This window comes from Coenobita brevimanus, chromosome 67 (genome assembly GCF_032717465.1).
Source record: "Coenobita brevimanus isolate Jiangsu-jjx chromosome 67, ASM3271746v2, whole genome shotgun sequence".
NCBI classification, from domain to species: domain Eukaryota; kingdom Metazoa; phylum Arthropoda; class Malacostraca; order Decapoda; family Coenobitidae; genus Coenobita; species Coenobita brevimanus.
This window is the reverse complement of record NC_137020.1, coordinates 18,758,388-19,003,387: the sequence shown is the minus strand read 5'-3', so window position 1 is coordinate 19,003,387 and position 245,000 is coordinate 18,758,388. Positions and strand designations below refer to the sequence as shown.

At 41.9% G+C, this 245,000-nt stretch overlaps 1 protein-coding gene across 1 annotated transcript; it reads left to right on the top strand.

Annotated features, from left to right (window-relative positions):
- Positions 1-52,652: 52,652 nt before the first annotated feature.
- On the top strand, positions 52,653-205,512 carry LOC145405524 (ammonium transporter Rh type B-like). Its single transcript, XM_080276867.1, has 14 exons — positions 52,653-52,691; positions 60,190-60,296; positions 127,822-127,940; positions 162,053-162,236; positions 163,065-163,215; positions 168,962-169,103; positions 181,071-181,234; positions 184,165-184,302; positions 184,640-184,773; positions 185,725-185,801; positions 194,269-194,318; positions 197,046-197,100; positions 200,538-200,704; positions 205,234-205,512. Exons 2-13 carry the CDS (start codon positions 60,217-60,219, stop codon positions 200,690-200,692), a joined length of 1,449 nt encoding a protein of 482 aa, XP_080132993.1. The 5' UTR covers positions 52,653-52,691; positions 60,190-60,216; the 3' UTR covers positions 200,693-200,704; positions 205,234-205,512.
- The last annotated feature ends 39,488 nt before the right edge of the window (positions 205,513-245,000 follow it).

Sequence of the window (245,000 nt, the reverse complement as noted above, 5' to 3'; positions counted from 1 at the left end):
CAATGTCAGGGGATGGGTGAGCATCCACGGCATGGGTGGCTTCACCAGGATAGAGGGTAGGTACACTGCTGAAAAATTCATTGAAATTTTGCAGGATCTCTTCCTCCCCTCAGTTCAGGAGCGGAACTATCCGTTTCCTCTCGGCCCTATAACTTTTTTCAGGACTGCTGCCCTATCCACACGGTGAGAAGAGGTTCGAATGGTTTAGAGGTCGACAGGACCTGCAGCTGCTCGACTGCCCCAGTAAGGGAGCAGACATGAACCCCATTGAAATGCAGAGAATTATGGTTAACTGTTGGAAGCCTGAGAGTGAACGAACACCAGATGAGCTACTGGCTCACATCCATGCTCACATCACAAACCAGCAGCAGCTCATACGGAACCCAGGTCGCCTGTATGCCAAACAGACTGCGGGAGGTGATCGAGAAGGAAGGTGGGTGGACTTCCTACTAATAAATGGGTTCCATACAAATCTTATGTGTGTTTTGATTATCCTCTGATTATAATGGATATTACTCCATACAGTATAACAACCTAACAGTGACTTTAATAGCTTAATATAACTTATCTGAGAATATAACTGATACAACACATTATGTATTTTGCTCACTGACATGATTTGTATTTGGGGACGCTGGCAGGTTCATGTGTATTTCGTAACACAATTTTCCTGTTACAATGGCACGTTTTTTCCATTAAAATAATATGCTTCCTTGACTGGCACAATGACAACTCTAGACATCTCGCCAACTCGCTAGACATCTTGCCATCTTCTGACATGCCAAAGGTGCTGTTTCCCAATCATGATAAAGATTTAATAAAACTGCTGAGGAATAAGTCGGTCAGTGTGTGATCAATAACAAATAGGCCCACTGGGAGACTACTAACAACTGCACTTGCTGTCTGTTCGATGTAGCATTAAGTGAACATCCACTGGGATAGCCACCGTGACATCACTTATTATACAATATATAACGTAATACTGAATTCAGAACTATAATATAACGTAATATACTGATTAAAGGAACTCGGATAAGCTAAGCTTAAGAAATGCTGCACCTGCAATGTAATATGTTAAATGGATGTTATAACACGGTAATATATCTTCCAGAAATAGTTATTCATGTATTATGCCACTCATAATGCATTTTTCTAATATTTCAGTGTTTCTCTTTATACGATGTTGCAGATTCCACCTCGAAAACATAATCATATATAGAATAATTATGTAATATGCTACAAACTTATAAATAGAACCAAATTACTACTGAGGTGTGTGCCATCAATTGTGAAAGTCACAGATTACGTATGTCAGTCGTGGACGTCCTTAGCCACTTATGAACACAACCATATTGCCAGTATGACACCCCCACATCACATACAGTACTTATTACACTCCCCCACCCCCACCACAAGTATTGTCCCCCCCCCCCACACACACACACTGTATTTGACATTCTATGTACTGAATGAAATCCTTTTATGAATTCTGTTGCTCCAAATGAAAATAAGCATAAAGAGTTGTAACGTTAATATCATGTTCATTAACACCACACTGTCAGGCTGGCAATACTGAAAAAAACGGACCAGGACTAGGACTGGTGCGTGAGAGCTGCAACGTTCCCACAATATCTCCATAATATGTTTTGAGAGTTCATAATAGGTTGTTTGTATATTTCAAAGGAAATGGCTGTCTATCAGTATGTTAATTTCAACAATTGATGTAACTGGAGGAACAGGAACCTCTACAGTAACACTATAACGCACCAGAGTAGCTATCGGGATTGGGGGTTTCAGTGGCCACCTCCCCTCTAACTGGTATCCGCCACTGAACACATGATTACCAAAAACATTTACGAAAACATCATAGTGAGTATGACTACCCCATGACTATTACTGAAATGTAGGCTATGCACATAAGTATTTGTTATTGGCTAACGTAATCCCTAAGGTGAGCTGATAATGTATGGCACTTGTATTTTGATACAGTATTAAACTGTAGGTAAACATATTATATGCAACGTCATTGCTCATTAGCACAAACTGATAATGTGTGTGTGTGTCTTCTGATAGGCAGCTGGCGAGTTGAGAGAGAGAGAGAGTCGAGATGGTGGAGCAGGCTGCATGTTGTCTTTTAACAAGAGACGGGGTATGCTATGTTTGATGTAATTTAAAGTGTGTAATCAGTTGTCTACAATAGTGAATAACAAACAACAAACAGGTTTATTATTATTTAGGATACAGGATATCATTGGCACCTTAATAAATATAGTGTAATGGCAAAGAATGTATAACTGTTGGAGTGAACGACGTGACCCCACTTCATCCCCTTTCCCTTCACTTGCCAAGTTCCCGCTCACTCCCATACTTTCCCCATCCTCCTACATCGCGCCATTTGTGGACGAACTTGCTCACTGTTTCTGAACTACAACTCAACCTGTATCGTGCCTGACGCTACAAGATAAGAGAAGAATTATTTTATATAACTCAGACTTTACCAATAGCATACTGTAGTGCACAGCTCATTATCCCAAACAATCAGACAATATTTATTAGCCAATATCACAGCATAATACAATGACCACATGATAATGTAATACGGCACTGGGGATAAAACTTGGCGATTCGAAAAGTTCTCGGTCATGTACACAGGAACATACGCATGTGCGCTGTTGCCACGTTAACCATATCCCGCGACTAGGTGGTCCAGGTGGAACTCTTGCTGACTACGTAACGTGTATACGTGCTTGCCAATATGAGAATAGCATTCACAGATATATATGAAGATATGCTGAGAAAACTAATAACATCATTCATCAGACCAACCCTGAGGTATGCATCAGTAGTCTGGTATCCTCATCTCAAAAAACACATACATAAGATTGAAAAAGTACAAAGAGCAGCTACAAGATGGGTACCAAGCTTAAGGGATCTAAGCTACAAGGAAAGACTAGGAAAACTGAATCTGTTAATACTACAGGAGAGAATGATACGAGGAGACATGGTTTTGCTATTTAAATGCATATCAGAGAAAGGGAAAATGGACATACTGTAAATGAATATATAACCTACGGGGAAGCATCAGCAAGAGGACACTGTAAAAAAACTACATAAAATGAGAGGCAATAAGACGTAAGGACATTCAGTTTCCCATATTGATCAGTGCAATGTGTCACGAATCAAATTTGCGACATTTCCCTTTTGTGAAAAACACGAACTATTAGTGGAAAACTCACTGTGTATCGCTCAGTTAACCGTTTCTCTCTCCACTTCGGTGGTATACTTTTCAAAACATTCGTCACTGTTTCAAAAGTGACCGATTTAATGCACGTCACTAAGTGCTCTACTGAGCGATACTATTGTTTCTTTATTGTTCGCCCCTGCTTGCCTCGACCGTTAGAAAAATGCGGCCTAGTGCTCCGCTTTTGTTTCCCACAACTTATTCAGTCAAGTGTCTGCTGTGACGGAGAGAGGTCCTGTGCTCCAGAAGTGAGAGGTCAACCCAAGCTCCATTAGAATCACAGTTATCCCACCTTGGTGATACACAGCATTCATCGACCAGTATTTCTTTTTGTATTTTCCTAGTTTTAAGAGCTTAGTTAAGGTGTTTTTCCTAGGCGTAAGAATTTAGCTCAAGTGAGTAAGTGAGTGCGATCTCATTAATTTGATTTTGAATTGTAACGTTAAATTTATTTTGTAATCAATAAATTTAACAGTTCTTTTTCTTGAGCTTAATGTAAAGTAAACTCTTGTTTCATTTCTCCACAGTTAAGCTTATTTTCCATATAGCTCCTAGCTTGCATAAACGTTTTGCTATTCATAACTGGTACTTAGGCCAGTCTTGTATTGAACTTAAAATCCGTTGTGCCTCCTAGGAGTTAAGCACCAGCAAGAACCTGATACTATTATTAGTATTAATTATTTATTGTCAGGGGTGAAGTAACTTTCTCCAGAGGCTAACAGTAACAGCAATCGAGTAATTAGTCTCTGCTGTGTACTGTTGAGAAAGTTTATAAATTCTCGTCCTTAGAGAATCGTGCGAAGAAGTCAGCGTAAAGTAATCGTTGCTTGATTTAGTAAGACGATCATTGTCCCTGCTCTTCAATGTTTTTGAACATTATTATCAATTAAATAATATTTAGCATATATTTTAAAAACCCCGTGATATTTTCAAAACCCCGTGACACAATGCCCACCGAAAATAGTGTGTGCCAAAACTGTTTATAACTTTAAGGGTATGCATGATAATAATGGACTAATACATGGGACGAGCTTGACTTATTCCTGTAAAGAAACAGTTAGGTACAGTAAGTACAATTAGATAAGGTGAGCGCGCACACACACACACACACACACACACACACACACACACACACACAGCCCGCGTGCATTGGTATAATAATGAAAGAAAGAATGACGTAAAGAAAGGAGTACAAAGAGAAACAGACAAGAACACAGAGATAAAATTACAGACAGAAAAATACAGGCAGACAAAATGGTTGGCAAGAAGAAAGGCAGACAGAGAGAGGCACAGGTAGACAGACTCACAGCCGGATTTACATATAGATGAACAGACATACTGTATAGACAGACAAATACAAACACACAAAAATACATCTAGACAAACACGGACGGACAGAAAGACACAGAAATAAATAGAACGACAACCAGTAATAAAAAGATCGACAGAAAGAAAGACAAAAGGGAAACATAGTTAAAATAACAGGCCAAACGAAAGGCAGACAGAATGAAGAACGGGTAGAAAGGCAAAGGCAAGGAAAGAAGGAAAGAAAGAAACAAGCAAACAAAGACAAAAAGACTGAGAGACTGAAATACAGAGAAAGAAAGAAGAAGCAAAGATAGATGGATAGAGAGATAGACAGATAGGTAGACAAAGACAATCAAAGACTAACAGACAGGACAGAAGAATTTACAGAAAGACAGAGACAGAGACAATGACACAGTCAAACAATAGAGAAAGGATAGAGACAAAAGACAAAATAATAAAATGAAGAAATAATGAATACTGAATGGTTATACTTTAAACTCCCATATACCTGTTGATACCGACCGTCAGATGTGTTTTGATTCAGGTGTGTGAACCACTGCTTCGTGAAACATTCTTAGGTTACTGACCCTACCAGGGTCTGTTCACCTGCCCGTCCTCCAGCGTTGACTTCGATTTCCCTCTCACAGAAGGGTGAAGAACTTTTGCTCGTGACTGTACAACAGGAAAAATATAAACATGTAATAGGTGTCCACACTGAAAGTGTGAAACGTGTTTGAGTGAGCAAGCGAGCAAGTCAGGAAGTGCTGAATAATATCTCATATGGCTCATCATCTTCCTCTGGTTTCCTGACTTGAAAATACTAAAAAGAACATATTAGCCCTTTCATGCGCAGATAAGTTAATAAGTTTTCTGGGACATGATGCACCAGCTTTACTCCCCTTCCCCCCGACCTGCCATGCGTTCCAGAAATGTGTTTTCTCGGCTTATTTTCACCATCCAAACGTATTTATTTTGCCACAAAACCCATATATTCCTATTCGTCGATGTTTGTTCTACACGATAAGCAAAAAAACACACACACACACAAACAAAAAAACACTATACGTACGTTAGGGCCATGTGAATAAACATTCAGGAACATACATCTCACTTCCTAACATCATAAGTCGAATTTTAACTGATCAATCTCTACATGTTATACAATCATTGGGAAGAGAATTTTATTAGCTTTCGAATGCCAAAGGTCCCAGTTTGATACGAGGTATGGTGTTCAAGTAATAAGCGAGAAAGTAAAACCCATTTCTGACAGACAACAGATTTTTTTTTATTCAGGGACCTCTAGCGAAAAACTTTTCTCACCACTGTTATGTTTTTATTTTATCATCCTATGCAGAATTACATTGGCTTTCATTTGAGACCATAACGTGATCCTAGGCCTCGAGAAAAATGCAAAAAACTACGGTGTACTGTTACATAGCCTATGATTTCATCATCCTTTGTGTAATTTTAACGCACAGTATGCTGCATGTTTGATCACGAGCGTGTTCTGCCTCAGTCCCCCCCTTCTACCATTATAGTAGAGTAAGTCGTCCTTTCTGTTGTTCAGAGTGGGATTGTCAACTCTTTGTCCCCATGGCTTCATTTGCGCGTCCTTCTTACAAGTTGTATCAAGCTCTGCTGGCCCCTATATAATGAGCTCACTCTCTGCATCATTGCCACTTAGATCTACTCCTCATTTTGTTCACATCTCTGTCCTCCCCTGTACAGTTATTGTTGTGAGTGCTCCGGAAGTCTCCAACCATCTAGCAGCTGTGTAATTTGAGTATAACTGTTATTGCATTTTTTCCTTGTACTGTATAGCATAAGGTGTTGATTTGTAGGCCTAGTGAGTTTTTTTTTTGTAATTTATGTAGGATTCATTTTGTCAGCCAGTTTTAGTACTATTTTGTATCTGTAATAATTTATCTTGCATTAACTGAGCATTACCCAGTGTATTTTCATTTTATCAGGGCTGACTTAGGTAAATTTATTCTTGCTAATTTCGTGTTAATAGAGGCTATTTGCAGTTACCATATATTTAATTGTTTTTTGCCATTACATTATCCTTATGAGTCCTGAATGTTTTGTTGTTAGTTTGAGCATTAAACTTTAACTTGTAATTTTACCTAACTCTTTTGTTTTGAACCTGGAACTTTACGGGACTGTAGTGATTTTTAGTATTCTCACTTAAAGTGTACATTATCTTTCTCTGTTCCGTAACATAAATTTGGCGACCTCATATCAGGATATTCAGGATATTATCATGAGGATATTGCTTGATATTTTGTGACGGTTACTTATTCATGATGTCTACTATTTCTACACTTGATGAAGCCAAAGATTTTTTGTCAAATGTGCAAACAGTGTGTGATGTAGAAAACAGAACAAAGAATGAACTTAAGCTTGTTGCTCAACAATTGGGAATTGCTGTTCGCTCTCATCATTCTAAAGATCAAATTGTTGACATGATTAATGAAAGCTTGTTTAATATAACTCCTCGAAATGAGCAAACGCAGATTGAATTAGCTATACAGCTAGCCCTGCAGGAGGCCCGTGCAAAGGAGGCTGAATTTCAGGCAAATGCTCGTATTCAAGAGGCACAGGTACAGGCTCAGGCACAAATTGAACTTGCTAGGATTCAGGCAGACCATGAATATCGCATGAAACAAGGTGGAACTGGATCATCTAGCTCTGATGATTTTGATGTGGCTAAAAATGATAAACTTGTCCCTCCTTTTAATGAATCTGATTTAACAAAGTATTTTCAGTTGTTTGAGAGGGTAGCTACAGGTTTTAATTGGCCCAAAAAGTATTGGCCAGTACTCCTTCAAACTGTTCTCACTGGTAAAGCTCAAGTAACTTATGCATCTTTGCCTCAGGATCAATGTGATAATTATGATGTAGTTAAGAGCTTGATTCTTAAGGCCTATGAGCTTGTTCCTGAAGCCTATAGAGTAAAATTTAGGACAACTTATAAGCAAGATAAGCAATCCCATGTTGAGTATGCAAAAATCAAAGAAGATCTGTTAGAACAGTGGTTAAATTCTAAGAATGTGGATTCTGATTTTGGTAAATTTAAGCAGATGATTTTGCTGGAGGACTTCAAGAGGTGTATAAATAAAGATGTAAGCCTATATCTTGATGAGAGAAGAATAGATAATTTGTCTGATGCTGCAGTTTTAGCTGATGAATATGTTCTCACTCACAAGAGATATTCTAAAGAAAAAGGGAAAGCTGAGAGTAAGTACGTTGCCTCTACTCAGAGTACAGGTAACAGGAAAGAGAATAAAGATGATGTTTCTCAGGAAGTAAATACCAGCTTCACCTCTAGATTTCAGATAAGTAAATGTACTTATTGTAGTAAGCTTGGTCATACTACGGAGAAATGTTTCAGGAGACAGCGTGATGTGAACAAAAAGGAGTCTTTAAATATTCAGTCAATGGGGTGCTTTGTGGGTGGAAGACAATTGACAATCGTCATGGTCGAGCCTGCCACAGACGTCGTAGGACACGCATGCTCATAAATCATATGCTGCATTTGTTTGTGCACTTGTGATAGGATTAATGTCATTCCTACTTACAAAACCACTTGCACTCTCCAATGAATACACACAACAAGAGCTTATTCATTTGTATGAGTCATACAAAAAGGTAAAAATATTCTAATCTGGCAAGTCTAGCAACTAGTCAGCTCATTCATCCCTTATAATTTAATGTTTTCTATGTTAATTCTTTAGAAATGAGTAGATTTGTATCTCTTAATATATGGTTTCAATGAGGAAAGTCATATTTTCCTCCTCTGAGACAATTTACTAACTTAAATTTATTAATGCCTAAATTCGCCTTCAGTCAACGATTTCGACAAACCGTCCCAAATCCAGGAACGGTCAACAGTCATTTTTTGCCTGCTCGTGAGAGAGGTCGGAAGGCTGGACTGAAGTCGAGAGGACGCACGCTGAGAATCAGGATCGTACTGTTGTGTTCCCCTGTGCATTAATAGGGGTGGCCATCAATTTCCTCAGATTATGAATGATGAAATTACAAAATAAACAATTTGGATAATATAGTATCATACAGTATGTACATATTTCTCAAAGTGGCTAATCAATCCAGAATAGAATATATTCTCTATAATAAGTATATTTAGAAAACTATATATATATATATATATATATATATATATATATATATATGTGTGTGTGTGTGTGTGTGTGTGTGTGTGTGTGTGTGCTTTTCACTTTCACTCACAAAGTACACACTGCTTCCTACCCAGATGACTTAACACTCCCACACACACTTCATGACTGGTGTACTACAAAAAGACTCAGAATGGCCTCTTTTATGGTAGAACACAGTCATAACTCACACCTCACTATCAACAACATCCCTCTTGTCCCACATGCACACAAAATCTTTGGTGGAATGAAAGCACAGTAACAGAAGAATTTGGTAATATCTTGCAGCATAAAGCAGTTAGTTAGAAACTGATCTGTAAAAATATTTATCTAAGACAGCCTTTCTGAAATTATCTTGATGTCCTCAAATGTGAATATTACAAAATCTTGGGTGCCGCAATATTAGTAAACAAAAGCAGAGTCTATCTTGTCCCTGGGACTGTACCTTCAATGCGCATGCGCCACTTGGATATTTGGGATGTTACGAGCGTCGTACCGATTTTTTACTTATATTGGCTAGTAATCGACTTGAAGAGGGCAATTACAAAGTATTTCGTTCCAGCCAATAGTGAGTAATGTAACACCACCTCTTTCAGTACAATAAAAGACTACTAATGCAAAATAAATGAGGATCTTGGAGTTCATTTGATGCTAGTCTAGCTGGATAAATATTTTTTACGTATTACTATGAAAATAATAAGTAGTTTCCCTTCATTTCTTCTCAATTATTTGAGAAAAAATAATTCCTCTAAACATTACAAACATTAATTTGAATCGTAAGTCCACACAAAAATATATTATTAATGATTCATGAGAGTGCGACTGTTCACTGTCAGTGGCAGGCTCGACCACTTCAATGGCGGCCCCAAAGCACCCCATTGGTCTAGTGTCCACTCTTGAGAGTTCCCAGAATTCTTTAACCGAGTTAACTGAACCTGCTTTGAGGGGTAACTTAAATTCTCATGATGGAGCTCCTCTTTTGAGCAGTAACGTGGGTGACACTCTCAAGAGTTCATGTGCTAATTTCCTGTCTGATGGTTTTGTCAGTCCTCTGGACAGTAATGACAGGAAATCAGTTCAAATATATCGTGATACAGGTGCTTGCCAATCCCTTATGCTGACCAGTGTTCTAGGCTCTAATGTTAATTCCTCTGATGAAACTGTAATCTTACAAGGTGTAGGGAATAATTACTTCTCTGTCCCTCTGTGCAGAGTGAATTTAGAGTCTGGTTTTGCTAATGGTTCTGTTATGGTTGGGTTGGTTGAGACACTCCCAATGTCAGGTGTAACTTTCTTACTTGGAAATGATATTGGTGGAAGTCAAGTGTGTCCAGCTCCTCAGTTGTCTAGTGAGCCAGTGGCTGCGTCCCAGGATTGTGATGTCCCTGATGTGTTCCCTGCATGTGCTGTCACTAGGGCTAAGTCTAAAGTTACTGGTGATTTAGAAGATAATGATGATGATGATGTTATCCTAGCTGACACTTTTCTTGCTAATTTGGACCACTCACCAGTTGAGGCAGTACCCCGTAGTGTTGATAATATGTATCGTCAAGAGTTGGTTGAGTTGCAGGTTGCTGACCCTGAGTTGAAAGGTCTAGCTAACTCTGCTTACAGTGAAGAAGAGTCAGCCGGTGCTTCTACTTGTTATTATGTAAAGTCAGGAGTACTTATGAGGAAGTGGAGACCCCCAACAGCATCAGCCGACTGTGAATGGGAGGTTGTACATCAAGTTGTCATCCCTCGTGTTTGTAGGCAGGATATCGTTAGAGTGGCTCATGATTCCAGTTTGGCAGGACACCTTGGAGTGAGGAAGACTTTGGCATGCATTTTGAAACACTTCTATTGGCCAGGTATCTTCAGGGATGTTTCCTGGTATTGTGAGTCTTGTCACACCTGTCAAGTTGTGGGGAAGTGTAATCAGACCGAAAAGGTTGCACCTCTAGTTCCCATTCCTCCTTTTGAGGCGCCTTTCACCCGTGTGTTGGTGGATATTGTGGGCCCTCTTCCTAAGACTTCTTCAGGATTTTCTTATGTGTTGACCCTGATTGATATGGCTACTCGTTATCCTGAAGCAATTCCACTTAGAAATATCTCAGCAAAGAACGTGGTTAAGGAAATGCTAGGGTTCTTCACAAAGTTTGGTCTGCCCAAGGAGGTACAGTCAGACCGGGGAAGTAATTTCATGTCAAATGTTTTCAAGCAGTCTCTGAAAGAGTTGGGCATCACCCAGATCACGTCTTCAGCTTACCATCCCCAGACTCAAGGAGCGTTGGAGAGATATCATCAAACACTCAAATCGATGCTCAAGAAATACTGTTTGGAACATCAGAAAGACTGGGATAAAGGTCTTCCATTCGTTGTGTTTGCTGCAAGAGAATCTCCAAATGAATCACTGGGCTTCTCACCTTTTGAACTATTGTTTGGCCATGAAGTAAGAGGACCCCTTAAGCTACTCAAGGAATGCTGGCTGTCGGAGGAAGATGACGTCAACCTGCTGGAGTATGTGATGAAGTTCAAAGAACGGCTGTCCACTGCTTTACAACTGTCGCGAGAGAATTTAGGAGCTGCTCAGGAGAAGATGAAGACTTGGTATGATAAGAAGTCCAGGTTACGCCACTTTCAGCCAGGAGATCAGGTTTTGATTCTACTACCGGTGCATGGGCAACCTCTTCAAGCCAAGTTTAGTGGTCCTTATTTCGTGGAGAAGAAACTCAGTGATGTCAACTATGTCATCGCCACACCAGATCGTAGAAAGAACAAGAAACTTTGTCACATCAACATGCTAAAGTTATATCACAGGCGGGACGAAAATAACCCAGTCTGCACTGTAGCTGTTCCACCCGAGTCTGCAAGTGAAGCTCTCCCATGCAGCATGAGCCTTAGTGATAGTTTGGGGAAGAATCCTGATATCATGAATGATCTCCAGACTAAGCTTTCTCATCTACCTCCCAAGGAAAGGCAGGAGTTTTCGGCATTACTGCAGGAGTACCCGCAAGTGTTCCGTGCCACTCCAGAAAGAACCACTGTGTTGATGCATGATGTCGATGTCGGAGACGCAAAGCCAATTAAATTGCCTCCTTACCGTGTGAACCCAGTGAAAGTTCCTCTCATCCAGAAGGAGCTTGGCTACCTGTTGGACCACAAGATGATTGAGCCCTGTCAGAGCGAGTGGAGTTCTCCTGTCACTCTAGTCCCTAAGCCAGGTGGGTCACAGTGGCTTTGCATTGACTACAGACGTGTTAATCAGATAACCAAAACAGACACTTACCCTCTCCCTCGCGTGGAAGATTGCATAGACAAGATCGGAAAGGCTAGGTACATAAGTAAGTTTGATTTGTTAAAGGGATACTGGCAAGTACCTATGACTGAACGTGCTAGGGAGATCTCATGTTTTGTAACACTAGGAAAGAAAATGTTATTGCAGATTGCTTATCTAGACTTTAGACAGATTGTTTTAGAGTAATAAGAAATTTCCTTTGTAAATTTCTTTTCTTTGTGGGGAGGTGTTACATAGCCTATGATTTCATCATCCTTTGTGTAATTTTAACGCACAGTATGCTGCATGTTTGATCACGAGCGTGTTCTGCCTCAGTCCCCCCCTTCTACCGTTATAGTAGAGTAAGTCGTCCTTTCTGTTGTTCAGAGCGGGATTGTCAACTCTTTGTCCCCATGGCTTCATTTGCGTGTCCTTCTTACAAGTTGTATCAAGCTCTGCTGGCCCCTATAGAATGAGCTCAGTCTCTGCTTCATTGCCACTTAGATCTACTCCTCATTTTGTTCACATCTCTGTCCTCCCCTGTACAGTTATTGTTATGAGTGCTCCGGAAGTCTCCAACCATCTAGCAGCTGTGTAATTTGAGTATAACTGTTATTGCATTTTTTCCTTGTACTGTATAGCATAAGGTGTTGATTTGTAGGCCTAGTGAGTTTTTTTTGTAATTTATGTAGGATTCATTTTGTCAGCCAGTTTTAGTACTATTTTGTATCTGTAATAATTTATCTTGCATTAACTGAGCATTACCCAGTGTATTTTCATTTTATCAGGGCTGACTTAGGTAAATTTATTCTTGCTATTTTCGTGTTAATAGAGGCTATTTGCAGTTACCATATATTTAATTGTTTTTTGCCATTACATTATCCTTATGAGTCCTGAATGTTTTGTTGTTAGTTTGAGCATTAAACTTTAACTTGTAATTTTACCTAACTCTTTTGTTTTGAACCTGGAACTTTACGGGACTGTAGTGATTTTTAGTATTCTCACTTAAAGTGTACATTATCTTTCTCTGTTCCGTAATAGTACCCATGCCGTGTCATGACTGTAGAGCGGTTTCCTGCCTTCCTCTAAGCTACTGCACATATTTCACCAATTCTTTGTACACTAGATATGCACACTATATTCACATGATTCACTGTCATTATTTTTAATAGCTGAATACTCACATTTGGTGCAGGGTAGAGGCAGTGTAGTTGATTAGAAACAGTAGCACAATATTCATTGGGCCAATGGCTGACAATGACCAGGAATGCTTCAGAAACACCAAATTTCCTATTGCAAACACAAAATCTAATCACAACAGTGCCCAAACACTATACACAAGCACTACTGGTATAGTGAAATATGTTACATGGCCAGGATGGGGGTAAGAGTGGAAATTTAAAGGGACAGAACTGCGCAGTGCCTTCCCCACTCACAGCTCATTTGGTACTGAATAACCTGTCCGCTCTCTTTCTGGTATCGGGACCCACAGTTGCCAACTCATTACTTTTGATGAGGAGCAGGGAAGCTATGACGCTTCCAGAAATGACGCCGATCGACAAAAAACTTTTCCTCTGATGAAAGTTTTTATGCTTTAATGATCCCAAAAGCGTCAATGTGTATTGTCGCAGCCAGACCCTAATGATGATAAACACGTCATCGTATACGAAGGGGTTAGATTACACCAAAAATATTCCCTAACACTTCCTAAAACCAATACTTCTCTTGTATTAATTTTAGGTGTAGGGCTTGGGACCTAGCAGGTTAATAATGACCTTGTTTTTTGCCCACTCGCAACAATTACTTTCACCAAATCTCTCGGTGCGCTCCGATTCGAATCAGAAATTAGAAATTTAGAGATTCTTTCATTGATCAGGGTATTGTATTAGTTTGACTCGAATTCAGTCAAAATTTTCAAAAAAAGAAGAAAAGCCAAACAGAACGTATTATTTGTTTTGAAAAGGCAAAACCTGGCTGCTCTCAGCAATTGTCGGAAGATACTGCTGCGCTATTCACTTAATCTTAGACCATTACTTCTTGTGCAGCCAGCTGTTACGCTAATCTGCCTTATAAAAAGTAGTTTCCTCAATTACGGAAAAATTATTGAGAATTACGGGTTGTCAATGAAATGAAAGTAATTGAGGAGTTTTATGCGATTTCCAAATTGCTGCCTATCTTTCTTGTAACTTCAGAATTGGCTGAGATATCCAATAATGTTCGCAGCCGTACTACAGAGTTTTCCTCCCGACCCCTGCCCCCATTTCTTGCTGCTGCGATAAATCTTTCGCTCGGGTACATATGTTGGGGGTCCAAGCTGTGACTAAATTTGGTGTTCGAGTGAGCAAAGCGAGGGAGAACAATTATTGCAGAAGTGGAGATGCAAATGCTTCTAGGTCTACGAAAATTGTACCCAAACACCGTTAACCATAAAAAAAAGTAAGAAAAATGTGTAATTAAAGGAAAAACATGCAGGGTGATCCATAAATAATGCACCTACCGGTATTTTATGTGTTGCGGGAACGGCTGACTCTGCTGGTGTGGGCGTGGGCGTGGCAGTGGGAGTAGGAAATGAATAAAGGATGCAGGATAGACACTGAGAACGCTGACTGAACCGTACCTGCAACACACAAGAAATCACCCAGCAGAGTTAGGTGGGATTATAGATGACACAGTTAGGCATGCTTTAGGTAATAATAGAGGTGGAAAGAGGGTCAGATAATGTCGCAGCTGTTAACAATCCAGTCCCTGAGGCCAACGGTGGTAGGATAAATGAGGTGAGGTTAGATCAGCAGCCTAGTCAGGTAGATCTGGCCTCATCTCAGGTACAGGTAGACAATCATGGGATTTCTGATGTGCGTGGGAGCGTCGGATTAGTGGTTCGTATGAGTGATACCATCTTGACTGAGAATTTAAACTATTTAAACAGTGCTAATTTTAGTATGTCTCACAGACCTGCTAGACCCAGATGTACTGTACTATGCATATTGTGTATATAAATGCAAGAAATATTATTTCAAGAGGAGACGAATTAACTACTAATGCAAGTGCCGAAAATTCCGACATTATTACTGTGACTACAAAATCACTTTATTGGACAAGTATCATTACAAAATACTTGAAAAACTGCGACTGCACAAAACCCGGGGTGGAGGGAGTTCTAATATGAATTTAAAGTCACAAATGCATTGTAGATCAGTAAAGTGAATTTTGAAATATACGATTCTTTGTATGTCGAAATTTTCAGTGTCCTATACAGACAGTCATAGTTAGATGAAGAAAACAACGAAATAGAAATAGGCATAAAAGACAAGGACAGCGTTATGTTCAGGGACTGTAATAGTCTGAATATTGACTGGAAATTTCATTTTGTAGACAAAGAAGTGAAGAGGTTGTTAGAACTGGTAGACGATGCATTTTAGGTCAGGCAGTGATTACACCGACACATGGTAATAATACTGTATGAAGAGAGAAACCTGTACTCTACACAGGAAAAATCACCTAATTAATTACCAATATGCCGAGAATCGAACCCGGGACACTCAGGTGGGAACCAGGCAGCATACCATTACACCACGACCAGCTAAAAGTTAACTAACGTTGTCACAATCTTGTAACCAACGTCCCTCCGTTCCCACTGTGGGCATCAAGAGGATGAGTTAACCCCCTGGCACTCGGGCAAGTAGATGCTTTTAATCTATCCCAAGCACCTACGGCAAGTCAGAATGAAGAGAGAAACCTGTACTGTACACAGGAAAAATCATGCCCAAAGTGGGGGCGGAGGGACGTCGGTTACAAGATTGTGATAACGTAACTTAGCTATTACCTAGCCATGGTGTAATGGTATCCTGCCTGGCTCTCACCTGAGAGTCCCGAGTTCAAGGCCGGGCGTATTGGTAATTTATCAGATGATTTTTCCTGTGTACAGTATAGGTTTCTCTCTTCATTCTGACTTGCCGGATGTGCTTGGGATAGATTAAAAGCATCTACTTGCCCGAGTGCCAGGGGGTTAACTTATCCTCTTGATGCCCACAGTGAGGACGGAGGGACGTTGGTTACAAGATTGTGACAACGTTAGTTAACTTTTAGCTGGTCGTGGTGTAGTGGTATGCTGCCTGGCTCTCACCTGAAAGTCCCGGGTTCGATTCCCGGCATATTGGTAATTTATCAGACAAATAATACCGTATTCTTGACTTTGCCATAGCAACACCCAGTGATCTAAGAAAATTGTGTGGTGGTGGGAATCTTTACAGCATTGATCATATCATCAGATCTGAAATTAACATAAACTGCAAGACCAACATAAATAACCTGGTTCCTAACTTTATTTAAAAAAAAAAAAAAAAAAAGCTCTTTTCGATTATATTAGAAACGAAATTTCCAACACCAAGTGGATTAAGTTGCTACAGGTGCATAATGTCGAAACTCTGTGGGAAATATTCAGTCGTCGACTGATGTCTCTCGAAAGAAAAAGTATACTGAGAATTGCCTGAAGAAATGTCACACAAACCAGAAGGATGTCAAAGAATGCTGAAATCATTGACCGCAAGAGAAAAGCATATAAGAAATATAAGCGTACAGGAAATCAGGATGACAGTAACGAATATTCAAAATTACAGCAATATTGTACAAAACTTATTCGGAAAACTACTGTACATGAGCCGACGAGGCGACAATTTCTTGTTAAGCAAATTCAAACCCCAAAATATATTTTTTCATTATGTGGAAAGTAAGAAATATGTCCAAGATAAGGCGCTCTAGTAAACTTTTATAAGAAGGATGTCAAAGAATGCTGAAATCATTGGTCACAAGAGAAAAGCATATAAAAAAAATAATCGTACAGGAAACCAGGATGATAGTAACGAGTATTTAAAATTACAGCGGTATTGTACAAAACTTATTCGGAAAACAACATGAGCCTACGAGGCGACAATTCCTTATAAGCAAAGTCAGACCTTAAAATATGTTTTTCATTACGCGGAAAGTAAGAAAAATGTCAAAGATAAGGCGCTCTAGTAAACTCGGAGGGCGATTTCGTCCATGATGACCAAACAACAGCAACAATACTGAAGACCTTTTCATGGAGTTTTCACAAAAGAAAACAGTGTGAACATTCCCATCCCACCACTGGTTTCCCCACGACCAGAAGGTGATAAGTTATCAATCAACGAAGCGACAGGATATGATGTATTATCTCCAGAAAGTCGACTCAAGCAAATCAGCTGGCTAAGACCAGATATTTCCTCGCATTCTGCATGAATTTTACAGACAGTAAGCTTTTCCTATAAATAAAATATTCAGCAAATCAGTAACTGAATTCAGAGTACTTAATCTGTGGAAGCTTTCTAATAAATCACATACCTAAAAAAAAAGGACGATAAAAAATTCACCACAAACTACCGTCCAATAAGCTTAAAGTCAGTACTTTGCAATATTATGGAAAAAATTGTTAGAGATAAAAATTAATGTTTTCTTTTATAAGCACAATCTTAAACCAGGTAATCAGCACGGTTTTTTTTAACCCGTGGAGAGCGACCATCCTTCCGTAGGTACCGGGCGACAAGCGACGATTTGGCTAAAATTTCAAGTCTTACAGGATTGAATGAAACACATCATCGTCTTGGACATGTTCGCAGGCATCCGGCAATATATATATATATATATATATATATATATATATATATATATATATATATATGTGACCACATAAAGTCACGTGGTGGTGAGATAAAATGGCCAGAAGATGAACAGCTGGTGGCGCGAGCAACGCGCCCACCACCCACGGTGATTGAGGTAGGTCATTGACCGGGAAAAACAGCCTATATTTACCAAGGCACTAACAAGATCACGTGATTACTGTATCATCAACTCTCTCTCTCTCTCTCTCTCTCCGACAGAGGGAGGGAGGGAATGGAGAATAAGAGAGAGAAGAGGGACGAAGTTTATGCCTTATCTCCTCACTCAAAGGGAGGCTCCTTTGCCATTCCCGTATTTATATATTCTCTCTCTCTCTCTCTCTCTCTCTCTCTCTCTCTCTCTCTCTCTCTCTCTCTCTCTCTCTCTCTCTCTCTCTCTCTCTCTCTCTCAGAAAAATGCCCTTTATCTCTGTCTCTGTCTGTCTGTCTCTCTCTCTCTCTCTCTCTCTCTCTCTCTCTCTCTCTCTCTCTCTCAGAAAAATGCCCTTTATCTCTGTCTCTGTCTGTCTGTCTGTCTGTCTCTCTCTCTCTCTCTCTCTCTCTCAGAAAAATACCCTTTATCTGTCTGTCTCTGTCTCTCTCTGTCTGTCTGTCTCTGTCTCTGTCTCTGTCTCTCTCTCTCTCTCTCTCTCTCTCTCTCTCTCTCTCTCTCTCTCAGAAAAATACCCTTTATCTGTCTGTCTGTCTGTCTGTCTGTCTCTCTCTCTCTCTCTCTCTCTCTCTTCTCTCTCCCTTTATCTCTCTCTCTCTCTCTCTCTCTCTCTCTCTCTCTCTCTCTCTCTCTCCCTTTATCTCTCTCTCTCTCTCTCTCTCTCTCTCTCTCTCTCTCTCTCTCTCTCGTGTGTGTGTGGTGCGTGCAGATCCCATTTCTCTCTCTCTCTCTCTCTCTCTCTCTCTCTCTCTCTCTCTCTCTCTCTCGTGTGTGTGTGTGTGTGTGTGTGTGTGTGTGTGTGTGTGTGTGTAGACCCCCTAGCGCCTGGTGTGGGGTTGGCGGGGTCACGGGAGGAAAATTAGTGTGCGCTCCATGGTGTCCGCGCGCGCGTGCGTACTCTGAGCGTATATGGGGCAGTGCATTTGTGGTATCGAGAGTTGCCACCTGCTCCTATTTTCCATACAAATTTCGACCACATATCCCTCGTGGCGCGGTTTTCGTACGCCTTTGAAAATCGCGCTCATTTGAGGCCTATCACTTTCAACTCTGGTAAGTCCCAAATGAAGCCTATCGCTCTCAACGGGTTAATAGCAGATCATGCCTCACAAATTAGCATGAATTTTTCACAAACCTATTCGATAACTAGGACACGAAAATGCCCTCGGATATCATCTACCTTTATTTCCAGAAAGCATTCGAGAAGGTCCCCCATCTAAGACTGTTAGAAAAACTAAAAGCCCACGGCCTCTCTAACAAAGTAAGGTCATAGATTGGAGATTGGTTAACTAATTGCAAGCAGTGTTAGTAATAAATGGCGAATCATCAGATTGGCTGGAAGTAACAAGTGGAGTTCTACAAGGGTCAGTTTTCGGACCAATTCTTTTCACTGTTTATATCAACGACCTAGAAAATTTACTCGTTTCTAAGGTAACGAAATTTGTAGATGACACAAAAATTGGAGGTAAAGTAATTACGAAAGCAGATTGTGACTATACAGAACAACCTGAATAGGTTAATTATTTGAAGTGAAAAATGGCAGATGAAATTTAACATAGACTACAAAACATTTTTTTTTCTAAAATGATTGTTAAGAAGTTGGAATGGCAAAAGTGCACAGATAAGGGTTGAAAAAAGCACAGAAACAAAAGAGCATTCAAAATGGGAGGAGATTTGGGGACCTATACCCATTACTTGATTCGTGAGGGTTTGGTGGCTGCGTTCGCAGATGGCGTTTCCCTGTGGACAGTAGGGGGAGGAGTGGGAGATGTTATATCCAAATAACTTTGCTAGTTCTCACCATATACTGCCAGTGAATTCTGGGGCTTTGTCAGAGTGTAGGGCTTCAGGAATTCCAAAGTAGGGGAAAACATGATGGACCAGGGCATCAGCTACAGCGGCAGCATGGTGTTCTTTGGCCAGACAAGCGATGATTAATTTTAAATGTGTCTACGAAGGTGATGATGTACTGGTAGCCTGACTTGGGTGGTAGGGGCCCCACAACATCTACGGAAAGCAACTGCCAGGGTTTGTGGGCGGTGATGCATCCCAAAGGGCCGGCAGTGCAGGTGGTGTCCTTGCCTAGTGCACAGGCTCTGCAGGTTGACAGGCTTTGCAGGACTGAGTGTTCTTCTTGGCAATGTTGGAGGGGCTAGGGGTCCAGTATGTGTCGTGGAATACCTGTAGGGGTTTTTTCATACCCAGGTGGATCCCGTTATCAGACTGGAGGTGTCTTATGGTGTCTAGGGCAGTGTCGGGGGCGAGGATGATGTGTCCTGACAGGGTGAATAGACGGTTGCCCTGACGGTGGAGTTTGCTGAATAGGTAAGGAGGGATCCAGGGGGGTTGGTCCTTGTTGTGCCACCGTTGAAGGAGCTCTATTTCTTGTTGTACTGCAAGGATGGGGAGCCGGGAGAGCCCATCGGCGTTGGTGTTGAGTTTGCCAGGGCGGTAAGATATTTCATAATTAAATTCTTCCAGGGTCTCTCGCCATCTGATCAGCTGGGCGCTGTGGATGTCTGATTGACGGAGCCATTGGAGTGACTGGTGGTCCGTGATGATCGTCACGTTCATCCCTGATAGGTAAGCCCGGAAGTGTTCAAGGGCCCAGATGATGCCTAGGCATTCCCACTTGGTTGCGGCATAGTACCGCTCGGCCTGGTTAAGGGTGCAGCTGGCACAGGTGATGATGTGTTCTCGTCCCTCCTGGACTTGGGCGAGGACAGCACCAATCGCTGTAAGGGAAATGTCAGTGTACAATGGGAAGGGTAGGGAGTAGTCGGGGAAGGCGACGATCGGGGTGGTGATGAGTTTGTTCTTGAGCTCTTGAAAAGAGGCCCGTCTCTCGTCAGTCCGGGTAAACGGTTCTCCCTTCCAAGTCAGGTCGTGGAGGGGCTTGGCGATGTTAGCGAACCCCTTTACAAATCATCAGTAGTATGAGGGAAGGCCCAGGAACACACGGACCTCATGGTCGTCTCGTGGTAGGCGAATATCTGCGATGGCACAGTTTGTCTGGGTCGGGGGCTATTCCATCTCTAGAGATGACGTGCCCCAGGAAAGAGACAGTTCTGGCGACCAGGACACACTTGGAAGGCCAGAGCTTGAGGCCAACTTGGCAAATCCTTTGGAAGAGTTTCCTGAGGCACTGAAGGTGCTTGGCCCATGTTTTACTGAAAACAATGACATCATCCAGGAATGCCAGACAGATTTCCTAGGTGAGGCCGCTAAGGACAGTCTCCTGCAGCCGAGAGAAGGTGGTGGGGGCACTGCAAAGGCCGAATGGCAGGACGTTAAATTCATAATGTTTCCCATTACTGGTGGAAAATGCATTTTTTCCTCTGTCCTCTGGGTGCACGGGGACCTGCCAATACCCTGACCGGAGATCTAGGGGAGAGAACCAGAAGGCACCGTATAGGGAGTCGAGAGAGTTGTCGATCCTGGGGAGAGGGGTGGCATCCTTAATAGTTACGTCATTGAGGCAGCTGTAATCCATGCAGAAACACATGGTGCTGTCCTTTTCTTGACGAGGATGACAGGGGAGGACCAAGGGCTGGTGGAAGGTGAAACAACGCCAGCATCGAGCATTTCCTGGACCTGCAGGTTTTCCTCTGCTCTTTGTTTTGGGTTCTTCTGCTGGGATGGTTGGCGGATCAGCGGTCCTGTAGTGTGTGTTTCATGTTTCAGGTAGGTGGTGTGGCTGATATCTGAGAGGCCTGACACAAAGAGGTCCTGAAAGTCCAGGAGGAGATGGTGAAGGGTGTCCAATTGGTGAGGAGAGAGGTGGTTGGGGATGGGAGGCAGTGGGCCAGGGGAGGAAGGGGAGGTGATGGGGCATGGCTCTGCTTTCCATATCTCCTTCCACGAGCCCCTTTGATAGCATGAAGGGGGACGTGGTGATGTTTCCAATTCGGACTGCCACAACATGTGGGGGGAGGAAGGTGGGGGACAGAAGACAGGCCGAGAGTGTTCCAGGTGGCAAGTCGGGGGAGAATAGGATGGATGTTCCCATGGGCCTGTTCAATGGCAGCCATGCTTCGTGTTAAGGGGGGATCGTTACGGTGAAGATGGTGGTGGCAAGGTAGGCCGGGGAAGGGGGGGAAGAGCTAGGTGAGGTGGGAGGTGGGGAAAGGGGCAGGGATGGGAGGGAGAGTGAGGCTAAGGGGGGATGTGGGATGGGGTGTGCAAGTGCACACTGCCTTGGGGGGGTCAGGGAGGGGAGGGGGGTTGGGGTTTTTGGAACTGGAGCTGCCGCTTGTGGCAGTCGATGGTAGCTTGTAGTTTCTGCAGCAACTCCAGTCCCAGGTATCCATCATAATTACAATAGGTGGAGTTGAAAACAATGAACTTGTGTTGTATGGATACTTGCTGGTGGGTGTCAGTGCGTAGAGCCGGCTTTCCCCACAGATGGGTAGGGGTCCATCCTCTGCATCTATGAGATGAGGTAACGTAGGGAAAAGAGGGCCAAAAGCTGACTTATGATGGGAGTAGAAGTGGTTGTACAGACATGACCTGGCCGCTCCCGTATCAAAGCCTCGCTTTTACCCCATTCAGCCTCATCTTGTCATAGACTGGGGGGCGATATCTGGGAGAGGTGGCCCCTGCCACCATGGGGAAGTGCGAAGGCACTCCTAAAAATCCAGCTGTCATTGGATTTCCTCTTCCTCCAGCTCCATTTCCCCGGGATCAGTGTCTCTGACAGGTGCAGATATGTCCTCGGGGCCCTCATTTTCTAAAAAAGACACTTTGTGTCGGCCAGGGGTGGTTAACTTGCACCTGGTAGCTTTGAGTTGTTCGCAGATGTCATGGAGTGGACATCGGTGGCTGCACACGGAGAACTCCCAGGGGTTGATTGAAATGAGGTTCTGGTTCTCCTTGTGGCTGAGGTGCTTGTTCGTGGGGTGAGCCCTGGGTAAGCTGGGTGTCAGCGTAGGGCTAGTGTCGGGTAGAGGAGGTCATGGCTTGTTGTGTGGCGTGGGCTTATTCGTGGGGAACTTGCTAACCACCTTGATTTGCTGGGGGGTGGAGCGGGAGGTTAAGAGTCGCCATATCAGCTGGATGTCCCTGTCCAGGTCCCCCGTTGGGTCGTGTATGGTGAAGTGCTCCTTGACTATACTGGGGAGGACTCTGAGGAGGGTGTTAAATGTTTGTTGTTCCCGGGTTTCATCATCTATCTCCGGGTAAGCGACGGTGACGAGTCGCCTGGCCTGGATCAAAGTATCGTCCAGGTTGCCGTTGTATGTTAAACTATCCAACTGGGATAGTGCCAATACTCTTCCTAGCAAGGGTGTAATTGCTTGGATTACCAATTTTGTGAAGTTCACCCGTGCTAACTCGGGGACGACTTTCAGTGCAGTATTTGACGCGGCTTTACCCAGTAGTGGTAGCATGACAGCCATTTTCTGCCTGTCATCTTCGAACCCAATATCCAGCAATGGCTTAACTATTGATAGATATGTGTGGATGTCATACTGTTCTGGGTCGAATTTGGGCAATTGTACGTGCAGTTTCGTTGCCATTTTGCTGAGTTCCCTGTTTGGCTCTCTCTGTTTATGCCCCGGTCAAGAACCACCGCTGTCCACCAGTGTTATGCTAAGCGTTTTTGGCTCGGCTTCCCGTCCTAAGAATGCCTAGGGTGTAGCTGGGTTCCCTTTCCAGACCGGAGCTTAGAAACAGTATGAGAGGAACAGGGCATAAAAACACAGGGCAACAACCTTACACATATATTGACAAATTCTTTTCTATGGAACAGGAAGACAGTTTACACAACATGCTAAACAAAATTAATACATAGGCTGGCAGGTGGGTTTCGAGTATCACACAGGATACTAGACAGACAGGAGTCTTAGTCTGGGTAAGGAGGCAATACACAACTTTCACAGTCCCTGCACAGGAGGCTCGTTTCCAGTGGGAAGGCAAATTATAGGTTTTACTAGTTCAGGGATATTTACTTTGACACTGACTCTGGTTCCTGTTTCACGATGGTTACATGTGTAGCGTCACTGATTTCTGTTTCTTGATTCACACAGGGTGGACGTGCACTGTCACAGAGTTATAATACCGACACTGAGTTTTGCCTCTCAACTTGCACAGAATGGATATGCACTATCCCAGGTGTTTTTCCTCACTTTACTGGATCTCACTATTCACTTACACCACACAGTCTCTGCCTCTCACTGTTGGTCTGGGGAAGCCATGTATCATAGTCACTGTTAGGTAATGTCACTGATCAGGCAAAGGGAAAGATGGGAGGCCTGGGGACTTACAGTCGTCAGCCTAGGGTAGGAGGAGTCCCTTCAGGAGTCCCTTCATCTCGCGGCCACGGGACCATCTGCAGGGGCGTCGTCTCTTGTCAAGGGTTTGGGCTGGGCGTGGTGAAGGGCCCTTCACTGTCGAGTCTGGGAATTGGGGTCTGGCCCTTAGGACTCGGGCCAAACAGATCCTGGAAGTGCTCCCTCAGGCGCCTGGTGGAGGAAGGGCGTCGCCTTCATCGGGGAGGGGTGAGGTCTCACCCTGGGATTCTGGGGGCATCCCCAGAGGTCTGTTGGCTGCAGTCTCCTTCCCATGGTGCCGCCGTCAGGTTGGTGCTGCGGCGTCGCTCCCGGCCAGAGTCCGTCAGGTGGAGGTCATCCTCGGGGGCTGACTGGATGGAGAAGAGCCTCAGGAATAAGCAAGCCTCTCTACCAGTCCTAGGGCAGAAGTCCTCATCCTAGAGGCTGCCTCGGTCTGGGTGGACAGACGGGCGGCCTGTGCTCCCACCGGTAGGCAGGGTTGATCGCAGGTCGCCCTCACACTGAGGAGTCACAGGGGGTGAGGAACTTTGGTGTCCCTCCCCGGCGCGGCTATCAGCCGTCGCTGGGTTCCCTTGGGCAACAGATGGAGGGCAGCTACAAGCCGTCCCTTCGCTGTCGGTGCGGCTTCCAGCCATCACCAGGGCTCAACTCCCTGACGGGAATGCGGACAAAGCGCGGCTATGGGCGTTCGCTTGCCTGTTGGTGCAGCAGTAGGCCGTTGCCGAAGTCCCGTGTGGAGGGCAATGTGTAGACAAAGAGTGGCTATAGGCCATCTCCTTCCTACTGGTGCAGCTATGGGCTGTCACCGGTGTCATGCCCACCGAGGCAACTGCAGAAGGAGAGGGGGCATACCTGTCTCTCCCCTCGTGCAGCTTTAGGCCATCACGGGCTTTGCAGGGGGTGTAGGCAGCACCTGACGGAGCGGCTATGGGTCATCTCCTCTTTGGCGGCCCGGCTATAGGCCGTGGCCTTTTTGTGTGTGGCTTTTGGCCGTCACTGGGGCCCGGCTATAGGCCATGGCCCTTTGGTCGGAGTGGCTATGGGCCGTCTCCTTGTTGGCAGAGTGGCTATGGGCCATCTCTTGCTTTGTGCAGCTTTTGGCCGTCGCTGGGGTGCTGCTTGGAGCTGAAGGGTCAGCTCCACCCCGATCCTGGTGAGGGCTAGCTCTCCCGAAAGGTAGTGCACTCTGACTGGGGTGGTCTCGTTGAGTGTACTCCGGGAAATAGAGGTGCACGGCCCAGGTGAATTCATGTCCGTATTGACTGGACATGCCACGTGCTCTGTTAACCCCTCCGTAGTCTCCTCCTGGGGGTTTGGTGGTGACCTGGGTTGCCATGGCTGGTATTTCAGTACACTCACGTACACCTTTTTGTTCTGGAGTTATAAGTGGTGAAGAAGAAAAAAAGAACAAAATTGGTATTTTTGCAGTTCGATTTTGCGACTCCTATGAAGATTAGCAAGACTTTGCGAGTAGTTTTGCACTTGAATAGCGAAACTCTTTTAGCTCATAAGCTTAGAACTAAGCTTTGCTACCATTTTCGCGCGAATGCTGCTATACCCTATAGCACGGTCCAGCAAATACAAGTTCTCTCCACAACCCCACTAAAATTTTCCCTGTCTGCGCATGACGTCATGAGAAGTGAGAGGACTGGCTTCATGTTAGATCTGGCCATCAGTCTGTTCCTGACCACTGACCAAAACTGACTTGGAGTGTTCTCCGTTTTCTCTCGACCTAGTGACTCTAACGTCATATACATTATACATTATCCACACTCTGCATTATGTGCAAGTAAAATACTTTTAATACATTATGACAAATCATTATTTTGTTAAAAAAAAGTGTGCACTTTTAGATAATATAGTTCACCATGTCTACAATCTTATGCAACTGTGCATTTTCCTTTTATTGCCTGTTTTCTTTTTCTCGGTCCCTTTCTCCATATCCTAATCCCCTCTCCCACTGCTGGTGACGTCACATAACCTCCATGCAGAGAGACCTTGTATATTCGCTGGACCTTGCCCTGTAGCATGGGACACCAGTTTGAACCTGCGCCATTCCCATTTACGGAGTGCTACCGCATTCCACGATAAACGTAAGGTGATGCACTTTGGCGACAAAAACATTAATTATGAATATCACATGTTCAGTACTCTACTGACAGAAGTAAAGGACGAGAAGGATTTAGGAGTTTTTATCAGTAACGACCTCAAAAACTCAAAACAATGTAGTCTATAGCAGCAAGTAACACAGCTAACAATGAGCTCGGCTTCCTCTCAAGAAACTTTGTTCGTAAAAAGCCTGACACAATCTCAAAGTTCTATACGCCATTAGTTAGACCACACCATGACAACTGTGTGCAGCAATGGTCCCCGAATCTTAAGAACGAAGACAGACTGGAGACGGTGCAGCGCAGAGCCACAAAAATGATCCTGTTGCTTCAAATTTTGCCCTACGAGGAATGACTTAAGAAAAAAAAAAAATCTTATAAAAAGAAAAGTGGCGACTCAGAAAGGATCTAATACAAGTACTTATAAAACAAATTTGGCGATGTTAGATAGGATAATTTCACTGAAATACGAGATGGTACCGTGACTGGAAATAATGGAATGAAATTTAAAAGCAATAGAAGCAGCACTATTATAGGGCGATGTTACTTTGTTATTTGCGTAGCGGAGCCATAAAATAGGCTACACGCAACAGCAGTTAGTGCAAAAACTATCCATACGTTATGATATTCGGCTAGACAAATATTCTGAGACTATAGGCTATAACTGTGTCTTATTGCCAGGACGAAGTGTATGCTGACGACTGAGAAAAATTTGCTTAATAATGAGAACATTCGGCGATCATGTATGCTTTTTCTTTTACGGAGCTATAGAATAGAGGTTACATAGTGCACTGCTGTTCCTCTTTTGTCTCCCCTATACAAATGTCCATGCTTGTTCTTTTCAACCAGGCTTGGTGTTCTCCTGTTCTTTCCTACAAGTTTAACCGAATGGTTTGGTGAGTAGGAGGGGGAAGCCTTCGTCTTATCTATCCTTTTCTCTTACACATCGGTTAGATCTTAGTAGAATTAGCCTTTTTTTTTCAACAGATAGCCTCGTCATGGTCCAACAGGCCTCCTGTTATCTGTACTTCTATGTACTCCCAAATGGAGCACCGTGGATAACTGAGAACTGGAATAGTACACCACCCCTTCACTACGATGGCATATTTTTATAATGTATTCTTGCTGCCTTCAGACGATTTTTTTCGGCCTTGCAGTGGATTAAAACACATTTCCATTATACCCATCCACCTGCAAACGTCTCCCTCTCACCCTCACGTAAACTATGCAATATGATCCGAGTTTGAGAAAAATGGTAGTATCTATGACGTCATCGAAATGAAGAGGCTAACACCTATGGGGACCATGCTCCAACAAAAGAATGAACACCAGCCAAGCAAGTAATAAACAGATGATTAGAATAAATGGCAAGTATGTAAATCAATAAACAAATACAGGGACAGAAAGATAGATAACTAAATAAAATAAAATAAAACAGGAAGGGACACTCAGGGAGTGCAACACCTTTGTCCATCAACTGACCATTTGACACTGCCCTGCGATCTTAACATTCGACAGATTATTCTCAGAATCGAATAATTTCATTCTTGCCCAACTCTTAACCTTTCCTCCAACTTTAACTGAAATTATGTCAGAAGTGTTTGAGTTGACACAGTTCAGTGACGGGGAAATTTGATCTCCCCCTGTGACCTTGACTTTTGATTAATAGTTTTCGGAAGCGAATTTCTTCTGTCTCGTTTTAACCCGAACCCTTCCATAAAGTTTAGTCTACATCAGATAAAAACTGCTATGTGACTGTGACCTTTGACCTACCTCTTTCAAGAACAATAGCACAAACTCCTGGGTAATCCTCAGCTCATCCACCAAGTTTTGTCAAAATCAGATCAAAATTGTTTAAGTTCTGTTCACCCACAGACACATGGGTCGAACTTTTACCATACCCTGTTACCCTGACCTTTGATTTATTGTTCCCGAATCGAATCCCTTCATGCTGCCCTGATTTTTAACCCTTTCCCAAAGTTTGGTATCAGTTTGTTAAAAACCGTTTAAGCTGACCTAGACCTTTGACCTGTTGTTCTAAAAAAAAAAAACAGTAGGTCTACCCTGGCCGACCCTTAACCATTCCAATCTGTTTGGCTAAAATCGGATGAAAAATTGAGTTATTTTGTTAATACCCATACAGTTCGTACGTTCACCTTGCCCTGTAACTTTGACCTTTGAGTGATTGTGCTCTACATCAAATCACTTTATCCTCACCTTATCCTCAATCATTCTCCAGAGTTTGTTAATAAATGGATAAAAATATTATTTAGCTAGGTCAACGTTTGACCTAGCTCTGTGACTCTGACATATGACCTATTGTTTTAAAAAGGAAGTGGTTTCTATAAGCGTTGTCCCTCCACCACTCCACAGAATTTGATTAAAATCGGTTAAAAACTGCTTGAGTTTTGTTAACACAAACACACACACACACACACACACACACACACACACATTCACACACAGCTGAAAAAACAATACCCACTCCTGCATCGCGAAACGCAAGTGTTGTAAAACAAACCGTGGGCTGAGTTGCAATCAGCACCCCTCACTACCACAAGAGAGTATCCAACAACGGTGCCACGGCGTCGCTGGCTGCCAAATTCTCGTGAGCTAACGCTGTTATTTACTGTTGAGTTGATGTTACAGTATATGAGTGTTCAAATCAGTACGGTGGTTGTGAAGTAATGTATTCGGTAGAAAGACACTGCACTGATAAACCCACACCCTCGCTCCACCACCCTTCTGTGTAACTCACTACACCACACGCTGTATTCACGCACGTCATTCTCTGACCCTTCACACTCTTGAACAGGTTCTGTTTACCCTGTTTTCACTGTTCACTCGGCAATGTAAATACATCTGGGGACCTGGATCCAGTGTCACTCTTGTGGGTTGTTTTCTAGAGGAATATGTACTAGTAGTAGTAGTAGTAGTTGTTGTTGTTGTTGTTGTTGAAGGACCCAGAGTCACCAGAAACGTGAACCTAGTGAACTACAGGCGGCAATTGCCCCCTCCTGCAGCTCACCATCCTCCTTTTGGAGGACAGAGAGGGAGGTGAGGGGCATTTGTTTAACTGGACACCTGAGCAACCCAACTAAACCAGTAACACCACACGAAGGCGTCCCTCTCTAGTCCCGCCCATAAACATTAAAGGCCGTATGATAAGTGGCATAAAGAGGCTTCGTAGTATTTCATCCTTGTATTTATTTTCCATCATAATCCTCAGTAACCTCTTGTATGCTACAGACACAGACTATGTCCATATTAAAACGCTATATTCATGCGAGACTGTAGCACCAGTCGAACAGGGCAGTACACCCGAGGTGGAAAGCAAGCTGGTGACAGGGAGATCTGGAGCTCCCATTTCACCAGCCCTGAGGATATGGTATCTCCCTTTACTGAACATTTTCAGTGCTTCCACTTACACGGAGAGTAAGCCAGCATACTCTCATAATACCTCTGCCTTCAACTGCCTACACTACACTATATGCACATTAGATATCACACCTATTTCCATTCCCCCTTAGCAATGGCCGCTGCATTAACATCAGCAAATGCGGTGGTAGCTTGGATTGCCACACCAGCAGGGTAGGGCTAGTGGCACAGGGTCCTCCCGGTCACTACCAAGCGACTGTGCTGACAACAACTATTGCAAACACAGTTCGTGTTCGTCAGAGGAGAAGTGCAGGTTCGGCCCTATACTTCAGCAAAATCCGTGGTCTTTGTGCCAACTTGAATTCAATTCAGTTTTTTCTTCAGTCAGTAACCTCGCAAGCCCTGTTCCTCACACAATCTCGAATCTCCCACTCTACTGAAATATCCCCATTTTGTTTTCCTGGTTACAATCTCCTCACAAACTTCCGTAACAAGGGTAGCACCCGTTGTTATATCAAATCTGAATTTGCAGTTGACACTGTTTTAAACATCACTTCAACTAATTTTGATTAATCACTGTATAAACTATATTATCTAAATATTACCAAATACTGTATATCTGTGTTGTCTCTTGCTCCCCCAGTGCTCTTCAGAACCCAGTGTATTTGACTCCATATCCACATGGTCGGCTAACCATAACTTCACACTTACTACTGGAATTACCATTTTGGGTGATTTTAATGTACATAATGTAGAATGGTTATTGCATTCTGCCAGGACTGACGATACTGGTCTACAATGTGAGCTGTTTGCAGAATCATTTAATCTCACGCAGTTGGTAAAGCCATCAACCAGAATACCAGAGTAGCTTGACCATCATGCCTATCTCTTGGATCTATTCCTGACAAATAATCCAGATCAGTACAGGATAGAAGTACTGTCACCACTTAGATCTTCCAACAACAAACTCAGCAGTGGATCATATGTCGGCTCCCCAGATCCTCCCCATCCTGAACCTGTCAGGGTGACCCGATTGTACTTTGATAGAGCAAACTGAGATGGATTCAGAAATTATCTTGCTGACATTCCATGGTAGTCTTTCTTCTCTAGTGACATCAGTTCGACCCACTCCCACATTAATGACTTAACACAAACTGGTATGGAACTGTTCAAACCAAGTCAAAAGTTCGCTAAAAGATCGGATGCCCCAAATTGGTTTGATAGCAACTGTGCCAGAGCAACGGCCCGAAAGTCATTAGCACATGACTCTTATTTAAAATAAAAAACATCTGAATCACTCAGTCAATTTAAAATTGCTAGAATCCATGCAAAAGCAATAATATATCTCGCTAAATCGAACTTTCTTCACAACCAAGCATCCAAACATCAGGGGGAGGCAGTGGCAAGGGGGAGGCGGTGGCTCAGTCAGTAGAGAGGTGGCCTGCGGTCCTACCAGACCCAGGTTCAAATCCCCACTGGGGCAGGGAACAGTTTAAAGATTTGAATTTCACATAAAGCAGACTTTACCTATCTACCAGAAGACCCGCTGACATTTTGTAAAAATATCCCCGCTAATACCAATACACCAGTCCTGTATGAGACAGCCCTAGCATGTATTCAATATGGACGGTGGGTGTCAGCACCTAAGAGGTGACATGTAGAGGTGTATGATATGTTGGAGGACTACTGGGCCTTGGGAGCAGGCTGTGAAGCCTATGCCCAGAGTCGAGCGCATAAAAAAAAAAAAAAAACTACTAAACAATCACAATGACAACAGAGTATTACAGTCACACTGACAATAGAATATTCTGGTCAACTCTCAGTTCTTTCAATAATTAAAACAAGCCATCACCCATTTCCCCACAAAAATCTTCAGACGGTAAAAATACAAATGAACGCTTGGTAAAGCAAATATCCTTGCCAGTACAATTGCCAGAAAGTCTACATTAGAGGAAGTCAGCCAGAACTTTCCAGTACTAGAACTTGACCTTACCGAAATTGCTCGATTTGAAATACAGACCAGATGCGTAAAATCCATCCTAGGCAATTTACCAACCAATAAATCTCCAGGCCTAGATGGAATTCTCTTTTTTTTTTAAGTGCACTCCTGAACTTGCTTCTGATCTAGCTAAATTATTCAAACTATGCATACATACTTTTTCATTCCCTAATTCTTGGAAAGAAGCCAATATTCACCCAATTCTGAAGAAAGGTAGTTCCTCTGATCCCTCTGATTACAGACCAATAGCTATCACGTCTTTTCTTGGTAAAGTATTTGAAATTGTAATGAACTAGCACATAGTTAAACTTCTTAAATCCAACAGCTTAATTAGTGATAGTATGGATTCCAACAACAAAGATCCATCACTGATATACTCAATCTCCTGACACACCATCAATCAATCGATTGACCAACATGGAGAAACTCATCCAGTAGCCCTTGATATTTCTAAACCTTTTGACACAGTGTGGCATCATTCCCTGCTATCTAAACTCCCTTGCCTTGGACTAACGTCTGTTATTTCCTCTGATTTCCTCGTATCTCAGTGCCAGAAAGATGAGAGTAAAAGTAGATGATGTATATTCCAATTTCCACTCAGTTAATGCCGGTGTGCCACAAGGATCAGTTCTAGCACCAATCCTATTCCTAATTCATATTAACCAAAGGCCATAAGCCCGCAAAACTGCTCCCTCCAAGGAAAAACAAAATACAAGAGAGAACCAAATTCAAGATCCAATAATTTTGAGATGCCTGGATACACTGAGTTTGAAAGACTGGAGATCATAGGAAGCAGGAAATACAGACAGAGGGAGACAATTCCAGAGTTGACCTGTTGCATAAATGAAGGACTGGGAGTAACAGTTAACTCTTGCATTAAAGAGCTAGACCAAAAAGAGATGAGAGTTTGCTGCTACACGGGTGCTACGCACCCGTCGTAGAGGTGGAGGAATGCATGCAGCCAGTTCAGAGGAGCAGTGACCATTGAAGTAACGATGGAAAAGAGATAAAGATGCAACAGTGCGGCAAAGAGACAGAGGTTGAAGGGAGTCAGTAAGAGGAGGAGAGTTAATGAGACAAAAAGCCTTTGATTCCACCATATTGAGAAGAGCTGTATGTGAAGAACCTCCCCACACATGAGAGTTGTACTCCACACAGGGAAGGATAAAACCCCTGTATAGAATCAACAATTGTGCAGGGGTAAAGAAGGAATGCAGTCGACTTAGCACACCTAAAATCTTGGAAGCAGATCTTACAAGAGATGTAATATGATCATTCCAAGACAAGTCCCAAGTAAATGAAACCCAAAGCATGTTCAAGGATGATGCAGGATTAAGCTGAATATTATTAAACATTAGTGGTAAACCTGCGGAAGATTTTGTCGGGTTGATAGGTGTAAGAACTGAGTCTTTGATGCATTAAAAACAACAAGATTATTTTTACCTCAGTCAGAGATATAAGCCAAGTCAGACATTAGGTGTGCCATAGCCTCATCCCTTGTTTGTTGAAGTAACTGCTGAGATGGGCGTTGCGGGAACCGAATGGAAAGGTGAAGGTTGGAGTCATCAGTGTATGAGTGGATAGGGTTAGATGTACAGCTTAGAAGGTCATTGATGAATAAAAGGAAGAGAGTTGGTGATAGGACAGAGCCCTGAGGAACACCACTGTTGATATATCTAGGAGAAGAACGATGGCTGTCTACAACAGCAGCTATAGAACGACGAGAATGGAAGCTAGAGATGAAGGCACAGATAGAAGGATAGAAACCGTAAGAGGGCAGTTTGGAAATTAAAGATTTATGCCAGACTCGATCGAAAGCCTTTGAGATGTCAAGTGCAATGGCAAAGCTTTCGCCAAAGTCCCGAAAGGAGGATGACCACGAGTCTGAAAGGTAGGTGAGAAGATCGCCAGTGGAGCATCCCTGACGGAACCCATACTGACGATCAGAAAGAAGGTTGTGATAGGAAAGATGCTTTAAAATTTTTCTATTAAGAATTGACTCAAAAACTTTTGAGATACAGGATGTTAAAGCAATTGGACGATAGTTAGGGAGTTGGGAATGGTCACCCTTCTTTGGCACTGGCTGAATGAGAGCAAACATCCAGCAAGAGGGAAAGGTACAAGTTGATAGACAAAGGCGAAAGGTGTAAGTACAGAAGCACAGTTCTTGAGAACAACAGGAGGGACTCCTTCAGGCCCATATGCCTTGTTAGTACTGAGCCCTGTGATGGCAGAAAAAATTTATCATCTGAAGAAATTTTAATGTCAGACATGAGGAAGTCAGAGAGGGGAAGTGATGGAGGAACAGCACCGGAATCGTCTAAGGTGGAATTGGAGGAGAAAGTCTGAGTGAAGAGATCTGCTTTATTAGTAGAAGAAATAGCTACAGAGCCATCAGAGTAGAAAAGAGGAGGGAAGGATGATGAGGTAAGGTTGTTAGAAAGGTTTTTGGCAAGGTGCCAGAAGGAGCGGGAAGAATTCGAGTTGGAGAATTGAGAGCATTTAGTACAGATGAAATTATTTTTAGCAGAGTGAAGAACAGGCTTAGCACGATTCTGGCAGAAACGTAAAGATGATGTGATTCAGGGGTGGGTTGGCTCCGGTACCTTTTGTAGGCCCTCTCCTTGTTGCGGACAGCATTAAAACAAGCGTGATTAAACCAAGGCTTTCTTGCATTAGTCAAAGGATATGAGAATGGAATGTATGCTTCCATGCCTGAGAGAATAACCTCCTTAATGCGCAAGGCACACTCAGATGGCTCCTGGGCATGAAAGCAATAATCATTCCAGGGAAAATCAAAGAAGTACTGCCTGAGGGCCTCCCAATCCGCAGCTCCAAAGTGCCACGGACAACATTTCTTTGGAGGGTCCACAGGCCGTACCGGAGGGATAGGACAGGTTAAGGTGATAAGGCTGTGATCGGAGGAGCCCATAATCCCACTCATTCATTTCCAGATGACTCAACACTTCGCAGTTCATTCACACTTAAACACCCATTCACAAAGTTTAATATGTCGAAGTCACAACAGTACAGCCATCTCCATAAATCAAGATTTACCTAGGATCACTGAATAGGGAAAAAATAACCTAGTTTCATTTAATGCTAGTAAAACCAGATATACACAGTTTACTAATAGACAGATATTGCCAGATTCCTATATTACCTTCAGTGCTACTACTGTATATTCGTATCTCCAAAAGTATTGAATTTCTCCGTGTTTCATTTAACAATGCCCTCAGTTGGACCTTTCATGTCAGATCACTTGCTAAACCGCCTCAAAGAAACTTGGATTATGGTACAGAGCTCATACCTTTTTCACTGACGAGCAGTTAGCTGTAGAGTATAGGAGTCATGTGGGCCTCTAGCTGGAATAATGCTCACCCTTGTGGAATGGATGTGGAGAGGTTGCATTAAAACAACTAGACAAAATTCAGAACAAAGCTGTTAAAATTATTAATAATCCAGCTATAACAAATAAAATACCTCCCCTATAGGTAAGAAGGAATGGTGCCTCCCTTGCATTATTTTACAGATATTTTTATTGCAAATGCTCAGACGAAATTGCATCCATTGTGCAATGTCTCCATGCCCTCCCTTGTGCTACACAGACATCTGGTAGCACTCTTCACTGGACTGTCACACTGCCATACTGCAGAACGTGTGCCCATAAGTCTTTTAATCCACGAACTGCATCTCTTTGGAACTCGCTTCCCCAGAGTTGTTTCCCCAAAAACTTCAACCTACAGCTATTCAAATCCAACTGTTAAAGATTTCTTATGAATGGAGGACACCAGTAATCTCGTGCATGGATTTTTTTTTTAATTCATTATATTTTCCCTTCCTCTGGTTTGTTATTTAAAAGAAAAAGGTGTCGTGTGCAAAATGAATCGATTAGGAAGAGGTGCTACGACGCCTCCCACGCCACTTACAATACGGCATAAACTTCTGTCTCCTCTTTCGTTATGATGACCTGCTTAAAATTCCATCTGACCCTTGAGTTTATGTAATATTAGGCTATCCGTGGAGTATCGCCCAACCTGCCATAAACACAGAAATGGAGGTTTACAGCACATTATTATTATTATTATTATTATTATTATTTTTGTGGGAGGGAGGTGGAAGGAAACACGGGTGAAACAGAGGTGAACTTTATTCCCGACTAGTTTCGCCTGTGGCGTCTTCAGGGGTATTGAAAAAAAACTTATGGATTGGCTGAGCAGAGCTTATATGCAGGTGATGGGGAATCACCTTCTGCCGGGTGCCAGAAAATGCCGTCCTGAGTCCTCTCCCAGCTGTGCGTCACTCGCTAGACGATCCTATCCCCCAAGGGTATCATTAAGGCGGCCATTCCCTCCACGCGGCAGCCACCTTAGCTGTTGTTTTTGACCATACCATATCTCCTGTCCTCTGGTTAATATTTTTATTGGTTGTGATGAACAAAGATTCCACTACTTTTCTCTGTTGATTTGAGAGTCCTTTCTTTAGTACTGAGGCACTGTTCCACTGTGGTAAATGACCTTTCTCATCAATGTGGTTGACTAATGCACTACTAGGTTTGTGGAATCTCACGTCTGCCCTATGTTCTTTTATTCTTACTTCAGAACCTCTGCCTGTTTCTCCGAAATGGCTGTGGTCACATCAGCTGCATGGATTCTTGTACACTACGCTGTTCTCACTTGTTATATTGCGTCTCTTCCCTTTTACGTTATCACGTATTCGTTGTCCCGTGGCACTAATGATATATCCTGTGTGGAGTAGTGCCCTATGTAATTCAGTGACAATTTCTGACTGGGAAACTACTAGATACTTATTTTTACCTTTTCTCTCTTATTTCTCTATTATGGACAATGCCTTTACCTTTAGTTTGACCAGGAGACCTTTGGGATATCCCAGTTTGATGAAAGTCTCAGTTATATGCCGACATTCCTCTCCTAAGAATTCCTGGCTGCATATCCTTGATGCTTGTAGGAAGAACCCTATCACCACTGCTGTTTTTGTTCCTCCATCGTGTGCACTTAAGTAGTGAATAAAATCGTCCTTGTTAGTGGGTTTTCTGTGTATCTATATTTAGCCTTGCTTCCTGATCAAGGAATCTCTTTGTCCAAGAAAGGTAAGATACCATCACTTTCTTTTTCTACCATGAATTGTATTTTCTGGTGCATTTGATTGAGTCCCCCTTAAATCCTTTCTCTGTTGGTGTTACAGTTTGTGATCACGAGAACGTCGTCTACTTATCTGTACCTCTTAGAATTGCCATTTATGATTTGTTTGTAATGTTCGTCCTCGAGCATTTCCATAAACAGTGACGCCATCACTGCACTTAGTGGAGATCCCATGGCGAGACCATGCTGCCTGTACTCACACTGGTTGAATGTAAGGCCGCTTTCACACGAGGCCACCGGTGGCTACAATTAGTTGTCTCCCATAGTTTTCAATGGAGCCTTTCATATGAGGCCACTGCGGTTGCCCAGCCGGCAACCAGCTTACGGTGGTGGCTCACTCGCGCATCTATTGTCTGCCACTGGCGGTTGCTGCCACTCGCTATAAAGCATTGTTTCAAATCGGAGCTTTCATCCGGCGCCACCAGTTGCCACCAGCAAGGCAAGGAGAAGGAGCTCTTCCTGTGACGAATTCTTTAAACTGAGAACCGTGCCAAGGAGTGGCATGAGTTCAGTGGAGGACACTAGTTGCTGGCCACTTCACAGTGGACCACCAGTAGCAGCCACTGGTGGCCTCGTGTGAAAGCGGCCTAAAGGAACCGAACCTAATAAACATTGATACCAGCTTTATATAGTCTGTTTTGCGAATGGGCAAGTCCTCATCGGTAATATGGTCATAGGCTTGTTCACTGCTTCTAGTAGTGACCTAGAAGCAGTGAAAAACGCTATGGACCTACCCGTTCTCAGAACAGAGTAAACAATGCTGGTATGGATGTTTGATAGGTTCGGTTCCTCTACATTCAACCAGTGTGAGTACAGGCATATGAAGGTCTTACCATGGGATCTCCATTAAGTGCAGTGATGGCGTCATTGTTTATGGAAATGTAAGCCAATTATCGATTCATCCAAGCACACTGCCTCTGAACACATTCACATTCAATATCTGAAGTAGTCTTTCATGGGGAACTTTATCAAATTGCTTTTGAAAATTGAAATGTACAATGCCAACAGATCTGATCCCATAATGATTATATATTGAATATATCGTAGAAGAAATCCAAGAGATTGGTAAGGCAAGACCGATTATTTAGAACACGTGTTGTGAATCTCTGATGAGATTATTTTTAAGTGCATAAACACCTACTTTCGGCATAAGATGATCCACCGGTATACATGGAGAGTAATGAGGAGGATGGATGGTGAACTTGTTGAACGAAAGGCAATGATATACTACGTGTGTGTGGATGAGCGAATGAGAAGACAAGTGTTGGATGCAAGAGTGTGGAGGGGGTGGGGGAATGGAGTCTCGGACCATTACTTAGTGATGGCCAAGGTAGAGCTGCAAAGAAAGTGGTTGAGGAGACGAAGGGGAAGACAGGAGGAAGCAACTCCTGCGAGAAGAGTGGAGAAATTGCAAGATAGTGAGAAAATGACAGAGTATAAGAGCATAGTGGAAGAAAGACTGGGAAGGTATGAGCTAGAGCAGATGGAAGGGGTGGAAGACGTATGTAAGATATTCGCGGAAGAGACAGGCGCAGCGTGTGAGGCGGTTTGTGGAGTGAGGAGGAGATGCAAGGGTGTGCAAGGGACAGCATGGTGGAATGATGAGGTGAAACGAGCTGTGGAACAAAAGAAGAAGGCATATAGTGAATGGTTAGCAAGTAGAGGTAGGGGAGAAGATGAGAGAGAGAAGAGAGATGTATATGGGAGCAGGAGAAGGGAGGTTAAGAGACTGGTGAAGGAGAGTAAAAAGAAAGTGGATGAGGAGTTTGGGAGGAATCTGAGTGTGAAATGGAGGAAGAGTAAGAAATTGTTTTGGAAGGAGGTGAAGAAAGTAAGGCAGTGTGAAAGGGGAAATAGTAGGGGAGTGAAAGATAGGAATAATAGATTGTTGGTGGAGAAGAGAGAGAAACTGAGGAGATGGAAGGAGCACTTTGAGGATTTGTCGAATGTGGAGAGTGAGAGCAGTGCGAGTATAAGTAGTTGGGGAATGGCTGGGAGAAGAAGAGATGAGAGGAGGGAGGAAGAGATCAGTAGGGCGGAAGTAGTGGAAACGATGAAGAATATTAAGTTGGGAAAAGCCCCAGGAATTGCTGGAGTGTGTGGTGAAATGCTTAGGTATGGGGGTGAGATTGTTGTGGAGTGGATATGGAAGTTGTGTAGATTGGCTTGGGAAGAGGGAAGGGTTCCAGAGGACTGGAAATCAGGTATAATTGTTCCTTTATACAAAGGAAAAGGAGAGAGAGAAGTATGTGGTAACCATAGGGGTATTTGCCTACTTAGTGTGACTTGTAAAATATATGGTAGAATACTCATTTATAGGGTTAGGCATATGACAGAGGAGCTAGTTGGAGAAGAACAAGGGGGATTTAGGAAGGGAAAAGAGTGTGTAGATCAGATATTTGTTCTAAGATGTTTAGTGGAGAAGTATCTAGAGAAGGGAAAGAAAGTGTATGCTGCCTTCATGGACTTGGAGAAAGCTTATGACAGAATAGATAGGCAAGGTATGTGGAAGGTATTAAGAATATATGGAGTGGAGGGGAAATTGCTGAGTGCTGTGAAGAGTATGTACGAGGGAGCTAGGGTTACGGTGCGAGTGGATGGTGAGCTGAGTGAGTTCTTTGATCTCAATGTGGGACTGAAACAGGGTTGTGTGATGTCTCCATGGGTGTTTAATATATACATGGATGGGGTTGTAAAGGAGGTGCAGGGTAGGGCAGTGGATGTGGGGGTGGCTCTAATGAATGAGGGTGAGATTTGGAAGCTTACGGTGTTGCTGTTTGCTGATGATACAGTACTGTTGAGTGAAGATGAATGGGAGTTGCAAGGTTTGGTGAATGAATTTGGGACAGTGTGTAGGAGGAGGAATCTGAAAGTTAATGTAAACAAAAGTAAAGTTATGGTGTTTGAGAGGAATGAAGTCACAGAGTGTGCAGTGAGGTTGGATGGTGAGGATATGGAGAATGTGAGTGCATTCAAGTACTTGGGTAGTGTGATGGGTAAGGATGGAACTTTGGGGGATGAAGTGTGTGAAAGGGTACAGCAGGGAATGAAGGTTGTTGGTACACTGAAAGCAGTGATGAGAAATAGGGAGGTGAGTATGGAAGTTAAGAAGTCACTGCATGATAGTATTGTGATCCCTACCCTGACGTATGGAAGCGAGGCATGGACCTTGCAAGAGGGGAACAAGTCAAGAGTGAGAGCAGTGGAAATGAGTTACTTGAGAGGAGCATGTGGAGTGACGTGGAGGGACAGGTTGACGAATGAAGAAGTGAAGGAACGCTGTCGGGTGGATGTGGATGTGGTTGAGAAGATTAGGAGAAATACACTGAGGTGGTTTGGACATGTGAAGAGAATGGAGAACGAAAGACTGACTAAGAGGGTGTATGTAGGTGAGATGGAGGGAGGGAGAGGGAGAGGTAGACCGAGGATGAGGTGGAGGGATGAAGTTGAGAGGTATATGAGGGAGGGGGGGGGGTGAATTGGGGGGAAGGTAGTCAAATGGTGGGTGACAGAGCGACTTGGAGGCGTTTTGTCTGCGGCCACCCTTTGCGGGATTAGGGCGTCGGGCTATAGATAGGTAGATAGATAGATAAACAAACTTATCTCTGAGAATAGTTTCTAACAACTTGCACACCACTGAAGTTAAACTTATTGGTCAATAATTTTCTGGCTGAGATTTGTTGCCTTTTTTAGATATCGGGACTATATTTGCTAGTTTCCACTCACGAGGCACCTTACTGTTTCTAAGTGATTTGTTGAATAGCTCAGTTAATGGCTTCGATATTTCATCCACTGCTTCTTTTAGAATGAGCGGATATATTCTATCTGGCCATGGTGTTTTACTCACTTTAAATTTAAAGATGGCAAGTCGTACATCGTTCTCACCAACAGTAATGTCGCTAATTATGTTGCCCTCTTCTCAGATAACAGGACAAGCAGTGGGAGTGGAATATGTATTTTCAACTGTAAATACAGATGCAAAGAAAGTGTCGAGAATTTTAGCCATCTCTGTTACATATTCGGTATACTCTCCATTACTGTGGCTAGAGGACCAGTTGTTGGTGATTTTACCTTCTTGTTTCTGATATAGCAGAAAAATTCTTTTGGGTTGGACCTACTGGTACACGCAATATGAGTTGCAAAGTTTTTCTTATTTTGCTTTATTTATTTTTTTATTTTATTTTATTTATTTTTTTTGACGAAGAGCATCATATTTAATTTTATCACCTTGATTCTTTGTGGTAATATAATTATTGTGTGCAACTTTTTTAGCCCATAGGCAATGCTAAATTTCCGTATTTCGCCATTTGGGTTTATTGTTTCCAGTAGGCCGTCTGTTTCCCACTGGAAAACATAATGTTACTGTTTTACTGAGAATATCTGTGAATAATTTCCATGTTTCATTCTTATCTACTGTTTGAACAATGGGATTCCAGTCACTAGAACGAATACGTAATATAGTGAAAGGGAAGAGACGCAATATAACAAGTGAGAACAGCGTAGTGTACAAGATTCCATGCAGCTGATGTGACCACAGCCATTTCGGAGAAACAGGCAGAGGTTCTGAATTAAGAATAAAAGAACATAGGGCAGACGTGAGATTCCACAAACCTAGTAGTGCATTAGTCAACCACATTGATGAGAAAGGTCATTTACCACAGTGGAACAGTGCCTCAGTACTAAAGAAAGGACTCTCAAATCAACAGAGAAAAGTAGTGGAATCTTTGTTCATCACAACCAATAAAAATATTAACCAGAGGACAGGAGATATGGTATGGTCAAAAACAACAGCTAAGGTGGTTGCCGCGTGGAGGGAATGGCCGCCTTAATGATACCCTTGGGGGATAGGATCGTCTAGCGAGTGACGCACACCTGTGAGAGGACTCAGGACGGCATTTTCTGGCACCCGGCAGAAGGTGATTCCCCGTCACCTGCATATAAGCTCAGCCATTCCATGAGTTTTTTTCAATACCCCTGAAGAAGCCACAGGCGAAACTAGTCGGGAATAAAGTTCACCTCTATTTCACTCGTGTTTCCTTCCACCTCCTCCCGCACTTTTCACAATACCTCTACATTATTTGTTTCGTTTCGTTTTTGAAGGCTCCAATATGCTTGCATGCTTCGGCCTTGGTCACCTAATGGGCACTCCATGCTGCTCCATCTCTGGCAGCCTCCCTGTTCAGTCCCTTAACCCTGAGGTCACACATAATGACCTTGTCCTATATCTTTATCGGTCTACCCCTCGCAGTCCCCCCCCCCCCAATATTAACGCTTCTCACTTTCAGTACCCAGTTACCATCCCCCATCCTCTCCACATGCCCAAACCACCTCAATTTACCTTTTCTTATCACACTAATACACTCCAGTCTCATCCTACCTCACAACTCTTTCATCGTAAACCTAGTCACCAACAGGCCTTGCACTGAAGGACGCACTGTACGTCTACCTAATCACTGTCATTTCTGTACGTTTGAGCCTGCGAATATCCTCTTCCTTTACTGCCCAGGTCTCACCACCATACAGCAATACACTCCTAATACATGCAGCATGCAAAGATCCATTAGCACCTATGGGAAGCTCTCTCGAAGCCAGGAGAGGCAACAGCTCCCTGAACTCCTTCCAACCACTTCTCACTGTAGCCACAGAGTTAGCTCCAGTCCCACCTCCAGCACATAGCATGTCTTCCAAATAACAAAACTCTTCCACACACTCAAGAGACTCACCAGCGAGTTCAATCCTGTCGTGTCTGACAATCTCCACCTGCTCTGCCCTACACACCGCACACATGAAATCAGCTTATCTCGCAGTCTACCCCTGATACCACTACAACTCTTATGCACCCACATACCTCAAACACTGCACAAGATCGAATTACTTCCCACGACCTTGTGGCAAATTGCACATGGCCACTCACCCTCTTCTTTGACAGTACCGCCACCAGCCCTTGATATCTTCACTGTTGTTTTATCTACATTTACTCTAAAGCCCCTGTGTTCCATACCATCTCTCCACTTCCTAAATCCTTATTATTATTATTATCATTATTATTATTATTATTATTATTTTTATTATTATTATTACTTTACCTATGGCCCCATATGATTCCATCCACGGAGCATCGTCATATGAATTATATATGGCGCTCCATGGAGAACCTACGAAGGAGCGACGTGTCCAAATTCCATCAGTCCCTCCAGCATGAATGTCTCTGTTTCTATTTAGGTGCGTTCGGCCTAACTCCGTACAGCTCCTATTATCATTCAGGGCTGTAGAGGCTTTTCCAACCGGAATGAGGAAGAGATGATTAAATACAACCAACATTAACCCTTTCACTACGAGGGGTGTCATCTAAATGAATGGAAGTCTCCTGGTTGTGGCAGGAAATGTACTAAGTATGACGAAATATTGCGGAAAACTCTGTGAACTAAGCAACACAGTCCGTCGTAAGCTGGAATATAATACATGTGGTTTTATCTTTCGCAAAACTATTATTTTAATAATAATAATAATGATAATAACTAGAACACTCTAAAACTGTCCAAGGACAGTTTTGGTAACTCCCAGTTCTGTCCTCTTGTACAGGTCAAAGTACATCTTGAAAACGTGTGTTCATCCTGCAACAACATACTGCAGGGTTCTGTGGAAGCCAGTGTAGGTTTGTTTGTTTGGTTTTAGTTTTTCGGGTTTAACATATTTGAAAGACACGTTTCATAAACCAATATGTCCACCTGGACAACACTGGTTTCTGTTTAAGAAAGAATGAGATGCTGAGCATAGAATATACTCATGGCGACGACGGAGAATAACAGGCTGATTGGGTCCATTTCAAGCACTGCATTCCGGCCATGTCCCAGGTATAAGCCATAAAAATTTCAGCTGTTTATCTCAAGCATTTCTTGAGTTTTGAAATAAGAACTGATTTTATTTTTTCCCTGATGCCTTCCGGATAACGTTGGTCCGATCATGTTGAAACTTGATCAGATGAAGCGGCCAATGAGCCAGATAAGATGCCAAAGTTTGAAGGCTCTCGGTCAAAAAGCACGCGAATGGCAGCAGTTCAAATCTTTAGGAGAAAGAATAATAATGGTAATAAGTAGAATAAGAATACTGACAAAACCACTGTAACTCCCCAGTGTAATTGGGAGCTATAATAATAATAATAATAATAACGAGATAACCTGTGACCCGGCAGATGGAAAGCATGCACCGATCTTACCAGCCTCATCATTGTCAATCCCTTCACTCCGAAGTCGCACAGTTATATTATTCTTGCTACCATAAGACAATTTTAGCCAACGTAGGGAAAATGTCTGGCACAAGAGTGATTAATGAATGACATATCTAACACCTCATGTTCGAAAAGCCATGCTGAAGGTTAATTAAATCGTCTGGAGATAGCAAAGACAATGAAAAATACATCGTCAGATTAAATGAGCTACCACCAAATACTTGTTTTCATTCGTGTATCGTGACAGCAAGATTCCCAGTTTCACCCTTGATTACTCTATTTCTTTTCTCAAGCAATATTTGCAAAACTGTCATAAGCCGCACTAGTGTGTGTAATTATTGCCCTAGTCCTTTGTATGGCTAGAGCATTATCACGCCTTTCTATGCAAAACAGTTTCATGGATAAGAGAACAAACGATCTTTTTGTGTGTGTGCGCGTCCTCCTCTGGGCTTAGGCTTTTAACAGTCCATTCCTTGTGGTCCAGCTGCCCTCCTGCGTAGTGCATGAGGCTGAAGTAAAAAGGACGCAGTAAACAACAGAAGATAAACCACCGGGTAAAAACAGCTTGAAATGTTGCTCAGTATGGTGGCCGGGCCACCATACTGAGCAACATTTCAAGCTGTTTTTACCGTTGTCTTCAGCGTCCGCTGTTTACTGATGGCTATTATGAAGTGCTGACCAAGTGGTTAGACAAATGATGTGTTGTCTGAGAGCATATGAGTTTATTCCCAGGCTGGGAAAAGGATCATTTAAAATTTGGTATCAAGACTTGATCATTGAAGATTTGTTTAGCTCCGGGGAACGTCTCCTCAAGTCTATGCCGAAAGTTACACACACACACACACACACACACACACACACACACACACACACACACACACACACACACACACACACACACACACACACACGACATATGGCTGTCGCAGCTGGTTTTCCTGTGATTTGGTGCACCTTGAACCACATCACCTACTGCAGACCTGAACGGGAATGTCCTCAGGCGTGTCGCTGCCCAGTAGTTTACACCGATTGTAGTCGATCTGCTTTTTTACCGGACAGAACTGAACCACTCCCTAAATTTGAAATTCAAGGTTGTGTTTGTATAAAATTCAATGAAGCTTAGTTAAGGGGTAAGAAAGAGTCTCCCTGGTTACTACTGAAATCAACCCTCTAATCTCACTACGTAGTCATCAACTAAGCTGAAAGGGATTAGAATCGTCGTCAAGTTATGAAAGCGTTCTTTAGTATGAGCAGCACACGGTCACTGACCAGTTGCCTTGGGCTAACCTTGCGTCTGCTGCGTTAGTAAACCCTCACAGCTGTGGCGCTCTGCCACTACCTTGCGTTGACTCACATACCACTGGCCACCATCTTCCTCTCCATTCCTACAACCAAGGACACTGAGTGTATGTCGTAAGGCAAGGCAAGTAAGGCGACATGATTAGTGCAACTGAATGAGGGTTGTTTTACCCTTGTACGCCACACCGTTGCTATTGCTGGAAGTGAGTCTGTTTCCTCATGAATCATTGAAGTGTCTGGTCACAAACACTTTTTTTACTGGGGAGGTACTGCATAGGATTTAACCAATGGGTACAGTACCGGTACATAAGCCTCCACATCGCTTAATATTTTTCAGAAGTGCCGGTGTTTGGACCTACCTGTAACCTTCATATACACTCTGGAGAGGTTGTGAGGTACTTTGAAACTGTATGAATGAAGATAAAATTATAAAAAAGAAATTTCATGCACAACTAACCCCTTCAGTCCGATGTCGTAATTTATTTAGTGTGTTCTTGCTGTAGTCACACTATTTTATTCAATTGTGGGAGGACATCCTGAAAAAAAAAAAAAAAAAATAATGAGGACTGTATGTGATTCCTACAGCTCGAAAAGCAGCCCAAATACATATACAGTAGTCTGGAGATGGTATGAACAAACAAACAAAAAGTCATTTGGTTCAAGGTGTTATACTGAAGAGAGTCTGCGAATACGGCCCTAGTGTGCTTTGAAGGGCTCACTTTGAACGTGGGTAGGTACACACATGGCACACACCTAGGACTGTAATTATAAACTTTTCTAATAATAATAATAATAATAATATTAATAATAATAATAATAATGGTAAATCTTGCTTCTTAAAAGCACCATTTCTTCTAAATAATTCACTAACTCTCAAAACCGCGAGATGCGACGAAATAACTAGCAATTCACACTTAATAGTGTTGCTTATGTTGTGCCTAAGGTTACCTGTCTTATACATTCATCTCCACTCACAAAGCCACCACACCCTTCTATACCAAACTAGAGTGAACAATAAATTGAAAGAATTCAAAAAACAAAAATAATGTATGATAACCGAAAATCGCCATGGTGACATTCATTGTATAAAACTGTATAGGAACCATCACACATTTAGTTTCTGAACTGGGAATGGTGAAAGTTAAGTCTCACAGCCGACTCCCTCTCATAACGTTTTAGCTGCTGTTGGTGCTGCTGGTAATTTATTAGGTTAACACCAGAGAATACTGTGCAAGTAAGAGAAATCCTAAATTTTAAAGACGTACAAAGTAGTTCAAGTAATCAATTTCCGCCCACAAATTGAGAGGCTTCAAAAATCTCTCTGGGTGTTCCTTTCACCGCTATTGGTTCAAATAAGCTTTTTATGACGTTAACACTAGACAGTTATGTACAGATGAGATTAATCGTGGCAGTAAGTGTTTAATTTGCTTCACGCTATAGATAGCCATGTTGTTCTCCTCGGTAGCAAGCAGAAGCAATGGAGAGAGAGAGAGAGAGAGAGAGAGAGAGGAAATGGTTATGGAGATGCAGGTACTACCTCCTCGCCTGCTTTTCTGTCTATGAACTTTGCAAATTAGTCTGGTGAATCCGATGCAAACGATCCGGATGAAACTGGTAGGTGGCCAAGTAAAGTTATCTCTGTTTTTAAATGTGTCTGTTCCTTGAGGTTCAGCAGTCCTCGTGCTGTGCTTGCATTCTCCTTCACATACCACCATTTCGGTACTAGTACCCACCGTCCATTCTAAATGCATGTTTAGGGTGTGTCATTTAGGACTGGTGTATTTGTATCAGCAGGTTTGTTTTTTTATGGCATGCAGGTGGATGTTATGGAGGACAACTAAATTCCGCTTTAGCGAAATTCACTTCATCAAACTGTTCCCTGCCCCAGCCTGGGACAGACTTTAGTTATTTCAGACAACAGAAGACCTCTCTAACCCCTCGACTGGATGAGAAGTTGGAGAAGCGGCAAGACTTGCGTTACTGATAGAGCCTCTCTTATTTTAATATACACACCCATTCCCCGTTTGTTGATTCTCTCTCTCTCTCTCTCTCTCTCTCTCTCTCTCTCTCTCTCTCTCTCTCTCTCTCTCTCTCTCTCTCTCTCTCTCTCTCTCTCTCTCTCTCTCTCTCTCTCTCTCTCTCTCTCTCTCTCTCTCTCTCTGTACACAGTTACCGATAGTACAATACACCATTGTCTCCAGTGAACATGACGTAAGGAAAACAAGACCTTTGTTGCACTGGGATTCAGAGGCAGGTTAAGGGCACTGGGATTCAGAGGCAGGTTGAGGGCACTGGGATACAGAGGCAGGTTGAGGGCACTGGTATACAGAGGCAGGTTGAGGGCACTGGGATACAGAGGCAGGTTGAGGGCACTGGGATACAGAGGCAGGTTGAGGGCACTGGGATACAGAGGCAGGTTGAGGGCACTGGTATACAGAGGCAGGTTGAGGGTACTGGTATACAGAGGCAGGTTGAGGGTATTGGGATACAGAGGCAGGTTGAGGGCACTGGTATACAGAGGCAGGTTGAGGGTACTGGTATACAGAGGCAGGTTGAGGGTACTGGTATACAGAGGCAGGTTGAGGGTACTGGTATACAGAGGCAGGTTGCACTGGGATAGAGGCATAAGGGAAGAGAGTCCTGGAGCAAGAGGGAAGATGGGTGAAAGAGAAAGTGGAGAGTTTGAGAAAAGGGGGTTGAGAAAAAAGTTGGTGTTAAGAAACGGGGAGTGAGAGGAAAATGGGGAGTGAGATGAGAGAAAAGAGGAAGTGATGAAAAAATGAACGCGAGAAAAACGATGAGTAAGAGAAAAGGGGAGTGAGAGAAAAAGGAGAAAGAAAGGGGGAGTGAGAGAAAAAGGAGAAAGAAAGGGGGAGTGAGATAAAAATGAGTGAGAATAGAGGGGAGTTGAAAGGGGAAGTAAAAAAAGAGAGAGAGAATTGAAAAAATCGGGAATGATAAAAACAAGCAGAGTGAGAAAAGGGATGAATGAGAAAAACTGTGATTAAGATAAACATGGGGAGTGAAAGAAAAAGGAGTGAGTGAGTTGGAGGAGCAATTGAATAATGAACTTCCCGCAGAACACACAAGGTTAACATAAGAAGTTTTAGAGTTTTTTGTAATGCCTCTTCCTTAGCTATTTCTCCTGCACATTAAACCTTAGTATCGTCTTGCACGCCACTGACGCAAGCTATGCCGATACGAAAACAATATAAACAAAATACAGAAGAATGCTAACGTGCAATATGCAAAATAAATCGTTGAGGTTGAGACGCCCAGAAGCCGCCTATACAGTCTTGAGTACGCTTACTGTAAACCCTACAGTACGGTGACACCTATTTATGTTACTTTCTTGCTGCTGTCAGACCTAGTAACCTTGACATTTGACTTTTCTCGGTTCTCAAAGTCGAATCCTTAACCTTGCCGTACGCTGAACCCTTCCTCAAAATTTTGGTCTAAGTCGGATAAAAACTGCTTAAATTGATATTGTCCTGTGACTTTTACCTTTGGCCTATTGTTCTAAAGAACAATAGGTCATAACCCCTTGGCTGATGCTCAGCACTTCCACCAAATATGGTGTAAATAAAATAAAAACTTATTTTTTGTTCACACATAGACATACGAGTCAAACTTTGATCTTGTCCGGCGACCTTAGTCACTGACTGATTGTTGTCAAAATCGAATCCCTTCTTTCTTGTCTTACCCTCAACCCTTCCACCGAGTTTGATTTAAATCGAACAAAAGCTTTTTAAGCTGATTTTCCTATGTCAAACTTTGGTCGAGCCCTGTGACCTTAACCTTTATTTTTCTCAAAAACGGCAGGTCAGCCAAAAGGGTGGCCGCAGACAAAACGCCTCCAAGTCGCTCTGTCACCCACCATTTGACTCCCCTCCCCCCAACTCACCCCCCCCTCCCTCATATACCTCTCAACTCCATCCCTCCACCTCATCCTCGGTCTACCCCTCCCTCTCCCTCCCTCCACCTCACCTACATACACCCTCTTAGTCAGTCTTTCATTCTCCATCCTCTCCACATGTCCAAACCACCTCAGTGTATTTCTCCTAATCTTTTCAACCACATAAATAAATAAAACTGCTTGAGTAATATCTTTCACACACATATTATCACACAAACACACACACACACACACACACACACACACACACACACACACACACACACACACACACACACGTCGAACAAAACATAAAACTGGCTTTCCATTCATGAGTGCAGTTGCAATTATGTTGTGTCAGCGGACGGCCGCTGCTTCCCTCCTAGGGTTGTACTGTATTTTCATTCGCTTAGGGAACTTCTTACAACTTCTTCTTTAGTGCTGTATTTTATTACTACATTTTTAATATTGTACTATATAATTTACAACTATTAAACATCGGTATATTACGCATACATGATATACATGATCAGGAATAATTTGTATTATAATTCCATCTACCATCAGGCGATATTATTCACTTGAGAGTAATTCATAGAAACCTTAGAAAGTTAATCCTGTCGCCATTACCCCTCTCATGGTCGACAAAACTCTTGCAGTCTGTTCCAGCTGACACCAGACGATAGCATTTTCACCTGAGACTGAGCATAGGAGCCTCAGAGTGTTAATATCGACGCAGGTTGCATAACTATCACCGTCGAGAGTATTAACGTACTGTACCATTCACAGAAAAAGACTGGTAAGGAAGAGGTGTCAGGCGGCCTCCCAGGCCCACCAGAATACGGATCTTAGTGAGTCAGTCAGTCAGTTGGGGAGTGAGTCATTTAGTGAGATGGCAAGTGAGCTAGTGAGCCTGTGAGTCAGTTCGCGAGTGAGTAGGTTAGTGAGTGACTGAGTTAGCGAGTGAGTGAGTCAATGAATTAGTGAGTGAATTAGCGAGTCAGTGAGTTAGTGAATGAATTAGTGGGTGAGTTGCCGAATGAGTTGCTGGGTTCATCTGTGCTGATGTTGACCTTGATATGGTACCGTAGAGGATGAGCCTCGTTACCCATGCACATACACACAATCCCTCGTGCGCACACACGTGGCATACATAACACACACACACACACACACACACACACACACACACACACACACACACACACACCTGGCAAGCAAAGTACACATGTATACACACTTCTGGTAAACACAATGCACAAGCACACACACATTCATGCACATACATACACACGTGCACACACAAACATACACACAGTAACACACTAACACTTGAGCAGGCAAACACACTCATACATACACACGCTCACAGTCACACATATAGACATATATTTGGACTTACACACACACACACATACCTGGAATAAATAAAACACGCACCATATACACCAGCGTTAGATAATAGCCTTCATAATCCCCTCACTAAGATGACACTTCTCTCTCTCTCTCTCTCTCTCTCTCTCTCTCTCTCTCTCTCCACGGCGTTATGTACCACTTCCTCCAGGCCCTTCAGACTGGATGGGTCAGACGTAGCCTTCATCAACCCTTCACTAATAATCTTTCTGAAATACGGTCGACTGATTGCAATGCGTGAGAGATATAGAAAAGTGTAATCGTAGTGAAGTGCTTATACTGCCTGAATGAATGAATGAATGAGTACCCAAACCAACTGACTGAATTACCAACTGACTGGCTGATTGAAAGTGTACAATGACTGACTTACTGACCGTATAAATGAATAATGAAGTGACTGCCTGAATTACTGAAACAGACTAACTGACTTCACAATCGTCTGACTGAATGGCTGACTGATTACCGTAACTGACTGCTTGACTGGCTGTCTAATTTCCTAGCTGAATGAGTGAATAAATGAATTATTGATTTATTAATTGATCAACTAAGTGGCTGACTGATTAACTGACTGATTCACTGACTAACTGACTGAGCGACTGACTGATTGATTGGCTAACTGACTGACTGACTGATTGACTGGCTGTCTAATTTCCTAGCTGAATGAGTGAATGGATGAATTATTGATTTATTAATTGATCAACTAAGTGGCTGACTGATTAACTGACTGATTCACTGACTAACTGACTGAGCGACTGACTGATTGATTGGCAAACTGGCTGACTGACTGATTGACTGGCTGATTGACTGACTGACTAGTTGATTGGCTGACTGACTGACTGACTCACTGACTGACCGACTGACTGATTGATTGGCTGACTGACTGAGTGACTCATTGACTAACTGACTGACTGATCGATTGACTGGCTGATTGGCTGACTGACTGACTGACTAATTGATTGACTGACTTACTGACTGACTGACTGACTGATTGATTGGCTGACTGACTAACTGATTGATTGACTGACTGATTGACTTACTGACTGACTGATTGACTGACTGATTGACTGACTGACTTACTGATTGACTGACTGACTAACTAATTGATTGACTGACTGAAAAATTGACTGACTGACTGACTGACTGATTGACTGGTCGACAGACTGACTAACTGACTGACTGACTAACTGACTGATTGACTGACTGACTGACCAACTAACTAACTGACTGACTGACTAACTGATTAACTGACTGACTGACTAACTGACTGATTAACTGACTGACTGACTGAATGAATGAATGAATGATTTATTGACTGGCTGAGTGACTGATTGCTGGATGACTTTCTGGCTGCCTGACTGACTGCCTGATTGACTGAATGATTGATTGACTGACTAACTAGATCACTGATTGACTTTGGCTGACTGGCCGATTGGCTGAGTTAATGAATGAATGTTTAAATGAATGAATGAATGACTAACTGACCGACTGTCTAACAGACTGACTGCCAAACTGACCGACTGTCTTACTGACTGATTGAGCAACTGACAGACTGTCTTACTGACAGATTAATTATATGACTGACTCATTACTACCACACTCACAAATTAACTGAGTAACTGAATAAAAGAGTTACTGCGACTGTGATCAGCTTATCGGTCTACTTGTGCACCACAAACACCACGCCCTCACTCATCACGTCAGTCCTCCCATCAGCTTTGCATCAAATTTATATTCCCGAATGGCCTTATGAATTCCGTATCAATATTCACCAAACATGCCGTCAGTGTCTCCTGCTCTCCCATTGGCCGAGGCGGTGGGAGTGACGCCAGCTGTCAGCCAATCACGGCACAGGATTCCCATGACATCGAGAATGCTGGGCTGCGATTGGCTGAGGTAAGCATGATCATAAGTACCACTAAATTTCGCTCCCCATAGCATCATCTTCAAAGTCTCTAACCGCTACGTTGGAAGAAAAAAGTACGAAGGGATATGAGACGTTTTGTGGCATGTGTAGTGGAGAAGAGCTGGTAGGTGGGACTGTGAAGAGGTAACCATTAGGTGCTTGGCTTCGCGTGGACGTGGACGTTTCGGAACAAAGGTGCTTCTTTACTTCGTATTACTACCATCAGTATTCACTACTACTACTACTACTACTATTATTACAAATACAGCTACTATTACAGGAACTACTATAGCTACTATTACAACTACTACAACTGCTATTACTTGTACTACTGCTGCCACTACTACAGCTACTATTACTACTAGCACTACTACTAACACCACTGCTACTACCAAGATTTTCAATTCATATAAATTATTACCACCACCAACTACCATCAGTATTCACTACAGTTACTAGTGCTATTCCTGCTACTACAGCTACTGTTACAAAAACTACTACAGCTACTATTACAACAACTACTACAGCTGCTATTACTATTACTACTGCTGCTACTACTACTACTGCTGCTACTACTACTACTGCTGCTACTACTACTACTAGCAATGCTACTAACACTACTGCTACTACCAAGATTTTCAATTCATATAAATTATTACCACCACCATGCAATATTACCACTACCACCACAACAACCACACATTTATACAGAATTTTTTGTTACCATACTCACCACTCTTACTTCATCACAACCATATCTCTCCTTGAGCTGTCACCACACTTCCCCACACGACTCCTTTTCATTAGCACAATATTTCTGACACATGCAAACGGACGTCTTATTTTTTATATCATCCTCGTTACTTACAGACGATTTTATTCAGCTCAGTAGAGACTTTTCCAGTGAAGAAACGCACTCCCTACCTAAATAAAATCGTCAGAGTAGCTTGAACGAAATGCACAACGTCATCAAATCAAAGAGGTTAAGCATGAGCGTTTCCTGTCATTTTTTCTACGTAATAACCACACCGTTATACCTTTATGCATCCATCCTTTAACACCAACACAAGTAAGTCATTTGTATTTTTTTAGTGTTCCTGTTACAGACTCTTTCATTCGTCTTGGGGAAGCAACGTTGTAGTGAGGGGTTGAATGGAGCTATATGTAACATTACAGATAAGTGTCGCTCCTAAACAAAATAAAATCGTATGGCGATAACAAAGATAAACAAAGAATACGTCCATGTAGTAAAGAGGATACTTGTATTTCGTGTACATTTTTATGGCGCTACCTTTACCTTGTGCTCCAGCCCTCCCCCTACACACACCACCACCACCACCAAGAACAACAACAACGATTTCATTATATCCATAGATTGGTCCCTTCAGTACGATGACTTTTTAGTTAACTCCTGCTGTCACCAGATGACTGTGCTATGAATATGGGAGATTGTTTGAGCTGGACGGGTCATACACTGCATAGCCTTCGTTAAGCTCATCAGTACAACAGGTGTTTCCCGAATTAAATGCATTGGGCTGGAGGTGGCAAGCGTAAAGTGATACGCAATAGTAGCGACGGGATTAACACTCACGTCATCACTTTGCCCTGTCAAGTAGGAAGACGAATTTATTTGCCTTGCAACCTCCAGGCGACTTTGTTCAACTAAAAAAAAAAAAAAATCCTGAGAGGTCAGTAAGGGCTACATCTAACTTCTTTAAATTTGAAGTGTTCTCTAAGGTGGGTGAAATCGTTTGGTGGCAGCGTTTACTTATGACGATTTTATTGAACTTAAGAACTAGAAAGGATAGGCTTTCATCAACCCCGTCACAACTAGAGACCTTTTCTTAGCTGAATAAAATAGTTGGGAGGTTACAAGATTAACTACAATATGTTGGTAAACGCTACATGATTCACAGGCATAACTTCGATATTTTCCAAAACATAGATTGACCCGCTCATGATGGGAACAGCTCAGATATTCTATTTGAACTAAAACCAAATTATTTATTCATCTGAGAGTCGAAGGACCCTGAAGGTGTTGATACTGATGCTATTAACTCTTTCATGCCCGTGATATCTTTATTAATCAGTTTCAGCTATTGACAGACGATTTTACTCAGCTGAGAGTAAAACCTAAGAGCCTGAAAGTGTTAGAGGGATAATCTCATTCTGCTGTTTCCAAACAGTTCTTTCAGCTACGCTAGAGGGTCTTATTAACTGAATGTGTTTGATATAGTCTTCATTAATCACTTCCATACAAGACACCCTTCAAAGCTGAGTAAAATCGTCCTTAGACAGCAAGACCACAATACAGAGAACGTACTTGTATTGAAGGTGTCAGCGCATTTATATCCTAGCATCATCATTAAGTTTTATTTATTTCATCAAAATCGAACCTCACCCTCACGTCATAGTTGTCAACAAGTGTGTAGGCTTATCATTCATTTATATTAATTCCGTCAACCTCAACACCCAACCCCACACTCGTGCGTAACACTTACTTAGGCTTGATTTCTATTCAGTCCTCAGCCGCCAAACATACACTCTCTTACGCCAATTCTAAACCTTCAGCTTATCGCCAATTTCAGTTCATTTCGCCAATAAAAGTACTTATCTTCAATCAACCAGCCGTACTGCCTACTCCAACAACTAGCTCTAGCCCCTTCACGGTCACCACTACTACCAGCACTACCACTGCTACTACCACCCTACTACCAACACTACTACTGCTACTCCCACCCTACTACCAACATTACCGCCGCCACTACCACCTTACTACCAACACTACCACTGCTTCTATCATCACTACTACCACAGCCACAACCATCACTACCATCGCACCTATTAACATTACCACCACTGCTACCAAACTTACTTCTACTACCACTGTTACCAGTATTGTCATCACTCACAACTACCAGTACTGCATTAACTACCACTTCTACCATGACACTTATCACTACCCCAACACCCCAACCATTCCCACCACCACTGCCACCAACACCAACCACTACCATTACCACTACCACCACACCCACAGCCACCATAAATAACCACACCCACCACCATCAAAACCACTACCACAACCATTCCCACCACATCCACCAGTACTACCACACACACACACACACACACACACACACACACACACACCAGTACCACTGTATCATCACCAATCAGTAACACCACTACTACCACCCCCACCATTACTACCATTACTACCACCATCCATCACCACTACTGGGGGAGGAGGTGGCTCAATCGGTAGAGAGGTGGCCTGCAGTCCTGACGGACCCAGGTTCGAATCCCGGCTGGGGCAGGGAACAGTTTAAGGATTTGAATTTCATTAAATCAGGCTTTACTGGTCTACCAGAAGACCCGCCGACATGTCGTAAAAATACCCCCGCTAATACCAATACACCAGTCCTGCATGAGACAGCCCTAGCATGTATTCAATATGGACTGTGGGTGTTAGCGCCGAAGTGGTGACATGTAGAGGTGTATGGCATGTAGGAGGACTGCTGGGCCTTGATAGCAGGCTGTGAAGCCTATGCCCAGAGTCGGACACATTAAAAAAAAAAAAAAAAAAAAAAAACCGCCGTCGCCAGCACCACCACAAACACAACCATCATCAACGTAACCACCACCACCACCAATATAACCACCTCTACACCATCACCACCACACCCACCAATACCATCACAACCACCGCCGTCACCACCACCACCACACCCACCACAACAACGGCAACCACCATCATAAGCAGTGCCACCACCACCATAGCTTCCACCATCACTATGACCACCACAACCGCTGCCACCATAACCACCACCACCACCAACAACAACAACAACAACGACGACGACGACAGCAACAACAACAACAGCATTAAAGACAACATCAACAACATTAGCCAGCCATTCATACAGCTAACGTTTACCACAAGTCTGTGGACCCAGTCACATTCAGTTCTGTCTATCCTTACAATCACCAAACTGCCATCAGCGGTCTACCACTACCAGCCACCAACACCATTATCACCACCACCACCATCCACCACTATCACCATCGCCCAGTACCACTACCCACCACTACTACCACCGCCTACATTAATACCATCATCTATTACTACCACCACTATTACCACCACCGACCACGACCACCACTACTACCACCGCCCCCCACTACCGCCACTACTGTATCATCACCAATCAGTAACACCACTACTACCACCCCCACCATTACTACCATTACTACCACCATCCATCACCACTACTGGGGGAGGCGGTGGCTCAACCGGTAGAGAGGTGGCGTGCGGTCCTAACGGGCCCAGGTTCAAATCCCGGCTGGGGCAGGGAACAGTTTAAGGATTTGAATTTCATTAAATCAGGCTTTACTGATCTACCAGAAGACCGGCCGACATGTCGTAAAAATACCCCCGCTAATACCAATACACCAGTCCTGTATGAGACAGCCCTAGCATGTATTCCATATGGACGGTGGGTGTTAGCGCCGAAGTGGTGACATGTAGAGGTGTATGGTATGTAGGAGGACTGCTGGGCCTTGATAGCAGGCTGTGAAGCCTATGCCCAGAGTCGGACACATAAAAAAAAAAAAAAAAAAAAACTACCCAGAACTACCACCACTACCTCTACCACTACCACCACCACAACTACTATTACCACCACCACCACCGCCACTGCCACCACCACCCACCACTATTAGCCTACCACCATCTATTGCTACCATCACCACCCACCAGTACCACCACCACCCACCACTACCATCACTTAATCGCCACCCACCAGTACCACCACCACCACCACTACCACTACCCATCATTACTGCCACTATTACCATCACCGACCACTCGCACCACCACTCGCCACTGCCACCACCATCCACCACTGCCGCCACTGTCCACCACTGTCACCACCACCTGCCATTACTTCCACGACTACTACAACCATCCACCACTACCATCATGCCACCAGTTACCACAATCACCACCACCCACCACTACTACCACCGTCCACCAGTATCACTATCCCCATCCGCCACAAACACCCATCCCATCAACCTCCAGCACTAACCACCACTACCAGTCTCCCTATCATATCCCTATTATCAGACCTTCTCACTGTTGGCCCTTGTAGTACTGTTGTTCGTTCAGGCGGCTCCCAGACTCCTACTCCTCCCCAGTGCACTTACGCATCTGACGTTGGCATCTGTTTCGTATGTTCCTTGTACAAATTGTGTCATTTTTAATTACTTCATTCCGAGGACGTCCCTTTTACCTTTGGTAGTGCTGCTACCAGATTAGTTTATTAACGTCATTTTTATCATACCTTTCCTGCAACCAGAAGAGTTTATCCAGGCTTAGAACAGACTGACGATGAGGGGTTAAATTCGAGAATCACTGCTGTGCTGAATTATCGTCTTTAGAAAACTAGAAGAATATGAGAAAGATATCACCGTATGAAAAGGCTCAGGAAGACTTTGATATCATACAGGAGAATATGAAAGTGAAAGAAGCAGAGCAATCAAGGTGGAAGAAACCAAGTAAACTGCTGAATATGTGCAAGAATGCCTCGTGTACCCCATTTTACCGCCAACCACCTCCTTGTATTATCGTCACCTCTGCAGGCTTCCTTTGAACGCCTTGAAGCAAGTGGCGAATTCTACTTGGTTTGCCCTTGCTACTTCCAGACAAGTTTATGTAACTTGGGCTAGTTGAAACGTCTCTCCAGAACTGAATAAAATTGTCTGGAGGCAGCAAGAATGAGGGGCTTATGATCGAGTTGCAGAGGTTAACTAATTTCCGGCATTACACCTTATCATATTTCCTATTACACCTTATTATCCTCTTGTATGCTACCCATATACTTTTTATATCGATTTAGGCGGCACAGAAAACGGAAGTTATTAAGGTAGCCTACGACATACAGAAACTACCTGGTGAGGAAGGTGTGTTAGTGAGCCTCTTAAGCCCCTGATTCCCATGACGCATTTTTTATACCGTATTTCTGGTACCTCCAGACGCTTCCATTCGGCTTACGATTTTTCTTACTAGAGAGGTGAAATATCTTGTATAGTGTCCGTTAACCCCTTCATTACGAGCGATTTTTTTTTTTTGGGGGGGAGGGGTAAATAACATTGTCTAAAAATAGGCATCCATCATCCTCCCCTTTATTATCCGATCTGGAGCGACGTTGCCTGGAACTAGACTGCTTAGTTCACAGATTTAATGCGAAAAAACAGTCCCCGCCATTGAGTGGCATTATGCGAACAGCAAACCCCAACCTTTCTCCAATTTTTACCTTTACTGGTCACACCCTGTTAGAGCGCCTTAACCCACTTAACCCACTAGACCACTAGACGTCTGGAAGTGGCAAGAATCAGACTGAAGTGGTTCATCGACGAGAAGATGTGTCTGTATCGCCCTCATTAACTGTCATCCCATAGGCCTATCCAACCCTCCTCACTTTCACCAGGATCCTCAAACACAGAACTGTCCATTGTTATCTTGGACTCATTAATCTCACCAGCCATTATTTCCGTATTACCGTATACGTCTCCCATGCCACCATTTCTTGTCCGTATTTTTAACATCTCTCTCTCTCTCTCTCTCTCTCTCTCTCTCTCTCTCTCTCTCTCTCTCTCTCTCTCTATGTTTATATATATCATCAGCTTCTTTATACTTTCATGCCGATTTTTTCTTTTATACGGTATCTGTTTGACGTTCTGTCAAGTATCGTCCGCGTTTTTATTCTTATATATCGTCTTTTCTTTATATCGTCTTTTTCTTCTGTTCTGTATTGTCAGCTGCTGTACCCAACTTACAACACTTTCATTTTTATTAGGGTTATATCGCCTGGATGCATCAGTAACTCCCACAACCAGTTTTTCCCATCTCGAGTCATAGTGCTGGACTTTACTTGTTTTCATTGTCAGTGTTTTTACTCTCGTTTTTCTGACTCCTGCAGCCGACTTGCATTTATTTTATGGTCATATCACCTGCCTTGTTACTCTTACATATATATATATATATATATATATATATATATATATATATATATATATATATATATAATCTTTCCTACTGTCATCTCCTACACCCAACTTTTACCGTACTCTTTTCACCTTAACTTGGCTTAAAGCTACCATTTTGTTTATCATGAGTGGTTAGATGTAATAACAGAATAACACTAGAAAATGATGCCAGTCACGAAGTGCTAAAGGAAGGATGAAGAGCGATGTTTTTTTCTTTATCTACCAGAGTTACGTAAATTAGGATGCAAATGAACAAAAATGTCGGTCAAGTTGAGGTGAAAGCCCTATATAGGCCGTCGCGCAAGATTTATGAGAAATTCCAAAAGTTTATTCTGGGGCAAAATTTGTATAATAATTCGATATCAACATGGGAACTATTCTCCACCATTACAGAGCTACGGTTACTAATGACCTTATGGGTGGATATGGTTTTCCTCATAACTAACCAATAGGGTCGTCAGAAATACAGACCCATATCGGCTGAGAGTTGTACCCACGTTGACTTGAGATTTTTTAACTCATCATTTGGCTTAGGATAATTATCTTGAATTTCTCAAAAATCTTGCTGGATGCTCTGTATATACAATGATATTGCCTGCCTTTTTACCCCATTATATCACTTGTCTCTCCGCTTCACCAGGCACCTCGCAGCATCAGCAGTGCAGCCATGAAGCTCTCACACGCACACGGCCCTCTGGCCCTCTTCGTGCAGATAGTGTTCTTCATACTGTTCTGCGTCTTCGCCAGGTGAGTACTGAGAGAGAGAGAGAGAGAGAGAGAGAGAGAGAGAGAGAGAGTGTGTGTGTACAACGAAGTGCAAAGAAAACATAAACAAATCTGTAGGTTCTTTCCAGGCTATTGGCTGTATAACGGAGCACAGCCTACAGTTATGATGTGATGTTCGATGTATGAGTCAGCAGATAATGATAGCAAGTTCTACAACAGTCTGCCGCACTGCATGGCCATTTGCTCCAAATATTTGTAACTCTATGATGAAGAAATCCTTTGTTTCGCTGACAGGTAACATGTACCAGTAATTTTACAGCCAATGCCTCTACATTCAACTCACTTTAACAAGGCATAAAATTTCCATCTCTCGACCTTGAGTGTTAAACTCTAGGAAGGCTAACGCTAGAATACGGTGCTAGTCACGAAGAAGTACTGTGGAAAGAATGCAGGACTCTTGTATTGTCTTATTCTACCTCTGGACTGGGAAATAGGCTGCAAAAAGACAAAAATCTCTGCCAGCTTAAAGTGAATGAACTATAGTGTAGGCCATTACAACCAATCGTGGCAGAGATATAGAATGTAGGAAGATTTCTGGGGTCGTATTCATAAAAAAAAAAAAAAAAAAAAAAAAAAAAAAATCTACGGGCAAGTTGCCTTCTTAGTTTGCTGTTATCAGGATTAATTTTGTTTTGTATCTTTGACTTCGTTGTTCAGTCCAGTTTGGATGTGATGAGCTTTTTAGCTGCATGGTTGAAGATACAAAATAAACAAACGATCTTACACACAACTGAGACTTAGGAAAGTATTCCAGATGGAGACGTGGCAGTTTAGGCCAAGTTCGAGTAAAAAGAGCGTAGTCACTAAAACCATTACTGTCGTCAGTTTAGTAAGCGTTCTTACAGCTCTTCTTGGGTGAATTGTTTTGCCTACCCCACCTGCCTTACTGTTCACTTGTATGCTCTTCATATGGTTTAACACTGATAAAAACTGCATTGCGTAATCATGTAAAGAAATAATATCGTGCCATCAGCAGAAATGCTCGGGTAAGGAAGAGATGCTATAGTTCTTTCACCTTAACTTGGCACAGATTTTTTATTTATTCCCGGTAGCTCACAGGCTGAACTGGAAAATGATATAGCTGTACATCCGTTTCATGGCACGTCTTTGTCAATTGCATAGAATTTTAGTGTTAATCTACTGTAACAACTCAGCAGTGAAGATGAAGGTATGTTAATTATAGGCTGCATGACTAAAAGGAGTACAGGAAATCTACTCATCCAACGATAACTGTACGGCACTATAACTGTACAGCACCCTCATTGGCAGTCAGGTAGGTATGGGCGTTGAGGGACCAAAAAGCATGACGGTTGACCGAAATGAATGGATGAACTGTGTATGGAGATGCACATGACGAGGGCTGCTCTTTTTAATTTTGCAATCGGCGGAATTGTTGTAATCCGCAGGTAATATGAAGCAGGTTGTATGTGTGTGTGTGTGTGTGTGTGTGTGTGTGTGTGTGTGTGTGTGTGTGTGTAATTTGTTACATCTGTGAGGTAAAGCCCAGCATTATGAAGGCTTAGATGTTAACTGAACCGATGTACGACCAACTGCGTAGACTGTATTGGTTGTTCTCCTACTTTTGTGCTTTCCTCTTTTTATTTCTCTATTTCGCCGAACCCAGAGATTAATGGACTGTACTGTCTGGTTGAGGTAATGAAGATGCTGACGATGATGATGAAGGTTCTTTGTCATCATTGGCTGTACTCCCTCTAGGTTTGTCATAAGGTAACCGGGGCTGGATACAACATTTTACTTCTTTACTATTATTTCTTCCTATCTCAGGTGATTTTATTCGAATTAGGAAAGACCTGTCATATTCAAAGGAGTATAATAGTTGCTTTATTTACACCCTTTAATTAAGAAGCCTCCTAAGTTTCTAAAAAGCGTCTGCCAAAAACATAATAACAAATACATAACTGATTAAACGTGACCGTACAAAAGTAGTGAACAGTGTGAGGATGACATGATTCTGACTTTATTCCAAGACTAAACTACAAGTAATGACTTCACCTGATTTGTTGACTTCCAGTTACAGTCTTTGTACGGTGTTGCCTCGGCTTCATACTATTTGTTATTACGGTTCATTTTTAGATTGGCTGATACCTACATTCTGGCTAAATATTCTACGTCTGTTGAAAACGTTTAGCATTCTGAATTTTCAATAATTAGCATCAAAATGCTATACAGGGGCCAGAGTAAAAATGTAGCTAAATTACTCTCAATTATCCATCATGTAAGGCAGCATTTTCTGTCAACTACCAATGCTGTCATCACTAAATATAAGTGCATTATTAACTGGTTCTTCATAGAGTTTGGATGACATGGTCTTTATCACGTCATGGTGTAGTGGTATCAGTGCCTGGCTCCTGTCTAGGAATTCAGGCCAAGAGTGTTAAAAAAAAATCCATGTATGTACGCACATGAAATGTGTTTCTCATAGAGCTGGATCTAAATCTCTATCTATGTCTATCTATCTGTCTGTCTATTTATATCTAATTCTCTCTCTCTCTGTCTCTCTCTCTCTCTCTCTCTCTCTCTCTCTCTCTCTCTCTCTCTCTCTCTCTCTCTCTCTCTCTCTCTCTCTCTCTCTCTATTTATATTTATATGAATGTGTGTGTGTGTGTGTGTGTGTGTGTGTGTGTGTGTGTGTGTGTGTGTGTGTGTGTGTGTAGATAAAGAGAGGGAGGAAAGGTGAAGAAGTACGGGTTGAGAGAAAGAGAGAGAAACTTGTATCGTACCAGGGGACACCACCTGCCTGACAGACAACACGATATATCAGCCCCCTCCACCTCCCCCTCTCTCTCTCTCTGGTGTTGTAATGCTGCAACCGTCCTCCACGTCCACACTTCACCATTACCGTTCTGCGCCGCGCCCTCACAATCTCGCCCTGTAGTTGGTCGCCTCTGGACCAATGACAATACAGGACGGAGAGGCGTGTTGTAGCACAGTGGAAACAATGTGGATATGTCTAATAGGAGAGAGAGAGAGAGAGAGAGAAAATAATGGAAGGAAAAACGAGTGCGTAGAGACAGACTGTATGACTGACTGGAACAGACACAAACAGAGCAAATACTGGAGGGAAAAAACGGATGCATAAAAAGAGAGAGGGAGAGAGAGAGAGAGAAGTGGGGGGAGAGGGTACGGGTGCTCAGAAGAGTAATGGCGAAAGATAAGGACAGGGACAACTAGGGAGTTACCTAAGGAGATACACAGATTCCACGGCAGTACAGGAAAACAGGCAAGAGTCACACGTTCTAGGATCAAAGCAGCTGAAGGAGATGGTGCAGCAAGGGATGAAAGTAAAGAGAAAACTGAAATGGCTGATGGAAGCAGTATAACAAGAGTTAAGAAAAAATAACATAACCCCTTCTAAAGCCAACATCGTGTTTATTATATTCATTTCTGAAAAGTTTAATGTTGTTAGAGAGTTTGGTGAAGGCAATATCTAACCCCTTCATTCTGAGACGCCTGTATTACGCTACAAGAATGAATAAAATCACATATCTTGATATTCAGGGAGTTAACTTCAAGAGTAAGCTGGCAATTATTTACACATTCACGCAAAGGAGTAAGACACAAAAATACTTCCATCATCCATGCTCAGACATTGTACGTCATCCAGGGAAGAGTTGATTAATCGTTTGATTGCTAGAATTTCTCTCAGTTCAGTATGACCGACAGTTCACTCATTTTCACTGGGCGGAGATCCTTTTGCACCCAATGTCCCGTAGCTCAGTAGCAAAACAAGACAATACTGTGGCTCTACATCTCCTCCATAGCACATCCACGTGGCTAGCACCATATTACTGAGTAAATCTCATGCAACAACTTAGATGTCATGTTGGAAAGATGGCAGTTCTCCGCTTAGTTAATGTGAGCAAAATACAGTATTACCCATTTCCTCCAACCGCAGCGGAAAGGTTTAGGACTAATAACTTCGAGGAGACTGTCTGGAGGAGGATTCCCAAGAATTGTCTTTGCCCCATCACTACGATGTCGTTATCTTTTTATTATTGCTACTTTCAGAAATATTTGTTAAGCTCGAGAGATTTTTCAAACAGGAGGATTTTCATTAACTCCTTCAGTAAGAGACCTTTCTCAGGTTGAGTAAAGTCGTCTGAAAGCTGCAAGAATAATTAGGAAGACAACACTATCAGTGAAGTTAAAAAATTCACTGTGATGACGTCTTGTCTCTTTTATTCCTACTACCTTCAGACCACTTAATTCATCACAGGAGAAACTCTCCCCAATCATCTAAAGTATATTAAGAAGTTTTTGCTTTGTATCATACGATACACACCCGATATTTCCCTCACCAAAGCAGGCTTAAAAGATCCGCTGATAGCCCTGTAGTTTACCATATCGTCCCATTGCACTTCTTCATTACAAGAACAATATTTTAACTTTTAGTATTAATCTGTTACATTTAATTGGGAGGATAAGACAATACTGCGTCCCTGCATCCTTTCTGTAGCACTTCGTGACTAGCATCATAATTCTAGAGTTAATCTCTTGGTGCAGCTCACCACTGAAGAAAAAGACGTGGCAATTTTAGGCCAAGATAAAGTGGACCAAGTAGTCTTTGTGTGCTGTTACCTACCTCCCGTTATTTGCTGCCATCTCACGCTACATCATTCTTGCACTCACCTCTGTACTCACTCACACACTGCCACAACTCTCTTTTGCATCAGTATTTCAGCGCCTTCCTCTGCTCTCACTCTCATTCACCACAGACTTTCTCCCAGTTACATCCGCAAGCATCCGTTCACGGTTTCCCTTCAGCTTCATTTCACTCTGACCCAAGGCCACATCGTTTCCATTTAGTTAACCTTTAGATGGTCAGAGTCTCCCAAAGCTGAATAAAAGCGTCAGGTTGAAGCAGGAATATTAGATTAAGATACTATATATATTTGTTCTTGTAGGGAATAATCAAATTCAACTGGAGGTAGCAGATAAAGCAGTGAAATATTCTTATGTACGTACAATATTTTAGGAAGATGGGTGGTGTGTGTTCAACCTAAATACGAGCAATTCCTTTCATAGAGTTTACAAGATATGCATTCAGGGCAGGAAAGAAACAAACACGCTGACAGACAGACAGACTGAGCTTGGCAGGAGTGAGGGAAAACAGGAAAGCTGATGAGTAAAAATCCTTTCATTCCATTCAGTTTACTAAGATTTACATGAAGATCCACACACACACACACACACACACACACACACACACACACACACACACACACACACACACATCAAAAACTTAAATGTATGATGAAACACCAAGAGAAGACGGTACCTTTCGAACTTGACTTACTCCTTTAGAAATATTAAAAATTACCAACTATTACAAGTGAATGCAGGATGCTTTAACTAAACAAGAAGCACACAGAAACACGCAAAACTGGCACAGGAGACGACGGTTTGTGCCGCCTCATTTCACAGTCATTCGTAGATAAAAATATTACTCCATAAAACCCCTGAAAAAAATTAAAATAGACAAGTATTTGTTTCTCTGGACAAGGAACACACGTACCACGTTTGAACTGAACTGGTAAGAAATGAAGGAATGACACGATGTGAGAAGTGTTTGGAAGAAAAAGGAGGATTCTGAGCAAATGCGGCATTGTCTTATGTGGTGGAGACCGTAAGAACACACACACACACACACACACACACACACACACACACACACACACACACACACACAAATAACTGTAAATAATTGGTTGTAGGGAGTAGCCTCCTCAGGTCGAGAACATCTTTTCTCCTTAACCCGTGACAAGACCAGATTAATTTTAAGAAAGGGTTTCGGAACAGGGGGGCTAAATACGGCATGCAGTGACTCTTCAGTATGAGAATTCTTCCCAAAATCGAAGTAAATCGCCTGGAGATAAGAATGAGCGAAACCAAGACGGCATCGGAATGAAAGGGTTTAAGGAGAGCACAGGATCAGCCCAGCAACAAAGACAGCAGAGATATTTCGTCCTTCAGAACCAGTCCAATGGGGTGGCTGGTCTGTTTGAGAGAGAGAGAGAGAGAGAGAGAGAGCGAGACCCTTTTTATACGATATACGATAAAGTGTTTTTTGAGTACTTAACCCTTTCAGTGTGATGGCGTCTTTTTTTCCGTGTTATTTTGTACATTCCCATACGAGTCGGTTCAGCTTACGGTTCACAGGCTGTCCTCGCTGACCGTTTCATTACCACGGTCTTCTCTGACCACCTGAAGACGATTTCCTTCCGCTTGGTAGGGGAGTCGGTGGTGTAATGGTTAGCATACGCAACCCGGATCTGGAAATATATGGGTTCGATTCCCAAGCCGGTCAGACCCTTGGACAAAGTGTGTGCCCTCAGTGCCCTTGTTCACCCAGAAGTATATATTTGGAGACCAGGAAATAAATTCGATTGTCGTGCTTCGCTTTCTAAAGGAAGGTTGTGGCTGTGTAAAAATGGATTGCCTGCCTCATTGTCTCGTGTTGTCGATAGCCTTTGATAGTTTTTTTTTTTTTTCTGTAGCCTAATACGGACCTCTCGTAGTCAAAGGGTATTTACGTCTGTAGCAGCTTCGCCAAGAATTCTCGCCATCTTAATATTTCTCTGTGGTTAGGCTGGTGAGGTAGAGCCAGGATTCCGGGGGAGGGATTGATGCGTTGGTGAATGTCTGACTCGTTTCACTCGGCATAAATCGTCCTTACAGTTTCCATGCTTCTCTGTTCTTGTTTCTGAATCCATATCTCACACCATCCTTAAGTGGGTGATGATGATGATGATGATGATGATGATGATGAGGAGGAGGAGGAGGAGGAGGAGGATGGCGGTGGTGGTGGTGGTGGTGGTGGTGGTGATGATGATGGTGGAGGTGGTAGTGTTGGTGACGATAATGATGATGACGATGATGATGGTGATGGTAATGACAATAATGATGATGATGATGATGATGATGATAATGGCAGTAATAATGATGGTGGTCGTGATGACAATAATGATGATAATGATGATGATGGCAATAATGATGATAATGATGATGATGGCAATAATGATGATGGTGGTGGTGATGACGATAATGATGGCAATAATGATGATGATGGCACTAATGGGGTAAGGTTAGTTAAGACGACGCCCCTAAAAAGGTCCCTATTATCTAAACTGTTAGTGTCATCGATGTGTGGCGGGTATGTTTAGAAGCCTTACTGTAATGGCTATCTGTGCTGCATGTTATGTACGCACGCCATTTTTTTTTTTTTTTTTTTTTTTGGAGAAAATGTCATTAAAAAAAAAATGGGCCTTTTACCCCATGGGTAGGGCAAAACGCCCTTGGAGGAGGCCTTTTATCCTGCCATATAAATTCAGTGTTTTAATTTAATGAGAGGTGTTAAAGAAAGTCACTTAAACAAAATTAAATTTTACTGACTTTCTTTTCAAAAACATGGCTCAGTATTAGCCGAAACTGAAACATATGCAACTGAAAAACGTACTGGTTGAACTTGAGTAAGATTATTCTCAAGACAATCATATGTACGAAGAAAGCTTTTCTTGCCTCACTTAACAAAATATATTCTGTTTTAGCAGAATTCAATCCTCTCTACAAACAGGAACAGAAAAGACAGTTAATTGAACTTCAGTAATAATAATAATATAAAACATCAATGTACTTGGTTACTTTTTGGTAGCTTTTATATAACTCTGAATGTTTCTTAAGTGTACTTAATTGTATGAAGCTAAGATTATTATAATCGCTGTAAGGGAATAAGGTTAGTGAGCAAAAGATCAAATGTAGGCCTACTTAGTTATCACCAGATTCACAGTTTTGACATATGCACCAGTCATATCCAGGTGTGCATTCTTGATGTGCCCATTTTCTACAAGAGGTGCACTGTACCCATGTCTCAGAAGGTCTGCTTTCAGTAAATGGTGCTCCACACACTAAACAAGACCATTCCTCTTCATCGGATGACCCTCTTGGGGCTAGTTTCTGCATATTTTTTGCTGTATTCTTTTTAGTGCACTAGATATAGACTTTTGTTTTGGAAGGTAATGATGTTAGTACCTCAGCCTTTTATACTTTTCTTTTCCTGCTTCGCTTCTGAGCGGGGCTGCTCAGTTGTGTAAGTATAACTTTTGCCTCACTCACTGCTGATGTTCCAGGTTGTGGACTCTGGGACTGAAGAACTGAGGTTTCATCTGGCGCCGAGTTTGCATTAATGCTAACATTTAATAGAACATTGTCATGAGTTGTATTTACTCTGTTCTCATGTAAACCAGGACTGTTTTGCGTTATTGTTGCCTCCGGTTTCCTTACTGATAGCTATGGGTTTCTTTTTCATAAAAGCTCTTCATCAGTCTTTTCTTGCCATGTTGGTTTTCTTACAGAATCGGTGACGAATTTTCATTTTCTCAGCAAAGCAAAGGCAAGGCGACATACATCAGTAGCTGTAAGGCCAAACAGGGCTTTTTCCATTTCTTGAATAGTGTTCACTAACAAGGACTTAATTTTTTCATCAAACTCCGGTCTGAAACGGCCAAGCATTAAAGCTCTTGGAGTTTTTACTTTTCCACCACGATGTCGTCGTAGTACCTTGCAAGGAATGCCGAAGTTTCTTGACACTGCTTTCAGTGGATCACCGGCCTGAAATGCTTGGAGAGCATTGCTCAGAGCAGTTCCGTAGGAAACACATTTAGTTCTCTTGTATTCACGTGTCATCTTGCATCAGATATAACAGAATAAATAAGTACGAATGAGTAAGTTTATCAATGAGAGGTAAGAGCCCACCAGTGGGCTATTTGCCTCTCGACACAGGGGAGCCTTTTTCCCTTTACGCCAATTATATGTAAAAAAAAAAAAAAAAAAAAACTCCCACCACATCAGACCGAAGGCTAAGTTCTTGTGCACAGTGGTCTTGAATCCTCACAACAGTTACCTCAAACTACAAAGATGTTTTTACATACATTTGTTATTTACAAGAGATCACTGAAATAGTTGAATACTTTCATGAAATGTGAGAGAATCTGAAAAACGTGAGAAGGATGCCGAAGCCTGTATCGTGTGTGCCACCATTAGTGTCAGTGTTTGCCGACAGATGGCACCGATAACCCTGATCAATTAACTGGGACTCGTCGTTTGCAAATGGACTCAAAACGTGCGGCTAGGCCTCATACCCTTGGAGACAACTTACCCCACTCTATCCTGATGATGATGATGATGATGACGACAATGAAGATAACGATGATAATCATGGTGATGACGGTAATGATGACGTTGATAATAACGGTGACGATGATGATGATGATGTTAATTTTAATGATGGCGAGGATATTGATGGTGATGATGATAATGATAATGATGATAGTGATAATGATGATGAAGAAGATAATGATGACGTTGATGATGATGATGATGATAGTTTCGTTTTGTTTCGTTTCGTTTATAAAAGCTATAACATGCCTGCATGCGTCGGCCTTGATCACTTAATGGGGGCACTTCATGCAGCTCGATCTCTGGCAGCCTCCCTCTTCAGTCCCTTATCCCTGAGGTCAAACTCTATGACCTCGTCCCAGGTATTTTTCGGTCTGCCTTTCGCAACTCTATCCCCAGCGTTAACATTTCTCACTTTCTGCATCCAATTGTCATCCCCCATCCTCTCAACATGCCCAGACCATCTCAATCTACTTCTCCTCATCGCAATACCAATACACTCCTGTCCCATCCATCTTCTTAACTCCTCCATCGTAAACCTAGCCCCTCCCCCCCCAGGCCTCGCATTCAAGGACGCACTGCACATCCATCTTTTCTTTGTCACTTCTGTACGTTTGAGCCTGCGATTATCCTCTTCCTTTACTACCCAGGTCTCACTACCATACAACATTGCACACCCAACACAAGCATCATACAAAGATCCCATAGCACGGAGGGAGAGCTCTCTCAATGTCAGGAGAGGCAACAGCTCCCTGAACATCTTCCAACCACTCCTCACTCTAGCCACAGAGCTAGCTGCAGCATCACCTCCAGCACATAACATGTCTCCCAAATAAAATTCTTCCACACGCTCAAGAGACACACCAGTAAGGTCAATCCTTTCACCCTTGACAATCTATATATACTCTCCCCGACACACCACACACATGAAATCAGCATTATCTGGAGGTCTACCTCTAATACCAGTTCATCTCTTATGCACCCACTTATGACAAACACTGCACAAGATTGAATCACTTCCTATGCTCGTGTGACAAATCGCACATGGCCACTCTCTTCTTTGACAGTACCGCCACCAGCCCTAGATACCATCACCTTTGTCTTATCTGCATTTATTATCAAGCCCTTGTGCCTCATACTATCACTCCACTTCCTAAATCTTTCACACGATTGTGAATGATGTTAATTATAATGATGGTCAAGATTTTGATGATGATGATGATGATGATGATGATGATGATGGTTATGATGATGATGATGATGAGGAGGAGGAGGAGGAGGAGGAGGAGGAAGAGAAAGAGGAAGAGGAAGAGGAGAAGGAGGAGCAGGAGGAGGAGGAGGAGGAGGAACGGGAAGAAAATCAACGATGATAATAATAATAATAATAATAATAATAATAATAACAATAATGGTCATTGTCTATTCATTATATTTTATTTATTCCTACAGTGGGAGGCTATGATACACTGTTCAGTAACAATATTAAAAACATAAAGAATGTATGAAGAATAAACGCATTATTAAAACAGATTTCTTTGTTTCAACTCCTGTCGAAAGTTAAGCGTATTGAAAAGGCCCATTCACATAAATACGACTCGTTGGCTCCAATTGGACTGTTAGGCTGTAAAGTGGGTAGTTGTGAGAGAGTGACTTAGGAATTCGAGATGGTTATTGATAAGTGAATATGTGTTGAGACACACACACACACGCGCGCACACACACACACACACACACACACACACACACACACACACACACACACACACACACACACACACACACACACACACACACACACACACACACACACACACACACACACACACACACACACACACATGTACCCATACTATATTATTGTAACCATATTATACAACCATACCTTGTAACCGTGTATATATAAACATATATACATATATTCATAATACCTTAAACCTGTGTACGTGACCTGTACAGCTTATATCAGCAAATTTTATAAAACTGCAAGCAAGCAGCCGGCTTCCTACGCTCACCCTCTCTCAGTAGAGCAGCTGGGGGCTGGACATCAAACGGAGTACATCTGTACAGTTTTCCTTTAATGAACCTCAGTTGTTTATCTTCCAAGACCTTTGGGATTAACCTAACAGAACAACGAGTAGGTATGTGGAACACACACACACACACACACACACACACACACACACACACACACACACACACACACACACACACACACACACACACACACAGGGAGGTAGGAAGGGAGGGAGGGAAGGAGAGGGAGAAATAAAAATCCAGAAAATGCCTCCATCATATCTATCTTATTGGATAACACAGAGAGAGAGAGAGAGAGAGAGAGAGGGCTACGAGAATAAAAAGGTGGTGGAGGAGAATGAGAAGCTGAAGGAGAAGGCAAAGGAGAATGATAAACGATGCAAGCCAGGACATTTCAAACTGCAGGGGTTAAGCACATCCGTCATTAATCCCTTTACTACTAGAGGGTTATTCCTAAGCTGAATGAAATCGTGTGTCAGCAGCAGCAATGTAACAAAACAAGATGTAAATGTGGTGGATAGAAAAAAAAAAAAAAGTAAAGAAGGAAACCGGAGTATATTAAAAATAAGAAATATGTAAATGTTTCGGTAAAGAAATGGAGGAAAAAGATAGATGATGATTAACCCTTACACCGCGGGCATGTTTCCCAATGTTTTGCGTGTTCCGCGAGGTTATTCGGGCTCCGACAGACTCTCAAAAAATATTTGCCAAAAATCAGTTATTAGTCCTAGAATATTAAAATTACATATGCTTATGGCACATACCTTCAGCTTTCTCCTGGGATGTTTGTTGAGCCTTCGTCGATTACCGTAGGACTTGTGGAGACCTCTGAAGTTGGGTAACGAAGCCTTCACTTTACACTTCTCGACAACCCGTAATATGATTACCACAGCCAGATTTTAACACTATAAACACTACTCTATGATTATCAAGTAGTTTGGGATCCATACTCCAAAAAAAGAACACTGTGAAAGCAATGAAAATTACGAGCGCGTATGACCTTCCCACTTGCGCTAGTTCGCTGTTGGTATTCTGTCATTTATTATTCATAAAACTCCCCACACTTTATATATCTATTACTATATAACACTTATATATATCTGGAGTCTTTATCCATAAGTTTCCTTCAGTAGTATTAGTTTATTGTCACTGAAGTCATTCAATTTTTCATTCAGTAAAATACATAGAGAGCCACGGATTCACCTTCACTGTTATAACATCAAGTATTTGTACTCATATTCTTATATTACTAATTACTTACATTTCTATTTACATTTTCTATTGTATTTTCAATATTTACACTTCTGTTTTACTTACACTATGTTATTCACTGTCACTTTCAGTAACATAAAACTATATTACACTTCAATCATATGTACTGTACATCCATTGCTTTCACTTGCTATTTACACATTATTTACACATTTTTTTCACATTACTTTCCTTTCCCACTTGCACTTTTAGAACTGCTTCTGGCTGTGGTAGTCAAAGAAGCAGGTAACACAGAGGGGGAACCTGGCACTCAGCGCGCTGCCAAGAGGTGCGTTTGTGCTCAGGTGTGCGTTGGGTGGTATGTGCACTCACCTGGCACCTGCGGATCGCAGCCTTCCTCTTGCCTATGGCAGGCATTTGCACCAGTCTGTGCCGATCCATGTAAGCCCTCTGCTCAAGTCTGTCGGGAAGTGTTACTGGATGGCGCCTTGGAGTTGCTGCTGTCACCCTACCATATCTTGCAAGCAGCTGCTGAACACAAGTCCTGGCAACAACCTCAGGGAGAAGGACTTGGGTGGCTTGACCTTCATCTTGTACAGGATGAAGGCGTTCAGCATCGTCATGTCTATGAGATGCAGAAAAACTTTCCTATACCACCTAGTATTCTTCCTGAGGCAGTCTATCTCTCCAATCATCATGTCGGACTTGTTCACCAGCCGCATATTGATATTGTAGTCTAACACAGCATCAGGTTTCATCACAGGTTCGCCCGTCCTACGGTCGACCTTCCCACTGTCTGTCATTTCCCCTTTATGTACGGTGGTGAGCATGTGCACGACCCTCTTGTCATGCCACCGTATTGCCAGCATCTTCTCAGACTTGCGTAGGTGCACGTCTCCTCGCTGCGAGGTTCCTGCCTCTGGGAATTTAGGGAAGTGGGCACGATTACTCTTCACAATGCTGCAGGAGCCGATGCCGTGCTCTGAAAGGTATTTGGCAAGTTTCGGTGCTGTTTAATAGTTGTCTGTATACAGCACATGATTCCCACCAAAATACCTTTCAAGGAACACTTTCACTACACAGCCTGAGAAGCCAAGGGGGTGTGTTTTATCAAGATCGACAGTGCTGGCTGAATAAATGATGAAGTCAAGGATGTACCCCGTCTTACAGTCGCCCAGTACAAAGAACTTGATTCCAAAGCGATACCGCTTGCTTGGAATGTACTGCACAAACCTAAGACGTCCTCTGAACAAAACCAAGGATTCGTCAATGACAACCTTCTGAAAAGGGTGGAAGAATGTCATAAACTTATCTTTCATTCTGCTCAGAATCTCCCGGATCTTCCAGAGTGGGTCGGTTTGGGAAGGTACATCGTTGTTGGCAAAGTGCAGGTTTCCCATGATGTTCCGGAAGTGATCTCTGGCCATGTACTTACTGAAGGTGGGTGAGGGTAGTAAGGGGTCCATGGACCAGTATTCTTCCAACTCATGCTTCTTTGAGTGTGGCATGAGAAGCATGAGGGCGAAGAACACATACAGCTCCTGCACTCCCAGCATGGACCACTGTTGCATCTTGGCTGCACCTGTACCACTTGCAGCACGTTGTGATTCATACCTGTTGGTCTCATCACATATGTGCTGCATGACTTCGTCATTGAGGAAGGCCAAAAGGAAGTCCACACACTCAGCATCCTCGTCAAGAGTGAAGGCAGGCTGTACTCCTGAGGAACTCTCGTCAAAATCGAGATGTTCAGGGACAAAATCGTACCCTTCCATCCATGCGAAGGCGTCCAGGATTCCCTGTAGTGGCGGTGTAGGGTGGGTGAGGGTGGAGGGTGGCTGTGAGGCAGATTTATCACGTTCAAGGTCACTCGCACTGACCCTGGGTTGCCGTACAGCACTAGCAGCCCTTACTCTACTAGCAACTCTACTTTTACGGGTCAGGGATTTACCTCTTCCTCTACGGCCTGCCTTCACTGTTGATGCTGGTGGTGACTCCGACGACGAAGACTCTGGAGATAATTCAGCAGAAGGAGAGGAAGAAATGAGTGAAGTGGGGCTTGGGGAACGGGGAGGTGAATCAACTCAGGACTCATGGCGGGCTGGGTCACGCAGGGCCATTGTTCCGGGGCTAACACGCCGCCTTTTCACTCCCTTCCCAAATTCCTTCCCTTGCTGCACTAATGGCTCCTTTCCCTTGGAGCTAGGGATAACCTGGGACACTGAAGCACTCGTACTAGTAGTTTCTGGCACGATTTCCTCACCCGGCTCATCACACGAATCCCCCGAAGGGTCAAAATCATTATCCATCATCACCATTGATAATTCTGCTAGTTTACGTTCCACTGCAGAGTCACTTAGTCCTTTCCTGCTTCCCTCATGAGTTTTTCTGAGTGTAAAGGTCACGGGGCCCTTTGCAATGGGCGCAGAAGCGGCAGAAATGGTGGGGCGCGAGTGTGACATACTTTGACCACAGCGGAGGACAAGGAACTATATGCCGTGGCTTATCTGAGAAGGCAAGGGTTGACAGTGACAATGGGGCTGACAGCTGCTAACTTACATGCTAATAAATTATTGGTAGAAAATCTTGGCAATACATAAAGAAATAGGCAGTTCCAGGTGAATGTAAATGTCACTTAGGCTTCTCCCTTCCTTTCTGATATATATTTTTATTACAGAAATAGATTATAAGGCAAAATTCAAAGGGGAAATTACCGTGGTAATGTAGCGAATGAATGCATGTAAGGTGTTGTCAGGTGATACTTAGCCAATTCCTGGTGTATACCACTATCACTTACCTAATTTTTTTTTGGTATATATTATTTTGTATAAGTATAGGGCATAGGGCTTATTTCAATGGATGAGATCTGTGGAAAAATCCGGGGAAGATTTGCTTAGCGCACCGCGGCCGGGGAGGTGAGAGGACAGGGTAATGGAGGGGAGGTAGGGAGGGGAACCAGGAACGGGGGAAAATCGCTAAAATGTCAACAATGGATGGGAGTACAGATGAGATTTGGAGTGCTGCCTAGTGTTGGACATGGCAGTACTGATAGATGATACAAGCCACCACTTGAAAGCCCGGGATAATTCAAAATAACACAGAATCACAAAAGTGACGCCCTGCTGTATGATCCTTTGCGACCGAGCGTCACGAAAGTGACGCCCCGCAGTTACGGGGTTAAGGAGGGTACGTGTCTAAGCTGCTCTGAATACTGTATAGGAAATTATCTAGGAAAGACATAGGAAAATGCAGGAACTAAGATAATAAAAGCTTGAAAATGTGAGGGATGAGAATGGAATGATACTAACAAATGACAATGAAATAAGGATTAAATGGAATGTATAATTTGAAGTATTTATGAATGGGAATTATGAAAACACAGTGTCGGTAACTTTGACTCTTTGGTGGTGCAGTGAAGGAATGTGATGCCTAAGAATGTCATCGGCAAAGGTACAGTACAGTACACTGTAATGAGACTGAAGAATGGGATGGCAGCAGGTATTGGTAGGGTATGCACTGAGACGATATAATGTGAGGGATAGAGAGGAAAGAAATGCATGTCGAAATTAAGCCAGAAAGCTTGAACGGATGTGTACCACTGAAGTGGAAGAAGGCTGTGAGGCTATTTTCAAAAGTAAAATTTATCTACGTGAATGCAAAAGTTGCCACATATATATATATAGTATTTTTTGTCAGAATCTGTGCAAAGACTTGATAGTCAGTGTCCTAGTACCCAGCACATGGACACTAATGCACACTCTCCTCAGGGATATATACTGGGGCTGTCTTGTTCAGTTGTATAGTGAACTTGTTCTGATGTGCTTGTGTTTCTTGGGGAACATTTAGTAAGATTTACTTAACAAAATTCCATTCCTTAAATTATTACTAACCCCAACTTGGGAACGAACTCACGTTCTTTCGGACAGCAACCAACTTCTCTAACCACTTGAGAAGATAATAAATATAGCAGAATGTCTGGTGAGCGATTAATGGGGCATCTTTAAATTGGATATGGGTTCTGTAGATCAAATTTTGCAGTAAGAGTTGCAGTAACCCATGAGAAGGACTGTAAGCGATTTTTGGCGATTGTTCGAGTAGGTCGGGTAAAAGTGCAGAGGTAAACAGAGAATGATTTACGGGAAGCTTTCACGTATGTGTGGTGTGGATGGAAAGCTATGATGGTTGGGATGCATGTGAAGAACTAAAGTATTGTCTAAGTATGTGAATTATTATCTGCAGGATTATGAGAGGAGTTGGTACTTGGGCAGAAAAAATGAGAGCTGAAGGTAATTAATGGTGGAGGGTGTATTCAGTCTAATGTATTCAGATATGAATAAGATTTCGTTGATGGTTGTTTTTGTGAGTGAACGGGACTGTTGGTGTGACATGCTTGTGATGGAGAGACTTGAATTGGTGAATGGGCTAGTTCCTCGATGCAATAAGAGAAAAGAGTGGTAAATGTACAATGGAAGAGGAAAGTAGGGTGGCGCAGGAAGCAAAAGTGACTAGTGTTATGAAGGCCTTGACATGAAACCGAAGTCTGGCCACAAGGGCTGCCAGAGGATTGTATGGAGGCGCGTTAATGCAATAGTAACATGGATGTGAAAATTTGGCATGACATAGGTATTTGTCTCCCCAGATTAACAGCAAGAATACTGTATGTGGTAGGATACCTGTCGACAGAGGTAGAGAGAAAGCCAAACAATTACTGTAGTTGTAAAGGAACAAGGGGTTTTAGGAAGGGGAGGGGGTGCGTAGACATATTTTAAGATGTTTAGTGGATAAAAGGAGTCTGTATGAAGCCTTCCTGTAACTCGAAAAAGCATTAAGACAGAGTAGACAGACAAGGAATATGGAAGGTGCTGAAAGTACCTTGAGTATTTGGGATTTTGCTGACTGTTGTCAAGAGTACAGTACGTATAAGTGCGCAAAGGCGGCAGTGCGCGTGGAGAGTGAAATGATTTTTTAATTTGGATGTTAGACTGGAGATTAGATATACTGTATCATGTTTCCGTGTTCAGTGTAGACATGTAGATAATGTCATAAAAGGAACACAAGGTAGGGCAGTGGATATTGAAGTGTCCGTAGTTAGACAGGGTAGTGTGAGGATATTGCCTGAATTATTGCTTGTGGTTACTGTTTAGTTAAATGAAAACGAATTGGAGTTGCAAGGCTTGATGAATGATCTTGGAAGTGTGTGTAAGAAACGAAATATAAAAATGAACATAGCAAGGAGTAAAGTTACTGTCTTTGAGAGGAGACAGTCTACATAGGCTAGTAAGGCTGGATGCTCAGCAAGTGGAAAATGTGTCATTAATTATTTTTTTTTATTTTATTTTTTTTTAATGCGAGGAAGAAGGAACCAAAGGCCATGAGCCCGCAGTAACAGTTCCCTCCAAGAGAAAAACAAAATACAATAGAGAGCCAAATTCAAGATCCGATCATTTTGAGATGCCTGGACACACTGCGTTTGAAAGACTGGAGATCATAGGCAGGAGGAAATACAGACAGAGGGAGACAGTTCCAGAGCTGACCTGTTGCATGAATGAAAGACTGGGAGTAACGGTTAACTCTTGCATTAGAGAGTTGGACAGAAAAGGGATGAGAGTTTGCTGCCAGACGGGTGCTACGCGCCCGTCGTAGAGGTGGAGGAATGCAAGCAGACAGTTCAGAGGAGCAGTGACCATTAAAGTAGCGATAGAAAAGAGATAAAGATGCAACAGTGCGGCGAAGAGACAGAGGTTGAAGGGAGTCAGTAAGAGGAGGAGAGTTAATGAGACGAAAAGCCTTTGACTCCACCCTATTGAGAAGAGCTGTATGTGGGGAGCCTCCCCACACATGAGAGTTGTACTCCACACAGGGGCGGATAAAACCCCTGTATAGAGTCAACAATTGTGCAGGGTAAAGAAAGAGCGGAGTCGGCTTAGCACACCCAATCTCTTGGAAGCAGATTTTACAAGAGATGTAATATGATCTTTCCAAGATAAGTCCCGAGTAAATGAAACCCCAAGCATGTCCAAGGATGATGCAGGATTAATCTGAATATTATTAAACATTAGTGGGTATACCTGTGGAAGATTTTGTCGGGTTGATAGGTGTAAGAACTGAGTCTTAGAAGCATTAAAGACAACCATATTATTTTTACCCCAGTCAGAGATATGAGCCAAGTCAGACATTAGGTGTGCCATAGCCTCATCCCTTGTTTCTTGAAGTAACTGTTGAGATGGGCGTTGCGGGAACCGAATGGAAAGGTGAAGGGTGGAGTCATCAGCGTATGAGTGGATAGGGTTAGATGTACAGCTTAGAAGATCATTGATGAATAAAAGGAAACGAGTTGGTGATAGGACAGAGCCCTGAGGAACACCACTGTTGATAGACCTAGGAGAAGAACGATGGCCGTCTACGACAGCAGCTATAGAACGACCAGAAAGGAAGCTAGCGATGAAGGTACAGATAGAAGGATAGAAACCGTAGGAGGGCAGTTTGGAAATTAAAGATTTATGCCAGACTCGATCGAAAGCCTTTGAGATGTCAAATGCAATGGCAAAGCTTTCGCCAAAGTCCCGAAAGGAGGATGACCAGGAGTCTGAAAGGTAGGTGAGAAGATCGCCAGTGGAGCGTCCCTGACGGAACCCATACTGACGATCGGAAAGAAGGTTGTGATAGGAAAGATGCCTTAAAATTTTTTTTATTAAGAATTGACTCGAAAACTTTTGAAATACAGGACGTTAAAGCAATTGGACGATAGTTGGAGGGTTGGGAGTGGTCACCCTTCTTTGGGACTGGCTGAATGAGAGCAAACTTCCAGCAAGAAGGAAAGGTACAAGTTGACAGACAAAGGCGAAATAGTTTGCCTAGGCAGGGTGTAAGCACAGAAGCACAGTTTTTGAGAACAACAGGAGGGACCCCATCAGGCCCATATGCCTTGTTAGTACTGAGGCCAGTAATGGCAGAAAATACATCAACTGAAGAAATTTTAATGTCAGCCATGAGGAAGTCAGAGGGGGGAAGTGATGGAGGAACAGCACCGGAATCGTCTAAGGTGGAATTGGAGGAGAAAGTCTGTGCGAAGAGATCTGCTTTATCAGTAGAAGAAATAGCCACAGAACCATCAGAGTAGGAAAGAGGAGGGAAGGATGATGAGGTAAAGTTGTTAGAAAGATTTTTGGCAAGGTGCCAGAAGGAGCGGGAAGAATTCGAGTTGGAGAGTTGAGAGCATTTAGTATGGATGAAATTATTTTTAGTAGAGCGAAGAACAGACTTAGCACGATTCCGGGCAGAAACGTAAAGATGATGTGATTCAGGGGTGGGTTGGCTCCGGTACCTTTTGTAGGCCTTCTCCTTGTTGCGGACAGCATTAGAACAAGCGTCATTAAACCAAGGCTCTCTTGCGTTAGTCAAAGGATATGAGAAAGGAATGTATGCTTCCATGCCCGAGAGAATAACCTCCGTAATGCGCAAGGCACACTCAGATGGCTCACGGCCATGGAAGCAATAATCATTCCAGGGAAAATCAAAGAAGTACTGCCTGAGGGCCTCCCAGTCCGCAGCTCCAAAATGCCAGAGACGACGTTTCCCTGGAGGGTCCGCAGGCCGTACTGGAGCGATAGGACAGGTTAAGGTAATAAGGTTGTGATCGGAGGAGCCCAACGGAGAGAAAAGATTAACAGAGTAAGCAGAAGGATTAGTTGTGAGGAAGAGGTCAAGTATGTTGGAGCTCTCTCCAAGGCGGTCAGGAATACGGGTAGGGTGCTGTACAAGCTGCTCTAGGTCATTAAGGTAGCACAGTGTGATGAACAGCGCTGGAAATTTTGAGGATGAGATGCATGAAAGTGTATTGCAGGGAAGAAAGGTTGCAGGTTTACTGAGAGCAAAAATAAAGAGTAGGGAAATGAACATGGAAGTAAAAAAAAAAGAAAATCGCTGCATGACATTACTGTGATTCCCACTGTAACGTATGGAACGGAAGCCTGGACAATGTTGGAAAGACAGGCCAAGAGTGAGAGGAATGGGAATGAGTTGCTTGAGAGGAGCATGTGGCATTGCGTAAGGAGACAGACAGACAAATGAAGAAGTAAAGGAGTGTCGTGGTGTTGACGTGGTTGTGCTGGAATGCATTAGAAGCAGGCCACCTTGAACTTATTTGGCCCTGCGGAGAAAATGGAGGAAAGACTGAATAGGAGAGTGTGAGTAAGGTGGAGTGGAGGAGGGAAGGGGGAGACCTAAGATAATTTGAAGGGATAGGGTGGAGAGATATATGAGTATGGGAGATGTAAAGTGGAGAAAGGGCAGCCTGATGGCGGAGGCAGAGTAATATGAAGCACTCCGTTTGTGGTCATCCCTTCCGAGATCAAGTCGTGTCGCTGCCTAAAGATAGATACAGCGGCGATTTTATATGGAAGCTAAATAGGTTGAAACCTCAGGCCCCGAGCTTGAGGGCGACAGCTAAATAAAACAAAATATTAATTAAGATTTAAATAATATCGGTAAAGATTACCAAATTTTAGTCAGTGGAAAATACAGTGGCAATGTTATTTCATTTTTTGACAACGTGACGTGACACTATCTTACCAATATATATGCGTATGACTGTATGTGTGTATGAATTTATATATTTATCACTCTAGGCAGAATTAGCTTCAGAGCCCAAGCTCTCCTAGTCCACAGCAGGATAGACACACAGATGAATAAAAGAAAAAACAAGTACAAGAGCAGTGGAAATGTAACTGCTGAGGAATGTGTGCGACGCATGTAGAGCTGATGAGATATGAAACAATGTGACTCACTAAAGATGTGGGAAAAGGAAAATTTTGTGGTAAGGTAGAAAAGGGTGTGCTCAGGCATTATTGGTTAAATGGAGAGAACTGGTGAAGAAAGAGAGGTGAAAGGGTCATATGCGAGTGAGTCTGAAGGTGGGAGGAGGCGTGGTGGACCAAGGAGGTGGATGGATACGATAAGCGAATGGGTGACAAAAGGTAGTATGAAAGTTGAGGAGGTTAGGAAACTGACAAGAGGATCGAGTTCACTGGAAGTACAAGAGAGCACATGACAGGGGTTTGGTATAACTTTTTTAACTTGGCAGTCAACGAACTGACTTCGTCCTAAATATATAAGTAAAGAAAAATTCCATAAAAAATATCTACAGACGGTTAGGCTTTTGCGGAGGAGCCTAGGCTCAGGGACCTAAATGTTGTGCAGATATTTACCCAGCCATTCCACTGTGCATGGTGCTGGTGGCTGTCCCACTTGGTGTATACTTTCACTTTCCTCGATCTAGATTTTGACTCAACGTATCCTTAGATGGGAAACAGGGTCAACGAAATAAATGACTGTTTGAATAAAAAAAGAGGGCTTTGATATACAGTGGTTGCTTTGTGTGTGTGTGTGTGTGTGTGTGTGTGTGTGTGTGTGTGTGTGTGTGTACAATGTTTCCTCCTCAGACTTAGTGTGTAAACTTTGAGCTCACACACACACACACACACACACACACACACACACACACACACACACACACAAAACACTTCCTCTCTCTACCTCCTTTCATCCCTACCAGCATGACTGCCATGTTTTTTTTTTTTCTTTTTTTTTTCCTACTTCTATCAGGCTCTTTCTGTTTAAATCTGGGAAATCCAGCCGCTGAAAAAGCATTAAGGTAAGAATGTCGTCATTTTCAATTGATTGATTCCATCTCCTGACGATTGTATTTAAATTAAGAAGATTTGGCGTACTGGAGGGATTTATCAAGGCTATATTAACTCATCCAGCGGTGAAAAGAACTGAATGGAGATTACCAGGCCAATATTAAAAATGCACCTTTGTACTGAAAAATTAAGATTGCCAGACCACTAAAAAAAAAAAAAAAAAAAAAAAAAAAAATACGCCATTGTACTGAAGAAAAAAGAGGTTCCCAAGCACTCCTTTTTTACCTGTTTTTTTCTGCCCCTGACATATCAGTATGTTCGTGTGTGTTGTATGGAGCCTGTGTCAATATTAAAATGGTGCAAATAACATACAAGGGAGCAGTGGCCATCTCATGAGTTGAACAATAAATTTATGGACGTTACTAACTGTGCAATGTAGCTTGTTATTGTGATGTACAGTATTTATCAGGTACCATATAATCATGTCCAGTAACGTATAGGTAGGCAGATAGACTGATAGATAGATAGACAGACAGATAGACAGGTAGGTAGACAGACAGACAGATAAACAGATAGAAAGATAGATAGATATATGATCAAAATCCTTCATAGTCTGCGTCTGGATGAAGTTCAAGGAATTAACTCCCGTTCTCTCATGACTCACCTTTGGCCATATAAAATCGTCTATGGTCAGCCTGAATATAGTACTAGAGTACTACCGGTCGTGAAATGGTTTGTGGTGACAGCATTAAATGTCACGCTCTTGTAACTCACTCTTAACTGAATAAAATCACCTGATGTCATGGGAATAGAAAGCTAGAATTATCCTTGCCATATGATAGTGCTTGAAAGGGTACAGCAGGGAAGAAAGGTTGCTGGTTCTTTGAAAGCAGTTGATAAGAAACAGGGAAGTGAGCATGGAAGTGAAAAAGTTACTACATGACAGTATTGTAATACCAACTCTAACGTACGGAAGTGAAGCTTGGACGTTGTTGGAAGGACACAAGTCAAGAGTGAGAGCAGTGGAAATGAGTTATTTAAGAGGAGCCTGTGGAGTCACATGGAGAGACAGGCTGACGAATGAGGATATAAAGGAGCGTTGTGGTGTGGATGTGGATGTGATAGGAAAGCGTTATGAGGAACACACTGAGGTGGTTTGGCCATGTGGAGAGGATGGAGGGTGAAAGACTGACGAAGAGAGTGTATGTGAGTGAGTTGGAGGGGGAAAGAGGGAGGGGTAGGCCGAGGATGAGATGGAGGGATGGGGTGGAGAGGTATATGAGAGAGGGGGGTGTGAGTTGGGAGCAGGGCAGTGAGATGGCGGGGGACAGGGCGACTTGGAGGCGATTTGATTGTGGCCACCCCAAACGGGATTGAGGCGTCTGGCAATAGATAGATAGAAGATAGTTTGTGGCGACGGTGTAACTCTGAGGCTCCTGTGACTCCCTCATAGCTCAATAAACCCTCTGTCGTTACCTGGAACCATTTGGCGTTACATGGAACCATCTGGCGTTACCTGAACAAGTTACTAACCTCTTTACTAACACAACATCTTTTTATTGTAATCACGCTTCCACCAGAAAAATTTACAAAACTATTTTCTACCCTAGTACTGAAGGAGCTCATTTAGGATCTACATAATTTCTCCCGTTATTACTCATTTCTCTAAGTAGAATAAAATAATCTAGAGACAAGATGATAAAAAAATAATAAGATCGCCCAATCAAGAGGTCAGTCCGGATATCACCAGTAAAACGCATTTGTTGGCGAGGTACGAGTGAGGGCATTTATATCTGAAAGCATTGAAATGTCGCCTTACACCCCGAGGATGCCTAGAGTATACTCATGGCTATCTTCCTACCAAGTTTCATGCCTTTACGATAAACTTTCTATCCTGTGGCCCTCTTTTGAAGATATTCGACATGCAGCACTAGGAACGTGTCACGTGCCATGTGCACCGTCTGGATGTGATGAAACCCATTCCTCTCCAGTTTCTCCTAGTTTCACCTCTCTCTCTCTCTCTCTCTCTCTCTCTCTCTCTCTCTCTCTCTCTCTCTCTCTCTCTCTCTCTCTCTCTCTCTCTCTCTCTCTCTCTCTCTCTCTCATTATAAGAGGTAGCTTTCGAGGAATATTATTTTCAGTATAACGGGTAACTTACGAGGAATATTATGTATACTATACAATACTCTCAAATAGATAACTATGACAAAAATCATATCACGTCGTACGACATTTATGGTTAGTCAAGAGGAACTAGACAGACAGACAAAGAAACAGTCTCTGTAATAATTATCAGTATTCAAAGTATGTAGGGATGGCCCAGGTTCAAAATGGCGTCCCGTACACAGGGCATAGGGATGAGAGCACCAAAACGTTGGCGAAGTCTAACTTTAAGATACCGACTAAAAGACCTTCCCGATTTAAGTGCAACGGTATTCGCAAAGCCCCGCTAGCCTGCACAGTAGTCTCGAAATCGAGTCCCACAACTATTAGTGTTTGTTTTTTCTTTCTTTCCTTATCAGTCAACTCCAAAACGAAAAGGCGTACACGAGCGTGTTACGCACCAAAACGATTCTTATTAACCAGGGGTGTTTTCTTACGTACATAAGAGCAGCATTCGAGCTACAGTTCGCGAGTTGGCCTTAACACATTTTCTAACGCTCATACTTCTCAGAACATGCAAAACGCCGCCATTCATGTTGTCCTATTCTACGTAAGCATTTTTACGTATACTACATCAGTAACTGTGGCAGTGATCATCACACGATAACAAGTAGTTTTATATTGTAGTTAATATACTGTACCCCCTCCACAATATGTCTACCCCCGATGTATATATGTCCCCCCCCCCCAATGCATACATGCCCCCACTAATCTTGCTAGGTCAGCACCCTTTCCCACGCCTGAAGACGGCGTTATTACAATACATTTGGCAGCTGACTTCCATAAAAAGACCATAAACTAGAAAGCAAAAACTTTATTCTGAAGTGATTGTTGAGATGTAGGGATAGAGAAGTGCAGAAACTATAAATATAAAACAAACAAGGGAGCATTCGAGATGGGAGGATATTCAGAGTTCTATACACATTACAACATTCCACACAGTGTCCATGAAACGTTTGTAGCTGGTGCAATGCTGTGATGGGTACAGAAAGCTAAAAATTCTCCCATCCCAGATGCTCTCTTGTGACTGTGCTTTTTTCTTCTTGTGTCTCTGCACTTGTTTTTTCCCATCCCTACATCTTAACTATCATTTTACAATATTTTTTGCTTGTTATTACTAATTTGGTTATAAAAAGTATGGTACCTGTATGACAGAGAATAAAGCGTAAGTATTGTATTATATATGTAAGTTAAATTTTATCAAATTGCTTTGCATTTTCTACCAGTTTTATTCCTTCATTCTGATGACGTACTCTATTTAATATTCTTGTAACTTGCAGGCACGTGTATTCAGTGTAGGAAAGACTTCAAACTGAGGGGGTTAGATACGGCCTTCAGTAACCATATTAATGTGGTGGGCCTCTCCTAAGTTCATCTGCACTCTGCTCACTTTAACTAGGTGTAAAACTGTAATCTGTCATGAATCTTGAGTTGTGACAAGAGATTAGGACTTGAATGTGTTGATGGTCACGCGGTAGCTACATGGAAAGGATGTTGAGCCGTAGTTTTCTCTTTTTTATTCCATTGCGCTGCCGGAAACAAGCTGCAAAATGAAGGAAATCGCCGTCTAGTTAAAATTAATAAGCTATAAATCGTCTGCAGGCAGCAAGACAATACACTCAAAAGACATCATCTGATTCAGGAAGTTACTATTGACTTTAGTTTGGTTGATAAGTGTTTGCTGGCCATGCAAGTGAACGTAAGAATAATTACAAACTATCCTGAAACTCAAGAAACTTTGTGTATCTGTAGCTGTTGGAGTAAAGTTGATCCTTTCACCACAATGACGTATTTTTGCATTTCATTCTCGCTGCCACCAGATCATTGTGTCCAGCACAGGTCGACTGTCTGTTAGTTATGGCAATATCTAAGCCTTCCATTTTGAAAACACTACCCCAACAATAATATCATCTAGAGACAGTAAGGGGACAAAAAAATATATGTAACTGGATTAAAGGAGCTGAATTATGAACAAATACCATGTTCTCAACTTTGATATTATCAGACCTGTGTTTTTGTTTTCAACATTAATATTTAGGCTACTCTAGATGTTTATGAAGTGTTTGAAAGTTGTGCAAGTGGAGAAACAAGCTTTATAATATAATCTTATACCCAACCTTTTCAGTCCTGTGACGAATGGCATAATTTTTTCCGTAGTTAGGAGACAACTTGATAGTGAAGGGATTAGAGACACGTTTCCTTAACCCTTCACTACGATGCTGTATTAGTTTAGTTATTCTTGCTTCCTCCACACGACTTTCTTTGAGCTTGGAAAGGATCTGTTGTATTGAAGAGGATTGTGAAGGCTGTATCCGACCCATCCAGTTTGAAAAGCTGCTCCTGATCCGAATAAAATCGTCCGGTGGTACCTAGAAAAAAATGAAAATACGTCATTAGAGTGAGGTGTTTAACGCTTTTTGCAACGAGGAGTCCCTCAAGACTATAAACTCGTCTGGTGGCAGCACGAATATGACCAGTAAATATTTCTTCGGAATCAAGAGCTTAAGATTCAGAAAATCTGAGAATACAGCCCTGGAGGTAAGCCCCCTCCCTCTTTAAAAAAAAATAATAATAATAATCTGACTCAGCATTGACGGCACGCATGGGTTTGAGGCCGTGTAGCCTTGAGGGCGTATTTCGTGCGTATCCTGGTGGTCGCCGCAGCCATCCTCAATGCGTAGTCGGGTGACTTCCCTGAGGACTTCATTCTTGGTCCTCCCACACGATTTTGTTCATTTCTGAAGACAACCCTGAACAAGTCATCCTTATTTCAGTTTTGCTGTCTGTCTATCTATCTATCTATCTATCTATCTATCTGTATCTACGTTTACATCCATTTCTGTCGGTTTTATAGACACACACACACACACACACACACACACACACACACACACATTTATATACTGTATACTCTCTCTCTCTCTCTCTCTCTCTCTCTCTCTCTCTCTCTCTCTCTCTCTCTCTCTTTTACAACCGTTAAACCCTTTACTAAGAGAACTTCTCCCTTAGCTGGATAAAATCTTCCCTCGGCAGCAAAAATAGAACACAAAGAGACATCATCGTACTGAAGGAGCTAACATTTAGGCTCCTGTGACTCACTCAGATGAATAAAATCGTATGTTATTAACAGGAATGCAACACTAAAATTGTTCTGACCATGTGAGGGTTAATGATACCGATATTAACACTCATACTCCTGTAACTCACTCTCAGTTGAGTAAGATCATGTGGCGTTAGCTGTCATAGAATACTAGAGTTTTCCCAACCATGAGAGGGTTCTTCATACCAGAATAAACACTCAAATTTCTGTGACTCGCTGTGAGGTGATCAGAATCGTCTGGCGTTAGCTGGAGTAGTATACTAGAGCTGTTCCTACAAAGAGAGGGTTAATTAGGTCATTATTAACCCTCTCAGGCTTCTCTACTCACTCACAACAGAATAAAATCGTCTGGTGTCAACTAAAATGGAGTACTACAGGTATCTCCACAAAGAGAGGATTAAAGATACCAGTATTAACACTCTCAGGCTCCCATGCACATTTGCAGTTGAGTAACATCGAATAGTTCTATTAGAATACTAGAGTTGTCGGGACCATGAAAGAGTTAAGGTGTAGCATGCAAAATATATCAGTAAGGAAGAATACTACCGTGTGTGCCATGCCAACGAGGTGACGGATCAAAGTCAAGTAACTATAATGCAGTCTAGAGTCGTGTTCGCGATGGCTGAGAAGCTTCCCTAATATCTCGCCTCCATTGATTTATACTTTTTTTTTTCAATCAAATGGCTTGCTTTGATAACATACAAAGAGACCATGAATGTTCCAGGTGCAGAAATAAACTGGTAAGGAATAGGCGCGAGAGAGTCTTTATCTGATCAGAATACCGGTACGCACCTTTGAGTTGCACTACACATAACCCCGTCTTTGGATTCACCCCCAACGTGTCAAGCCCTTACTCACCTGTTTTCCCTCAGACACGTCTTCCTGCATTGACAGACTTTACCCTTATACTCATTTTTCCCCTTTGGACCTATTATCCCACATGTACGTATTATTTCATGACCTATTATCCCCATTGGGCCACGTCTACCCCATGGACCTGTTTTACCCATGAACCTATTTTTGATCATGGGATAGTTTCCATTCAGTACTAATCTTCCCATGAAATTGTTTTTCCATGGAACGTTTTTTCTCATGGACCTGTGTTACCCATGGACCAATTTTTGATCATGGGACCATAAGGTTCTAATCTTCCCATGAACCTGTTTTTTCCATGTACCTTTTATTTCCATGGACCTATATGTATCCATCCATCAATCCATCATCCAATCCTACATTGCCCCATAAGGAGCGTAGGAGCCCTGGGCTAGGAAGTTGGTCCCGACATTTAAGATGAGTGACCAGCCACACTTATCCCTGAGTGGCATTACATGAGCAATCATCCCCAACTACTCCATGGATATAAACCTTCACTGGCTCAGTCCGATTCGAGCTCAATAATTACCCACTAAAACCACCAGGCGCCAGAATTTGGTTATATGGTTACCACCCAGCATAGTAAATGGTTTCCTGTACACCAGGAAACCATTTGGCATGTCACTCAGTGTAGAGTCACCCACTGTGGTAGGACTACATATTATAATTACAAATCATGATAGATAGATAGATAAATAGATAGATAGAAGCAGGGAGTCAGATGATGAGAAGGTATTGTGTCTGCAAGTTACACTGAGGAAAGCTGACGACAGCGGCCAGTAAGGAGATGATGCAGTTAGCTGTCAGCAGTCCTCTCGTGAACAAAGACCTAGTCCATCCACGAGGAACACACGTGACACACCCCTGCTACACCAGAATTTAGGAAAGAGAGCTCAGACGGAGGTTAGCTATAGAACAGAGAGGTCGAGAAGGGGACAAGCGATCCTAGAGACAGGTCACGGGAGAAGGGCTTGGCAATTAGAGAGAGAGAGACAGATAGCGAGACAGGGAGGTAGCTACCCGGGACTTATACTTTGTTCCGTGTGAGAGACTTGTTAATATTTCCAAGACAAATGTCATTTATGACATTTGGTAGCAGCGAACGTATACGAACCTCGTCTATGAATCAACATTAAATTCCTACAAAATATCAAGATTGAAAACAAAAAGAATACCTCTCACAACCAACATCAGCTCCTGACACTTCTCTCCAACCAGCCCCCTCCATCTCCCAGATCATCATGCTGATGCAGAGGTCAAGAGATCACACGACGCCTTGCAAGTAGTTTAACAAAATATTGATACGATCTTGCAATTTCTACGACGAATCAGCGAACTACAACCATCTACAATCAACTGCAATTAACAACTCTACGTCGTCTGTATAATCTTCTACACGCACCTACAAGTAGCGGCAGTCTTCATCCCACAACGAGTAAATCACTAGAGAAAAGGACCGAGAAAACATCGACATAGAAAAACGGAACAAACAAACGAAGAGTGAGACACGACTCATAACTCATCTTACTCACTCATCTTCACTCAAGTTACTCATCGCTACTCATTCACTCACCACAGCTACCAGTGTGGGAAGTTGAGGTTATCATGCGTGCTTGCTGAACAGACGCCACGTCAGTCAACACACCACCTGCACCACCACTCACACCATTCCCACCACGGTAAAAATTAGTGAGTTACATAGTTACTTCATTTATACAATACACAGTGACAGACAATAAGCTTCTGCACAAACATATAAAACGTGTTGTATAGTTACAGCTTAAATACACATACCTACTTCAATTATCTTCATAATTCAATCATTAAATACTTGCACCAACAATAAATATTCTACACTGTATATATTCATTCATTTATTATAACATTTATTTACTACCAACGAGTGTTACCATTTATACCTACATAAAATACGTGTTTCATACATACTGCTATACATTATTACATCTACAAAGTGATAAAGAAAATATACCATCACAGTTACTCAGTGAGCGATTAAAAGAACTGTATTAAACATTTATTAATTAAAGCTACCTAGTGGAAACATATACATTAAATTACAAGGAAAACCAGGAAAAAAAAAATGGCCAACACAAATGACGTTAGCAAGAGTGAACATCTTCAACACAATCGTGAAGACAATGATTTCCACACAGTGCTGACACACATATTACTCACGATAGGTACAATTGAAGAACAAATCAGTGTATATAGTTAATACTGTATATAATGTATATATTTTTTATATAAAATAACAAAATATGGGACTATATAATATCATTTTATAATCTCTGTGCAATATAAACTAAACTTTAAAAAAGTATCCCAAGGAAATTAGCCAGTAATTATGCAACCATGAACAACATGGAAAAAGCGTACACAAGCGAAGAAAAACAAACTATAGAAAATCAATACATACAACAACAACAAAAAAAGCAAGAAAGAAAGAAAAAGTAAGAAAGAAAAAAGAGAAATAGAGTAAGATCACATAACAAACAAATGAAAATAAGTGTAAGTGTTACTACATATGCCAAAATACCACATAAACTACAAACAAAAAAGCAAATTGTTGTCTCCACAAACAAGTGGCACGACACATCATCACTATCATCGACCGCAGCATATGTTAGGACTGCAATTATTACAATTATGTAACTCCATATTATAATTATGTACCTACAAACGATATGTAACAATCATGTAACGACAAACGATTGCATTATGTTACGCTTTGCCAATTAACAGTTGCATTAACAAGATGTAACTTTTATGTAACTTTAACTGCAATTATGTACCTACAAACGATATGTAACAATTATGTAACGACAAACGATTGCATTATGTTACACTTTGCCAATTATGTAACAGTTGCATTAACAAGACGTAGCTTTTATATAACTTTAACTACAATTATAAGGCCAAGACACTTATGTAACAGTTGCATTAACAAAATGTAACTACAATTATAAGGCCAACACAATTATGCATTAACACAATATTTTGTAACAATTCATAAAATGTTACAATTATGTAGTACCACAATGTTAGTACAATATTATAAGTCATACAATTATAGCACAATTCTGTATTACCAGTATCATCATACAAGTTAGGTGAAATATTATACATTACTAAAGTGATAACTCTATGTAATGTATAACCTAGCAGTATTACCATTGCACAATTATATGCGTACGTCTGTTGTACATGCACGTCTTACAAAGTGTTATACAACAACCATTGCATTTATTCAAATATGTATACAACTTATTTAAAATGTAATATTACTGAATAATCACTATTTACTATGAATAATATATGTATACAATATTCATACAATTATGTTACTTTACAATATTGTGTATTTCACTTAATTAACTTGTAAGTTCACTGTAATGTGTATGTAGTTTGTATTAATATATTAGGACTATTAACTGTCGATGGTACGCCATTTTCGCGCGGCCGAGCAGTGTGGTAGGACTACATATTATAATTACAAATCATGATAGATAGATAGATAAATAGATAGATAGAAGCAGGGAGTCAGATGATGAGAAGGTATTGTGTCTGCAAGTTACACTGAGGAAAGCTGACGACAGCGGCCAGTAAGGAGATGATGCAGTTAGCTGTCAGCAGTCCTCTCGTGAACAAAGACCTAGTCCATCCACGAGGAACACACGTGACACACCCCTGCTACACCAGAATTTAGGAAAGAGAGCTCAGACGGAGGTTAGCTATAGAACAGAGAGGTCGAGAAGGGGACAAGCGATCCTAGAGACAGGTCACGGGAGAAGGGCTTGGCAATTAGAGAGAGAGACAGATAGCGAGACAGGGAGGTAGCTACCCGGGACTTATACTTTGTTCCGTGTGAGAGACTTGTTAATATTTCCAAGACAAATAAAAATAGTCCCATACTATTCTTTACCTCTCCTGTCACTACATGACAAATGGGGAAGCTACTACAAGATATAAAAGCCGCTCGACCACAAGTCTAAAATATATATATAACTCAACTACAACTCAAGCACAAAGAACCACAAAGTATTTTATGACACAAAGTCATTTATGACACCACAGGCAGAAGGAAGAGGAAAGATTGAGGGAAAGAAAGACAGAGGAGGATGGAAGAAAAAAAGGGTAGAGGAAAGGGCAGACACCCGACATCAGCACCACATTGAGTGAGTGGATGGTGAGCGTCCCCACCTACCTATTTTTATCATGGACTATTATTTTCTGGCACCTGTTTCTCACCATGGACCTATTTTCACCATCATACCTATTTTCCCTTCATCAGCCAACTTTCTCCTCTGGATCTGTTTCCCGGCCAACCTATCTTCCCTTCATTAGCCGACTTTCTCCCTTGGATCTGTTTCCCCATGAATGCATTTCCCCTCTTGGACCTGCTGTCGCCATGGACCTATTATTACCCACTGAATCTATGTTCCTACTTGGGTCCATTTCCCAAGCGTATATTTGCCATGCAACCATTTTTCCTCAAGGACCTATCACTACCATGGACCTATTCACCCCATGGACCTACCCCACTCCATTACCCCACTCCCCACCTACCCACCCACTCTGTCGACCCACAGTGCCACCCCACCCACCCTGGCCACCCACCTCACCCACACCACACAGCCACTTTACCCCACCCACCCCATTCAGCTCACCCTTACCAAACCACCCACCCATTCGCCCACCCAACCAACCTAGCCACCAACCTCTGTTAACTTAATGACTTGCAAGTTAGCACACACACACACACACACACACACACACACACAGGATTATAGTATATACAAGATGATAGTTGACGATGGGGGTTCCCTAGCACCTCTTCCGGAGCGATTCATTTTACATATTACACTCTCTCTCTCTCTCTCTCTCTCTCTCTCTCTCTCTCTCTCTCTCTCTCTCTCTCTCTTTCTCTTGTTTTCCGGTAAGTACGTCATCGCACTTTGAATTTTGCTTTGGTTAACACCACACGACTCTGGTAAACTGACAGAAACCGTAGCATTAAATTCGCTGACGTCTGTTTGTTTTATTTTTGCTGCCTCCAGATAATTTATTCAGCTCTGAGGGAATCGCTTATCATGAAGATTTGCATGAAGACCTGCTTGACCCCTCCAGTTCATAAAGTTTCTCCTCTGCTATATAATACCGCTTGGCAGTATCAAAAAGACAATACAAAGTACGATACGTCATCGAAGTGAAGGGGCTAATGTTTATTCTTGCTACAATCAGACGATTTATTCAACTTAGAAATTACCTTTTGCACTGAAATTATATATATAAATAGATAGATAGATAGATAGATATATTGTATATAGATAGATAGATATACAGTATATATATAGAGAGAGAGAGATAGATAGATATAGATATAGATATACAGTATATATATAGAGATAGATAGATAGATAGATATAGATATAGATATACAGTATATAAATAAACTCTTCCATTTCGAAAATCTCATCAAAGCTGAGTACAACTGTCAGGAAAGATAGGTGAATATAACAAAGAATCCATCAATACTGAGAAGTCATGTACTGTACAGTACCATATGCTGTGCTCAACAAAGCGATGCCATGGAAGCCGTGTGGATATGGCAGAGTTCAACAACAACACAAATGTCAGGCAATGTAGGGAATATTGCGAAGAATTCAATAATTGTAACTTACCTGTATCGTGTAAGCTATGTTGATGCTGCTTAGAATTGGCCATTATATCGGTAGTGTTGTAGTAAAGGAGGTAGAGCTGTCAATTTAGCGACTCTGCAGCTAGACCTGAAGATATTCATTTCCATTTAGCAAAGGCTTTTTTTTATGGATCTTTATCAAATGTTAGCCGTTTTATCTTATTTCTCAGCGATTTTATGGTATTACATTTTTATTTAGCTTTTTTTTTTTTAGCACCTTTTGAACGACAATCTATAAATCATTATGAATCAGGAGACAAACACAAACACACTAGCAACTCCCTTTTTTTTTTTTTTTTTTTTTAATAACAACGGAGGAAGGAAAAACAAATGGGGAAAAAAAATCCATACACCAGATTATTGGTGTCCTCTATTCATAAAATATCTGTAACAGTTAGACTTGAACAGTTGTGAGTTGAAATTTGGAGGAAAACAACTCTGGGGAAGCGAGTTCCAGAGAGATGCAGTTCGGGGAATGAAAGAATTCTGATAGGAAGAAGTTCTGCAATATGGTTGAGTGACATTCCAGTCATGAGCGCTACCAGATGCCCGTGTAGCACGAGGGAAGGCATGGAGAGGTGGCACCATGGACGCAACTTCGTCTGAGCATTTGCCAAAAAAAATCTGTAAAATAATGCAAGGGAGGCAACATTCCTTCTTACTTGCAGGGGAGGTAGTTTATATGTAATGGCAGGGTTGTTAATGATTCTAACAGCTTTATTCTGAATTTTGTCTAGTTGTCTTAATGCAACCTCTCCACAACCATTCCACAAGGGTGAGCAATATTCAAGCTGAGAGCGCACATGACTCTTATAAATTATAGCTAACTGCTCGTCTGCGAAGAAGTTACGGACTCTGTACAATAATCCAAGTTTCTTTGAGGCGGTTTTAGCAAGTGATCTGACATGAGAGGTCCAGCTGAGGGCACTGTTAAGTGAGACACCAAGAATTTCAATACTTTTGGAGATGGGAATATTAGTAGCACTGAAGGTAATGTACGAATCTGGCAATATCTGTCTATTAGTAAATTGTATATATTTAGTTTTACTAGCATTAAAAGAGACAAGGTTGTTTTGTCCCCATTCACTGATTGTAGCTAGATCTTGATTTATGGAGATGGCTGTACTGAGTTGAGAGGTAGAGATATTAGACTTTGTAAATGGATGTCTGAGTGTGAATGAACTATGTAGTGTTAAGTCATCTCTATATGAGTGAACGGGATTGTGAGTGACAGATAAGAGATCATTAATATGAACCAGAAATAGGGTTGGCGCCAGAACTGATCCCTGCGGCACGCCGGCGTTAATTGAGTGGAAATTCGAATATACATCATCTACTTTTACTCTTATTTTCCTGTCACTAAGATAAGAAGAAATCAAAGGAACAAAAGACGTTAGTCCATAGCAAGGGAGTTTGGACAGCAGGGAACGGTGCCATACTCTGTCGAAAGCTTTAGAGATATCAAGAGCTACTGCATGAGTTTCTCCAAAAAGATCAATTGATTGATGGTATGAGTTAAGAGATTATGTCAATGGTGGATCTTTCGTGGCGAAAACCGTATTGTCTATCACTAATTAAGTTGTTGGATTCAAGATGTTTAACAATATGCTTATTAATTAAAGTTTCAAATACCTTACCAAGAGAAGATGTGACAGCTATTGGTCTGTAATTGGAGGGGTCAGACGAACTTCCTTTCTTCGGAACTGGGTGGATATTGGCTTCTTTCCATGAATTTGGGAATAAAGAAGTACGTATGCATAGTCTGAATAATTTGGCTAGGACAGAGGCAAGTTCAGGGGAACACTTTTTCAAAACAACTGGCGGAATTCCATCTGGGCCTGGAGCTTTATTGGAAGGTAAATTGTCTAGAATGGATTTTACGAATCTTGTCTGTATTTTAAGTGGGGCAATTTCGGGAGAATCAAGTTCCAGTACTGAGACATTCTGGCTGGTATCATCTATGGTAGAGTTTCTTGCAAAGGTACTAGCAAAGATATCTGCTTTCCCACGTGGGTCATTTGTAATATTGCCATCTGAAGATTTTAATGGGGGAATGGAAGATGACTTGTTAAAGTTATTATTGAAAGAATTAAGAGTTGACCAGAATATTCCATTGTCATTAGGGTTGTTCAGTAGTTTTGATGCTTGCTTTTGAAGAAAGTTTGATTTAGATAGATTTAATACAGCTTTTGCATGATTTCTAGCAATTTTAAATTGGGAGAGTGATTCAGATGTTTTTGATTTTAAGTAAGAGTTATATGCTAATGACTTTTGGGCTGTTGCTCTGGCACAATTGCCATCAAACCATTTTGGAGAGTTTGATCTTTTAGTGAATTGTTGACTTGGTATGAATAAATCCATACCAGCTAGTATTAAGTCGCAAATGTGGGACTGGGTAGAATTGGGATCACTAGAGAAGAAAGACTGCCATGGAACATCAGCAGATAATTTCTAAATCCATCCCAGTCTGCCCTGTCAAAGTGCCATCGGGTCACCCTGACAGGTTCGGAATGGGGAGGTGTAGGAGGGTTAACTAATGAGGCTTTGATGAGATTGTGGTCAGAGGATCCAAGTGGTGACAGTACCTCTATCCTGTATTGATCTGGATTATTTGTCAAGAATAAATCCAAGAGATGGGCATTATGGTCAGGATTATCAGGTATTCTGGTTGGTTGCTTTACCAACTGGGTGAGATTAAACGATTCCGCAAACAGTTCGCATTCTAGACCAGCGTCATCAGTCCGGGCAGAATGCAATAACCATTCAACATTGTGTATGTTAAAATCACCCAAAATGGTAATTTCATTGCCAAGGGCAAGGTCAAGGTTACTCAACTGAGTGGATATGGAAACAAATACACTGGGTTCAGAAGAAGCATTGGGGGAACGATAAACTACACAGATATATTTGGTAATGTTTTGGCAATTTAATTTATATAATGAGTAATCAAAACTGGATGAAGTGAAGTTTAAAATAGTATCAACTGCATATTGAGATTTGATGTAACAACAGGTGCCGCCCTTGTTTCGAAAGTTTGTAAGGAGATGGTAACCGGGAAAACAAAATGGAGATATATCGGTAGAGGGTGAGATTTGTGGTTCTGTGAGGAGAAGGGCCAAAGGGGATATGGACTGAAGGAAAAAATGAACTGAGTTTAAATTTGTGGTTAGGCTGCGGATGTTGGCAAAGAATAAGGCCGCACCGTCACCTCTTCGCCCACGAGCATTCCCGGAAATAGCAACAGTCGCTGCGGTAATTGTGATTTATTTTCCAAGGAAGGACAAGGAAATCAGGGCACAGAGCTTTCTAATGTTTGTTGCTCCTCGTGCAAATCAGAATACAGTTAAGGCTGCGTCCGATGACAAGTCTGTTTACAGATCGGGACCTACATTCGTCAGCTCCAAAGGCTGCGTTAATGTATTTTTATCGGCATAGGAGACTTTCTAACACCTCATCCATGGTGACTTATTTTCCATATTACACCATACCATTCTCTTGTGAGTTATTTGTACCGTTTTAATATCGACATGGTTCGCATCAGTAGCATACAGTACAGGATAAAATTTAGGTATTCTATCCAGACATAAACTGCTAAGGAAAGCGTGGTATGGAGCCTCCGTAATCAACGAGAATACAAGGGTCGGTGTTGGTACCGTGTGTGGTGGTGGGTGCTCACATTGAGAACACAGCTGTGAGGTGAGCATGCGTGCTTGGACTGATACAGCCATCAACTACCTGGTCTTCTGCCTGTACATGCGGGCATAAATACTAATACAATCGGAACTGACCGTATATGCAATTTTTACATGTAATCGTTGCTGTCTCTAAGTCTCTAGTTGGTCTGCGTTGCCCCCTTTTCTATGAATATGAATATGAATATGTCGTCTTTTGAGAGTGATGCATACAATGCCTGCCAGCAGAGAACACAAGCTTTGTGGCCTAGTATAGAAATATGTGGGTGTTCTTGAGCGACGAGATCTTCAAATAAATGTAGCTACGTCTAAAGTGACGGTTGTTGAGACAGAGGGTGACACAGTGCTGTGCACTTGTGAATGGAGAGCGACTGGAAGTAAAAGAAGTGTTTAAAGAACTTACTGTAGGTGCGGTGATAGAAAAGAGAGGCAAATATGTAAGAAAAAAACAAAGAATGGCCCTGGGACGTAACGTGGCCAGCGCCACAAAAACCTTGAAACGGACTAGAGGTCAAGAGCACAAAGTTTTAAAGAGGACTGCCTGAAGATGTATCAGTGGCCACATTAACGTATGGGTGTGAGACTGCCATTGCATGAGAATCAAAAAAAATCAAAAGTGACAGCAGCAGAAATAACCCCTCCTGTTCGAAAAGTTTATCCTAAGCTGAGCAAGGTGGTTTAGAGCCAGCAAGAATATACTGAAAAGGCCGTCATCGTAGGGAATGGGTAAGCTGTTCAGAATTTTTGAAACAGTCTGATATCTTTTGCCTCTTAAGACAATCACTCTTGCGTTGTTAAAACTGAGTGCACGAATATGTAACTAAGCCCCTAATAATTATAGTCATTTATGGAACACCAGTAATTGTTACGTGTGATCAGCCTGTTTTCCACATAACAAAGCGTTGTCAGCAGCGATACAAAGAGATTAGGCAATTACAGTATCGCCATACTGTAAGTTTCAGAAATTAGCATAAAAAACGGAAGGAGGGGTCGTGTTCAAGCCGTCGTGCTCTCAGTTTTAATTCCTTCATTCCGATTACTTTTTTTATATTTACTCTTGTTACCTACAAATATGTAATTATTTTGACTCATTGGAAACACTCTCGTAATAACGTGTTTAATTATGCCTGTATCTAACCCCTTCACTTCAAACTGCCTCCTAAACTAAATATTATCGCTAGAAGGTAACGAGACTAAAATCACACACTCGTCATCGATTCAAGGGTTATAACACGTCACTGAATGTTAAATTTTACTTTGTTTTTACTTACTAATACATCCATTAAGGGCAATGGAACTTTAGCTAGAAAACACCCAAAATGGTGCCATGACATAGTGTACAGAATACAGGAGGAACACTTGGGCAAATTATTTTCTTCTTAGTCTCAATCATCCCTCAGAAAACGAGCCACAGCACTCGGTTTACATCCATATCACCTGCTGTACTAGTGGGTGAACAGGGATAAGACGGAAACAGCTGAATCCACCAGTCTGATGGGCCTTATAAGCAAACTTAAGATTTTTTTAGCCAGCTGGATTTGCTAACCACTGCACCACCTGTTCACCGTGTTTTCCCAGATCAAACCAGACTGCAGCCATATAACGCAGCAGTGAGTGATACTGAGACCAGGACCCGTACCTATGAAAATACTTAGAAGCGCTAAGTACACTTAGCAAATGAAATTTTTCACGAGTTGCGCTTAACTCTGGACAGAATACTTAAGTGATACATTCCAAACTACTTACTGTTCTTAAGTACTCTTTGTAGTCGACAAACTTGAGTGGTCCCTATGAGGTCTCATTTTACTCAGTCAAGATGCCCGCACAATAAAAACGACGAGGGGAGAATATGAAGGCCGATAAATAATAGGGAAACAGGAAAGACAAGCCATTTTTGGCCTAAGTATAACATTTTCAACTACTTAATATGTACAAAATAGGCCATGTCGGAATAATATAATTATGATAGATTTGGAGATGATGTTACGCCGCAGACAAACAGCCTCGTCAAGATCGCTAACGCAGAAATTAAGGTCTTTGCAATACTGAGTTACTTAGTAACTGGGAAAATCCAGCTGTTCATTGGTGATTTCAAATATTGTTGTAAAAGGTATACAAAGTACTTATACAGCAAAAGAAGGTGGTGGGTCTAGCCACACACCTTCTTCCATCAAGATAATTACTGTATATAAAATCGTGGGTGTAGCATAATCCTTGACTTTTCTCTTCTCACATTCTCTGGTACGATTCCCCAATAAAACAGTTTCCCTTAAATATCTGCCCGTGTGACGTGAGAGGAATGAAGTCACAGAGTGTGCAGTGAGGTTGGATGGTGAGGATATGGAGAATGTGAGTGCATTCAAGTACTTGGGTAGTGTGATGAGTAAGGATGGAACTTTGGGGGATGAAGTACGTGAAAGGGTACAGCAGGGAAGGAAGGTTGTTGGTACACTGAAAGCAGTGATGAGAAATAGGGAGGTGAGTATGGAAGTTAAGAAGTCACTGCATGATAGTATTTTGATCCCTACCCTGACGTATGGAAGCGAGGCGTGGACCTTGCAAGAGGGGAACAAGTCAAGAGTGAGAGCAGTGGAAATGAGTTACTTGAGAGGAGCATGTGGAGTGACGTGGAGGGACAGGTTGACGAATGAAGAAGTGAAGGAACGTTGTGGGGTGGATGTGGATGTGGTTGAGATTAGGAGTAATACACTGAGGTGTTTCGAACATGTGAAGAGAATGAAGAATGAAAGACTGACTAAGAGGGTGTATGTAGGTGAGGTGGAGGGAGGGAGAGGGAGGGGTAGACCGAGGATGAGGTGGAGGGATGGAGTTAAGAAGTATATGAGGGAGGGGGGGGTGAGTTGGGGGGAGGGTAGTCAAATGGTGGGTGACAGAGCGATTTGGAGGCGTTTTGTCTGCAGCCACCCTTTGCGGGATTAGGGCGTCGGGCAATAGATAGATAGATAGGGACGTTTTTCCTTCATTCACCTATAATTTAATCAGTCAAATATAGCAAGGCTTGAGCCGTATGGCTGCAAATGCTGTGGCTATTTTGAAAAAAAAAAAAAAAAAAAAAGCAATTAGAAAATAGTAGGTCACATTGACCACACAATAATTTTGTGTGACGTGATGCAAGCGATTCGCGAATAATTTTGTCCTAAAATTCAGCTACAGCTGTATCCCTTGGAGATGAGTCTTCATTATATTTTTTTCAGTTAATTAGTGGATTTGTAGTAAATAACCAGGAAATGTTTTGCAAGCATACAGTACGAGGAACATATCCTAACCTAACCTAACCTACCCATGTTGTGATGGAAACAAGACCTACTGAGGGACTTGTCGAGGTTAGGTTGTGAAAATGGTTCACGGTGAATGTTGCCATAATATTCAGCCCCAGCTGTGACGCCTGGTAACCATTCTTTATCTCATTCATTCACTGCAGTAGAGTACATGTATAAAATAACCGGGAAACGCCTTTAAGGCCTACTGTAAGGGGAACCGTCCATGTTTTGATGGGGAAATGAGTGACATGTTGAGGTTACTGTATATTATGCAAGCAATTGTTGATGACTTTTTCCAAAATCTAGCAATAGCTGTGTCCCACGGTAATAATTCGGTTACATATTCATTCAGCAAATTTGAATGCATGGGTGGAATAACAGCAAAACAGCAAGAAAGTGTTTTTAAAGAGTACCTAACCTAACCAGTCTTTGATGAGGAAACGACCAGCCAAGGTCATGCATGCGATCCATGATTGTCCTAAATTAGTTACGTCTGTGCCCCACGATAATCATTGTCATAATCTATCTATCTACCTATCTATCTATTATCAGACGCTTCAATCCCGTTTGGGGTGGCCACAAACAAATCGCCTCCACGTCGTCCTGTCCCCTACCATTTCACTGCCCTGCTCCCAACTCACACACCCCTCTCTCATATACCTCTCCACCCCCTCCCTCCATCTCATCCTCGGCCTCCCCCTCCCTCTTCCCTCCTCCACCTCACTCACATACACTCTCTTCGTCAGTCTTTCACCCTCCATCCTCTTCACATGGCCAAATCACCTCAGTGGGTTCCTCATAACACTTCCTATCACATCCACATCCACACCACAACGCTCCTTTATATCCTCATTCGTCAGTCCGTCTCTCCATGTGACTCTACAGGCTCCTCTTAAAAACTCAATTCCACTGCTCTCATTCTTGACTTGTGTCCTTCCAACAATGTCCAAGCTTCACTTCCATACGTTAGAGTTGGTATCACAATACTGTCATGTAGTAACTTTTTCACTTCCATGCTCACTTCCCTGCTTCTTATCACTGCTTTCAAAGAACCAGCAACCCTTCTTCCCTGCTGTACCCTTTCAAGCACTTCACCCTCCAAACCTCCATCCTTACTCATCACACTACCCAAGTACTTAAACGTACTCACATTTTCCAATTCCTTACCATGCAACATCGCTGTACATTCACTGACTTCACCTCTCTCAAAGATCATCACTTTACTCTTCCCTACATTCACCTTTAGATTCCGTTTCTTGCACTCTCCCAAACTCATCCACAAAGCCTTGCAGCTCCCCTTCGTCTTCACTCAACAACACAGTATCATCTGCAAACAACAGTACAGGGAGTTTCCAAAAACTATCCTCTCTCGCCAGGGCCACACCAACATCGACTACCCTACCTTGTACCTCTTTTATTACCCCATCCATGAACAGATTGAACAACCATGGAGACATGACACATCCCTGTTTCAACCCAGCCTCCAAAGAGAAAAATTCACTTAGTTCACCATCCACACGCACTGCAGCCTTAGCACCATCATACATACTCTTCTCAGCATTCAACAACTTTCCATCTACTCCATTTATTCTTATTACTTTCCACAATCCTTGTCTATCCACCCTGTCATATGCTTTCTCCAAATCCATGAAAGCCGCATACAACTTCTTTCCCTTCTCTAGAAACTTTTCCACTAAAGATCTAAGAATGAATATCTGATCTACACAACCTCTTCCCTTCCTAAAGCCTCCCTGTTCTTCTCCAACTAATTCCTCTGTTCTTTCTCTAACTCTGTCAATAAGTATCCTACCATACACTTTTCCTATTATACTAAGAAGACAAATGCCCTTATGATTACTACACACTTCTTTTTCCCCTTTTCCTTTGTACAAGGGAATAATTATACCTGACTTCCAATCCTCCGAGACTCTACCTTCCTCCCAGGCCAATCTGCACATCTTCCACATCCATTCTACTACTATCTCTCTCCCATGCTTCAGCATTTCACCACACACTCCATCAATTCCTGGGGCTTTCCCCAGTTTAACTTTCTTCATTGCTTCCACAACTTCTATCCTACTGATTTCTTCCTGTCTTCTCATCTCTCTCCTTCTCCCAGCCATTTCCCAGCCACTTATACTCGCATTACTTCCATCCTCTATGTTCAACAATTCCTTAAAGTGTTCTCTCCATCTGCTCACTTTTTCTCCCTTCTCCACTAGTAATCTACCATTTTTATCTTTCACTCCCCTGCTAACTTCACTTCCACCCTGTCTTATTCTCTTCACCTCGTTCCAAAACATCTTCTTACAGTCCCTCCACTTTACACTCAAATTCCTTCCAAATTCCTCATCCACTCTCTTCTTACTCTCTCTTACTAATCTTTTCATCTCTCTCTTTCTTTCTACATATAACTCTCTCTTCCGCCTCTCAACTTCTTCCACGCCCCTATTTCTCATCCTTTCATTGTATGCTTTCTTCTTTTGTGCCACAGCCTGTCTCACCTCTTCAGTCCACCACGCTGTTCCTTGCACCCCCCTCCGTCTTCTCTTCCTCTCACACACCACATCATTTAGCAAATTTGAGTATATGAACAAAATAACCGGGAAACGTCTTGCAAGCATAACAAGTGGGGAACCGACCATAATCTTACCCAAACTAACCAGTTTTGACAGGGAAACGACCGACTAAAGGACTCGTCGATGTGAGGTCGGGAGAGGATTCATAACAAATTTTATCATTACATCCGGCACTAGCTGTGCACGTGGTGACCATTATTTATATGCATTCAGTAAAGTATATATGTATAGACAGATAGATAGATAGACAGATATGTACACACACACAAACACAACAAAACACCGGGAAAACGTCTTGGAAGCATACATCACAGGGAACCGTCAATGTTCTGACGGGGAAACGACTCCAGACGGAACAAATCAAAGGGTAACGACGGTAGGCCGACGACAGAATATAGGCTACTGCTAATAAATTCAAATTTCACTCCACTCGACACACACAAAAATTGTAGTACCTCCTATTTGTGATGTTATTAACAAAATCTTGATTGGTCATGCACTCTGAAATGCTTCATTGTTTTATTCATAAGAATTTTTCCATGCACTGTTTTTCATCTACGTTTCCTCCATTTAAGATTGTTGTACTTTACTTTGCTGAGTGGAGTGCTAAGCAGTATCGATGGTAGCATTTATCGTAGTCCACTCTGTAAAGTACTCCAGGCTGGGGGTTAAGTGGAAGTCAGACCTATTTACTTAGTAATTTCGTAGGTGCGGGCCCAGACCCACAAACATACTTATTGTACAGTCAGATCCATCTCATAACTGTGATTTCTCTATCCAGGAAGGACAAGGAATGGAGACTGCATAGTTTTCCCATGTCTCTTGTTCCTCCTACAAAAACAAATATTGGGTACGAGAAAAATTCCTGTGGGTCTATACCGGTATATTGATTTTAGCAGGAAGGACAAGGAACGGGGAGTACAGAAATTCGCCATGTCTCTAGTTCTTCCCATAAAAATAAGTCTGAATTACGAGAGGGAATCGGTCGTAACCATGTTCGAGAATCCCACTCCTGAGAAGCAGTACGGCCACAGAAAGCAGAATAAGGAAAACTACTTACAATTGAGGCTATCCGATTTGGGGGGCAGTGTTTGGTGCATTGACATTTAACACTCTCAGGCTTCTACGACTCACTCAGTTGTAATTCATCTTGTGTTAGTCCAGATAAGCACTAGAGTTGACGTTACCATGAGGGGATCCGAGTAAAAGATGTAATATTAGCACTAATAAGCTCTTACGACTCAAATGGAATTGAATAAAACGTTTCGTGTTAGTCCAAATATTAACATTGAAACTTCTATGGCTCCCCCTCCACTGAACTAAATCGTCTGGTGTTAAGTCCAACATAATACTGGAGGTAAAGCGCCAATGAGAGTATTAATGGAGATGGTATTAACACCCTCAGGCTCCCATGACTCACATCCAACTAAATACCCTGATGTTAGCCCAAATAAGATAGAGTTAACGCTACCATGAAAGGGTTATTCACTTCACTATAATGACGTCTTTATCTTATTCTAGCTACTACCACAGAATTATACTAATCTTAGGAGAGATTTTTCGAACTTGAGGGGCAGGAATTTGCTTTCATTACTCTTCATCACGTGAGGTCATTCCTAAGCTATATAAATCGCCTGTAAAAAGCAAACACAAGAATGAACAAGACGTCAAAGGACAGAAGGGATTAATCTTATTCATTCTACTCCCAAGCAATTGTACGCAACCCACGAGAGACATTGTATTTAAGGAGTTATATACAGCCCCCATCACCCCTTCAGTCCTGTAACGAGTATATAATCTCACTCCGATGTTGTGATGTATATCGTATCATTACTACCACAATACCATGTAGTTTAGCTTTGGATATTATTCTCGAACTGGGGGAGTCAGAGGCAGTCTTCGTTTACTCCTCCCCAATTAAGTAGCTGAATAAAATCGCGTGTAAGTAGTAGGAAGAAAGTAAATATTTCATCGGACCGAATGCAGTGTGAATATAAGCTGATTCCAGACGGTTTTGTTCAGCTTACAAGGGAATTTTCGAACTACAAAAGTTAGATATAGCCTCCTTTAACTCCTTTGCTACTACGGGTCTCCTAAAAAAAAAAAAAAAAAAAAAAAAAAAAAAATCTAGTGCTAAGAAGAATCCAGTAGAAGAGGCGTCCTTGGACTGATGGTGTTAATTGCTTCCTTACTAAAGTCAAGAGTGAGAGCAGTGGAAATGAGTTACTTGAGAGGAGCATGTGGAGTGACGTGGAGGGACAGGTTGACGAATGAAGAAGTGAAGGAACGTTGTGGGGTAGATGTGGATGTGGTTGAAAAGATTAGGAGAAATACACTGAGGTGGTTTGGACATGTGGAGAGAATGGAGGATGAAAGACTGACCAAGAGGGTGTATGTAGGTGAGGTGGAGGGAGGGAGAGGGAGGGGTAGACCGAGGATGAGGTGGAGGGATGGAGTTGAGAGGCATATGAGGAAGGGGGGGTGAGTTGGGGGGAGGGTAGTCAAATGGTGGGTGACAGAGTGACTTGGAGGCGTTTTGTCTGCGGCCACCCTTTGCGGGATTAGGGCGTCGGGCTATAGATAGATAGATAGACTAAAGTTCCCTGTAAACAAAGTAATATCGTCTGACGGTAAGCAGAGTAAAGCATAACCACATCGTCGCACTAAGGAAGCTTTTTTCTTCACTCCCTGGACATAGTAATTCAGCTTATTCACTCCGACAAGGAGAATATGTTTTCACCCCCGTTTGTTTGTTTGTTTGTTAGCTTGTTTGTCTGTCAGCAGGATTACTCGAAAACTAAAATAGAGATTTGGCCCAAATTCAGTGGATAGGCATCTCATGTCCCAGATTTGTGGGACCGATCCGGATCGCATTACAGATTATGGATCCGGAAAACATTTTTTGCGAAACCCTAATAATTTATGAGAAAACCTAACCCATTGTGAAGAGTGGTTTGAAAATTACGTTGCCCTCGTCGGACAGGTGCGCTCCACTGAGTGCCACTCTAGTTTGTACTGACTCCACACAACTTTGTTTAGCCTGTGAAACACATTTAACACATGTCGCAGTGACTGGGTGAATAAAGGCAATATCTAACCACTACTTCGACAAAAAAAAAAAAGCTTAAAATGAAATAGGATGGTCTGGAGACGGAAAGAAAAAAAAAATGATAACGTCCTCTTGCTGGAGGGATGATACTGATATGATTTGCTATTGACAAAGAAGGGAATCTTGGCAACTCAAATATAAAGGCATCTGTTGTGTGTGTGTGTGTGTGTGTGTGTGTGTGTGTGTGTGTGTGTGTGTTCTTGGTATTCTCAGAGGCTTGTATCGAATTTAGGGGAGGCTTTTCGAACACAAGGAAATGCATACAGTCTTAAAAACCCCGTCACTATTACAAACTAATTACAAGTCTCTTAAAATTGTCTGGAATTGGCATGGATAAAATGGAGGGACCCAAAACTAACTTGCACCCCTTCAGCAACGGAGACAAACACATGATTCGTTATTCAGAAACAGACTAACTAGGCCACAGTCTTGAGAGAGAGAGAGAGAGAGAGAGAGAGAGAGAGAGAGACAGACAGACAGACAGACAGACAGAGAGAGAGAGAGAGAGAGAGAGAGAGAGAGAATTATGAAAATGAATAATAAAGGTGAATGTAGGGAAGGGTAAAGTGATGATCTTTGAGAGAGATGAAGTCAGTGAATGTACAGCGAGGTTGCATGGTGAGGAATTGGAAAATGTGAGTACGTTTAAGTACTTGGGTAGTGTGATGAGTAAGGATGGAAGTTTGGAGGGTGAAGTGCTTGAAAGGGTACAGCAGGGAAGAAAGGTTTCTGGTTCCTTGAAAGCAGTGATAAGAAACAGGGAAGTGAGCATGGAAGTGAAAAAGTTACTACATGACAGTATTGTGATACCAACTCTAACGTATGGAAGTGAAGCTTGGACGTTGTTGGAAGGACACAAGTCAAGAGTGAGAGCAGTGGAAATGAGTTACTTGAGAGGAGCCTGTGGAGTCACATGGAGAGACAGGCTGACAAATGAGGATATAAAGGAGCGTTGTGGTGTGGAAGTGGATGTGATAGGAAGCGTTAGGAGGAATACACTGAGGTGGTTTGACCATGTGGAGAGGATGGAGGGTGAGAGATTGACGAGGAGAGTGTATGTGAGTGAGGTGGAGGGGGGAAAAGGGGGAGGCCGAGGATGAGATGGAGGGATGAGGTGGAGAGGTATATGAGAGAGGGGTGTGTGAGTTAGGAGCGGGGCAGTGAAATGGCGGGGGACAGGGCGACATGGAGGAGTTTGTTTGTGGCCACCCCGAACAGGATTGAGGCGTCTGGCAATAGACAGATAGACAGAATAATCAAAGCGAAAAATATGGATCAGAGAGAGAGAGAGTGAGAGAGAGAGAGAGAGAGACTGTTCTGAATGCAAGATATGGCATCAAAGAGACAAAGCCGAGGGACCTTCAATTTACCAGTCAGCAAGCGTTTAGTTTGTGTTCCAAGAGATTAAAGAGTAGGTGTAGGTGACAGGGTACATGAGACAGTCAGACAGACAGACAGACAGTGAGTGAATGAGAGAGTTAGTGAGTCAGTCATCAGTCAGCGACTGAGACAGACAGGCAGATAAACAGACAGAGACAGAAGCAGAGTGAGACAGTGAGAGATTCAAGCCCACTGAATCCGGAGACATTTCTTTTAGCATTCTCAATACTTTCTAAGGCTTATGAACAAATTAGGGGACACTATTATAACCCTATGAAACAGTCATAACAACCCCTTCACTGCCTCAAATCAATCCTTGGTTAGAAAACAGCGTTCGAGGCAGGAAGAAGGTAATATGTGGGGTATAACTGGCTAGAAAGAGAGAGAGAGACGTGGAATATTGAGCTTTCCTTTATTATTTCAAGACATCTTTATTTATACCCCTTATTATTTATCACACGTATTTGTGATTTATACCTCAAATGTCATGTATAATGCGTCATCGGCCTGAAGGAGAGAAAACAAACGTGAATCTAACCAGCAGCAGAAAGAATAACGAACATGATGCGTCAGCCACAACCAGTTCAGTTAGGCCATATCTTGATTGAGAGAGAGAGAGAGAGAGAGAGACAGACAGACAGACAGACAGACAGAGAGACAGAGACAGACAGACAGAGACAGACAGACAGACAAAGAAGTGATGCAGGGAAGGATATGATAAAATACAAATACAGGCATAGAAAGTGAGTAATGTAAGGGAAGGAGGGGGAAAGGAGACAAAAGAAGAAGAGGAAATAAGGTAGGAAAATAAGAGGGAACGAAGGAAGGAGATAAATAACAACAGAATCGGAAGGAAAAGAGGATGGGAAAGAAAATAAAGAAAAATGAAGAGAAAAATGAACAGGGGAGATAGAAAAGATCGTGTATACTAAGGCAGGAAAACGGCTACAGGGAACTAGAAAAGGGGAACACAATAAGGGAAGGCAGCTAGCCAGACCGACAGGCAGATCAACTAGCTGACTGAATCTAGTGAATGCATCCTTCATCTCACTGGATATTTATTACAACCCCCAATGATGACAAGAATTAAGCACTGCATAGATCATTGTTTTGTAGAGAACCACTTAGACCAACACAGCTACATTCCAATGATTTACCCGTGTTTCGTATTTCATTCCTTCTACTTTCAGGCCAGGCCAGTTGACTCAGCCTGAGAGAGTTTTCGAACTGTTGCAGTCAGATCTAGCTTTCATTAACCCCATCAGCGCAAGAGGTCATTCCCATGTTGAATTAGATCGTATACAGTTAGCAAGAATAAACTAAGACGTCATCGTATTGTACTGTGAGAGTTTGTGAAGCCACTTGTACGTGTATATAGCTATCAAAAGGCCCTTCAGATGCTGCCATCTTAATCAAACTTCCCTTAAGTGTACACTTGGCTCCTCTCCCGCTTTCATTAATTAACGTTGCCAGTCCTTTCTCTCCCCGAGGCGCGAACCTCGAACTCCATTGTGTGGATTTTGAGCAATCAGTAATGGGTGGGGGGAGAGGTGGGGGGTTGGGTGTCTGTCTGTAGGGGAGAGTCTGGGACCGATGTCGATAGCCAGTAATTATGATTAACAAGTCACCATGAAGGTCTACTCTTATTGCGAATCATTTTATTTTTCTTAATTAGCACTTCATTATTCGCTGTAATCATTGTGAAGTGCATTATGTATGTGTGAGAGTACGACAAGTATATATACAAGCAATCTTTTGTACAACTTAGAGAGAGTATTGCTCGTATAGGCAGGCGAAGTGAACAATAACACAATCAAACACGTAGTAGGGAGATGGAACACAGCACCAAAACTGTGTTATATGGGACACTATCAAAGCCACAGAGGATCTACGCACATCGCTGGAAAGAATATTAAAAAACGTAATGGGCGTTGCTTAAGTGACACTCCAGTAGACACAACCAACTTATCAAAACAGATTTTTCATTATATGGTCATGACTCGTAGAGACAATATGGCAATTTTACATATACGGCCATCAACTACGACACATGATCTTTCTTTCTGCATGATATGAAGCCAATCCACTTTGGTAGTTTCTGAGATACAGGCCCGGATGGAAAGGCGGACAGACAGACTGACAGGGGCGATTCCTATATCCCAGCCATATGGAATAATGGTGGGGATAATAATAATGATAATAATAATAATAATAATAATAATAATAATCGTTATCATCATCATCATCTTCCGGACCTCATTTCCCACCCTAGGGCAGGGTGAGGAGTACCAACGTCTAGACAGCCCAAGTTTGCCCAATCGATTGGGCCACGCAGCCATTCAACAATCATTCAAGCCCCCGGAATCCTGGCTCTATCTGATACGCCAAAAAAAACTTTCACCACATTCTCTAGCTTCATATAAACGTATCCAATAACAAAAATAAATAATAATAATTATAATAATAATAATAATAATAATAACAATAATAATAATAGTAATAATAATAATAATAATAATAATAATAATAATAATAATAACAACAACAGTAGTAGTAGTAGCAGTAGTTATAGTAGCAGTAGTAGTAGCAGCCAGAGGAGGTGTAGGACGAGGAGTAGTAGTAGAGGTAGGGGCAGTAGCAAGGGGAGTAGTAGTAGTAATCATAGTAGTAGTAGTAGTAGTAGTAGTAGTAGTAGCAGTAGTAGTAGTAGTAGTAGAAGTAGTAGCAGCCAGAGGAGGAGGAATAGGAAGAGGAGTAGTAGTAGAGGTAGTGGTAGTAGCAAGAGGAGGAAGAGGAATAGTAGTAGTAATCGTAGTAGTAGTAGCAGCAGCAGCAATAGCAGCAGCAGTAGTAGTAGTAGTAGTAGTAGGAGTTGCAGTAGTAAGTACGAAGACAGATGGATGGACAGATCGACAGACTAATTATATAGAAAGAAAAAATAGACAAAAATATACAAATATATGCATACGTGTATTTTGTACAGATGTAAGAAATTACACAAACAGATAAAAAGTTATGCGTCCTCTCTCTCTCTCTCTCTCTCTCTCTCTCTCTCTCTCTCTCTCTGCGTTGTCATCGTAATCAAATGTTCCGGTAATAAGAGAATGTTTTCCTACCAGTATCAAAATTATCACCTTAAGAGGACAGCAATGTTTACATGGGCTTCGAAAATTTGCTTTCTTTCCCCTTCACCTTCTCCTTCCCTCCCCTTCATCTTTGTGTTTATTTCTTCCCTTTTCTTTCTCTTTCCTTCCCTTCCCTTCCTTTCCCTTCCCTTCCTTTATATTTCTCTTCTCCATTATCCTTCCCCATTCCTTTTCTTGTCTTCTTTCCTCTTTTTTTTCTTCCATTCTCCTTTCCTCGCGTCTTTTCTCCTCTTTTCTCTTTTCTTTTCTCTTCTTTCCTTTGCTCTTCCCTTCCTCTACCTTCTCCCCTCTGATCTTCTCTTCTCATCCCTTCCCTGCCGTTCTCTTCTCTTTGCTTCCTCCTTTCACTTCTCCCTTTCCTTGTCCTCCCTTCCCTTTCCCATCGTGGTTCATCGTTCATCCCTTCACCTTCTCCTTTCCCTTACCCTCCTTTGCCTCCACTTTCCTTCTTTATCCAGTCTCTCCACGTCCTCCACTCCCTTGTATCACCACTCACACACAACCACATTATTTACCTCATACATAACTACTCATTATTATAACACCTGCTGTCTGGTCAGGCCTTTTTTCTCTCTCTCCCTTTCTTTTATTTTTGGTACCACCGTATAATTATATTCAGCTTAGGAGACACCATTAAATTCTGTAACCACGCCTCAACCTAGGCTATATAAAATCATTTGCAGGTAGGAAGACTAACCTGAAAAACATGCCATCGTATTCAAGGGATTAACAATTTCACTCCGATTTCTTTTAAGTTTATCCTAAGTGTTACCAGAGTATTTTATTCAACTTAGGATTTTTAGGAGTGGAGAGGTTAATAAAGGTTGTATGTAAATCCTCCCCCCCCCCTTCTATCGAAAATTCTGTCCCAAACTAAATAAAGAATACAATAAAAATCATGTCATTGGGTGGAAGGGTTAAAAATGATAACGATGGGGGAAAGGCAAACCCCTAATTTCTGATGATCTTTCATGGGACGCCTTTAATTACTGGATTTCATTTGCCTTCGTCCCACACCATTGCATTAGATATGATACAGAGACACCAGGGACGTTCCAACCTTGTCAAGTTCTTCAAAAATTATCATCAAAAACTGTAGCTTTATCTTTCCCCTCGCGCTGCTCCCATTCTAACCACTTCAGTACGATGGCCTGGTCCTTATTTTACTCTTTATCTCCAAACAGTTTTATTCAACTTTTGAGAAACTTTTTGAACAGAAGGTAACACAATGCATTCAGTGCCACTTCCCCCACTAGAGGTCCTCCCAGAATTTAATAAAATCGTTTGATGATAGCTGGTTAAAAACGAAATGCGTCATCGAACGAAAGAGGTCAAAAATACTAGACAGGTTAGCAACGTTACGTATACAGCAACGTGTTAAGCCGTGAATAAAGGTCCACCGACGGTCATCTGCCTGCATTCCTGCCTGCCATATTTCTCATTCCTCTCATGCTACCTTAGTGTGATCTTCATATTACTACCACATAAAAATACTTCATGCAACACCTTCCACTGCCACAGCTGGCACAACAGTATCTGCAGAGTTTGGCACATTGCTTTACGTATCCAGAGTACATTGAATGATTATGGGAGGATGTATTGGTTTCCACCTCAGCGCCGGTGTACAGAGTCAGTGAGTGATCAGCTGCTCATGAGTCTGTTTTGTCATATAAAAAACTACATACTATATTAAACAAATTAATTACGAAATGTCAGTATGAACGTCATTCGTGATGCGGCAGATACCTTTCCGCGGTATTCAGTCTATCTATCCGTGTGAATAGATAGAGAGATGTGAGTATTTGTGCGTGTGCGTGGCGTCCTCGAGCTAAACTGGTTTCGACTTTCAACACAAGAGGTCTTTCAAAAGCTCACTAATATCGTCTGAAAAGCTGCAAGCATGAAATGACAGAAATAATTGATGGCAGTGAGAGAGTTAACCACTTCACTCAGATGATGTCTTCAGTTTATTCACGCCACTATCACAGCCTTGTGTTCTGCGTACTGGAGGAGGGTTTTCGAACGAGAGGGCTTAAATAATAGTCATCAGTAACCCCTGCAGCGTGAGTCTTTTCCTGGATGAAGAAGGTCGTCAGGAATAAACTAAGACGTGATGGCAGTGAGAGGTTATGTAAATTATACTAATCTTTTGTTGCCAGACGCCTTTTCTAAGCTGAATGAAATCGTCGGGAAATAAAAGCAATAAACTAAATAAAGACGTGAGGATGGCGGGAGGGGTATGGGTGGTGGAAGGGGTATGGGTGGTGGGAGGGGTATGGTTGGTGAGAGGGATATGAGTGGTGGGAAGGGTATGGATGGTGAGAATGGTATGGGTGGTGGGAAGGATATGGGTGTGAGAGGGGTTTGGATGGTGAGAGGGGTATGGGTGGTGAGAGTGGTATGGGTGATGAGAGGGGTATGAGTGATGAGAGGGGTATGGGTGGTGAGAGTGGTATGGGTGATGAGAGGGGTATGGGTGATGAGAGGGGTATGGGTGGTGAGAGGGGTATGGGTGGTGGAAAGGGTGCGGGTGAGAGGGGTATGGGTGATGAGAGGAGTATGGTTGGTGAGCGGGGTATGGTTGGTGAGAGGGGTATGGGTGATGGGAGAAGTATGGGTGGTGGGAGGAGTATGGGTGGTGGAAGGAGTATGGGTGGTGAGGGCTAGAGACCCTATAGAAAAAGAATGTCTAGTGAGGGCAGGCAATCAGAGTACTTAAGCCCATCACCGCCTTGACGTCTTATTTGGTTGTATTCACTCAACTCCACACGATTTTATTCAGCTTGGAATGACCTCTCGTATTGAAGGGGTTGTGGAAATTTATAGTTAACTTCCCTACTTCGTAAAGTTTTCCCTGAGGTGAATAAGATGGTCAAGAATGAACAAATATTAAAAAAAAAAAAAAATAGCATCTGATAGGAGTGATAGGGTTAAGGGTGGTGAGGGTAGACTATCACAGGGATGTATTCAGAAAACTTTTCGAAACTACGGTTCCTATTGTAGGTGGCAGTGTACACTTCGTAGCATTTCTTTCTTAGCGATTCAGTTTGAGACTTACATTTTAACATTCTCTTACATACCATGTAAATCGTCTTGGTGTGTATGAGAAAGTTCGTGAATAATTTAATCATTACCCACACACCTGCCAAACTCCAGTGACAACCAAAGTGAAAAGCCAACCAAACAAATTAGTGCCTGATGATAATTAATTCATAAAAGCATTTGTTTATCATAGAAATTAGCTAAGGTCCATTATAAATACGAACCCTGACTCCCTGAGGTTACCACAGCGCTACTTGAGCCTGAGAGAGTGGCACACAAGTGGCTCAAGGAGGTATGTACTCTCTCTCTCTCTCTCTCTCTCTCTCTCTCTCTCTCTCTCTCTCTCTCTCTCTCTCTCCAGTACTATGGAAAAGAAGATAATGAAAAAGAAGAACAATAGGAGGATGAAGGGGAAGAGGAGGAGGAATAGTAATTATTATAATCAAAGGAAAAACACAAAAAATTTCCATTCACCTCACAGCAAGACCTGCACATGACTAAACCCACAAAAAACTCAAGGCAGTAGGATCAGACCATATTTCAAACATTCCAACACCTTGGACCCATACAGATAAACGCCTTCACTGACATTCTAAGCTTCTCTTGTAGTCACAGCCCAATCCCGAAATTGAGGAAGAAAGGAATCATCATCTCACTACTCAAAACAGAGAAGCCTCTCTATAGTCCTTCATCGCATAGACCAAGTTCTGTGCCTTATACACCATCTAAAATAATGGGCAAGTCAATTTCAGATAATATCAGCCCTCACATCTCTCTATCAGATTCTCAACATGGATTCCTAGCAAAACACTAAACCTCCACACACCTATCTCAGGTCAGCTCATCGTAGATGACTTCAACAAGAAGCAGCCACCAATAAGACCCATTCTCGCAGCAGTACACATGCACAAAGCTTTTGGCCCAGTACCAAGACATAATCTGATAAGCAAAATCTTGCAAAAAATATATAAAAATCATGGCTGAACAACATCCTCTTAGGCAGACAAGCATACTCTACCAAAACCAAAGTTTCAGATTCTTGATATAATCCATCAGTGTCCCGCAAGGCTCATTTTTTACCTTCACTTTTAAACCTTTCCATTCATGCCCTGCCAACCCCAGCTCTTTCAGTAACAATATTCTCCCATGCTGATGGCCTGAATAACATCTCAACACTCCAAACCCAGCACTACCTGAACCTACACTTTTATAATAGTGGCCAAGATAAAACGGAATGACTTCCACAGCAAACAAACTAACCATTACCCCAATCACTCCAGGCAGACATGAGTCTCAAATAAACTCTCAGACTTCAGTCTTTAACCAACCACTCCCATTAGAATGACACCCCTTATTTTGGACACACATGACACTTTTTCAGCATACAAAGAACATGAACGCAAAGACATCTAATTAATTTGATGTTATAAATGCACTCAGAGACTCTACCTTAGGACAAAAGAAAGAATTTCTGAAAACAGACTTTATGCAGTTCATCAGAAAGACAATGAATTACACTAGCCCAACCAACACAAACATGAGTGAGCTGCAAAAAACACAAAGCCTTAATAATTACAGAATGCACCGAGACCACAAATAAAAAACACCTACAAGAAGAGGCAACTAGAACAGTATTCGCTGTTATCTGCGCCATCTTTTTGATAGGCACGGCTAAACTAAATAAAAAATATATTCTATGCATATCACTAAACAGGAGAGGTTCAGGAAGAGACAGGGAGGACGAGGAACTAAGAACATTCCCAACTCACCGCCCACAGTAACTATAGTGGGTTCACAGAGACCTGGCGGAGAATGCACCTCCTTCAGGGTGGGATGAGGAAACAGCTTAACCCATCAGCGCGCAGTGTCCTCAATATAGGACGGAACTGGACATTTTCAAAATTTAATGAAGAAGAGAATCCCGGGGAAGGGACCTATTAGTTTCGCAACTATCAGCCGACAGGCGGAAGGTGGTACGCATAGCACCATTCCAGCAAAGTCCCTCGCACAGGAAATCTGGAGCCAATGGGTTAACGTTTCCTGTCGTTGGTTGGTCAGTGGAGTTCAACAGAGCAGATAAACGTGATGGGGCTTACATTTTCCCCAGATATTTCCTACGGTACCGCATATTACTTATTGGGATAAGTTCAGCCATCATCTAGAACGAATATGCTCTCACAAGAACTCATATAATCTTATGCAGACTTTATGCTGATGAATAATCTTAGATGAATTTAAAATGGCTTGCTAAAATATGAGCGACGGAACTACTAAAAATAGCCATGCAGGTTCTTCCGGTGTCACCAAATTGATCGCCATTGTTCGAAAATATTATACATTGGCAACAGTATTTGACAGAGTAAAATAAATGAACGGACGGTATATCGTAACTGAATATAGATATGAACATTTATGTTCTATAATAAGAAAGGTTAGTTAAGAGTATACAGTATTTTGAGATAAACCTTTGTTGTGACGTAAACTGAACACGCAAAGACAAATTCACAGCACACATTCGGACAAATAGACAAAATCTGGTTGAGGTGAGGGAGGGAGGGAGAAAATCTTAATCCCCTGAGCTAAGGGAGGCGGGAACTGGGCCAACTGACGTAACATAATCAAACGGCTGGCTGATGTAAGGTAATCGATTTTCGGCAACTCAGTTACTCAGTGTCAAAGGCATTTTTAGGCACAGCTCCAGGGAAGGTTTAGCGAAAGCAGTTCCAATCAAAATCCGCACGAGTATGAGAGACATTCAGTTCACTAATTTAATTCAAGATCTATCCCACTCTTGTAACTTTATGTTGCATCATGCCCGTCCACACAGAAACAAAATAAAAACGATCAACAGGTCAACATTTCATAGGTAGAGTGTCTCAGCAACATTCCTCCTCCTACACCTAACACTACACTGCACACACACTTGCATAAACATGTAGCCACCAGAGCCATCAAAAATCTTCAGCAAACCAGCATCCTTCATGAATCACCGCCAGGTATACTCACCTCGGAGCTTTCCCTATCCAGAGTGACACGATGACACCTGGCTAGACTGCGATGTTGTCATCACACTTTCCTGCTTAAGTAGCAACACAATATATGAACCACAAACAATCCACTATGGTCACATCACAATGCGGTCCTATTCACCTCATGCACCATGCTATCACAACACCGACAATCCTTCAATATTACTCAGCAAAAGATTTCAACCAGTGACCAGCTGAGATGGCCCGAATAATGCGGTTGTTTCGGTTCACAACCAGATGAGCCTGGGGTTGCACCACCAACAACGACATTATAATGATAATTTTAATTATAGTCATGAAAATATGAAGAACAAGAAGAATAGGAAAAAAGAAAAAGAAGAAGATGAAGATACATGCTAATAATCCAAGGTCCCGCACTGTTGACGAACACTAGATCCTCACATTCCTTGATGCCAATACCAGTCACCCACCCCTAACCATACGAGAGAGAGAGACAGAGAGACAGAGACAGACAGACAGACAGAGACAGAGACAGACAGACAGACAGACAGACAGACAGACAAACAGACAGACAGAGAGTGTACTTTCCTTAAGTAACCCCTGATTATCGAGAACTTGCATAAAGGTAATGTTACGGTGGAAGTAGGGGAGGGGAGAGGAAGGAGGGTCGTAATGACATTCAGCTTCCACTGAGATTTCCTCTCTCTCTACTTTTTCCTTTCAACTTCTCTTTGTTGTGATCCACGATTATTATTATTATTATTATTATTACGATTGTTGTTTTGTTGTTTCTGCTCGTTGTTGTTTTTGTTGTTTTTGTTCCTGTTATTGTTTGTCGTCATGGTTTCTTCATCTTTCCTATTTGAATTTCTACCGCTACAACGTTCTCACCTTCCCCTCCATTGCAGCCAGACAGCCATCCCTCACGATACATGGATAGAAGAGAGGCGTATAGAATCGTAGCCTAAGTGGCTTTGGAGATTTCGTAACACGTCTTGATCATCGATGTTTTTTCTTTTGCACAGTATACCTCACTCTAATAATGTTAGTGCTGCAAACTACGTTGGTATTAAGGCGATTAAAAAAAAAAAACGAGAATTTGTTTAAACGTATTATGCCAGGTAAAAAGCTAAGGCATACGTGCCACGAAGCCTCCTGCACCACGTAGAATACGGCCACAGGTACAGAGTTACATAGATACTAAAGTCACACAGACCTGACGGTTCTTTGTAGGCGACCTGGTCTTAACATAATAACAAGATTTACCTTTTATTTACAGACATATAAAAACACGATATAAAAGCCAAAAGGTCTTCCCTACCCGCTATACCCTTCGGTAATCAGGCGTACAGGGAAATAAAGAAACGCAACACTTTGGGGGAATTAAATACGTGTATAATTTATAGACTGACTTAATGACTTTAACTGACTGATTACAATAAAAAAGAAAGATCATGGCCGATTAATAAGCAGATCATGGCAATATTTTACAGGAAAAGTAGAATACAGCACCATAATGAGCCTACAGTATAATGCTAATTCCACTAATTATACACTTCCTTATATTTCTTTATTTTATTCATGGGTTATATATAGGTTACATGCATAAACATAGATATACAGAATTACATACTTATTTTTTTTTTTTTTATGAGTCAAAAGATGTATTACGGAAAGATATTTTTGAACCTTAGGAGTAACCAAACCTATTGACACATTCAGTACCATGGAGAGAAATTTCTTTAAAGCAGACTTTGCAGACTTTTCACAATACTCCCCGCCATCACATAAAAACACTCCCCGCTAATACCACAACACCAATCCTGAACGAGACAGCCCTAGCATGTATTCAGTATAGGTGGTGGATATTAGCGCCAAATCGGTCACTTTAGAAAATTACTGGACCTCAGGAAACGGAATGTCAAGTATAAACCAGGTTAGCCGCATTAAAAATATGAATATACCAATAAAAAATAAGAAAAGAAATGATAGCTACCATATATTCTCACTGACTCGTACTGTAATTATAAAACGGTTATTACGAGCGAGCGAGAGAGATTTACTCTCAGATGGCAACATTACAAATGACCAGTGGCGTTACCAGGGGTCAGATTTTTGGGGGGCTGTAGCCCTGGTGTAGGTAGAAGGGGGGGGAGCGAGCGAAGCAAGCATATGCAGCCGGGGGGTACGGGGGGGGGGCGCTGTAAGCCCCCCCCGGAAAATTTTTCGGAAATTGAGCAGTTTTAGGGGCATTTTTGAGTCCTATAGATGAAGGAAAAGTAAAATTAGGTCTCACAGGCTATTAATAAGAAACTTATAGGACACATGAATATTGATGGGCCAAATACCAGGTAGATCTCGTGCAGGTTCTTCAGCAGGTACGGTATATCAAGGTTATCACTTGTGCTGTGCGGTGGGTAAAAAAATAATGAGAAAATATATTATATATTAGAAAGAGAGAGAGAGAGAGAGAGAGAGAGAGAGTTTTAGCCTACTTTCCCACTTTGTACGTTTAGGACAATATATTTGCAACAATGAAAAATACCCTAGGCCTACCCAATTTTAAAATCAATAAAAAAAATCCTGGCCTAAGCTTCACAAAATGACTACTGAAATAGTTTGATATATGGCTACTTACACATGTCTGAATGGGTTCAGCTTTGGGGTTATCTGGGGTTGCTTCTGGCACCTCATTCCCAATAACAGCCACTTTTTCTTGGCACTCATCTGAGTCATCTTTGGAGGTACGGGTGCGAAAGAATTTCCTTATGTCACCCTGTCCCTGAGGATTTTTTGATGACCTTTTCATCACTTGAGTGGCTGCTGGCTGATATCCGCAAATGTATTATTGTAGAATAGCCTATAAAAGGGAAATGACATTCAGTTCTGACAGTCGAATGTCGACTGAACCAATGCTGACTCTGTATAGAGTATAGGCTAGATCTCATATCTGTAAAAACAAAAATGAACAGGTAAAATGAGGTGGCTAGCAATATACCGGAACGTAGTAACGTCTATACAGCCACTGAAACCAATACATTCAAATAAAACCGAAAACAACACAGGATTTAGCCACAGTTGACACACTTCTCAGTGTAAACAAACATTCCGAGTTCCGATAATCTGAACATTCGAATTTGTGAAAAATTGCATAGATCAGATATTTTAGACTGCATAATCCAATTTTTAAAGCTCCGTGATTAATATATACCATATTATATATTGTAAATATATAATAAGTCTGATAAACGTAATACAATCTTGCATTCTTTGTGCAATAAATATATTTCAAAGAAAACCAAGCTTGGAAAAAGGAAACGAATATATTATAACTTATTATTTGAGTCATAGGTTTACGTAAATTGTGAATAACTAATCACATTATATAGCTATAAATAATATACTAAACTAATATGGATGCACGAATAAAAGTGGATTGGCGGTAGGGGGTTGGGGGAAAGCTAGGTGGGTCAATGACGAGCTGCAAGCATACTATGTAAGCTGGTGATTTTTTATTATTATTATTTTGGGGAGCTGTGTCCTTGATTTGGGGGGGCTAAGCCCTCCTAGCCCCCCCTTGGTGACGCCACTGCAAATGACCCGCGTGGGAAAGCGAATATCTTTGCCAGTACATTTGCCAGAAATTCTACCGGTACGTAAAGGAAGTTAACCAGAACGTCCCAACAGTCTCCATTAACATCACATGATCCCGCTAACTTCAGTGTTTTATCTGAACCTACACCAGACGATTTTATTCAATTGTCAGTGAATCATAGGAAGTTCAGAATGGTAAAACATTCAGTTTATTTCCCAGAACCAACACTTCGCCAAGGAAAACCAACTGAAATCTCTTCGCCTGCCATCTTACGATGACATTTTAGAGAGTGGGATTTAGTTTGTAGCCCTTCGCTTCGGTGACTGTAATTTAAGCCTTTCATTCCGAGACGCCTTCTCTATTTAATTCTTGCTATCTCCAGCGTACTTAGCAGAAGGTTCTGAGAACATTTCTGAACTGGAGTGGTTAGGTATATCCTTTGTTAACCTCTTCATTTCTGGTCTTTATTCCGGAATTTAACAAACTCGTCTTCAGGCAGCAAGAATGTACTATGCCATCGTAGTGTAGGGATTACCTATATCCTTGCTCAAGTGGGAACCCCAGAACGACGTAGCTCATGCAGGCGAGGTCAGATTTTAGCATATAATATCTGATTCTGCTAATTTATTCCATCATTCGGTTTACTTTCTTAGCCGCTGCACTGCATTGGTGGGAATGATTCAAATAATGTGAAGCTTTTGCCCCAGAGCCTTGATGCACTGAATATATTTGACTTGATGCCCCAACAGTTTGTATTAAAATTCTTTTCCGAGAGGCGCACCTGATAACTGTAACATACAGGGTGGTCCATAAATAATAATGTTCCTTCCACTCCGACGGTTGATTTCCTGTGTTTGCGGCTCAGTCAGCGTTATCATAATCTATCCTGTCTAAGTTATTCGTTTCCTACTCGCAGTGACACACTCGCTCCCACACCAGCACACTGAGCCATCCCCACAAAATACAAGATGCCATCAAGCGAGCTTTTAGTCGAGCGTTATATGTGAACCAGCCTGTATATTAGTACTGAAGAATGTGGTCAACACTTGATATTGCAGTTATTTTTCTGAGGCACTGTTGTATGTCTGGCATGTCAGTTTCAAACATACCTCCACTGCCAGTCTTTTGGGCTCAGAGCTTTCAGAGTAGAAGAGCCCGATGCCATAGGAGACCTCCCTACAGCCCTAACAGCTTCTATAAGACCCAAAGCACTCCAGCCATCTCTTGGATTTTAACGGCGCTATAACACACAGTTATCGGATCCCACCCATGACTTGTACTGCACTACCATGCCACTAAGACGTAACTTTATTCAGTATATGAAATTAAGTTAGGCCAGCAACCACCACCTCCTTCACAACCACCATTATTAAAGTCATGACAACCACAATCACTACAACTGCCGCTACACGTCATTGCCATTGATACACACAGCTAAGAGTACTGACCCTATACCCATTTCACTTTAACTTGGCCAAAAATTGCCATCTTTAATACTGAGTTGTAAAAAAAAAAAATGTTGAATATGTTACTAAACACGAAGAAGAGCTGTGAACATAATGTAGCGTCGCAGCATTGTCACATTCTGCTACTTGACATAAGCTGCAAAAGAACAAAAATCTAGCCCAAGCCAGGGTGAAAGAAATATACTACAACACACCAGTGCTAGTGATACAGACAACGGTGGATCTGTCCTTAGTAAGCTACATATCTCTGGGGCACGTCAACATTAACAAATATGTGCCGTGATGTCTCGATTAAAACAACTGTCGAGTCCCTGATATACAACCATTCCCTGTACATCCACATACATTCCTAATATTACCAAACTCTTTACTTTATCAGCTTAACATGTGGGACTTTATTATATGGTTTCTAGAGAGCAAGACAAAAATCACATTTATTTATCTAGCGTCATCACATGTCTGGAAAATCTGTTCCTCTCTAGATAGCCCACAGTCTCGAACAAATGATCGTAGAACATTGCTTACCATTCATGTTGTACTAATGATACGGTATTATCCCTTTCACTCCCATGACGCAATAGTCTGGCTTATTCTCCATACCTTCAGACTATTTTATGCAATTTAGCAAAAGCCTCTTGTACTGAAGGGGTTCATGACGTTAAAAAAATCTCAGTCAAAATATAATCGTCTGGGGTACAAGTAAGATATAAAATTACGTACTCAGGCTGAAAGAGCTAGACATGAGAGAGAGAGAGAGAGAGAGAGAGAGAGAGAGAGAGAGAGAGAGAGAGAGAGAGAGAGAGAAGAGGAGGAAGGAGAGAGTAATGTCTAATACGTGTGTGTGTGTGTGTGTGTGTGTGTGTGTGTGTGTGTGTGTGTGTGTGTGTACTTCCCTTACGTAACCCAGGATAATCGAATGCTTATATCAAGGTCATGTTACAGTGGAGGGCGGGAGGGGCTAGGAGGAAAGGGTAAGTGGACGGGTGAAAGAAGACTGAAGGATGGATCAAGTGGAATTCTGATGCGTCTTCATCTTCAGTCTTCCTATCTTCTTTTTTCTTTTTCGCATTCCTTCTTTTCCTCCTTTTTCTCCTTTCCTCTTCTTCTTCTTCTTCTTCCCTTCATGGTCTTTTCAGCATCATCTTGGTCTTCTTTTATTATTCCTTCCTCTTCCTCGATTCTTTTTTTTCGGTCTTCTTTATTATTTCTTATGCTCATTCCTTTTCTTCTTCCCTTCCTCCTTATCTTCTTCCTCCCCTTGCTTTTCTTCCACTCCCTCTCATTTTCCTTCTGCTTCTCTTTCCTTTCTTTCTTCTTTTCCTTCCTTATTTTTCGTTCTGTCAAGCAACTGCAATCGTGTTCTCAACCAGAATTTCTCCGAACTAACTAAAATCATTCGGCCTCATTCTGAATATATTTTTATCTTAATTATGGATACATCTTTGGTGCTGAAGAGAGGTGCCTTCATTTGGTGACACGCATATAACTGGACTGGGAGTTACCTGGTTATACAAAACATTTACTACTACTGCTACTACTACTATTACTACTACTACTACTGCTACTACAATTACTACTGCAACTACTAATACCACCACCGCCCTCGTAAGTTTTCTGTCGATATTCTGTCTGTCATTCAGTCCATAATTGCCCCATCGGGAGAGTAGGAGCCAGGGCTGGGCTGCGACATTAAAGGCGAAAGTTACCAGTCGCTAACTGCTGAGTGGTGGTCTGTGTGCAGCAAACCCCAGCCATTCATTAGATGCATACCCTCATGGATCACACCTGGTTTGTGCGCCTTAACCCACTAGACCACAAAGTGAAAGTGTTAATCCGTCCAGTATGTTCATATCGTATTTATTCCACATTTGCGACCTGCAGGCATATTTATCCAACTTTTAAAAAAAGAATTAATTAAGGAGTTAAGACAAGATAAAGCCAACCCTTCCCATCCTCATCTGAATGAAATCTGAATATAGCCAAAAATTAATAGATGTTTCCTTACTGAAGGGGTTATAACTGGGAAGGCAAAGATATTTACAAATCCCGATTATCTACCAATCATGTATGAAATAGACGTGAGTAGCAGAGGTGGCTACCCTGCATGTCACGTTCTAATCACATTTAGCAAGGACTCAGAGAAGTCAAATAAGCTTTCCTCTCGTTTGTAACACATGCGAACATAATACGAGGTTAGCCTGCATGCCGCACAACAGCCGCACTCATCAGCGGGGTAGAAAGTTTAACATGCATTCCTATCATCACACGATTGGCAATACTAGGTTTAGTTACAAGCACATTCAGCAGCGAGGCAGGGAAACAGAGGCTCATCAAGGGTTTCATAAATGACTGACAGAAATTGGACACAGTCTGCACATGGACCATTTCTCTTTAACTCGTTTACTGCATGGTGATTCTACAGTAATATCGGTTGAAAGTAAACGATTTTGATATACTCAAGAGACACCTAAAGCACCAGCAGCGCTCATATGTATCACGATTAATGTTAAAAATGATAATGAAAAACATCGCAGTTTATAATTATCAGCTTACAGCGGACGGCTTTAGTCAGCCCTTTCACAAGTCCTAAAGAGACTATATTCCACTCCGAAGATAAAAACTGATGAATCACTTACTATATTGTGCTAGTGCAACAAAATTAATTATATGAAGAACAGGTTTGTAAAGACTCATTATATATGACTTCTTATAGGCTATAAGTTTATCACCTTCTGTAAGCCTATCTGTTAAGGTAAAGGATATATAATGGATTTAAAGTTTCAACAGTAGAAAATTGGTCATAATTCGGCAATCTTGATTTTCCCAAAATTTCGTAAAGACGGGCATCAACCTCCTATATTGCCCTATAATTATACAGAATATGAGAAAATTCCAACAAATGGTTTCTGAGATACAGCGTGGAACGGACGAACGGGCGCACGGACTAACGGACGTACGGACGGACGGACATAACCTAACCGTAGTTTCCACTTCGTTTCTCACGAAGTGGAATAACAAGGAAACATTAAGAGAGAGCATACATCTTCCAACGCCAATAAAATTTGTAATTTACTGCTGTAGTTCCTCTTTCCTACTAGACGAATACTTTACAGTCTCACATAGTCAGTTAATATACCCTGATACACAAATCAGAAAATGCATACTTCTGCCAACGCCAGTAAAATACCATTTATTCCGGCATCTAAGTCTGGATCCACCTCAAAATTTAATCAACTCGTCCTTGAGCCACTGCGCACCTATTCACCAGATTTCTTTGAAATCGAATGACAGCTTTTTGAGGAATCTTGTACACAAGCAAACAGACGCTGGTGAATACATAACTTTTGCTGGAAACATCACCTATAGATACCGAAAACATCTTAATCTAGTACAGCAAGGAGTAAAAATACCGCCGAAAATACCTTCAGCGAACAAGCCCTCTCCCCGCCCTCTCTCACCTCTTTATCTCCTCACTTCTCACCCCTTCACCCCTCTCATCCCCACACCGCTCTCGAGTTGATGTTTGCATTCTCTTGGTCCCTGTTCACCCAGCTGTGTAAATAGGATCTGAATGTTGTTTCAACGTTGCAGGTCGTGTTTTTTAAGATGTCTGAAGACACAAAATTTAAAGCCTTAACGACCTCATGTAGACGACAGGCATAAAACCTACGCCCTCGGCTGTCTACGAGGATGCTTGGTGGGATGAGAAGAGGTTTGATCAAGAAATTACAGTGAATGAAACAGAATATAGTGATAAATTATATGGTGTAAATTAGACGATGTTGTTAGCGTTTTAGCTACGTGTTTTGCAGCTTTATATCATTCCCTCTTGCATGGTGTGTGTGAGTGCATTCTTCATCTGTTGTGTTAAGGAAAGAAGTGTTTATGCTAATCTTACGACGTTACCCATTCTGTTAGTAAGACCGTTGTGCTGTGGTGCTGTGTGCGATATGATCTTAATTTACAGCATCATTTGTGTCAAGTCCCTCCCATACTTTAAAGACATCTTCTCTCAGGTGTGTCTTTGTTTCCATAACTATTTTTTCTTCTGGTGTAAATTTTATTTTTATTTTAGCTATATTCAAGGAAAACTTTCAAAATGAATGGAAAATATTCTTCCCATTAACCTCCTTAATTATTAGGGACTCTCCTAATATGAGCACTATGGTCCTGTAACAGCAACAATGTAATTACAATTCCGCCAGCTGAATGAAGGCGTGGATGATGGTGTTTTCCATGTTCATTATTAGGGTCACTTGTTGGTGACGGACCGGAAAGCTGTGTTTTGCACCTGCTGTAGTTAGAACAATCGAGCTTTTGAAGCTATGTGAGTGGTGTTGGCGAATACTCTCGTAGGCTATTGGCAATATCATTCTGACCAGGTGGATTTTAATTTTCTTAGTAAAGTTCCAAAATCTGACCAGAGACGTGGTAGATAGTATTAGGTTAATAATTTTGCCTCGGGACGTTTGTGTGTGATTTAAAATTCTTCTGCTTTTTGAATAATATATTAGCTTGGATATTCACATTTGATGGATAAATTTTGTCCTTTGCTACGATTACAAATTTACCTGCGTGCCCCTATACTTCAGACATTTCGTAATGTTTCAATCTGATTGCCTCCGTCTGGATAAGCTGGTCATGTTCGGCTTTCGAGCCATTTGGTATCACAGTTCGGGTGGTGTCATCTGCATAGTACCAGTATATATCGTATGTGTGTAGGCGTATCTGGCAGGACACACCACTGGTGTACTGTACAAAATAAACAAGGAATTGAAACAGATCCCTCTTGCATCCTGCCTGGATATTGCAAGATTGGTGATATGCTGTAATTTATCACGAACTTAGCCTGCGGTTCTTGGGATGTCACATAGTAGATTACTATTTCAGGCATACCTAGTTCTAATCATCTGTTTTGCAATCCCATCTTTCATATCTTGTCAAAGGCTTTCCTTGTGTCCTTTCTAAATTAAAGTAATTGAAATGTCTGAGGTGGATAGGATAGATATATACAAATTATTGACGATGAGACAGGAAATAGTGGTCTAGTGATGTAAAACAGTTTTAGGTACTTGATTGTGGCATACTGGCTTTTGCTTATCACCGTCTACAACACAATCTCTTTGGCAGTCAGGGGACTCGAATTCACAAGAGATTGTTCGTTTGGCCAGTACTCAACTAACCAAGCCATCGATCTGCCTCTTTTTTCTGTTTTCTTCATATTTCAGTGTGGGTTCTTACCCCTTTCACCGCCTTTTCATCTCCTCAGATACCACCCCAACGCCAGCGCCCGCTACCACCCTCTGGTAAACGAGACCGAATTGGAACATGAACTGGCTCAGGAGTACAAGGACGACAACCCATGGGCACACTCCAGGACCTATCCCAGTGAGTATCTTGGTTTTATATAACCCTGTCATCATGATGGCGTCTTTTTTCACTCCAGCCAAGCTACCACCGGACAATTCTAATCACATTACGAAGGCTCTCTGCTAATATCTGTCTACCTATCTGTAGCCAGACGCCACAGTCCCATAAGGAGCGGTCGTTTGTCTTTTGAGTTAGACGTTTTACAGGGAGGGGCACTAACCCTTCGCCACCCATCTGTTGACGCGCAGGGAACACTTTTGGGTTGGTTATATGGTTATCATCCAGCGCTTTCAATGGTTTCGTGGCATACAGGAAACCATTAGGCTTGTCATTCAATGTAAAGCCACTGAAAAGGAAAGATGAGTAATAAAAAGTGACAAGAAAGATGGAAAAAATAGGAAGAGAGGAGGGCAGACACAGAAAATAAATATTTAAGGTGAAGGAAGAAGTAGGCAGCACTGTATTGAGTGGATAATGGTAGACACCACCTACATCTCTACTACTGAAACTGGCAATTAATGCTACACCTAATCTTCTTATCTCAAAAAAAATCTTCCCTAACCTTAATACAATGTTCTGGAAGTACATGACTGGACTAAAGGGGTTAATTTTACACAACTGACACGAAGGAGAAGACGCTCACGAATGGCGAATACAGTCGGGGAGGAGAGACAACCAAAATGTGGAAAAGCAAGAATCAGTCTGGTCACTTACTGTACAATATTGACATTCATCATCGTTCACCACAAATGAAACCGCCTCAGGCACAAAGCTCGACTTATTTCCTTAATTTTTTGTTCCTTTGTATTCTCCTAATTCATTTATATATACCTAATTTTCGGTGATATTTGTAACATATACCGTAATAATGGCTCATTCAGAGCTGTGTATCAATTTTGGCAAATAAGAATTTCGTTCTGGTAATAGTCAGGCCAGTGTAATCATATCAGTCAGAACCTCTGTGGGTTTGCCTGGGATATTAACGAATTAAATCAAAATTTCGTTAATTGCAATATTTGTCTGGTTCCCACTTTTTGTCTTGTTCCTACTTCCTATCTGGTAACTTAGGTAGTCGAGTAATTCAGCAGCAGCCCTTCCAGTAGCTGAGAGTAACCGTAGGATAAATAGGATAAATACTATAACACCAGCCCTGAATGAGACTGCCCTAGGATGATCCAGTATGAACAAGTGAGAGAGAGAGAGAGAGAGAGAGAGTTCACGATTTCCTCTCCTATAGAGAGGGCCGGGCCGTGTATTAGCCCGGTCGAGAGAGAGAGAGAGAGAGAGATCTAGGAAGATATTCATTTGTTTTTCTATTTACTTATTTTATAAAATAATACATCATCATCGCCACTGCTTTGAATATCAGTTAGAATGTACGGTACCGCAAGAAGCACACACACACACACACACACACACACACACACACACACACACACACACACACACACACACACACACACACACACACACACCATACAAAAGAGTAATAACTTCCCACGTTACTCCTCTCCAATGTCTGCCTCTGTCTCTCTGTGTCTCTGTCCCTGTGTCTCTCTGTGCCAGTATTTGTGCGTCTCTGTCTCTGTGCCTCTCTGTGTATCTCTCTTTCTCTCTGTGTATCTGTGTTTCCAGGCTTCAATGAATTTTTCTCCAGGTGTCTCTTTGTCTCCGTGTTTTTGTCTTTAATTCTCTGTACATCTTGTGTCTCTGTGTTTCTGTGTCTCGCCATTCCTGCCTCTCCGTCTCTGTCAGTTTCTCTCCGTGGGTTTTTCTGTATCAGTGAACCGCTATAGCTTTGTGCTTTTTTGTCTGCGTCTCTGTATCTCTCTGTCTTTGTGTGTGTCTCTCTAAGTCTTTTAGTCCCTTTTGTCTGTGCTTGTGTGCCTATGTTTGTGTCTCTGTGTCCGTCTATGTGCCTCTCTCTCTCTCTCTCTCTCTCTCTCTCTCTCTTTGCGTCTCTCTATGTGTCTCTCTGTCTCTTTGTGGTTCTCGGTGTCTATGTGTGAATAGCTCTGTGTCTTTCTGTGGTCATGTGTGCTTGTGTCTTTGTGTATCTCTCTCTCTCTCTCTCTCTCTCTCTCTCTCTCTCTCTCTCTCTCTCTCCATTTCAAACGCTTCTATGCACTGTATTAGTATTAAGTCATTTTAGTATTAAGGCCAGACCACCTCGTAGGGACCGTAAGGTCTGTGTGGTCTGTGTATCTATGTAACTCTATGTAACTGTGTGTGTGTGTGTGTGTGTGTGTGTGTGTGTGTGTGTGTGTGTGTGTGTGTGTTTCTTTGTCTGTGTCCGTGTCCCTCTGTGATAATGCACGGGAGGTGTTACATGCAGAATAAATCGATTAGGAAGAGGTACTACGGCATTTCCAAAGCCACCTAAAATACGATGTGTGGTGTAATTCCCAGCACGTCACCACATACTGCGTCTGCCCATTCTCTTGACCCAGACTGACCCACGGACTCGTAAATCAATCTGCTGACATTATACCTATATTTTCTCTTCCTCCTTCTCCTTCTCCTCCTCTTCCTCCTTCTCATTCCTTTCCTCCTCCTTCATATATCGGATTCCACCTCCTTCTCCTCCGCCTCTCCATTCTCCTCCTCTTACGCCTTCTTACTGTACCGGATCTCTCCCCCATATCCTCTGCCTCTTTCCTCTCCTCCTCCTTATTCTTCTCTGTATTCTTCTTTTCCATTTCTTATTACACCGTGTTCTATCTCCTCCTCCTCCTCCTCCTTCATCGCAATTATCTTTATTATTATTATTATTATTATTATTATTATTATTATTATTATTATTACTATTGTTATTAATTTCTCTTCTTCTTCTTCTTCTCCTTTTCCTTTATTATTATTATTATTATTATTAATTTCTTTTCTTCTTCTTCTTCTTCTTCTTCGTCTTCTTCTTTTTCTTTCTTTCTTCTTCTTCTTCCTCTTCTTTTCTTTTCTTTCCTTCTTCTTCTTCTTCTTTTTCTTTCTTCTTCATCTTCTTCTTTTTCTTGTTTCTTCTCACTCCGGTTCTTCCCACTCCCCTCCCGCAATCCATCTCACGGGTCCCAGCCTACCACATTACCACTATGAGGTTAGGTCCGAATTTGAGTGGCACAGGAGCCCTCGTAACACCTCTGCTTCAGTTATTTATTTTCCTATTACACTTTTCCATACTCTTCTACGGTAATGAAGTAAACTGTGTGAGAAATAAAATACAAATACTGTAACAGAGGATATTAAAGTGTAATAAAGTGTAGCGCATTAATCAAGTGTAATAAGGAAAATTTGGTACGATGCCTACTATGCCTAGTGGAATACATCCCATCAACGTTTTCTCCGGGTCGATGCCATGATGGTCGTAATGCTGTGCACTTTCTAAATCACTTCCTGCTTTGAAATCTTAGAGAATAAAACACAGTTTAAAGCCACAGGAAGTGAGTTTATTGGCTTTCATTGTACCCTGAAACTGAAAAAGTGCAATGGGTAACAGTACAGAGGAAAGAATTTTGCTGACGTATAAAAATGTTTTTGCACAGAAGTTACAAGTAGGTGGGGACTCCTGTGGTAGGTAAGGGGGGGGGGACTCACCTTTCACTCACTCAGTGCAGTACACCCTTAAGGAGACTATACATTGTATGACAAGCCAAATGGTTTCCTGTTATCCAGACAACCATTTACTATTTTAGGTGAAAACCGTATAAGAAATGACCCGCGGTGGTGTACCGGCTTAAGGCTCCAAGTGGATGAGAAAAACAAAGGTGTACATCCATGGAAGGGTCGGGGTTTATTACTTGCATAATGCTACTCAAGGGCGGGATAGGTTAGTCACCCTCTTTTTAAATGTCGGGGCTGGATAGCCAAACTCTTTACCACTACGCTCCTGATGGGGTTGGAAAAAAAAAATAAAAACAAAAAGGAATGGATGATGGATGGATGACAACAGTTTCATCAAGTCATTCGAAACCGTTGCCTTTCCAATAAGCACAACATTACGTGGATGTAATTCTTCCATCTGAACAATCCATACCACTGTGATCAAGAGAGGAAGATAACGATACAAGTACATGCGTTGCTTACTCACTAAAAGCCAGGGGTGTGTTAGGTAATGTTACACTTGTTTCCCATGCCTCTGGGTCTGTAATCTAGTGAGTCGCATATATAAATAGGAGTGTAACTTTAACCTTCTCCAAGTCCCGTATTCGTGACCGCTCCAGCTGTAGGAAGTTAAGTGTAGCATGCCACCAGCAGCCCCCTTATGGCCGGAACAACTCTGCCATCCTAATTCAGCTAACAGTATGTCATTTTATTTAGGGGAGAAAGGAAATAGGAGGCTGAGAGTGTTAATATACATTTTTTACGTAATTCGCCAGTCTTCCTATAAAAAATTCACGTTTTTTTTTTTATTTATGGCGAGGACTTATTATAGAAGAAACCGAAAGGGTAACGTCTCTCAGGCTGTTGTGACTAACTCTCAGCTGAATAAAATCATGTGGCATCAGCTGGAATAAATTGCTAGAGTTCTCCAGGCCATGAGAGGGTTAATAGCGACGATATTAATACTCGCTGGCTCATATGACTTACACAGCTGAATTATATTATCTGGCGCTGATATAAAATGCTGGAGAAGACAGGACCTTGAGAGTTTATCAGTAACAAAGCGACATCCACTGAAGAGAGACAGAGACAGACAGACAGACAGACAGACAGACAGACAGACTGACAGACGAAGAACTACAGGTCAGAAAAATCTTGACTCCATACCTACTGAGTGCACAAGACTGCACGAGGATGAGTAATGCACAAAATCAGTGTTTTCTGGGTCCCAGTATTCCCTTTGGATACCACCCGACATACACGCTATATTACATAAACGTTCCTTTTGTACGGCTGGGTGGAAAGGGACGTGGAGGAAACAAACTTTGTCATTGATTCTGATTGGCCCGAATATCGAGTTTGGGTTCTTTAGCTAGAGGAATTGGCGTGCTGACTAACGCAGAGCCGTCTTCCAAATAAAAATCAGCGTGAAGGCAAGACAATAGTGGTGGTGGCTGCAACCCTGGGCCCATCTGGAAGTGAATCCCATGGACTACACACTGAAGCTTCCATTTTCCTGAACTCCACCATCCTCCTTTCCGGGAACAGGGAAGGAGCTGAAGGATGTTTTTATATACTTAGACGATTACACAGACCGGCTACGTCGGTCCCAAAAATGAGCAGGTATCTTTCTTCAGCATCTTGCTGCAAATCTACGTAAAATGCAGGGAGAAAACAGACATCACAGTTTGCATAGCATGTTCCTATTTTACCAGCTCTGAAAGCAAGACAGGAAAATACCATACGCAGAGACAGACAGACAAACAGAGAACAAAGTACCATACAGAGAGAGAGGGAGAGAGAGAGAGAGAGAGAGAGAGAGAGAGAGAAGTAGAGAGAGTAACCACGTCGACCTGCATGAGGGTGAGATTGATGATTCTCTTGATAAGCTGATGACGGTGAGAGTGGCCCTGTTGAGAGGGAGAGAGAGAGGAGCAATAGTAGTAGTAGCAGGAAGAGTACTAGTAGTATTGATAGTAGTATTAGTAGTAGTAGTAGTAGTAATAGTAATAGTAGTAGTATAGTAGTAGCAGTAGTTGTTGTTGTTGTTGTTCTTCTTCTTCTTCTTCTTGTTCCATGTTAGTGGTAGCCTATCTGTCTATGAATCTATACCCAGACATATTTCCACAAGGGGCGGTCGTGTGTCTTGTTGTTAGTTGTCTTACGGGGAGGGGCACTAACCCTCCTCCAACCTACTTGTTAAAACGTAGGGAACGCGTATGGGTTGGTTATATGGTTACCACCCAGAGTTGTAAATGGTTTCCTGGCTTACAGGAAACCATTTGGCTTGATAATGTAAAGCCATCTGAAAAGGAATGAAGAGTAATAAAAAGTGACCGGAAAGATGAGAGAAATAGGAAGAGAGGAGGGCAGACACAGAAAAAGAATGATTAACGTGAAGGAAGAAGTAGGCAGCACCGCATCAAGCGAGTGGATGATGGTCACCACTACCTACCACCTTAAAGTAGTTGTCCCTGTAGTACTGTGTGTGTGTGTGTGTGTGTGTGTGTGTGTGTGCGCTCTCATCTCTGTACATAGACTCCCTAAGGGTTATCAGCCTCCTGTATGCACTGCCTCTTCACCTATCCCTGCATCGGCGCTAATACGCACCTTCCATACTGAATGCATGCACGGGTTGTTAGCAAGGATGTGTTGTGTCGTATCGGTGGGTCGTATGGAAGATTAGTAAAGTTGATTTTAACGATATCCACATTATTAAACTGTTCCCTGCCACTGCCCGGGATAGAACTTGTGTTTCTCCGAGCAGTGTGGGATAGTGTTGAGATTATATCTGTGTGCTGGTGCATTTGTGGTTGATAAATACATATACAGACAAAATTATCTGTTGACTGATTGAGAGAGAGAGAGAGAGAGAGAGAGGCTGTATGGGAGAGAAATTGGTTTGGTCATGTGCACACATGAGGGCATCTGTGTGTGTGTGTTTGTGTGTGTGTGTGTGTGTTACCTGAAGGTACTGACACGTATGTATTTTTCAGCGTTATTTGCTGCATGATAGAACGAGCAAACTAACTGACTGAGAAGCAAAGGATGGTTAATGATTGTAGCATTCTAATTGTGTGTGTGTGTGTGTGTGTGTGTGTGTGTGTGTGTGTGTGTGTGTGTGTGTGTGTGTGTGTGTGTGTGTGAGGGAGGGAGAGAAAATCTGAAGATATCTAAAGAACGGGTCCGTTTCAGTATCTTATTGGATAATTGAGCAGAGAGAGAGAGAGGGAGAGAGAGAGAGAGAGAGTAGATTATTATAGTATAGCTGGGCAGGTTAATCTAACTTTCAATACTCAACAATTTTGCGTCATTTCATGGATATTCATTTTAATCAGCATTTTCAGTGGAATATCATCATCATCATCATCATCATCATCGTATCATAAAATGCAATTGCGCTACACTGCCGTCCGAGAAGTCAGATTTATCCCAGGTTGATACAGGGAACCAACTCACCGCAGGACATAAACCCACCCCCACTAATACCATTACACCAGCACTGACTATGACAACCCCAGCCTGTACTGAGTATGGACAGTAAGTATTAACTTCCAGTTGTTCAGATTACTTGCAAAGTCGGCTGTGGAGCTCGAGGAGACTTGGGACGTTCCTCGTGATCTACGGTCGAGTCTATCTCTCGGAAAGAAATCAATAAATCTTCTGTGGCAAGGTCAGTGGACCAGACTAAATATTCCAACTTGTAAGCCGTACCTGGGCGACTGGGACACTGCCAACCGTCCCAGTCGCCTAGAAGGAAAAGTGTTGGCACGGCTACGGCTGAATGCCACCATTGTAACCCACATAAAACCATATATGGAAAGACGCTTCCCACCGCACTGTGACATCTGTAATGCGGTGTTATCTATTAGTCATATCATCCTGCGCTGTCGGCGATTTATTCGTGAACGTGCTTCACTTATAAATTACTGCGGCGCAGTAGACGTCCCCTTCACCCTTTCCACCATCCTGGGTGATGGGGACATTGTTATGACTGATAAATTGATGGCTTTCTTGAGAGAGACCGGACTGATCAGAGTGATGTGACTTTTTTACTGCGTGGTTATGGTTTTTATGAACAGTAAATATGTATATATTGTAATATTAATTAGGGTTGACAGTTGACATATTTTAAATAGTTCCTCCTCCCACCGATCTATTTCTAATATAGATGTCCCCTACATTAAGCCAAGTTCCTCGCCTGACAGTCACCAGCTGATGAGTGCAAGTGTGCAATATAGGAAGGTATTGGGCACTTGTAGTCGATGGTGGTCTGCTGGGCGAGGTTCTTCACTTTTTGTACAAATTATGTAAATACATTATATTATCTTGCTTAAGTTGTTCTAATTAGGGACGACAGCTGACGTATATGGAAATGTTCCTGACTCGTCTGGTTCCCTTTCATATATTGATGTCCCCTATATTAGGTTGTGCCTCGACTGACAGTCACCAGGTGATGAGTGCAGGTATGTCATGTAGAAAGGCATTACATATCTGCAGTCGATGGTGTTCTGTTAGTCGAGGTATTTTTACCATTAGTGTAGGTCTAGCTATTTGTCTCTGTAGGATTTAGTATAGGTTAGCGATTTGTCTGTTAGGTGATTAGTTTTAGGGTCTTTAGATTAGTTTGTCTTTATATTATAAGGTATAAAACATATAAAACCAAGAAAAAATTAAAAAAATAAAAATACAAAAAAATAAATAAATAAGATTAAAAATATTATATATATATGTACGTTTGCATGAAAATGTGTCTGTATGTATGCATGGAAGTGTGTGTGTGTGTGTGTGTGTGTATGTATATATATATGTTTGTATATATATGTATATATATTTAAATGTATATACATATATATATATCCATGGCCTTAATAACCAGGGGCTTCGGCCCCGATGGTTGATTGGCCGTAAAAAAAAAAAAAAAAAAAAAAAAAAAAGTTGTTCAGAAGTGAAGCTTTGTGGCACCATCTTTTGAGCGTAGAAAGACTGTTGGGGCTCGGGAACGGATTGGTTTGTCAATGTCCAGAGTGAGATACGTAACACACACACACACACAAATGGGATGGAGAGATGTTTTTTTCTAACTCTTGGCATGATGCAGTACTCCTACAAGTCAGCTAGCCTATTTTCACAGGTCACCATCTCCGTGCTAATACTCACCGTTCATACTGAATGCATGGCAGGGTTGTCTCATTCAGGACTGGTTTGATAGTGCGAGCAGGTCTTTTTATGTTTGAGAGACTTTCAGATACTCAAACTGTTCATTCCTGTAGCCCGGGATCGAAGTCGCTTCCTTCCCAACAGTAGACCTTTTCTCTGACCATTGGACTCCATAGTCCTATGCCATTTCAAGGAGAGAGGTTTTAGTTCTCCCCCCCCCCCTTTTACTTTGATGACGTCTTAATGTACTTATATCTTGCTGCTACAAAACAGTGTTATTCGGTTTTGAAAAGCCCTCCGGTTGTGAAGAGGCTTAGGAAGAAAATATCTAACCCTTCCAGTTTTAAAATCTGTCGTGAGTAAGTAGAATCTTCTGTAATGAGCAAAAGTTAAAATAGCATAATTGTACTGAAGAGGTTAGTTCTTTCACCAAGGGCAGTAACAAAAGCCTGTCACCGTAATAGTCAACCCCCCAGAGGAAGTGAATGTCCCGGGGGTGTAAAGCACCCCTGGAAGGCCGACCCCTCCAGGGAAACCATCTTACCATCAAGGAGGGACAGCCTTCCAGGAGTTACAGCCTAGGAGTGCTACTACCCATGTTGGACAGATTAATTTCAGCTGAATATTTGGACGTTGAAAGTTAATATACCTTGTCCTGCGGGTATCCACCCACAAGACGATCCACCTACTCAGCGCAGTGTTTCTCAGCAGCAACAGGATGACTCAGGAAGTTTCCACGCAGACAGAAAGGCACACTAACTTGACATTTAAGATCAGAATTTTTCTCTGTTGTTATTATTGTTTCCAGATGATTTTTGTTCAGCTTAGGAAGGACAGTCATCGTAGTGAAGGGGTTAATGGAGACTTTCTAGTCCTGTCGCTATGGCATGTTCTTGGTGTTGTAAATATTATAAAGTGGTGTTAACAAAAGTACATTACAAAAGACATCAGTACACTGAAGTGGTTATCATTGAGACTTTCCAACCCTTTCATTATACTGTACAAGCTTTTTCCTGGCCTGACTGAAATCCTCTGATGAAATTATATGATCAAGATACGGCGCTTGTATACGTTTTGTGACGATACACAAAATCATACATATATAAATGAGATAATCATGGCTTGGCATTGTTGTGTGGCCTGCTATAGGAGACAAGAGAACATCATAAAGTGGCTCACAGTTGATCTGCCATTGCCCTTAGCATTCGGTGATGTAATATTCTTAATTCCAGATAGGTCTGACCCACACGAAGTCACTACCTGTAACTGAAATGCTTTATTAAAATTAGGCTTATAACATTTTAGTTCTACAACCTGAGCATTCCCCAGCATCCCTGCAACTAGTTTTGCCTGGGTATTATTAGGCTGAACTTTTTGTCATTGTGACCTATGATTTACACTAGTTAAACGTTCTTTAAACTTATAAACCTTATGGTTCTCCTACACACACACACACACACACACACACACACACACACACACACATTAACACACACACATTATATAGATATATAGACACATTAACAGATATAGTCATAGATATACAGATATAGATAGGTAGATAGACATAGTCATAGATATACAGATATAGTTAGATAGATAAAAGAATGTTTGTCTGTGTGTCCTTCTGTTCTCTATGGATATCGAGGGGATGCATACAGAACTCTCTAAGCAACTCTAACAGGTGTAACTTTTTATGTCAAGTTCAAATGTACCGTACAGTATACATTACAGTTGTTAAAGTGGCGCCCCTGATGGCCAAGATTATCTAATTAGAAATAATTAAGACAAAATGGTGGAAACATGGGAGTCATGTACCGCAGAAATTTTTTAATTCAACAACCATATCATTATTAGCTAAAACAGGTCGGATGGATGGACGGATTGGTAGGGTGGGCAGGGCGGGTGGGGTAGGTTGAGTGAATGGGTGAATGTGGAGGGGCAGGGTGAGTGGGTGTGGTGGGGCAGGGTGGGTGGGGTGCGTGGATAGAGTTGAGTGTATGTGCAGTGTGCGTGAGTGAGTGAGTGGACAAGATGAGTGAATGAGTATGAGTGAGTAGGTAGGCAGGGTGGGTGGGAAGGTGGGTGGGTGGTTGAATAGGGGAGGTAGGTGAGTGGGTTAGCAAGGTAGGTGGAAAAGGCTGATGGGTGGGTGGGTAGTGGGAAAATAAGTCCATGGTAGGAATAGGTCCATGAGGAATAAATTCCTGAGGAAATGGACCCAAGGAGAACCATAGGTTCAGTGTGTAAAATGTGACCCAGGCGTTCCAGCACAGGGGAAGTGGCCATCCCGGGTCCCAGGCAATGCTGGTATGCAGGATCATAGGGTTTTACCTGGCTAACACCGGGTACACCAGCTATTAAACAGATTGCTGGACAGATATATAAATACATCGATTATACTGACAGAGAGATATAAAATTATATGTGTGTAGTTTATTTGATGTGTTTGACTTTTTCATGTATTCAGTTACTGTGCTGTGCATACATGTGTGTGTGTGTGTGTGTGTGTTCGCGCGCATGCGCTTCAAGGTTATGTGCACATGCCTGGTTGTGCATGTCGGCTTACTGTATGTATATGTAAGAGAAGAGATTATGACTTGTATACCTGTGATGTGTGTCGGTGGGTGTTTTTAGCTGTGAATACTGAGGTCTGAGATTGCGTGTGTGTGTGTGTGTGTGTGTGTGTGTGTGTGTGTGTGTGTGTGTGTTTGTGTGTGTGTGTGTGTGTGTGTGTGTGTGTGTGTGTGTGTGTGTGTGTGTGTGTGTGTGAGAGAGAGAGAGAGAGAGAGAGAGAGAGTTGAATGAATGGCTGTTTCGTTTCATGATCGTATTAGCATTCTTCTACATTTTAATCTTATAAAAGAGAGAGAGAGAGAGAGAGAGAGAGAGAGAGAGAGAGAGATCTACGGTAAATATGAAGGATTTGCAATGGTAAAGGATGCCATACATTTTCTTACCTACACTTTTCTATCTACTTCTGCTTACCTCCTCGCAAGTTACTCTGAATCTCTTCAGTATGATGACACCATTTATATTCTGGTCCTGCCACCGGCCAGCAGTTTTATTTAACTTCAGGGACAGTCATTATGAAAGCGCTTGATGTACTCTCCGATAGGCTAGTCCCACCCACTACCAAGACGTTTTGTGCTGCACCCACAGAGACGGCCAAATAGTGTTTGTCCCTAATTGTGCCACTCCCTCCCTCCCACCCTCATTCACTCACTGAGATATATACTGTATTTTCTTGAAAAACAGAGTACAGATCTCATGGTAGGAGTGTTAGGAAAACGAAATTTTGCCTATTGGTTGTTCATTTACCCCAGTCACCTACTAGGCAGTCTGGAACCCCCGATGAGCAACCCACACGGGGGGAGGGGAATCCTTAGGGGGACAGTAACACCGTAATTATTATTTTTCTTTTTAATCTAAGAATACCATATTTTGCAAAATAGTAGATCTCTGCTGGGACTACGTTTTAAGAAAGGGTGATTCCCAAAGGCCATAACCTCCCCCCCCAACACACACACACTGATTGAAATAAATGGCTACTTTAAGTTTACACCCCATAGTATAAATAGAGAGAGAGAGAGAGAGAGAGACAGACAGACAGACAGACAGACAGAGACAGAGAGACAGACAGATAGACAGACAGACAGAAAGTGGGGAGGGGAAGCAGTGCATAACATTCTTTGTTTATACTCTTTTCATAACGCATACAGCTACCAGACACCTCACAAGTAAAGCGATTGGATGTTATAGAAAATACGAAAAAAAAAAAAAAAAATGTCTAAAACCAGTAAATTGCTACTGAAACTTAATAGTGGTGAAAGCTAGTTTATGATCCATGATAAACACGGTAACTGAATATAAAATGTTGGGTCAAGAAAAGACTTGTGAGTGGAAGTGCAGGTGAGGCAGGGAGGTGTGGGTAGTGGCAGAGGGATAAAGGGTGCATACACATGACTGAAACACGAATTTTCCTCAACTCAGGAAGATTGTTGTACTTGTTTCACTTTGACTTTGCCCACAATTGTATTCCCTCCATCTTGAATTCTGAGTTTACAAAAAAAGATCACTACAACATAACTGAGATACGTGAAGCAAGATACGAATGGACGAAAATCTGACCCAAATTTTTTTTTTAAATAGATAATGAATGGAGGAAGGAAAAACAAAGAGTAAAAAATAAGTCCATGTGCCTAAAGGCATCCTCCATTCATAAAATACCCATAACAACTGGACTTGAACTGAAGTGGATCAAATGTTTGTGGGAAACAACTCTCAGGAAGCGAATTCCAGAGAGTAGTAGTTCTAGGGATAAATGAATTTTGATAAGCAGAGGTTCTGCATTGTGGGGGAGAGAGTGTGAATTCATGGGCGCTCCCAGCTGCCTGAGTATTTGGGAGAAAATGTGAAGGGTATGAACAATTGAAGCCAGTTCGTCTGAACACTTACGGGAAAAATATCTATAAAATAATGCTAAAGAAGCAACATCTCTACGTACTGATAATGGAGAAAGGTCTTGCGTGATGGCAAGATTATTGATTAATCTAATGGCTTTATTTTGAATTTTGTCCAACTGCCTCAATGCAACCGCTCCACATCCACTCCACAGTGGTGAACAGTATTCGATCTAAGAACGCACATGACTTTTGTATATTGTGGCCATCTGCTCGTCAGTGAAGAACTCACGAACTCTGTACATAAGTCCCAATTCTTTGGAAGAGGTGGCGACTATCATCCACTCACTTGATGTAGTGCTGCCTACTTCTTCCTTAGCCTTTATCATTCTTTTTCTGTGCCTGCTCTCCTCTCTTCCTATTTCTCCCATCTTTCCTGTCACCTCTTAATGCTTTTCTTTCCGTTACAGGTGGCTTTACATTGAGTGACAAGCCAAGTGGTTTCCTGTAAGCCAAGAAACCATTTACACCGCTGGGTGGTAACCATACAACCAAACAATACGTGCTCCCTACATGTCAAGTGGGTTGGTGGAGGGTTAGTGCCCCTCCCTGTAAAACAAATAACTCAGAGACAAATGGCCACCCCGTACGGGATTATGGCGTCTGGCAATAGAAAATAGATATATATATATATATATATATATATTACGTATATATATATATATATATATATATATATATATATTGCCAGACGCCTCAATCCCGTTTGGGGTGGCCACAAACAAATCGCCTCTAAGTCGCCCTGTCCCCCGCCATTTCACTGCCCTGCTCCCAACTCACACCCCCTCTCTCATATACCTCACCACCCCAACCCCCCATCTCATCCTCGGCCGCCCCCTCCCTCTTCCCCTCCACCTCACCCACATACACTCTCTTCGTCAGTCTTTCACCCTCCATCCTCTCCACATGGCCAAACCACCTCAGTGTGTTCCTCATAACGCTTCCTATCACATCCACATCAACACCACAACACTCCTTTATATCCTCATTCGTCAGCCTGTCTCTCCATGTGACTCCACAGGCTCCTCTTAAATAACTATTACCTTTCCACTGCTCTCACTCTTGACTTATGTCCTTCCAACAACGTCCAAGCTTCACTTCCGTACGTTAAAGTTGGTATCACAATACTGTCATGTAGTAACTTTTTCACTTCCATGCTCACTTCCCTGTTTCTTATCACTGCTTTCAAGGAACCAGCAACCTTTCTTCGCTGCTGTACCCTTTCAAGCACTTCACCCTCCAAACCTCCATCCTTACTCATCACACTACCCAAGTACTTAAACGTACTCACATTTTCCAATTCCTCACCATCCAGCCTCGCTGTACATTCACTGACTTCACCTCTCTCAAAGACCATCACTTTACTCTTCCCTACATTCACCTTTAGATTCCGTTTATTACACACTCTCCTAAACTCATCCACCAAGCCTTGCAGCTCCCCTTCGTCTTCACTCAACAACACAGTATCATCTGCAAACAACAGTACAGGGAGTTTCCAAACACTATCCTCTCTCACCAGGGCCACTCCAACATCCACTACCCTACCTTGTACCTCTTTTATTACCCCATCCATGTACAGACTGAACAACCATGGAGACATGACACATCCCTGTTTCAATCCAACTTTCAGAGAGAAAAATTCACTTAGTTCACCATCCACATGCACTGCTGCCTTCGCACCATCGTACATGCTCTTCACAGCATTCAACAACTTCCCATCTACTCCATATATTCTTAACACTTTCCACAGTCCTTGTCTATCCACTCTGTCATATGCTTTCTCCAAATCCATGAAAGCTGCATACCACTTCTTTCCCTTCTCTAGAAACTTTTCCACTAAAGATCTAAGAATGAATATCTGATCTACACAACCTCTTCCCTTCCTAAAGCCTCCCTGTTCTTCTCCAACTAATTTCTCTGTTCTTTCTCTAACTCTGTCAATAAGTATCCTACCATACACTTTTCCTATTATACTAAGAAGACAAATGCCCCTGTGATTACCACACACTTCTTTTTCCCCTTTTCCTTTGTACAAGGGAATAATTATACCTGACTTCCAATCCTCTGGAACTCTACCTTCCTCCCAGGCCAATCTGCACATCTTCAACATCCATTCTACTACTATCTCTCCCCCATGCTTCAGCATTTCACCACACACTCCATCAATTCCTGGGGCTTTTCCCAATTTAACTTTCTTCATTGCTTCCACAACTTCTATCCTACTGATTTCTTCCTGTCTTCTCACCTCCCTCCTCCCAGCCATTCCTCAGCCACTTATACTCGCATTACTTCCATCCTCTACGTTCAACAAATCCTTAAAGTGTTCTCTCCATCTGCTCACTTTTTCTCCCTTCTCCACTAGTAATCTACCATTTTTATCTTTCACTCCCCTGCTATCTTCACTTCCACCCTGTCTCACTCTTTTCACCTCTTTCCAGAACATTTTCTTAGTCCCTCCACTTTACACTCAAATTCCTTCCAAATTCCTCATCCACTCTCTTCTTACTCTCTCTTACTAATCTTTTCACCTCTCTCTTTCTTTCTACATATAACTCTCTCTTCCGCCTCTCAACTTCTTCCACGCCCCTATTTCTCATCCATTCATTGTATGCTTTCTTCTTTTGTGCCACAGCCTGTTTCACCTCTTCAGTCCACCACGCTGTTCCTTGCACCCCCCTCCGTCTTCTCTTCCTTCCACACACCACATCATATGCTTCACATATTTCTTCTGTAAATATCCTACACACACCTTCCACGTCTCCCATCTGCTCCAATTCATATTTGCCCAATCGTTCCTCCACTTCTCTCTTATACTCTGCCATTTTCTCATCCTCTTGTAACCTTTCCACTCTCCTTGCAACTAGTCCTTCCTCTCGTCTTTCCCTTCTTCTATTCCTCCATCTTACTTGAATTCTAATTCTGGCCACCACCAAGTAGTGGTCAGAAAGTCCACTCCCCCAACCTCTATAGACTCTTGCATCCATTACACATCTTCGCATCCTTTCATCCACACACACATAATCAATCATTGCCTTCCTTTCATTCAGTTCACCACCCACCCTTCTCATCGCTCGCCATGTATATCTGTGGATCATTTTATGCCTGAAGAGGGTATTGGCTATCACCAACCCCCTCCCAGCACAAATGTCCACTAACGCACTCCCATTCTCATCTATGTCAGCAGGCACACCCCACTCACCAACTATTCCATCCACCTTCACATTCCCAACTTTACCATTCATATCACCAATCAAAAACACTCTCTCATTCCTTCCAAACTTATCCATGCACACTTCTACGTTTGTCCAGAACTCTTCTCTCACTCTTCTAGCACGATCTTTCGTTAGCGCATACACACACACAATCGCCCATATTTGTATTCCAACTTTCAACTTTACCCACACAATCCTTGACCCAACTGATCCATACTGTCTTATGCTCCTCTTCCATCTTTTACTCACAACTATACATACTCCTTCCTTTGCCCTCTCATTCTCACCTACTCCTGCACATATACCCCATCCATACTCCCATTCTCTCACATTTTCTCCTCTCCATTTTGTTTCAGTTATTCCACATACATCCACTTTCGCACCCTCAAGCACCTGGACAATCTCTCTCTCTTTCACCCCATCATTCGCTCCCCTTACATTCCAGGTTCCAATAACCATGTCCTTTGTCCGGTCCTTGGTCGTCATCGTTTGGTCAGTCCTTGTCCGAGGCTTATTGTTTGTTTTTTTAGTTAGTTGTTTTCCGGGGAGGGGCACTAACCCTCCGCCAACCCTTTTAGTCGCCTTTTACGACAAGCAGGGATACTGGGGGAGTATTCTTGAAATAAATATATATATATATATATATATATATATATATATATATATATATATATATATATATATATATATATATATATATATATATATGTGTGTGTGTGTGTGTGTGTGTGTGTGTGTGTGTGTGTGTGATATCTTCCTAACCACTGTACTTTTGCATATCCCACGTCAATATTCTCGTCTATGACGGTTAAACAAAGTATGTATTAAAAATATATGCATATCAACAAATGAATGTCAAGGTGAAATGGTGAAATAAGCCAGTCTAATCATGAGTAAGGGATTTTAGAGAACCTCTTTTACCTAAGAGCATAATTATGGTTCCGTGTGTTGGGAAAGAAGCGTGAGGCCCTTGAGAGATGGAGGCACTTTTCCACCAGTTACTTAATCTCTTCCATCAGAGGGATCTCTCTTGAGGCATAAAATGAAGGCTTTGTGGTGGCAGGGTTAATGGGGTGGATGGAGGCCTGGGTGAGGGCAAGTATTAGCACCAAACTTGGCACTGACCTTAACAGGGACACGGGCAGTGGACGATGGAATGAGATATGTGGAATGAACGTACTGAGTGAAGATTAAGGCGGAAAAGGCGCTTAAGATGAGTGGTATGTGTGTGTGTGTGTGTGTGTGTGTGTGTGTGTGTGGAGGAAGAGGTATTAATGGAGTATATACTCGTATGCACTGTAGCAACACCGGCTTGCCCACACTTGACGTACGTCTTGTACGTGGGCAGCTTTATCACACATGTTCATGCCGTGCTTTACAGATCCTGAAGGACAACCAATTCGTTGGCCGAGGAAAACCACCACTTTCCCTCACTATAAATCTGACTCTCCCACACACGGGTTTAGATGCTGAAGGCTTTTGGAGTGCAGGATGAAGAGTGTATGTGGAAATATGTGCTGCAATGATTGTGAGCAGGAGAATCTTTATACGTCGCTGAGTAAACCTCGACAAGGTGCAAACATATGACAACACATGCCAGGACATCCTACTGCACCTCTTAATTTTCCTCCCTGGGGTGAGACTGAACTCGGGTCAGGAGGGCTGGCAGACACACGGTACCGACTTGACCAACGGAGGTTCCTTAAGGAGCTGGAAGTTATGTAGATTATCAGCAGCGCAAGGGAGTGTGCATGAGGACTGGAAGGCAGGCATTACACAGAGTGATCTGTACAATGCGAGCTGGAGGTATCATGCACGTTGTCGGGATGGCTCAATTTGCTGATGGGATGTCACGTACATAGTGGCTGCCTCATGAATTTAAGTCAGCCATGAAATCAATGGGGAAAAAAGGCTACGAAGCATGAGTAGGGATATGGGAAGTAAAAATTAAACAGGGAATACTATGGTAATGCTAAGCTAGTCGACACTGCAGCACACGTAAACTGACCAGCGAAGAGCAAGAGGATGTAGCCTAATATATGGACCATTATATATTATTTCTGTGTAGAAGAAAAGGAAAGAATTAGGGAGTCGTGGGAATATATGCCTGTTGCGTGTACTAGGGCAGGCCCGTGGAAGAATTATGACAGAAACAGTAAAAACAGTAAAGATTTAATACGAGAGAAACATATTTACTGAGGTACAGGTCGGGACCTCTCAGCAGGGCCTTATTCCACAGTAAAAGGCATAGGCTTTATACCATTTTTTGCTAAAACGATTTATTTTACAATATATTACACTTTGACATTTTCTTGTATGCTGTTTATATTGCTTTCATATGGACATAGTTTGCAGCAGTATAAGATGATACTGAGGTGCGATATTCATGACAAAGCGCCGAGGAAGAGTTATTACGAAATCTCCAGAGCCACCGAATCCAACCCACAAACCGTCCATAACGCGAGGAGATCAGCACCACGGCGTTAAAATGGGTTTGGATTGATTTACTTCACGGTTACATCAATTCATGGGTAAGTAGGTCCAGTGAGATGGGTCTGGGTGACTTATCTTTTTCGTTTTGGAAATCTGTGTACGTACAGTTAAATCCGTGTCGTAATATCCAGTGACATAAAGACTAAAAAACACTATGTAGGGGAACAGAAAACGTATGGTGAAACTGAAAAGAGGATATAAAAAAATGAAAAAAAAACAGAATTTTCAAAAGGAACAGCTGGGGCGAGGAAATAACAGGAGAGAAACAGGAACCTTATAACAAGAGAGAGAGAGAGACGCAAGTGAGGCGACGAGAAGTTGCATGTCATGAGTCCCCTTCCACGTGAAAGCCGTTCTTCATATAGGGGTGAATCAGATCCTTGTACTTAACCAGCAATTAACTGCATAGCAAGCACTGAGTCCCTTCAACATACTAAATCTTTTCGTACCTGTTTTTGATATAGAATTAATGTGATCTTTCGAAGACAAATTACGAGGGGAGACACTGAGCAAATTGCTTAAAGAGCGAAGATCTTGGGAGAAGATCTTCGCCAGGCTAACGTCCAGGGAGCTTTATCGCTCTTCCTTATTGATTTAACTTACCTATTACGTGGCAGTGATTCTATTTATATTTGTATCTTTGTAGTATAGAAATAATTTGCATGCGTAACCAACAAAAGTCTTTCAGCACTCTCAGGCTCTTGCAGTCGCCAAACTGAGCGACATCTGGCTGTGAGAGGCTAACGCTAATTGGTACTTGGTGTGGCAAACTGACTCCTTTGGTATAAGTGCCTTCACATGATCATGGGATATCACTTGTACCAGAGCTCATACACACACGTAAAGAGAAGATGCTATTAACTTAAAGCCTTCTAAGCCGATGAAAATATGTTTCCTTGCCACTCATGCTTCCAGCACATCATTCCTACAGATTTTCAACCCTTTCTTATGATTAACAAGTCTCCATTGATGTGAATCATCATCATAATTTTTGCGTTTGAACGTATTTTCCTTTTCACCTTAATATTCACTTTAGTTTGCTTGTTAAAATATTTAGTAGCTGTATAAATAGATGATAAACTGTGAATACAACTGAAGCTCAAGAAAGTTTGTGGATGCAGCCCCTGTTCACTTCACCATGTAAGTGTTAATTGGGCGCATGCAGTATTGCGGAAATGTACTGAAGTCACCGAGAAGGGGAAGGTTGGGGGAAAAGAAGAGTTAGGGAGGAGGGAAAGGGAGAGGAGAGAGGGGAGGTGAGAAGTAGAGTAGGGGAGAGAAGTAGGGGGAGTGGTGTGAAGGAAGAGTTAATTGGAAAAATGGAGAGAAAGAGTTAGAGGGATCCAAGCGGCACTGAATGGTCTTGAATTAATCCGACTGAGCTGGACTGAATGTGAGAGGTGAATGACACTGATTATCTTCAAGGAATCTTCAAGGAATTTAATTGGACCTCGATGCCCTTCAAGTGACCTAAGTGGAGCAAAACTGACCTTAGTGTCACTGAACGGCCAGCAATGACCTAACTGAGATTGAATGCATGTGAAGGACCCGAATGAACCTAACTGAACCTGAATTTCTTAATCTGAAATGACTCACCTAGACTGAAGTAGATGTGAGGGACCTGACTGGACTTGAACTGACACTGATAGACCACAATGAACCACGCTAGTACTAAGTGGTCCTAATTGGTCCTGAATGGTCCTGGATGAACCTGGACTGAGCTGCACTGAATATGAAGGTTCTTAACGAAGATAAATGCCTGAATGAACCCAACCTTACCAAAATGTCCCTGAAACTGCATTAATGAACCAAAATTGCCCAGACTTGACTTGACGTGTGTTACATTTATTTTACATTTACTCGTATTTTTGCTACCCCTGATGATTTTATTCAGGTTAGGAGAGATTTTTCGAAGTTTGAGAACAGCCTCCTTTAATCTCTTCACTACCAGGTGGGTCTCCTAAGTTAAATAAGTCGTCTGTAACCAGTAAACTAAGAATAATACGTCATGGTAGTGAAAGGGTTAGCCGCAGTGACGGACTCTGAATACGACTAGTATGACTTAAGACAACGTACAGGATGAGTGAAAGTCCGGACACGCAGAAGAAAAATGCACAACACAGGGCATTTTAGTAATCAAACACAGTACTAGCTGCTTCTAACCCCACTAATTTGCAAATTCTATCCTCAGCTGACTAAAATCGTTTGGAGATAGAATAACAAAAAATGTCAGTGTAGAAGGTAGGTAAAACAAAAGGAAACATTACATTTTCCTCAGTGTTTCCAGCCCTTTGACTCGCCTTGTATGTAACTGTACCTGAAGCAGCCTGAACTGATTGCCGTACTAAATTGTTCCAGAGTAGTTCAGGTAGGTTAATCACAGGTCATTTGGGTGCTGGCATGCTGATAGTAATGACGGCAGGAAGCTGGCACAGGGTCGACGAACGTGGTTTTGTTCCTTAGCTTTCCTTTCATTACCTTCACCAAGGAGGTTTTGTTTTCACCCCTGTCCGTTTATTTGTTGGTTGGTTGGTTGGTTTGTGAGCAAGATTACACAAAAACTACTGGACGGATTTCCACGAAACTTGGTAGGAGAATGGGCCTTGGCCCAGAATAGACTCCATTCAATTTTTGTGCGGATCCGGATGAAGGTGCTGATCCAGGAATTTTTAATCACTTTCTTTAACATTGCGAGATAGGGCATTTTTTGACATTTCCGCATATTTTTCAGTAAATATTGCATGGATCTTGATGAAAAAAGTCAGGCATATTTAGGATATTGGTATCTACGAATGTGTAGGCTACAGTTTGGCGTGGATTCATATAAAATTCCAGATCTAGCGGATTTAAATATGCTTTAATAGGGGGATGGTCTTTTTCCAGCTGCCGTACAGTAACAAGTAGGACTTGTTGAATTAAAAGGAACTGCATGTTGGGCATTGACGGAGGTATGCGCTCTACTGAGTGCCATTCTAGTCGGTTTTGAAATAAGTTATAAAATTCTCTCTCTCTCTCTCTCTCTCTCTCTCTCTCTCTCTCTCTCTCTCTCTCTCTCTCTCTCTCTCTCTCTCTCTCTCTCTCTCTCTCTCTCTCTCTCACACACACACACACACACACACACACACCAGAGGTGGAGTGAAGAAGAGCAAAGGTGGGAAGCGGAGGGGAGAGGAAGACTGGGGGTGGGGGAGAACGTAACCTTGCAACCTGGCCTAAAGCTGTTGTTGTCCTCAGCGTCCAAATTAAATTACGAACCTTCCTGGGCTGGAGGTGTGTATAATACTGCTTGTCACTCATGCACCTGCCAAACACTTCACAACCAGACCGTCATGAACATTATAAGAATAAAAAATTGAACAAATAAAGCGACTCCTAATAATAAATCAGTGACATGCAGGTTTGCTTATTGCAGAAACTGTTTATTCTCTTCTCAGCAATGACGTCTTTCTTTTTTAAGGAAAAGGTTTTACTACACCAGCACGAGAGACATTCCTGTGCGTGTAATGTTTTGCTCTTTGCGTGTACTTTTGTGAATCTGTATGAACAGAATAACTGAAACATTCATGAACCGACTTTAACAGAATCTGATGAAATGGTTGAGGGTCGGCCAGGGAGTTGACCTATTGTTCCTAGCACAACAGGTCAAAGATTAAGTTTATATTGCAAGGTCATGTTTAAAAGCTTCTATCCTATTTAGATAAAATATTTGGTGAAAGACTTGAAGGTAAAACAGGAGCGATCTTAAATAGTTTTTATCCAGTTTCGAATCAGTCTTTGTAGAAAGGTTCAGGATAAGGCAAGGATTAAGGGATTCGATTTTGAGAAGTTAGTCAAAGACCAAGGTCACATGGAAGGGACAGGTTAAGTAGGTTTCATCTGATTTAAGATAAGCTTGATATAGGAGTAAAGGTCCGGCTACGCTTGCCAAAAACTTTACCCAAAAACACTGTTAGAAATATGCATGAAACGAGTTGTACATACGTTAGCAGTATGCCACATACATGAAACATGTTGCTGTTAGCAGTATGCCACACACACGATTACAGCAATGTCATCAGCATGCTTGAGACAGATGTGAAGAGAACGCGCAGTCCATAAAAGTCTGACAGTACCCATCACAGTGTAGGCAAGTGAAAATGTGGTCCTTGCTGCAGTTGCTGCTGAGATACTGTGTGGACGAGGAAACTGTCGTATGTAAAATGTGGTTTGTTGGTGTTTAACATAAATCTCAGGCTCGAGAATAAAAATCATTTACTGATATATGCGTTGTCTCGTCCATCACAAGATTTGCTCTTCATTTTCCTTGTCTCCCTCCTTACCTAACAAATTAATGTTATGATGTATCTCTCAACCACTGTTTTATTAAGTCGTAGTGGATCTCATATCTTTTAGACGTTTGTCTTATTTACTTTGTTGAATAGTACTCATCATTAACATCCCAAAAAACCCTCGTATGTACACGTGTGGTGCAGGTCAATCAACATTAAGGTTTGGTCTCTGGACCACTCCCTTTTCAGGGATACAGTTCACCATTTTCCCGTGAGCTTTTTACTTGCTGAGTTCATGTCCACCGTACTAAGCTTTGTCGTTACCTGTGCAACAAACATGACTCACACATTGAAATACAAGTTCGAGGCATTAGTGTTTCCAAAATGTGCGCCACTGTGTTCGTGACAATGTCTGAAACTTGCCACGAACAGGCAAGTGTGGCCAGACATCAGGCAAGAATGAACAGATCTTATTTTAGAACACTCAGTCAACGGGCAAGGTTACAGGGTAAGGTCAAATTACCACCAGTGTGTGTCTGTGTGTGAACAAAATGACTAAAACTATTTCGACATGATTGTATCAGATTTAGTGAGAGTTGAGGGACAAAAAATGGGCTGACCTACAGTTTTTAGTACATGCCAAAGGCCAACGTCACATGGCAAGATCAGCATAACAGTTTGTATCTAATTAAGACTAAGCTCTAAGAAACGGTACATTTTTTTTTTTTTTTTTTTTAATGCGAGGAAGAAGGAACCAAAGGCTGAGCCCGCAATACGTTCCTTAAAAAAAAAAAAAATACAAAAGAGGGCCAAATTCAAGACCTATTCATTTCAAGATCCTTGGACACACTGCGTTTGAAAGACTGGAGATCATAGGAAGTAGGATATACAGACAGAGGGAGACAGTTCCAGAGTTGACCTGCTGCATAAATGAAGGACTGTGAAACCGGTTAACTCTTGCATTAGAGAGTTGGACAGAAAAGGGATGAGAGTTTGTTGCAAGACGGGTGCTACGCGCCCGTCGTAGAGGTGGAGGGATGCAAGCAGACAGTTCAGAGGAGCAGTGACCATTGAAGTAGCGATAGAAAAGAGATAAAAAGGCAACAGTGCGGTGAAGAGACAGAGGTTGAAGGGAGCCAGTAAGAGGAGGAGAGTTGATGAGACGAATAGCCTTTGACTCCACCATGATGAGAAGAGCTGTATGTGGGGAGCCTCTCCACACATAAGAGTTGTACTGTACACAGGGGCGAATAAAAGCCGTGTATAAAGTCAACAACTGTGCAGGGGTAAAGAAGGCGTGGAGTCGGCTTAGAACACCTAATCTCTCAGAAGCAGATTTTACAAGAGATGCAGTATGATCTTTCCAAGATAAGTCCCGTGTGAATGAAACCCCAAGCATGTTCAAGGATGTGCAGGATTGAGCTGGATATTATTAAACATTAGTGGGTATACCTGTGAAAGATGTTGACGGGTTGATGGGTGTAAAAATTGAGTCTTTGATGCATTAAAAACAACAAGATTATCTTTTATGAGCCAACTCAGACATTCGGTCTGCCATAGCCTCATCCCTTGTTTGTTGAAGTAACTACCGAGATGGACGTTGTGGAAACCGAATGGAAAGGTGAAGAGTGGAATCATCAGTGTACAAAAGGATAGGATTTGATGTACAGCTTAGAAGATCATTGATGAATAAAAGGAAGAGAGTTGGTGATAGGACACAGCCCTGAGGAACACCACTGTTGATAGATCTAAGAGAAGAACTATGGCCGTCTACAACAGCAGCTATAGAACCACCAGAAAGAAAGCTATAGATGAAGGCACAGATAGAAGGATAGAAACCGCATGGGGGCAGTTTTGAAATTAAAGATTTATGCCAGACTCGATCGAAAGCCTTTGAGATGTCAAGTGCAATGGCAAAGCTTTCGCCAAAGTTCCAAAAGGAGAATGACCAGGAGTCTGAAAGGTAGGTGAGAAGATCACCAGTGGAGCTTCCCTGACGGAACCCATACTGACGATCAGAAAGAAGGTTGTGATAGGAAAGATGCGTTAAAATTTTTCTGTTAAGAATAGACTAGAAAACTTTTGAGACACAGGATGTTAAATCAATTGGACAAAAGTTAAGAGGGTTGGGAATGGTCACTTTTCTTTGGGACTGGCTGAATGAGAGCAAACTTTCAGCAGGAAGGAAAGGTACAAGTTGAAAGACAAAGACGAAAAAGTTTATCTAGGCAGGGTGTAAGTACAAAAGCACAGTTCTTGAGGACAACAAGAGCGACTCCATCAGGCCCATATGCGTTGTTAGTATTGAGGCCAGTGATGGCAGACAATACATCAACTGAAGAAATTTTAATGTCAGCCATGTGGAAGTCAGAGGGGGGAAGCGATGGAGGAATCATCTAAGGTGGAACTGGAGGAGAAAGTCTGAGCGAAGAGATCTGCTTCATCAATAGAAGAAATAGCTACAGAGCCATCAGAGTAGAAAAGAGGAGGAAAGGATGATGAGGTAAAGTTGTTAGAAAGGGTTTTGGCATGGTGCCAGAAGGAGCAAGAAGAATTCAAGTTGGAAGGTTGAGAGCATTTAGTATGGGTGAAATTATTTTTAGCAGAGGAAAGAACAGACTTAGCACGATTCCGCCCAGAAACATTAAAAAGATGTGATTCAGGGGTGGGTTGGCTCGATGCCTTCCTTTAGGCCCTCTTCTTGTTGCGGACAGCATTAGAACAAGCGTCATTAAACCAAGGCTAGCTTCTTTTAGGCAAAGGATATGAGAAAGGAATGTACGCTTCTGTGCCTGAGAACCTCCATAATGTGAAAGGCACACTCAGATGGCTCCCGGCCATGGAAGCAATAATCATTCCATGGAAAATCAAAGAAGTACTGCCTGAGGGCCTCCCAATCCGCAGCTCCAAAGTGCCACAGTCGACGTTTCTTTGGTGGGTCCACAGGCCCTACCGGAGCAATAGAACAGGTTAAGGTGATAAGGTTATGATCAGAGGAGCCCAACAAAGGGAAAAGATTAACAGTTTAAGCAGAAGGATTGGTTGTAAGGAAGAAGTCAAGTATGTTGGAGCTCTCTCAAAGGTGGTCAGGGATACGGGTAGGGTGCTGTACAAGCTGCCCTAGGTCATTAAAGATAAAAAAGATGTAGGCTTGCTCACCAGGTGGATCAGTGAAAGAAGAGGAGAGCCAAAGGTGGTGGTGAACATTGAAATATCCTAGAATGGAGATTTCAGAGAAAGGAGAAATGGATAGAATGTGTTCCATCGTAGAAGTAAGATAGTCGAAGAATTTTTTGATAGTCATAGAATTAGGAGATAAGTAAACAGCACAGATATATTTAGTCAGAGAATGACAGGAGAGCCGAAGCCAGAGAGTAGAGAATTCAGAAGAATCAAGTTCAGGAACACGAGAGCAAGATAGGTCGTTGCTTACAAATACACAACATCCACCTTTGGCTTTGAAATGAGTACAGAGAAAGTAGGAGGATACGGAAAAGGGTTTGCTATCAGTTGCCTCAGACAGCTGAGTCTCGGTAAGAAAGAGAAGGTGAAGTTTAGAGGAGGAGAGGTGGTGTTCGACAGACAGAAAGTTAGAGAGAAGGCCGCGAATGTTGCAGAAATAAAGAAGTGAGTTAGACAGTGGATCCAGGCAGCTCAAAGAGTCGTCACCGGAGAGCGGCGAATGGTGGGGGGATTTATGCCCCCCCCCCCGGGAACTCCGAGGCATGGTATGGGTGGGCCATTTTCCTTTATTTTTTTATTTTTTGAAATGGAAGTGTAGTGTGTACTGTGCCTGTAGATTGGTGTTGACAGTTAGAGAAACTTGTACTGGAGAGCATGCTGGCTTACTCTCTGTGTTACTGAAACACTGAAAAAGTTCATCGAAGGGGGATGGTCAGGAACTAGTCCCGAGGGCTGATGAAGCAGGAGCTCCAGCTCTCCCTGTCATCAGTTTTCCATCCACCTTGGGTGTACTGCCCTGCTCGACAGGTGCTACAGTCTACTCCTGATGGTAACGCAAGGATGTTAATGTTCGATTCTGATAAATCCGTCAAAAGTCAAGGTCACAAGGCAAGGTCAACTCAGTTCTGATCCAATTTGAATCACACCAATTGGAAGGTCGAGGGTCAAGCAATAATGAAGCAATTTGATTTGGAGTACACTCGCCAAAGGTCATTGGATAAAGTCCATGTCGCACGTGTTGCATTCTATAAGTTTTGTGTGTGTGTGTGTGTGTGTGTGTGTGTGTGTGTGTGTGCTTGTCAGTGTCGTCGTGTTCGTATTTTCGTTTTTCTTACCAACATTCCTTGCCATGCACTCATTTTTTTTTTTCCTGGGCAGACTGGCCTAAAACTTACTGTGCATATACTGTACCTGGGTCTGGTATCTCCAACTTTCTCATATTTTAAATTTAGTCCATTAAAATTATTTTTTCTTACAAAAATTGATGCGGAATCAACAGACACCAAAACAACCCTCTCGGTAACGGCACATGTTCTCTGGCTTCAAACGTGGTTGCAGTACAGGGGTACTTCGATTCAGACGTGTCCTACAGCCTGTTGTACATATACAGTACGAGACACTCTTTTAACTCACCTTCAGCTGAATAAAATTATCTGGTGTTAGCTGCGATACAGTAGCAGAATTGTCCCGATTATGAGAAGGTTAATGGTGCCAATATTAACATTTACAGGCTGTTATGACTTAGGTGCTATTATACGTGGTTTTGGAAATTTTGCAGCAGCTGTTCTGAAGCAATTTGCTCTGCACACGGCGCCTCAGTATCCTGTTGCATGTACTAAAGGAGTAGACTGTAGCACCAGTCGAGCAGGGCAGCACTCCCAGGGTGGATGGGAAACTGATGACAGGGAGACTGGAGCTCCCATTTCATCAGCCCTCGGGACTAAGTCCCGACCATCTCCCTTTGCTGAACTTTTCCAGTGTCTCAGTAACACAGAGAGTAGGCCAGCATGCTCTCCAATACAAGTTTCTCAATCAACACCAAACTACATGCACAGTACACACTACACTTCCGTTTCCTAAAAAAAAAAAAAAAATCATGGCAGAACAACACGTAGCCTCGGAGTCCACAGAGGGGGGGGGACCATAAATGCCCCCACCATCCGCCCCTCTCCCGGTGACGACTCGAGCTGCCTGGAACCACTGTCTGACTCTCTTCTTCATTTCTGCAACATACGCGGCCTTTCCTCTAACTTTCGCTCTGTTGAGCACCACCTCTCCTCTAAACCTCACCTTCTTTTCCTAACTGAGACTCAGCTGTCTGAGGCAACTGACAGCAAACCCTTTTCTGTATCCTCCTACTTTATACTCATTTCAAAGCCAAAGGTGGTTGTCATGTATACATACGCAACGACTTATCTTGTTCTCATGTTTCTGAACTCGATTCTTCTGAATTCTCTACACTCTGGCTTCGGCTTTCCTGTCATTCTCTGACTAAATATATCTGCGCTGTTTGCTTATCTCCTAATTCATATATTGACTATCAAAAACTCGTTGATTATCATACTTCTACGATGGAACACATTCTATCCATTTCTCCTTTCTCTGAAATCTCCATTCTAGGAGATTTCAATGTTCACCACCACCTTTGGCTCTCCTCTTCTTTCACTGATCCACCTGGTGAACAAGCCTACATCTTATTTATCTTTAATGACCTAGGGCAGCTTGTAAAGCACCCTACCCGTATCCCTGACCACCTTTGAGAGAGCTCCAACATACTTGGTCTCTTCTTTACAACTAATCCATCTGCTTACACTGTTCTTCTTTTCTCTCCGTTGGGCTCCTCCAATCACAACCTTATCATCTTAACCTGTCCAATCGCTTCAGTATTGTCTGTGGACCCTCCAAAGAAACGTCGTCTGTGGCACTTTGGAGCTGCGGATTGGGAGGCCCTCTGGCAGTACTTCTTTGATTTTCCATGGAATGATTATTGCTTCCATGGCCGGGAGCTATCTGGGTGTGCCTTGCGCATTACGTAGGTTATCCTCTTGGGCATGGAAGCATACATTCCTTTCTCATATCCTTCGAATAATGCAAGAAAGCCTTGGTTTAATCATGCTTGATCTAATGCTGTCCACAACAAGGAGAGAGCCTATAAAAGGTATTGGAGCCAACCCACCCCTGAATCACATTTTTATATGTTTCTGCCCGGAATCGTGCTAAGTTCAGCTAAAAATAATTTCATCTGTACTAAATGCTCTCAACTCTCCAACTCGAATTCTTCCCTCTCCTTCTGGCACCTTGCCAAAAACCTTTCTAACAATTTTACTTCATCATCCTTCCCTCCTCTTCTACTCTGATGGCTCTGTAGCTATTTTTTCTACTGATAAAGCAGATCTCTTCGCTCAGACTTTCTCCTCCAATTCCACCATAGACGATTCCGGTGCTGTTCCTCCATCACTTCACCCCTCTGACTTCCTCATGGCTGACATTAAAATTTCTTCAGCCGATGTATTTTCTGCCATCACTGGCCTCAATACTAATAAGGCATATGGGCCTGATAGAGTCCCTCCTGTGCTTACACCCTGCCTAGGCAAACTCTTTCGCCTTTGTCTATCAACTTGTCCCTTTCCTTTTTGCTGGAAGTTTGCTCTCATTCAGCCAGTCCCAAAGAAGGGAGACCATTCCCAACCCTCTAACTATCGTCCAATTAATTTAACATCCTGTAACTCAAAAGTTTTCGAGTCAATTCTCAATAGAAAAATTTTAAAGCATCTTTCCTATCACAGCCTTCTTTCTGACCGTCAGTATGAGCTCCATCAGGGACGCTCCACTGGCAATCTTCTCACCTACCTTTCAGACTCCTGGTCATCCTCCTTTCGGGACTTTGGCGAAAGCTTTGCCACTGCACTTGACATCTCAAAGGCTTTCGATCGCGTCTGGCATATATCTTTAATTTCCAGACTGCCCTCTTACGGTTTCTATCCTTCTATCTTTGCCTTCATCTCTAGCTTCCTTTCTTGTCGTTCTATAGCCGCTTTTGTAGACGGCCATCGTTCTTTTCCTAGATCTATTAACAGCGGTGTTCCTCGAGGCTCTGTCCTATCACCAACTCTCTTCCTTTTATTCATCAATGACTTTCTGAGCTGTACATCTAACCCTATCCACTCATACGCTGATGACTCCACCCTTCACCTTTACATTCGGTTCCTGCAACGTCCATCTCAGCAGTTACTTCAGCAAACAATGGATGAGGCTATGGCACACCTAATGTCTGAATTGGCTCGTCTCTCTGACTGGGGTAAAAAATAACCTGGTTGTTTTTAATGCATCAAAGACTCAGTTTTTACACCTATCAACCCGACAAAATCTTCCACAGGTATACCCACTAATGTTAATAATATTCAGCTTAATCCTGAATCATCCTTGAACATGCTTGGGGTTTCATTTACTCGGGACTTATCTTGGAAAGATCATATTACATCTCTCGTAAAATCTGCTTCCAAGAGATTAGGTGTGCTATGCCGACTCCGTTCCTTCTTTACCCCTGCACAATTGTTGACTCTATTCAGGGGTTTTATCCACCCCTGTGTGGAGTACAACTCTCATGTGTGGGGAGGCTCCCCACATACAGCTCTTCTCAATAGGGTGGAGTCAAAGGCTTTTCGTCTCATTAACTCTCCTCCTCTTACTGACTCCCCTCAACCTCTGTCTCTTCACCATACTGTTGCCTTTTTATCTCTTTTCTATCGCTACTTCAATGGTCACTGCTCCTCTGAACTGTCTGCATGCATTCCTGCACTACTACAACGGACACGTAGCACCCGTCTAGCAGCAAACTCTCATCCCTTTTCTGTCCAACTCTCTAATGCAAGAGTTAACCGGTATTCCCAGTCCTTCATTTATGCAACAGGTCAACTCTGGAACTGTCTCCCTCTGTCTGTATTTCCTGCTTCCTGTGATCTCCAGTCTTTCAAACGCAGTGCTTCCAGGCATCTCGAAATGATCGGATCTTGAATTTGGCTCTCTCTTGTATCTTGTTCTTCTCTTGGAAGGAACATTAATTGCAGGCTCGCGGCCTTTGGTTCCTTCTTCCTAGCATTAAAAAAAAAAGAACTGATGCAAACTATGATGATACTAAAACGACATAACATGCAAGTAAATGCTCGGATGTAATACGCAAAATAAATTGCTTGGGAAGAGGTGCTGCTAAGTTTCCTATGCCACTTACAGTATGAACTTCAGCTAAATAAAATCGTCTGGCGTTAGCTGAAGTAAAACTCAAGAGAAGAAGTATTCATGAGAGAGTTTAGATTTTATATGAAGCCCCCTTGCTCACTGGATTGTCACTGTCTCTGATACTCACCCAGCCGGTAATTGTATCCCTGTTGATGGTGACAAGCATGGATACGTGTGCCTCACCCTCAGTTGAATAAAATACTCTGGCGTTGCTTGAATAGGAAAACAATTGCCCCGACAATGATGTTAATGAAGGCTGCATTTAACCCCTCCTGCTCCGGAACTCCCTAATGAAGAGTACAATTAATTGCTTTAAAGAGGCACGAATAAAGAGAGTAGGGAAAATACTGTGTTCGCGTAGGCTAATCGTTTCCATCAGATGACGTCATTTGTTTTTTACTCTTGCTGGTATCAGATACTTTTAATGCAGAACAAGAAAGAACACTTACAGAGCGCGGTACGTGTGACCATCAACTGATCACTTTGCCCTGTGACTTTACCTTCGCCAGATTATTCTTAAATCGAGTTACTTCATTTCTGCCTAAGCCTTAACCCTTCCACCAACTTCACATCAAATAAAAAATGTGCGAGCTGACTTTATCCAAAGACCTTGATTTCTTTACTTTTCCCTGTGACCTTGACCTTTGACTAATAGCTCTAAAAATCGAATTTCTTTATCGTTAGTTTAATCTGAACTCTTCCACAAAGTCAGTCGGCATCAGAGAAAAGTTGTTTAAGTTACCTTGCCGGGTAATCTTGACCATTGACCAACTGTTCTGAAAATCAGTGGGTCAGTCTTTAGGGTGATCCTTAACTCATCTACCAAGTTTGATTCAAAGCATAAAACAACTGATTTAACTAATACACAGACACACGGGTCAAGCTTTGGCCTTGCCCTGTGACCTTAACCTATAACTGATTGTTTTCAACATTGAATGCCTTTGTTCTTGCCTGACCCTTAACATTTCCGCTAATTTTAGTCAAGGTTCAACCTGTTCAAGTGACTCTTCCTTGGAACTGTGGCCTTTGACCTTCCTGTGTGACCTTCACCTTTGACTGAAAATCTTCATCCATGCTTCACCCTGAATCGTTCCACAAAGAGAGAGAACAATCTGTGTGTGTGTGTGTGTGTGTGTGTGTGTGTGTGTGTGTGTGTGTGTGAGTGCGTGTGCATGTGTGCTGCTTTTCGCATTGACTTGACTGTCTTTTCCCTGAGGTCATGCAGCTTTCCCACAAATTACTCATCTTCACATTTCACCATTTCTGCGCACTGTCCTATACTTGTACTATTCCGTCCAGGACTGGCATAATGTAATACCGGAGACATTTTATGACATATCGGTGGATCTTGTGCAACATTAATAAAGTCTGTTTACCGCAATTCAAATCATCAGACTTCCCTGTCCCAGTCTGGGATCGAGCTTGAGTAATTTCAGAAATACTTTAACCACCTGACGACCACATCTATCTTGTGCTGCGTTTTATCTAGTGTTGCGTCTTGCACTGCATGTGAAACATGCCACACTTTTTTTTTTTTTTTTTTTTGAGCAAACGTGCTCTGAGCGGTAATGGATTCGTTTGGAAGTGAAAGAAAAGCATTCTGGAGCTGAATGCTAATCGCCTGCCAGAATATGCTGTTGGCCAAGTCAAAGATTTAGGCCATATCTTGCAACCCTGAAGATTTCATGTTCATGAGATATAATGGTGCTAAAGGCGGGCGATGAAAACTAGTTGACCTTTGCCAGCCATATTGGTGACCTTGACCTTGACCCCAAGTGACCATTTTCGAACTCGTCAAAGATTTTGGACATATCTTGATACCCTGAAGGTTTCATATTGATAGCTCAAGCTGTTCATGAGATATAATGGGAACACACACACACACACACACACACACACACACACACACACACACACACACACACACACACAGGCAGCCAAAAACATTATCTTTCCTCCTTCTAGGAGATAAAAATGGCGCTAGTGAGAGACAAAAGACCAGATTGTTGTCGTTCTTACTTTTGTTTTTGTTATTGTTGTTGTTGTTGTTATTATTAATTATTATTATTATTATTATTATTATTATCATTAAAATAGTTGTTCTTGTTACTAATGTCATTTTTACCTGTTTCCGCCCCGCAGGGACTCGGGGACGGGTATTGTATTCATTCGGTTTGTCTGTCTGTTTGTTTGTTTGTCTGTCTGTCTGTCTGTCTGTCTATCTGTCGGTTAACAACTTTACACGAAAACTACTGGTGCGATTTTGACTAAAATTACAGGGATTATGGCCTATGACCTTCTGATCACCTGATTAAATTTTGGCCCAAATTGGACCAAGGCCAAGGCTGTAGGCCCAATAAATATAAGAAAAAAATACAGGTAAAAAATCGCTTTTTCTGCATAACCTTCAAATTCGTCATATCGACATGAAACCAAAACCTAAAGGCGCATCTTTCAAATCTGCGTCCTATAACTTGCTTCTTTACATCAGGGGGGTTACCTCCCAGTTAGCGGTAGGGGGGTCAATATCAGGTGGCTCGGGCCTGAACTTTCAAATAGGCATCAAACGGTCAATTTTCACCTGATTTACTCCAAAATTTGATGTGTGACATCTTTGACTAGATATCCTGCTGGTTTATATATCAGCACCAAAATGACCCCCGGGGACGGGTTTGCTGTGCCTTGGCAGCGCTTCTTGTTAAGTCTGAGAAGGAACATTCCATAATCCTTCCCCTCTCTTACAGTGTTCCAGGATGTACACGTGATGATCTTCATTGGCTTCGGGTTCCTGATGATGTTCCTGAAGCGGTACGGGCTGAGTGCTGTCGGCCTCAACTTCATGGTGGGTGTGCTCTGCCTCCAGTGGGCCATCCTCATCCACGGATTCTTCCATCTCTCCCATGGTGAAATCCTCATCGACTTGAATTCGTGAGTTACATAAATTGCTGTTCTTTCTTTATCTCCTCCTCTTCTTCTTCATCTTCTTCTTCAAGTATGAGTCATCCTGAACAACTCACAGTTCCACCCTTTCATCGACTGGAATGTGTTAGAAGACGTTGTTGTTGCCTCTCTCTCTCTCTCTCCCTCTCTGGGGGAGGGGTCCTCACCCACCTTTTCCATAACGAAAATATAACTGAAGTTTTTCTTTTTTTAGAAAGAAACACAGTTGCGTTGAAAGTTCTGAGATTTTCAATGATATTGTTTTTTATATATCAAGTTATTTTCTATGCTTCATTTTCATTTTTTCTGTATTGTGTGTTTGTGCGTTGGTATGGTCATGTTTATGTTAGGTATGCACAGTCCCCTCCCTTAGTCCAATCTCCCAAACTGCCTATTTTCTCTTGACGCTCTCGGGATCAGACGCACCGGCGAGGCATATAGTTTATATTTGAGCAAACTTTTGCTTCAGGTTTGGAAACCCCAGAGTGATGTTCCTAGCTTTCTTGAAAAGTTTCTGGTCGATGAAAGTTCCTGATTCATGTAGTTTAAACTCTGACACCCCATTTTTCCCATCAAGCTCCTAAGTGGTAATCACACAACAGATGGCGACTGATCAAGGTACAGCTGGCCGAACAGCTTCTTGACAATTTTTGGTCATTCCGTGTGCTCCTTACTGTGGGAGCAACCATTCCATAACACGTTTATGAGGTGATCCCAAGACTGTTAACACTTTCGCTTTTCTGCTTTTGGTGTTGCCATAACCATAATACCCAGGCAGTGAAAGGCTGCCTAAAGCTTGCGTGATCTTTTCGACAGGCTCCTGGGTGCAGACTTCACAGCAGCAGCGGTATTAATCAGCTTCGGTGCCCTGCTCGGCAAGACCACACCCACGCAGCTCATCATACTCACACTTATAGAAATTCCTTTGTTCGCCATCAATGAAGTGATCGGCAGAAAATATTTTGGGGTTAGTGATTCATATTTTTCTGTCATTAGCAAACGTTATTAAAAAGTCATTATTATTGTTGTTGTTTTTGTTGTTATCATTATTTCCCTTGCTATTATTATTATTATTATTATTATTATTATTATTACGGTTCCTTCTCCTTAACTTGGCCTGGACTACCGTCCTATTGCAGGTTATTTCCCGTAGCAGAGTGGCAGAACAACACGTTACTACGGTTCTACATCCTATTCATAATACGTCAGTGTAGACAGATATTCAAATATTACTCCTTTGGAAGAGTTTAGTATTCAAGAGAGACAAATATCATTTTACGTTAACGTGAAATGTGCATAGTCATTATGAGTAATAACTTCATGAGCTTCTCAGTATTGTATATGCACGAGTCTACCCTGATGGTTGAGATCCATTTCCTTTAGCCAGCCGCTTTGGAAAGGAATTAACCATTTCAGTGCGGTACTGGTCATTTATCAATTTATTCATCATCTGTTTATTGCAGTGGTTCTTAACCTATGGGTCGCGACCCAAATTTGGGTCGCCAAGCCATTTGGACTGGGTCGCCAAGAGACACATATATTACTGATATTATTAATGTTGTATACATATTACCGTACTTATCGATACTTCACACATTACATTCTCTCTCTCTCTCTCTCTCTCTCTCTCTCTCTCTCTCTCTCTCTCTCTCTCTCTCTCTCTCTCTCTCTCTCTTCCCTACAGTAGGCGATTGCATTTGGCTTAAAAAAAAGATTATTACCATGCACACAACTGGGAGTAGCGTACCGGTACTGTACATTTTATATTTTAAAACTTAACCGTTTTCATTTCGGAGTAATGATGCCCAGCTCATGGCTTACGTACGGTACCGAGGTCCAGAAGACATGGAAGAGGAATTTCTGTTCTGTCGGCCATTACACACAACCACAACCAGAGAAAATATTTTCAGTACTGTGGACTCATTCTTCAAGGAAGAAGGGCTTCAGTGGAATCAGTGTTTTATGTCTGTTGTGATTGTGCACCAGCAATGCTGAGAGTACGCCATGGCTTCATTGCTAGAGTTAAAGAAGACAATCCATTCGTGCTGATTGTTCACTGTCTCCTTCACCGTGAGAATCTTGCATCTCAGGGGTTGTCACCTGAGTTAGAGAAAGTGATGCAGGAAGTCATCCAGGTAGTCAGTTTCATTAATCTAGGGCTGTGCCCTCCAGGATCATCAGTCGGATGTGTTTTGATTTTGGTTCAGAACATGTACACGTGTTGTACCACTCTGAGGTTAGGTGGCTGTCACGAGGAAGGGTGCTCCAACGGTTGCCTGAAATGCGGAACGAGACTGAGATATTTCTAGCAAAAAAGAATCATTCACTGGCCCCAAAGATTCTCTGATTCAAAGTAGGTGATGCAAATGGCTTATCTTCCAGATATCTTTGCTGAGATTAACGCCTTGAACATTTCAATGCAAGGTCACGATCAGACATTAGTTGGGCTGTCAGAGAAGGTAACTGCATTCAAGGGGAAACTGAAGCTGTGGAAGAGTAAAACTGAGACTGGGAAGACTGCGTCGTTCCATCTTTGAGTGAATTTCTGGAAGATGAAAAATTTTCTCTCACCCAGGTCCAACGCATCGTTGTGGAACATATCTCCAGACTAATCGAAGAGTTTTTCACTACATTCCTGAGAATGTGATGAAATACGCCTGGGTAAGAAATCCCTTCAGCACTGAAGCTGAAGACTGACCTGACGAGATTTCGAACATCAGCTACCTCCAGGAGCAGCTCATCGAGGTTCAGAATGATGAAACACTTCGTTATGATTTCAGGAAACAAAACGAATCACTGAGCTCATTCTGGATCAGAGTTTACAAAGAAAAGAAAATTCTTGGAGGTGAAGCCCTGAAAGCACTCCTTCCCTTTGCTACAACTCATCTGTATAAGACAGGATTTTCTGCACTCACAAAGTACAAAAACCGTCTACAACCAGAGCATGACCTAAGATGCAGTCTGTCATCTAAATCAACCCGGTTTGAGAAGCTGATTGAAACTTTTCAGTGCCAGGGATCTCACTGATTATAGTACGTTATGTCTCAGACAACATCCAAAATAGTGACTCTCTCCTTAATGGTCAGAGTAATTAGGTGTATCATGAACATGAATGAATTATTTTGATTTTCTGATCTTCGATTTATTTTTTTCCTGCCAAAATGTGTTGATATTTTAGTTCTTAGGAAGTACATATAATAAAAATGAAATTTATTTATTATGACATCAATAAAATATTGAAATATTACTTTGGTTTTAGTCACATGATATGACACATATGTTTGTTTCAGTTCTGGTGCAGAGTAAGTTTACGAGGGTTTGGGTCGCCATATAGACCATCTTATGGATTTTGGGTCGCCAAGAAAAAAGGTTAAGAACCACTGGTTTATTGCCACCGTCAGACAGTCTGAATCAGCACTAGAGCCTTTATGAACTGAAGAAGTTAGCTATAGACATTTAACCCCTTTACTTCTTGAGGCTGTCTTATGCTGAATAAAACTGTACGGTAAAGATATACCAGTAATAAAATTAAAGGACCTCACCACTATTTAAGTGGCTGATTCTTTGCACTCAAGATACACGTTCTAATGACAGTATTATTATTATTATTATTATTATTATTATTATTATTATTACGTTCCTACCCTGACGTATGGAAGCGAGGCGTGGACCTTGCAAGAGGGGAACAAGTCAAGAGTGAGAGCAGTGGAAATGAGTTACTTGAGAGGAGCATGTGGAGTGACGTGGAGGGACAGGTTGACGAATGATGAAGTGAAGGAACATTGTGGGGTAGATGTGGATGTGGTTGAAAAGATTAGGAGAAATACACTGAGGTGGTTTGGACATGTGGAGAGAATGGAGGATGAAAGACTGACTAAGAGGGTGTATGTAGATGAGGTGGAGGGAGGGAGAGGGAGGGGTAGACCGAGGATGAGGTGGAGGGATGGAGTTGAGAGGTATATGAGGGAGGGGGGGGTGAGTTGGGGGGAGGGGAGTCAAATGGTGGGTGACAGAGTGACTTGGAGGCGTTTTGTCTGCGGCCACCCTTTGCGGGATTAGGGCGTCGGGCTATAGATAGATAGATTATTATTATTATTATTATTATTATTATTATTTTTTGAGAAAGTAACTATGAAAATTAGCCGAGGTTATGGATGAGGGATGCCAGGGATAGCTTCAAAGGTTAGGTCTGTGGCAAGTAGTTTTCACTGTTAAAATAGGTTTGCTTGGTGTCTCCATTCTCTCTCCCATCAAAAGGTCGCCATTGCTGTACTCCTTCCGCTTTAGCTTGGAATGAAATTACTGTCTCTCCATCTTGAGTACTGAGTTGTAACAAAAGGTTAACACTAACATATGGTGCTGGTTACAATGAAGTGCTATGACGGTGTAAAACTGTAGTATTCTTATTCTGCCACTGAGCTGTGTAAAATACCCTGCATAGAAAACGAAAATCTGTGCGAAGTTAAGGTGAAAAGAGTATAGTATTTAAGGGATTCCCAGAGTAGGTCAGATGAATGTCATATTCCACTAATATTGCATTTTTGGTAGTGAGATCTTCATTTTCTAAAAATAAAGTGGTATTTTCCTGAAGATAAGAGACTCAGATCTGAAAAGAACAAATTAGAATACGCGGGAAGAAAAAAAAATGTTATAAAAAAATGGCTGTTAATTAAGAGAATAGCCTACGTATTTTAGTCTTATTTTTAGACTATCCTAATTCCTTCATTACGATGGCATATTTCCAGATTCTCTTGCTACCACCTGACTGTTTTATACATCTAGAAACTGCTCTCAAATAGCTTAGTGGGTAATTAAAGGTATAGTAGATTCCCTTGGCTTGAAAATATCTCTAATTAGAATAAACTCGTCTGTAGGCAGCAGGAATATATCAAAGTAATACGTTATCGTCATGAAAGACTTAAAAGTGTTCAGTTATCAGTTTTCGGTTGCCCATATTTCTAGTTGGTTTGAGAGATTTCGCAACGCCTCTTCGTCAGCGATTTATTTTGAACATTGCAATAATCCTCTGGTATGAAAGTGATGTAAACTGTGTAGATATTAAGCAGATGTACAGAACACACGAGAGAAAGAGATACGTACAGTGGGAAACAAATCGCTAAGGAAATGACACAACGAAGTCTCCTACGCCACCGAAAATACCAGCCAGAGAGTTTGTAGCACCACTTCCTAAGCAATTTATGCTGAACCCTGTACCCCCATTATCGTTGTGTAAGTTACTGATGCAAACATTGTCGCCTACACGATACAAATGACACACTAGACAATGTTAAGGTGCAAGATACAAAATAAATCGCTAAGGAATATCATATTTCAAAGATTTATTAAGGGAAATCCCGATCTCCCCCTTTCATGGTATGCGTGATACCTTACATCCAACAGTACAATGTATTATTCTGCATATATAATTAAAACCCTAGTACTTAAAAAAACTACACTTTTAATACTGTCGCAGAAGTGAGATGCATCTTTGGGAAAATCCATGGTATTTTAGGTAGATTAGAAATAAAAGTATAAAAATGTATTAAAAGTTATAAGACTATATCAGAATGTGGATGGATATATATATTGCAAGGTATTTACCCCGTGGGACAAGTATGGTAGATTTATAGGCACTTACATATAATATGATTGAGAAAAAATAGTAAAACAATACGTATGAAAGAATATGCTGTGCAATCAGTACAGAATGCAGTAGTTTGAGGGATATGATACCCTTTGTGGCAGAATGTGTTGATACAGATGTAGGCTACTAGGCCTCATTATTCGTCATAAGTACATACTTCTCCTGGAGGCTGAAGTTGGCACCAGTAATAGTTCCTCGTTCTCTGCATTTGCATTTCCTTTTATCCTAGTAGTGATGATATCCATAAGTCTTGTAGTGTTGCCTATCTTATTATAAATTTTCACCAAAACAACCCCTTTCAAGTAATAGACACTGGGTTGAAATATGCTCCTACTCCCATACGTCCTGTCGTCCTTAAAGCATGAGGGTTTTAAGGAGTAGTTAAATTCATCTCGTGTAAAATTCAAAGTGCATAGTTTATGGAATACATCATCATCAGTATTTGATCCCTGAAACCAAATCTTGCTTGTAACTCAGGGATTGCAGGAATATTTCCGAAGCACAATCTAACGAAGGTCGCCTAAAATACGGTTCCCTAACCGTAACCCATATCGGATGGTACTGTACACTCACGGACTTTGTAGCATTTATATTATGCAATGTATTTGCCTTACAAAAGCGTCACTGTCTTCTTCCACAAACTTCTCTTGTAACTCAGCATAGTGTTAATCGAATATTTGTGCATGTTAACTATGGATTCCTACACAAAGGACGCCATTTTCGCCTCAGTCCCCAGGTAGGTAAGGTTAAGTAAATTAATTACTGATCTACGAGAGAAATGCATGAGTGGGAAATCATATTTCAGTCAATTATTTACGTATCAATACTATTCATTAATAGTGTCGCTCAGGTTTATCCTCATATCTGGTAGGCTACTGGAAAGGTAGGCTACGTCTTCACGTGGTGACACTGATATGACCGGGCAGCTCCATTGTCCAGCTGTATAAACACTATATTCCTCTCCTGTCCCCCAGAAGGGGAGGGGCGACTTCAACCTGCAGTCCACCGGGCTCACGTTTCAAATAAACCTGTAACCACAACTGCACTAAAGCCCATATTTCTTCGCCAGGCCGTTGACATGGGTGACTCAATGTTCGTGCATGCGTTTGGGGCGTACTACGGGCTGGCTGCGTCCCTGCTGCTGTATCGCCGTGACGTCTCCACCCCCAAGGAAGGATCTGACTACACCTCAGACCGGTTCGCCATGATTGGTTAGTGAACCATCATTGCACTCTTTGCTTCACTCACACTCTGCCCCACTCTTTCCTTTCTTCTGGTTCACGCACACTCTTTCTTTTTTCTTTTTTTCTTTTCTTGGATTAATGGCTGTCGGCCATATGTGACCATTTAGCCAGAGAGTCTATGTATTAGATAAATACACAAAAGAAATACACAAAAGACATTGAAATAAACAAAAAGTGCAAATCCTCAAGTAAACAAAAGATGCCCGAATAGATAAAGACAGTTACACAAAAGGACACTTATATTCAGCTCATAATCCAGGCTATGGAGGGCTTAGTCACACGGGAGGCAGTGATATGAGGCTAATGGGCGAAGGGTGGTTAGACCTCAGATGAAGCAGAAGAACTGGAGCCTGAGTCAGAAGTGGAGTCTGTGCCATTGAGGTGTGAAAGTACAATCCTGAGGGTGTAGGACAGGATTCGAACCTCCTCGGGGTCGGTTACAGCCTGAAGGGACTCCTGGCGCAACTCTGAAAGAAAGCAAGGCCCACTGGTAGTCCCCCTTACTGAACTCCTCCTGCCCACACTCCTCAGGTGCCTTGTCCTCGTAGTACCGCAGCTGCTGCTCCATGCTCTTGAGGCCAAACCGGGTGAGGGAGGCAAAGTTGCCTCAAGAGAGTCGCCGAGCCGAAGATGAGGGTGTGGGACTCGCCGGTGCTTGAGCCTCAGATGAAGGGGTAGGCACATCCGGAGGCACCATGGGAGACACAGAAGGGGTGGGAACTCCTACCTCAGGTGATGAAGGCTCATCGTCCCCAACTTCCATGGACACAGCAGGTAGAGACTGCGAGGTATACCGGCGGGAGACAGCACGCCCTGACAGTCGGATCCTTTTTGGGGGAGTTGACGGTTACAGCTGCAGCACCCTCGGGACCAAAGAAGTGGGGGTCGCAGGGGGCCCAGAACGACGACACGGGGCCCTCCTCTCAGGCCTCCTCTGCACTATGGGTGTGGAGGAAAATGACTCTGGAATTATGATGGCAGGGAGCCCATTGGCCTTGAAGATGGCAGGCAGGTGCTGGGCAAAAACTGCCAAATCTCCCCCCCGAGAAGGCCTTGGCAACCTCCACACACATAGTAACGATGGTGGAGGCAGAGGAGGCAGGGAAGGAGGCAGAAGCCGCAGCTGGAGGCTGGCACTGGCGCCGACGACGGGAAAGGGCGTGGGAAGAGCCCTGCACCACCTGGCCTGCAGGGCCAGTGACAAAGGCAGGTGCAGGACCCTTGGGGCTCTCCTCCACCACGAACTCCACCACCTCGCCAGCGGCAACTGAAGGTATAGGATGGGCTGGGTTTGGGGCCACAATGGAAGAGCAGTGGATAAAAACGTCGTCGCCTGTGTCCCGTCGAGTCAGTAAGCCATACCCCTTCCTGACGTGGTACCACCGTACTTGCCCCACCACCTTACTCCCCATGCCTCCGTGTTCCGCATCCTCGGCTAGATTTATGTTCACCTTGGTACGAGCCATGGTGCAAGTCGACCTGGCTGGCCCCATGCCCCACTGCTACCGGCCAACTCTCTCCCCACACTCTGTCTTGCTCTTTGCTTTACTCTGGCCTACATTTTGCTTCGCTTTGTTTCACTCATACATTGGTTCACTTTCGCTCATGTTCACTCTTTGCTTCACTGTCCGGTTCAGTCTCACTCAGGTTCACTCTTTGCTTCACTGTCTGGTTCACTCTCACTCACTCTTTGCTCCACTGTCTGGTTCACTTACACTCTAGTTCACTTTTTGCTTTATTCTTTGGCTCACTGGGTCCCTCGCATTATGCAGAACAGCTTAATTTTAACAGGTGTCCAGGTTGTGTGTGTGTGTGTGTGTGTGTGTGTGTGTGTGTGTGTGTGTGTGCATTCTACTAAACACAATTTAAATGATCATGGAGGGACGTAACGGTTACAACTTCAGGGCTGGCAAGTTAGCTGCCATCAACATTACATGACGCTGTCTTAATTTCACGAGTCAGTCTCGGCATATGCATTCAAATTGCCGGAATGAATGTAACTAGAAACTAAATATTATTACAATTTAAAAAATAACTTAACCGTACGAGAAGAGTAGAGAGTATGAATAACTTAAAACTGGGTGCTGGATCTTTTCTGCTGAAGGATTGATTTCACATTCAGAAAGACAAGACAGGCTGCACTGTGCCTGAAATGCGTGGGTGGAAAAGAAATTGAATGCTGAAACTTCTCCAGGGACTAAAAACTCACGATAAGTTACCCTGCTGGTCGAGATTTTCGTATTCGCAGTATTTAACTAATTCATGGTCATTGTTTCACTGACCCTGAAGCAATGATGAGAAGTGGAACATTAAATATCACTGGAATAATCTGGACACCAATATCTGTAAGTCAGACAACCGAGCAGCGGTCGGCAACCTTTGATGGACCCGGGCCGGAACTGCTGTCTTATTCAGCTGGCGCCTGGCGGGCCAGATGTGTTGAACTTGTTAAAGCCTACACCCCCTCCTCCAATAATAATAATATGAATATGAATATGAAAATTAGATGTATGGCAATATGAAGATGAATATACAAGAATACACGTTAATTAGAATAACATTTATTCAAAGTATATTTTCTAAAATTATACTGAATACAAATTTTAATAAAATTAATACATAAGAAACAAATGAAATAACTTTCACTGAAACAAATATGTTTCGTTTCGTTTCGTTTTTGAAGGCTCCAACATGCATGCGTCGGCCTTGGTCACCTAATGGCGGCTTTCCGTGCTGCTCTATCTCTGGCAGCTTCCTTATTCAGTCCCTTATCCCTTAGGTCACACACAATGGCCTCGTCCCATGTCTTTTTCGGTATACCTCTCTCCACAGCCCTACCCCCAACATTAACACTTCTTGCTTTCTGCACTCAGTTATCATCCTCCATCCTCTCCACATGCCCAAACCACCTCAATCTACCTCTCCTCATCACAAAACCAGTACACTCCAGTCCCATCATACCTCTCAACTCTTCCATAGTAAACCTAGCCCACACAGGCATCGCAATCAGGGATGCACTGCACATCCACCTAATCATTGACATTTCTGTACGTTTGAGGCTGTGAATATCCTCTGCCCATGTCTCACTACCATACAGCATTACACTCCGAATACATGTCGCATACAAAGATACTTTAGCACGGAGGGAGAGCCCTCTCAGTGCCAAGAGAGGCAGCAGCTTCCTGAACATCTTCCAGCCACTCCTCACTCTATCCACAGAGCCTCACCTTCAGCACATAACATGTCTCCCCTCCCCCCCCCCAAAAAAAAAAAAAAAGAAAACTCTTCCACACGCCTAAGAGACTCACCAGAAAGCTTAATCCTTTCACGCCTGGCTATCTCCACGTGCTCTTCCCGACACACCGCATACATGAAATCAGCTTATCTCGCAGTCTACCTCTAATACAACCACTAATCACTAACACTGCACAAGTTGGAATTACTTCCCACGCCCCTGTGGCAAATCGCACATGGCCACTCTCCCTCTTCTTTGACAGTACCGCAACTAGCCCTAGATGCCATTGCTTTTGTTTTATGTGTAGTAGAAATATTCAGAGTATTTCTTAAAAATCTCTATCTATTTGTCAGTCTATTGCAAGATATCTAAAGGGGTGTCCACAAACAAATCGCCTTCATGTCGCCCTGTCCCCCGCCATCTCACTGCCCTCCCCCCCAGCTCACACCTCCCTCACACATAGAGCTCTCCACTCAATCCCTCCATCTCATCCTCGGTCTCCTCCTCCATCCCTTCCCCTCCATCCCTCCCCCCTCCACCTTACTCACATACACTCTCCTCATTAGTCTCTCGCACTTCATCCTCTGCACATGGCCAAACCACCTCAGCATATTTCTCCTAAAGCTTTCTGTCACACTTACGTCCACACCACAGCACTCCTTCGCTTCCTCATTTGTCAGTCTGACTCTCCTTAAAACTCCAAATGCTCCTCTCAAATAACTCATTTCCACCGCTCTCACTCTTGACTTGTGTCCTTCCAACAAGGTCAAAGCTTCGCTTCCATACGTTAGAGTTGGTATCACAATACTATCATGCAGCAACTTGTTTTTTTACATACCCACTTCCCTACTTCTTATCACTGCTTTCAAAGAACCAGCAACCTTTCTTCAGTGCTGTATCCTTTCGAGCACTTCATCCTCTAAACTTTCATACTTACTCATCACACTACCCAAGTACTTAAATGCACAAACATTTTCTATTTCCTGATCATCGGACCTTTCTGTACATTCAGTTACTTCATTTCTCTCGAAGACCATATGTTTACTATTCTTTACAGTCACCTTTAGATTCCGTTTCTTTCACGCTCTCCCAGACGCATTCACTAAGCGCTGCAGGTCCCCTTCGTCCTCACTTAGTTATACAGAACCATCTGCAAACACTAGAGCAGGAAGTTTCCAAACGCTGCCCTCTCTCATTAGGGCCGTTCCAGCATCCACTGCCCTACCTTGTATTTCTTTTATAACCCCATCCAATGAACAACCATGGAGACCTAACACATCCCTGTTTCAATCCAACATCCAGATAGAAAAATTCGCTCAGTTCACAGTCCACAAGCACTGAAGCCAAAGCACCCTCATACATACTCTCCATGGCATTCAACAACTTCCCATTTACTCCATATATTTTCCACATTCCTTGTCTGCCCACTCTGTCATATGCTTTCTCCAAATGCATGAAGACCGCATACAACTTCTTTCCCTTCCCTAGAAACTTTTCCACTGAAGACTTAAGGATGAATATCTGATCTACACAACCTTTTCCCTTCCTAAAACCTCCCTGTTCTTCTCCAACTAATTCCTCTCTCGTTTCCCTAACTCTGTCAATAAGTGAAACGAAGATGAAAGGGAAAGGGGAGTCTATGTTTGGAAGTGTGAATGGAAGATTGTCAGGTGTTGATAGAGGAAGGGCAAGAGAAGGTGTGGCCTTGTTAGTGAGTCCGGAAGTACAGCAATGTGTGATTGAATGGAAGGAGGTGTCATCGAGACTGATGTGGGTGAAAGCGAAATTTGAACGTGAGTTGTGGGTGTTTGTGAGTGCATATGGGCCTGGTAGTGAAAGGGATGAACAAGAGAGGGAATCTTTCTGGAATGATGTTGATGAGTGTCTGCAGAGTTTTGGAGCGAATGTGAATGTGGTAATGATGGGAGATCTGAATGCTAGAGTGGGAAATGTAGCAGTTGAAGGCGTAGTTGGTATGCATGGTGTGCCTGGAAGAAATGAAAATGGGGAACGAATGATAGCGATGTGTGTTGAGCGAGAGATGGTGATTGGGAATACGCTGTTTGAGAAGAAAGATATTTATAAGTATACATGGGTGAGACAGGAGGGTGGAAGGGTTGTTGATAGAGCTTTGATGGACTATGTGGTTGTGTCTAGGAATGTAATAGTAAGATTGTTGGATGTGAGAGTTCTGAGAGGGGAGGGTGGAGGTATGTCTGACCACTACCTGGTGGAGGGAAAGTTAAGAGTAGGTAAGAGATGGGTGAGAGCTAGGAGGGTTAGGTGTGGCAGGGAGGTTTGAAAGTGAGTGAGTTGGATAAAAGAGAGAAAAAGATAGAGTATCAGGAGAAATTGAAAGATGAGTGGTACGCAGTGAAAGATCGAGAAAATGGCAGCGTGGAGGAGGAATGGCAGTTGTTTAAGAGTGCTGTGGTGGGGCATGCAGAAGAGGTGTGTGGTGTGAGACATGTGGGTGGTGGTGTAAGAAGAGGAAGTGAATGGTGGTGCGAGGAAGTAAGTATGGCTGTGGCTGAGAAGAGACGTGCATATGAAGTGTGGCTGCAGAGGAAGGATGAGATGTCATATGAAAGGTATAGGGAAAAGAGGAATAGAGCGAGAAGGGCTGTGCGTGATGCTAAAGTGGCAGCAGATGAGAGGTGGGGTAGGCGGCTGACAGAGAATTTTCAACAGAATAAGAAAATGTTTTGGAAGGAGGTGAAAAGGGTACAAAAGGGAGAGTCTGGGAAGGAAGAACGAGTAAAAGCAGAGGATGGAAGGATGTTAATTGAGATGGATGCAGTAAGGAAGAGATGGGCAGAGTATTTTGAAAGATTGCTAAATGTAGAGGAGGAAAGGGTGGCTGAGATTGTGGCGGATGGAAGGGTGCAAGGAATAAATGTGTTGGGAGAAGTGAATGATTCTTTGATCACGAAGGAGGAAGTGGAGAAGGCAGTAAAGGAGATGAAAACAGGGAAAGCTGCAGGTATGGATGGGTGTGCTGTGGAATGCCTGAAGGGTGGTGGAGTGACTATTGTTGACTGGTTAGTAAGATTGTTGAATGTGTGCTTTGAGAAAGGTATGGTGCCAATTGACTGGGCAAGTGCTTGTGTGGTCCCGTTGTATAAAGGCAAGGGTGATAAGTATGACTCTACCAGCTTTAGGGGTATAAGTCTGTTGAGTGTTGTAGGTAAGGTGTATGGTAGAGTGTTAATTATGAGAGTTAGAGAGGCTACAGAGGGAGTGATTGGTGATGAGCAGTGTGGCTTTAGGAGAGGGAGGGGATGTGTTGATCAGGTGTTTGCTGTGAGACAAGTGTGTGAAAAGTATTTAGCGAAAGGCAAGGACGTGTTTTGGGCATTTATGGATTTAGAGAAAGCGTATGATAGAATTGATAGGGAGGCTTTGTGGACTGTTTTAAGATTGTATGGACTTGATGGTAGGTTACTAAAAGGGGTGAAAAGTTTTTATGTAAATAGTAGAGCGTGTGTAAGAGTGGGAAATGCTGTGAGTGATTGGTTTCCCGTGAGAGTGGGGCTGCGACAGGGTTGTGTGATGTCGCCTTGGTTGTTTAATATTTACATGGATGGTGTTGTAAGCGAGGTGAATGCAAGAGTTTTAGGTGAAGGTCTGAGTCTGGTGAATGTTGATGGTGGAGAGTGGAATCTGAAGCAGCTGCTGTTTGCAGATGATACTGCACTGGTGACTGATTCAGAGGAGAGATTGAGACAGTTGGTAGAGGAGTTTGGAAGGGTGTGTGAAAGGAGGAAATTGAAAGTAAATGAGAATAAGAGTAAAGTGATGAAGTGTACGAGGTTGATAGATGGTAGGGGGATGAATATAGTTTTGAATGGTGAGTTGCTTGAGGAGGTAGATTGTTTTAAATATCTAGGGTCACATGTTGCTGTGGATAGAAGAATAGATGCAGAAGTGAAATTTAGAATAAATGAAGCAGGAAAGGTGCTGGGAGGAATGAAAAAAGTGTTTAAATGTCGTTCGCTTAGAATGGATGTAAAGAGAAGGCTGTATGAGGGTGTTGTGGTACCTACTGCGTTATATGGGGCTGAAACATGGAATATAGGTGTAGCAGAGAGGAAAAGTTTGAATGTAATGGAGATGAGGTGTCTGAGGAGTATGTGTGGAGTGACGCATATGGATCGGGTGCGAAATGATGAAGTGCGAAGGAGAACTGGAGTTGTTCGGGAGATGGCTGGTATAGTTGAGCAGAGGGTGTTGCGATGGTTTGTGCATATGGAGAGAATGGACAATGAGCGATTGGTGAAAAAGATAACTAGATCTGATGTGAGAGGTGTAAGGCTGAGAGGAAGACCACGAATAGGATGGATGGAGAGTGTGAAGAGAGCGCTGGATGCGAGAGGGATGTCTGTTGAGCAAGGAAGAGTGGCTGTGCGTGACAGAAATAAATGGAGAGAAATTGTGAATGAATAAATGATGACGCAGCCCTGAGGGGATATTCTCCCGCATTTGGTCTGATCAGCTAGTCAGGTCAGGTGCGGGTAAGGGGATGGGTCTGTTATGATGTGGCAGGGGTAAACCAGTTCTGCTGTCGGGCCCTGCTGCGGATGTCACTGATTGCATTGTGCAGTTGACCCTTGTGCGGTGTGGTGCGGTGAGGATCTGTCCGTTCTCCCCTTTGGGGCTAAGATGCGAATGAATGTGTTTGAATGGATGAGTAAATGGGGAGTGTGTCGTCCTGTCTCGGCTACCTCCCTTTCCTTTGGGGGAAGCAGCCTAGGTATATAGATAGATATAGATAGATAGACCATATACTTTTCCTATTATATTCAGGAAAGAGATACCCCTGTAATTACCACATACTTCTCTTTCCCATTTTCCTTTGTACAGGGGAATGATTATACCTGACTTCCAATCCTCCGGGACTCTACCTTCCTCCTAGACCGAGCTGTACATCTTCCGTATCCATTCTACTACTATCCCTCCCCCATGCTTCATCATTTCAACACACACTCCATCAGTTCCTGGGCTCTCCCCATTTGGCTTTCTTCACTGCTTCCTCTACTTCCATCCTGCTGATCTCTTCCTCCCTTCTCACCTCCCTTTCTCTCCCAGCCATTCCCCAACCATTTACACTCGCATTACCTTTTTCTTTGTATTTAACAGTTCCTTAAAGTGTTCTCTCCATCTGTTCACTTTTTCTCCCTTCTCCACCAGCAGTCTACCATTTTTATCTTTCACTCCCCTACTAACTTCTTTATCACACTGTCCAACACTTTTTACCTCGTTCCAGAACAGTTTCTTACATTCCCTCCACTTAACACCCAAATTCCTCATCCACTCCCTTCTTACTCTCTCTTGCTAATCTTTTCGTCTCTCTTTTCCGTCTCTCAGCTTCTTCCATGTCTCTGCTTCCCATCCGCTCACTGTATGCTTTCTTCTTTTGCGCCACAGCCTGTCTCACCTCTTCATTCTACCATGATGTTTCTTGCACCCTTTTTCGTCTTCTCGTCACCCCACACACCACCTCACATGCTGCACAAATTTCTTCTGTGTATATCTTGCACACACCCTCCACATCCCCCATCTGCTCCGAATCATATTTCCCCAGTCGCTTCTCCGTTTCTTTCTTATATTCTGTCTTTTATTCATCCATTTGCAACCTTTCTGCCCTCCTTGTATGAACTACTTCCTCCTGTCCTTCCCTCCTGCTAATCCTCCATTGCACTTCAACCTTGACTTTCACCACCACCAAGTGATGGTGAGAAAGTCCACTCCCCCAACTACTCATGCATCCATTACACACCTTCTCATTCTCTCATCCACACACACATAATCACTTGCTGTGTTTAAAGAGGGTATTGGCTATCACCAACCCCCCGTCCCCCTTCACACATGTCAGTTAGTGCACTGCCATTCTCATCCACTTCTGCAGACACACCCCACTCATCAACTACTCCATACACCTTCACATTCTCTACTTTTCCTTTCATTTCTCCAGTCAAAAACACTCTTTCATTCCTTTTAAACTTTTTTCTGCACGCTTCCACACTTGCCCAGAGCTCTTCTTTCACTCTGCTTGCATGATTTTGCGTTGTCGCATACACACAGACAGTCTCCCACCTTTTAAATCGTACTTTCAATCTTACCCACACAATTCTTGAACAAACTGATCCATTCTCTATTATATTCTCCTTCCATCTCTTGCACACAACAATACATACTCCCTCTTTTACCCTCTCATTCCCAACTGCTCCTGCGCATATACCCCATCCATACTTCCACTCTCTCATACTTTCACTTTACCATTTAGTGTCCGTTAATCCATATATGTCCACTTTTGCACCTGCAAGCACCTGGACAATCTCTTTCTTTCACCTCATCATTCACACCCTTACATTCCATGTAGGAATCCTTACCATGTTCTGTATTCGGTCCTTAGTCGTCACCTTTTGGTCAGTCCTGGTCCGAAGCTTCTTGTTTGTATTTTTAGTTAGTAGTTTTCCGGGGAGGGGCACTAACCCTCCGCCAACCCACTTGTTGACACGTAGGGAGCACGTGTTGGTTAACTATAAGGTTACCCAGCGTCTTAAATGATTTACTGGTTTACAGGAAATCATTTGGCTTGCCACTCGGTGTAGAGCTACCCTGCAATAGAATACCACTACACTAAGTGAGTGGATGATGGGCGCCCTCACCAACCACTGAATACAGTTTTTATCAAATTATTGCATTATAAACAGAAGAAATAATTTTCACTGAAACAATCATCACCATGTGTACTAGAAATATTTTTATTCACGGTACTTACTAATTACTTAGCTTTTTTTGTGTAGTCATACTGCCAACCAACAGGCAATGAGAGTCAGTGTGATTTTTTATGCTGCCTCTCACGCGAAAGTTTCTCATTATTAAGCTTCAGGCTGGAGGCGGCGAGTTGGAGTATTCCATTCAAATGTGAATAAATTTTTCCAACAGACTAAATTTAACTAGTGTTTGCCATAGTGATTAACAGCCAGTAAGACTTGCTGTTTTTTCACTAAAACGGGAATATTTTTGTGAATATGTGGAGCATACTGGCGGGCCGGTCAAATTAGGTTTACGGGCCGGGTCAGGCCCGCGGGCCGTAGGCTGCCGACCCCTGCAATAGAGTACACAGATATCCACCGGATTTACAACAGAGAGTCGGATAGAAATTGCTACAACACGTTTGTCCTTGCCTGATAAAATTTCTTTAACACTTTCAGATTGATTCATGGCCATATATAATTAAACTGAGAGGTTGGTTTGCTTAGTAACCAAGGAGGCTCATCACATGCCTCATAACTACGGCCCATAGGATTTCATGCAATAACTACTTACTATTCAAGTTGACTGAGTGTCCCAGTTCCGTGAGATGAAAACAAATCGACTATGGTGGGTCGTATTTGGCTCCTGGGCCACTGGCATGAGGAAAAGCCTGGGGGATGAGGGAATGAATACTCCCTACAGCTGGGTCAGGAACATATTCTATGTAATCGTCCTCCTCTAGAATTCATGTAAACCATAAAAAAGAAATGCAAAATTAAGCCTACAGTTACCCTCAGAATTGAAAATGAAACTATTTCAAAAACAGGAAAAAAAAAAAACTGCAGAAAATGTTATCATAATATTTTAATGGATCCGATGTGGTAAGCTAATAATCTTTAACACAACCGCTAATGCGATAATGCAGTGATGTCAGATTTGTTTCTAAGTAATGAATCGTGCTGATTTCCTGTCCACCTTCTGCCTCACGTTCTTCACTCACTTCCATCTGCAATGGCTTCTCTTCTCCCAACATCTAAGTACACTTTAGTATAGGAAGGCATACCATTCAGTAATCAGAATAATTCTACGCCAGTGGCTACTAATTGGTCAACCCTGACTTGCAACAGTTAAAAACTGATGCCAAAAACAAAAACATAACACGTAATGCTGTGTGAGTTTAGACCGAAGCTGATTGTTAATATCAGCTGGTTGTCTGCAGCGCCAAAACTGAACCTCTCTATAAACTAAAAGCCATCTCCAATTTGAAGTTTTATGTACTTCATGAATTTCGATGGGTACGCCAAGCACTGGCCATGAGGTAGCAGACACTGTAACCTTCCATCATCATTACATTATGTTGTTGTTGTTGTTGTGGCTCCAGGTTCATCTGAAACGAGAACCCAGTAGATTGCAGGTTTAAGCGGCCCTTCTCATACACTCCACCATCCTCCTTTGTGGGACAGGGAAGTAGTTGAGAGACTTTCATATAACCGGGCAGTTGAAGCACCCAGTCATATTGGTGCCATCACACGAAAGCGTCCCTCTCCATCACCCCATTAACATTTTGCGCTAAGAAGTGCACAGAAACACTTAATTCGGATGCCTACAGAAAGTTTAGTTATTCCTTGCGATATTTTCCGGCTCCTTGTGTAATATTCTCCCTGTACCTGTTTTACCCTACTCCTTCTCATCCTCTGGCTTTATCATCAACTGTAATGGGTCATATGCAGCGGATGATTGAGACTCTGGGCAGTTTCCACAGTTGATTTGTTTCCACCTCAACGAAACAAATCCTCAACATGGTAAGCTTTTTTGGGTGGTATTATGCTCACTAAGGATTCCATAATAACCATTCAAACAATGCTCATGTTCATGGTTCATTCAAGCAAGCGTTTGATGTGGACGCGCACTAAGCCATGTTATTGTTCTCTCCCCAGGCACGGTGTTCCTGTGGCTGTACTGGCCGTCGTTCAACGCTGGTGCTGCCCCTGGTGACGACCAGCACCGCGGCATCATCAACACCTACATCTCACTCATCACATGCTGCCTCACCACATTCGCACTGTCATCACTACTCCACAAGGAAAAGAAGTTTGACATGGTAACTGCCATTGTGTTCGTGACTGACGTGGGTCTTGACCTGGTCGATGAGATGAAGAATTTTAATCTTATTCTTGTCACCTCCAGATTATTTTATTCAGCTCAGGATTTTTTTTTTTTTTTTTTTTTTTTTTTTACTGGATGGGTTAGATACGCCTTTCACACAAAAAAAGTACAGTTAGGGTTCCTTACTGAGCTCTGTAAAATCGTCAAGGTAAAGCAAGAATATGATAAAAATGACGTTGTAGCCCCTTTGAGCCTTACCAGTGCACGCCCTTGATTGGAAGAACTTCTCGCACCGGATGGGGATTAAAACCTTCATTAACTCATAAGCTAAATACAATCGTGGCAATAGAAATAATAAAATGTAGAAGGCGCCATCATAGCAGATCGGTTAAGTTAGAAGCTTTGTCGTTGTGTAGGGGTTAACCGTCTTGATATAAGAACTTGTTCATTTTCTTAGAAATTATAGACAGTTACTTATAACTTGGCGAAACTGGGCCACGCCACCGTCCTGAATGCTGAGCCGTGATTAAGTAAATTTGAGAAATCACAGACGCAGAAGTTTATTATCATCATCACCATCATCAACCAAACCTTTATTTCCGCGTGAAGTACGATGCAGAAGTAAAGAAAAGAAAACAAAGGTAGAACTATCGACAGCATTCCCAGTGATGTGGGTCACACAGTCATTTACAGATCATTCAAGGCCACGGAATCCTGGCTTCACATCACAGTCTTAACCGTCTGCGTATATTTCTTTCGATATATGCTTTTCAGTATATGTGCATTACATACTCGTACAACTCTCTGATGGAGACATTCACTAATAGCGCTTATTATCGACTCTTTCACCAATACGTATTCAATAAGCGACTTAGTTTTATGTAGCCTGGAATTAAAAATGTGATGTAGATAGTGAAATGAGACTGACAGTGACACGAAAAGTTATACTGTCTCAAAGTATAATCAAAATTAACCCTTTCAGCCCCAGAGACGGTATTTATGTTTCATCCTTGCTACCACCAATCGACCCTATTCAGATTAAGAGAGCACCTTAGTACTTAGGGCTATACCTGACCGTCCTGTTCGGTCCTTCTGAACTGGATACAATAGTCTGGAGATCGCAAGAATAAAATGAAAATGGCAGCGTCAGTGCTAAGGCGTCTTCTTTACTTCATTTTTGATAGGTCCACACGAGTTCATAGCGTCTTGAAAAGACATTGAGAGCTGTTAAAATAATGTCACCCGTACAAGGGATAACAAAATGTCAGGAGGTAATACCATGAATATATTAGGAAAGACGTGCTCTGGCTGAACGTGTTAATTTTATTTGTAACTATCATTTATACAGATTGCGATACAATTTGTATAGTAAGTGTTCGGACCTTGGTGTTCATCATATTCGTTCAAATAAAATGTTGGCCTATTATTTACAAATACATGACTGCTAGTACAAGGAATTAAGTTTTGCCATAATGTCCACAAATGATATTATATTCTTCAGCTCCACTAAATGGTCATGTTAATTGTTTAGTAACGAAGTCTTGTATGATCCTTGCTGTGTTCAGCGCATTATTTGTTATCCGCTGATCTCAGATTTTGCAACACCTCTCCTAGAATATACCATCCTTTCACCACAAGATATTAAGGTGCAAGGCAACCCTTTGGCATATAAAGGATTAACTTGTACTCATTTTCGCCTTTCCCTACCCACTTACCTCGTTAACTACGTGTCTCCTTTCCTACCTACATGGCCACCTACCTACCTATCTCCCCAACCACCTCCCAGCCTACCTCTCTACCTACCTCCTTGCCTACCTCCCTACCTACCTCCCTACATAACTACCCACTCACTCCCTGCCTGTCTTTCTATATACCACTCTACCTACCTCCTTACCTACCTCCTTACCTCCCTCCCTACCTACCTCCCTGCCTTCCTCCGTTGTGCCTTCCTCCTATCTCCCTGCTTGCTTCCCTCCCTGCATTTCTACTCACCTCCCTGCCTACCCACCCTCTTCCGTTCAGTAATAGAAAGTATTTCGGTTCAGTAATAGAAAGAAGTAAATATACAAAAGGATGTGGAAAATAGAGTGTCACAGGGAAGGAAAGTGGTTGGTGGCATGAATGCCTTGATACTAAACTGAGGTCTGAGTGTGAAGGCGCGTGAAGACGGCATGAATGTGTGTCAGTGTCCACATTAACTTATGGGTGTGAGAGTTTGTTGTGGCGTGAAAACAAAAACTCAAGAGTAAATCCAGCGGAAACAGAATTATTGAGGAATGCGTGTGGAGTGCATTGAATGGATAGGATAAGAAATACCGTGATTCGCAAAAAGATGTAAAGAAGTCTTGTTAACACGGGAGAAAAGAATATGCTTCGATGGAAAAAGAAAAAAAAGTAGTCTGTTTAGGGTGGTGAATAAGTGAGTTTGAAGGGGGAAAGAGACATGGTAGACCAAGAAGGATTGTGGATATGGTAAATGAGTGTGTGAGGAAACGACATGTGAAAGTTGATGAGGATAGAGAAATGGAAGTTGATGAGGCTAGGAAACTGACACGGGATCGATTTGATTGAGTGAATTATGTAGGAAGGAACACATGACGAAGGTTTAACGCCCTTTGTAACTAGACAGTCGACACATGACGAAGGTTTAACACCTCTTTGTAACTAAACAGTCGACGCACTGACTCCATGTGATAGGCTTATATAAAGTACATCTTTAGAGAATTACATCTTTAAAATATGATTGCTGGACTTGTAAAAGAGCTTAATAGTCCTCCCACTATGAAGAAGTCTGTTTCCCTTTCTGTCGATCTAACCTCACCCAATCCTTAGATGGAAAAAGAGTCAGGATGATGATAACGATGATGACGTCAGCTATGAAACTTGCCCTTCACCAGTGCTCACCCCCCCTCCCCTCCGCCATAGGTACACGTGCAGAACAGCAGCCTTGCTGGTGGAGTGGCCATTGGGACCTCAGCCGATCTGATGATACATCCGTGGGGGGCAGCACTGGTTGGCATCATCGCAGCCACTGTGTCCGTACTCGGATATGTGTACTTGACAGTAAGTAGAGAGAGAGAGAGCACAGGTAAATTAATATAAGTATATAAATAGATTTGACAGGCATATAAAGTGATGGATGAGCGGATGGTTGTATAAACAGAAAGATGAATAAGAATATACATAGATAAGACGGATCGAGAAATAAAGATATAGAAAGACAGGTAGAATATGTTATAGACATAGAGAGGTACAGATAAAGAGACTGATCGAGAGGCTGGCTAACGGACAAACAGACGGACTGAGTAGGGAGTCTGACAGACAAATAATCAGATAGATAAAGAGACATATTAATGAAAAGTGCTAGGTTCGCCGCTCACCCCTCCCCTCCCCTCCTCAGCCTTTCCTGGCTTCTCGTCTGCGCATTCACGACACCTGTGGAGTCAACAACCTACACGGGATGCCTGGAATCATTGCTGGCATTATAGGCGCTATCATGGCAGCCTTGGCGTCAGAGGCTACCTACGGACCAAGGTAAATGTGTGTGTGTGTGTGTGTGTGTGTGAGGGGAGGCGTGGTAGGCCAAGAGTGTGGATGCCCGAGGCGAATGTGTAAAAAAAAGATACCCGGACTCATTAAGGTTATTGTTGTTGCTCTCTTGGCCAGCAGTGTTCCAGAGGCTACGACCAGACTAGGGTATTTGTGGGTGAGTAGGAGGGTAGTTGTGTGAAACTAAAGGAACAAAGGTAATTTTAACTGAGTTTTAGGATATATACGAGTCAATCTGCAGGTGTTTTGAGTATCAATGAGGGTGGAAGGAGGCGTGGTTTGTCAGGAGGATGGATGATGAATACTGGGAGGGAGTCTCTGAATAAAAAAGGAGTATTTAAATAGAGAGAGATGTGAATACAGTAGTGAAAAGATAAGGGTGGAGGGAGGCATGGTTGTCCAAGAAGGTAGATGGATATAGTAAATCAGTGTGTGACAACGCTGTGTGTGCAGGTTGACGAAGCACAGGAATTGACAAGACGTAGAAATACTTGGGTAAAGTATGTGTTGAGAAGGATTTGACGAGGATCTGACACTTCTTGTTTTATGTGTGTTGATGGAATAACTGCCTGATAGGTGTATGTCGGGTACATCTTTGAAGGAGGAGGAAAAAATGCGTAAATAACTATGCTTGCGAGATGTAGCTTGGATATTAAAGGCTTGAATAATGCGCGAATGACTGTGTGGTCGATTTCAATAGGAATGCTGGTGATCACTGTCCCACCGCTATGATTTCTCTTTCTGTGTTTCTGAAACCAACCTCACCCCATCTTTTTAGGTGGGAATAAGAATTGGAATATGATCATGCCTTTCCTTGCGCGTGTGTGTGGATGGGGAGGTTGGTTGCTGTAACTACTTCTCCAGTCTTACACATAACGAGAGAGAGAGAGAGAGAAAGAAAGAGAGAGAGAGTAATTTTCTTCACCCTCCCTACAGCCTATATGAGATCTTCCCAGCTCGCGCCCCAAAAGAAGGCTCCGAGGAACTGGAAGTTCTCAGGAAGTCCATACCAGGTGCAGTGTTCACACTTTTTTCTTTTTTCTTTACCTTTATATTGCTTGTATACAGTTTTCTCCATTCATACTCAAACAACAGTCATTACAGACTACAGTCAGTATGAAAGCTATTGGTACTATAGCCATAACCAAGCTGAATAGTAGTAACAATAGTAGTAGTAGTAGGAGTAGTAGTAGTAGTGGTGGTGGTGGTAATAGTCGTAGTAGTAGAAGTAGTAGTAGTAGTAGTAGTAGTAATAGTAGTAGTAGTAGTAGTAGCAGTAGTAGTAGTAGTAGTAGTGGTTGTTGTTGTTGTTGTTGCTGCAGTAGTAGTAGTAGTAGGTGTTGCTGTAGTAGCAGTAGTAGTAGTAGCTGTTGTTGGTGTTGCAACCCCGGGTTCATCTGAATGTTAACCCAGGAGACCGTTGGATGAAGTTACCCTTCTCCTGCAATGCACACTCCTTTCGGAGGATAAGAAGGGAGCTGAAGGGCGTTTATATAGCATGGCAGTGGAGCCGTCTGGTATATCGGTGCCACCACATGAAGGCGTCCCCTTCCAGCACCAGAGTTTGATATTAATGTGAAAAAGTTGTTACCGTAATAACTGGAATAATTGGTTAGGAGTTTCAGTGCACAGCATATGTCCTCAGGCTCCACAGTCATAAACTTCTTCAGTGTAAAGCCTTCAGGTCGACGACATGTTAAATATTATATTCCTTCTATCTTCAGACGGTTTCATTCAGCATGGGATAGGCTTTTCTGAACTGGAAGTATTAGCTAAAACCTTCATTAACCCCCGTCAACATAGAAGGTCTTTCCTAAACTGAATAAAATCGTCTGACAATAGCAAGAATGAAAAAAAAAAGAATCACGTCATAAGACTGATGGAATTCACTGTGCATACGACTGTTTAAACCATCAGCTGCACTCATACAACTACCAAAACCAAACACTTCATAACCAAACCAGAGTGGATATTAACGTGAAAAAATGTGACCAAATAAAATTAATCGTGGTATACATTTAGTGGTAATGAGACTTTTGTTTGTCATAGTAATTGGTTAATATGTATTATGCAGACTGCCTCAGATTCCATCATGACCCACATCTTTGAGCTAAGGTTGTACTTGTGATTGAATAAACAGTCAAAGGCTGGTATTGTCGTCTGGTAAGGAGGCTTCCCAGTACCCCTTCCTGAACTATTTACTTTCCTTTTTTTTTTTTTTTTTAATGCGAGGAAGAAGGAATCAAATGCCAGGACCCCGCAAAAAAGTTACCTCCAAGAAAAAACAAAAACAATACAAAAGAGAGCCAAATCCAAGATATCCAAGATCCGTTCATTTCGAGATGCCAGGACACACTGCGTTTGATAGACTGGAGATCATAGGAAGTAAGAAATACAGAGAGGGAGACAGTTCCAGTTGCATAAATGAAGGACTGGGAGTAACGGTTAACTCTTGCATTAGAGAGTTGGACAGAAAACGGATGAAAATTTGTTGCTACGCACCCGTCGTAGAGGTAGAGGGATGCAAGGCAGACAGTTCAGAGGAGCAGTGACCATTGAAGCAGCGATAGAAAAGAGATAAAGAGGCAACAGTGCGGCGAAGAGACAGAGGTTGAAGGGAGCCAGTAAGAGAGGAAGAGTTAATGAGACGAAAAGCCTTTGAGTCCACCCTATTGAGGAGAACTATATGTGGGGAGCCTCCCCATACATGAGAGTTGTACTCTACACAGGGGCGAATAAAACCCGTGTATAAAGGTAAACAACTGTGCAGGGGTAAAGAAGGTACGGAGTCAACTTAGCACACCTAACCTCTTGGAAGCAGATTTTACAAGAGATATAATATGATCTTTCCAATATAAATCCTAAGTGAATGAAACCGCAAGTATGTTTAAAGATGATGCAGGATTAAGTTGGATATTATTAAACATTAGTGGGTGCTCCTGTGGAAGATTTTGTCGGGTTGATAGGTGTAAGAACTGAGTCTTTGATGCATTAAAAACAACAAGATTATTTTCACCCCAGTCAGAGATACGAGCCAAGTCAGACATTAGGTGTGCCATAGCCTCATCCCTTGTTTGTTGAAGTAACTGCTGAGATGGACACTGCGGGAACAGAATGGAAAAGTGAAGGGTGGAATCATCAGTGTATGAGTGGATAGTGTTAGATGTACAGCTTAGAAGATCATTGATGAATAAAAGGAAGAGAGTTGGTGATAAGACAGAGCCTTGAGGAACACCACTGTTGATAGATCTAGGAGAAGAATGATAGCCGTCTACAACAGCGGCAATTGAACGACCAGAAAGGAAGCTGTAGATGAAAGCACAGATAGGATAGAAACAGTAAGAGGGCAGTTTGGAAATTAAAGATTTATGCCAGACTCGATCGAAAGCCTTTGAGATGTCAAGTGCAATGGTGAAGCTTTCGCCAAAGTCCCGAAAGGAGGATGACCAGGAGTCTGCAAGGTAGGTGAGAAGATCGCTAGTGGAGTGTCCTTGACGGAACCCATATTGACGATCAGAAAGGAAGTTGCTTAAAAAATTTTCAGTTAAGAATAGACTCGAAAACTCTTGAGACACAGGATGTAAAGCAATTGGACGATAGTTAAAGGGTTGGGAATGGTCACCCTTCTTTGGGACTGGCTGAAAGAGAGCAAACGTCCAGGAAGAAGGAAAGGCAAAAGAGTTTACCTAGGCAGGGTGTAAGTACAGAAGCACAGTTCTTGGGGAAAACAGGAGGGACTCCATCAGGCCCATATACCTTGTTAGTACTGAAGCCAGTGATGGCAGAAAATATATCAGCTGAAGAAATTTCAATATCAGCCATGAGGAAGTCAGAGGGGGGAAATGATGGAGGAACAGCACCGGAATTGTCTAAGTTGGAATTGGAGGAGCAAGTCTGAGTGAAGAGATCTGCCTTATCAGTAGAAGAAATAGCTACAGAGCCATCAGAGTAGAAAAGAGGAGGGAAGCATGATGAGGTAAAGTTGTTAGAAAGGTTTTTGACTAGGTCCCAGAAGGAGCGGGAAGAATTCGAGTTGGAGAATTGAGACCATTTAGTATGGATGAAATTATTTTTAGATGAGTGAAGAAGAAACTTAGTACGATTCCAGGCAGAAACTTAAAAAAGATGTGATTTAGGGGAGGGTTGCCTCTGGTCCCTTTTATAGGCCCTCTCCTTGTTGCATAGAGCATTAGAACAAGCGTGATTAAGCCAAGGCTTTCTTGCATTAGGCAAAGGATATGAGAAAGGAATGAACGCTTCTGTGCCCGAGTACGGTACCTCCGTAATGCAAAAGGCACACTCAGATGGCTCCTGGCCATGGAAGCAATAATCATTCCAGGGAAAATCAAAGAAGTATTGCCTAAGGGCCTCCCATTCTGCAGCTCCAAAGTGCCACAGTCGACATTTCTTTGGAGGGTCCACAGGCCGTACCGGAGCAATAGGACAGGTTAAGGTAATAAGGTTATGATCAGAGGAGCCCAACAGAGAGAAAAGATTAACAGTGTAAGCAGAAGGATTAGTTGTTAGGATGAGGTCAGGTATGTTGGAGCTCTCTCCAAGGCGGTCAGGGACACGGGTAGGGTGCTGTACGAGCTGCTTTACAGTAGGTCATCAAGGATATAAAAGATGTAGGCTTGTTCACCACGTGGATCAGTGAAAGGAGAGGAGAGCCAAGGTGGTGGTGAACGTTGATATCTCCTAGAATGGAGATTTCAGAGAAAGGAGAAATGGATAGAATGTGTTCCATCGTAGAAGTAAGATAGTTGAAGAATTATTCATCAGTAGAATTAGGGGATAAGTAAACAGCACAGATATATTTAGTCAGAGAATGACAGGAGAGCCGAAGCCAGAGAGAAGAGAATTCAGAAGAATGAAGTTCAGGAACACAAGGGCAGATAAGTTGTTGCATACGTATACACAACAGCCAACTTTGGCTTTGAAATAAGTATAAAGAAAGTAGGACGATACAGAAAAGGGTTTGCTGTCAGTTGCCTCAGACAGCTGAGTCTCAGTTAAAGAGAGAAGGTGAGGTTTAGAGGAGGAGAGGTGGTGTTCAGCAGAGAGAAAGTTAGAGGAAAGGCCCCGAATGTTGCAGAAATGAAGAAGAAGTGAGTCAGACAGTGGTTCCAGGGAGCTCGTTGAGTCGTCACCGGGAGATGGGCGGATGGTGGGGGCATTTATGGTCCGCCCCCCCTTCTTTCTTGTCTCTTATCTTTTTATGTCAACTTATATTGCATAACTAACACACAAAAATATAGATACTAGCACAAATAGATATAAACCAGTTAGAAAGTGGTGTTAGTTAGCCTCCTAACCATGCAAGCAAAATAGATATAAACCAGTTAGAAAGTGGTGTTAGTTAGCCTCCTAACCATAAGAGAACACCGCCCAAAGAAATAACTATCTTCCCACTTCCGTCTGAAGAAATTTTCCGACTGGCAATGCACAATGGGAATCACATCTCCACTAATACGTGCCTCAGATACTTTGACATTTCTGCTACATATGCTAAAGAGAGATGCCTATTTCTTTGTTTGTACACCAGCTCCAGAAAATATCGGTGCATCGTAAATGCTAAATATTATGACACATGGATCAGAGAATAACGGGAAATGCACGTCTGTCCTCGCACACATTGGCTTGCCACATGGTAGATGGCTGTTGTATCAGTAACCACCTGCAGTGCGTGTAATAGGTAGGGAATCATGGTATTTGCTGTCGTATATACATTACATGTACTGTCTATCTATCTATCTATTGCGAGACGCCTCAATCCCGTTCGGGGTGGCCACAAACAAATCGCCTCCACGTCGCTGTGTCCCCCGCCATTTCACTGCCCCGCTCCCAACTCACACACCCCTCTCTCATATACCTCTCCACCCCATCCCTCCATCTCATCCTCGGCCTCCCCCTCCTTCTTCCCCCCTCCACCTCACTCACATACACTCTCTTCGTCAGTCTTTCACCCTCCATCCTCTCCACATGGCCAAACCACCTCGGTGTATTCCTCCTAATGCTTCCTTTCAGATCCACATCCACACCACAATGCTTCTTTATATCCTTATTTGTCAGCCTGTCTCTCCATGTGACTCCACAGGCTTCTCTTAAATAACTCATTTCCACTGCTCTCACTCGACTTGTGTCCTTCCAGCAACGTCCAAGCTTCACTTCCATACGTTAGAGTTGGTATCACAATACTGCCATGTAGTAACTTTTTCACTTCCATGCTCACTTCCCTGTTTCTTATCACTGCTTTCAAGGAACCAGCAACCTTTCTTCCCTGCTGTACCCTCTCAAGCACTTCACCCTCCACACCTCCATCCTTACTCATCACACTACCCAAGTACTTAAACGTACTCACATTTTTTAATTCCTCACCATCTAATCTCGCTGTACATTTACTGACTTCATCGCTCTCAAAGACCATCACTTTACTCCTCCTTACAGTCACCTTTTGATTCCGTTTCTTACCCACTCCCCCAAACTCATCCACCAAGTCTTGCAGCACTCCTTAGTCTTCACTCAACAACACAGTATCATCTGCAAACAACAGTACAGGGAGTTTCCAAACACTACCCTCTCTCACCAGGGCTACTCCAACATCCACTACCCTACCTTGTACCTCTTTTATTACCCCATCCATGTACAGATTGAACAACCATGGAGACATGACACATCCCTGTTTCAACCCAACCTTTAAAGAGAAAAATTCACTCAGTTCACCATCCACACGCACTGAAGCCTTAGCAACATCATACATACTTTTCACAGCATTCAACAACTTCCCATCTACTCCATATATTTTTAATACTTTCCACAATCCTTGTCTATCCACCCTGTCATATGCTTTCTCCAAATCCATGAAAGCCACATACAACTTCATTCCCTTCTCTAGAAACTTTTCCACTAAAGATCTAAGAATGAATATCTGATCTACACAACCTCTTCCCTTCCTAAAGCCTCCCTGTTCTTCTCCAACTAATTCCTCTGTTCTTTCTCTAACTCTGTCAGTAAGTATCCTACCATACACTTTTCCTATTATACTAAGAAGACAAATGCCCCTATGATTACCACACACTTCTTTTTCCCCTTTTCCTTTGTACAAGGGAATAATTATACCTGACTTCCAATCCTCCGGGACTCTACCTTCCTCCCAGGCCAATCTGCACATCTTCAACATCCATTCTACTACTATCTCTCCCCCATACTTCAGCATTTCACCACACACTCCATCAATTCCTGGGGCTTTCCCCAGTTTAACTTTCTTCATTGCTTCCACAACTTCTATCCTACTGATTTCTTCCTGTCTTCTCACCTCCCTCCTTCTCCCAGCCATTCCCCAGCCACTTATACTTGCATTACTTCCATCCTCTATGTTCAACAATTCCTTAAAGTGTTCTCTCCATCTGCTCATTTTTTCTCCCTTCTCCACTAGTAATCTACCATTTTTATCTTTCACTCCCCTGCTAACTTCACTTCTACCCTGTCTTACTCTTTTTACCTCTTTCCAGAACATTTTCTTACAGTCCCTCCACGTTACACTCAAGTTCCTTCCAAATTCCTCATCTGCTTTCTTCTTACTCTCTCTTACTAATCTTTTCACCTCTCTCTTTCTTTCTACATACAACTCTTTCTTCCGCCTCTCAACTTCTTCCACGCCCCTATTTCTCATCCAATCATTGTATGCTTTCTTCTTTTGTGCCACAGCCTGTCTCACCTCTTCATTCCACACCCCTCCGTCTTCTCTTCATCCCACACACCACATCACATGCTGCACATATTTCTTCTGTAAATATCCTGCACACACCTTCCACATCCCCCATCTGCTTCAGTTCATATTTGCCCAATCGTTCCTCCACTTCTCTCTTATACTCTGCCTTTTTCTCATCCTCTTGTAACCTTTCAACTCTTCTTTACAAATACTCCTTCTTCCCGTCCTTCCCTTCTTCTATTTCTCCATTCTAATTGGACCTTGAACCTTGATTCTGGCCACCACCAAGTAGTGGTCAGAAAGTCCACTTCCCCAACCTCTATAAGCTCTTGCATCCATTACACATTTTCGCATCCTTTCATCCACACACACACATAATCAGTCACTGCCTTCCTTTCATTCAGTTCACCACCCACCCTTCTCATCACTCGCCATGTATACCTGTGGATCATTTTGTGCTTGAAGAGGGTATTGGCTATCACCAACCCCCTCCCAGCACAAATGTCCACTAACGCACTGCCATTCTCATCTATGCCAGCAGGCACACCCCACTCATCAACTATTCCATCCACCTTCGCATTCCCTATTTTACCATTCATATCACCAATCAAAAACACTCTCTCATTCCTTCCATACTTTTCCATGCACACGTCCACATTTGTCCAGAACTCTTCTCTCACTCTGCTTGCACGATCTTGCGTTGGCGCATACACACACACAATCGCCCACATTTGTATTCCAACTTTCAATCTTACCCACACAATCCTTGACCCAGCTGATCCATACTCTCTTATGCTCTTCTTCCATCTTTTACTCACAACTATACATACTGTACTCCTTCTTTTGCCCTCTCATTCTCACCTACTCCTGCACATATACACCATCCATACTTTCATTCTCTCACACTCTCACCTCTCCATTTCGTTTCAGTTATTCAGCATACATCAACTTTCGCACCCTCAAGCACCTGGACAATCTCTCCCTCTTTCACCTCATCATTCGCTCCCCTTACATTCCAAGTTCCGATTACCATGTCCTTTTTCCGGTCCTTGGTCGTCATCTTTTGGTCAGTCCTTGTCCGAGGCTGTTAATGTCACACTATCGAATCATTCTGGATGGCATCGGACCCACACTGCACCGACAGTTTTTGGAGGTAGCTGTACTTTAATCTGTACTCGTGTAATTACCATACACTTCACGACTAAACTACTAAATACTGAAGTGTATTTTGTCATAGTCATAATTAACATTGAGCGTAACTTGTGAGTCTGGTTATTTTTGCAAATCTCCGAAGTTCATCATTGATACACTTATTTCAGTTTAATTTGTTTATGCAAATGCTTGTTTATGCTTTCATCTTAACGCATGCAGCTATTAAACACTTCATAACAACAGCTGAGTAATATATATATATATATATATATATATATATATATATATATATATATATATATATGTGTGTGTGTGTGTGTGTGTGTGACCGACTCTGGGCATAGGCTTCACACCCTGCTTTCAAGGCCCAGTAGTCCTCCTACGTACCGCACACACCTCGTCCATACTGAATACATGCTAGGGCTGTCTCATACAGGACTGGTGTATTGGTGTATATATATATATATATATATATATATATATATATATATATATATATATATATATATATATATGTACACGACCAGACATCAACTACAATTAGTAATAATGTACTAGCAATGCCACTTGTATTTACCTTAGTAATTAATTAAGTTCTTTTTATAATACGTCCCCAGACCTTGCAGCCGGTTACGGCATCAGCGCTGGGGCACAGGCCACCAACCAGGTACAGTATTTATAAACTTTGTTAAGCCTATGTTGTGTAGATTGCCTATTTGTTCTTCTGTCCCCTTGTTCTACATTTACAAGATTTCATAAGTTATATTTAACCCTTTCAGTACGATGACGCCTTTTACAGTTTATTCTAGTTACCTCCGGACGATTTATCTTTTTTCAGTTCAGGAAAAAGCTCTCATACCGAACTGGTTAATGCAGGCTGTATCTAACCCCATCAGTCTGGAAAGTCTCTCCCAAGCTGACTGAAATCGTCCGAACATAGCAAGAACAGAAATGGAAAGTGAGCAGCGGAAGTGAAGTGGTTAATATTGTTTACTTATACGTCAGTCTCCATTATGGGTGGGTCCAGGTGGTGGCCCAGGCTGGCCAGACAACTCTCATGGCTCTTCACACTGACATTAGTGTACAGTACTTTACACGTTGGGTTTTCAGTTTTCACAATGGCTGGTTTGTTTTCACCTGATGGAACTGGACGATTTTCAAAATTCGTAAATTAAACTGTGGTTGCTGGAAATTTGATGAACCTTAGTTATGAGTTTAGGAATGAGTCTCATTGGTTACAAGTCAAATTCATTCTATATTCAGACTACACTTGACCATAAACTAAGCTGAAAGGTGGTAGACATGTTTGTCAGGTATGAGACAATGCAATATTGCTATACGGTAGTTAATTGACTTTAACATGAAGGATATATTCGTCCTTTTGCAACAAATTTCCATAGGTCAGCGGCAGAATAAGGCAGTACTATGGCTGTATATATTTCTCATAACACTTCTTCATGACTAGTACCCTAATTCATTGATAATCTCATGCGACAACACAATCATTAAGGAGAAGAGGTGGCAATATCACTCCTTACTAATGCGAACAGAGTAGAGTTCATTCCTCTCACACAAGTACGATACAAACCATCCTTGGCTGACGATCATTACTTATCTGACTGAGAGAAAGGAGTACCAAACACTCATTTTGCTTTGAAAAGTGGTATGCGGAACACCATAAAATACAGAGTTGTCCCATAAGTAGCGCTCCACTGGAAGCTCACCAACTGGTATCCTGTGCTGTGAAGACGGTCAGTCTGTTGGTGTGGGCGTGGGTGTGACAGTGGGAGTACGAAATGCTTAAACGATGCAGGATGGGCCCTTACAATGCTGACTGAACCGTAACCGCAACACAGGAGAAACCCCTAACTTCCTTTCGACAAGAGAGTTCTACAAAAATGACTAAAATCGTCTGGAAAAAGCAGGAAGATATCGGCACAACACGTCACGGGACTGAAAAGATTAAAGGCAGGATATCGACCAGAAATATAGCTGAAAATTCCAGTCTTGGTAAAACTGCCATGAAGAGCATCAGTTAACCCCTTCACTCCTTTTTCTTCTTCTTTTTTTTTTTTTTTTTTTCATTTCCACGTCCAGGCGATTTTGTTCAGCCTTCCAGGGACTTCACCAGATGGAAAAGCTGACACCTTGAGTAGGAGACGCTTACCCTAAACTGAAATAAATCCTCTGAAAGTAGCAAAAATAAACTGGAAAAATGCGTTATGGGACTGAACTGGTTAAACTGTGGAAATTACTGTTTAATCAATACTTTCGTCTTCATTTATTTACCAGCAGAGAAGAATCAGTGTTAACTCTCTTACTCGGATATTTTTTTTAGTTTATTTTTCCCACCACCAGACGATATTACTAAGCTAAGAGGAGGCGTATTCCAGTGCAGGGGTGAATGAAGGCTGCGTCTAACATCAGCAGTTCGAGAAATCTATCTTAAGCTGTGTAAAATCTTCAGAGGTACCAAAAACACAGCACGAAATACAAAAATACATCATCTAATTCAACTGGAGAGAGAGAGAGAGAGAGAGAGAGAAAGAGAGAGAGAGAGAACAAAATGATCCCCGGAAATTCTACAATGCTACAGGCACCTGTTGTTCCCTTCAGCCCTGTGACATATTTTTTATTCCACTCTTGCTGTCTTTAGACGATTTTATTCAACTTTCGAGAGATTTGGCGAACCGGATGTAATAATATAGCCTTCATTAACCCATTCATAAAGGTAGGTCTTTCCTAAGCTGAATGAAATCGTCTGTAGACAATATTACAACAGATAAGTCATTGTTGTATTGAGGAAGTCAATCGTAAAAATAATTAACCACTCCAGACCGAACACATATTTGTATTTGATCTCTGCTGCTGTTAGACGACATGTTTCAGCTTAAGGGAGGCTTCAGTTTGTAGGGGTGAGATAACAGCCTCCATCATTCCCCTTCACTTGAAGTCGTTGAGATAACAGCCTCCATCATTCCCCTTCACTTGAAGTCGTTGAAATAACAGCCTCCATCATTCCCCTTCACTTGAAGTCGTTGAGATAACAGCCTCCATCATTCCCCTTCACTTGAAGTCGTTCCCCGTGCGTTTTATAAAAATCATCAGAGATAAGCACATATAAAATTAGAAATGCGTCATTGGAGTGAATGATATAATACTCCCAGCCTCCTAAGCCTCACATTACGCTAAATAAAATCGTCTGGCGTTAAGATTATAATGGTAGACTTTTTCCTGGCCATGAGAGGGTTAATGGTGGCAGTACTAACACTCCCAGCCTCCTGTGATTCACTCTCGTCTTAAGAAACTCGTGTGGTGTTAGCTGTGATTTAATGCCAGAGTTGTGGCGACCAGGAGAGAGTTAATAGTACCTGATAACTACTTTCCCTTGCAGATCCTAGCTCTGGTGGTGACTATGGCCTTCGCTCTGGTGGGAGGGCTGTTGACGGGTAAGTGGGTAACCCTTGGACACAAGGGAAGTTTATACAGTATATGAATGATGTCACAGTTCTTGTCAAGGTGCAAACGTGTCTTGTCAAGGTACAAATATGTCTCAGGCAGCGGTGAATTCTTTGGAGAAACAATATACCAAAACACTGGAATTATTATTACTATTATTATTATTATTATTATTATTATTAAAATACCAAATTTTTTTACTCGGCCAACATGTCAACCATGGAATATAATGCTCGAATATTGCCGACGATGAAGTCAGTGGTGGCAATGTTAACTTGCAGTGTTAATGCTGTCACCAGTACTATTGTCTGTTGGGAGCTGGAAACGAAGGCTGCAACTGACCCACACATGAGACCGTTCATTTTATTTTTTATTTACTTACGTATTTATAATACTTATGTGCGGTAGGTTTTCCTTAGGCACAGTAAAATCGTCCGTCGTTAGCCATGGTAATATGCTCTGTAGGTATTTCGCATCGAAGTGGTCATTTACACATTCGATTCAGGACAAAAGGCAGTATTCTTGTCATCATAGGAGGCTTTCTAGCACCTCTTCCTTAGCGGCTTATTTGGCATATTACACCTTAATACCGTCTTGTAAGTCGTTTCTGTATTTTTATTATCGACACTGATTACATAGATAACATAAAATGAACTATTAACGTGATATATGCAAAAAAAATTAATAAAGAAGAAATGCTAGGGAGAATACGGCCCTAAGGTCAGATCTTGCATGTGGTCCAGTATCCCCAGCTTAAGTAGGCTACACATGTGAGCCGTAGTTCCTGCTTACCCTCTACCTGTACCTCTGTCCATCATCTAAGCCTCTGTTTCCCCATAAGGACCCGAAGAACCCTGTGACACATGCACCAAGTTCGTGCATGCACAAAGTTCCTTATGCACAAAGTAATCCTTATCACATCCCTGTCTTTGGGTATATACGACAAAATAGCTGGTTTTCCTTTGGTAGACAGAGGGACAGTGTATGAACAGAAATCGAATTGTCCCTCTGACTGTCCTAGCAGATCACCTATTTAAGATTATATGCTCAAAGACCAGAGACGCGCTATGGGGTACTTTACTGCACAGGGTACATTGTACATGCAAGAAACTGGTGCATGTGACATCAGGATTAGGCTACCAAGTCCTGACATTTAATGGTGAGTGACTGGTTCCGAGTAGCTTCATATGAGCTATGAATCCCACCTGTCCCTCGGATTTACACACTTACTAGCAAATAAACTCCTCTCTGGCCACACCCCGTAGATGTTAACCTCCCACTCACCTGTTTTCCCCCAGGTACCTATCCCTGCATTGACAGCTTTCCCTTCATGGGCTCACTTTTCCTCTTGGACCTTTCTTCCCCAAGGACCTACTTGTTCCATGGACCTCTTTTCCCCCATGAACCGATATTACCCCATGGACCCGTTGTCATTCAAGGAGATATATTCCACATGAACCTATTTCACACAATGATATATTTATCCCTGAACCTATTTCCCACCTTGAAACTTTTTCCCATGCATCCATCCGTCATCCAATCCTACGTTGCCCCATGAGGAGCGTAGGAGCCTGGGGCTAGGCAAGTTGGTCCTGACATTTAAGATGAGAGTGACCAGCCTCACTCATCCCTGAGTGGCATTACCTAAGCAAGAAACCGCAACCACCCCTTGGATATAAACCTTCACCGGCCCAATCCGATTGGAGCGCCGTAATTGCCACTAAACCACCAGGCGCCAAAATATGGTTATGTGATTACCACCCAGCTAGTAAATGGTTTCCTGGTGTACAGGAGACCATTCGGCTTGTCACTCAGTGTTGAGTCACCCACAGGGAGAAGGAAGAGGAAAGAATGAAGGACAGAAAGACAAAAGAGGGAGTGTAAAGTCACCCGTAGGCAGAAGGACGTGGAAAGAATGAAGTAAGGAAAGACAGAAGAGGAAGGAAGGAATGGAGGGAGGAGAGGAAAGGGCAGACACCCGAGAGCAGCATTGCATCGAGTGAGTGGATGATGAGCGCCCCAGCTACCGACACTAAATGGGTCCATTTTCCCCCAGTGGCTTATTTTCCCTCTTGGAACTATTTTCATTCATGGATCTATTTCCTCCCCAAGGTAAACTACTGAGTCCATGTATGGACCTATTTCCTCAGTGGATCTGCTGTACCTCTGCCCACTGGACTTATGTTCATACTTGGCTCCATTCACCAGACATCTTCCTCTTGGATCTGTTTTCCACATGGACCTATTCCTACCATGGATCTATTCATCCTTTGGATTTAATTCCTTTGGACCAATTTTCCAGCTACCCCACCCACCCACCTACCTACCCACCCCAGCTACCCATACTCATCCCCACCCACCTATCCACCCAATCCATCCTCCTCACCCACTCCACCTATCTGCCAACCAGCCTACTCACCCAGCCATCACCCTCCATCAGCAGGATGAATTACAAGTTTACACATACACACGTGCATGAGCGGGTGCACATCCACACCAATGCAGAGAGAAACAACTGTTTTTATAGTACAGATAGGTAACCCACATCGGTATAGCCCGTGTTAACCTACTAAACAGCCAGATATGTGGTTACATTGTTAACACCCAGTGTAGTTGACTTTGTGGGCTACAAGGGAGCCGTTTGGCTTGCCACTTTGTGTTCAGACTCCTAAAGCTAGGACTACATCGACTGAGTGGATGATGCACGTCCCTACTTCTGGCTGAAAAGAAGTCATAGCCAAAGATTCACATCGAACAAGAAGCTGTTGTTGGTAGTTCGAATCATTTTTTGAACGCTTGAGTCATTGTCAAGTATTCCCTGCGTAGGTTGTCAGAGCTTTGAATCACTTCCTTGACACCAGGCAACAGGTCTTCCTTCAGTGTGAAACTCTGACTAAGACTTTCCCCTCCCCACCCAGGAAAGGCTAACAGGGTGAGCAGGAACCATGGCTGTCTTTTGTAGTCGCCAAAAGAACTGTCAACAGCCCAAGCTCGGTGTAACTGGAGTTGAGCGATAGTTTTCTGGATGTTTCGGTGTGCCTGGTAATTTTGATTCACTAAAAATCAGGCAGCTTACATTTTGTTACTTTAGTGAGTGACATGAGATTGCTGGAAGAGGTTGAACAATGCGTTGTAGTATTTCAGTGCTGTATTTTGTGTTTCAATATGTTTTTCATGACTGAAAATGCTACAGGGTGGCCTAGGAGGAATAGGCAAGACTTCGGGACCTGATATACGAAGATATTATAATAAAAATATATATTGCGAATATAACTGCTTTGTGGGCAATGGATGTCAAGCGCAAGTGCAGGTATTTCAAAATTTAGGCCAACAGTTCCATCACCGCATTACACCAACCATCCATTATGTATCTTTCATCTTATTCTCCCTTAGCCAGTACTAACCATCCCTCTCTCCCTTGCCCCAGGCGCTCTGCTCCGCCTGCGTCCTTTCGCCATCCTGAAGACTGAGGAACTTTACGAGGACGCCAAGTACTGGGTCATGGAGGAGGGTGAGGACGAGGAGGAGGTCCACAAGGGCAGCGCCACACTCCCTATGGCGGACAACGGCACCTCCAAGTAAACACATTCGCAAGTAAACACATTCCCAAGTTAACAAATTCGTAGGTATGACGTAGGTATAACGCATGAACGTTATACTGTAAACATATTCCCAAGTTAATATTCAGATTTAACAGTTTGTAAGTCAGCATATAAATGCAGTGTATTCACCAGTAAACACTTAAACAATTAAACAATACAATCGCATGTTAATACATTTCCAAGTCACCATATCTACATGTCATCACAATTGCAGGTCAGCACAAGTACAACAGTACAGCACATCTCGAACACGAGACTGAAAGTATGTCCAGGACTTTCGTTATTTTTTAAATTAACAAGTTACGATTGACGATTGACTAATTACTTAATTCTCGTGCACCTGGGAGGCTTAGTACATCTTCATTAGCGGTTTATGTTACGTGCTTCACATTCATATCTTGTGTTATTTATTTATGCCATTTTAAAAACAACATAGTATGCATAAATAAATTCAAAACATAAGACTTAATGTACTATATGCAGTGACAAATTAGTAATGTGATGCCCTAAAAGCACAATCTCTGTACAACAGAATGAATGACTGATTAGTCAATAAGTTGTTCATTTACATAACAATATTTACACGAGTCCAAACTGGGTTCCCTCCTTAGCAGCCACAAGTATGGAAAAGCTTAAAAAAAAAACATAACCTAAAGCTTTCAAAATTATAAGGTATACAAAGATCACAAATACAGGTCACTTACATAAAAAATCAAAAGTCCTTTCGATCACAGCCACATGAACATGAAAGATACTTTACTCAGTCCACCGTGTCAGCACAGGAAGCTTCACACCACAAACATAAACAAATAAACTAAAATTAATAACCTCCCATCAGTAAACAGAATGCCTTAAGAACATCCCTTCTCCTACACCCAGCACTACACATTACAGACATATACAAAAACTTATAGCCAACTCAGCCATCCAAAACCATAGCGCCCTTCATGAACTCTCACCAAATATTTATTCTTTAAAATCATTCTTCCCATATGCACACCCCCTTGTGGCCATCACCCTTCTAGGCTCCAGTGTCGCCAAACAAACAGCCCACCATGCCATAACTGCAGTACACCCACACACACCATAGCACACTTACCTCATGCACATTACTTTCTTAGTACAGTCTTTCAATAAAATCTCTACAAAGATCTCTGGAATTGCGTGGCAGAGGTGACCGTCACTGATGTGAAGAAGTTAAACGAAGGAATGAAATACTACAAATGCCCTGCCATTAGTACATGGGCATATATGGGTAACTTTTTTTATAAGGATAACTTGTGCTATAATTTTCTCTGATGTCAATAATCACATATCATTATCACTCACCTTACTGATCAAACTGTTGAATCACTTACTACTAAAACTGTTAACCATAGTTGGCTAAGACAATCTTGAACGGATGCGCGCCAGTATAGATGATACACTTGCTTTACTAATGATAATCCTACATTAGGTGCGATTTAATCAGTGGAAAATGTTAGGAATTGTAATGAAGATATTACCGACAGGGGTATATTAAAAATTCTTTATTTGTATGAATGCAGGGATATGCCGATGGGGAGGGAGGAGGGGAATCCACACCCACTAATTTCATAGCTGGTCAAGTGCTAGACAAGAAATAACTAGATAAATAAATAAAATACATAAATAGATAAAAGTAGACTACTGCTTATCTTTAACAATTTATCAGATTTGAATACATGATGTCTTAAACTGTTTATATTGAAAACCTCGCGAGTTTATGAAGGTACAGTTTCTACTTTGTAACATTTCTGCATACCCGGAGTTGATGACAAATGATCTGTCCTCCTGTCCAATCTTGAGCTCTTGTCATATACCAGTTGTAGGCTGTGTAAGTTAGTCTACTAATTTGTGAAGACTAGTGAGCCGATATGCTAATGAAGAATATATTTCCTGATAGGCCGCATTTTTGTCGCTGGAATTTTAGTAACACTTTTTTCTTATGGGGTTTATTCTGCACATTACACCTCAGTGTTCAGTATCCACTTGTGTGTTATTGATGTAATTATATCGATATTCAAATTATACGAGTAACATACAAGTGACGTTAGGGCGTAATATCCAAGCTACTTGGGACAGAAAGAGGTACAGTACAACGAAGCCTCCTGCGCCATCCAGAATACTGTCCTGCCAGCCGTGTCCTTGCTGGCACTGGAAATATCGTACCACTTCTTTCTTTGAGTTATCTTACATATTACACCAAATTTCACTACGATGAATTTTCTAAGATATTCTGGTTACCACCAGACTATTGATTCGGCGTAAGAAACATTTCGAAATAGATGGGTTAGATATAGCCGCCATTACCGCTTCATTACTCCTTAAGTGAAAATACTTATCTGATAGTGACCTACTCCAAAGCTTGAAAAAAATAAAAAATAAATAAAAAGTTATGTTTCACTGCGAAACGCCATCCCTAAGTGGAATGAAATCTTTTGGTTACAACAATAATAATAATAATATTGAAACTAGTGCAGGCAAGCACAATACAGACAGATAAACACCAAATATTAGTACATTATTACAACACACACACGTCGAATTTTGACCTTACTCCACAATCTTGACCTCTGAATGGTTGTTCTCAAAATCTAATTTCTTCATCCTTGTTTTAACCTGAACCTTTTCACCAAGTTTGTTCTAAATCGGATAAAAACTGCTTAAGTTAACCTTGCCATGTCACCTTGACCCCTGACCCATTAAAGATAATAATAATAATAATAATAATAGTTCAACCAGTTGGCTGACCCACAACCCTTCCTCCAAAGTTGGTCGAAATCAGATAAAAAAAACTATCATACTTTTTCACATACTAACACACACGGGTCGAATTTTGTCCTTGCAGAGACCTTATCGGGCTTTTCTGAAAATAGACTAATTTCGTTTTTGCCTCACCCTCAACCTTTCTTCCAGGTTTGGCTAAATCGAATTAAAATTGTTTAAGTTTACCCAGTTGTGTTACCCCTTGGCTGACCCTCAACTCTTTTGCTAAGTTTAGGTAATTTTTAAAGTTATCTAAGAGTAATAATAGTAATAATACACTACTGCTCGGCCCCTCACGTGCGAACCAACATATAGTTCCCTGGCTTAAGTAGTTAAATAGTCAGTAACAAAGTGGGATATATATATATATATATATATATATATATATATATATATATATATATATATATATATATATATATATATATATATATATATATTCTGTAACTGAGGACCTTTCTGTTTATTACTGTAGGATCAGATGATTTTATTTTTACGAGAACACTGTAGTAGTGAGGGGATTACGAAGGCAGTGTACAACCTTTCCAGTTCAGAAAATCTCTCTTCAGCTGAATTATTGAACGCTGGAAGGACCAAATTCATATAAATTTGATTATTCGAGTTCCTGAAGTCTCCGAAAACTTGAATAAATTCATCTGGAAAGTGCAAGAGTTAGATGTACATACTGTTTAATTATAATATGTAAAATAAAGCTACTATGACAAAGGGAATACTGCCCGAAATACGTAGTACACGGGCTGACCCAGAGGCCATCTTGCTGGGGAGGGGGGAGGGGGAGGTTCAGAAATTAACTAGTACAGAAATATCAAAAGAAAGGCTATTGACAATCAAATATTGTATACGCTAAAGCAGTATGCCCGTCTGTGTGTTGTAGCTACCTATATACCGCCTCACCTTAAGAGAAAAACGATGTAATGAAAAATGGTATTGTTTTGTCCACATGGCTACTCAGAAGGCATTTTACTATTATTATTATTATTAATTATTATTATTATTATTATTATTATTATTATTACTGCTACTAATACTATCAATATTATTGTTATTATTATTATTATTATTATTATTATTCGATGCATATTTTAACTGGTAATTCCGTTTCACTCACATTTTTGTTTTTCATATGCATTATGTATCTACGAGTATAAGTCAATCAGCAGGTATGTTCACTCAGTATTGCTGGGAAGCCATTTTCCTTCTTTCCTCCACCCCACACCCCCGTCCACCACCTCTTCCCCCGCTGGATCCGTTAATGGAAAAAGTTAAGAATATTTAAGAATCAACTGTGAATTATGTAAGAAAAATGTATATTTTTAAAGGTATTTTTGAAGTAAATCTCGTGTATTGTTCATTAACCCCATTAATCTGGTAAAGAATTTCTTATTGTTATCGCAACCTTCAGACGATTTTGTTCTGCTCAGATGAAAATTATATATATATATATATATATATATATATATTCCCTCGTTAACTCCCTATCATGAAATCTCCCCATATGCAAATAAAATCGGCTGAAGGTACAAAAATTGTGTCAACGGATTAAATGGAAAAGGGTAAGCAGCTCGTAGGCTACTAACGGCTACTTTTATGCGGCAACTTCAGTGTGTGTGTGTGTGTGTGTGTGTGTGTGTGTGTGTGTGTGTGTGTGTGTGTGTGTGTGTTCAAGTATACTGTATGTAATGCTGATGTCTCTCTCTTTCTCACCATTTGTAGAGAAGGCATTGTGTTGGGTCGTCTGCTGGCGTAACATCCACAGGTAGCCAAGTCAGCCACAGGGCACTGGCCAGAGCAGGGCCTCCAAGTCTCACTCCAACTCTACCTCACTAAAATATAAAAAGCTAATTGGCGCCTAAGCGTTGGGGTGGAATCATATGAAGTACAGCCAAACGATAATCTGCACTCAAAATAAAAACATATCTCAATACTACGAACCTGAAGTAAGTTACACTATTCTCGCTTCAGCTACTAGACACTGGATGTCCGTCAGGGAAACTAAAACATAACTATGAATTGAAACGGATTGATTTTGCACAAAAATTTTATCTTAGAGGCCTTGCTTCAGCTCCACAGAACATAATATATTATCTGGTCACTATGCCGACCTAAGCGTTGCCCAATACTTCCCAGAGATTTCACTGATGCATACCTAAAGAAAGCTAAAAGTCATACCTAAGTCTTTTCCATTAACTGACCATTAATTTTCCAATTTACAAAGCATAACTGAATTTATTAAACTTCTATTACTCATGCTTTTATACAATGCACAAGGTTTTGCCAACTGTACAAACGATAATTGAATATATGAGGTTATAACACGTGCACTCATGAGCCACAGTTCCTGTTCCCTGTCCAATCCTACCCTTGCTTGGAAGGAGTCGGGGCCAGGGGTGCTCACCGAACGAAGACTTGTTTGTGGTTCAGTTTTTCTAGACTGCCTGAGTAACGGTGTCATTAAGAAACTGTTCCTCGTGCAGTCTAGCAAACCTTGGTACCACCATCTAACAGCCTACATACAGTATGTAGGTGCTGTAAACAGTATAGTGCCAGCTACCACCTTAACATCAGGCAAACGTGTCTTCGTTCCGTGTGACACACTGGCTAAGACTTCCTATCAGCCAGGAGTTGAACTGGAAGATGAGCAGAATCTATGACTCGCCAGTGTATTAAAATATAAGCTGTCAAAAGGTTAGATAAACTAACAAAGGGTAAATGTCGGAGGTCGTACTTAACAGAGCAATGACGTGTAAATTGAAAAATGTGTATTGTACTTTGACAACATGATAGCCTGTAGCTGAAAACAATCACTCTGGGACAAATTAAAAGCTTTTTTTAGCTGATACCACAGTACATTCTACAATCTGCGAAGTGTCACATTCACTAGTGTATATACAACTCTAAGGAAATTTTTTTAAGATTTAATTTCCAGGTTAACCACAAGCAAATAATATTATCTGTAGGCTTCCCCTTGTCTGAATATATTATATCACCTGCCTTTAGCCTCAACAATATAGAGAAGGCTTTATTTCAATTTTTTTGTTCTGCATCTCTTACGTCTTGAAAAACAAATGAATGCGACTCTGCTGCCACCTTGGTTTAACATATACGAGTATATTATTAACTAAATGAAATGCCTATATAAAATCGTAAATGGTTGTTAATCCAAGGACCAAATTTGGTAAACAGATGTTGGTGCCAAGATATATATTGCCTTGTATTAATACTCCAAAACCAAACTCTATGTCTGTGTGTGATAGATCATATTTCAGAATATTTTTGTATATGAACTTAAGAGTTTTAGTCAAACTGCTAATCATCATCGTCATCATCATCGTCGAAGGAAAGGTCGAGATGATGATGATGATGATGAAAAGATGTTTTATTAATATGTTTAAGTATGTTAGTGATACGTGTGTATAGCTTACCTCTAAGTGCACACTTATTGTTTTACTTACTTTGTCACCTTTTTACTACATATGTAAGTCAGGATATTAATCATAGGTTGAATAACTGTAAGCCACAAAAAATAAAAGTAAACATATTATCCGTTTTTCCTCTGTGCCTTATCACTGTTCCAGCAAGCTAGCGAAAACACTGATATACTTACGTAGACAGGTGGTACATCACAGCACCAAAACATAATTTTCTTGGAAACTAATAAACCTACACCGAATCTACGTAGATTTTTGGAAAGCTTGTAAAAAACAGAGTGTTATTACCTAAATAACTTTTCTCAGATTTCGTCACACTACAACTGAAAAATAAAGCCGAGGAATGCCAACTGGAACACCAAAACTGAGTTATATTAGTAACCATTAGAGGAAAGGAACATCATGCACGTCGTTGGAAAGCCTATGGAAAATTAATAGGTATTATTTGAATAGTTTTGTCAAAATTTCAAATCGTGCATTATTATCAGGCAAGTGGGATGCCATAGTTCTTTCAGCTATAACATTAGCAAGCTTGCTCGTTTGGACACGTTTCACATTGTCAAGTGTGGACGTATAAAACTTTATCAACGACACGATCATGAGGAGCAGGTAACGTTGGATTAGGAGAGCCCTTTGACTACTCTAATTTATCTCAAAGGAATAAAATCATCTGGTGTTCACGAAACGAAAAAAAAAAAAATCGTAAGTGCAATGATAACAGTGATAAGTTAGTTTACTGTAGATAATCTTCAGTCTCTTTATTTCACTGATTTCTTTAACTGAATATAATTACCATCAGTTAGCCTTACAAGCCGGTAGGCGACGATGGCCAGCTCTATGCGGACCAAGCTTTCTCAGTGACTGGAAGTGAATTTCGGTATGAAAAATCATTTTATAACCACTCTCAACCCTGCATGTAGATAGTGTTGCCTGCGGCCGTAAGTAAAATTCGGGACCAAAACTGAGTCCTGTAAGAAGGTACTCCTGGACAATATTCCATCCGAGATTCATTGCCCTAGGTGAGTAACTTTCGGAGCCTTAGCCTTTCGAGAGAGACTGATTTGAGCAATTTTCATATTTTTTGCAACTGACGACCTTAGAACCCTAACCTAGCGGATATAGGTCATGGATGTACGAAGCACACTTATAGTACTCATTAACGTCTATAAGCATGCAAAATTTCATCCGATTCCATCCACTCACTGTTGAGATAGAGGGCTTGAAATTCATGGAATGGCCCTCCCGAGGCACAAATTATAGGTGGCACTGCCAGCGACCAGATGTGAATTTCGACACCAGAATTCATTTCTATATGGAGGTACTCCAGTGCAACATTCCGCCAAAGAATCATGACCCTGGCTTCATAATCTTTGAAGCCATAGCATTTCACACGAGCAAGGTCATAATTTTAACATTTTTCATATTTTCTGCTCCTGATGACCTTTGATCCCTGACCTGGCGAACATAGGTCATGCATGTACGAAGCACACATATAACAATCATTAATATTTATAAGCATTCAGTTTCATTCAATTCCATCTACCCACTGTGGAGCTCGGGATCTTGAAATTCGTGGAATGGCCCACCAGCGGCACAACATTTAGATGGTGCTGCCAGTGACTGGAAGTGTTTCGACATTAAAGGTCATTTTTGTATGGAGGTACTCCAGTGCAACATTCCACCCAAGAATCATGGCCCTGGCTTAATAATCTTTGCAGCCTTTGCATTTTGCGTGAGCACAGTTGTGATTTTAGCTTCAAATTCGATGACCTTTGACCCCTGACCTGGTTAATGTAGCCCATAGGTGTATAATAGAAAGTTGTAATACTAATTAATGTCTAAGCATGCAAAGTTTCATTCAGTTCCATCGAGCCGCTGGGGAACTAGGGGGGCATTTTTGAAAATGGGTACCGGTTGCTAGGGACACAGGCGCATCTTCATGGGGTTGCCACTTGAAAACTAAAGGAGAGAGGAAAGTGGATGACACACTTCCAATAGTGAATGACCTCAGGATTACGCCTAAAGAAGTCAGAGTTTCCTACACCCATTAGTAATGCTTCTACAGCTCAAGACGTGAAAAGTAAAAAAAAAAAAAAAAACGGTTTTTCGGCCGTTGCTAGGCAACGAGTTGTTGCCTAGCAGCCAAAACCTTGTGGACACAACTAGGTTATAGGCTGGTCATTGTGACCAAGTTTGGTAGGAATCAGTTAATTCTGAATGGTAGAAGTGCCTGGCACAATTAAACAAGAAAGACCAAAAGAAAGCAACCAAGTAAGAAAACACGACTAACAATAAGGGCAGCATGAGCTGGCCAACAATGACCTAAAGCCACGAATAGCGGAGGAAGGATTAACCCCTAGCATAGAAGAGGAGAGGCCACTCCAGCTAAGTGAAATCGTCTGACGGTAGCAATAATGAAATAAGTCGGTGGCGATATTGCTGTTGCCTAGTTAAGACACTTTTTTTTTTTTTTTTTTTTTTTTTTTATGTGTCCGACTCTGGGCATAGGCTTCACAGCCTGCTATCAAGGCCCAGCTGTCCTCCTACATACCATACACCTCTACATGTCACCACTTCGGCGCTAACACCCACCGTCCATATTGAATACATGCTAGGGCTGTCTCATACAGGACTGGTGCATTGGTATTAGCGGGGGTATTTTTACGACATGTCGGCGGGTCTTCTGGTAGATCAGTAAAGCCTGATTTATGAAATTCAAATCCTTAAACTGTTCCCTGCCCCAGCCGGGATTCGAACCTGGGTCCGTTAGGATCGCACGCCACCTCTCTACCGGTTAAGACACCGCCTCCCCCCCATTGACTGCACAAAGGGTTCTTGGGACAGACAACCATTGTGGTTTATAGGGTCGTATGCTTAAACTCTGGATGAGTACCATGTTTTTAAAGCCAGGAAACCATTTGCAACACCGGGTGATAACTGTATAACCAACCCAAAAGTGCTCCCTACGTGTCAACAAGTAGGTTGGAGGAGGGTTAGTGTCTCTCCCTGTAATATGACTCAAACGGCCACCCTATATAGGATTATGGTGTCTGGCTATGAATAGATAGATAAACGGATGAGTGACGTCACTTCAACCTTCCCCTCAGTGTAGTGATGCCTGCAGGTGAATCAACACAGTGACATGCCAAATGGTTCCACTTAACCCATGAATCCATTTACTTCTCTCTCTCTCTCTCTCTCTCTCTCTCTCTCTCTCTCTCTCTCTCTCTCTCTCTCTCTCTCTCTCTCTAAGACTAGTCTACACAAGTTCACAAGTATAGGCTTCTCGACCTCCTAGATGCCCGTACCAGTACTAACCTGAATGCAGCCCATACTGGCAGAAAAATCGTGTGTACGGAGCCATGAAATAGGAGGAGTTATGTAAACAAAAAGAGAGGTATGGTGATAAATAAATCTGGACGTTAATGTCGGCGTTATTACTGTATGCAGTTCCAGCTATTACAACATATACAAAATAAGCGATAACTTGTTATTCCATTCACCATGGCGGTCATGATAATGGCGTTCTTACTATGTCATGATGTGAAAGAAGCCTGCAACTTACCCTTTAGTGAAAACAGCAATGTAATTACCTATACAAAAGTAATAGGTACAACACTCGTCATTAATTAAATCATTACTGGACAATACCAAAGTCATCTTTACCTTAGAATACTCTATAGGGATTCACAAACTCCGAACTTCTCTCCGTTACTATTATCTCACTAAATAAGTGACTTTTTCTATTTTGATTTAAGTAACTATTCACTTGACTTCGCATCTACATTATATCACCTTCCTCCGTCAATGGTGGCAGTCAGTACGAAATTCAATATTTAGAAATACATGTTTTTTAAATCCGTCCGCCAATCTTCACTGTATTAACTGTTTACCCCCGGATGCGTTTTTTTTTTTTTTCTTCCTCGTGTACACTTAGTCATCCACCCACATTAGCACATCATAGCCAGTTCTGTGAGAAATTATTCGGCAATATCCCGCCTTCGCTTGGGGATAGATGAAACAATTTGGCTAATCAAACCAAAAAATCACCAGAAAAGCCGTGTTTTGACACCAAACCAACATATGCCTAATCTAACGATAATCCACCATAATAGCTTATTTTGTTGGGGGGGGGGATGACCAGATGACGGTGCGACTTTGCCGAGTCTTTTCTTGAGGCACTCGATCCGAAGTTGCCAACATGACTGGATGACCAATATACCAGGGACAAAAAAAATTACCGCCTGGACAGGGGATGCTCATTTTTTCTAGGTATCTTGTTGCTCAGGGCTACCGCTCATCACTGTGCGCAGCGCCAGTCCAAACCAGCCCTGTCTCTGAGGCAGAACTACTTTAGATCAGCTTTCAAAAGAACAGCCACGGGACGGGTCTGAATCGGTCTGGACAGTTTTAAATGCCTCACAAAAAACTTGGCTACTGTAGTAGTAGTAGTTGTTGTTCCCTAGGCAGTCTGGCCAAACAGCCCCGAGTCCCTAAGGAAGGCCATGACCGAGACCGGGATTTCCCACAGAACTCTCAAGGAGTGTATGTTGTGTTGTTGGTACAGGTGATTGTGTGTAATGCAGTCTTCCATAATGTGCTTAATAGTATGGGGTGCTGTGTTACATCCTGGACAGGCATCTGCGACGGAGTCATCCAGCCTCTTCTGGTAACTTAACAGGGCTGGATGATGCTCACATCTCAGCCTGGCCAGGTGGACCCTGTTCTCACGAGGGAGATGTGATTCAGAAGGGTGGATATCAGGAGGCCGTGCATGCAGCTGTGTGTTGTCTTTAAGTGAGTGAATGGAGTGGTGACTGATTTGAATATGGATATGCTTCTGGAAGTTGGTCTGAGGTGGGCGAGAAGGAAGAGATGACAGTATTTGTGTATGATATCGTGTGCCGGGTGTTGTTCTGATGTTCCTTGGTGTGTGTGGATGTGCTGCCATGTAGTGTAGTGGATGCTGTGGGTTTGTGGAGGCTGCAGCAAGAATTTGGGCGCCTCTCATGTCTAGGTGATCCTTGACTTTGAGGACTTTGGTTTCTTGATGTAGGTGGTATGTGGATGTAGTAGCTGTGCAGTCTGTGATTATGTTTAGGGCCTTGTTCTGTATGGTTTATAGAGTGTTGTAGTGTGTTTTAGTGAGTTTAGGAGCCCAAGCAGGGCTTGCATAATTCATCACTGAACGTATATATTGTTAGTATACTGTGGTGGTTCTTTGTTGTGTCCGAATGTTGTATGGGCAAGTGATCTTAAGGTCTTGGTGTTAACTTATCTTGAATGTTTGTGATGTGTTGTTTAAATGACATTGATATGTAGTACCGGTAGTTACACCAAGGATTTTGGGGGGGGGGGGGTAGTGGAGTGTTGTTTATGGTGAGGTGTGGAATGTGACTATGTTCTGCTGTCCAGTTTGTGAGAAGGGTTACTGCAGATTTGGCTGGGGCTATTTTGAGCCTCTTTGTGGTGAACCATTCGTGTAGTGTGTTGAGGTAAGGTTGGAGGATGTGTGCAGCTGTATTTGTGTGTTGGTGTGTACATGTAAATGTTACATCATCTGCATAGAAAGCCATGTGTATCTGTGGTGTGTGGGATGTGGGTATGTTGCGCATGCATAGGTCAAAGAGTGTAGGGGACAAAACAGATCCTTGAGGGATGCCATTTGTGAAGTTTCTGATGTTTGAAGACTGACCGGCAAATGTTACATGTGCACATCTGACTGCTAAGTAATTTGCTAACCATCTTTTTGTGTTATTGTGCATGCTTGTGTTGAGTATTTTGTTTGTTAGGTTGTGGCGGGGGATGGCATCAAAAGCTTTGCTGATGTCTAGTGTGACTAGGAATGTTCTGTGTGGTGGCGTAGCGGAGTTCATGCCATCAAAAACTCTTTGTGTAAGGTCTGTAAGAAGAGTGGTTGTGGAGTGTAATGGCCTAAAGCCATGTTGTGATTTTTTTATAGGCTTCAGGGCCTATATCTCGGGGGCAGTAGCCTATCCCAAGGCCCAGTAGTCCTCCTACACCTCTATATGTCACCATTTCGGCACTAACACCCACCATCCACATTGAATACATGCTTGGGCTGTCTCATACAGGACTGGTGTATTGGTATTAGCGGGGGTATTTTTACATGTCGCTGGGTCATCTGGTAGATCAGGAAAGTCTGCTTTTTATGAAATTCAAATCCTTAAACTGTCCCTTGCCCCAGTCGGGATTCGAACCTGAGTCCATCAAGACTGCCGCCTCTTTACTGATTCAGCCACCGCCAAGGGGTGTGTGAGGTGTAACTAGTTGTAGTACCAGTCGTTCAGTGACTTTAGAGGGGGTGCAGAGGAGTGTGATGGGGCGGTGTGAGGAAGGTAACGTGGGGTCTTTGTTAGGTTTAGGGATAGTGATGATAATGCCATGCTTGCAGATGATGGGTATTAAGTTGTGCGAGTAGCTCTAGTTTGATATGTTGGTGAGTGCTTGTATGCGTTGTGGCCCAGGGTGTTTAAGGTGAATGTTGCTTATGTTGTCTGGTCCACAGGCAGATGAGTGCTTAAGGCTGCTAATGATGTGCTTAGTCTGGCTATAAGTGAAAGGTGCGTAGTCTGGGTCTGTGGGGAACTGTCTCTTACGTCGGATGATACTATCGGTCGTCGCATTGGGGGTTTAGATGGCTGACGTGTGAAAAGTGATTGATGAGGGTGTTTGCTTGTTGTTTGTTTGAAGGTACGGTGACTGTTGTTGTGATGGCAGCGTGTGATTGTGTAGTGTTGCTGTCGGAGAGTGTGATTCTGTTTAGTGTTTTGTAGAGTTTATTTGTGTTTGTTTTGTGGTCAAGTGTTTGGAGATAATTACTCCAGTTTAGTGTTTGCTGTTCCGATATTTTATCGTTTTATTTGAGTGTTGAGTTCTTGTATTTGTTGTACGGTGTCTTGTTTATGGGGTGTTGGGTGTCGCAGTGTGTCCCGTTGACTGATGAGGCCTTGAATTTCTGATGTGAAGTTGGGATTGTGTCTCTTTCTGTTGCCTCTAGGGATGTCTTTTGTCTGCATTGTATATAAATGTATTGAAAGTGTGCACAGCGGTGTTGATGTTTGTGATGGATGTACTGTTTAGTGTTTTGAAATGTTGTTCTGTTTCAGTTGTGAAGGCCTCCCAGTTGGCTCTCTTATAATTAGTGTATGTGTGTCTGTGGCCAGCTGGGATGATTCTGGTTTTGGTAGTGATAATGATTGGGAGGTGATCAGATCCAGTGGTTTTGACCATTCTCCAGGATGTAGTGGGGGCGAAAATTGGGGGGCAGAAGGTGATGTCTGGGGATGATGGGAGGAAGAGGGTTTGGTGTGGGATATGGGTATGTTGATGGGGATTATTGAGTATGAAAAAATTATCTGTCTGGGATTGCAGTACCAGCCCTCTGTCTATGTCAGGGTTGTTGACATACCAGGCCAACGCCTTGGCTTTGAAATCACCACCCAAGATGATGTTGGGTATGTCAGTGATATGGTGTATTTGTGGAGAGTAACTGTGTTGACACAAGTCAAGAGTGAGAGCAGTGGAAATGAGTTATTTAAGAGGAGCCTGTGGAGTCACGTGGAGAGACAGGCTGACGAATGAGGATATAAAGGAGCGTTGTGGTGTGGATGTGGATGTGATAGGAATCGTTATGAGGAACACACTGAGGTGGTTTGGCCATGTGGAGAGGATGGAGGGTGAAAGACTGACGAAGAGAGTGTATGTGAGTGAGGTGGAGGGGGGGAAGAGGGAGGGGGAGGCCGAGGATGAGATGGAGGGATGGGGTGGAGAGGTATATGAGAGAGGGGTGTGAGTTGGGAGCAGGGCAGTGAAATGGCGGGGGACAGGGCGACTTGGAGGCGAGTTGTTTGTGGCCACCCCAAACGGGATTGAGGCGTCTGGCAATAGATAGATAGATAGAACTGTGTAGTACTGTGGGGGACGACTGGGGGGGAATGTATGGGTTAGCGATTGTTATATGAGATTTGTTACCAGTGCGTATTTTAATTTATTGTATTTCTGTTGTGGTGTCATGTGGGGGGAGAAGTGACTTTATGTGTGCACTGGTATCTGAAAGTTGATGGATTTGTATACCAGGGTGATGAGTCCACCATCGACATGTCATAAAAATACCCTTGCTAATACCAATACACCAGTCCTGTATGAGACAGCCCTAGCATGTATTCAATATGGACGGTGGGTGTTAGCGCCGAAGTGGTGACATGTAGAGGTGTGAGGTACGTAGGAGGACTACTGGGCCTTGAAAGCAGGCTGTGAAGCCTATGCCCAGAGTCGGTCACATACAAAAAGAAAAAAAAAAAAAAACGTCGTCGGCCTGGTCTTGTCGAATGGTGGCGAAGTTATGAAATGTTGGTGTTTTCTGTGTTCTGTATAGTTTTGTTTCTTGGCTATTGTAATACTCAGTGGTTACCATATAATCAAACGGGGCCGGGTGTTCTAGAGGGATACGGAGCTCTGACAAGATGGGACACGTAGTATTTACATCCATGCGTGGTAAGGATTTATTTTGCACATAATGCCACTCAGCAGCAAACAAGACCGATCACCCTCCCCTTTATTATCATGACTGAGTTATAGTCCCGGTTTCCTAAGCTTCACATGGAGCAAAAATGGATGACATACAGCTCAGTCCCTCATCTTCTCTCAGTAGGCTATCCGTAAGGGTTTCATTCTCTCGGGACCTATCGTGGAAATATCACATTTCCTCTCTTACATACAAGTAACCTCTTCCAGAAAACTGAGTGAGATATTGCTTCTTGGTGCCTCCTTTTACCCCCACACAGCTGTTGACTTTGCACAGGGGCCTCACTCGCCCTTGTGTGGAATACACCTCTCACGTGTGGGCCACGTAGTGTTTTTATTCTTGTTTGCAGTCTGTATTTAATAACTTCTAACGACTTTCAGAAACCGATCTAGCGGCTCTTAGTTTCCATGAATTGGCAACTCTAAAATAGCTGCCTCATAATTACATTATAATTATTAATTTTGTTAGTAGTAGTGAGACCTGGGCAATAAAGGAAGAGGATATTCGCAGGTGTAAGCGTACAGAAATGTCAGTGAGTAGCTGGATGTGCAGTGCATCCCCGACTGTGAGGCCTGGGGGGACCAGGTTTATGATGGAAGAGTTGAGAGGTAGGATGGGACTGGAGTGTACTGGTGTTATGATGAGGACAGGTAGACTGAAGTGGTTTGGGCATGTGGAGAGGATGAGGGATGATAACTGGGTGCAGAAAGTGAGAAGTGTCAATGTTGGGGGTAGGGTTGCGAAAGGCAGACCGAAAAAGACCTGGGACGAAATCACCGAGTGTGACCTCAGGGATAAGGGACTGATTTGGGAAGCTGCCAGGGATCAAGCAACATGGAGAGCCAAGAAGGTGACCAAGGCCGACGCATGCAAGCAAGTTGGAGCCTTCACAAACGAAACGAAACGAGTGAACCACACACCCATACTTTCAGGGGACTACAGTAGTTTTGTACTGGAAAAAAAAAAAAAAAAAAAAAAAATCAAGCAGTGACCTTGATTTGTTTTTATGATCTTGATCACAAAGAAGTGCTATGAAAAGAACGTATAGCCGTAGCATTTTTTTTTACTACAGTTAATCTTCGTAGGTGGTGGTGTTGAGAATAATAATGCCTCAATTAATGTCATCATCTACACAAGACTGGCATGTGTGCAGCCATACACGCCAGAAACGTGATTGTCAATATGAAACAAGTCTCAGAGAGACTATATTCCACTTCGTTACAACCCGCAAACCTGTTTGTTAAAGTAAAGGGGATATAAATAAAGTTTCAAAAACAGAAAAGTGGTCATAATTCGGCCATCTTGGATTTTTTTTTTTTGAAAAGAGGGCCATCAAACTGCTATATGGCCCTACAATCATACAAAATATGAGAAAATTCCAATAAATGGTTTCTGAGATAGATAAATACAGCATGGAACGGAAGAACGGACGGACGGACATGACCTAAGATTCCACTTCGTGAGAAATGAAGTGGAATAGCAAAGCACCGGGTTGGAGTCGCTGCAATATCGGAGTGTAAACGCTGGACGGACCCCTAAGTCTCGTTTCCTCTTGTCCATCACGTGCTTGGAGCAAGTGTGGCCACATGCAAAGACACACACTCAGTTTTGGCCAAGCCCAAAGCTTTCCTTAGATAACCATACTCAACAGTCCAGTGTGCAGCAAAGGTTCCTATTTCAGTTCTAGGGTAGGGATAAGTATGAATTAGCTGTGGTCCAGGGGTCTTATACTATCTGGGTTAGCAGACTTTGTTGCATCATCGAATGTACAGTCCAGGTCCCTATATAAATAAGGGTGAGAGTTTCGTGTGGACTGGTAAGGTTTGTACTGTATGTGTTAGAGGACTTTGTAACACCATCGAATCTACATTTCAGGCCCCTGTTTCAGTAACGGTGAGAACAGGTGCGCCTTGGTTTGGGTTGTATTTGGCTGTGTAAGGAGATTCTATAGCACGATTGAACGTATAGTCGCGATCAAAAGAAAGGATCCAGGCCATGTCGATGCCGTGGCCAGGAAACCAAGAGTAGTCTGGTGTTCGGATACAGCTTTAAACCCCTCCCCTCTTCCTCCCTCCCTCCATTATCAACTACCACTACCTCCCTTGATAAGGTAGCTCACTCCTTTGCTTCGCGGTTTGAAACGCACACACACCCACACCCACACCCCCACCCCCACCCTCACCCTCACCCTCACACCCACACCCACACTCACACCCACACCCACACTCACACCCACACTCACACCCACACCCACACTCACGCCCACACCCACACCCACCCACCCCCACACCCACATTCACACCCACACCCACACACACCCACACCCACAGACACACACACGCACGCACACACACACACGCACACACACCCACACATCCACACCCACACACACGCCCGCACATACCCCCCCCACACACACACACTCTCACACCCACACCCACACACACTCTCACACCCACACCCACACACACTCTCACACCCACACCCACACACACCCACACCCACACCCACACCCACACACAGGGGTACTGCCTCGCAAACCACTCTGGGGGCGAGGTAATAATATTTGTAAGAGGAAGACATCAAATATAACATAGTTCGAGTGTACTGCAGTCAGGGTTATTATTATCATTATCGTCAATCTTACAGTATAACAGTGTTCATGCTTACCGAGGTCAGCCAGATTCCCTGTTTCCTCATGTCCCCTTATCCACTTGATGACTGTTGTCAGGGTCACTGCCAACTCCTGCGCTATCGCACGTGACGAAAGCCCCATGTCATGAAGGGCGATGATCTGAGCTCTCTTAAGTAATGCAGTTTGCTGCCTGTTCATGATGAATTGCAGAGGAGGAATGCCAGATTTAAGCATTAGGGGTGTATACAACATATCGGTCTACCTATGATTGGCTGACTGGAAACATTTTGCTGCTGCGTGATTGGCTGCCGCCACACTCAAGTCATTCAGTAGTTATCATATCAGTGATCATTTTCAGACTACTATACGACATAGGGTACTGGTCTTACATTTGGTCTTTCTCATTTTATAAGGAATTACATGGGCCAAAAAAGGACAGCAGGATTCACAACCACAACAAAAAATATGTGAACTTTGCACACTACTAGAAATTGAACTTGCTGCCTGTTTGAAGTAGTTTATGTGAACGTCCGCTGTGTGAGCCACCATGACAAAGCATATACAACAGATAACGGATATATTCCATAAATCTATGCTACAGTGTAACTGTTAATAAACTGATGGCAGGGAGTTCAGTAATCTAACATTACAAACCGATGCTCCTACAGCGAAAGTATGTAATGAACGTTAAAATAACATTGTTTTCTCCTTGAAGACATATTGTATACATGTAATATAGATACGGTACCATATTACAGTATTGTAATATTTCAGTGTTTGTTTTTATATGGTGATTCAGGTTCCACCTCCAAAACATAATCATATATAATTATGCATTATGCTGTAAACGTATAAATAGAACCTAATAAATACTGAGGAATGTGTCATCATGTGTTATAGGCAAAGATTACATTTATCAGTCGTGGACGTCCTTAGCCACATATCCACACACCCACATCACCATTATGATACACGCACATTTCATACTCACTACACTCCCCCCACCCCCATGACACGCATTGTCCCACACCCACGCCCTCTCACATACACACATACTGTATTTGACATTCTGTGTACTGAATGAAATCCTACTTTGAATTCTGTTGTTCCAAATGAAAATAAGTTTTTAGAACTGCAACATTAATAGCATGTTCGTTAACATTGCACACTGCCAGGCTGGCAATACTGAAACAAACGGACCTGAACTGTGACTGGTGAGAGCTGCAACGCTCTCACAATAAGCTCCATAGTATTTCTTGAGAGTTCATATAGGCAGTTTATATTTTTCATAAGAAATGGTTGTTCATCAGTAGGTTAACTTTAATTATTGACATAACTGGAGGAAGAGGAACCTCAACAGTGATACTATAACGCAACCAGCATAGCTATGGGAATTGGGGGGTGTCAACGGCCACCTCCCCTCTAACTAGTATCCTCCGCTGAACACTATCTTTAACATTACGAAAATATCTTTGTCTACCCCATGACTATTACTGAAACGTAGACTATGTAAATACGCTGGTTAACGAAAACCGTAATATGTATTGCACTTGTATTTTAGCACTGTTAAATTTTAGATAAACATATTATATGCAACGTCATTCCTCATTAGCACAAACTAATAATGTGCGTGTCTACTGATAGGCAGCTGAGAGAGAGAGGGAGAGAGAGAGAGAGAGAGTCGGTGGTGAAGCAGGCTATATGTTGTCCATTAACGAGGGACGGGGTATCCTAAGTTTAGTGTAATCTAAAGTGCGTAATTATTTGTTTATCAAAATAAATTATAAAAATAACTAGGTTCATTATTTAGGATACAGGATATCATTGACACCTTAATATTTTTTTCTTTTTTAAGTGGGTAAGAAGAAACCAAAGGCCACGAGCTCGCAATAACTGTTCCCTCCAACATAAAAACAAAATACAAGAGAGAGCCAAAATCAAGATCTGAGCATTTCGACATGCCTGGACACACTGCGTTTGAAAGACTGGAGATCATAGGAAGCAGGAAATACAGACAGAGGGAGACGGTTCCAGAGTTGACCTGTTGCATAAATGAAGGACTGGGAGTAACGGTTAACTCTTGCATTAGAGAGTTGGACAGAAAAGGGATGAGAGTTTGCTGCTAGACGTGTGCTACACGCCCGTCGTAGAGGTGGAGGAATACATGCAGACAGTTCAGAGGAGCAGTGACCATTGAAGTAGCGAAAGAAAAGAGATAAAGATGCAACACTGCGGCGAAAAGACAGAGGTTGAAGGAAGTCAGGAAGAGGAGAAGAGTTAATGAGACGAAAAGCCTTTGACTCCACCCTATTGAGAAGAGCTGTATGTGGGCAACCTCCCCACACATGAGAATTGTACTCCACACAGGGGCGGATAAAACCCGTGTATAGAGTCAACAATTGTGCGGAGGTAAAGAAGGTATGCAGTCAGCATAGCACACCTAATCTCTTGGAAGCAGATTTTACAAGAGATGTAACATGATCTTTCCAAGACAAGTTCCGAGTAAATGAAACCCCAAGCATGTTCAAGGATGATGCAGGATTAAGCTGAATATTATTAAACATTAGATTTTGTCGGGTTGATAGGTGTAAGAACTGAGTCTATGATCCATTAAAAACAACAAGATTATTTTTACCCCAGTCAGAGATACGAGCCAAGTCAGACATTAGGTGTGTCATAGCCTCATCCCTTGTTTGTTGAAGTAACTGCTGAGATGGACGTTGCGGGAAAGGAATGGAAAGGTGAAGGGTGGAGTCATCAGTGTATGAGTGGATAGGGTTAGATGTACAGCTCAGAAGGTCATTGATGAATAAAAGGAAGAGAGTTGGTGACAGGACAGAGCCCTGAGGAACACCACTGTTGATAGATCTAGGAGAAGAACGATGGCCATCTACAACAGCAGCTATAGAATGACCAGAAAGGAAGCTGTAGATGAAGACACAGATAGGATAGAAACCGTAAGAGGGCAGTTTGGAAATTAAAGATTTATGCCAGACTCGATCGAAAGCCTTTGAGATGTCAAGCACAATGGCAAAGCTTTCACCAAAGTCCCGAAAGGAGGATGACCAGGAGTCTGAAAGGTAGATGAGATCTCCAATGAAAAGTCCCTGACGGAACCCATACTGACGATCAGAAAGAAGGTGGTGATAGGAAAGATACTTTAACATTTTCTGTTAAGAAGTGACTCGAAAACTTTTGAGATCCAGGATGTTAAAGTAATTGGACGATAGTTAAAGGGTTGGGAATGGTCACCCTTCCTTAGGACTGGCTGATTGAAAGCAAAATTCCAGCAATAAAGAAAGGTACAAATTGATAGACGAAGGCGAAAGAGTTTGCCTAGGCAGGGTGTAAGCACAGAAGCACAGTTCTTGAGAACAACAGAAGGGACTCTATCAGGCCCATATGCCTTGTTAGTACTCAAGCCAGTGATGGCAGAAAATATATCAGCTGAAGAAATTTTAATGTCAGCCATGAGGAAGTCAGAGGGGGGAAGTGATGGAGGAACAGCACCGGAATCGTCTATGGTGGAATTGGAGGAGAAAGTATGAGTGAAGAGATCTGCTTTATCAGTAGAAGAAATAGCTACAGAGCCATCAGAAAAGAAAAGAGGAGGGAAGGATGATGAGGTAAAGTTGTTGGAAAGGTTTTTGGCAAGGTGCCAGAAGGAGCGGGAAGAATTCGAGTTGGAGAGTTGAGAGCGTTTAGTACGGATGAAATTATTTTTAGCAGAGCAAAGAACAGACTTAGCACGATTCCGGGCAGAAACGTGATTCAGGGGTAGGTTGGCTCCGGTACCTTTTATAGGTTCTCTCCTTGTTGCGGGCAGCATTAGAACAAGCGTGATTAAACCAAGGCTTTCTTGCATTAGTCAAAGGATATGAGAAAGGAATGTACGCTTCCATGCCCGAGAGAATAACCTCCGTAATGCACAAGGCACACTCAGATGGCTCCCGGCCATGGAAGCATTAATCAATCCAGGGAAAATCAAAGAAGTACTACCTAAGGGCCTCCCTCAGGCAGTACTGTAATGGCTAAGAATTTATAACTGTTGGAATCAACGATGTGACCTCACCTCACCCCCCTTCTCTTCACCTGCCATGCTCCCTCCCACTCCCCTACTACCCCCTTCCCCTTCCAACGCGCCATTTGTGGGTGAACTTGCCCACCTATTCCGAACCACAACTCAGCCTGTATCGTGGTTAATGCTAGAAGACAGAAGTTATTTTATATAACCCAGACTTTATAAACAGAACAATGCACAGCTCATTATCCCAGTCACAAATGTTTATTAACCTGTATCATGGCATAACACAATGGCCACATAATAATAAAATACAGAGGATGAAGCTTGGTGATTCAGAAACTTGTGCACTCCAACACACACACGCGCTCTGTTGCTACATAAGCCATATCCCGCGACCAGGTGGTCCAGTCGGAACTTTTGTTGAGTGTACATGACTCCACGATTATCTAGTGGGGGGGATAAGTATTTTCGGGAGTCAAAGAGCGTGAACGATTATAGGTACACGCAGTAAGATTTCCAACTGGACCATCTGATTGCGGGTTTTGACTAAAGTGGCACAGCGCGTGCCCGTGTGCGTGTGTGTGTGTGTGTGTGTGTGTGTGTGTGTGTGTGTGTGTGTGTGTTCTTACCTAATTGTATCTTTATAGGAATGAGTCAAGCTCGTACTGTCCCGTGTCTTAAACCATATTTATCGTACATATCCTTAAAATTGTGAATTGTTTGGGCACACACTATTTCATTCGGTAGTGCATTCTGGTGATCAATTGCTCTATTTGGGAAACTAAATTTCCTTACGTCTTTATCACCTCTCTTCTTATGCAGTTTTTTGCAGTGTCCTCTTCCTGATGCTTCCCCATAGGTTAAGTAATCATTTATGTCTATTTTCTCCTTCCCTTATATGCATTTATATAGCATAATCATGTCACCTATTTTCCTTCTCTCTTGTAGTGTTGGTAGATTCAGTTTATTTAGTCTTTCTTCGTAGCTTAGATCCCTTAAGCTTGGTACCCATCTTGTAGGGGCCCTTTGAACTTTTTCTGTCTCGTCTATGTGTTTTTTGAGATGAGGACTCCAGACTACTGATGTATACTCCAGGGTTGGTCTGATGAATGATGTTAATATCATTCTTAGCATGTCTTCATTTATGTATCTGAATGCTATTCTCATATTTGAAAGCAGTGTATACATGTTCCGTTCCTTCTCACTGATGTCGTCAGCCGGAGATAGTCTGTTATTGATAATAACACCTAGGTCCTTCTCTCTTTCTGATGTGTGTAGGGTTTAATATCCTAACGTATAATCCCAAGCAGGTCTTTTTCCACTTTCACCAAACTTGATTACATGACACTTGTCCACACTGAATTCCATTTGCCATGCATTACTCCATTCATAAAGTTTATTTAATTCTTGTAGCTCTTTACAAGAGTCTGTGTTAGTAATTCTCTTTTGTATTTTTGCATCATCTGCAAACATATTTAGATAGCTTTCATTTCCAGTGTTACTGTTTATATCATTTATATACACTAAAAACATGATTGGTGTCAGCACTGAGCCCTGTGGTACTCCACTAGTCACTTCTTTCCATGATGAGTAATTTCCCCTTAGTACTATTCTTATTTCTCTTCTTATGAGAAAATCTTCTATATCTATCTATCTATCTATTGCGAGACGCCTCAATCCCGTTGGGGTGGCCACAAACAAATCGCCTCCACGTCGCCCTGTCCCCCGCCACATCACTGCCCCGCTCCCAACTCACACCACCCTCTCTCATATACCTCTCCACCCCCTCCCTCCATCTCATTCTCGGCCTCCCCCTCCCTCTTCCCCCCTCCACCTCATTCACATACACTCTCCTCGTCAGTCTTTCACCCTCCATCCTCTCCACATGGCCAAACCACCTCAGTGTATTCCTCCTAACGCTTCTTATCACATCCACACCACAACGCTCCTTTATATTGTCATTTGTCAGCCTGTCTCTCCATGTGACTCCACAGGCTCCTCTTAAATAACCCATTTCCACTGCTCTCCCTCTTGACTTGTGTCCTTCCAGCAACGTCCAAACTTCACTTCCATACGTTAGAGTTGGTATCACAATACTGTCATGTAGTAACTTTTTCACTTCCATGCTCACTTCCCTGCTTCTTATCACTGCTTTCAAGGAACCAGCAACCTTTCTTCGCTGCTGTACCCTTTCAAGCACTTCACCCTCCAAACCTCCATCCTTACTCATCACACTACCCAAGTACTTAAACGTACTCACATTTTCCACTTCCTCACCATCCAACCTCGCTGTACATTCACTGACTTCACCTCTCTCAAAGACCATCACTTTACTCTTCCCTACATTCACCTTTAGATTCCGTTTATTACACACTCTCCTAAACTCATCCACCAAGCCTTGCAGCTCCCCTTCGTCTTCACTCAACAACACAGTATCATCTGCAAACAACAGTACAGGGAGTTTCCAAACACTACCCTCTCTCACCAGGGCCACACCAACATCCACTACCCTACCTTGTACCTCTTTTATTACCCCATCCATGTACAGATTGAACAACCATGGAGACATGACACATCCCTGTTTCAACCCAACCTCCAAAGAGAAAAATTCACTCAGTTCACCATCCACACGCACTGCAGCCTTAGCACCATCATACATACTTTTCACAGCATTCAACAACTTCCCATCTACTCCATATATTCTTAATACTTTCCACAGTCCTTGTCTATCCACCCTGTCATATGCTTTCTCCAAATCCATGAAAGCCGCATACAACTTCTTTCCCTTCTCTAGAACCTTTTCCACTAAAGATCTAAGAATGAATACCTGATCTACACAACCTCATCCCTTCCTAAAGCCTCTTTGTTCTTCTCCAACTAATTCCTCTGTTCTTTCTCTGACTCTGCCAAAAAGTATCCTATCATACACTATGCCTATTATACTAAGATGACAGATGCCCCTATGACTACCACACACTTCTTTTTCCCTTTTTCCTTTGTACAAGAGAATAATTATACCTGACTTTCAATCCTCCGGGACTCTACCTTCCTCCCAGGCTAATCTGCACATTTTCCACATCCATTCTAGTACTATCTCTCCCGCATACTTCAGCATTTCACCACACACTCCATCAATTCCTGTTGCTTTCTCCAATTTAACTTTCTTCATTGCTTCCACAACCTCTATCCTACTGATTTCTTCCTGTCATCTCACCTCCCTCCTCCTCCCAGCCATTTCCCAGCCACTTATACTCGCATTACTTCCATCCTCTATGTTCAACAATTCCTTAAAGTGTTCTCTCCATCTGTTCACTTTTTCTCCCTTCTCCACTAGTAATCTACCATTTTTATCTTTCACTCCCCAGCTAACTTCACTTCCACCCTGTCTTACTCTTTTTACCTCTTTCCAGAACATTTTCTTACACTTTACACTCAAGTTCCTTCCAAATTCCTCATCCACTCTCTTCTTACTCTCTCTTACTAATCTTTTCACCTCTCTCTTTCTTTCTACATATAACTCTCTCTTCCGCCTCTCAACTTCTTCCACGCCCCTATTTCTCATCCATTTATTGTATGCTTTCTTCTTTTGTGCCACAGCCTGTCTTACCTCTTCATTCCACCACGCTGTTCCTTGCACACCCCTCCGTCTTCTCTTCATCCCACACACCACATCACATGCTGCACATATTTCTTCTGTAAATATCCTGCACACACCTTCCACGTCCCCCATCTGCTCCAATTCATATTTGCCCAATCGATCCTCCACTTCTCTCTTATACTCTGCCTTTTTCTCATGCTCTTGTAACCTTTCCAGTCTCCTTACAAATACTCCTTCTTCCCGTCCCTCCCTTCTTCTATTTCTCCATCCTAATTGGACTTTGATTCTGGCCACCACGAAGTAGTGGTCAGAAAGTCCACTACCCCAACCTCTATAAGCTCTTGCAACAATTACACATTTTTGCATCCTTTCATCCACACACACACATAATTAATCATTGCCTTCATTTCATTCAGTTCACCACCCACCCTTCTCATCACTCGCCATGTATACCTGTGGATCATCTTGTGCCTGAAGAGGGTATTGGCTATCACCAACCCCCTCCCAGCACAAAAGTCTACTAACGCACTGCCATTCTCATCTATCTCAGCAGGCACATCCCACTCACCAACTATTCCATCCACCTTCACATTCCCTATATCACCGATCAAAAACACTCTCTCACTCCTTCCAAACTTTTCCATGCACACTTACACATTTGTCCAGAACTCTTCTCTCACTCTGCTTGCACGATCTTGCGTTGGTGCATACACACACACAGTCGCCCACATTTGTATTCCAATTTTCAATCTTACCCACACAATCCTTGACCCAACTGATCCATATTCATTTATGTTCTTCTTCCATCTTTTACTCACAACTATACATACTCCTTCTTTTGCCCTCTCATTCTCACCTACTCCTGCACATATACACCATCCATACTCCCATTCTCTCACACTCTCACCTCTCCATTTCGTTTCCGTTATTCCTCATACATCAACTTTCGCACCCTCAAGCACCTGGACAATCTCTCTCTCTTTCACCTCATCATTCGCTCCCCTTACATTCCAAGAAAATCTTGCATCCAACAATACAGTTTGCCTCGAATTCCTCCTTGATGGTACAGTTTCCATAAAAGTCTTTGGTGTGGTACTGTGTCAAATGCTTTCTTTAAATCTAAAAAGATACTGTCCACCCATCCTTCTCTTTCCTGTAATGTGTCAGTTACTCTGTCATAGTAGCTCAACAAATTAGTAACACATGATTTTTCTTTTCTGAAACCAAACTGTCTTTCTGTTATCATATTGTGTTCATCTACATGATTTACCCATGCTTTTCTTATAAGCTTTTCTAATACCTTGTTTACAACACTGGTTATACCCTTTCTCAGGAAACATGAGGGAGAGAATTTTACAAAGCCTTTGCCAAAATCGGAACACGAGTGACCGTGTGAAGGATTAAGAGATCCCCTCGGGATTCTGGACCTTCCTCCTTCCCTCTTCCGTTTTCTTTCCTCTACACACACACACATGACGCTTAAATAATAAAACAATGTGTAGCCTCTATTTGTCTGTCAGTGTCCAGATATCGGTCCATATTAGGAGGGATGGAGGATGGGAGTGGCCCGGGTCGGAATGTGGGGAGGGTTAGGGTAAGGAAGCCAATGAAATAGCCATGAAAGATGAAGAAAAATTATTTTATTTTATTGTATTGTTTTATTACTATTCTTTATGAAAAAACATAAACTGATTTACAATAGTATTACTGATCGAAGGATCAACAGTAGCATTTCCTTTATAAATATTCATTATATTCTAAAATTTACATTGAAAATACAATATCGCTCTCTCTCTCTCTCTCTCTCTCTCTGTCTATCACTCGATATTCATGTCTCCCTCATCTAAACCTTCTTCTTCACTGGTGGAATCCCCCTCCCCCCATCCCGTTAATCCGATCCCTCCTTTTCCCTAGGCTACTCAGCTATCACTATGAAAACACACACACACACACACACACACACACACACACACACGACGCTTAAGTAATAAAACAATGTGAAGCCTCTATTTATTTATCAGTGCCCAGCAGGGGCGCACCAAGGAATTTTCTAAGGGGGGGGGCCCCATTTGGCTGTTTCCTGAAGTTTACATATAAGTTTTATAGTTCTAAGTTGTGTGTATATATATACTGTATATATATATATATATATATATATATATATATATATATATATATATATATATATATATATATATATATAGATATATTGTTACATAGCCTATGATTTCATCATCCTTTGTGTAATTCTAACGTACAGTGTGCTGCATGTTTGATCACGAGCGTGTTCTACCTCAGTCCACCCTTCTACCGTTATATTAGAGTAAGTCGTCCTTTCTGTTGTTCAGAGCGGGATTGTCAACTCTTTGTCCCCATGGCTTCATTTGCGCGTCCTTCTTACAAGTTGTATCAAGCTCTGCCGGCCCCTATATAATGAGCTCAATCTCTGCATTATTGCCACTTAGATCTACTCCTCATTTTGTTCACATCTCTGTCCTCCCCTGTACAGTTATTATTGTGAGTGCTCAGGAAGTCTCCAACCATCTAGTAGCTGTGTAATTTGAGTATAACTGTTGTTGCATTTTTTCTTGTACTGTGTAGCATAAGGTTAATTCTTAGGCCTAGTAAGGTTTTTGTAATTTATGTAGGGTTCTTGTTGTCAGCCATCATTAATAATATTTTGTATCTGTAATAATATATCTGGCATTCACTGAGTATTATCTGGTATCTCATTTTATCAGGGCTGACTTAGGTAAATTTACTCTTGCTAATTTCGTGTTAATAGAGGCTATTGCAGTTAACCATATATTTAACCTGTTTTTTTGCCATTACATTATCCTTATGAGTCCTGAATGTTTTGTTGTTAGTTTGAGCATTAAACTTTAACTTGTAATTTTACCTAACTCTTTTGTTTTGAACCTGGAACTTTATGGGACAGTAGTGATTTTTAGTATTCTCACTTAAAGTGTACATTATCTTTCGCTGTTCCGTAACATAAATTTGGCGACCTCATATCAGGATAATCAGGATATTATCATAAGGATATTGCTCGACATTTTGTGACTGTGATTTATTCATGATGTCTACTATTACTACACTTGATGAAGCCAAAGATTTTTGTCAAATGTGCAAACAGTGTTGGATGTAGAAAACAGAACAAAGAATGAACTTAAGCTTGTTGCTCAACAATTGGGAATTGTTGTTCGCTCTCATCATTCTAAAGATCAAATTGTTGACATGATTAATGAAAGCTTGTTTAATGTAACTCCTCCAAATGAGCAAACGCAGATTAAATTAGGTAAGTTACAGCTAGCGCTGCAGGAGGCTCAGGCTAAGGAGGCGGAGTCTCGTGCTAAGGAGGCTGAGGCGCAAGTTGAACTTGCTAGGATTCAGGCAGACCATGAGTATCGCATGAAACAAGATGGAACTGGATCATCTAGCTCTGATGATTTTGATGTGGCTAAAAATGTTAAACTTGTCCCTCCTTTTAATGAATCTGATTTAACAAAGTATTTTCAGTTGTCTGAGAGGGTAGCTACAGGTTTTAATTGGCCCAAAAAGTATTGGCCAGTACTCCTTCAAACTGTTCTCACCGGTAAAGCTCAAGTAACTTATGCATCTTTGCCTCAGGATCAATCTGATAATTATGATGTAGTTAAGAGCTTGATTCCAGGCCTATGAGCTTGTTCCTGAAGCCTATAGAGTAAAATTTAGGACAACCTACAAGCAAGATAAGCAATCCCATGTTGAGTATGCAAAAATCAAAGAAGATCTGTTAGAGCAGTGGTTAAATTCTAAGAATGTGGATTATGATTTTGACAAATTTAAGCAGATGATTTTGCTGGAGGACTTCAAAAGGTGTATTTATAAAGATGTAAGCCTATATCTTGATGAGAGAAGAATAGATAATTTGTCTGATGCTGCAGTTTTAGCTGATGAATATGTTCTCACTCACAAGAGATATTCTAAAGAAAAAGGGAAAGCTGAGAGTAAGTACGTTGCCTCTACTCAGAGTACAGGTAACAGGAAAGAGAATAAAGATGATGTTTCTCAGGAAGTAAATACCAGCTTCACCTCTAGATTTCAGAAAAGTAAATGTACTTATTGTAGTAAGCTTGGTCATACTACGGAGAAATGTTTCAGGAGACAGCGTGATGTGAACAAAAAGGAGTCTTTAAATATTCAGTCAATTGGTCTAGTGTCCACTCTTGAGAGTTCCCAGAATTCTTTAACTGAGTTAATTGAACCTGCTTTGAGGGGTAACTTAAATTCTCATGATGGAGCTCCTCTTTTGAGCAGTAACGTGGGTGACACTCTCAAGAGTTCATGTGCTAATTTCCTGTCTGATGGTTTTGTCAGTCCTCTGGACAGTAATGACAGGAAATCAGTTAAAATATATCGTGATACAGGTGCTTGCCAATCCCTTATGCTGACCAGTGTTCTAGGCTCTAATGTTAATTCCTCTGATGAAACTGTAATCTTACAAGGTGTAGGGAATAATTACTTGTCTGTCCCTCTGTGCAGAGTGAATTTAGAGTCTGGTTTTGTTAATGGTTCCGTTATGGTTGGGTTGGTTGAGACACTCCCAATGTCAGGTGTAACTTTCGTACTTGGAAATGATATTGGTGGAAGTCAAGTGTGTCCAGCTCCTCAGTTGTCTAGTGAACCTGTGACTGTGACCCAGAATCGTGATGTCCCTGATGTGTTCCCTGCATGTGCTGTCATTAGGGCTAAGTCTAAAGTTACTGATGACTTAGAGGATAATGATGATGATGATGTTATCCTAGCTGACACTTTTCTTGCTAATTTGGACCACTCACCAGATGAGGCAGTACCCTGTAGTGTTGATAATTTGTCTCGTCAAGAGTTGGTTGAGTTGCAGGTTGCTGACCCTGAGTTGAAAGGTCTAGCTAACTCTGCTTGCAGTGAGGAAGAGTCAGCTGGTGCTTCTACTTGTTATTATGTAAAGTCAGGAGTACTTATGAGGAAGTGGAGACCCCCAGCAGCATCAGTCGACTGTGAATGGGAGGTTGTACATCAAGTTGTCATCCCTCGTGTTTGTAGGCAGGATATCATTAGAGTGGCTCATGATTTCAGTTTGGCAGGACACCTTGGAGTGAGGAAGACTGTGGCACGCATTTTGAAACACTTCTACTGGCCAGGTATCTTCAGGGATGTTTCCTGGTATTGTAAGTCTTGTCACACCTGTCAAGTTGTGGGGAAGTGTAATCAGACCGAAAAGGTTGCACCTCTAGTTCCCATTCCTCCTTTTGAGGCGCCTTTCACCCGTGTGTTGGTGGATATTGTGGGCCCTCTTCCTAAGACTTCTTCAGGATTTTCTTATGTGTTGACCCTGATTGATATGGCTACTCGTTATCCTGAAGCCATTCCACTTAGAAATATCTCAGCAAAGAACGTGGTTAAGGAAATGCTAGGGTTCTTCACAAAGTTTGGTCTGCCCAAGGAGGTACAGTCAGACCGGGGAAGTAATTTCATGTCAAACGTTTTCAAGCAGTCTCTGAAAGAGTTGGGCATCACCCAGATCACGTCTTCAGCTTACCATCCCCAGACCCAAGGAGCGTTGGAGAGATATCATCAAACACTCAAATCGATGCTCAAGAAATACTGTTTGGAAAATCAGAAAGACTGGGATAAAGGTCTTCCATTCGTTGTGTTTGCTGCAAGAGAATCTCCAAATGAATCACTGGGCTTCTAACCTTTTGAACTACTGTTTGGCCATGAAGTAAGAGGACCCCTTAAGCTACTCAAGGAATGCTGGCTGTTGGAGGAAGATGACGTCAACCTGCTGGAGTATGTGATGAAGTTCAAAGAACGGCTGTCCACTGCTTTACAGCTGGCGAGAGAGAATTTAGGAGCTGCTCAGGAGAAGATGAAGACTTGGTATGATAAGAAGTCCAGGTTACGCCACTTTCAGCCAGGAGATCAGGTTTTGATTCTGCTACCGGTTCATGGGCAACCTCTTCAAGACAAGTTTAGTGGTCCTTATTTCGTGGAGAAGAAACTCAGTGATGTCAACTATGTCATCGCCACACCAGATCGTAGAAAGAACAAGCAACTATGTCACATCAACATGCTAAAGTTATATCACAGGCGGGACGAAAATAATTCAGTCTGCACTGTAGCTGTTCCACCCGAGTCTGCAAGTGAAGTTCTCCCATGCAGCATGAGCCTGAGTGATAGTTTGGGGAAGAATCCTGATATCATGAATGATCTCCAGACTAAGCTTTCTCATCTACCTCCCGAGGAAAGGCAGGAGTTTTCGGCATTACTGCAGGAGTACCCGCAAGTGTTCCGTACCACTCCAGGAAGAACCACTGTGTTGATGCATGATGTCGATGTTGGAGACGCAAAGCCAATTAAACTGCCTCCTTACCGTGTGAACCCAGTGAAAGTTCCTCTCATCCAGAAGGAGCTTGGCTACCTGTTGGACCACAAGATGATTGAGCCCTGTCAGAGCGAGTGGAGTTCTCCTGTCACTCTAGTCCCTAAGCCAGGTGGGTCACAGCGGCTTTGCACCGACTACAGACGTGTTAATCAGATAACCAAAACAGACACTTACCCTCTCCCTCGTGTGGAAGATTGCATAGACAAGATCGGAAAGGCTAGGTACATAAGTAAGTTTGATTTGTTAAAGGGATATTGGCAAGTACCTATGACTGAACGTGCTAGGGAGATCTCATGTTTTGTAACACTAGGAAAGACTTTTGCATGTTCCGTAATGCCATATGGTATGAAGAATGCACCAGCCACTTTTCAGAAGCTCATGAATGTTGTAACAGAGGGTTTGGCAGGGTGTGTTGTTTATATTGATGATGTATTAATCTTCAGTGACAACTGGAAAGATCACCTATGCCATGTCAGTAAATTTCTTGACCGTTTGGTTCAGGCTAATCTTGTAGCTAATTTATCAAAGTGTGAGTTTGGTCAAGCTAAAGTTCAGTACCTTGGGTATGTAATTGGTGATGGACATGTTGCACCACCAGGAGCTAAGGTTCAGGTTATAAGTGATCTTCCCAGACCTAAAAGTAGGAAAGAGCTACAAAGATTTTTGGGAATGGTAGGTTATTACAGGAGATTTGTTCTTAACTTTTCTATTCTTGTATCACCACTTACAGACCTACTGAAAAAGGGAGTTAAATTTGTCTGGACCGATAACTGTGAATCCTCTTTCAACAAACTTAAAGCTATCCTATTAAGTCAGCCAGTGCTCGCTGCTCCAAATTTTGCTAAGCCTTTTAAGATGGCTGTTGATGCAAGTGATACAGGAGCTGGGGCTGTTTTGCTGCAAGAGGATGATCAGGGTATTGAACACCCTGTATCTTATTACAGTAAGAAGTTCACTCCACCTCAAAAGAACTACTCAACTATTGAGAAAGAGCTTTTGGCCTTGATTTTGGGTTTACAGCATTTTTCATTTTATTTGTGTTCTGGTTTTGACCCCATAGTCATTTATACCCATCATAACCCACTGAAATTCCTTAGTAAGTTTAAAGATAAAAATCAGAGATTGACAAGATGGAGTCTACTTCTTCAGGAGTATTCATTAGACATACAACATGTCAAGGGGAAAGAAAATGTTATTGCAGATTGCTTATCTAGACTTTAGACAGATTGTTTTAGAGTAATTAGAAATTTCCTTTGTAAATTTCTTTTTTCTTTGTGGGGAGGTGTTACATAGCCTATGATTTCATCATCCTTTGTGTAATTCTAACGTACAGTGTGCTGCATGTTTGATCACGAGCGTGTTCTACCTCAGTCCACCCTTCTACCGTTATAGTAGAGTAAGTCGTCCTTTCTGTTGTTCAGAGCGGGATTGTCAACTCTTTGTCCCCATGGCTTCATTTGCGCGTCCTTCTTACAAGTTGTATCAAGCTCTGCCAGCCCCTATATAATGAGCTCAGTCTCTGCATTATTGCCACTTAGATCTACTCCTCATTTTGTTCACATCTCTGTCCTCCCCTGTACAGTTATTATTGTGAGTGCTCAGGAAGTCTCCAACCATCTAGTAGCTGTGTAATTTGAGTATAACTGTTGTTGCATTTTTTCTTGTACTATGTAGCATAAGGTTAATTCTTAGGCCTAGTAAGGTTTTTGTAATTTATGTAAGGTTCTTGTTGTCAGCCATCATTAATAATATTTTGTATCTGTAATAATATATCTGGCATTCACTGAGTATTATCTGGTATCTCATTTTATCAGGGCTGACTTAGGTAAATTTACTCTTGCTAATTTCGTGTTAATAGAGGCTATTGCAGTTAACCATATATTTAACCTGTTTTTTTGCCATTACATTATCCTTATGAGTCCTGAATGTTTTGTTGTTAGTTTGAGCATTAAACTTTAACTTGTAATTTTACGTAACTCTTTTGTTTTGAACCTGGAACTTTACGGGACAGTAGTGATTTTTAGTATTCTCACTTAAAGTGTACATTAGCTTTCGCTGTTCGGTAACTATATATGTATATATATATATATATATATATATATATATATATATATATATATATTCTGATAGAATGATAGATTTTTTGGTAGGTCGTCAGTTATTTAAACAAACGTGTTTGTTTATATTTATCGTTTTAACAAAGTAACAGAGAACAAGCCATTCAGTCTCAACCCTATTCTGTCCAGATTTCTAATCACCGCACAAAGACGGAGAGAAACAAGGGTCAGGTGAAGTGGGAAGTCCTTAGGGAGAGGGAAGGAATGTTGGGTAAGGAAATAGAGGTCACAATGGGAAAGGGATTGCCGATCCCAGCTCAGGTGTGTGTGTGTGTGTGTGTGCAAATGTTGTGTATGTGGGCAACACAATGTGCGACACAACACAACACAACGTGCGTCACCACAACACAACGTGCGACACCACAACTGAACACAACACAACGTGCGACACCACAACTGAACACAACACAACGTGCGACACCACAACTGAACACAACACAACGTGCGACACCACAACTGAACACAACACAACGTGCGACATCACAATACAACACAACACAACGTGCGACACCACAAAACAACATAACACAACACAACAGAACGTGCGACACAACAACACAACACAACACAACGTGCAACACCACGACACAACACAACACAACACAATGTGCGACACCACACCACAACATAACACAACACAACACAACACAACATAACACAACACAACACAACACAACACAACGTTCGACACAACAACACAACACAACAATGTGCAACACCACAGCACAACACAACACAACGTGCGACATCACAATACAACACAACACAACGTGCGACACCACAGCACAACACAACACGACGTGCGACATCACAATACAACACAACACAACGTGCGACACCACACCACAAGCAGGCTTGGGTTAGAGTACATTTTTCTGTACTCGAGTTCAAGTACGATTACATTACGGTATCACGAATCCAAGTACAAGTACAAGTACTCCGTTTTATATAAACACGAGTCCAAGTACGAGTACATTTGTACTGTACTCGAATCCAAGTACGAGTACATTTTACTGATTTAACCTCAATTGCTTTCAGCAAATTTATTGTGTGTATGTAGGTATATAATGTCCAGGCAGCTGTTTTTCGCTCCTTGCAATTAGTACCAAGGTGGTAACATATTAAAAGTAGCTTATCAGGAGTTAGTGGGCGTGGCTGTAATACCACTTAACCTCATTGACTCACCAACCCAGGCCACCTGGCCTCTCCAAGGACACACCATTGTTACCCTCACCACTTTTATATATCATGGTTGTACTCGAAAGTACTCGTAAAATTGTCGAGTACTTTGAGTCCCAGTACAAATACAAGTACAAGTACTACGGAAATTTTAAACCCGACAAGTACATTATATTGTGTACTTAAGTACGAGTACGAGTACGAGTCCATGTACTCGGACCCAAGCCTGACCACAACATAACACAACACAACACAAAATAACTCAAAAAAAAAAAAAAAAAAAAAAAAGTTGCATCCAAAACCAGGAACCACAGTTCATATTGACCTGTGAGCATAGCGGGTCACTTATACCCATTCATTCATTGTGTGTGTGTGTGTGTGTGTGTGTGTGTGTGTGTGTGTTCTTACCTAAATGTATTCTTACCTAATGGGGTGCTTTGTGGGTGGAAGACAATTGACAATCGTCATGGTCGAGCCTGCCACAGACGTCGTAGGACACGCATGCTCATGAATCATATGCTGCATTTGTTTGTGTGCACTTGTGATAGGATTAATGCCATTCCTACTTACAAAACCACTTACACTCTCCAATGAATACACACAACAAGAGCTTATTCATTTGTACGAGTCATACAAAAAGGTAAAAATATTCTAATCTGGCAAGTCTAGCAACTAGTCAGCTCATTCATCCCTTATAATTTAATGTTTTCTATGTTAATTCTTTAGAAATGAGTAGATTTGTATCTCCTAATATATGGTTTCTATGAGGAAAGTCATATTTTCCTCCTCTGAGACGATTTACTAACTTAAATTTATTAATGCCTAAATTCGCCTTCAGTCAACGATTTCGACAAACCGTCCCAAATCCAGGAACGGTCAACAGTCATATTTTGCCTGCTCGTGAGAGAGGTCGGAAGGCTGGACTGAAGTCGAGAGGACGCACGCTGAGAATCAGGATCGTACTGTTGTGTTCCCCTGTGCATTAATAGGGGTGGCCATCAATTTCCTCAGATTATGAATGATGAAATTACAAAATAAACAATTTGGATAATATAGTGTCATACAGTATGTATATATTTCTCAAAGTGGCTAATCAATCCAGAATAGAATATATTCTCTATAATAAGTATATATAGAAAACTATATGCATATATATATATAAATATGTGCTTTTCACTTTCACTCACAAAGTACACACTGCTTCCTACCCAGATGACTTAACACTCCCACACACACTTCATGACTGGTGTACTACAAAAAGACTCAGAATGGCCTCTTTTATGGTAGAACACAGTCATAACTCACACCTCACTATCAACAACATCCCTCTTGTCCCACATGCACACAAAATCTTTGGTGAAATGAAAGCACAGTAACAGAAGAATTTGGTAATATCTTGCAGGTGAAATGAAAGCACAGTAACAGAAGAATTTGGTAATATCTTGCAGCATAGAGCAGTTAGTTAGAAGCTGATCTGTAAAAATATTTATCTAAGACAGCCTTTCTGAAATTATATTGATGTCCTCAAATGTGAATATTACAAAATCTTGGGTGCCGCAATATTAGTAAACAAAAGCAGAGTCTATCTTGTCCCTGGGACTGTACCTTCAATGCGCATGCGCCACTTGGATATTTGGGATGTTACGAGCGTCGTACCGATTTTTTACTTATATTGGCTAGTAATCGACTTGAAGAGGGCAATTACAAAGTATTTCGTTCCAGCCAATAGTGAGTAATGTAACTCCACCTCTTTCAGTACAATAAAAGACTACTAATGCAAAATAAATGAGGATCTTGGAGTTCATTTGATGCTAATCTAGCTGGATAAACATTTTTTACGTATTACTATGAAAATAATAAGTAGTTTCCCTTCATCTCTTCTCAATTATTTGAGAAAAAATAATTCCTCTACACATTACAAACATTAATTTGAATCATAAGTTCACACAAAGATATATTATTAATGATTCATGAGAGTGCGACTGTTCACTGTCAGTGGCAGGCTCGACCACTTCAATGGCGGCCCCAAAGCACCCCATTGTATCTTTACAGGAATGAGTCAAGCTCGTACTGTCCCGTGTCTTAAACCATATTTATCGTACATATCCTTAAATTTGTGAATTATTTGGGCACACACTATTTCATTCGGTAGTGCATTCCATTGATCAATTGCTCTGTTTGGCAAACTGAATTTCCTTACGTCTTTATCAACTCTCTTCTTACGCAGTTTTTTGCAGTGTCCTCTTGCTGATGCTTCTCTATATGTTAAGTAATCATTTATGTCTATTTTCTCCTTTCCTGATATGCACTTATATAGCATTATCATGTCACCTCTTTTCCTTCTCTCCTGTAGTGTTGGTAGATTCAGTTTATTTAGTCTTTCTTCGTAGCTTAGGTCCCTTAAGCTTGGTATCCATCTTGTAGCGGCCCTTTGAACCTTTTCTGTCTTGTCTATGTGTTTTTTGAGATGAGGACTCCAGACTACTGATGCATATTCCAAGGTTGGTCTAATGAATGATGTTATTATCCTTCTTAGCATGTCTTCATTTATGTATGTGAATGCTATTCTCATATTTGTAAGCAGTGTATACATGTTTCTTACGTTCTCGCTGATGTGGTCAGCCGGAGATAGTTTGTTATTGATGATCACACCTAGGTCCTTCTCTCTTTCTGATGTGTGTAGAGTTTTATTTCCTAACTTATAATCCCAATCAGGTCTTTTTCCACTTTTACCAAACTTGATTACATGACACTTGTCCACATTGAATTCCATTTGCCATGTATTACTCCATTCATGAAGTTTATTTAATTCTTCTTGAAGCTCTTTATAAGAGTCTGTGTTAGTAATTCTCCTTTGTATTATTGCATCATCTGCAAACATATTCAGATAGCTCTCATTTCCAGTGTTACTGTTTATATCATTTATATACACTAAAAACATGATTGGTGCCAGCACTGAACCCTGTGGTACTCCACTAGTCACTTCTTTCCATGATGAGTAGTTTCCTTTTAGTACTGTTCTCATTTCTCTTTTTATGAGAAAATCTTGCATCCAACAAAACAGTTTGCCTCGAATTCCTCCTTGATGGTACAGTTTCCATAAAACTCTTTGGTGTGGTACTGTCAAAAGCTTTCTTGAAATCCAAATAGATACTGTCAACCCATCCTTCTCTTTCCTGTATTGTGTTTGTTACTCTGTCATAGTAGCTCAACAGATTAGTAACATGATTTTCCTTTTCTGAAACCAAACTGTCTTTCTGTTATCATACTGTGTTCTGCTAGATGATTTACCCAAGCTTTTCTTATAAGCTTTTCTAATACCTTGCTTACAACACTGGTCAGTGATACTGGTCGGTAGTTGAGTGGATTTTGTTTATTTCCTTTCTTGAATAAGGGGACAATATTTGCTTTCTTCCAAATATCAGGTAGTTTCCCGTGACTCAAGGATTTCTTGAAAATTAAAAATAATGGTTTACTTAACTCCTTTGCACATTCTCGTAGTACCCAACATGAAATTTCATCAGGACCATTTGCTTTTCCTCTGTCTAATTTACTTAACTCCTCCTGTAATACTTTTTCTGCTATTTGTATATCTGGTAGTATGTGTGGACATGCATGTTCCACATTGTCCCTTTCAAAATTGTTTTCTTTTGTAAAAACTAATTGGAAATTCTTATTTAGTGCTTCACAAATATCTTTCTCTTGCGTATAAGTGATTCCCTCGTCCGTAATAGATTGTATTATATCTTTTACTTTGGTTTTGCTTCTGATGTAGCTGTAAAACAGCTTTGGTTGATCACTACTTTTATTTATTATATCCTCCTCAAACTGTTTTTGGGCTTCCCTCTTAATTCTTGTATAATCGTTTCTTGCCTGTTTGTAATTATTATACGCCCTTTCACTGTTGTGTCTTCTGTATCTATTCCACAGCAAACCTCTTCTTTTGATTTTTTACATTCTGTATTGAACCATTTCTGTATTTTCTTATCTGCTTCTTTGTGCTGTGGGATGTACTTCTGGATTCCTATTTCTTAAAATTCACAAATTTTTTATATACAGCATTTAAATCTTGTCCTCTAAGCTCATTTTCCCAATCAACTTCTAAGAAATACTTCTTTAGGTCTTGATAATTTCCCTTTTTATAGTTTAGGCTCTTTTTGTAACTTTCATTGCTGTTAACTATGTCATATGCTATCCTGAAGTTGTAATTTAGTACTGCATGATCGCTTTTGCCGAGTGGAGGGTGATACAGTATATTAAACTGTCAGTATCATTTTCTTGCCTAGTAAATATTAGATCTAGCACTGAAGGTACATCGAGTCCTCTTTTTCTGGTGGTTTCCCTCACATGTTGCGTTAGGAAAAACTCTTGCAACAGCTTTCTTGGCTAATTATATCTAGAGTATTCCAACCGTTACTGCGGGCTCATGGCCTTTGGTTCCTTCCTCGCATAAAAAAAAAATAAATTTTTTTTTATATGTATTAAAAACTCCAGTTAGTATAATTCTTTCCGATTTCTCTTCCATTTTATGTAGTAATGATCTTAAACTCTGAATTGTACTCTCTGCCAGGTCCTCATATTCGTCTCTTTCCCATGTGTTTGATCTAGGTGGCATGTACAAATTGGCTACAATTACTTTCCCTTCAGATGTTTTGATCTCTACTGCAATCAGTTCTACTTGTGATGGTATATCTAGTTTTATTTCATTGACTTTTAGATTTTTCTTAGTTAATATTATAATTCCTCTTTTTTTAAAATTTCTGTCTCTTCTCCATATATTGTATTCCTCTAAGTTTAGTATGTCATTGGATATTCTTGGTGTTAATTTTGTTTCAGTTAGGCATATTATTAATCTGTGGTCCATTTTCTCTGACATAATCATTCATCTCTAGTAATTTAGATACCATTCCATCCACATTTGAGTACATCAACTTTATCACCCTGTAAAACAAATAACTCAGAGTCAAATGGCCACCCCTTATGGGATTATGGCATCTGGCAATAGATAGATAGATAGAGCTTTATCATCTTGTTTATATACTTGTCATGACATGGTTTTACTACCATCCTCCTTTTTATTCCATCCTGTTTATGTACCACTTTTGTACCTGCAATCCTATTACTTTGTAAAAAAATTTCTTCTTCTCCTCTTCTGATCTTCCCTCATTTTTTGTTTTTACTTCCTCCCTCTTCTCTTTCAGTAATTCTAGTTCCTCTTGTGTTAGGCATCTTTTTATCCATACATTTTTTAACTCTTTTTCCATAAGATTCTTTGCATTTTTTATTATCTCCTCCACAGTGTTTAAACTCTGAAAAGTCACTTTTAGAGGTCTTGTCTTGCTTTTCTCGTATTTCCCAAACCTTTTGTGTTCCTCTATGTCTTTACTACAGATTTCCTCTGAAACTTCCTTCAGTTAGCTCATTACATTTGCCATCTCCTTTTTGTCTCTTGTGATTTTGTTTTTTACTTCTTCCTCTTCTATACCGGTGATTACTATAGATTTCGTTATATCTACTGAATCTCTGACTAACTTTGGATTGTTTTGGATTATTCTTTTCACTTCCTGTTTAATGCTTTTTCCTCCACTCTTGTTTCTAAGTTTTTCTTTACTTATGTGTGTGTGTGTGTTCTTACCTAATTGTATCTTTACAGGAATGAGTCAAGCTCGTATTGTCCCGTGTCTTAGACCATATTTATCGTACATATCCTTAAATTTGTGAATTGTTTTGGCACACACTATTTCATTCGGTAGTGCATTCCATTGATCAATTGCTCTGTTTGGGAAACTGAATTTCCTTACGTCTTTATCACCTCTCTTCTTATGCAGTTTTTTGCAGTGTCCTCTTGCTGATGCTTCTCCATATGTTAAGTAATCATTTATGTCTATTTTCTCCTTTCCTGATATGCACTTATATAGCATTATCATGTCACCTCTTTTCCTTCTCTCCTGTAGTGTTGGTAGATTCAGTTTATTTAGTCTTTCTTCGTAGCTTAGGTCCCTTAAGCTTGGTATCCATCTAGTAGCGCCCCTTTGAACTTTTTCAATCTTGTCTCTATGCTTTTTGAGATGAGGACTCCAGACTATTGATGCATATTCCAGGGTTGGTCTAATGAATGATGTTATTATCATTCTTAGCATGTCTTCATTTATGTATGTGAATGCTATTCTCATATTTGCAAGCAGTGTATACATGTTCCATACCTTCTCGCTGATGTGGTCAGCCGGAGATAGTCTGTTTTTGATAATCACACCTAGGTCTTTCTCTCTTTCTGATGTGTATAGGGTTTTATTTCCTAACTTATAATCCCAATCAGGTCTTTTTCCACTTTTACCAAACTTGATTACATGACACTTGTCCACATTGAATTCCATTTGCCATGTACTACTCCATTCATGAAGTTTATTTAATTCTTCTTGTAGCTCCCTACAAGAGTCTGTGCTAGTAATTCTCCTTTGTATTTTTGCATCATCTGCAAACATATTCAGATAGCTCTCATTTCCAGTGTTACTGTTTATATCATTTATGTACACTAGAAACATGATTGGTGCCAGCACTGAACCCTGTGGTACTCAACTAGTCACTTCTATCCATGATGAGTAGTTTCCCCTTAGTACTGTCCTCATTTCTCTTTTTATGAGAAAGTCTTGCATCCAACAAAACAGTTTGCCTCGAATTCCTCCTTGATGGTACAGCTTCCATAAAGTCTTTGGTGTGGTACTGTGTCAAAAGCTTTCTTGAAATCTAAATAGATACTGTCCACCCATCCTTCCCTTTCCTGTATTGTGTTTGTTACTCTGTCATAGTAGCTCAACAGATTAGTAACACATGATTTTCCTTTCTGAAACCAAACTGTCTTTCTGTTATCATACTGTGTTCTTCTAGATGATTTACCCAAGTTTTTGTTATAAGTTTTTCAATACCTTGCTTACAACACTGGTCAGTGATACTGGTCGGTAGTTGAGAGTGATTTTGTCTATTTCCTTTCTTGAATAAGGGGACTATATTTGCTTTTTCCAAATATCAGGTAGTTTCCCTTGACTCAAGGATTTCTTGAAAATTAAAAATAATGTGGTTTACTTAACTCCTTTGCACATTCTCGTAACACTCCAACATGAAATTTCATCAGGACCACGTGATTTTCCTCAGTCTAATCTACTTAACTCCTACTGTATTACTTTTTCAGCTATTTGTCTATCAGGAAGAATGTGTGGACAAGCTTGTTACAAATATTCCCTCTCAAAATTTTTTTCTTCTGTAAAAACTAATTGGAAATTCTTATTTAGTGCTTCACAAATATCTTTCTCTTGTGTATAAGTGATTCCCTCGTCCGTGATGGATTGTATTATATCTTTTACCTTGGTTTTGCTTCTGATATAGCTGTAAAACAGCTTTTGTTGATCACTACTTTTATTTATTAGATCCTCCTCAAACTGTTTTTGGGCTTCCCTCCTTATTCTTGTATAGTCGTTTCTTGCCTGTTTGTAATTATCATACGCCCTTTCACTATTTTGTCTTCTGTATCTATTCCACAACAAATCTCTTCTTTCTTTTCATTTTTTACATTCTCTATTGAACCATTTCTGCATTTTCTTATTTGCTTCTTTGTGCTGTGGGATGTACTTCTGGACTCCTATTTCATAAAATTCACAAAAATTTTTATATACAGCATTTAAATCTTGTCCTCTAAGCTCATTTTCCCAATCAACTTCTAAGAAATACTTCTTTAGGTCTTGATAATTTCCCTTTTTATAGTTTAGTCTCTTTTTGTAACTGTCATTGCTGTTTACTATGTCATATGCTATCCTGAAGTTATAATTTAGTACTGCATGATCGCTTTTGCCGAGAGGAGGGTGATATATTAAACTGTCACTGTCATTTTCTTGCCTAGTAAATATTAGATCTAGCACTGAAGGTACAGTCACTCATAAAAGAAACGACCCCCCCGGCCAAGACACCTTTCAACCAATATGATATCGGTCCTGGTAACACTGTAAATGACGTCAGGTGTGGGGGTGTGAAGCTGCATTTGGGGGAAGTTCATTCAAAGTTCATTCTGTGTCGAGCCCATTCATTTAACCCTTGAGGCCGGGGGTTTCATTTGCATCATGTGCGGCATTAATGCATAAATGTTTCGGGTATGGGATTGTGTTATCATCTGAAAGTTCTTTGTTCTTGCAGCATAAAGTTAATTTTGTGTGAAGGACAACATAGCAAGTCAGATATAATGTATGTGACTCGAAATGTGGATTGAAGCAGTGTTTCGTGCAGATTAACTCCGCCCTCCTCTCAAACACCCCTCCTCATCCCCCCATATGGCTGACGTCAAATACACTGTTACCAACACTGAATACCCCAAGTTATATTGCCTCTAAAGCAGGGGGTCTTTTTCTTTTATGAGTGACTGTACATCAAGTCCTCTTTTTCTAGTGGTTTCCCTCACATGTTGCGTTAAGAAAAACTCTTGTACGAGATCCAGGAGCTTTTGGTCCCAACAGCTTTCTTGGCTATTTATATCTAGAGTATTCCAGTTTATATTTGTATTGAAATCCCCAGTTAGTATAATTCTTTCCGATTTCTCTTCCATTTTATGTAGCAAGGATCTTATACTCTGAATTGTACTCTCTGCCAGGTCCTCATATTCGTCTCTTTCCCATGTGTTTGATCTGGGTGGCATATACAAATTGGCTACAATTACTTTACCTTCAGATGTGTCGATCTCTACTGCAATCAGTTCTACTTGTGATGGTATATCTAGGTTTATTTCCTTGACTTTTAGATTTTTCTTAGTTAATATTATAATTCCTCCTCCTTTTTTTAAATTTCTGTCTCTTCTCCATATATTGTATTCCTCTAAGTTTAGTATGTCATTGGATATCCTTGGTGTTAATTTTGTCTGAGTTAGGCATATTATTTGTGGTTCATTTTCTCTGACATAATCATTCATCTCTAGTAATTTAGATACCATTCCATCCACATTTGAGTACATCAACTTTATCATCTTGTTTATATACTTGTCATGACATGGTTCTACTAACTTCCTCCTTTTTCTTCCATCCTGTTTGTGTACCACTTTCGTACCTGCAATCCTATTACTTTGTAAAAAAATTTCTTCTTGTCCTCTTCTGATCTTCCCTCATTTTTTGTTTTTGCTTCCTCCCTTTTCTCTTTCAGTAATTCCAGTTCCTCTTGTGTTAGGCATCTTTTTATCCATACATTCTTGAACTCCTCTTTTTCCATAAGATTCTTTGCATTTTTTAGTATCTCTTCCACAGTGTTTACACTCTGGAAAGTCACCTTAGAGGTCTTGTCTTGCTTTTCTCGTATTTCCCTAACCTTTTGTGTTCCTCTATGTCTTTACTACAGATTTCCTCTGATACTTCTTTCAGTAAGCTCATTACATTTGCCATCTCCTTTTTGTCTCTAGTGATCTTGTTTTTAATTTCTTCCTCTTCTATACCAGTGATTACTATTGATTTATTTATTTCTACTGAATCTCTGACTAACTTTGGATTGTTTTGGATTATTCTTTTCACTTCCTTTTT

Excerpts from the sequence above, each read along its gene's own strand:
- LOC145405524 (XM_080276867.1), top strand. The coding sequence starts at position 60,217 with ATGAAGCTCTCACACGCACACGGCCCTCTGGCCCTCTTCGTGCAGATA. Across the intron at positions 162,237-163,064 it reads ATCCTCATCGACTTGAATTC|GCTCCTGGGTGCAGACTTCA; the intron begins GTGAGTTACATA and ends TCTTTTCGACAG. Across the intron at positions 169,104-181,070 it reads AGACCGGTTCGCCATGATTG|GCACGGTGTTCCTGTGGCTG; the intron begins GTTAGTGAACCA and ends TTCTCTCCCCAG.